The sequence below is a fragment of the Lemur catta genome, chromosome 2, assembly GCF_020740605.2.
Source record: "Lemur catta isolate mLemCat1 chromosome 2, mLemCat1.pri, whole genome shotgun sequence".
NCBI classification, from domain to species: domain Eukaryota; kingdom Metazoa; phylum Chordata; class Mammalia; order Primates; family Lemuridae; genus Lemur; species Lemur catta.
Genome location: NC_059129.1, coordinates 35219788 through 35463580, shown reverse-complemented (window position 1 = coordinate 35463580; position 243793 = coordinate 35219788). Strand labels below are relative to the sequence as shown.

Here is a 243793-nt window from a genome sequence, read left to right as displayed (position 1 = left end):
CCCTGGAGACGAATCTGTTGCCATTTCTAGCTTCTACGGGCCACCTGCCTCCCCTAGCACCAGGCCCTTCCACCGGCACAGCCAGCAGCGCAGCATCTCGCCCATCTCACTCACCCTCCCAGCCCCTTTCACTGACAAGGGCCCTCGTGATCATACCGGGTCCACCCAAAATCCCTAATCACAGCCGCATCCCGCTAGCCAAGGCAACATTCACCAGCACAGGGAGTGATCAGTGAGGGGCACTCAGGAGGCTGGGAGAAGTGAGGTCAGCTTTGGACGAGGGGAGCCTGAGGTGCCTGCAGGACATCCAGGGGGAACTGCCCCTTGGCTTCCTTCGTCAAATACTAACTCCTCCCAAGAGACGGTCACGGGGATATAAAGATGGATTTCACTGGTCTCAAGACAGTTGCTTTTCATTTCTGAACATTTCTGAAATTAACATGCATCTTTTAATGGCATTGTACAAGTGTAACTGGCAGACTCTTTCTTTCTTAGTGGCACATAAAGTAAGGTATCTTACCACTGATGACTTCTTGGAGTCAACGAAATTCCAGTCTGGGCTGGCACTAGAGTGGGCCTCACCAGAGCGTCAGGTACCCCCACCCCAGCCCAGCTCTCCACTTTCCTAGTTCCTAGCCCGGGGATCCCACATGTCCTGAGGCTCTGATGCTCAGATCCCTTGTAACTAACGGACTCCACCAGAGCCACACACATGCTCAGCTCTGTGACCACAGCAGGGCCCAGGACCACCCCTCCCCCCAGGAGATTCCAGTGGGGAGCCAAGATGGAAAAGTGTACGAAACAATCCAACTAGGGGCAAGTGAGGACAGGCACAAGGCAGCACTGGTGGCTGCTAGGCCCAGGCTAGACGATTACACCTCTCTCTCCCATGCCCCATCCACCACACTCTACATTCCTAGAAGGGGACCAGCCCAGTTTCCTCAAGGCACTAGCCCTGTGCCAGGCACACTGTGAGAGCCCAGGGAATGTAAGCTGCAGGGCCTTAAAGGACAGGCAGAAAAAGCTTTGTGCCAAGAAAGGTCTGGGAAAGAAGACCACTGGGTCTGGGCCAGCCCTCTGATTCACTGTGTGACCTTCAGAGAGTCACTGGCCCTCTCTGTGCCTGGTTGGCACCTTACCTAAACTGGCTCTCAGAATCTTGGGACTAGACGATCTTGGCCTACCCATCCCACCATTTCTATCCACCGTCTAGGGAGCTTCCTGTTCACCCCAACAGGGTTCCAAAGTCTTCTAGATGTCCAGCCCTTCCAGGCCTAAAATCTCCATTTTTGGGGCTCTATCCCCCGGTGGCTGCAAGGACAAACAACCTGAGATCCTGAAAACCAAAGACCTGAGGACAGCAAAACAAGAACCCCCAGAGAAGACTGGACAATAGAACGTGAGTGAAGGGATGTCTCATGGTGGGCAGAGTCCAGGTGGCAAGGCCAAAGGACACCTGACAGGCTCTACCCCTAACAGTGGTAAACAAAGGCGAGGTGGTTCAAGACGCTGGAGAGACACTCCCAAGGAGGAACTTCATGGGAGAAGACACTCAAGGACTGAGGCAAGTCCAAAGGAGCTGTGGCGAAGGCCCTTTGCTTCTGGCCATCAGCACAGCCAAGTCCCTAATACACAACTAAAGGCTTTTATTGGGAAAGGGAAACTGACTGAAGAGTGGCCTTCAACATCCTCACTGCCTGAGGCAGCTGGGGCCTCCTCCACAGAGTCCAGGAAAGAAGGGGCCACCAAACTGGGCCTTCAGCAGGCTCAGGTGTAGAGGTCAAAGTCAATGCGTTTGGAGTTGTAGAACTGACCACCAGGGGGATCCAGCTTCCGGCAATAAACACCATCTGGGAAGTAGCCTTCACTCACCCAGGTCTGCAGGAAGAGAGGGCAGAACTGGGTAAGAAATGATAGCAGTAGGGGGAAGGGAGGGACCAGGCAGAAGGAACCAGGGGCTTACCTGCATCTGGGCGCTGGTGAAGGGCCCGTACAGCTCAGCATCCCCTGTGTTCTCCCACTTATATTCCCACATCACATCCACCAGACCATCTCCTGGCGGCGACTCTGCTTCTAAAATAACAGGCAAAGCCACCTGGGCCTCAAGTGCCCTGCCTCTTGCCCTCTAAGGCCCCTCCTCTACCCTCCCAGCTCACCTCCTCTTTGGGCATGGGTTGCGGTCTCCAGCTCCCCCTCTGTCACTTCCTCAGCAAACATGTCCAGGGAAGGTGGGGGTGTGGGGTCCTGGGGTCCCTGGGTCCGGCACCCCAAACCCTTCAGCCGCATGGCTAACCGTTCCCTTGTTTCTTGGTATACGCCAAGGTTGCCCCGGGCCACCATCTGGTCAGCCAACCCAGAGAGCCGGTCCAGGCGCTGGGGGGAACTGGGCCGCCCAGGCCCCTTGCTACCCTCTTTGCCTCCTCCTCGGGCCCCCAGCCGCCTCAGTGCCCCAGCCACTGTTTCCCGCGGCAGGAGGAGCTCCAGAAGTCCTTCCAGGAGGGCTTGGGCACTCATTGGTGTCTGGCCCAAGCTGTCCTCCTCCTCCTCCGAGCCTGAGGCCTGACGCTGATCAGGTGGCCGCTCCCTGATCTTCACCTGTAATGGGAAAACAGGGAGTTATTTCCTACAAACTGCCATAGGTGCCTAGGCCCAGCATTTGCCACCCCCAGGCTCCAGCCGTGCCAGTCCCTGGGCCACACCCAGTCAATGTTGTCCAGCCAACTGTCTCGGATCTGAGCATCCCGGTTCAGGAAATAGTTGCCATCCACGTCAAAGTGGCCCTCCTCCATCTCCTCCTGCAGGTTGAAGGGTGTGATCCGTACACCCCCCTCGCTGGGGAGAGTGGCTGCTTCCTGACCTGCACCAAAGACACAGTTGCCCCATGCCAGGCACGCAGACAAAAGGCAGGGGTCTCCCTTGCTCCACACCCCCAGAAATCCCTACTTGTCCCTCCAGCAGAGTCAATTCTTGGGTATAGCTCACCCTCTACATCCTCTGAAGCCAGGATGTCATATTTGCTGGACGCCTCATCATCATCATCTTCCTCATCGCTGTCCAAAGAGTGTTTGCCTTTGAAGCGACTCCCAGGACCTCCTGCCCCAGCCACAGGGTCCACCAGCTGTGAGCAGAAACCAAACAGTCAAGAAATGCTGGTTACTGGCTACTCTCCAAAATACTCCAGGATCTGGACCCAAATTGAAAATCCTCCAAACCCATTCCTCAGAGAACCTGGAAAAACTAACCCTTTCTTTGTCTCCCAGCTTCATTCCTCTTCAAGCTTCTAGGTCCTCTCTTTTCCCCCACACCTTCCCTGGATGTGGGAGTTTGGCCCCCTCACCTTCTTCTTGGGGACGCTGATTTCATCTTCATCATCTTCATCTCCCACACCTTGGAAGGTCACTTTTCTCTTTGGCATGATGGGACACAGAAGTGTCTTCCTCCAGCTGAGCCGTGGAAAAGGATGCAGAGGAAGGGAGCTGGGTGAGAAGGGGACTCGCCGTCAGAGGACCCGCTGCACAACAAACATCTCTCCTGGTATGTGCCCCGTACAGTTTGGGAGGGGAGGGATCACAGAAGCAGGGCTGAAAGGGGAACTGGCAGCCAGGAGGCCCCGGGACTCGGTTCGGCATCCGAGTTAATGGAGGGGTGGACGCGCGGAGGATTCCCCCCCGCCGAGGACCCTACGGATACCCCAACCCTGGACGAAAGGAGGGAGGCTCCCCCACGTGATCACTCCCATACCCAGCCCCCGCCGAATGGGCGCGTTGGGGCTCGGTGGGTTGACACCCGTTCCCCAACCACGATCTTCCTCAGAGACCCGCGGGGTCCAGCGTGGACCCAGGAGCTGGCTCCCTGGCCGTTCCGCTCTTCCCTGCCCCGAACTCCCAATTCTGCGTAGTGACCCCCCAACTGTCCCAGGATGTGTGTACAAATGAAAGCGCGATAGAGCCACAAGGATTCGGCCAGTGCCCCCCGCGCGCGCTCACCTGGGGATCCAGAGAAGGCAGAGGAAGAAAAAGAGGCTTTCGCTAGGGTTACATCCGGGGCACCCGGCCGCCACCACCCGGAAGAGGACTGCGGAAAGCCCTAGGGAAGGCCGGAAGTGGCTTCACTCCGGTTAGAAGACTAACTTGATGAGCGGGCGGAAGTACACGAAGAGAAAGGGAAGACACCACCCTTCTCTTTCCCGCCAGAAGTGACGTCAGTCGCGTGGGGTGACAATGACGAGGAGGGGACGTATTAACGCTTAGACTCTGATCTGGCCTGAGGGATGGCGGGACGTGGTTTCGATTCCCTCGTACAGCAGTAGAGGCTCCAGGGGAAAAGTGGAGCACACTCTACTTAAAGGGGCAGCCAGGATCAAGGAGGGGGAAAATCCGAGCAGGGTCAGGGCGTTCTGCCCAAGTTTCCCTTTCCTGGGTCCGGCCAAGGGCTCTGCGCCCCCTACCATCTCATTAGAAATCCTACCTTCCCGTTCCTAACGCCTAGTTGTCAGCCTTCCCCCAGTCTGAGAGGTGCTCTTCTCCCTGAGGGCCCGCCACGGCTCTGAGGCACGTTCAGAACCCAGCTCTCTTTAGGACCCAGGGGAAGTCATTTGCCCTACGCCCTTGGGTGGGTTCCTGGGCGAAAGAGGTAAGAGCCATCACAGAAGAGATGGCGGCCAGAAGCCCTTTGTGCCCTGCTCTCAGGTAGGCCTGGAAAAGGGCAATGGTGCCTCTCTCAAACCACAGCTGCAGGATGAAGCCCCCACTTAGCAAACAGGGACCAGCAACCCCTGCCTGGGTAATGGAATCTACCCCAAGCAGAGGTGGGTTGAAAGGAGGTGTGAGGGGTTGGTCCCTGTGTTGTGGGGACTAGGACCTCTAGCTCGAGGACACACAGAGCCCGAATCCCCCTAGGCCAAGACTGTGCCCAGGCAGAGCCTGCTGGAGCCAGAAGAGGGCAGCATGGGAGTCCCCGCCCCCCAACTAACTGGACCACTTCTCTCTCCCCTCCGGGTTTCCTCCCATATTGGACCACCATGAAACTGCACCTGTACTCAGTTTCTTACATGGGCACAGAAGACAAGCACCAGACCAGAAGGGCATCTTGTTCAAGAAGGGGCCCCGAAACACCAGCACCACTACTTCATTCTCTGGGGAACCTCCTCTTCCACCTGGAACACCAGGCAGAACACACAGCCCTGGGCCTCATTTTGTTGAACTGCCAGGTGGAGCGACACCTTAAGGCCACAGAAACCTATGTCTTTACCATCCTGACCCCTGGGGTGGAGGGCACAGCCTACAAGCTGGCTGCAGAAAAACAGGAGGAGCTGGGAGCTGGCTGGGGTGAGCTGGAGGCAGCTGGCTGTGCTGCTACCCTCCACCCCCAGGCCCATTGCCAGGAGCTGTGCCAGGCAGTTGGCCAAGAGCCCAGCTCAACCCCAGAGGGCTGTGGCTTTCTAGCCACTCTCAGTACCCCCTCCAGCTTCCAGGAGTTGCATGAGCACTTTGGGAAGGAGAGCCAGGTGCTGCAGGTGGTACACAGAAAGCTCCAGGCCAGTGACAGTGGAGGCCGCAGATCCCAGCCAAAGCTGGAGCAGGAGCTCAACCAGTGTTTGTTGATGAGTGACCAAGAGATGGACCAAAGACCAAGAGACACCTACTCACCAAGCTCAGCAGACTGCTTCAATAGAGACCCAGGCCCCGGCTCTCTCCCTCCCTCTCTAATCCTTGCCCCAACCCCCTCATCAAATAACAAGGCAGGAGACCAAGGGTCCAGGTACAACAGCAGGTTCTTTTCCGGTTCCTCAAAGCGCCGCATGGGCTGGGGCAGAGAGAGAAGAGAATGTAAACATTGGGTTCCACCCCCGGAGCTCAAGGAAAAGACCCTTTACCCAGATAGGGGCTGGAGGGTTGGAGGGAACAAGGTGAAAGGTGGGGGTCCTGGTGAGACAAAGCAGGGGAGGCCTGAGAATACAGAGCAAGGTGGGTGAGGAAAAGGGAGGGAAGGAGGACAGTAGGGGAAGAGAAGTGGGGGACATTTCCTATTCCAGTGCATGTCCCCTTAAATAAACCGGAGTACGGGAGCATTGTGGAAGGAGAACCAAAGGACAGAAGACAGAGCAAGCACCCCGACCCCGGGCCAACCTGGTCCTCTGTACATAATTACAACACAGAGATGTCCAGAAGCAGAGCAGGGAGAGCCTGAGCCTCCAGCCAGGACGTTGGGGAGACAGGCAGGGCTGAAGAAGGGAAAAGGAACCTAGCTCCACCTCGCGTGTAAGGGAGCCACTGGAGTGTAGGAATCTGACAACTGCTGACTCCCATCGCCAAGAGTCACCCCTGTGGTGACAAGAGGCCAGTCAGGACAGCACCTGGGAGGGGACCCCAGAGGAAACTGGGGCAGGAGTGACAGAGACCCCAGCTGGACCTAACTGGAAGTGAGAGGCTCGAGACTTGTTCACAGCTGCCCTGTGCACTGTGGCTGTCCTGGCTGTGTAGGGATCAGCAGCTGGCAAGGAGACAGGGAAAGCCACTTTCCTCAGAAGGAGGGACAGCCTGTCCAGGGAGCTGGGGACAGCACCCCAGGCCAGATCTGCTCTTGGCCGAGGGAAATAGGAGGGGGGCCATGCAGTCCAGCCCCAGGGCAGAGGTCAAAAGTAAGCGTCCTGCCGGGCCTCAGCTGCTGAGGACCTGTCCCCGCCATCGTGGGGGCCTGGGGGCCCATCTGCCTTTCGACGCAGCGAAAGCTTGCGGCCTTGAGCCTTCTTCTCCTGCTTCTGCCGCTCCTTCTCCTGCTTCTGCTGTTCTTTTTCCTGCTTCTCCCGCTCCTTCTCCTGCCTCTCCCTCTCTTTCTCCTGTTTCTGCCGCTCCTTCTCCCGTTCCTTTTCCTGTTTCTGCCGCTCCTTCTCCCGTTCCTTTTCCTGTTTCTGCCGCTCCTTCTCCTGCCTCCGAGCCTCCTTGCTGGGACCCAAGGGGGTGCTGTTGCCAGTAGGCGAGGGAAGGGATGGGTGCAGTCCCTCAGCAGTGACAACAGGCCCTGGGGCAGGCCCAGCACTGGCCCTGCGTGCCAGAGGGGGTGGGGAGGGGACCCCTCCAGCTGCCCGGGAGCCTCGGCTCTTGAGGCCAGGGAGGCTGAGGAGGCTGGAGGAGGGGCCCAGGGGTGGCTGCTGCCGCCGACGCTCCTCATGAATGGCCCGGGAGCCATGGAGTCGCCGTGAAGGCCGATACTGCAGCTCCCCCCGGGTTTCTCGCCACTTCTTGAGCTGGGCTGCATTCTCCCGCTCAATCAGTGCTTCTGTCACTGGGAGATTGGTCACCTGGACAAAGAGGAAATTAGTACCAGAGTGAAAATGAGGGTAGGAATGGGCCGAGGCAGGGAGTGGGTATGCTGAGGCCCAAGGCCTACCTCATGCACCAGGAAATCCTCCTGCATGCACTGCTGGGGAAGGTTGCGCAGCTGCTCCATGGTCTCATACATGCCTTGGCAGGAGCGCAGCTTCTCCACCGAGCCCAGCGTGTGTCGCAGCAGCACCAGGGCCACCCGGAAGATGATCTTAACGCCTGCAGGGTTGGAGAGAAAAGAGAATGGGGCAACCAGGCCCAGGATCTCAGCCTGTCCCATTTAGGATGGACTCACAGCCCCCATCCCTATCTGCTGCCAACCTTACAGATGAAGCAACTGAGGCACCAGGAAGAAAATGAATTGCTGTGGGTCTCGGGTTCCTGGGAGGGAGAGCAGGCTCTAAGTTGGTGGCAGAACCAAGACCAGGCCTCAGTTTCTCCAGCCCCCAGGCTGCGTACAGTGATGCCTCAGCCCAAAAGTACCTTTTGTCGAAGGACACCGGAAATGTGACAGGACCCTCTGGCAGCCACCATGGAAACCCTAGCCCCTCATGGCTTGGATGGCCACAGAAGTACCTTCGCAGAAAAACATGTCCCAGACACGCAGCACTGAAGCCCAGGGCAGGGTACGGGCGAAGATGCACATGAACCATTCTGTCATGTAGAGCACGGGGTCAATGCGCTGTCGCCGCAGGTGCCGATGTGCCAGTGGGGAGGCTCGGCGCAAGAGCGCAAAAAAGATTTCTCCATCCAGCTGAATGGCTTCCTGGAGGTGGAAGGAGCGATGAGAAGAGGGCTCAGTCTGCTGTGTCCCTTGGGGTTCAAGCAGCTCTGACAGGGGATCTTCACCTCAATGAGGAGAGGCCCAGAGGAGAGGGACAGAAGGGCCAGCATCCTCCCTGCAGCCTTAGGGAAAAGTCCCAGCCCCAGACACACCCAGGCTCCAGACACTCACCAGCCCTGCACTGTAGTAACCTGGGAGGTACTTGTCGCAGATCTGCACCAGGCACCAAAAGGCTTGCTGAGAAAGGCAAGAATGAGGAGGGTCATTCCCATCAGCACACCCACGTGCTGTTACTGCTCCTTGCTTACATCCCACCCCTGCCCGACCGGGACCACCTGTGCTGACCTCAGCAGGCATGTGCATGAGCAGCACCGCAGCCACTGGGGCCTGGGCCTGGCAGTAGCCCTCATCAGGCCGGTAGATGGTGTAGGCCTTCAGGATTCGATATAGGTCCTGTTGCCTGTGGGGATTGCAGAAGACCGTGAGGGCAATCACAGGAGCTGGGTGCTCTGACCCAAATCAAACCTGCCCAGACTCCTCCTTGCCCACATCCAGTTCCAGGTTCACCTCAGGGCTTTATCCCCACACTCCTCCATCCCCCTTTCCAGTCCTGCCTTTCAAGCTTCAGCCAGAGGTTCAGCATAGGTGGGGCATTCCAGGCTCAGGCCTCCCGCCCTTGGCTGCACACCCCGCATGCTCCCTACCATTCCCAGCACAGGCTGCGCCCTCTCCCTCCCTCTCCAACCATCCCATAAACCTTCAAGGTCATTTTCTCCAGGAAGCTGTTCACAGCCACAGCATCGGCCCTTCTCTAGCACTGAATGTGTTTATCACCCCAGAGCAGGAGCTCTCCCAGGACAGGGCCTGCCTTATCTTTCTCACTGGATTGCATGAGTTCTCCCCAGCACGTCCAGAGGGTCCTGCTTCTTGGTGAAGGCCTGGAAGCCAGCTGTGCCTCAGAGCTTCCTCCTGTCTCTACATCCAAAAGAACAAAGTCTCTGCCCTAGACCTACTCCTCTTTCTTGAGGCTGCCCCTTCACTGTGTCTGGGACTTCCATCCACTCACCCCACATCAGAAAAAAGCACCTTCCTCACTCCAAGCTCAAGAGATGCTGCATCCTGAATTCGATTTACCATTCCTCTCTCCACCTCCGCAGCCACTTTGCAGCTCAGACCTCCATCCCTTGCCCAGAGAAAAGTAATGACCTCCCAGATCTCTCACTGCCTCTAGCCTTGCACAGTCCTGACCACCGCCTATAACTCTTCCCAAAACCCAGTCATTCAAGTGTGATCTTCATTTGTATTTTATCTGCATACCACCCTTACTGTTATTTACTTTATATTTTTTCTCCACCTTGCAAAACCATCCATGAAATGACAGGTTTGATATGCTGGTTATTTTACCTAATACATATTAAAATAAACACATAACTTCCACAAGCTCCCACGCTGCATCCGCCCACCTGCTTGCATCTGTGTCCCTGCCTTCTCCCCTGTTGCTGCGGGTGAACTGTCTGTGATCCTGGCCAAGCACAGCTCTTCACTTGGGCCCTGGATCCCATCCCCTCTCACCTACACAGGCCCTCACTCCAGCAACCCTCCCGTCCCTCCTGCATCATCAGTTCTCTCTCTCTTTCTTAGATCATTCCTACCATACTCACATGCTGCTTTTTCTTCTAGCTTAAAAAAAGTCTCTTGACCCCACTGTGCCCTCCAAATACCACACCATTTCTTTCCTCACCTATTCAGCAAACCTCCTCCAGAGCAGACTCAATTTCCTTCCTCCCATTTTCCAGTCGCTTTCACCCACTGCTCCACACAGAACTGTTTTTAACCACATCGCTAAGGACCTCCGCAGCGTTCAATCCAGAGGTCGGTGTTCCGGCTTGACTTTACTTGACCCATCTGCAGCATTTCACATAGCAGACCCCTGAAACCCCTCTTCATTTGTTTCTAGGATCACACTCTCCTCGTTGTCCCCCACTACCTCTAGCGTCTCATTCCAGTCTCTTTTACTGGTTCATTCTCAAAATGTCAGAGCTGCAGGCTCAATCCCCGGACATCTTCCCTTGGGATCTACCTCTGCTGTCCTGGTGACCTCGTCCAGTCCCATGGGTGAGATTTATAGAGATTATATATAATCTACCACTCTGCAACTCTTATAGTAACTCTATAAGCTGACACATCTCAATTTCCAATTTATCTCCTTTAAACTTCTCCCTGTACACCCAACTTACTTACATCTCCATCTGGATGTCCAATAAGCATTTTATATTTAATATTCTGAAACAGAGCTCCTCATATGCCCCCAAACCTATCTTTCCCTGTTTCCTCCATCCGTATCAGTAAATAGCAACTCTATTCCACTAGTTTCTCAAGCCAAAAAGCTTACCAGTTATCCTTAACTCCTCTTTCCTCTTCTCTCACACTCCAGGTCTAATCCATTAGCAAATCCCTTTGACTCCACCTTCAAAATATACCCAGAATCCAACTTCTCCCCATATTGCCACTGCTACCATGCTGCTCTATCTATTGTTATCTCTCTCCTGGATTATGGAAAAAGTCTCCTGACCGGTCTGTGTCTGCCCTTGTCTCCCTATAGTCTGTTCTCAGTACAGCCAGAATGATCCTTTTAAAACGTAAGTCAGTGCCTGTAATCCTAGCACTCCGGGAGCCCGAGGTGGGAGGATGGCTCGAGGTCAGGAGTTCGAGACCAGCCTGAGCAAGAGCGAGACCCTGTCTCTACTAAAAATAGAAAGAAATGATCTGGACAGCTAAAAATATATATAGAAAAAAAATTAGCCGGGCATGGTGGCGCATGCCTGTAGTCCCAGCTACTTGGGAGGTTGAGGCAGGAGGATTGCTTAAGCCCAGGAGTTTGAGGTTGCTGTGAGCTAGGCTGACACCATGGCACTCTAGCCCGGGCAACAGAGTGAGACTCTGTCTCAAAAAAAAAAAAAAAGAAAAAGAAAAAAAAAAAAAAACGTAAGTCAGATCAGGTCACTTGTAACCCACTCCCACTCACATTCTCTATTCCCCTTTCCTGCTTTAAACTCCTGTTCAGTACCACCATTTCACATACAACATTCCTTTATCTGGTTTACTGTTTATCCCCACTAAAATATAACAAACCCATAAGGGCAGGAGTTTTTGTCTTTTTGTTCACTGCTGTCATCTGTGACAGGACAGTGCCCAGCAGACAACAGGTGGGTGCTTGATAAATATTTGCTAAAGGATGAACTTATTGATGAAAAATGTCCATCTGAGAACCACCTAAGATCATCCTGCGTACTACTACGGAACAGTATATATATACCATATCTTGAGGAGGCTTGGCCTACAGAACAAAAATCCAAGAGCCTTGGCACAGCATTTAAGGGCCTTGGTGATCTGGCCCCAAACTTCTATTCCAGCCCCAGCTCCACCCAATCCCACTCGCCCAGACACAGCTCACATAACCCCCAGGCAAGAGAACCCTGCCCTCTGTTCTCACTCCCATCTACCCTTCAGAACTCAGCCCAATGCAGCCTCTTCAATGAACCCTTGATGTTTCCCCACACATGACCCCAGAGGTGAGTCTCCCTCCCAGGACAGTTCCTTTGACATGACTTCACACTTAATCCATTGCAGATCACTCTTCAAGAAGTCCTAGAGGGCAAGAACTGCTTTCAATCAGCCTTGTGTCCACCTGGAGCCTTCAACAAAAGTTTGCTGACTGACCCACGTGGTCAGACCACCTTACCCATGCCCCCCTCGAGCGGCAAACATCTCGTGGAAAGGGAACTGGCGGTGCAGATCCTTCTCAATCACATCCAGCCACTTGGCATCCCCAGGAGCCCGTTCCAGCTCCTGCAGTGGGACAGCAGGGATTACCTCACGATCTGGGGGAACTGACACCCCTCACACAAACAGGGCCACATGTCCCCACACCCTGAAGCTGCACGCACCTCAAACTTGCCCGGGTTCTGCTCCAGGAGTTCCTTGCTATTAGACAGGTACTGCCAGGCCTTGGCTCTGAGGGAGGAAGGGATCCCCTTCCGGCAGCGCAGCTTCACCTAAGGCAAAGTAGCAGGCAGGGGGACAGCTTCAAGGGCTGGCACAGCCTCCAAGCTTCCCCTAGCAGTCCTCAGGCTCCTCCGGCCATTCCTCCCACATCTCATAGGCTTGACTCCACTGGACCTGGCCTGACCTTCTATCTTCAAAGCTACTCCTCCCCCAGGGCCCGAATACCACCTATCCAGTGTGGCCCAGAAGGAAGATGTTATCAGTTTCATGGGCTTCCCTGGAGCACATGCTGCCCTTCCCCCTTAGTGCATTGCCCTGCCCACCATTCAGCCCTCTCAAACCTTCTGGAAACGCCGTGACAGCCACTTATCCCAGTTACCGAACATCTCCAGCCATTTGAGCTCCCGCTGCCGAGCCACATCCACGGGAATGGAGCTCTCTCTGCAGGATAAGGGGAGCATGGAAGGGGTCAGTAGCCGTAGTCTAAAACGTGGACTGCTAGGGGAACTGAGGCAAGCCACCTCCCCAGGCTCAAATGAGAAAATGGGTATTTTGTGAGCTAGCAAACATCAGAATTTCTGGGCCACTTGGTCATCCAAGGTCCTAGTTCACCTTCCTTCCCGTTGGTTCTCTATACAGAAGTCATATTTAAATCCCACTTCAGACACACCCAAATTTGGGGACAGAGTACAGAATATTTAAGAGCCACATCTTACATTAGACCTGGATCCAAGTCCTAGCTTTAGCATTTATTTATTGTGTGATCTTGGGCAATTTTTCAAAGCCTCAGATGCCTCATTTGTAAGGTGGCGAGAACAGCAGTATCTACCTGAAGGGGTTAGTTGAGAGGTTATATGAAATAACACATAACAGGGGACCCAGTAAGTAATAATAATTATCATCCATAAAATAAAATATAAAATAAATGTACTTCTCTGTCTCCTTAGAAGAAACTGTCTGAGTTATGTCCTATCAAACTCTTGAGATCACTTGGGCCATCTGCAATTTCCTCTACCTCCTCCTCCCTGAAATCACCCCAGGTTCCCAGGCAGAGGAAGTTCTCCTTGCCTCATCTGCACAATGGTCTGTCAGAGCTTCCCACCCAAGGTGCCCCATCAGTCTTGAAACAGTTACTTGTAGGAGCCAGTACTAGAAGATGAGTGGAATGGAAGAGCAAGCTTGGGTCTTAGAAAGCAGACAGACCTGGCTGGGCATGGTGGCTCACGCCTGTAATCCTAGCACTTTGGGAGGCTGAGATGGGAGGACAGCTTGAGCCCAGGAGTTTGAGACCAGCCTGAGCAACACAGTGAGACCCCATCTCTACAAAAAATAGAAAACTTAGCCAGGTGTGGTGACATGTGCCTGTAGTCCCAGCTACTCAGGAGGCTGAGGCAGGAGAATCGCTTGGGCCCAGGAGTTTAAGGTTGCAGTGAGCTACGATGACACCACTGCACTCTAGCCCAAGCAACAGAGCAAGACCCTGTCTCAAAAAAATAAAAGAAAAAAACAGCCAGGCGTGGTGGCCTGTAATCCTAGCACGTTGGGAGGATCACTTGAGCCCAGGAGTTTGGGACCAGCTTGAGCAACATGGCGAAACTCCCATCTCTACAAAAAATAGAAAAATTAGCTGGACGTCGTGGTGCACACCTGTAGTCCCAGCTACTTGGAGGCTGAGGCAAGAGGATCACTTGAGGCCAGGAGTCTGAGGCTGCAGTGAGCTCTGATGACACCACTACACTCTAGCCAGGGTGACAGAGTGAGACCTTGTCTCAAGAAAGAAAAGGAAAGAAAGAAAGGAAAGGAGAGGAAGGAATGAAAAGGAAAAAGGAAAGGAAAGGAAAGGAAAGGAAAGGAAAGGAAAGGAAAGGAAAAAGGAAAGGAAAAAGGAAAGGAAAGGAAAAAGGAAAGGAAAGGAAAGGAAAAAGAAATTAGACAGACCTAAACTCAAATTCCAGTTCTATCCCTTAGAAGCTGGAAAGTCTTGCCAAGTGATAACCCAGAGTCTCTTCCTCAGCTACAGAAAAACATGCCACCACCTACATCACAAAGTTATGTGAGAACTATTGAGAAATTGCATATAAAGACTGTTAAATAGAAGGGGCCCATTAAATGTTAATTTCCTTTATCCCAGAAGCTCCTTAGACTGAGAGACCATCTCTCAATCTCTATCATAAGTCAGTTCCAAGCTCTACTAAGGGCTCAAGAAGGTCGCAGTCAAAGAAGGGAGATAAGTGCAATAAGGTGTGGGACATACAATGACAAAGATACACAGAAAAGGTGCCTAATTGAAATAGGGGCAGTGGTTATCAGGGAAGGCTTCCTGGAGGAGGGGAGGACATCTAAGGTAAGCCATGAAGGATTGAGTAGAATTTAGCAAACAAAGAAGGGGGAGAAGAGCAGTCCTAGCAGATGGGACAGCCTGAATAGGAAGGGGGAGAGGCTACAACTTAGTTCAGCAGGACCACAGCACAAAGTGCATGGTATGATGAGGAATGGTGGGAAAGACCTGGAAGGCTGGCAGAGTTGGAGAATGAGGAGCCTGTGTGTGGGCCAAAGAACTTGGACTTTATCACGTAGACAGTGGGGAGCCGCTAAGAGCTTTTAAGGTAACATCAGAGGTAGATTCCTCTGGCATGGCAGATGGATTTTAGAGGGACAAAACTACTAAGCAGAGAAATAGCACCCAGCACGGTGCCCGGTACATAAGAGGGACTCTCTAAAATCAAATTCAACCCAAGTTCCTTGGGACAGCCTGGTATTGAGGAGAGAACCATTGGTCACACAGATCCAGATTATTTGAGGGGAGCAAGTCACTCAACTGCTCTGTTTCCTCGTCTATAAACTGAGTACAACAGTGCATCCTCACGCATGGCAAAGCACCAGGGTCAAACTGGTTTATAAACCTTATAAACTCTGCCTGTAAAACTGTCTCACAGGGCTTCCCCCACCTCAACACACACAGCTATGACTAAATCCTACATATTCTTCATGATTCAGATCAGCTTCATCTGAATTCCCAGACTGGGGTAAAAGATCCCTTTCCTGGGTGCTCACAAAACCCTCTGAAGTCTAGGCTAAACCTAACATACTATATTGAAACCAACTGTTGAAGTGTTTGTCTCTGTCTCTCTAGATGATGAGCTCCTCAAAAGGACTATTTTATCCTTAGTACGCAGCATAAGGCCTCGCACCTGGGGTTTCAGGCAATGCTGTAGGCTCAAGTGACCAGCAGGATAAAGGGGCACAGGAACAACGGGCAAGATCCAGAGAGAAGGAAGGAAGAAGTCAGAGGTGATCACACCCCACCTCAGGAGTGACTCAGGCCCCTCGGAGGGAACTAGGAAAGAGTAAGCCCAGCTGGGGAGATGAGGAAATGGGGAAGAGGCCTCCCCCACCCTTTCCTTCAGTGAAAATACAAGACTGCCCTCTCTGTTTCACAGAGGGGCTCTGTCTTCAAAGTCCCCCTTCCAACAACCAGACTTCCCTACCTCACCACTCCATCCATCAGACCTAGGGCTACAGAGGGGAGATGTCTGTGTCCCTTCTAGACTCTCTGCCCCTAAGGGACCAATGGTCTCTACCTGAATCCCTGTCCATTCAACACTCCTGAATATCTATCGGGCCTGTAGCTGGAGTTTCACATCAAGGAGCTGGGATGACCTTAGGTATCATCTCATTCAGTCTTTCACTTCAGGGCCAGACACAGTGGCTCATGCCTATAATCCTAGCACTTTAGGAAGCCAAGGTGGAAGGATCACTTGAGCTCAGGAGTTTGAGACCAGCCTGAGCAAGAGTGAGACCCTGTCTCTACTAAAAATAGAAAAATTAGCCTGTGCAAGCCTGTGGTCCCAGCTACTCCAGAGGCTGAGGCAGGAGGATCACTTGAGCCCAGGAGTTTGAGGTTGCTGTGAGCTAGGCTGACACCACTGCATTATAGCAGGGGTCAAAGAGTGAGACTTTGTCTCAAAAAAACAAACAAAAAAAATCTTTTACTTCAGAGGAAACTGAGGCATGGAAATGGGGAAGCCACTAGCTCAAGGGCACACAACATACCAAAGGCAATGTCTAAGGCGTAAACCCAGATCTCCTGACCGGTGGTCTGAAACTCTAACATGCTAATGCCACAGAAACCTCAGCATGCTCTAGGCATGATAGCTCCTGCTAATCACCCCTGAACCTCAGGTGTATCCACCCCCTCCCCTGGCCTCTGTTTCCCTGAGGCAATCCGGCTGCGTGCCCACTTGGTACTCACAGGCTGCCTGAGTACTGGCTGCCCCCAAGGAAGCCATACTTGTCGGTCTTGCGCAGGGCCAGCCCATTTATCTCCGAGTCTGAGCCCATGGAGCTCACATCATCCGCCAAGGACTCCAAGGTCCCAGACATCAGGCTCACGGAGTCCAAGTAACTCAGAGTGTCCGGGGCCTGCCCTCGAGGCCCAGAGATGCCAGGTCCCAGGCTGGACGTGGAGCCCAGGTCTTGAGAGTTTTCCGAGGGCTCCGGAGCTGGGGTCACCATCACAACAGCTACCGGAGCCTCGCAAGTCCCTGGAGGGCCTGTGCCAGGCCCTGAGGGGTCCTCAAGAACCTGTCCTGCTGATGCTGATGTTGCAGCTCCATGTCCACTTGTCACCTGTCCTGCTGCACTCCGTACAGTCACTCCTGAAGCCACTGTGGTTCCCGGCTTGGGAGCAAGCGGGGGTTTGGCGGTCAGGGCCCCAGGAGCGGTTCTGGAAGGGGCCCTGGTGGGGGTTCCGGTGGGGGTCCCTGGTCCTGGGGCGGGTGAGGATTGAGCCTCCTCCGTCTTCGCAGAGTCTGTCTCTGGGGCCAGAACCATCCACGTCTCGGCTCCTGTCACTGCCGTGGGCACGGGGGGTTCCGGGCCCGAGGTGACCTGCGTCTTTGGGGTTTCGGGTGAGGCCTCCAGAGTCAGCACAACCACAGTGCCGCCCGTGGCGGCCGAGGTCAAGGCTGGGGTCGGGGCCGAGGTCTGGGCTGGCCCCGGGACCCAAGCGGGCCGCGCCTCCCCGGGGGCCACCAGGGTGACTGGTGCCGAGGTGGCCGTAGTCACTGGCGGTCCTGGAGCCACCACCACGACGGGCCCGGCCCGGGAGCCCCGGGGCGGCGGCGAGGGGGCCGCGGGGGCGCCATGACGGCGCGGCGGGGCCACCAGGGGCGCCGGGCCCGTCTCCATGGCCGCGGGCCGCCCCTCACATCCCCCCGCCGGGGAGGCCGCAGAAGGCGCCGCCCCTCAGGCCGCCCGGCACGGCCGGCCGAGGCAGGGGAAAGGGCGAAGGGCGCGGCTCGGCGCGCGCCGGGGGCGGGCCGGCTGGCGGGAGGCCGCTGGGCGCGCGGAGGCGGGGCAGGGCTCGGGGGGCGCCTCGCGCCGGGGTCTTGCTCGCGCCCTCTCACCCCCTCGCGCGCGCTCGCCGCCGCCCCCTCCCTGCCGCTCGGGGCGAGCAACCGACCTTGCGCCTGCGCACATGCTACAGAGCCGGCTAAGCCGCCAGCGTTTCGGCGTTCCACGCCTGCGCGCGGAGCGGCCCATGGCGCTCCTTTTCTTTCTCCCGCCTCGTCAGAGGACTTGGACGAATAATAGGAGAGAGAGACTGGGTTTCTGCCAATCGTTGGAAGGGTGGGTGGGGCTGGAAGAGGGAAGAGGGTAGGTAATGTGGAAAGAGGAAACGGAGAAGGCGGAGGGAAAGATGACCAATCAGAAGGCGAGTGAAGGCAGGAGGAGGCAGAACGAAGGAAGTGGCTAATAGAAAAGCGGGAGTCTGAACCTCCTGGCCAATAAGCATGGCTGCAGAGCGGACGTGCGCGGAAGGGCGGGGAAGCGGGCAGGGGCTGCGCAAGTAAGAGGCGGGGCCTGGGGGCAAAAGGGAGCCAATGAAAAGGGCATAGGCGGAGGTCAAATTGACAGACAGTGATGTCTACTTGGGCGGTGACAGACAGCATCCGCAGTCAATAGAAAGAGCTCAGAAATTCTTTAGGTCTCCCAAGATGGTCCGGAAGGAATGACAGCTGGGAGGAGGCGGGACAAGCTTGCGATTAATTTGCGTCGTCAGCCAATGATTGCGTTCTCCCGCTTTAACAACAGGTAGGAAGACAGATAGCTGTCTCAGCCAATGGTAGCATCGAAAGGGGAGGGATGCTGCCAGCAGACCGTGCCAGCCTAGGGATAGTCGGTGACAACCGGAGACTAGCGCGAGAGGGGGGTGACAGTTGGGGACAGCTCGGAGAAGAGGCGAGGGTATTAGTGCAGCCCTTAGCCCATAAGAGTGCTGCGCTGCCCTTCTTGAGTCCTTTCTGGGTTCCCATTCTCCATTCAGGTCCCGAGCCCCCCCCCAACCCGGTTGTCTATGGAACCCTAAGCCCCACCACAGATGCAGTACCCTGATCCAGTACTCTCAGCCTTCACCCTGTAATTATCCAATCCCTGCCCACAACTAACCCCAACACTCCAATCCCAGGCAACTAGAGCCAGAGCCTCAAACTCCTCTAAGCGATCCATCTCTCTGGATCCCCCATTTCCTGCAGGAATTCCAAGCCCCAAGTCCCTCTGCTCAGCTCCCATCTATCTGAGCTCCTTCCCACGACCCAGACTCCAATCCCTTTAAGTGCCCACATGACTTCTAATGTGAATCCTAAGCCCCAAATCCCACGAATCCCCACTAACATGAACACCCCATATCTGTGTTCGTATTCTTCTCAGGAACTAGGACCCCCGTCCCATCAACCCCTCTCCCCTCATAGCCACATCTCTCTGTGCTCCTCATTTTCTGCTAAGAACCCATATCCCAATCTCATGAGCTCCCCGGGTTGCCCTTAGCCCACAAACATACAGACCTGACATGAGCACCAACCTTCCAACTTCTAAACACTCCTTTCTCTCTCTGACCCCCATTCTCCTGAGCCCTAGGATTAGAGGGCCCCAATTTCCATATAGTACCCACTATCTTGGAATTCCAGGCAGATCTAGCTCCCAACTTCCCAGTTCCTCCTTGGTTTCTGAATTCTCTGAGGCTCCTCACTCCCAACTCAGACTCAAAGCCTCTGAACTCCCATTCAGTGTCTGATCTCCTTCTCCTCACCTTCTACTTGACCCAAGCTTTCTGAGCACTCCTCCCATTCCCCTTTTTGGAGTCCTCCTCCCCTCCCAGAACTCAGTAATAAGTGGGCTCCTCCCTGGCCTGGACCCCCATGGTAACCGTATAAGGCAAGGCAGCTGTCATCTGAGGCAGGGAGGGGCCAGTGCAGGAGGCCAAGGGCAGCTGCTAAGTTTAGGGTGGCTCCTTCTGTCTTCTTAGAGACGACAGGTGGCTAGGCCCCCCAATGCCCAGAAAGGAAAATGTCTTAAAGGCATTGGCATGGGGCTGGAGGAGGGGGAAGGGAGAAGGCACCTTGCTGAGGACATCAGGTCCTAGAGGGAGCAGGAGGAGGAGGAGATGGGTGTCCTTGCCAACCTAGGGCTTCCTCAGCCACTATTTCCCCAGACTTCTACTGCATGGAGGGCACGGGGGCCCCAGAGGAATAAGAGAGGGGACCTTAAAGTCACACAGTCAGCTAAGCTGGTTCTTTCCCAGAATAAAGAGAAGTCGCTGACCATCCCAGCCCCCTACAAGGAGGCAGCCAGCTAGGTTCCCTCTTGCTGTCTTTGCTTTCCTTCCTCTGAGTTTCAGCCTCCACACCAGTACTGAGAAAAATGATTCTAGACTCATACTATACCATGTCCTTCTCCTGCTTCAAACCTTTCCAAGTTTCCCCACGGTCTCTTCCTTCAGCCTGCATTTAGGGCCCTCTAGGGTCTGGTCACCAGCCCTTTGCATCCTTTGCTCCAGCCCCATCACAATTCTGGACACCTGAACACCTCTAATCCTTCACTCTCCAGGCCTTTGCCTATGCCTGCCCCTCCTCCACCTTCACCTGCTCAGTTCTACTGGCCTTCAGGAAGCCAGTTGCATACCCTTAGACAAGGCTGCTGTGCTGTCTACTTCTGGGCTCTGACTAGCTGGTACATCATTTTCTGCATTCATTCCTGTCTCTATGGCTAGCCTGTAAGCTGCAGCAAGGCAGGACATAATTATTAATTATAATGCAAATTCTGTGGGATGGGAATTACATCTCCACTTTATAGAGGGGAAACCAAGGCCCAGTGGAGTTGAAGCACAAAGCCCAAGATCACAGAGCATCATCCCTCACAAAATCCCCCCTTTCCTTGAGGGGGTATAGGAGACCCTCCTGATCCCCCAGCTTCCACAGATGGCTCTCTCCCACCTTTAAGCTCTGCCACTACTCCCATGCATACACACATTTGACTGTAAACTCCACCATGGGGGGGACTGTGTTTGCCAAAGTGCATCCACAAAGCCCAGCCCAGCACCTGGCATGCTGTAGGTGCTCAATAAATGTTCATTAGGTTTAAATCTGGGCCTACCCCACTAGGGACACAGGTCCCTCATTCATCTCTCTCCAAGAACTGTGCATTGGCTTGGGTGTCCTCTGAACCCTGGCATATTCCAGCCCCCTTTTGGGAGAAAGAACATCCCTTCCTGCCCAGGCCCTGCTGAAACACACATCCTAGGACCCACACCCTCCTCCCTCCCTCCCTGGGCTCCAGCTGCTTTGGGCCCTCCAAGAAAGGAGAGGCCCTGAGCCAGGCTATTTTGGTATCTGGGGTGGGCACTTGCAGGGCTAAGGTTACCCTGGTATGTTAAGGGCTCCCTGGGGCAAGACTATATAACCTCAGAGGGACTGCCCCAGGCTGACTTTCTGCTTCTTTCCAGCCAGAGCCACTGCCTTGCCCCCAGGAGACAGAAGACATGGTAAGTGAGAAACCTCCAACCCCTGCCCAGATCCCCTAGACTTCAGGGCAGCCTCACCCTTTGAAAGAAAGTGGCTGGTTCCCAGTCCAACAAAAGGTAAAGAGGTGACTCCTCACTTTCTTGGCATCACTAATCAGGATAAAGACAGAGTAATAGCCTAAGGGACCCAACCAAACATAATCTACCCCAACTCTCCACTCACAGTCCCTAATGCACTCCAGTTCCTCTCAAAGCCTGCTCCATCCCTTCCTATACTTCAAATTCCTAAAGTCCTCTGCGACCAGTCAGACAAGGATTCCCACTCCATTTAATAAATGAGAAAGTAGAGGTTCAGACAGGGCAAATGAGTGGATCAGGGTCACACAGCAAATGTAGGGCTCAGGAGAGGCAAGCTCAGGGTACTGAGAAGGGAAGTGTCCATCTGTCGGGTAGGATGGAGGGATGGGGACACAGGAGCCACTGTAGGAATTTGGGAAATGCAACCAAAGCAAGCCCCCTCAGCAAAGAGGTCCCAAGGAGTAGGAGGCCCAGGCCAGAAGAGTTGCTTTAGAAGGGTCTTAAAAGCCTGGACAACATAGCTAGACCCTGTCTCTACAAAAAATTTAAAAATTACCCAGGCATGGTGGCAGATGCCTATAGTCCCAGCTGCTCAGGAGGCTGGGTAGGAGGATTGCTTAAGCCCAGGAATTCAAGTTTACAGTGAGTTCTGATTGGGCCACTGCACTCCAGCCTTGGTGACAGAATGAGACCCTGTCTCTAAAAAAACAAAGAAGAAGGGAGTTAAAGAATGCTAAATCAAGGCCGGGCGCGGTGGCTCACGCCTGTAATCCTAGCCCTCTGGGAGGCCGAGGCGGGTGGATCGCTCGAGGTCAGGAGTTCGAGACCAGCCTGAGCAAGAGCGAGACCCCGTCTCTACTAAAAACAGAAATAAATTATCTGGACAGCTAAAAATATATATAGAAAAAATTAGCCGGGCATGGTGGCACATGCCTGTAGTCCCAGCTACTCGGGAGGCTGAGGCAGTAGGATCGCTTAAGCCCAGGAGTTTGAGGTTGCTGTGAGCTAGGCTGACGCCATGGCACTCACTCTAGCCTGGGCAACAAAGCGAGACTCTGTCTCAAAAAAAAAAAAAAAAAAAGAATGCTAAATCTAATCCACTGCCCCCAGATAGGTGTAGGGACTGGCCCATGGACCCCTTTGCCCAACCCTCACCCCCCAGGCACCCAAGAAGGCCAAGAGAAGGGCAGCAGCAGAGGGCGGAAGCTCCAGTGTCTTCTCCATGTTCGACCAGACTCAGATCCAGGAGTTCAAGGAGGTGAGTGAGGGGAGAGGGAAGACTGAAGACTGACCAAAGGCACCCCTTCTGCCCCTCCCCCCAGCCCCCTTCGTGGAATGTGCACCTGTTTGGAGGGAGGAGAAGGGTTTAGAATTCCTTCCTCCCCTCCCTGCTTGGGGTGGGAGAGGACAGCTGGCTGGGGGCCAGCATCTGATTTGCCTGGGGTAGGGATGCCGAGTGAACCCTGGCCATGGGGGACCTAACCCCCTCCCCACCCCTGCCCTCCACAGGCCTTCACAGTAATCGACCAGAACCGTGATGGCATTATCGACAAGGAGGACCTTCGGGACACCTTTGCAGCCATGGGTGAGTCCCCACCCCATCTATAAATATTCAGAGCTGCAAAGTCTAGGGAATTCAGTGTACCCAGCTGAAAAATGGATGGGATGATCTGAATTTATGGGAAGCGCAGCCTGGCCCAAGGAGCTGCTCTAGCCCATGCTTCCCCCAACCCCCTCCAGGCCGCCTCAATGTGAAGAATGAAGAGATCGATGCCATGATGAAGGAAGCCAGTGGTCCCATCAACTTCACCGTCTTCCTGACCATGTTCGGGGAGAAGCTCAAGGGTGAGTGAAGTGTCCTGGGTCCAAGCCTTCAGCTGCCTCTTCCCAGACCCTGCAGGGGCCCTTAAGCCTCATGTGCCCTCTGACCCCAGGTGCCGACCCTGAGGATGTGATCACTGGAGCCTTCAAAGTCCTGGACCCCGACGGGAAGGGCACCATCAAGAAGCAGTTGTAAGTGCCCGCCAGGTGTCCCCACACAGAAAGCCTCCTTAAATTCCAACCAAGGGTTAGGCACTGCCAGAGGTGGGGGAGAAGTTAGAAAATGCGCGGTAGGATTGCATTTTCACATGTATAGGGGCGGGGGGCGAGCAAAGAAGCCAGAGCGCTTAGAAAGCCAATGAGGGCTCTAGAGTGACCCTGGTTTCCAGGGGACATTAGAGGTAGCAACGGGGATGAGGTGGGAGGGGGTGGAAAGGAAGCATGAACCCAATCTCAACTCCCCATGTCACCTCTCCAGCCTGGAGGAGCTGCTGACCACTCAGTGTGACCGCTTCACCCCGGCGGAGGTGAGTGGGGGAGGGGCCGGGAGAAGCGACGGGAGGCAGGGCGGGGAGAGGAGCTTAAGGGCCGGTAGATGTCCCTGCGCCTACCCGCAGATCAAGAACATGTGGGCGGCCTTCCCTCCCGACGTGGGCGGCAACGTAGACTACAAGAACATCTGCTACGTCATCACGCATGGCGACGCCAAGGACCAGGAGTAGGAAGTCCTCCTAGGCCTCAACTGGCCAGTGCTTGCGGCCAGTCCGACCCCCACCTGACTGCCAATAAAATTCCGCTGGTCTTTGTTTCTTACCGGCGCGCGCCGCCCTGTTTGTGCGGGAGGGCCCGGGGCGGGCGGGGAGTGCCGCGAACGAAGGAACGCGCTGCGCCCGCCGCCTGTCCCCCCTAGTTAGGGGAAGACTCGCGTGGCCTCAGGGAAGCTCGGTTTTTATTGAAGACAGAGCTGGGGTTTAGAGGGGCGACCCGGAGAGGAGCGGCCAGGCGTGAAGTGGGCGGAGGGCGGGCGGGCCGGAGGCTACAGCTCGGGCACGGGTAGACGGGTAGAAGCGCGCGGCGGCGAGGCCCGCACGGACCCGGGCCAGGGCGGCCGGCGGCTGGGGCGCGGGGACTGGACCCGGGACGGACCGAGGAGAGGCGGGGCCGGGCCTCAGAGGGCGTCCGACTGCTCGCCCGGAGCCTGGCTCTGCTGCATCTGGGCCTGCATCTTCTCCAGCATCTCTTGCATGCGGCGCAGCTGTGCGGGGCAAGATTGCAAGCGATGGGACAGGGCGAGGCCAGAGAGGGACCTCGAAAAGGACCTGAGGCATTGGTCGGGGGAAAGCGAGGTGCTTGCTCACCTCTTCGTCTTTCTCACGGATCAGCTTCTCCGTCTCGGCCAGAGGCAGCATGGACAGCGGGATCTCCGTGGCGCTCTGGCGGGAAAGCTTACTGGGGGGTAGTGGGAAGGGGACAGGGATCAAGAAAAGGACCTGGGGTTGTGGGGGTTAGGGACGGAGACAAAAAGGGTGGGGAAAGTCTGGGAGAGAGGCCTGGGTGGGGAAGCTGAGGTCACGCAGGGTGAGGACCGGGCCTGGGGGGCGGGGTCACGGGTGGGGGCGGGGCCTTGGAAGCGCCGGGACAGTTGGCTCCTGCTCTCACCTGCGGCTGGCTCGATCACGAGCCCCAGGCCTGGCCAGGCTCTGTAGACAGCGGGCCCGGTAGCCCTCGTAGAGCACATCATGCGTCACCTCTTTCAAGTCCTGCAGGTGTGTCTGCACCAGCATTCGTCGCAGATTCAGAAAATCGCAGTGATGTGGGTTCTCCACTGGGGGGCGGACCAGCGAGCGTCAGGGAGCTTTGGGTCCAACCCCAGCCCTGGTGTCGGGTCTGCGGGCAGTCCTGCCGCCACCCTAGTGGAGGGGTCGCACTCTGCGGCCCAAGAACCCATCTTTTGGCTCCTATGACCCGCCCCCAGTCCCAGAGCCCACCCCCACTTCACATGCTGGGTGCGGTTGACTTGGAGGCAGCATGAGCTCCCTGCTGGTCTTACCCTCCACAGTACCCCAGGAGTAGCGGCGTCCCCTCATCGGTCGGTTCCCGCCGTCCCTCACCACCTCGCAGGAACCGACGACTGCAAAAGGGATGCTTTCCTAGAAGGCAGGGGTCAGGGGTCACTGTTGGCCCCTCATGGGCAGAAACCTCTTTCTCAGATTCAACCTCCACAACCACCTCTGCTTCTCTGCCCCTTCCTCCTTTGCCTCTCACACCTTCATCTGCGCATCCTGCCTCTTGAAGTCTTCATCTTCATCAGAGTCACATTCCGGGAACTGGTAGATGTTGATCTCCTCCTCTCTCAACTGGTCCCGGATCTCAGAGGACAGAGATACAGAGACAGTGTGAAACACAGAGGCCATGATGACAGACAGACACATGGCCAGAGCCAGCGAGATACAGAGATACTGGGTGGTCAGAGACAAAGAGGAAGACACGAAAGACAGACGGTGACAGACAGACATGAAGGATGACTGAAAACAAAATCTCAGAGACATAGATGGTGCGGAACCAAGACAAGATTCTAAGATGGGCACCTATTAAGACACCAGGAGAGAAGGCAGCAGAAACAGTGGGAGAGGGCTCTGAAGACACTGTGGTATGGGGGCATCAGCATCCTGGGGCCAAAGGGAGGCCATGATGTCCCTGGGTCTTTGCCCCTGCCCTCCAGACAGGCCTCAGCCCAGCGTCTACCCCAGGGGCTGCACGCACACCCTATTCCGAGCCTTCAGAGACATGGCTACCTCTGGCAGCTTACTACCTGCCTTCCACAGACACTTTCTCCCACAGTCTAGCTGGCACATCATGCTCCCAAAAGGCCACCCTAAGATCAAAGAAGTCGAAGCTAAAATCAGGTTTGGTCATAACTTTTGGCCTCACTTGGGGCCAAAGGTCAGAGGCCACCACCTACCTTCTGCTTGAGGGCCTGAGTTTCCTTAGGCATCAGGGCATCTGCTTTGCCGATGACCGGGATGATGTTGACTTTCTCATGTACTGCCCGGAGGAAGGCCACATCTAGGGGCCGGAGCCTGCATTCAGGGATCGGTCAGCACCCAGCCCCAGGGCACAGAAACCCCCATCCCTCCCCAAATGCCCCAACCCCCAGGGAGCTCCCCAGACCCCCGGCCGAAGGGTGAGATGAAGTAGAGGCAGCAGTGGACTCGGGAATCCTGGATGTTCTTCCGGTTCAGGCCACTCTCATCCCTAAGGTACTGCTCAAATTGCTCCTCGATGAAGCGCACCACGGGCAGCCAGCTGGGGTGTGAGGAGGGCATGCCGTCAGCGATCAGGGCCACAGGGACTGGGCAAGGCTAGCCAGGACTGTGGGAGTGGGAAGTAGTTTCTTTGGTTCCAACCAAAGACATCAAGGGAGACTGGTGGGGGCATAGGGGAGACATCAAGAAGCACAGAGCACCTTGGAAGCAAAGCACCGCCTTTTGGGATAGGGAGCCAGGACAGACCAGCCCTGTAACTGAGCCTTGGTCTCCACAGAGTAGCCATGTTGAGAGGCTCAGCCTCCATCCCCTCCCCTCCTCACCAGTCCGAGCAGTCCACTGAGTCCCCAAAGCCAGGTGTGTCCACCAGGGTGAGCTTCACCTTGATACCCCCCTCCTCGATCTCCACGCCCCGGCGCTCAATGGTCAGCGTTTGTGTCAAGCGAGCTATGGGGACAGGGAGAGGTCAGGGAGCTGGGGAGGGGTCTGGAGCAGGGCTAATTTCCCTTCTCAGTATCACAGTTAATCCTACCCATTTCTCAGGGGAGGAAACAGTCTCAGAGGAAAGCAGTGAGTGAGCTGCCTGAGTTCCCAGATGGAAAGGACAAGTGCAGCCTGGGGACATGGGGGGAGGGCAGAGGGCAGTGCTTGGAGAGGGTGGGGAGGGTCTTACCACTGGCCTCTGGCACCTGCCGATCCTCATAGAGGTTGGTGAGGAACAGGCTGTTGATGAGGGTGGATTTCCCCAGGCCTGACTCCCCTGTGGACAGGACAGGCCCAACAGGTCAGGTGAGGGGACTGCCAGGGTCTCTTGAGCACATCCCCTCCCCAGTTCCCTCTGCAAAACCCCCAGACCTGCCACCATAAGTGTAAAGTCAAACCCCTTCTTGACAGACTTGCGGTGCAGCTGATTGGGGAGGGCGGCGAAACCCACATACTCCTTGTCCTGTTGGTGGGGGGTGGACAATATGAGGTTGTTGGAAGTGGCAGGCAGGGCCCCCAGTATCACTTTTCCTAGTTCAGGGACTAAGAAAAGTCAGCCTACTGTGGGTCGACCTGGGGACCCCAGGAATAGGGGCCTGGGGGCTGAGATGCCTGGGTTCCTGGGCATAAGGACTCACCATGGCTCCGCTAGCTGTTGCTGCACCTGCTATGCTGCCCACTTCCTCTGGTGGGACAGGAAGTTGAGTGCGGCAAACAAGGGGGCGGGTGTATAGGAAGCTGAAATGCTAGACTGGCCCAGGCCCAGAAAGGTGGGGAAAGCCAAGATCAAGAACACCTGGGATTCCCACCTCCTGTATCCCTTTGCCCATCCACCCCTGTGGGAAGCTCTAACCCCTCCATTCTCCACATACCTCTATTCCAAGCCCCTCTGTAGCCTATCACTGTGGTGAGAGATGGCGTAAGGGCAGAGAGGAAGGAAGCAGGCCGCTCTCTTTAGCAGGTGAGACAAAGGCTTTAATGAGATGGTAAAAAAAAAAAAAAAAAAAAAGTTCCCAAGGTCTAAGTGAACCAAAAGCCATAATGGGATTGGAGGTAGGAGAGGCCATCAATTTTTCAGCTCATACAGTGGATTCAATGGATCCTTAAAAGGACTCCAGGTCTTTGGCTATCACTGCCAGAGACCTTCCTTCAGAATCCTATCCAAGAAACTCCCCTGCTCAAAACACTTCAGGGACTCCCCAGTGACTCAGAATCAAATTCCGAATTCTTCTCTGATAGCCAAAGCCTGCCCCAGCCGGCCTCATCACCCCATCTCTCACTGGTCCAAACATCCTTAGCTCCCTGAATACACTGAGCTTTTCCTTTTTCTGTACCAGCTGAACTCCTCTTCATCCTGAAGGATTTGATTCAAAGGGCTCTGCCTTCTCTGTGATATCTTCCCCAACTACCCTAGGCAGAGCATTCGCCCTCCTTTAGACCCCCCCACACCTTTCACAGGCCCCTCCAGTGCCCACATCTGCTCACCTGGCTGTCTTCTGCTCCCGGCTGAGCTCTCTGAGGACAGGGACCACGTTGTCTTAATTTCTATATCTCCAGTGTCTTGTACAGGGCCTGGCACAAAGAAGGTGCCAATAAATAATATGTTAGATGCATGAATGCATGAAAGAATGAGTAAACAAAGTGAGTCAGACACAAACGCTGGGAGGCTGCAGAACATATGAAAAATAGCCTTGCTTTGGAGTCAGAAAGAACCCACCAAACCTCACCTCTACCACTTACTGTGTGACCTTGGGCAAGTCATTTGACTTCTCTGAACTCCGCTTTCCTCATGGTAAAATGAAATACACACATTTCAGCTTTGTTATCAGGACTCAGAGTGGTTTGAAATGACATGGGCTTTGGAGTCAATCAGTTATATATACAAACCCTGGCTTTAGCATTTATGAGCTGGATGACCTTGGGTATGTAAATTAACCTCTCTGGGCCTCCTTACCATGGCCTACAAGGCCCTGCTTGGTCTGGGTCCTGCCTGGCTCTCCAACCCCATTTTCTTTCTCCACTCCTTTTGGTTTTATTATTTCCCTTTTAGCCCCTGTTATGGACTGAATTGTGTACCCCTCCAAATTCATATGTTGAAGCTCTAACCTCTATTAAGGAGGTAATTAAAGTTAAATGAAGTCATAAGGGTGGGGCCCTAATCCAATAGGACTAGTGTCCTTATAAGGAGAGGAAAAGATATGATGTGCTGGAAGTCCCTGCTACTTGAGCCCAGGAGGATCCCTTGAGCCCAGGAGTTTGAGGCCAGCCTGGGAAACATAGGGAGACTCCCTCTAAAAAAAAAAAAGAAAAGAGGAAAAGACACCATCTCTGTCTGTGTGTGTATGCACAGAGGAAAGGCCATGTGAAGACACAGCAAGAAGGCAGCCATCTGCAACCCAAGGAGAGGGACCTCACCAGACACCAACCCTGCAGACACCTTGATCTTGGTGCCTCCAGTCTCCAGAACTGTGAAAAAATAAATATCTATTGTTTAAGCCACCTGGTCTGTGGTATTCTCTTATGGCAGCCCCAAGCAGACTAATACAGCCCCACGGTCCACTTCTTCCCCCTTCCTGCCCTAAGGCAACCACTCTAATGTGCTTAGCATGTACTTTTTTTGGTTTGTATGCATTTTGAAAAATGTGTAATGTACAGCAGGTACATTTTAATGTACATGAACAACATTTATACAAATGGTCATTCAGTTAATTTTTTCATTCAGCATTATCTTTTGAGATCCATTCATATTGCCATGTGTATATCTTATCCTTACTTCAACCTCATGTCTGGTACTGTTCACCCTCCTTTAACCTTAGGAGAGTTGCTTCTCTGGGCCTTTCTTTCCTCATCCATCAGATGGCATTGGAAGCACCCGACACACTGAAGTCACAGAGGTTTTGCAAAGTACATGTGATTATAGAAATATATAGTCATTAAAAGCTGTGTAGGCCAGGCACAGTGGCTCGTGCCTGTAATCCTAGCACTCTGGGAGGCAGAGGCAGGAGGACTGCTTGAGGCTAGGAGTTCAAGACAAGTCTGAGCAAGAGCGAGACCCCATCTCTCCAAAACATAGAAAAATTAGCTGTGGTGGCAAGTGTCTGTAGTCCCAGCTACTACAGAGGCTGAGTCAGGAGGATCGTTTGAGCCCAGCAATGTGAGGTTGCAGTGAGCTATGATGCCACTGCATTCTACTCCAGGTGACAGAGAAAGACCCTGTCTCAAAAAAAAAAAAAAAATAGAGCTGTGTGACTACTAGCTGTGTGATCTTGGGCATTTTACTGTAACTTCTATGTTCTCTGTGATTCAGCTTCTTCGTCTGTTAAATGGCACCATTAATAATTCTATATCATAGGGTCATAATGAAGATTATATGGGTATACAACTCCCCCACTGCTAAATTTGACTGGCTTTAAAAAAAATAAATTAAGAAAAAAAGATTATATGGGTTAATACTGCAGTCCCCAATCCCCAGGACACAGTCCAGTACCCGTTACAGGTCCTGGTCCGCGCATGCTAGGAACCAGGCCGCGCAGCAGGAGGTGGGCATCGGGTGAGAGAGCAGAGCTCTGTCTGTATGTACAGCTGCCCCCCACCGCCCGCATCGCCACGGGAGCCGCCTCCGGTCAGATCAGCAGCAGCGCTGGATTCTCACAGGAGCGCGGGCCCTACTGCAGACCGCGCATGGCGGGATCCAGGCTGCGGCTCCTCATGAGACTCTAATGCCCAATGATCTGTGTGGAGCTGAGGCGGTGATGCTAGCGCTGGGGAGCGGCTGCAAACACAGATTCTCATTAGCAGAGAGGTTTGACTGCACAATAAATGTAATGCATCTGACTCATCCTGAAACCATACCCCCTCCGTCTGTGGAAAAATTGTCTTCCAGGAAACCGGTCCCTGGTGCCAAAAAGGTTGGGGACCGCTGGGTTAATACACATAAAGCTCCTAGGATATGAGATGACTCACACAAAATGCTACTTAATACCATTACAAGAGCTATGGAGTGTGACAATGCCACCAGCTCAAATCGCATGACCACTCTTCTCGATTAGTTGCTGAGCAACCAGACAGGGTGAATCAAGTCACAGTTGCAGCTGTCTGAGGAGAGAGACAGCCACAAGTAAGTGTGACACACAGCATTCGTGCTAAAAGTGCAGGAGGACAAACAGAGTGCTTAGAAATAAGCAAAGGGAAGGGCTAATTATCTCTCTCCCCACACCACTGCAGCCCTTCCTCCTGCATATCTCATCAGGCTGAGCAGTCCTATGGCTTAGTTAAAACTCTGGGCTGGGCATGGTGGCTCACGACTGTAATCCTAGCACTTTGGGAGGCCAAGGCTGGAGGATCACTTGAGGCCAGGAGTTTGAGACCAGCCTAGGCAACGTAGAAAGACCCCTTCTCTAAGAAAAGTTTTTTTTTTTAATTAGCCAGCCATGGTGGCCAGCACCTATAGTCCCAGCTACTTAGGAGGGTGAGGCAGGAGGATTGCTCAAGCTTAGGAATTCAAGGTTAGAGTGAGAGCTATGACTGAACCACTGCAATCCAGCCTGGGCGACAGAGCCAGATCCTGTCTCCAAAATAAAACAAAAATACCTCTGAACTCATCCCATTCTCCCTCTCCACAAGTATATCCAATTGGTTTCCAAGTTTTGCCTATCCATCAGAAAAATTGGACCCCTTTCTCCAAACCCTCCACTTTCCTATGCTGGGTTCAGACTCTGATCAGCTCTGTCCTGAGTTACTCAACAGCCTTTAAGAAAATAACACGTATGAGCTGGGCTCAGTGGCTCATGCCTGTACAATCTCAGTACTTTGGGAGGCCAAAGTGGGAGGATCACTTGAGGCCAGGAGTTCAAGGCCAACCTGGGCAACATATTGAGTCTCCGTCTCTACAAAAAAATTTTTTTAATTAGCTGGTGTGGTTGTGCACGCCTTTATTCCCAGCTACTTGGGAGGCTGAGGCAGGAGGATCACTTGCACCCATGAGTTCGAGGTTACAGTGAGCTACGATCATGCCACTCTGCTCCAGCCTGGGTTACAGAGCTAGACCCTGTCTCTAAAAAAAGACAAAACTAAAAAAACACCCCAATATGTTTATCCATCTATTTATTACACAACCAACACGTGTTCTCATAGAAAAATTATGAAATGCAAATTAATTAAACAAATTTAAATCTAATATCACTGATATATAACCCCATTTTTATATATGCATTTTCCTATGCATATATAAAGGTACACATACTGTATATATTTATAAAAATAAGGCAACATTATAACTTTGTTAGGAAATCTGCTTTTGTCACTTCATATGTTCTGTACATCTTTCTTTTTTTTTTTGAGACAGAGTCTCGCTTTGTTGCCCGGGCTAGAGTGAGTGCCATGGCGTCAGCCTAGCTCACAGCAACCTTAAACTCCTGGGCTTCAGCGATCCTCCTGCCTCAGCCTCCCGGGTAGCTGGGACTACAGGCATGTGCCACCATGCCCGGCTAATTTTTGCTATATATATTTTAGTTGTCCATATAATTTCTTTCTATTTTTTTAGTAGAGACAGGGTCTCGCTCTTGCTCAGGCTGGTCTCGAACTCCTGACCTTGAGCGATCCACCCACCTCGGCCTCCCAGAGTGCTAGAATTACAGGCGTGAGCCACCTCGCCCGGCCTGTTCTGTACATCTTTCTATGATTATAAATGCCCATCTACATCGTTATTTTTATAGATGCTTAGTATTTACGTTGATTCCTAATCTTCCCTATGATAAACAATGCTAAGCTGGATGAACATGTTTGTGGTGCTATTAATATCATTGTGCACTTGTCCAACCATTTCTTTGGGCTTAATTTCTCTAAGGAGAATTACTGAGTCAAAGGAAGTCAGATATTTAAAGCATTGTTCATATTAACACATTACCCTGCAGAAAAAGCTCTTCACTGGTCATCGTGTTAAGTGTAGAGTTGACATGAATTAATAGTGACACTATTACCCATGTACATGCTTATTGATTACAACAAATCATGGCAAGTCATTCATATGAGGAGGTTTTGGGTCTGTTTAGTTGAACAAAAGAAGGCTCCAAGGCGGGCGCAGTGGCTCACGCCTGTAATCCTAGCACTCTGGGAGGCCAAGGCAGGAAGATCGCTTGAGCTCAGGAGTTGGAGACCAGCCTGAGCAAGAGTGAGACCCCGTCTCTACCACAAATAGAAAAAATTAGTCGGGCATGGTGGCGCACGCCTGTAGTCCCAGCTACTGGGGAGGCTGAGGCAGGAGGATCGCTTGAGCCCAGGAGTTTGAGGTTGCTGTGAGCTAGGCGCCTTGAGCTTCATACAGGCCATGTGTGGTGGACAGCTTTCTTCCCATTTAGTAATCATTCAGATTAGTTCTTTTTCATATTGCCATCATGTCTTCATAGTTACCTATGTCCCTCACCCTCAGCATCCCTGGAGGGGCTGCTATGTCTTTAGACCCGAGTTCAGGCTCAGATGTAATAAGTTTATGTTTGTCTTCTCAAACGCAGAGCTAGCAAGTGAGTATGCTGGGCAGGCAATCCCCTTATTTCCATTTCCCAGCACAAGTGCCTGGTACATGGTGGACACCCAGGAAATATTTATGAAACAAATAAATTTGTGATTCTATCTTTACCTTCTGCTGCTTTCCTATTATGTAAACTGATTGTACATTAAAAGTCTATTTTCTATTTTCCTCTCTGAGAATGGGTCTTTTTTTTGAGACAGTTTCTCTCTGTGGCCCCAGGTAGAGGGCAGTGGCGTCATCATAGCTCACTGCAACCTCAAACTCCTGGGCTCAAGTAATCCTTCTGTCTCAACCTCCCAAGTAGCTCAGACTACAGGCATGTGCCATGAAGCACAGCTAATTTTTCTATTTTTAGTAGAGATGGGGGTCTCGCTCTTGCTCAGGCTGGTCTCAAACACCTCAGCTCAAGTGATCCGATCCTCCCGCCTTGGCCTCCCAGAGTGCTAGGATTATAGGTGGGAGCCACCTCACCCTGCCAATAATAGGTCTTAATCATCTTTGGATCTCAAGCTTCTAGCATGTAGTAGGCTTTCAGCTGGTGTGTAGCCCACTGTTCATTTCATTCTCTCTGCCTGGAGTTCTTCATTCAGCCCCCATCCCAGCCAGGTTCTGGACTTGGCTGAAATCTTAGCCATCCTGAGAGGATCAGCTCAAATGCTACCTTCTGCTTCCTTGGTTACTCCGACTACAAAAATAATAGCTGATATTTTTTTGCTAAGTGCTTTACACATATTAATCTTTAACCATCCAAATTAGGTATTATCATCCCTATTTTACAGTTTAGGCAAACAAAAGCTTAAGTAACTTCCTAAGGTCAAACAGCAGTTAAGCGACAAGGCCAAGAATCAAACTGCATGAATGACCTTAAAGACAGTATCTGCAGCTACTGAACTCTACAGAAGGTACCTCTTTCTGCACTACACTTATAAAATCATATTCATACAGTCAACATAGAACCTATCACATCATCTGCACAACTCCACATCCTACTGGGCCAAGAGCTCCCTGAGGAGTTTCTTTGCATTTCCAGGGCCTAGAACAGTGTCTCGACATCGGTTGGGATCAATAAGTATGTATTGATTGACTGGTGATCACTGTTTCTCTCAGTGTCTAATATCCACACACACCAGGCACACAGAACCATGTAGATTCATTCCTACAAACTAGAAGTCTTCCTGCTCTTCCACACTATTTTTGAATTGGTCCTTATAATTCTTTTTTTCTTTTTCTTTTTTTTTTTATTTCAGCTCACTATGGGGGTACAAAAGTTCAGGTTATATATATTGCCCATGCCTCCCCATCCCCCTGGTCCTTATAATTCTTTCATGCCCATATAGTTCTCTATTTTCAATGATTTGTGCGCTTGCCCCTTTAAACTGGTAGCACAAGGACAAATCTTGCAGGTGTTTTAACTCTGTGTCCCAAAATCTTAGCTGAGCACTAAGATGCTAATAAATGCAAGTTAATATACAAATTACAGTTCCCCTCCCCATCATTGGCAGAGGGGCTGAAGACAACTCCAGGCACTGTCCCATCACCAAAGGCAAGCCTGCCCAGAGTACAGATACTGGGACCGTATCCATGGAGGGGCTTCTATATCTTTATATCTATATTTTCCACATCTTTATCTTTAGACCCCAGTTCAGGTTCCAATCTAATAACTTCAGGCTTGTCTTCTCAAAGCCAGAGATATGACTGCAAATGAGTACGGCAGGCGGGCTGGTCATTTGGACCCCCTGGGGCCTGTGTCCCCTGAACACAGCCCCAGCTAGGGCCCCACTAGGATGGGAAACCAGGTTTAGTTCTTCAGTCTCTCCCCGGGCTTGGCCTTTGTAGGGCTCTCGCCTGTCCCTAGTCTTCCTGGCAGCCTTTCTTTGTGTCTGTGTCTCTTTGTCCCTGCCCGTTTCACTGACAGCAGGCTTTTGTTCTTCTGCCCCTGGGCCCGTTCCTTTCTGGGCTCCCTGTTTCTTTTATTATTGCTCCTCCGACTCTGCTTCAGTGACTTTATATGTCTTGTCTGTTTCTACATCTCTTTGTCTCTAGCGGCCAATCTCTTGCTCCTGTATTTTTGGTGGGCCGCTGTCCCCTCGGTCTCCCTCTGCCCTTGCGTCCTCTCTGACTCAGGGTTCTTACGTTAGGGTTTTGCGAGTCTCTGGCTCAGCGTCTCTGTTCCGGGCCCCAGGTCTGATTCCATCTGCCTGCCTCTCCCAGCGGCATTTAGCTGGCGTCTGCCTCTAGGCTCTGTTCCTGCCTCGGTCGCCCCCAGCCCAGCGCGCCCCCACCCCCACCCGGCCCTCGGCCTCTCCGACCAGCCCCGCTTTGTTTCCCGAGTCTCCGCGCCCCGCCCCGCCCCGTCTGGGGTCTCCGCCGCCCTTTGTCTGCCTCGGTCTCTCCCCCACCCCCTTCCCTGGGTCCGTCTTTGGATCCCTCTGCCTTTGTCTCTCCCGGACTGGGGTGTCTAGCGCTGTCGGTCAGCCCGCGAGGTCGGCGCGGGTGGCCTGAGACACAGCAACAATTTGGGAGAGTCTTCGGCCCTCGTCGCCAGCTGCCGCCCAGGAGGCACACGGTTAATACCACCGAGTTCGGGCAGCTGTCCTCCGCTTAGAGTAGCCCTCGCGGCCGCACGCAGCCGCCCGCCGGCCACCGAGCTCCCGCAGAGGCGGGCGGCCCCGCAGGCGCGCAGCTCCTCCAAGGTCCTAGAGCGGCTCCGTGCGCCCGGCGCTTCCGCTTCCCGTCCCCGTCCCCGCCCCCGGCGGCCACCCCCGGGACGCCCGGGTCTGAGCCCCATCCCGGTTTGGCGCGGAGCCCACGTCCCGGAGGCCCCAGCGGCTTGGGCACCCGCACCCGGCCGAGGAGCTCCGGAGCCCGCTGGGGTGGCGGCGCCAGAGGTGGCCGGCAAGGTGAGCGGGGCGGCTGCGTGCGGGAGGAGCAGCGGTGCAGGGGCGGCCGGCGGCGCGGGCGGGGGTCACCGGGAGCCGCGCCCGGCGCCTACGGCCCGACGCTGCCCGGTGCCCGCGCCGGCCGGCAGAGGGCAGCGGCAGGGCGCCGCGGGCCACACATGGCTGTGTGACCGCAGGATTATGTGACTGTCCTCTTGCTTAGGGCGGCGTGCCGGCGATGGAGCGCGCGGCAGAGCCCTGGGGCCCGGATCTCCATGGCCGGGAGGAGAGGGAGCAGCTGAGAGGCGCCCGCACAGGTGAGGGGCGCGGCCGCGCGCCACCATGGACAGGTAATGGCGGGGTGGGGACTCCGGTGGTGCTGGGCTGTGCCCGGCCGAGACTACGAAAAATCGGGCAGGAGCTATGCCTTCAGGGAGAGAGGGGGAGGGGAGCAAAAACCGAGGGAGCGAGCCTAGTTTCTGGGCACCTGCTGTGCGCGGGGCGGTGAGGGGCATCTTCTCAAGAACTCTCCCCCTCCCCCACAGTCTTCAGCATCCTCCCCGCCTCTGCCCTACTTCAGGACTCATTCTGTCTCATCCTGGCAATTGCAAGAGCCTCCCCTCTGCCCTTTTCTCTCCAGTGATGTACTCTGCAGCCTGACTGATCTAAGTCCAGATCTCATCCTGTCTCTCTTCTGAAAAGCCTTCTGTAGCTCCCTTCTGTCTGTTAATTAGAAGCCTTAGCCTAGTGTTCAATCCAGACCGTACACGCTCAGGCTAGTCCCAGCAGCCTTTCCCGGCACTGCCTTCCATTCCTCTCCGTGATTTTCTCTTTGCTCTGCTATGCATGCTGGTTCCTATCTCCTCTCTCTCTTGTGACAACACAGTTATTCTGAAACCATAATTATAATTGTTGATACTTTATCTTATCTCTCCTACCAACTCTAAGCATCTTGAGAGACGGATATGTGTCTAGGTCCTCTCAGGTACACACACGGTGACTGAAGTGATAAATTACCAAATGGGCTCATATAACAAGATGCAATAGAAGTAGTAAATCGCAGCTTTTCCAAATATAGACAAAATAATGTCGTGATTAACACAGGCTTGGGTGTCAGACCTCAGTTAGAAACTAGGCTTTGTTACCTTACCTTCTAACCTTTATAACCTCAAGCAAGTGACTTACATTCCTCTGAGTCTCCATGCCTATAGAAGTAAAATGGGGATGGTAATAGTATTATTTGATAGGATTATTTTCAAGGCTTTAATAATGCTTAGTTCAATGATTGACATATATTAAGGGCATAGTAAAAGGAAGTTATTATTATTAAGAGGCACAGATAATAAGTACTGCAGAAGTTCAGAGAGAGAGTGAGGAAGATAGATTCTTGTGACCACAGATTGTCAAAGAAGTCTTCCTGGGCGGTTACTGTCAAAGATAAGGGCTGAGCCAAAGGGCAGGGTCTACAACTCCCTTTTCTTTCCCCAGGTTTAGGGAGTGAGAATGTGGAGATTTCTCAACCGGATGAGTTTGAACATACACCACAGGAGGATGACATGGGGTTCAAAGAAGAAGATTTGGCCCCAGGTCATGAAGTAGGAAATGCCTCTCTCAAACCGGAAGGCATCCAGACATGGGATGACTTATGGGTCCAGAGAGAGGGGCTAGGAAAGCCTCAGCCTCGGAACAGAGGCCCCCAGCTCCTGGGAGAACCACGCTGGGGCCAGGCTAGTAGTGATCGGGCTGCCGTGTGTGGTGAGTGTGGCAAGAGCTTCCGGCAGATGTCAGATCTGGTGAAACACCAGCGGACCCACACAGGGGAGAAACCCTACAAGTGTGGGGTCTGCGGCAAGGGCTTTGGGGATAGCTCTGCCCGTATCAAACACCAGCGAACTCATAGTGGTGAGAAGCCCTACAGAGCCCGGCCACCAGCCCAGGGTTCCCCAAAGATTCCTCGGCCCCGAATCCCTGCTGGTGAGCGCCCTACTATCTGTGGTGAATGTGGCAAGAGCTTCCGGCAGAGTTCTGACCTGGTCAAACACCAGCGGACGCACACAGGTGAGAAGCCCTACAAGTGTGGCATCTGTGGCAAGGGCTTCGGCGATAGTTCTGCCCGTATAAAGCACCAGCGGACCCACCGGGGAGAGCAGCCCCCCCGGCCAGTGGTGCCCCGACGGCAGCCCTCTCGGGCAGCCACAGCAGCTGCACAGGGACCCAAGGCCCAGGACAAGCCATATATCTGCACTGATTGTGGCAAAAGGTTTGTGCTCAGCTGCAGCCTCTTGAGCCACCAGCGCAGTCACTTGGGGCCCAAGCCCTTTGGCTGTGATGTGTGTGGAAAGGAGTTTGCCCGGGGCTCAGACCTGGTGAAGCACCTACGGGTGCACACAGGAGAGAAGCCCTACCTATGCCCTGAGTGTGGCAAAGGCTTTGCCGACAGCTCCGCCCGAGTCAAGCACCTCCGCACCCACAGTGGTGAGAGGCCTCATGCCTGCCCAGAATGCGACCGCACCTTCAGCCTCAGCTCCACCCTTCTTCGCCACCGCCTCACGCACATGGAGCCCCAGGACTTCAGCTTCCCAGGCTACCCCCTAGCCCCCATGATCCCCAGCCCACCCCCACCTCCTCTTGGTACCAGCCCCCCACTGACTCCTCGAAGCCCTTCGCACTCGGGTGATGGGCCCTTTGGCCTGCCTGGCTTGGAGCCGGAGCCTGGGGGCCCTCAGGCTGGGGAGCCGCCTCCACCACTGGCAGGCGACAAGCCCCACAAGTGCCCTGAGTGTGGCAAGGGCTTCCGCCGAAGCTCTGACCTGGTGAAACACCATCGTGTGCACACAGGGGAGAAACCCTACCTCTGTCCTGAATGTGGCAAGGGTTTTGCTGACAGCTCAGCCCGAGTCAAGCACCTCCGCACCCACCGTGGTGAACGGGCCCGGCCACCACCACCGTCCACTCTCCTGCGGCCACATAACCCACCTGGCCCAGCACCCACAGCTCCTCGACCCCGAGTTCGGGCCCAGCCTTCTGGACCCAGCCAGCCCCATGTGTGTGGATTCTGTGGGAAGGAGTTCCCCCGGAGCTCAGATCTGGTCAAACATAGGCGCACACACACTGGGGAGAAGCCATACAAGTGTGCCGAGTGTGGCAAGGGTTTTGGTGACAGTTCTGCCCGAATAAAGCACCAGCGTGGGCACCTAGTCCTAAGGCCTTTTGGGATAGGGGATGGTAGGGCAAGGCCCCTCAAGGAGGAGCCACCAGCAGGACTGGAATGATGGGGTCCAGGGAGGGTGGAGGCCCAGGTGACCAAAGGGAGGGCATCTGCTGCTTAAGCAGAGAAGAAAGGGCCTGGGAAGTGGTGGGAGGGAGAAGGAGGGGGAGAAATGGGAGGAAAGAGTGAATAGATAGAAATAGAGATTGGAGACAATAACCTTGAAGCTCAGGAAACTGTCCTGGCTGGGCTCAGTCAGGACCTTGCCAGTATGGGCTATACCCCCAGCGTCTAGATCACTGCCTAGCACACAGTAGGCATTCAATAAATACTTGTTGAATAAATAAACTGGCCTTAGCCTGAGGACTCTTAACCCTAAATTCTTCCTGCCTCTTAATAATCTATTAAGAATGGATCTCTCCCAACACACCGTGAAGCAGGGTTTATCTGACCTTATGAACTGTAGCAGTGGGACTTCTGGAATTTAAGGTGATGGAATGAGGCAGGGGCATCTTGGTCATTCTGATGCAGCAAGTGTTGCTGTGTGGTAAGTAGTACCCACCCCTAACCTCAGGCCACTGGACCTGGTCTTAGCCAGGAAGGGCACTCTTGGACAGAGCCCAGACCTGTGTGCCCTCAAGGATCCCAACCCACCATGACACCTGGACACTGGCAGAGACAGAAGGAGCACTCATGGCATCCAGTGTGGATGCCAAGCCCAGGTCCTGGTGGACACCAGCAGAGACCAGCTGGTTGGGAGAAGGGCAGGAGTAGATCAAGGAGGGGCCTGAGAAGCCAGGGAAGCTCCAAGGCTTGACAGCCACATTAACACGTGTCCCTTGCCAATAAACCACTTCTTGTCTGAGGCTTGGACTCGTGTGTGTGTGTGTGTGTGTGTGTGTGTGTGTGTGCCCACGCGCACACGCATGGCAAGGGTTGAAAAAGGTGTATAGGGGCTGCTACAGGCAAAACCCTCAAGCCATGTGTAAATTTGTGTGGGTCCCTTGCCCTCTCTGAGCCCATTAAACAAGGAGGTTGTCTTGGCATAGCCACTTTCCAGCTCCAACATCTGGTTCAAAAACGGCCACCAGCTCCATCAACTGGTGCCCCAGGCCTAAGGTCTGGCTGCCCAGAGGCACCACCTACACGACAGCCTCAACCATGACCCTTAAAAGGGAAAGTGTGAGATGCCGCAGAGGGAGGGCAAGCGACACGGAAGAGGGATGGGGTGTTTAGGGATCGCTGTTGCTGTGGCAACCGCTACCCGGGCGAAGTGTTGCCGTCTGGTACAGGTGCAGAAGGTCCGGACACTTGTACCTCCTACAGGGACCTCGGGAAACCCCGCCTCCCTGACACCCTTTTTTATGTGTCGAGAAACAAGTCATTTAGCTGCACATCCCAAAGGAAGAGCAAAGAGCATGCCTCTATTTCCGGGAAAAGCCAACCGTATTTCCCAGCTCCCGTGGGTCCTCAGGAGCAGGACTCCAATTCACAGCGTTTTCCGAGAGCGCCAGTAGGGAGGAAGGCGAGAGAGGAACGGGCTTGATTGGCTAGGGACAAAAAAGACCAGGGCGATTCACCAATCTAAGCAATGAAGTACACGATGGCTTTGCAAGTTCGCACGTCCTGACGTCTCGGTTTATCGTGTGGGAATAGTCCCTGCATGGAAGTTATCGCGAGATCTTAATCATTAGCGTGTTCACTAGAAACGCAAGAAGGCTTCTGCAGTGCAGTTCCTCCCGATCCTCCCACCCCTTCCAAGTTCCAAGTTCCTAGAACTTTGCGTCCGGGGCTGGGGCTCTTGACAGCTTCCACCCATAAGCGCACACGAACCTATTGGCCTGAATGGAGCCCTTCTGCCGCTTTTGGAAGATCCTCCCTGCTGGCTTCTCTGTCTCCCTTCCTTCCTTCCTTCCCCACCAGTTTGACTTCCTAGCCGACCTACAGAGAACTTTGTAAAATTACATTTGGCCATGTCACTCCCCCATTAAAATCCCTGCCGTATCTCCACATGCCCTCTCTGTAAAGCATAACAGCTTAATTGGCACTCAAGGCTTTCTACGTGTGTAGTTTCAGCCATGTGCCTCTTAAATGTTTCCTTTCCTTGGAATGCTCCTCCACTCCCCCTGTGAACTCTCCTGTCAAAACACCTCAAGCATACTTCCTCCCAGAACCCTTCCCTGACTCTCCAGCCTGGGTTAGAACCCTCTTCTCTGAGCAGCCCCTATCTGAGCACACTGAGAGCTTCTTGAGGCTAACTGGTCACTCACTCAACAGCATTACCTACTGAGTGCTGGGCACTGGGGATAGAAAGATAAGACAAAGTCCCTGCACTCAGTTTTGTTTTGTTTGGTTATTTATTTATTTTTTCCTAAGAGATAAGGTCTTGCTCTGCTGCCAAGGCTGGAGTGCAGTGGCGTGATGTAGCTCACGGGAGCCTCAAACTCCTGGACTCAAGCGATCCTCCTACCTCAGTCTCCTGAATAGCCAGGACTACAGGCATGTGCCACATGGCCAGCTAATTTTTTTCTATTTTTGGTAGAGACAGAGTCTCGCTATGTTGTTCGGCTGGTCTTGAACTCCTGGCCTCAAGTGATCCTCCTGCCTCGGCTTCCCAAAGTGCTGGGATTATAAGTGTGAGCCAATGCCTGGCCTGCCCTCAGTTTTCACGCAGAAGACAGACATTGAACAAATAATTACAAGTGTACTGAGGCCTATCCAGGAAGCATACATGCAGGAGAGAATCCTAAATGATCCAAAGGCGTCTCCAAAGAAGTGGCAATTATGTTGAGACCTAAGGTTGAGTTGGAGTAAGCTGAGAAGGAGGTAGAGGATAAGATGGGAGATGGAGTGTTTTAGGCAGAGTAAAGAATATGCATCAAGTCCTTGGGGATTCCAGAACTGAAGTAAAGGTGTAGTGAGGCTGCAGGCACCTAGTGAAAGGCGGAGTGATGAGGATTCAGATATAGACTTCCACATTCAACTTTCCACCTCCCAGTCCTAACTGGGGCCTGGTACCCACAGGCCTCCCTAAATGCTTTGAAGGGTGTCCTTGAAATATGGTATGCTCTTCAGGAGAGTTTACAGTTCCACAAACTACTACCTCCTTGTCAGTCTGGCAAATTCCCACTCATCTTTAGGCTTTTTTTTTTTTTTTTTTAGTTTAGAGATGGGATCTTGGCACGTTGTCCAGGCTGGAGTGCAGTGGCTATTCACAGGCATGATATCAAACTCCTGGGCTCAAGGGATTCTCCTGCCTCAGCTTTCTGAGTACCTGGGACTACAGATACATGCCACCACACCCAGTTAATTTTTTTATTTTTTGTAGAGATGGAGTCTTGCTATGTTGCCCAGGCTGGTCTCAAACTCCTGGGAACTCCTGGGCTCAAGCTATCTTCCCACAACACTGGAATTACAGGCATGAGCCACTGAGCCCAGCCATTTTTTTTTTTTTTTTTTTTTCGAGACAGAGTCTCTCTCTGTCACGGGGCTAGAAGCTAGAGTGCCATGGCGTCAGCCTAGCTCACAGCAGCTTCAAACTCCTGGGCTTAAGTGATCCTCCTGCCTCAGCAACCAGAGTAGCTGGGACTACAGGTGCACCACCATGCCTGGCTAATTTTTTTCTATTTTTAGTAGAGACGGGGTCTTGCTCTTGCTCAGGCTGGTCTCGAACCCCTGAGCTCAAGCGATCCTCCCGCCTCAGCCTCCCAGCTAGGATTACAGGCATGAGCCATTGTGCCTGGCCTTTTCTTTTTCTATTTTTAATCACAATCTTCTTTACTAGGCTATGAGATTCTCAAGAACAGGATCTAGATCCAATTGCAAATTGGTACCTATACACGTCTGTAGAGCAGATTTCCTTCCCTGTGCAAGTTCTTGTTCCACACAGCAGGAGGCTCCTTGCAGCTGGGATTTTCACTGTCCCAAAGCCAGGCTCCTGGCTGTCTCCTCACTGATTCTCTCTGAATCAGGGCCAGAGGCCCTAGAGATGGGGTTCCGGCCATAATGGGTCACTGCCTACCTTCCCTTCCTCTCGTTGTGTACTTGTATGCTGAGATCCAGCCACACAAACCTTCTTTCTGTTCCTCAAACACACCAAGCTTATGCCTCAAGGCCTCTGCAGTTCTATCTCAAGCACTATTCTTCCAGATTTTCAAATGGCTAACCCATTCTCATCATTCAAGTTTCATCTCAAAGTTTATTTCCTCAGAGATGCCTCCCCTGCCCATTTTAAAGAAGCCCCCCAAACACGGCCACTCCTTATTGGATCATCTTGTCCTATTTTCCTCATTGTACCTATCATTATCTGAAATTATCTTGCTTATTTACTTGTTTACATTTTTTTATACCCTTAGAAGTGCCACTGGAGCCAAATTTTTGTCTGTTTTGTTTACTACTGCATCTCCAATACCCAGAATGGTGAGAGGCACACAGGAGGACTAACTGCTTGGTCAGACAATGAACACAATCAAAGTGGCTTTGGGGTATCTGACACGCGAATATCCAGGCATGTGCCCCCTTCTCTAGATTTGAGTAGGTGTAATCTCACTGTCCACATCATGCCCTGTGCTTTGCCTGACTGAGGCTCAGGTCTGAGTCCTGGCTCTGCTAACAATTTCATCTGTAACTTCATTCCTGAGAGATAATTTGAGGCATAGAAGAGCACCAGCTTAGGACCTGCTGCTTGCCAGGTATGGGACTGAGCAAATTATTTAACCTCTCTAAACTTCAGTTTCCTCACTTATCAAATGGAGATAATATAGGAATTGTAAGCCCTTACTGAATGTTATTTCTCTCTTCCTTCATCATTTCTGAATCTTAGTTGCCCCATTCATAAAATGGGAGAATTAGATATCTGCTTATTCAAAAAAAAGTGGGAAATACAGATGTATATATGAAATATCCCAATTTTCAAATGATGGAAATTAAAACTTTGTAAAAGACTTGTTTTGTTTTCAAACTAATTTGTAAAAGTAAAAATATCCGGAGGGCCAAACAATATACTTCAGTGGAGTGGATTTAGCCTGGGGCTACTAATTTTCCACCTGGGCTACTGGTTGTCAGGGATGCTATGATACCCTTACTGTGTAATTTAGGCAACTCGGTTTACCTCCCTGAACTTCAATGAGCTCATCTGTAAAATGGGCCCATGACCCATCGTGGTGCGGACCAAATTAGACCAAGCCTGTAAGACGCTGAGAACTCTGGCACATAGTAGGCACAGCACACTTTAAACGGCAGCGGCAGCTAGGGCGACTGTTGATTTGGGTAGTACGTATTCAAGCAGCAAGCTATCTCAGAGGCCGGAGACCGGGAAGGCGGCGCTGAGAAAGAAGGAGAAAAAACAGCAGGGGAAGAAAAAAGAGGGAAGGGAAGAAGTGAGGAGGTAACAGGGTCCGCCCTCCAGGCGGGGCGCCAGCGAGAGGCCCAGGCCAGGGCGGGAGCGCACGTGGCCTATTTCGGGCGGAGCAGACGCGCTGGCCGCAGCGGAGACTTCCGAGCGGGCCCCAGGAGACAAGCGGTGAGGATAGGTTAGAACTCGGCTGCGAGGACCTTGAACACCGGACTGGACGGCTCCGGGTCCTTGGGAGTCGGAGGACGGCGAAGGGCGCGGGGTCTGGCCTCGTTGCCCTCCCGGGGCAGTTTGGGTCGGACGCCTGGGTCCTCCAGGCCCCTCCCGGGGGGCGGGGCTCGCCGTTCGGACCAATGACCGGTCGTCCCCGGGGCCCCGCCCCCGCCCCGCCCCCGGAGCCGCGGCCTCGCTGAGTGCCCTACCGCCCGGCGCCCAGGCCTGGGCAGCTCGAGCGCCGAACCTTCGGCTGGTGAGTGCGCACCCCCCCGCCGCGGGTTTTCCGCCCCGATCCCGCCTCCAGTCCTTGCCCTAGAGCTCCGGGTCGCCGACCCAGGCGCCGGGCAGTGACTCAGCGCAAGGAGGGTGGCAACTCGCGGGGGCTGGAGATTCGAACTGCTCGGGGCCTTGAATGCCGGGATGAGTGGGGTGAACGCGAGTCTCAGGAGCAGGTCCCGGGGCAGTGCCGGAGCCTGACGCCGCATAGGGGTGGACGGGAAAGGGCCAGACACGGACACCAGGGCAGGGTGGGAGAGGCCAGGGCAGGGCCATGGTGCGGGGGGGGCGGGTCTTGAGCTTCTGACCCAGCTCCCGCCTCAGGACACCAAGATGCCTGGCGAACAGCAAGCAGAGGAGGAGGAGGAGGAAGAGATGCAGGAAGAGATGGTGCTGCTGGTGAAGGGTGAGGAGGATGAGGGTGAGGAGAAGTATGAGGTGGTGAAACTCAAGATTCCCATGGACAACAAGGAGGTACGTGTCTCACACACACACCTTGGGGCCCGTTGCCCCCAGAACTGGTCCAGGCCCAGCCTTCCTCAGACAGAAGCCAGGGATCCTTCCCCTGCTGTCCCCTCAATCTCAGATCTAGAACCTCAGGGATGGCCCATCCTTCCGCCCCACTGCCCAGGCTTCCATCACGCAGAAGTCACACCTACCACCCGGTGCTGGAGAGTAACCTCCATCCTTGGATCCCCATGGAGCTTGGTGTCCAGCAGGGGCAGACTGATGAGTAACCGTGCAGTTGCACTCCTGTGCGAGGGCTGCAGGCACAGGGGGTGGTGAAATCCAGAGCTGGGATTAGAGCTGGGTGGGGGGAGGTCAGGTTAGGCAACAGTTAACAATAGCTAGCTCTTGCATAGCATTTGCTGTGTGCCAGACACTGTTCTAAGCACCTCACTTCTATGATGTAGGCAGTGTTTATTCCATTTTACAGGTGAGGAAACTGAGGCCCAGGACATTTTGGTAACCGGCCCATGGTCTCAAAGTTAGTAAAGGGATGGCTTATCTGGGACCAGTGGGAGTGTGAGGGCTGAAGTGGGGTGACTGCCCCGGGCAGAGAAAAGGGCCCTTTTAGAGGCTCAGAGGAATGAGTGGGGCGCTGCAGCAGTGAGGGCAGGTGGTTCAGTCATACTGTGACATGGATGAGGCTGGGTCATTGGCAAGGTTGGCAGGCCACATAGGGAGTCTGGGTTTTATCCTGAGGGTGTCTGAGGGTTTTGAGATCAGAACATGAGTTAGATTTCCCCATTGCAGACCCTAACTACCACCAGGTATGTTTCTGCTTCCCAGAACCCCACAGGACTCTGGCTGCCCCCAGCCTGAGCAGCCCTGGATCCTGCTGAAGGGCTGACGCCTACTGGGCCAGCTTTCAGGGCCCAGGCTCCTGCTGATTTCTTCCTGCACAGGGGCCAGTTCCCAGGGGAAAAAAGTTCTGCTGCCTTCTAATGGTGGGGCCTAGGGGGCTGGGGGAGGGCACTAGCTCCTTAGGCCTCCTTTTCCAGTCTAAATAATGACCTGGTTCTGTTTTTCTCAGACCTCCTTGGCCCATCATCCTAGCTCAGCCTGCCTTTTCTGGTCCTGTGGATCCCCTGATTTCCACCTTTGGCCTATAAGTTAGGACACAGACTCCAGAGCTTAGGGCAGACTTCCAACTGCATCACTTACCAGCTGTGTGACCTTGAGCACGTTTCTTAACCTTTTAATGCCTCAGTTTCCTCATTTGTAGAAGGGAAATTACAATAGCACCTACTTCTTGGAGTTGAGGAGTGAATGAGTTAATACGTGTAGTGTAAAGAGTTAGAAGTGTGTCGGGCACATAATAAACATGTAAATAGTTGCTGTTTTATTTATGCTGTTATTATTTATTCTCACTAAAGTTCAGGACCTGGGCTAGGTCATCCTTCTGGAGATTTCTTTCAACTCATTTTTATCAGCTCCTGGCAGGGAAGACTGAACATTGGGGACTGGGGAGGCACAGACAGAGGACTGAGGGCAGACAACTCGAGGCAGTGGGGAAGGCTTCACGGAGATGATTTTTGACTTGGTCCTTGAAGGCTTACTGGGTATTGGGGTAATGGAGGAGGAGGAAGGGCGTTCTAGGAGGAGGAAAACAGCAAAAGCAAAGGCTCAGAGGAGATTCAACTAGAAAGGTAGGAGGAACCAGAGAGTAAAAGGCCTTGAAAATCAGGGTAGGACATACTGTTTTAGGTTATCTGATGCCATCAGGAGCCTTAAATCAAGGGTGGGATGTGACCAGATTTTCTATTTAGAAGAATCATTGGCTTTTATGGGGAGACCAGGCCAGGTAAGGCTAGCAGCCTGCTCTAAGGCAGTAGCAGGAGTGATGGAGGGAAGGGGAATATTTAGGAACCAGGTTTGGACTGGCTGGAGCTGAGGTGGGGGCAGGGCTTGGCATGATTAGTCAGGAAAGGCATGTAAGGCCAGACTGGAAATGGTATCACATAGCAGTCTAATCCTAACCCCCCATTTGCCAGCTTTGCTTTGGCTTTCTTTTCTGTAAAATGGGATAATAAGATCCTGGAATGCCAGTCTGAAAAGTGTCCTCAGGGTGACTGGATTTGGAAGACAAGGATAGAATCGAGGATTTCATACACATATCCTGTGAACATTTAGCACTATGCCCATGAGATAGATCATTAATTTGCTGTAGGCCTCCCTGAGCCTCATTTCTCTCTCTATAAAATGGTGATCTCAAAAGTGCCTTCCAGTGCTGACATTCAGTGACTCTTACTTGTCACCCAGTTCCATGGCCAATCACTGTCCAGAATAGACCTTAATTAAGCTGCACTCCGGGGCTGAGTATTCTCTCTCTGCCTATCAAAATCCAATCTGTCTTTAAGAAAATAACTTTCTCCGAGGGCTCTAATGCACATCCAAACCTGTCTTTCCCTGGCTTGAACCCTTGAGTGGTTTTCTGTTTCCCTCAAGATGAAGTCTCAGCTTCTAACTCTGGCATTCAAAGCTCTTCACGATCTCATCTCATGTCATTCTGGCTTCATCCATGCAACACCTACCCCATGCCCTGGCGTCACCCTCCTGCCTCACTCTCACCTCTGAGGTTTTGCCCATGTGATCTCAGCATGTAAAATCCTCTCTGCCTTTTCCACCTGCTTTCTCCAGGAGTAGCTCTTCTTTCTCCTAGACCAGATTTCTTAATTTTTATCATGCATACAAATCACTTGGGGATTTGTTAAAATTATTTTGATTCAGTAAATCTGGGGTGAGACTTGAGATTCCGCATTTCTAAAAAGTTCCTAGCGGCCGGGCACGGTGGCTCATGCCTGTAATCGCAGCACTCTGGGAGGCCGAGGCGGGCTGATCCTTTGAGCTCAGGAGTTCGAGACCAGCATGAGCAAGAGCAAGACCCCATCTCTACTGAAAATAGAAAGAAATTATCTGGACAACTAAAAATATATACAGAAAAAATTAGCTGGGCATGGTGGCGCATGCCTGTAGTCCCAGCTACTCGGGAGGCTGAGGCAGGAGGATCACTTGAGCCCAGGAGTTTGAGGTTGCTGTGAGCTAGGCTGACGCCACGGCACTCTAGCCCGGGCAACAGAGCGAGACTCTGTCTCAAAAAAAAAGAAAAAAAAAGATTTTTAAATTGAAATATATTATCTAAAATAAATAAATAAAATAAAAAGTTCCCAGTGATGCTAATGTTGCTGGTCTGTGGACCACATTTCCTATAGCAAGGTACTAGGGGATTGGGGTCATGTCTTATAATTTTGTACCAAAAAGAAAGAAGATTCTGAACAGTAAAAGTGTCCAGGGGAGAGTGACAAGCCACGTAGGTGACCTTAAACTCTAGTAAATGACACTGGAATTGCATCATGGTTAAGAGAATAGGTATTTTGGTAAATGACCCACTTCAAGTTCAAACGCTGGCTCTACCATTTATTAGCTGTTTGGCCTTTTCTCACTTCTGAGTCTTTTTTCCTTATTTATAAAACAGGGCTAAGGTACCTAACACAAAGGATCATGAGAATGTAAAATAAGAACATGAGTAAAAAGCACTTAGCACAGTTCTTGGCACATAGTGAGTGCTCAATAAATGGCAGTTGTTGTTATTATTAATTAGAAAAGTAGTGGCTGAGGAAGAAACTGGGATGTTTGCCCTGGTTAAAAAATATTTCAGCAGGAAGACAAAATCGCTAACTTCAAATACCCGGATTATGATATTATTACACTATATATCTCCATAGTACCCTCCTGTTACAGTGCAAATACCATTCTAATTTTTAAACCTAATAGTTATAAAATTTAAGACACGTCAGGGCCATTAATGATCACCTAGCGTGGTATTTGCCAAGTTTCAGTCACGTGTGTTGCTCATGTGTTGTACTCACATTATATATTGATGCTTTCAGTAGATTCACATTGTTTTGTTAAATAAATTTACCTTCATCTAAACAATAATAGTGATGAAATTGTGGGTTTCATGTGATCTAATGTTTTTCTAATATCCATGAAAATAAGTACATAACAATTATAATGAGATAAAAGTTTACCCACAAACCCCCTCATACCTCAAGCTGGGAAATTTTGATCTCACCTAGCCTACCTGACCTTTGTCAGGACACTGAGGCAGGGGACTTTAAGACTTGCCCAGGGTCTTAATGAGCTAAACTCAGCCCCTCTTACCAAGATTCTTCCTTGGACACCCAAAGCCCCTTCCCCTGGGCTAGAGACACCGAGGATGCTTGTGCAGAGAATTTCTTTTTCCTAAGTCCTTGAACCCAGCATGAGGAAGTCCTCAGGCTGTCCAAAGTCACCTTAAAGAAGGATGCCAAGGAAATATGGGGCAGAAAAATGTAGATATAATGAGAAAAGTTCTCTCCACAATGGCTAATGTGTTGAAATATACCCACAGATGTTGTCAAAACCAGGGTGAGACTGGAAAGCGTGACCTTGAATTCAGACTGCCAAACCTGCTGTGGGAGTTTCTTGATTTAAAGTATCAAGTTGTATTTTAACCTTGAATCTCTCTTGGAGAGAGCCAGGGACTTGGAGTCCAATCTTTGTCACATCTTGGCTGTCTGAATTCAGAGAAGAGTGTAGCCTGTTGGTGGAAGGCAGGCACTCTGAGTCTGTCCTGACTCCCACTGGCTATATGAATGTAATCTCCCTCAGCCTTGGCTTTTTCAGCTATCAAAAGAGATAACACTTGACTCAAGGGGATGACAGAGGACCTAATAATGTACATACAGTAGTGCTGTCAAAGCTTAACACTGATACTGATTATTGCTACTATCACTGTTACCTTTATATATACTGTTTAGACCAGCATACATCCCTTGGTTGGTCACTAATTTCCCAAACTGCCCTGTTTTCCAGCTTCTGAGTTGATTACCAAAAGCTGATGCCTTTTGACAAAGGGTCTTGAAGGCCTTGAAGTTGCCCTCTGGCAGCTTCAGAAAGAGGCCTGTAGTTCTCTAGTTGTCACTTACCCTTTCTTAACCCATTTTGTCATCTGTAAAATGGGGATGGTGATAACTACCTTGCAGAGATCGGATATGGGAGAAGCTAACACTGTCACGTCCGTAATATGTGTCAGGTATTTAATTTGGTCATGAATTAATGTTCTTAACTGCTGGGCCCACAGTAGATACTCAACATCACTTTTGCTGGGATGAATGTTCTCTTTCCCAAGAAGGGAGCATTGTGCCCTCAATATTCCTCTTCGCTCTTCTGTTAGTACAAAATGCTTTCCTGTCACCTGCCTCTTACAAAGCATTTCTTTCCTTTTTCTGGTTTTATCTCTAGAAGCCCACACCTCACTAAACTGGCGCATTTTCAAGCTTTTTTTTCATTTCAGACCTCAGAATAGCATTTGGCTTTTACCTTTGCCTTTTTCTTCACAGCTTAAAAAATGATAGGTGCTTGCTCTTCAAAGTTGATTGAAGAGTTTGGATTCGGTCCTGGTCTGGCTTCCAAGATGCCACTCTCCAGGCTCTCCTCACTTCCTGGCTGCTCATCGTGGTGCTGCAGGTGTTCTCTGCCCATTCCCTGCATGATCTCATCCAGGCTCAAGGCTTTAAAACCTATCTACAGATAGGTTTGACAGTTTTTCAATTAACATTTATAGCCTAGGCCTCACACCTGAGCTCCAGATGAGTCAAGAAGTGAAGATACAGTTCAAAACAGATCTCAACTTGCTCTCCCACCGTCCTCCTCTGTAAATGGCAACTCCACCTTTGCAGATGCTAGGCTCCAACCCCTTGGAGTCATTTAGACTCCTCTCTTTCTTTACACCCTACCCTACGTTTAATCTGTTACTCAATCAGTTGTCTCATACTGCAAAATAGATCCAGAAGCCAACCACTTCCCACCACCTCCACTTTCCACTTGTGTCACCTGAGTCTGAGACACCATCTTTGCTTGCCAGGTGACTGTAGTAGCCTCCTTCATTGGGCCCCTGCTTCTACCCTCCCCTCTCCTTCATTTGGTTGTCAACCTCTGCAGCCTGAGGGAGTCTTTTAAAATGTGTCTGATCTGGTTGCTTCCCCACTCACAACCCTCTGACATTCTCTCTAATGGTTCCACGTCTCATTTATACTGAAAGCCAAAGTCCTCACTGTGACCTACAAGGCCCTAAGCTTAAGAGATCTCCTCCACCACCACCATCCATTACTCTCCCCCTCATGCATTCTGCTTGAGTCACTTTTTTTTGCCATTCCTGGAACTCAACAGTGAACTCCTGCCTATTGAGTTCCTTGCTGTTCCCCCTGTAATGCTCCTTTGAGGGATATCCACGTAGCCTACTCTCACCTCCTTTAGATCTTTGTTCACTAAGGTGTCTTGACAACCCTATTTAAATTTGCAGGATCCCCAATATCAGCACGACTTACCCATTCTTCGCGAAAGCAGGAATTTTTTAATGCTTTCTTTTTGTTTAATGCTGAATCCCCAGTGCTTAGGAGTCTAGCAGGTTGCATGCTCTCAATTTTTTTTTTTTTTTTTTTTTTTGAGACAGAGTCTCATTCTGTTGCCTGGGCTAGAGTGCCGTGGCATCAGCCTAGTTCACAGCAACCTCAAAATCCTGGGCTCAAGCGATCTTCTGCCTAAGTCTCCCAAGTAACTGGGACTACAGGCATGAGCCACCACACCCAGCTAATTTTTTCTATTTTTAGTTGCCCAGATAATTCTATTTTCAGTAGAGACGGGGGTCTCACTCTTGCTCAGGCTAGTCTGGAACTCCTGACCTCAAGCCATCCTCCTGCCTTGGCCTCCCAGAGTGCTAGGATTAAATGCATGAGCCACCGCACCCAGCCAAATATTTGTTGAATAAAAAATAGCTAGAATGCCCCCAGCACTGTGATATGTGAGTTATAAGTATTATTTAATGCGCACAACCAGCCTGTGAGGCAGGATTGCTTTCTATTTCACAGATGGGGAACTGAGGCACAGAGAGGTGGCAGCTTGCGAAGACCTAGGCCTCTGGCTCTGGGGCCTATCGGCCAGGGCTGACCTGTCCCCCCTCTCCCCGCAGGTCCCGAGCGAGACGCCAGCGCAGTCCGCTGACCCGGCGCGCCCCCACGCGTGCCCGGACTGCGGCCGCGCCTTCGCGCGCCGCTCCACGCTGGCCAAGCACGCACGCACGCACACGGGCGAACGGCCCTTTGCGTGCACCGAATGCGGCCGGCGCTTCTCGCAGAAGTCGGCGCTGACCAAACACGGCCGCACGCACACGGGCGAGCGTCCCTACGAGTGCCCGGAATGCGACAAGCGCTTCTCGGCCGCCTCGAACCTGCGGCAGCACCGGCGGCGCCACACGGGCGAGAAGCCGTACGCATGCGCGCACTGCGGCCGCCGCTTCGCGCAGAGCTCCAACTACGCACAGCACCTGCGCGTGCACACGGGCGAGAAGCCGTACGCGTGCCCGGACTGCGGACGCGCCTTCGGCGGCAGTTCGTGCCTGGCGCGCCACCGACGCACGCACACGGGCGAGCGGCCGTACGCATGCGCCGACTGCGGCACGCGCTTCGCGCAGAGCTCGGCGCTGGCTAAACACCGGCGGGTGCACACGGGCGAGAAGCCCCACCGCTGCGCCGTGTGCGGCCGCCGCTTCGGCCACCGCTCCAACCTGGCGGAGCATGCGCGCACGCACACAGGGGAGCGGCCCTACCCGTGCGCCGAGTGTGGCCGCCGCTTCCGCCTCAGCTCGCACTTCATCCGCCACCGTCGCGCGCACATGCGGCGCCGCCTCTATATCTGTGCCGGCTGTGGCCGGGACTTCAAGCTACCCGCAGGTGCCACAGCCACCACTGCCACTGAGCGCTGCCCGGAGTGCGAGGGCAGCTGAGTTGCCGTTCCTGTCGCCGCGAGGTGCGAGTGCCCGGCTGCGGAGGGGAGCGCTGGTACTTAGACCTGGCTGCATTAATGTGGACTCCTCCTGCACCACGGCACCCGGGCCTGGGAAATGGTGAGACCCGGGCAGGCCTGGCTGACCTGGAACTGGGAGGCAGGGAGGATCCCCTGCAAGGGTCCTTGGACACCACGCCCACCTTCCCCTCTACATTCCCTTGGCCCGTGTTAGTGAATAAAGTATTATATCCTCACCCCACCTGTGCCTGTGAGTGAGGTGGGTGGGGAGAGGAAGAAATACGGGTTTCTCCAGACAGATGTATTGTCCTGGAGCCAAGTGGGGTTATGAGCCTAAAGGGATTCCTGGTACTGTTGGAGAGGCGGAGAAGTCGTCCCACATTTGGCCCTTATAACCATACCTACAAAAGGGCCGATTAATATAACCAGGTCATGATCGAACAGGCACTGTGTTTTGCAGAGCTTGGATGAGGAAGCCATGCATGACCCTCTCATGGAAATCCGTCTGTCTAGTGGAGACAAACTTTGACACTGTTAAAGGTTTAAATGCCTAGTTAGGTAAACATTAGCTTATTTTCATCTTCAAAACATCTCAGGTAAATTTTTTATCTCCACTCTTGCAGATGAGTGGGTAGATGCACAGAAAGCGAACGGTAGAGCAGGCAATTGCAGCCAGTGTCAATTGGAGCTTACCCTGGGGGAAGTCAGGCTCTTAGAGGTGATGTTTAAGCTGGGTCTTGAAGAGCAAGAAAGAGTTGGGGGCCAGGTGTGGTGGCTCACACCAGTAATTCCAGCACTTCGGGAGGCCAAGGTGGGAGGATCACTTGAGGCCAGGAGTTACAGACCAGCCTAGGCCATGTATCCAGATCCTGTCTCTACAAAAAATAAAAAAAACTAGCTAGGTGTGGTCGTAACTGTAGTCCCAGGTACTCAGGAGGCTGAAGCAGAAGGATCATTTGAGCCCAGTTCAAGGGTGCAGTGAGCAATGATCATGCCACTTTACTCCAGCCTGGGCAATAGAGTGAGACCCTGTCTCAAAAAAAAAAAAAGGGGAGTTGGAATTATGGAGAGGGCCCCTTAAACTGCATGCCAGTCTCTTAAGAACTTGCAGATGTCCCCTGTGGGGTGGAATGTGGGGACAAAAAGCAAGGGGGTTTGTAGGAGACAGACCATAAGGGACCTTGGAAGCAAGGTTAAAGGATCCAAGGCAGCAAAACTTTTTTTTTTTCCTTTTTGAGGCAGAGTCTCACTGTTGCCTGGGCTACAGTGCAGTGGCGTCAGCCGAGCTCACAGCAACCTCAAACCCCTGGGCTCAAGCGATCCTCCTGCCTCAGCCTCCCCAGTAGCTGGGACTATGGGCATGTGCCACCATGCCTGGCTAATTTTTTATATATATATTTTTTTAGTTGTATAGCTAATTTCTTTCTACTTTTTTAGTATAGACGGGGTCTCGCTCTTGCTCAGGCTGATCTCGAACTCCTGAGCTTAAACCATTCATCTGCCTCAGCCTCCCAGAGTGCTAGGATTACAGGCGTGAACCACCACGCCCGGCCGGCAGCAAAACTTGAGGGATTAGAGGGGAAGGATGGATGTGACATCCTCAAGGAGCTGGGATTGAGGGAAAAGAGATGGAACTGACTTCACTTGTTAGCCTGGGTGACTGCAGGACAGTGTCACTGAGATGGCACAGGATGAGAAGCAGGATAGATGGTGAAGTGGGGGCAACTGTGACACCCCGATCTGGACATGTTGAATGTGAGATAAAAATGGAGGCATCAGAGATATGATTGGAAATAAGAGACACCATGTCGACAAGAAAGTACCTAAGAAGAGTCTTAAATGAACAGCCAAAGGTAGGAAGAAAACCAGAAAGGTGTCTTGTCTGGGAAGTCTAGAGGCAGGTGTTACATGAAGGTGGGAGTGGGTCGGCTGCTGCTCTGACATCCACATTTGTCATGACTCTAGGGGAAAGTGGTGAGTAGTTTCAGGGGAGGGGTGAGGTGGAAAGGGGAGTATGAGGAAGCAGAGCGGGTGGGTGCAGACGGTCCAGTCAAGAGGCTCAGCTGTGAAAAGCGTGAGGGAAGTAGCCGGGACTGATGGTTTTGTCTTGTCAATAGGGAAGAGACTCAAGCATGCTTTATGTGCTGGTGGGAGGAGTGAACAAAAAGGAAGAGCAGTTGATTACATAGAAGGGAAAGGAGATAACTGATAACGAGGAGGGAATGAAATCAGAGATTAGTAAAGGATAAGGTCCCTGTAATCACTGGAGAGGGAGAAAGGTGGGTTTGGGGACATCAAGCTGAAGCAGTCCAATCTGATCTATTCTGTTTTACCTGGGAAGGTATCTTCCTGCCTCTCCCCTGAGGCAGGTATCTCAGAAAGGGAAGAGATGTGTGTGAGTTCACACACAGGTAAATCACACTCAACACTATCTTTAGGTGGAGGGAAGAACAATAAATCAGCCTTGCTGTGAGTGGTCTTCACTTTCACCAAGGGGCCCAACAGGAGAGGAAGTCCTGTTCTGCCCCACATCAGAGACCCTGATTTGTGACTCTGATTTCTTGCTCTGGGGCCCCTGAAAGTTTTGAGTTAAAAAGGAAAACAAAATAACTGCAAACTTACCAAGTACCTTCCTATGTGCCAGGCACTGTCCTAAGCACTCAAATAACTCACTTAACCCTTACAACCCTATCAGATACTATTATTTTCATTTTACAGGTGAGGAAACTGTGCAGAAAGATTAAGTAATGTGAATATCATTCGGCTTGTAAGTGTCAGAGATAGCATTTGAACCCAGACAGCCTGACTCCAGAATCTGCACTCTTAACCAATGTTACATACAGCATCCAATCTCTTTCATGGGTCCAGAAGAGGGAAGAACTTACATGAGATCCCACTGGGAATTTGCCACAAACCAGATCTCTCTGCCCTGTAGGCAGGAGGTACAACAGAGAAACATGGGAACTGGGCTCAAAGCATACCTGGTTCCCCTCTTTAGCCCATGCTGAGACAAAGCCTCCCTGGCCACCCAGGAAGAATCTAGAAGTTGTTGCCCCAAGCTGTTTTATTGGGAGAGAAAACACCAAGAGGCCATCTTCTGGAGGCTCCTGGGCCTCACATCTCAGGCAGTGGGGTCCTCAGGCCCATGGTCTATTAGGAAAAGGCTAAAGCAAGGTTCCATGGCCAGGCCATCCTCCCTTGGCTCTTCAGATGCCATGCTGAGTTGCAGGTCCTGGGGCCATGTTTTTAGGTTGAGACTTTACCTGTTGACTCACGGGCAAGCTCTGCAGGCCCCACAGCCTGGTCTTCAGAGACGGCCCCATGGGATAATTCTGTATACTTGCGGGCAGAGCCACGGGACAGATGGGCTGGGTAGCGTCTCCGGTTGGTGTCCATTTTGGAGAGCACTGCTTGGGGCAAATCCACATGGCAGCGAGCAGCTAATGCCACTAAGTAGATGAGGACATCACTAAGCTCCTCTTGAAGGGCTGCCCGTTCCTTGGGGGGCCATGCTTGGGGACCAGGCTTGTCATCAGGCTTCCACTGACTGGGGGTAGAACACAGACAAACACACATGCTAGCTAGGACAATGGGCTCTGTCTCCCTTAGGGCACCCCAGTCCTTGCAGCAATAAACTCCCACTTCCCAGGTGGTGCTTCCAAGGACAACCCAACCCATCTAGGCCTTGGGAAGAGACCCCAACAGACAATACCTGGACCTCTGTGTCTCTTCCTGAGCCAAGGAATGGCCAGCCAAGAGAACACTTCACTTGTTGAGACAAAACTCTGAGACCCAATTCTACTTCTCTGCAGCCCTAGCAACTGCCACCCCAGACCAAACCTCAGACCTGGACCACTGCAGAAGCCTCCTAACTCCTCTCCCTGCTAACTCATCTTCTACTCTTGCCCAGAACAATCTTGTAAAAGCACAAATGACATTTTGTCCCTTCCCTGCTTAACTGCCCCACCCCACTCCACTCCACCCCCAACTATGCTTGAAGTAAGATCTGAACTCCTGACAATGTCCTCAGTTCCTACATGAGCTGACCCCTGCCTTTTCCAATGTCATTGTCCACCACTCTCTTTCTCACTCCCCAGCTAAAACCACTCTGACTTTTTCTGCCTTGCAAACAGGCCAAACTGTCACAGGGCCTATGCACTTACTGCTCCCTCTGCCTTGAATCCCACCCAAACCCCCACCCCCCCAATCTTTCCCATGGCTGGCTCCTTCCTGTTTTTCAGGTCTTAGCTCTGATGTCACCTCCTCAGAAATGCCACTTCCCTCTGTTACCTTCCACTGTGAAGGCAGGAATTGTGTCTGCCTCGTTCAAGGCCGTATCTCTTGATGCTAAAAGACCTAGCACACAGCTGATGCCCATAAATCTGTAATGAACGAATGGCTCGTCCTCACATCTCTGTGCCCTTGTTTCTCCATCCCCACAGTGACTGCCCTGGTCTAGGCCTCACAACCTCTTGCCTGGTCTACACCAGCCTCCTCACTGCCCCATTCTCTTAGTGATCCAGCCAATACACCCTGCAGACACAGTGATCTTTCTGGCGCTCAGATCTGGTCAGGTCTTCTGTCTAAACTCTCCATCACTCTCTAGCCCCAATCCTATCTTTTTGGGTTCTTCTCCCACCCCTCTCCTCCACAGCCGTATCACTCACTCGTATGTATCTACTGAGTGCCTACTATGTGCTGGGCCTGGGCACTTGGGACACACCAAAAAACAAACAGTAAAAAATCCCTGATTTTTCTTCAGAAGCTTACACTGAAGGAGTAGCAGATTCTCCCTGAATTTAACTTGCCCTTCCTTTTCTGCCTCACTACCTTTGCAAATGTATTAACAGTTCCCACTGTCTGGAATGCCTCAGACAGGTCTCCTATAAAACACCTTCCTTTCAGCCCCAGAGGGAGAGGAAAACAAGGGCTGTTGCCAGCACTCATTCTTAGACCTGGTTCTGCCTTGCTGTTTTCATACCTTTCTCTCTCAGGAGACTGGGTGCCCCTAAAGGGCAAGGACACGTGAATCACCTCTGTATTCCCAACACCAGGCACACAGCCTGGCAGGGTGGTAGGGAAACTGAACCCATGAACGTTTGATGATCAAATAATTGCTCCCTTTCCCTCCCCTACGACATGCAGACTCTTCCAGGAAGTCTTCCATCTACTCACAAGAGTTCTGCCAGCTCTCCCACTTCCCCCACCAAGGCCAGGAGGAGGTTCCGAGGCTGGTGGAATTGGTCCCAGTCTCGTTCAGCAGCAAACTCAGCATGGAGGCGTCGGCTGAATAGGACAAAGGGGTGGAAGCTCAAGTCCCAGGGTTAAGGGGTGGGGGAGGAGATGTAGGGCCCAAGCAGGTACCCCAGTGATATGTAATGGGGGGACAGGACCAGGGGATTGTGCAACCAATTCCTTGGATGGCTTGAGCAAGTCATTTCCTCTTTATGGAGCTTGGCTTCCTCATCCATCAAATGGGCGCGCCCCTGAGCCAACCATAACATAGCCAAACCTAACAATACCGTCTTCATTAGTCCATCTCCTGCTGCTACTTCTGTAGTTTCCTCTACCTGAATGTCCCTATCTCTGCACATCAAAATCCTACTTATCTTACAGAATGCAGTTCCACGGCCACTTCCCCTAAAAAGCCTTCCTTGATTTCCTCCATTAAGAAATAATGTCTCCCACCTCTCAGCACTTCATGTCCCCCTGTGATCCCACCCACTCCTGGAGGGCACAGACATTATCGGACGCCGATATAGCCCCAGGGCTGGGCTAAAGGAAGGTTCTAGTATTACTGATTAGATGTGCACTGCTGCGCCCATTTTTCAGATGAGGAGATTAGGAGGCCGGAGCCGGTGCCCCGCTGTTAGCCTTCTTCCCAACCACACGGAGGGACCCTCCCGAGTCTGCGGAAAACACGGGGAGATCCCCCCACCCAGGTTGGGCAAGGACTGCTTACATGTCCTCGAGCGTGGGCTCTGGGCTGAAGCTGAAGCGGCCGGCAGCAGCAGAGCCCTCTGCCCCCGCGTCTGCACGCATGTCCCCACCAGCCATAGCCATGCTGCCCACGCCGTTGCAGCAGCTACCGCCCTGGGGACCCGACCGCCCGGCAGGCAGGGGCGCCGCGCTCGGAGCCCGCCTCTGGAGCCGCTGGCCAATCACGGGCGTCGCCAAGGCTCTTCACGGGGCGGAGCCAGAGCAAAGACCAATGACTTCCGTGGAGTTTGCTGCCGCCCGCCCTTACCCAGACCGGACCAATCTGAGGGAGCTTCAAGCGCGCGCTCCTCGGCTCAGGCCCTCGAATTTTCCGCGTAGGTCGAGCATCTTAAAGGCCTAGGTACCAGCTCGACCCGAGGGAGACACAGAGGCCGGAGGGCGGCAGAGCGCAGGCGCGCCACTTCCCGTTTGAGCGCCAGATGGCGCCAAAGCGAAATGGCGGAGAAGGAGGGGTTCCCCTCGGTAGAAAACCCTGTAAACGAAGGGCCTTATGTCCCAAAGTCTCTCAGGGCTTAAGGACACTGCGAACCCTTTAGACTACCCCACACAGTGTTTGGATGGGATTGAAGGGAAGGAGTGGAGTAAAGACAGACAGGATTGGGACGCACGCCTTGTGTCCCACTTCAGCTCCCTGCCCCAGCTGTGTCCTGTGGTTGAAAGGATGTAACCCCCAGTCCTTGTCCTAAGGAAAGGACCAGTCCGTCCTTCTCCCTGCCCTGAGCACGGACTGCGTGGCCCGTTAAGCTCTGGCCTCTGCTCGCCTCTCTCACAGCCCCTCCACCCCACCCAGGAGAATGCCAAGCTCGTTTACATGGGAGAATTTACAAGATGGTGAATCATGGAGTTAATTTCAAATTTGAGAACCACTGAGTTATTGGCCATGGGAAGAGCAGAGATCTTTATGAGACCCAAGAACAGGTTTAATCTCGTAAAGAATTATTTATTATACCCCTACTAGGGCCACTATCTCTGATCTCCAGGAGTTTAAAGAGGCTTGCAATTTGTGGAAGTGAGAGAAGAAGTGCAGGAAAGGGCAGAGAGTCAGATTTTAGAAATTAAAATCCCCAAAGTGTGGCAATTCTACTTCTAGGTACATGCCCTAGTGCATGTTTACGAAGAGTCACATACAAGAAATTCACTTTGTTTGTGATAGTGAAAAATTGAAAATAAATTAAATAACTGGGCTGGGCAGAGTGGCTCATACCTGTAATCCCAGTATTTTGGGAAGCCGAGGAGTGAGAATCACTTGAGACCAGCATGGGCAACATAGTGAGACCCTGTCTCTACAAAAAAATTAAAAAATTAGCTGGGTGTGGTGGTGCACACCTAGAGTCCTAGCTACTGGCGAGGCTGAGGCAGGAGGATTGCTTGAGCCCAGGGGTTCTAGGCTGTGTTGAGCTATGATCGGGCCACTGCACTCCAGTCTGGGTGATAGAGCCAGACCTTATCTCTAAAAAAAAAAGAAGGAAGGAAGGAAAGAAGGAAGGAAGAAAACAACAAAAAATTAAATGAATTAAATGACTATCAACTGAAAAATGGGTACACTGAAGTATATTTATACAAAAGATATTATTCAGCAGTTAAACTGAATGCATGTAGCAGAAACAAGTTTGAACTGGTTTTAGTAAGAAAAGGCCATTTATTATAAGGATACAAGAGTGTCTCTAGGATACAGCTGGGACTCAGGAACAAACTGGAATTAGGGTAGCTGTTTTAAGCATTTTACATAGTTCATCCTTACAGCAACTCATTTAATCCTCACAGCAACCCTATGAGGTAGGGAATATTATTATTGTCATCCCCATTTTATAGATAAGGAAACTGAGAGGGTAAGTATTATAACTTAACAGCTAGTAAAGTGGTAGAGCCAGGTTTCAAATCCAGGCAGTTTGGCTTCAGAGTCTGTGTTATTAGCCCCTATGCTATATTGCCTGAAATGGTAATACATACATAGTATGAATTAAATTTTAAATGTTACTGTATTTTGAACACTATGAAAAGTGATTTGGGGTGCCTTTATATTTCATGGTCCAGGGAAAATGTGATAACACTGAAAGTTACCTACTTAATTGCCCCTTTCCTCTCCTCCGTTCTTGCAGAGTCTTGATTTTGTTCTGGTGTCCACCCCTCTTCCACTTGATTGGTCTACTTGATTGGTCATTGTGTTCCCATTGCCCTGGTCATTGATTGGTTTATGGGTGAGCATGTGACCTAGTTCTGGACAATCAGAAGTTGGAGGGAGTCTGTGGAGACTTCTGGGAAAGGTTCTTAGTTCTGTTTAAAAAGATACAGGATGTTTCTACCTCTAGATGTTGGTATGAGAGGATAGGATTGAGAAGAGAGCTAGCCTGCAGACTGAGACTGGCAGATCAGCAAGATAGAAAGGACTTTGATCCTTGACAACATTGCTGAGCCATTTAATTTACAAGTTCCAGAAATACCCTAATTTAGGACTTTGGTTATATAAGATAATAAATCACTTTATTGGTCAAACTACTTTTAGTTGGGTTTTCTGTCCTCATCTTGGAGAAAGTAATATTTAAGCTGAGCAAAAACCAAGGGGAATAGAGTTCTAGGTGACGGGAACAACCAATGCTTAGAGCAGGAAACAGCTCGGTATACTGCAATGTGGAAAAAAGGCAGTGAGCAAGAGGGAGAGTGGTCAGGTATATACAGTGTAGGAGAAATGAAAAGAGGTCAGATCAGATCAATTAACCATGGATTTCATTTTAATTTGGATTTTTAGTATTATGGAAACTTTGGAGGGTTTTAAGAAAGGGAGTGATGTGATCATATTTTGTATTATGAGCCCTCTGGCTGCTGAGTTAAGAAAGAATTGGGCAGCTGGGTGCAGTAGCTCAGGCTTAACCTATAATCCTAGCACTTTGGGAGGCTGAGGCAGGAGGATCACTTGGGACAAGGAGTTCAAGACCAGCCTGGGCAACATAGTGAGACCTCATCTCTAAAAAAATAGAAAAATTAGCTGGGTATGGTTGTATGCACCTGTAGTGTGCTAGTTGGGAGGCTGAGGTGGCAGGATTGCTTGAGCCCAGGAATTCAAGGCTACAGTGAGCTAGGATCATGCCATGCACTCCAGCCTGGGCAAAAGAGCAAAAACTCGAAAGAAAAGAAAAGAAAGAACAGAAGGAAAGGGGAGGGAGGGAGGGGAGAAAGAAAAAAAGAGGGAAGGCCGGGCACGGTGGCTCACGCCTGTAATCCTAGCACTCTGGGAGGCCGAGGCGGGTGGATCGCTCAAGGTCAGGAGTTCAAGACCAGCCCGAGCAAGAGCGAGACCCCGTCTCTACTAAAAAAATAGAAAGAAATTATCTGGCCAACTAAAATATATACAGAAAAAATTAGCCAGGCATGGTGGCGTATGCCTGTAGTCCGAGCTACTCAGGAGGCTGAGGCAGGAGGATCGCTTGAGCCCAGGAGTTTGAGGTTGCTGTGAGCTGGGCTGACGCCATGGCACTCACTCTAGCCTGGGGTAACAAAGTGAGACTCTGTCTCAAAAAAAAAAAAAAAAAGAATGGCTCACAGGTTTTGAGTGTTTGGGAACTTGGTGGATGGATGGTGGCTCATTTTGGGATGGGGAAGATGAGGTGCAAATTGAACACATGTAGTATCAGGAATTTGGTTTAGGACAGAGCAAGTTGAAGGTGTATGTCAAGTTGGCAGGTAGGTTTATGAATCTGAGGCTTAGAGGAGAGAAGAGGGCTAGAGATTCAGATTTGGTAGTGTCACTCAGTACCGACAGTATTTAAAGTCAAGGAACTGGAGAAGAATGACTAAAATTAGAATCTAGGTAGACAAGACCAAGATTTGGTGTACTCCAACATTTGGCAGTTGAGCAGAGGAGAAGCAGTGAGACAGGAGGAACTTGTCAGAGTGTGGTGTTATGGAGGCTAAGAGAGGAAAGCATTCCAGAATGAGGGGACATGTGATTTGTATGCTGCTGAACTGCTGGGTAAAATGAGAGCACAGAATTAGCTACTGGATTAGGCAACGTGAAGGCTGGAGATGGGAGATGGGAGAAAAGAGGAACCCTGGGTAACTCCTGGGTTTCTGGCTTGAGTAACTGGATGGATAGTTTTGCCATTTGCTGAAATGAGGACGCAGAACACCTGGGAGGTTGGGTAGGAGGAAAGATAATGAATTCAGTTTGGGACACATTGAGTCCAAGATGGCTCCAGGATATCCGGCGGGCAGGTAGACATACAGGTCTGAAGTTCAAGAGCACTGGGCTACCTTATGGGAACTGGAAGTTTCAGATGCCCTCAGCATCTCCCTGGCGTTTGCTGGGCTTCTTCAGACAAGATCTCAAACTCTTGCACTAGAATATAAAACACAACTTGGAGAGTAGATTTCTCAGGAGTCCTCTGTGGATCTGATTTTGGAAGTGTCTGGGACCGGGACTTCTAGAGCTCACAGATGAGACGATCCTGAAGATTTGACAGGAAGATAGGCACTCCCTCTGGGACTGCCTCTGCCCCTCTCCCAGGGATCCCTGGTTGAGCCATTAAGCTCTGGTAAAGCGTCTTGCAGGGACAGCCAAGTTCTTTGCTCCACAGTGTCATCTTCTGAAGACCAACCACACCCAGAACGTAGGGAATAGATGTGAACATGTAATTGGCTCCATCATCTGGACCCCTCATGCCAGGCTCTTTCCTTCCCCTCGCCCCATATCCAGTCTGTTCTCTCCGTTCTCCTCCAACACATCTTGGCAATCCAACCTCCTTGCTTTCATGAGGGCCTCAATGTGTTTGGCCTCGTCTTTTGGTCCACATTTGCGATTAGCCTTTTATCAGCCTGTTCTCCCAAGAGGCTGGGTGCCCCAGTCTTTTCAAGTCAAAAGTGTTTCTCCAGTGCAAGCCGATAAATGTTTAATGCCAGGATGGGTGGACTGGCACAGGCAAACACGTGCATGCGTGCAGCACACCCTTCTGCTGCCCCAGAGAGCTTGGCTACCTGCCCCATAAGAGCCACACTGGTGTAGTTTGTCCCAGTACGAAACCTTGGGAAACCTTGGAGTGGAGAAGGCGATGGCAGCTAGAGAACAAAATAGCAGAGGCCCACAGCTGGGCAGGTGGTGCGAGGGCAGGGGACTTCAACTGGACAGAGGTCCCCAAGATAGCAGGGCTGTGATGGGGAAACTAGGAGTCAAGTGATTGGGCACCCACCCACCAATGCCCTTGGGAAGATTGTTTCTCTTCTCTGAACCTCAGTTTCCCTATATGTGTAATCGGGATCTGGCCCAGGTGGCCTCCAAGGACCCTATGTGTGTGCTGAGAGGAACAGGACAATATGCATTTTGTCTATGGCTACATCCCCAGAACCTACCACAGTACTGTTATTGACAGTAGATCCATAGGCCTTGTTGGTTTTCAATTGGGGGATGGGAGAAAGCGTGCTGCTATAATTTAGAATTTTTGTTCTTACTAAATTTTTCAGGGGGAGTCATGATGAAAGCTTTTAGGCATCTCTAGCTTACCCCAGTCAGGCCAGGAAGTCCCCAACACCCTTAGAAGTCTCCCCTCAACCTACTTTCCCAGCCTGATCCCCTGCACACATGCTGAAATCCAGTCAGATGGTCCCCACCTTTCCCCTCCCTGTCTTTGCTCCCACAGTTCCCTCCATCTGGAATGCCCACCCCCTTCTCTGCACATCCAAGTTCCAAGTCCACCCATCCTGAAGAGCCCTGAAAGCCTTCCTAAAGCTCCTCCAAAAAGGAAATGATGTGGCCTCTTGTAGTTCTTCATCCATGCTAGCTCTCATGGCAGCTGCTACTTTTCACCTTAATTTGGGGACGATACGTGCCCCTGTCCTAGACCTCCCCCCTGTTGGAGAATAGAACAGTGTCAGGCTTTTGTTTCCTCAAGGCCTGGTACTGCAGTAGATCTAATAAACAGTCATTTACAGGAGTACATCTCATGGGATCCCTCCATGCCTTCCCTGCCAAAGGTGGGTATGGCTGCACCTCTTCCACAGACAAGGAGACTAAGACCCAGAGAGGTCAGGAGATTTTTCTGAGATCACCCAAAAAGGCAAGGGCTGGGCCGAGCGCAGTGGCTCATGCCTGTAATCCTAGCACTCTGGGAGGCCTAGGCGGGAGGACTGCTTGAGCTCAGGAGTTCAAGACCAGCTTGAGCATGAGTGAGACCCTGTCTCTACTAAAAATAGAAAAACTTAGCCAGGCATGATGGCAAGCACCTGTAGTCAGTCACAGCTACTCGGCAGGCGGAGCCAGGAGGATTGCTTGAGCCCAGGAGTTTGAGGTTGTAGTGAGCTAGGCTGACGCCATGGCACTCTAGCCCGGGCAACAGAGAGAGACTGTGTCTTCCAGTACTTTCTTGAGAGTGCATGGGATGAAGCCATTTTGTTACCTTGCATGCCTAAAAATAACTTTATTCTACTTGTTTGAAAAATATGGCTTGGTATAGATTTCTACATAAAAAATCATTTACCCTCAGAATTTTGAAGACATTGTTTTATAGTTTTCTAGCTTCCAATCCAATGTTGAGAAGTCTGATGTCATTCTTATCCCCAAACCTTTGTATGTGATCATAGTGACTAGAAGCATGTGTTTGGGAGTCAGACCTTTCACAAGACTGCCTTTGTGACTTAGATAAATTTCTTAATCTCCCTGTACCTCGGCTTCCTCATTCGCAAAATGGGGTTGTTGGAAGATTAGTGCATACAAAGTCTGCAGTGCCTGGCACAGAGTGTGCACTAGATAAACACCTGCTAGTATTATTCTTGGGTCTCTTTATCATACCTGGCATTTCGAACATTTTGAAATTTAATAAAATTAGCATGGGTTTTTAAAAATTCACTATGCTGGAATTCAAGAGACTTATAACTTATACATTTTAGAAAACTTGGATTCTCTGCTAATTTTTTTCCTCCATCTACAAATACTTCTTTCTGGAACTCCTCTTAGATGTTGAACCTCCTGGTTCACCTCTGATTTTCAAACATTTTTCTCTTCTATCATGTATCTTTTTGTCTTGTTTGGTCTATTTTCTGTTAAATTTCCTCAATTTTATCTTATGTCTCCTACTGAATTTTTAAATTTTAGCTTTATTTTTTTATATTCTAAGTGTGTTGTTCTCTTAATTGTCGCTTTGTGGATACTTTATCCTCTTTTATCTCTTTTCCCCTTCTCCTCTGTAGAAGGAGTAGATTATCTCTTTCCTCTGAGTTTTTTTTCTGTTTGCTTTGACTTCTTTCAAGTTGGAGGCTTGCCTCAAATGTCTGGCAATCCTTGACTGCTCATATTTAAGAATGAGGCATTAAAAAGTTTAATGTAGGCCGAGCAGGGTGGCTCACGCCTATAATCCTAGCACTCTGGGAGGCTGAGGCAGGAGGACTGGTTGAGCTCAGGAGTTCCAGACCAGCCTGAGCAAGAGTGAGAGCCCGTCTCTACTAAAAATAGAAAATTAGCAAGGCATGAGCCTTGAGCCCAGGAGTTTGAAGTTGCAGTGAACTACAATGATGCCACTGCACTTTAGCCAGGCAACAGAGTGAGACTCTATCTCAACAACAAAAAGCTTAATGTGCTTCAGTGAAGCTTTTCAACTGAGAGGCTTCATGGTAGTGATTTTTACAGGGGGCTCCCCCAAATGTTTGTATTTATGTGTCTTTTCTCTAGGCATGTTCATTTTCTCTGGTGTATTCTCATCTTTTACCTGTGCCAAGGAGGGGATGATATGAGCTTTTTGGTGAGTGTTGTTTATTTAAGAGACAAAGTCTTACTATGTCTCCCAGGATGGACTTGAACTCCTAAGCTCAAGCAATCCTCCCACCTCAGCCTCCTGAGTAGCTTGGACTATAGCCACACCACTGTGCCAGTTTGGCCAGTGTTTTTGTTTTGTTTTGTTTTTTGAGACAAAGTCTCACTCTGTCACCTAGGCTGGAGTACAGTGGCCTGATCATAGTTCACTGCAGCCTGGAACTCCTGGTTTCAGGTGATCCTCCCAATTCAGCTTCCCCAGTAGCTAGGACTACAGACGTATGCCTGTGCCGCCACGCCTCACTAATTTATTTATTTATTTATTTTGTAGAGATTGGGTCTCACTATGTTGCCCAAGCTGGTCTCCAACTCCTAGCCTCAAGCAATCCTCCTGCCTTGGCCTCCTAATGTGCTGGGATTACAGGTATGAGCCACTGGGCCTGGCCTTGGCCAGTGTTTTTAATAACTAATTGAGGAAGGGGGTTGGGCAGTCTCGTTTTTTAGTTTTTTTCTGTTTTGAGTCAAGCTCCCTGTCCTCTGCTGTGCCTGGTATTCCTGACTTTCCTTTTACCTGCAGAGGTGAGAGGCAGTCACCTGGCTATGTGAAATGGGGAGAGGAGTTTGAGAACTATGAAAGCTAATTATGGGCCCTACATGGTGGCACATGCCTGTAATCCTAGCACTGTGGGAGGCTGAGGTGGGAGGGAGGTTCACTTGAACCCAAGAATTCAAGGTTGTGGTGAGCTATGATCATGCCACTGCACTCTGCACTCTACCTGAGGCAACAGAGCAAGACTCTGTCTCAAAAAAAAAAAAAAAAAGCTAATTACCCTATATATAAACTTTTACTCTCACCCACCCTCCTAAGTACTTCCAGAGCATATCTTCTTGCCTGTTTGTTCCCCGACTCGGAAGGATTCCTCTGTTCTAAGTCAGTTACCTCTCTTCCACCTCCTTTCTGTCTTCCAAGAATTGTTGACACCTTTCTTTTGTTATTTCCTCCCAAACCTTCTAATCCTTGGGGCTTATGCCTTCACTGAGTCCTTTTCTGTCATCTCAGGGGGAAGATACAAACCTAAATCTGGGTTTTAACCCCCCTGGCCCACCAGGATCAGGTTAAACACTCTCACTCTTCACTTTCTCAGACTCTAAATGATCAACTGGTTCATTTTATAAAACTGTATTGAATTTCAAGGAACCAACCATTAGCTAGAAAAGTTTTTCAACAAATTCCCTTTTTATTCATTTAGCTAGAAGTTATTCTTTATTGATTGAATCACCAGGAATTTTCAGCACAAGATTTACCATCTTAATGACCACCAAGGCCTGGGCTCTGGGACTTGCTCTGCTTCTCCCAGTCCTTAATGGGGTTTAGAGGGAGAGACGTCATGAACAGAGTCCAGGTTGGATGGTGGCAGGTTCTCCTTTCCCAGTCATTGGACAAGCTGCTCAATTCTTGTCCAGAGCAGGAAAGAGCCAGTACTTAAGAAAAATCTAATAAAGAATTTAACATTGTATTATAAGATCTCTCTTAACAATTTAGATTTATCAACAGTATTGGTCCAAACGCATTTGCTTCTGATCTAAATTTTTTCATTCTCTAATTTACTTTTTGTGTAATTTTAATAAACAATCTCACTCCCTGTGCAGTAATGAATCAACCGAGTGCAAAGAAAAATCCCTTAAACCCAAATTGCCTCATCTTACTTTGGAAAGAGGAAACAGAGGTTTTTCTACTCCTCTTCTACTGGAGATAAACAAACATCCCTCCAAAGTTCAAATGTTACTTCTGGCCTTGGAATGTACATAGAGGCAGCTTTTGATGGGCTGATTCAAATCTCCTAGAAAGGGCAGCTGGAACCACTATGCAGGCAGCCTTCTTTGGAAATTTCTTAAAATCAACTCTTGAGAATCATTCACGATTGTGCACAAAGGCTCTAAGGTCCACACAACTTCTGCTATTTCATCTCACGAGCTGGACTCAGAGGAAGCATTGGAATTGTCAGGAGCAAGAGCAGTAGCAATGGTCCCACGAGGTAGGACCTCAATAACTCGAGGCTTGTCAATGATCCGGGCTGTCCGGTTTCCCTTTTCCACAATGCCAACAATCCATGCTTGGTGACCCTCTCCATACTTGGAAGATTTGATTTCAGAACAAAAGCGAGCTGCCTGTTCTCTCGGCAGACAAATCAGTAATCCCCCAGAGGTTTCAGCTGAGGTTCCTTGAAGGAGCCCAAACCTCCCACTGGCCTTGCTGATGGCAGCCATCTTGGCAATGATTGGCAGATTATGAATGACAAAGGACACTTCATTTCTTTGTTGTCTTGCAAGGTTCTGAGAGTGTCCTAGAATGCCAAAACCTGTGATATCTGTGGCCGCATGGGCATTAAATGTGTGCATTAATCCAGCAGCAGTTCTGTTTAGGGTAGCCATATTGAACATGGCTTCCTGATAGGCCAGCTCTACCTCTTCTCTGGAGACCACCATCTTTACTTTATTCCATCTTTCTGGATTATCCAGCCATTGGTGGGCATTGACAGCAACTTGGGTTCCTAAGGGTTTGGTTAACACCAGCACGTCCCCAACAACGGCACTGTCAGGCATTATGAATTCATTAGGCTGACACACCACAGTGGCAACTCCACCGATGATAATCCAAGGGTTGACCACCGTCTGTCCACCAGTCACTGCTGTCCCTCCTTCCTCAGCAGCATCCCGAAAGCCTTTGATCATGAGTGGTGTTATCTTTTCCCGTTCCTCCTCACTCATACTCTGGCTGACACTGAGTAACATTAACATGTTGTCGCATTCAGTAATGCCCATGGCGTAGAGGTCACTCAGCACGTTGGCACAAGCTATGCGCCCCATCATGTAGGGATCTTCCACCAAGGGGTAAAAGAAGTCCGTGGTCTGCACCAGCGACAGGCCCCCATGCCTCAGGGGGATGACGCAGGAGTCCATCCCAATGCCCAGGGCAGGAAGGGCCGGGCCGGGGCCAGCGTCGGCTGGCAGGCAGGCTTCCTGGGCCGCCTCTTCCCGGCCTCCGACCAGGCCCCGGCCCGGCGGGGGCCGCACGGCCGGCCGCGTCAGTCCCGCCAGGAGTTTGAGCAGCGTCTCCTGCGGGACCTTGCAGCCTCAGCCCTTCATTCCGGAAAAGCCCGTCAGCCGCCAGCTCGGACTAAGGCCCAACGTCTGGGGCTCGAAGGGCCGGTAGTTGGAGAAGCCCCGGCCCAGAGACGAGCCCGCTGGCCCGGAGGAGCCGTCCGCCGCCGCCATCGCCTCTCCGCCGGCGCCCATCGCCGAGGCTTCCGCCATCGCGCCTGCCGGGCAGAGGGGGACGGGAGAAGAGGAGAGGCCCTTTTTTGTCCCTACTCAGGTTACCGGGCGCTAACGGTCAAATATTACCCGCAGAGACGCTCCCGGCACGACTCGCGCCGGCCGACTCGCGCCACGCGCCGCGGCCCGGGCCTTCCTGAGGGAGGGGCCGCCGGCCTCCCGCGGTCAGCCCCTGGTGATTGACAGCCGCCCCATCCAATGACGACTCCGCCACCGGGAGGCGGGCTTCCTTTCCTCTAAAAGACAAATTACACGTCAGCCCCCGGCTTGCAAAACTGCTCCCGGAGAGATGGCAGGCGTGACGTGCTGTGCTTTGCTGCCCTTGTCGTTTAAACGATTTCTGGTGAGTGGCTGGCAGGACTCTGCTCCCCTCGGGTCACTTTACCAAGTTCAGGATCTCACAGACGAAGGATGATCGGTCACTCCGCAAACCTTGTGACGGTCACGATTGTCCAAAGGTCGCTAGACGGCGCACATGATCAATTCAGGGTAGAAAAATAGCCAAGGGAAAACCGGAAAGAATGAGAATTAGAAATTAAGTTTCTACCATCAAGTAAGCAAACTGCAGAATCAATATGATGAAATATTAACACGGACTTCAAAGAAATTTAGTACTTAAAGTCCAGACACCTTCATGAATACTGACGCTGTTTCCGCCACTAGCCAGTGCAAAGAAAGTCATGAATTTGCTTTGGCCATTAACCAGCCCACTGGGCTCAGAACGACAAGGTCACGTGCCTTTGTGCAGGAGATGCACGTGAGCCTCTTCCGAGGGCGATCTTCGTGACTATACATCCTGCCATTTGAATGCAACCTTTTAATCTTTTTCTTCTCACTGAGAGATCCACTGAACTACATTTACCATTTAGGTAGAACATGTGGGTCACAGATTACAAAGGTAAAATCCTGGGGGTGGGGAAGGCGGGGATGGGGGGTGGGCAGACAAAGAAGAAAGAGAAGTTTGAAAGAATAAGAGGACCTGAGTCCCAGCCCCTGGATTGCCTTGTACACACAGTAAAAGCATTTGGGCTAGCTACGGTTTTTTATCCCATTTTGATAACAATTTGGAGTTATAACACTACACTTGAAGGTTCGGTACACTTAAAATTTTTTTACTGTGGTAAAATATACATAGCTTCAGTACACTTTTAATTTCAATTTTTTCTTATTACAAAATCATTATGTTATTGTAGAAAATCACAAAATACAGTTTAGCAAAAAGGAGGAAAGTTAAAATAACTTGAAATCCCGCTTCCCAGAGAGCAGTCCTATTAACGCTTTAGTACTATGGCCCTCAAGCCCCAGGTCTCAGACCAGTACTGGTCCATGGCCCTAGAAACCGGGTGGCTCAGCAGGAGGTGAGTGGCAGAGGTGAGTGGAGGGCCAGCAAGCAGAGCTTCATCTGTATTTACAGCCGCTCCCCATCACTGGCATCACCGCATAAGCCCCGCCTCCTGTCAGATCAGCAGGGGCACTAGATTCTCACAGGAGCGCGGGCCCTACTGTAAACTGCCCATGGAGGGATCCAGGCTGCGCGCTCCTCATGAGACTCTAATGCCCGATGATCTGTGTGGAGCTGAGGCGGTGATGCTAGCGCTGGGGAGTGGCTGCAAACACAGATTCTCATGGGCAGAGACGTTTGACTGCACAATAAATGTAATGCGCTTAACTCATCCTGAAACTATCCCCCCCAATCTGTGGAAAATCTGTCTTCCAAGAAACCGGTCCCTGGTGCCAAAAAGGTTGGGGACCGCTGCCTTAGTGGATGATGTTTTAGACATTTTCCTGTGTGTATCTAGAGGGCCACCACCTCAGCCTGAACTCCAGGGGGCGCCCTGTCACTCTCCATCCCACCATCCTGGGTGAAGTGGCACACTGCTTTGTGTGTGTACAAACGCTTTTTCTTGTTTTAAGCAAAGCTGGGATCATCTCATTTATTTGTAGTGAAAAATTAAAATAATAGCTAAAAATTATCTAGGTTCCTCCTCTGTGCCAGGCGCTGTGCTAGGCACTGGAGTAAAGGAGCCAATACAAAAGACAAAAATCCCTGTCCTTGTGGCGCTGACACACTCGCAGAGAGAGGTGCCAGTAGGTAAGATCAAGCATTCATCAGTTAGGGGTAAACGCTAAGGAGGAAACTGAAGTGTGAAGGGAGGGGTCGTGGCCTGTGAGTGTGTGTTAGGTGATTGAGGCCAGGGAAGGCCTCACCGAAAAGGTGACTTTTTTTTTTTTTTTTTGAGACAAAGTCTCGCTTTGTTGCCCAGGCTAGAGTGAGTGCCGTGGCGTCAGCCTAGCTCACAGCAACCTCAGACTCCTGGGCTCAAGCGATCCTCCTGCCTCAGCCTCCCGAGTAGCTGGGACTACAGGCATGCGCCACCATGCCCAACTATTTTTTTTTCTATATATATTTTTAGTTGGCCAGATAATTTCTTTCTATTTTTAGTAGAGATGGGGTCTCGCTCTTGCTCAGGCTGGTCTCAAACTCCTGACCTCGAGCAATCCACCCGCCTCGGCCTCCCAGAGTGCTAGGATTACAGGCGTGAGCCACCGCACCCGGCCGAAAAGGTGACTTTTAAGTAAAGGCCTGAATGAAATGAGGAATAAGTTTGCAGTTATCGGGGGGAGTGTTTTGGGCAGAGAGGATGGCAAAGGCCATGAGGCAGGAGTATGCCTGGGCTGTTCTAGGAACCAGGAGGCTGGGGGGATTAGTGCATAGTGAGTGAGGGGTTAGAGTTGTAGGATGAGACCAGACAGTTGTGGGACAGGGTGGGGGAAGGTGGCACGTGACATAGGGCCTCCAGGTCATGGTAGGACTAACATAATCTGACATTGTTATAGATTTATTTATTTTTTTTTTATTTTTGGAGACAGAATCTTACTCTGTTCCCTGGGCTAGAGTGCCGTGGCGTCAGCCTAGCTCACAGCAACCTCAAACTCCTGGGCTCAAGTGATCCTCCTGCCTCAGCCTCCCGAGTAGCTGGGACTACAGGCATGCACCACCATGCCCAGCTAATTTTTTCTATATATATTTTTAGTTTTTCGGTTAATTTCTTTCTATCTTTTAGTAGAGACGGGGTCTCGCTCTTCCTCAGGCTGGTCTCGAACTCCTGACCTCAAGTGATCCTCCTGCCTCGGCCTCCCAGAGTGCTAGGATTACAGGTGTGAGCCACCACGCCCGGCCTGTTATAGATTTTAATCTGCAAAGTCCAAAGGTCCAGAACCTCTGAAGTGCCTTTCCCACCAGTCTGAGCCCCTCCATTTTGGGCAGCATCCACGGCCAGTCCCTGACCTGGGCCCAACCCAGGCCCAACACAGTCTCAGTTCCAAACCCCCACCTCCCCTGGGCTTGCCCCGTGGGACTTCCAGCAACAGGCTCTGTCTCAGGAGACTTGAGCAATGACACCCATGGCCACAGCCCTTGCACCTTCACCACCTTCCACCATCCCAAGTGACAGAAAGCTTTGACTTTGTATCTGGGCAAATATGAGAAACCCTAGTGCGTCACCTCTTGCCATAAGAACAAGAGAGAGAGAGACAAGGAGAGAAGGAGACTTAGCAATGGCAGATGGAGAATTCAGGGAATGGAGGAGACAGATACAGAGAATGAGAGGGTGGCTTTAAAGGAGGTGTGGGAGGGAGTCACGTGACAATCTGGGGGCGGAGCATTCCAGGCAGAGAAACAGCCAGGCACAACCTCCCTGCCCCCAGCTGTGGCAAACCTGCTGTGTTGGAGGAACAGCAAGGAGGCCAATGTGGCTGGTGGCGAGTGAGCCTGGAGAGAAGGGGGGAGGTGCTGTCAGAGAGGCACTGAGGGGTTAGACCTCGTGGGCTCTTGGGGGCCACTGTGAAGCCTTGGGCTTTGACTCTGGGTAAGATAGGAGCCATTAGAGGCTTTAGACCAGGGGAGTGGCAGGATCACTCTGGCTGCTGGGTGAGGGGAGCAGAAGCAGAGAGATAGTGAGGAAGCTGCAGACATCCTGGGGAGAGGCCATGGTGGCCTGTCCTAGGGTGGTTACACTGGAGATGGTGAGAGGTGGTCAGATTCTGATACATTTTGAAGGTACAGCCAACAGGATTTCCTGATGGATTGGATGCAAGATCTGATGGGTCATTTGAAGGATTTTTGGACTTTTTATCCTGAGAGAAAGAAGAAGCCACAGGAGGGTTTTAAGCAGGGGAAAGCCGCAGCTGGATTTGTGCTTTTGAAGGTCACTCTGGCCACCTGGCGGAGAATAGTCTGGAGGGGCAGGGGACAGCAGAGGACCAGTGAAGGGTGGCTGTGCTTGGACTAGGGTGGAGTGGGGTGGAGGAGGGGGACAGAAGGTGGCACAGCTCTCCCCTGCTTCTGGGCCTCCACAGAGGCTGCTGTCAACCTCCCCAAAGCCCTTTGCATGGTTGTTTCTCTGCCCAGCAAATAGGATCATCTTCAAGGCTCCAGGAAGCCCTTCCCCTGTGACCCCATACCCCAGCCTTTCCTCTGTTCTAGCGTCTACCATGCCAGGTTTTCTCTGACACCTGTGAGCTCCTTGCAGTTGGAACTGTGCTTCACTGGGCTTCCTGAGCCCCCAGCCCAGTGTGGGGTCTGGTGCAGAGAAAGCCTTAGAGAGTGTCTGTTGCACAAATAAATGGAAAGAATGTGAATAAGGGAAGAGAGCAACACCCTGATATGCAGAGCTCACCAAAGCAGTGCAAATCCTTTATTATTATTCTTTCGTATTATAAAAGAAACATGTGCTCTTTATTAAAAAAATAAACATTACAGAGATATATACACAGGCAGCCGTTCGTGTCTGTGGGTTCCGTATCCGTGGATTCAATCAACCATGATCGAAAATCATTTGAATAAAGAATGGCTGGTTGAGTCTGTACTGAACATGGACAGACTTTTTTTCTCGTCATTATTCCCTAAACAATACGGTATAACTTCACACAGCATGTGCATTGTATTATCAGTAATTGGGAGATGATTTAAAAGATAGGGGAGGATGCGTGTACTTTAAAATACTCTGCCATTTTATATAATGGACTTGAGCGTCCATGGATTTTGGTATGTGGAGGTCCTGGAACCAGTTCCCCACAGGTATGGAGGAACAACTGTATGTATCAGTATCAATATGATAGCACATGGAGTTCCCCCAAACTTCACCTTCTATACTCTAGAGATAGCAAGACATCTCTAGAATCTAGAAATAACAACTGTGCAGAGTTCAGTAAATATTTGTTTTAACTAACAACTGTCTAAGCTGCAGAGATGTGGGGGTGAGAGGCTGAGAAAGACAGACTTCCTGCCTAGGAGACAAATCAGATGTAACACACATTGTTTGGTAACTTGCTTTTTGTCTACTTACATTACATGACAATCTTCTTCTACTTACATCATGACAATCTTTCTATACTAGTACATGTAAATCTACCATATTTTGTTAAAGGTTAAATAGTATTCTATAAAATGGATATATTTAATTGATTTAACCAACTTCTTATTGCTGGACATTTCATTCATATCCTCTTCTCTTCTCTTTTTTTTTTTTTTTTTGTTGCCCTGGCTAGAGTGCAGTGGCGTGATTATAGCTCACTGCAACCTCAAATTCCTGGCCTCAAGTAATCCTCCCACCTCAGCCTCCCGACTAGCTGGGACTATAGGGATACACCACGACACCACCATGCCAGACTAATTTTTCTATTTTTTGTAGAAATGGGGTCTTGCTGTGTTGCCCAGGCTGTTCTCAAACTCCTAGCCTCAAGCCATCCTCCTGCCTCAGCCTCCCAAAATGCTGGGATTACAGGTGTGTGCCACCGTGCCCGACCCCCACCTTTTTAAATTAGAAGATTTCCCTGAACACCTTGTTGCATTTATTTCAGGGCACCACATTTTAGGAGGGAAATTAAAGCAGGTGTTTCTTCTGGGTTGGTCACAATTTGTCTTGTGAGGAATATTAGCTGTGACTGAGGATGTTCAGCCTGGCAGAGAGAAGACTAAGGGGTGACATGAGCTCTGTCCAAATTTCTGAAGGGGCTTCCAGGTGTGGAATGGAATAGACTTGTCCTGAGCATTTCCACAGGGCAGAACCAGCTCTAAAGCATGGAAGTCACAAAGAAGCTAATTGGTATATGATGCAAGAAAGCATTTTCCTACAGGCAGAGCTGCAGGAAATGCAATGGATCTTCTTGGGAAGTCGTGAGCATGCTGTCTCTGAAGGTACATAAGCAGGACACTTAGCAGGAGGTAATACAGAAATGACTTGTGTGCGGTGGAGGAAGATGGAATTAGGTGATATTTGGGAGTCCTTTCAAATCTGAAATTTTGTTATTACGCTTCTAGTTGAAGTTATGGCACAGAGAAGTTGTCATGATGACTTAGAGGCTTGGAAATATTTTGGCAAGTGGTGACCGGGATGCACTTTCCAGGCAAAAGGGTAGACAGACCAGGGATGGAGGAAGGAAAGCAGGACGTGAGGCTGCAGGGGGAGGCTGGGCCAAGGTATGCGGTAGACGGTGCTTTATCCCAGGTAACAAATAATTGTGGTGTGTCTGCCTAGCCCAACCTGCACGTCAGAACTACTTCCCCACCCAGGTGTGGTGGCCAGCTCCTGGGTTTGTTTTAGGATGTGACCTTGTTCCTTTGGCCATAGCAGATTACTGTAGGGTGGACATTTGACTCCAGCTGGATCAACCAGCTTTTTCGTCCTAAGAATGTGGAGATTGGGACGTTAGCCTGCATGGTCTTTTCAATGATGTGTATGCAAAGTGGGGCACTGAGGTTGCCACGGACAGGCAGCCATCTTCACCCTGCACAGGTGGAGAAAGGTGACCTGTGGAAAGAGGAGGGAGAGAGGAAGAGAGGTGCACTCTTCCAGCCACCAGGGGGACCGAGTGTTTGGGTTCCTCGAAGACTTTCGTGATGTCCTTTAAACAAATTGGTGGTTTGGGTTTTAGCCAGCTCACACGGGCACCTGTTACTGGTCACAACATGAGCTGTGGCCAAGACCCTCTAAAGTACCAGAGCGTCAACCACTCCTCCCCAAGGAGCTTCAGGAATATTCAGCTGGAGGAGGAGTGGCAGAAGGGGTGGAGAAGAGGCCAGTGGGTTGTGGGACCAGCAGGTGGCCTTCATGACCATGTCGCTGTTAGAGATGATGAGGAAAGATGTCGCTTCCCCCGACACTCCACCTCATTACGAGGTGCAGACGCATCATTCGGTAACAAGCACCCCAGGTGCTGTTTGATTTGTTTTCTAGATGGTCTCAAGCTGCTTGGTCAGAAGACAGCGAATGTCGTCCTTTTTCCCACTGAGGGAGAGTGGTAGTGGGGAGTTCACGTTCCTTGGTGTAACAAGATTAAACAGGCAGGGATTACCCACACCCCACTACACATATAGCAGGCCAAGCTTAGGTTTCAGCCCCTTTGGAAGTTCCAGAATGACTGGACATGTGTGGAGAACTAATGAGGTAATGCCATAGAAGACTTTTTGAGAGGGAGCAGAGGAGCTTTGGGTGGGGCAGGGACTCAAACTAGAATGAGCTTGACTAAGATCAAAGTCCTAGTTGTCAGCAGAGAGGAGTGATCATTCCCGTAGCATAGTGGCTATTATTCAAGTATTTATTGGCTCAGCCCCCTGAACATAAATAAATCTGGGTTTAAGAGACAGAGAGGGGCCGGGTGAGGTGGCTCACGCCTGTAATCCTAGCACTCTGGGAGGCCGAGTTGACAGGACTGCTTGAGGTCAGGAGTTCAAGACCAGCCTGAGCAAGAGCGAGAGCCCATCTCTACCAAAAATAGAAAAAAATTAGCCAGGCATGGTGGCGCGCACCTGTAGTCCCAGCTACTCAGGAGGCTGAGGCAGGAAGATAGCTTGGGCTCAGGAGTTTGAGGTTGCTGTGAGCTATGATGACACTACTGCACTCTGGCCCGGGTAATAGAGCAAGACCTTGTCTTAAAAAAAAAAAAAGAGAGAGAGAGAGAGGAGCATTGGAGTATCAGTAAACACTGAGCGTGCTGTTTCACTAGCCTGTATGCTCTGGAGCCCAAGCTTTAATCACAGACCACTCACTGTGATATAGTCAAAGCAGAGATGGCCCTTCTCCCAACTCTGCCACAACGCTCCTCAGCTCTGGCACTTCCAGGCTCAGGGCCAATGTCAAGGAGAATTGCCGTGCCCAAGGACTTGGTTATAGAACAGCAGCCAAGGTGCGAAGCCCAGAGCAGCTCACACCCAGGGAGTGGAGCACAGGGAGAGGTCGCTAGGGGCTCTCTGCAGCAGCATAGGGGTCTGCAGGACGCTGGAGACCTGGCACCGGCAGGTGGATGTAATAAGGCAACAATATGGGGCTATGAAGCTAATATGATCCTGTGTGAACTCACAGATCGGTGAGTCCTGTAGAAGTCTGAGCTATAAACAGAGGGCAAGAGGTTCGTCCACGTCGCAGCAAGAGCGCATCTCCTGTAGCTGGTTCCCAGGTCTCTGGCCCTGAACTGTATGCTCTTCTGGCCACACAAACACATACACAAATTAACCACACACCTAGAGGCAGGAAATGAAGCTCCTGGAGTGAGGTCACCCAGTGACAAGGGGGCTCATGGACTACATGTGAATACCCAGAAGAGGCGATTCTTAGAAAATCCCTACCTGTGGTACGTTCAGCTTCGCCCTCCCTTGGAAAATCCAGGTTGAGCTTCTAGAACTTTACAATGCCCAGACCCACCTACCACGAGATCACAAGGGCTTTGGAATAGGGTGGTGGCATCTAAGCCCCACCCACTCTGAGCCCTACCCTACCCCCACCTCTGGGGCCTTAGTGACCTCCTGTCCCTGAGGTCCAGCATCTTAACCTCTTGGCAGGTGGGAGGTGTGGAAGGAGCACTGTGGTGACCTGCACACCTCTGTCAGAGCCATCCTGACCAAGCAGCCTGAGTCATGCACCCAAGAGGAAGTGGTGGATGAGGAGCGGGGCCAGGAAGTCGCAGCTGACAGCAACCAGAGCATCTGCAGCAGCAAATCTTCTGTGTGAATCTGAAAAGAGACCTTTATCCCTGATTGCCCCGGGCCTGCAGGCAGTCAGTTAGGCCTGGTGGGCACGGTGGGGCGCAGGGAGGCCCCAGCCTGCGCTTCCAGCCAGAGCCCTGCGGCCATCTCCTGTCAGAGGCCCACTGGTCCCCAAGCGCTGAGAGGCTCCCTGCTGCCAACACTCCTGCTTACTCAACATCTTATTCATCTAAGAGCCACAGAGAGACAGGTTCGGCAGGCGAGCATGTAGACTGGGACCAGAGAGGCCATTAGGATAGAGGCAGCTCTACAAGCTACTGCAGTTCCTCATCCGTAGCCCTCACGATTGATCTCCCGTGGCATCTACTTCTCTGCATATCCGCACTGTTCTCCCCCGACCCTCACATTCCTGGGCAGTCGTCTCTGGTCTCCAGCTCCGGTTCTGCCGGAGCCACCTAATGGGCGTACCTGCCCCGCCCCTCATTGGCCAGGCCCTCCAGGCCAGTCCAGCTCATTGGTTGCTGACTAAATGTGGCCAACACTCAGGTTGGATGCCTGTGTGTAAGCCAATCTCTAACTACCCCTGTGCAAAAATCAGCTTGGGCCGGTGTCTCGGAGCAGGCAGCTTTGGGTGGGACAGTTTTCGTTAAAAGTAAAGTAAGGCAGCTACTTCTTCATGAGCACCTGCTGTCTGCCAGGCCTGTGCTAAGAAGGTGGGTTACAGAGGAATCAGAACAGGCCCCTGACCTCAAGGAGACCGGGCTAGTTGGGAGATGGACATATTTATCAATAATAAGTAAGAAAATTTTGAAGGTGCCAAGTGCCATGAGGTTGGCACTCATGGCTTGAAGGCTGAGGGTTGAGGAGAGTGCACAATGGCTTTATGGAGATGTATCATCTGGACAGAAGCTTGCAGGGTGGGCAGGATATTGACATGAATACATGGGAAAGGGAACTTCGGGCAGAGGGAATGGCACGAGGAAAAGTGGAGCAGGACAGGGAAGCCCTGGACACATTCAAAGGACTCTTCATTTGCCAGAATCAGGAGCTGAGAAACAGAAAGCCGTGGGTAATAAGTTCATCGAAGTGAGAGGCCAAATTGTGGAAGGCCTCCCAGGCCAGCACCTAGAGTTTGGAATTATTCTCTAGGCGGGCATTCATTCAACAAATTTTATTATTTATTGTGACAAGGTCTCTCTCTGTCACCCAGGCTTGAGTGCAGTGGCATCATCATAGCTCACTGTAAACTCGAACTCCTGGGCTCAAGCGATCCTCCTTCTTCAGCCTTTCTAATAGCTGGGACTATAGGCACGCACTGCCATGCCTGGCTAATTTTTAAATTTTGGGGGATCTTGCTGTGTTGCCCAGGCTGGTCTTGTCATTCAATAAATACTGATTGACAAAGCCAGGTGCTATGGATGTGCTGTAAAAAAGACAGTGTCCCTGCCTTTACTCTCTAGTGGGTAGAAGCACAAAATAAAGACGAGACCGTGGGGAGCTTTGCAGGGCCAAGCACAGGGTGAATGTTGTGAGCAGCTCTGCGTTTGCAGGGGGAGAAAGGGTGTGGATGTGATCAGGCGTTTACTCTCTGTCCCCAAGGGCCACGCATTCTGACCCTCACTTTACAGACGAGCAAAGAGAGGATGAGTGTGGCTGAGAGAGTTGCCTGAAGTTGTCCATCTGGTGCCCTCCGTGATGCTGGGACGGACTCCGTCAGGCTCCTGATGCAGCCCGTGCATTTCTGGGATTCTTCCTGGCTTCAGGAAGAGGGGTGTGGCAGTGGGCACAAATGAGTGGGAGCGGAAGAGCCTCGCCAGTAGGGAGGCTCTTGCAGCAGCACAGGAGAGTTAGTGAGAGCCTGGACCAAGGTGGAGGGTGGGGACGGGCAGAGGGTGCCTTTCAGAGGCATTTCCCAGGCTACCTCTAGCTGCCCGGCTGCTCTCCCTGTGATCACCCTCCCTGTGAGCTTTTAGCTACTATTCCAGGCCCCCCCTAAATCTCCCTAAAAGAAACTCGAATCCCATCAACAATACTCCCAGTAGTTGGTGAGATAGCCTATGCTTCAGTCTTGCAAAGCTCTGCTGAAGATTTCTAAAATGAAAGTTCCAGAAGAACCTTCTGCTGGGGGGAGTAGTCACATGAAGATATCAGTGTAGCCTATCTCTTTTCTTTCTCTTTTTTTTTTTTTTTTTGAGACAGAGTCTTACTCTGTCACCTAGGCTAGAGTGCCATGGAGTCAGCCTAGCTCACAGCAACCTCAAACTCCTGGGCTCAAGCGATTCTACTGCCTCAGCCTCCCGAGTAGCTGGGACTACAGGCATGCGCCACCATGCCCGGCTAATTTTTTCTATATATATTTTTAGTTGTATAGCTAATTTCTTTCTATTTTTTTTAGTAGAGACAGGGTCTCGCTCTTGCTCAGGCTGGTCTCGAACTCCTGAGCTCAGACGATCCACCTGCCTTGGCCTCCCAAGTGCTAGGATTACAGGCGTGAGCCACCGCGCCCGGCCCAGTGTAGCCTATTTCTTAAGCTTTCATTGATATTCCTTTAGACTCACAGAACATCTTAAACAGCTGTACAGAGACCATCAAGATCATCAATGAACGATATCAATATTCAGGCCGGGCGCGGTGGCTCACGCCTGTAATCCTAGCACTTGGGAGGCCAAGGCAGGCGGATCGTCTGAGCTCAGGAGTTCGAGACCAGCCTGAGCAAGAGTGAGACCCTGTCTCTACTAAAAATAGAAAGAAATTAGCTAGACAACTAAAAATACATAGAAAAAATTAGCCGGGCATGGTGACGCATGCCTGTAGTCCCAGCTACTCGAGAGGCTGAGGCAGTAGGATCACTTGAGCCCAGGAGTTTGAGGTTGCTGTGAGCCCGGCTGATGCCACAGCACTCTAGCCCAGGCAACAGAGTGAGACTCTGTCTCAAAAAAAAAATATTCATTCACTTGACAAACATCTACTGAGCATCCACTGTCTGTCAGGGGCTTCTATTTCATGATGTCTTTTAATCCTTTTAACTGAAGTTTGAGATACTGTTCCCATTTTGCAGATAAAGAAAGCCAGGCTTGGAAAATTTATTGAACTTGCCCGTTGTCACAGCTATTAAGTGTCAGCATTAGGATTTGAACATAGCTCCAACTTCATTGTCTAGATCAGCCGTTCTCAAAGTGCGGTCCATAGCAGCAACATCACCTGGGAACTTCTTAAAATGAAAATTCTTGGGCTTTTCTTCCAAGACCTAGTGATTCAGAAACTTTGAGGAGGGCCACAGCAATCTATTAACATCTTTTGGTAAGCCCTCTAGGTGTTTCTGATACACTCCCAAGTTTGAGAACCACTGGTCTAGACAGACGTGTACAACAATACAATACAAGAGGTAAGAACGAAGGGTGAAGGGGAAATTAGAGAACAAAGCAACCTAAGAAAGGCTTTCCAGGGGAGACAGCATCTGAGCAGAGCTTACATTCAGCAGGCAGCGTGCTGAGCCTGTTGGCTGCCTCTCAAGGTCTTTGAAGTTGAAGACTCTTGTTGCAGGTGTAACAGGTGTGAGAAACATTTGGGTAGAAAAGAATTACTTTATTTTTCTAAATTAAGTCTGATGTTGAGTCCCCCATGAACCCATGGCTGGAAATGCAGTCTCAGTCATGTTAGGGCACTCCCCCATTTTCCTAGGGTAATTTTTGAGTCCTGGGGCCTACGTTGCTGGTGGAAATGCAAAATGCAAGAGATGTTTGGAAAATAATTTGGCAGTTTTGTATAAAGTGAAATATACATTTCCTGTATGATCTAGCAATCCCACTCCTAGGTATTTATCCAAGAGAAGTAAAAATATATGTTCTCATAAAACCCCAAATATTTATAGCAGTTTTATTCATAGTTGCTAAAAACTGGAAATGCCCAAATGTCCATCAGCAGGTGAACGGATAATGCAATCGCAGTGCTCAGGACGACTACTCAGCAATTAAAAAATATTGGACATGTGACGACATGGACAAATTTCAATAGCATAGTGCAAAGTGAATGAAGCCAGGCACAAACAACTACGTACCATATGGTACGGTTTCAGTGTATCCCCGCAAAAGCGTGTGTTGGCAACACTGTCGGGAGGTAGGGCAGAATGGGAGGTGTTTAGGCCATGAGTGCTCCACCCTCATGAATAGACCAAGCCAATTATAAAAGGGCTTAAGGCTGTAAATTCTATGCAAGGGATCTCCTCTCTTCATGACCAGCCACTGGGACTTCCTTTGCAGCCTCTAAAGCCAAGGGTCTGGGGTTCTGTCTCTGGACCTCCACGCTCCACACTCCAGGACTGCCTCTTTTTTTGGGGGGGGGGACAGAGTCTCACTCTGTTGCCCAGGCTAGAGTGCCATGCCATCAGCCTAGCTCACAGCAGCCTTAAACTCCTGGGCTCAAGCAATCCTCCTGCCTCAGCCTCCTGAGTAGCTGGGACTACAGGCATGCGCCACCATGCCCAGCTAATTTTTTCTATATATATTTTTTAGTTGTCCAGTTAATTTCTTTCTATTTTTAGTAGAGACAGGGTCTCGCTCTTGCTCAGGCTGGTCTTGAACTCCTGAGCTCAAACGATCCGCCCACCTCAGCCTCCCAGAGTGTGAGGATTACAGGCGAGGGCCACCACGCCCGGCCCAGGACTGCCTCTTTAGACACACAGTCACAGACACTGACCCCGAACCAGAAGCATTCTTCAACACCTAGTCTCTGGGAATTCAGCCCTCTTGTTTCAACTCCTTCAACCTCTCCCTTTTGGACAATACAGACTTCCACTTCTAAGAACCTGGACCTTCAAAAGCAAATACCTCTTAACTTCCCAGGGGCAAGGGCAACCCCAAGCATTCACCCATTCAGTAAATATTTACTAAGCACCTACCATGCTCCGGGCACTACTCTAGGTCCTGGGGATACAGCCATGAACAACAACAAATAATAATACTGCCCCTGTGCAGCTGACATTCTAATAGGGAAAATGGACCATAAACTGGATGAGTAAGTAAATTAGATAGTATAGTAGGAGGCTGTAAGTGCTAAGGAGAAGGTGAGATTTGAGCAAAGACCTAAAGGAGCTGAGGGAGCAAGGCGGGCTTGGGCTTTCTTGGGAAAGAGCATTCCAAGCAAGTGACCAGGTGTGCTGGAACCGTCACAGTGCAGGGCAGCAGTGTGACTGGCGGGCAGGGAGCCAGAGGGGCATGATGTCAGAGAGGGAATGAGATATCAGACAGGCTAAGGTTCTGTAGGCCACAGTGAGAGAACTTCAGCTGGTATTTGGAGCGAAACGGGGAGCCACTGGAGGTGAGCAAGAAAGTCACATGATCTGACCACCCCCCACCCCGCCCTTTCCCTTCCTCCCAGTCCCTGGCAACTGGCATTCTACTGTCTGTTTCTAAATGGATTTGAGGACCCTAAATGCCCCCCAGAAGTGGAATCACACAGCATTTGTCCTTTTTTGACTGGTTTCTTTCATTCAGCATCATGGGCTCAAGCTTAATCCTTGGTGTACCATGTGTCAGAATTTCCTTCCTCTTTTAAGGCTGATATCTTACCACAACTGCAAATGTTTTTTAAAAAAGAACTTGGTAGTATGAGAAAATCAATTGGTCAATCATTCCATGTTAACGGTTTACTACAGAGATGTATGAAGCCAGACAGAGGAACGGCGCCCCGACACGTGAGCAACAGGGGTGAGCCTGGGACACACACCGCTAGGTGAAGAAGCCAGACGTAACCGCCCTGACTTATACTTGTAGAGACTCTCTGGCTGCAGCGGGGAAGGGGCTGTACTAGGGGCAAGCGTAGAAGCAGGGAGACCAGCTGGGAGACTGTTACCAAATCCGGGTGAGAAATGAGCAGTAGTGAGGATGAGAAATGGTAGATATAAAGTTGTGTTTGCTCTCTTGAGTGGGGAAAAGAAAATTCCCTCTCAATATTTTCAGATGAACCTATAGGAAAGCCAGACACAATTAAGATCATTTTATCTCACAGAGGTCACAAAGGACTTGAGGGACACCTTTTACATTCCCCAGCTCACAGCCTTTAGAATCCGTTTCTACAGCCTCCAGGTGCTCCTGAGAAGCTCCCAGACGGACAGCAGCAGGTAAACTCCAGACCTTCCTCTCCTGCCCACAACCATATCCCAGGGGCAAAATCACATCCCCTGGGACAGGCCTGACTGCATTTCAGATGTAACGAAGTCTCCAGGAACCGAAGAAATCAGGAAGACTGACAACTTGTGACTGCCTGCTAATGACTTCACAACAATTACTATTTTTCTCTTTGTCCCCTTAAAATCAGCAAGCCACCCAGCCTGGGCCTGGCTGCTGGCATCTTCCTTCTCTTTTTTTTTGGGAGGCCACACCATCTCTCTGCTCCCCCCACCTCATTCTGTCTTCTAAAAGATAAAATAAACTTTTAACTTTGATATATCTTAATTTCTGTGTGAGAAATATTTCTCCACCCGCTCCAGTGAGCACCTACTAAGTTTTCCACCCTAACAAGCCCCAGGAGGAAAGCAGTCCCCAGGATGGCCAACACTTTGAGTTTCATAAACTCTCTCTGGGGTACTTGGTGTTTGAACACTGATGAGATACCTGGCACAGCTCGAGTGTGGGTTATGGAGAAGTAATGCATGAAGCCCTTGAAAGCCATACCAAGGAGCTTGGACTTGATCTTGTGCATACAAAAGTGGAATCATCAGAGGTTTTAAAGCACAAGAGAGACATGCTCAGATTTCTCAAGGTTGGTTTGGTAGTACCTAGGAGGTAAACCTCAAGGCAGGGGAGACTGAGGGGAGGAAAAACTGTGGTAGTGCCGGTGAGAAAGGGTAGAAGTTTGAACAAAAGGAATGGAATTGAGAGATAGTTCAGAGGACCTGGGTCCTCAGAGAACTGACATTCTGAGTTATGAAGGCAGCCAGTACCTGTGACTAAGGAAGAAGAGAGAGAGAGAGAGAGAGAGTGTGTGTGTGTGTGTGTGTGTGTGTGTGTGTGTGTGAGAGAGAGAGAGAGAGAGAGAGGGAGAGAGAGAGAGAGAGAGGTTGTGTGATGCATCCCGCCTCAGGACTTCTTCATGTGGCCCCAGCCTGAGATCTTTGCAGCCCAATTCTTCAGGGGAATTTCTTTCTCCTGTTTTTGTTTTGACTTTTTTATTTTTGATTTTTTGGAGACAGGGTCTTGCTCTGCCACCCCAGCTAGAGTGCCGTGGTGTAATCATAGTGTTATAGTACGGAGTGCGAGAAATGACCACCTAGAGACCGAATTGAGCCAAGTCATGAGTCTTTATTAGCTGGCCAGCGACCACCCCCCTGCCCTGTTAGGGTGCAGGTACAGAGACTGGCCCTGAGCCGAAAAAACAGGAAGGTTTCATACCATCCTAAGCTATAGCTACGTGACTTTAGGCTACGTGCCTTTAGGCACAGCGGTTGAAACAACATTATATCACCTACTCCACAGCTGTCGGGTCCGGGACCAGCCTCGGCTCCCCCACCCCCGCCGTTTCGGTTACAGTCTTTAAGCGAGCAGGTTTACAGAAACAGCACCAATTAAGGAACGTTCTTTCAGGCATTAAGCAAGCAAAATAAATTTTATTACAGGCAGCTGGAAAGTTTAAACAATTAGTTACAAGTTAATTGCTTTGTTTTATCTCTGTAGGGTACATATTTCCAATTACAGACATAGGTCAAGCCGGACATCGGTCACCTAACGAGCAAACATAGGTTTAAATTATAGACTTAGGTCAAGCGGACATCGGTCACCTAGTGAGCAAGCATAAGTTTTCAAGTGGGCCTTTACAATAGCTCACTGCAACCTCAAACTCCTGGGTGCAAGTGATCCTCCTGCCTCAGCCTCCCAAAGTGCCAGGATTACAGGTGTGAGCCACCACTCCCAGCCCTTTCTCCTGTATGAGCCCCTAACTTCCTAGAATCCTGGAGGCTTACTTGACCTCGTAGCTTTCTCAGCCTTATAGTTCTCAAACAGAAAAAAAGGTATTTGCTATGATTCAAATGTGTGTATCCCTTTAAAATTCATATGTTAGAACTTAAACCCCAAAGTGGTGGTATTAACAAGTGAGGCCTTTGGAAGGTGATTGGGCAATGAGGGCTCTACCTTCATGGATGGGATTAGTGTCCTCATGAGAGGGCTTGAAGGAGTGACTTTGTCCCTTTTTGCCCTTCTGCCGTGTGAGGATACATTGAGAAGGTGTCGTCTTAGAAGCAGAGAGCAAGCCCTTACCAGACACTGAACCTACGATGCCTTGATCTTGTTCTTCCCAGCCTCCAGAACTAGAAATAAATTTCTATTATTTATAAATTACCAGTCTAAGGTATTTGGTTATAGCTGCCTGAACAGACTAAGCCAGAAATTGGTACTGAGGAGTGGGCTGCTGCTGTAATGGACACCTAAAGCCGGGGAAGCAGCTTTGGCGCTGGGTGACGGCAGAGGCTGGGAGAGTTCCGAGGCGTTCCCACGGAAGGAGCTTTGAGCGCAATTCTGGTGGGAGCTCAGAAGAGGAGGCTGTAGAGAGAGCAGTCTGCTTAGAGATCACTTAAGTGGTTACGATCTGAATGTGGGTTGAAAAATGGGCAGTAAAGGCCATTCGGACAATGTCTTACATAGAAATGGGGAAATATGTTATTGGAAACTGGAGGAAAGGTCATCCTTGTTATAAAGTGACAAATAACTTGGCTGAATTGTGTTTATGTTGTAATGTTTTGTGGAAGAATTTAAGAGCCATAAAATAGGATATTTGGTGGAGGAAATCTCTAAGCAGAGTGTTGAGGGTGTGGCATGGCTTCTCCTGACGGTTTATAGTAAAATGCAGGAAGAATTAAAGAAAGAGGCCGGGCGCGGTGGCTCACGCCTGTAATCCCAGCCCTCTCAGAGGCCGAGGCGGGTGGATCGCTCGAGGTCAGGAGTTCGAGACCAGCCTGAGCGAGACCCCGTCTCTACTAAAAATAGAAATAAAAATTATCTGGACAACTAAAAATATATATAGAAAAAATTAGCCGGGCATGGTGGCGCATGCCTGTAGTCCCAGCTACTCGGGAGGCTGAGGCAGGAGGATCGCTTAAGCCCAGGAGTTTGAGGTTGCTGTGAGCTAGGCTGATGCCACGGCACTCACTTTAGCCTGGGCAACAAAGTGAGACTCTGTCTCAAAAAAAAGAATTAAAGAAAGAATTTATAATCAAAGGAGAAGCAGAACTAAAAAATTTGGAAAATTATCAGCCTGGCCATGTTAAAGAATGCAAAAGCATGCCCAGGAAAGAACACCAAGGGTTTTTGATAAGGAGATTGGTGTGGCTAGAAGGAAGCCAGATGCTGTTGATCAAGACAGTGGAAGAATGACTCCAAAACACCAAGGAGATCTTCAAGACTGCCACTCCCATCACAGGCCCAGAGTGCCAGGGCTTGAGGGCAGAATGGTTTCAAGGGAGGGGCCCAAGGCACCCATGGGGCCTCAGGGCTCACTGCTTAGGGCTGCCTCAAGTTTCTGCTCCAAGTAGTCCAGCCCGGTGCTTCGTGGCTGCCCCAGCTGTGGCTCGGGCAGGTCCGGTGCAGCTCGGGCTGCTGCATCAGAGAGCACAGGCAGCAAACCTCCGCGGCACCTGCCCATCCCCATGGGTGGCGGAGCCCACAAGCTGTGAGGGTGTGGCTACCTCCTCCTACATTTTGAGGAAGCCCCAGAGAGACTCAGGGTCCAGGCAGAGAACTGACCACAGGGGCTGGACCATCGCAGAGTCCCCACTAGGGTGATGCCCAGCAGAGTTATAGGGGTGGGGCACCGAAGAGAACCCCTCAAGTGCAATGCCTAGTGGAGTTGTGCGGGTGGGGCCACCCCTGACACCCCAGGCCCGTAGAGCCAGTGTTTAACTCCAGCCTGGGAGAGCTGCAGGCATACGTATGACGCCAGCACACGAGAGCTGTTGTGTTGGCTGCACCCAGAAAAGCCCTGGGACCCAGCCCCCGCCCCAGTGTGTCTGAAGGGTGGAACATGGAGTCAAAGAAGATTATTCTGGAGCCTTCAGATTTAATGTTTGTCCCGTTGGATTTGGTCGGAACCTGTTATCCCTTTCTTCTTTTCTATTTCTCCTTTTTGAAATGGGAACATGTATCCTATGCCAATCTCACCATTGTATTTTGGAAACACATAAGTTGTCTGATTCCACAGGCTCACAGCTGGAGGAGGGATTTGCCTCAGGATGAATCATACCTTGAGTCAAACTCAAATCTGATTTAGATGATATTTAAATGAGACTTTGGACTTAGATTTTAAAGTTGATGTTGGATCTAATTAAGACTTTTGGGGCTATTGGGAATGAATGTATTTTGTAAGTAAGAAGAACATGAATTCGGGGGTTCAGGGGCCAAATGCTGTGATTTGAATATTTGTGTCCCTCCAAAATTCATATTGAAACAATCCCTGATGCAATAGTTTTTAGCTGTGCAACCTTTAGGGGGACATAGTGAGAAGATGCCACTTTTGAAACAGACAGAGCCTTCATCAGACATTGACTGTGCCAGCACCTTGATCTTGAACTTCCTAGCCTCCAGAACTGTAAGAAATAAATTTCTATTCTTTACAAATTATTCACTCTAAGGTATTTTGTTGTAGCAGCCCAAACAGACTGAGGCAGTGAAAGGCAGAAGGGGGAGCAGGAGTGACTCCATGACAGGCTGAATCTCCTGACACAGGCCTAAGTTTCAGTTTCCCCAAGACGGGTGGGCCTAAGTCATGAGTTCCAGGGATGGGTCCTCCTCTTCCCACCCAATGACTCTGCAAAACAGCTGGAAAAGTATTGGGACGTGGAGCACCTTGGAGCCAACCAATCAGGAGACAACTCTATCAAGCCACCTTTGAAGGAGCAAATGAACTAAGGGGGGAGGGGGAATGGTGTGCACAGCGTATGTAACCTACTGAAAGGCATAAAAGCTTAGTTTTTACCCCAGGGCGGGGTCCTTGTTCGTAAAGAGTCCACTGCGTTGGTGCTCTGGGACTTGGACCCTGGCTCAAGCCAGCCAATAAACTCCTTTGCCTTTTGCAGCCTTGGACTCTGCCATTCTGTTCCTGGGGCCGAACGGGAAACCGGTTCTAACAGCAGTATTATTCTTTTGTGTTTTTAAACCTGAAACCAGAATATGGTAAGTACGCAAAAACTGGCCTGCTGAAACTTAAGCCCTAATTTAAGTATCTAAATCTTGAAGATGGCCTAAAGGAAAATCTTCACACTGGGGATGATTGATTTGACTATTAATTCTGGGTTAGATGTTTCATGGTGAGATAATTGCAGTTTATCCAAACAAGTCAAACCTGTATGGTTAACCAGTACAACTATTTTTTCTTTCAAGAAGAATGTATGGTTCCCATTGTTAACAATGATGACTCTTGGGATCTAGGAATGGGGGTGGGTGTTAAAGGGTTTTTATCCTTTCTCCTTATGCACTTCTGTAGTGTTTAAATTTGAGAATGTACATTCTTTTTGTAATTTCAGAATAAAACAAAAGAATTTGGTTAGATGTAAATTGGAACTGCTCTATACAGAATCAAAGAAACGGCCTGAATTATCTGATTTTAACTGAATTTGAAAAGAGTGTGTGACATCACCTAATTACCACGTGCCAGTTTGTCTGGTGGTTAGCTGCCTGGCAGCAGAGATTATAGGCGCTCTGTCTGCAAAGCCCCAGCGCAGTGACGGGAAGCACCTTCCAGGTTGAGCGGCATTTCCTCACAGCATGGGAAGAATCTGAAGGTCTTTCCCAATTTCCCATAAACGAATACAGTTTCTTTGCTCTGTTGTGTTTCTACTATTTTTATGTTTTTAATGGCCATTCTATTTTTTAAGTGGTAATGGTATACATCCTCATTGTAAAAAAAGTTTAGACCGTATAGGAACGTATAAACCTCGTTCTGCAGAGGTAACCACTGTGTAGAGTTTGGTTGTACACCCTTTCAGATTTTCTTTATAGACACACACACATATAATTTCATTTTTTATTCAGATATAATTCACATACCATAAAACTTCACCATTTTAAAGCATACAATTCAGTGGTTTTTAATATATTCATGAAGTTGTGCAATCACCACCACTGTCTATTTCCAGAACATTTCATCACCCCAAAAAGAAAGCTTATACCGATTAGTAGGCACAACCCAGTCTCCCTTCCCTTCTACTTGGCGACCACTAATCTATCTTCTGTCTCTGTAGATTTGCATACTCTGGACATTTAGCTTAACAGAATCATACCACATTCGACCTCTGGGCCTCGTTTCCTTCACTGGCCGTGTTTGCAAGGTTTATCCACAGTGAGGCAGGTACCACACTCCGTTCTTTTTTATGGGGAATAATACTATGTTGTATGGATATGCCATATTTTGCTTATCCATTCATCAGCTGATGGACATGTAGGTTGTTCCCAGTTTGGGGGTACTATGGGTAATGCTGTGAGCATTCATTCATAAGTTTTTGTATGAACATATTTTCTATTCCTTTGGGTATAGACCTAGGAGAAGAATTGCTGGGCCATATGGTTACTCTATGTTTAACTTTTTCCAAGAACTATCACAATGTTTTCCACGGCAGCTGCCCCATGTTTCCTTCTCACCAGCAATGGATCAGGATTCTGTGAACTAAAATAAAATCTTAAGGCCCACCCCCACCAGCTAACTGAATGGACCCCCTCTCAGCCAATGGGATATCCTAAAACTAAATTGCCTGCCACCAGGAGGGAGGTCAGATGTGCTTCATCATGCCCCCTCCCTTCTGGCAGACATCCTTTGTAACCCATTAACAGGCCTGAGGGTTTGCAAGACAAACCTGCGGGTCCTCAATTTACACAACAAATCTACGGTCCAGTGGCTTGTCTCTGATAAACAGCTCCTTATCTTAAAACATTCCAAGCCTTCAGACAAAGCTTCATGTCTTTAACCAATTGTAAGTCAAAGAATCTTTAAACCCACCTATAACCTGTAAGACCCCCCCCCCTTTGAGATTACCCACCGTTTTGGGCCAAACCAATGTAGGCCTGATGCATTTTGATTTATGACTTTACCTGTAACCCCTGTCTCCCTGAAATGTATAAAACCAAACTGTGACCCAGCCACAGCGAGGCCACTTGCTCAAGGATTCTTGGGCGTGGCTCCGGGTCATGGTCCTCAAATTTGGCTCAGGGTAAATCTCTTTAAAATTATTTTACAGAGTTTGGCTTTTTTTCCTTTGACAGTTCTAATTTCTCCACATCTTCACCAACACTCTTTTTTTTTCTTAAATTCTAGCCATCCTAGTAGATGTGAAAAGTATCTCATTGTGGTTTTGATTTGCATTTATCTAATGACTAATTATGTTGAACATTATTTCGAGTGCTTGTTGGCCCTTTACATATCCACTTTAGAGAAATGTCTATTCCAACCCTTGGTTCACTTAAAAAATTAGGTTGACTTTTTATTGTTGAGTTATAAGAGTTCTTTATATATTCTGGATACAAATCTCTTATCAGAATTTTCTTTTCTTTTCTTTTTTTTTTTTTTTTGAGACAGAGTCTTGCTTTGTTGCCCGGGCTAGAGTGAGTGCCGTGGCGTCAGCCTAGCTCACAGCAACCTCAAACTCCTGGGCTCAAGCAATCCTACTGCCTCAGCCTCCCCAGTAGCTGGGACTACAGGCATGCGCCACCATGCCCGGCTAATTTTTTCTATATATATTTTAGTTGGCCAGATAATTTCTTTCTATTTTTAGTAGAGACGGGGTCTCACTCTTGCTCAGGCTGGTCTCGAACTCCTGACCTCGAGCGATCCACCCGCCTCGGCCTCCCAGAGTGCTAGGATTACAGGCGTGAGCCACCGCGCCTGGCCCAGAATTTTCTTTTCTTTGAGACAGAGTCTCACTCTGTTGCCCAGGCTAGAGTGCCGTGGCATCAGCCTAGTTCACAGCAACCTCAAACTCCTGGGCTCAAGCAATCCTCTGGCCTCAGCCTCCCAAGTAGCTGGGACTACAGGTACATGCCACCATGCCCAGTTAATCATTTTTTTTTTTTTAGGGAGGGGAGGGGAGGGGACCAGGGACAAAGAGTCCCAGTTAATTATTTCTAATTTTAGTTGCCCAGCTAATATTTTTTTTACTATTTTTAGTAGAGATGGGGTCTCGCTCTTGCTCAGTCTGGTCTTGAACTCTTGACCTCAAGCAATCGTCCCAGAGTGTTAGGATTACAGGCGTGAGCCACCATGACTGACCCCTTATCAGATATATGATTTGCAAATATTTTGTCCCATTCTTTGGGAGAAAGAATTTTGTTTATTTATTTATTTTTAGAGACAGGTTCTCGCTCTGCCACCCAGGCTAGAGGGTAGTGGTAGGAACATAGCTCACTGCAGCCTTGAACTCCTGGGCTCAAGTGATCCTCCCACCTCAGCCTCCCAAAGTGCTGGGACTATACGTGTGAGCTACCATGTTCAGCCTGGATTTTATTTTTTAGAACTAAAATTAGTTATTAAAGACACCGTTCTGTAACTTACTCTTTTTCTTTAACAGCATATCACAGGCATCATTCAATGTCAAGAGAAAGCTACCTTATTTTTTCCCATCTTATTTCGCCCCCATTCTTTCTCTTGGCTGCATAGCATTCCACTATAGTTTTACCACAGTTCATTTGATGGGTCCTCTCCTGAGCTTTAGAGAGTCTTTGGCTGGTGTGTTAGTGAGAGGCTGATGCAGCAGCTCTTGAGCAGAAGCTGTCATCTCGTCACCATGCTGTCTGCTCTTGGATGAGGTGAAAATACAAGTAGGCACAGGAAGTGTCTCTAACCTGCTTACACTTCCTCTCTGAACCCATGCGGTTTCACAACCCCCGCAGGCACAGCCCCCCGCCCCCCCAGTGTCACCAGCCTGGCGCCTCTGTGAGAAAGTTCCACTGCAGGAGGCCCCAAGGCATCATCATTTCCCTCTTTCGCCCCGTCTGGGTTGCCAGCAGATCCCAAGGGCCGCCGAGACGAGCCGGTCGCGGTCCCCGCGGCGCCGGAAAGATGGGTTCCCGCGTGGTCCTGAACGCGCTGCTGCTGTCGGGGACCGCGCTGCTCGGTACGCGGGAGGGGCCGGGCGGCGCACGTGTCTGCGGGCGGGCTGCGGGGCTGCGGGCGGGCGGGAGCGGCCACCGGTCTCGGTCTCGGGGATCCTGGAGGCAGACGGGGAAGAGAAAAGCCAGCCGGCCAGAGCCCCGCAGGCAAGGTGCGAGGAAAAGACAGAGAAGGGGGACAAGGGCGCGCAAAGTCGGGGAGGGGTCTTTAAAAAGGCAGCCGGCGAGTGGGCGCCTGGAGCTGGGAGAGAGGCCGGTCCTGGCGCCGCCCGTGGTGCCACCTGCGTGTCCGCGTGGCCTCCGACGAGTCCTTTCCCCTCCTGCCTCGTCAGTCCCTTCATCTCGGCACACGAAGGCCGGGCACCCCCGACGTCCTAGGGCGCCGCCCGCTAGGCCTCGTGCTGGGAGGAAAGCAGGGCGGGGAGGGACAGTGCGGGGCGCGCCCCAGGCAGGCTGCCCGGGCCGGCGCGGACCTGGGGCCTCCCGGGGTCGGGGAGCTGGAAGCCCCGCGTCTCCCCCCTCCCGGCGCCATCTGCGCCGCGGGGCGCCCGGCCCACAGGGCAGCCCTCCTGCCCGGGGCATCCCCGGCTTGGCCTCCCTCCGCCTGGGAACTCGGCCACCCTGTGCCCCGGGGCCCCGGGGCCTCCTCTCTCACCGCCTCCGCCTTCTCGCCCTTCCTTCTTCGTCCCGTGGCCAAATGGGAAGTGTGTCCTTCTCAGGCCCTGTGAAAAGCTCTCCGCGCTCTGGGTGGCAGGGAGTGGCTGCTTCCATGTCCCCAGAGTCAAGGCCCTGGAGGGGAAGTCCAGGGGCTGTGGGCGGCCTGTGGCAGGGCACGGGGCCGAGGTCAGCGCCCGCCGGGCACGTGCGGTCCGGAAGCCGCTGACGGCGCTGCCCCCCCAGCGCCCGCCTGGAGCTACAACCTGGACGTGCAGCACGTGCAGAGCTTCTCCTTCGCGCCGGCCGGGAGGCACTTTGGGTACCGCGTCCTGCAGGTCGGAAACGGGTGAGCTGCCAGTCCCCAACCTCCGTCCCCAGGCGTCCCTCCTGGTGCCCCCCAGGGCTGCCGCTGCGGCCAGGGCTCACCCACCCCGGGCCGGCCTGTCAATGAGCTGGGGCGGGTCTCCAGGACATCCCGTCCGTCGGTGGGAATTCTCAGCAGACGAGAGCAAGGCCATCAAAGAGTAGAATGAGGCCCGTCATTAGGGCACCACGCCAACGCCTAATAGGGGAAACATCACAGTCCCAACACGCTTGGGCACTAGTACAAAGTAAGCCATAAAGGAATTTTGAATTGAGGACTGACCGAATGAGCTTGTAATATGACATTCTGGCGGATTACTCTCTGGGCCTCAGTGTTTCTAGACTGTAAATGGAAAGGCTCCTCAACTTTCTAGAATTCTGGCGTACGGAATTATTTCTCTGGGATGCCGTAGGGAAGAGGTGGGGGCTGAGGAAACTCCGTGAGGGGGATGGCTGCGCTGCTCTGAGAGTCTTGGTGGGGCAGCTGGGCCTCCTGAACAGGCAGCAGTGGGTGGGTGGAGACCTGGCCAGCCCCGTCTCACAGGCGAGATCTCTCATCAGGGTTGTCGTGGGAGCTCCGGGTGAGGGGGACAGCGAAGGAAACCTCTACCAGTGCCAGCCAGGCACTGGAAACTGCCTACCAGTGAGCCCGAGTGGTGAGTAATCGGCGAGGGAAATGGGAAGAATGGGGTCTCCAGGGAAACTGAGGCAGGCCCCAACAAACCTGGATTACCTAAGTCCCTCTAGACCAAACTCTTGGTGCCTACAGGTTCCAACTATACCTCCAAGTACTTGGGAATGACCTTGGCAACAGACCCCACAGGTGGAAGCATTTTGGTAAGAATTTTGTGGAATGGCGATATCAGAGCCTGTGAAGTTCAATGCTAGGAACAAGAGATTAAAAAGAGGAAGAAAGAACACTGGTAAAGGATCCCATAAAGGTCAAGAGCATCAGAGAAACTCAGATTCAATCAGTGTTTCAACTATGAGCCAGCTATTGTCAAGCCCTTACTTACCTCGAGTTCTTTCCAATATGAAATATCTACAACCATTGACAGACAATATGATTTTTGGTGGTATACAAACTTCTAATGTTTTAATAGTTATACATTTATTTATTGGCTTATTAACAGAAAAAATATATAAGTACGTCATATTCATTATTACCTGGATCTTATTGCTTAGGAACAGGCTAAAGTTAAGAATAAATTTAAAGGAAAATATTAAGTAAATAATAGTATGCTCAAATGGCAGAAATTGTGAAGTATTACACAAACGTCTAAAGTTTGGGAAACACTACCTTATCTCTTTTAACCCTCAAGACACACAGGTGAGATGGGGATCAGTATACACATTCCACACATGAGGAAACAGGACCAAAAAGGTTAAGAGACTTGGCCAAGGTCACATGGTTGCAAAGTGGTAGAGCCAGGATTTGAATCAAATTCTCATTTGATTCCAAGTTCATTACTCTTTCCAATTTATCCCAGCCAGCATCGTTTTGTGTGAGAGACAAGGCTGAGTGAAATACTGACCCAGTATTTAATTGGAGTTTATTTATTTAGCTACTATTACATGCCAGGCATTGTGCTAGGTTCTGATGGGGGAGGAGGAGGGAGAGACAAAGGTGACCATGACAGGAGCCCTGACTTTCAAAATTGCAGTCTGGCGGGAAAGGTAGTCATAAATGAAAGAAACGGCATTCTATATTCTGGGAATCGTACTTGATTTAGCCTAAACACAGAATGTGAGATTGGAAATGGGAGAGAATAGGCCTGGAAATGTCAGATAGTGCCCAACTATAAACAACGTGAGTGCCAAGTAAGGAGCTTGGACTTCATCCTGTAGACAGCGCATGTGCATTGGCACAGAGCATTGGTAGTGATGGAGGAATGGCCGTGGGGAACTTGTGGAGGCAGTGTCAGCTTGCCTTGGTAGCCAGCTGGATGGAGGGAGGCTAGGAGGGGGACAAGAACTCTCAAGGTTCTTCTTGGCTGATGCTGCCTCAAAAGACACATAGCAACGCCTTTGCTTCCTTTAGGCCTGCGACCCTGGGCTGTCTCGGACATGTGACCAGAACACCTACTTGAGTGGCTTGTGTTACCTTTTCCGCCAGAATCTACAGGATCCTGTGCTGCAGGGGCGCCCTGGTTATCAGGGTAAGGAACAGGGGACTCAGTGGGCAAGAATAGCTCCAGTGGCTGCCCCTACATGGGGGCCAAACACTGGAGGCACTTCACCAGGTCCCTTTGTCACTGGCCTCTGCAGAATGTATAAAGGGCAATGTAGACCTGGTATTTCTGTTTGATGGCTCGGGGAGCCTGCAGAAAGATGAATTTCAGAAAATCCTGGACTTCATGAAGGATGTGATGAGGAAACTCAGCAACACTTCCTACCAGGTAAATATGTCGGGATTCTTGGATATAGGCACTGGATGCCTGCCTGAACTAGCTTGAGCCACCAAAGGGAAATTTAGTGTGTGCTATCACCAGAACCTACGGGCTTGGCTGTAGCTAGGCCTCTGGGAGGGACAAGAGCCAGGGAGCGGAAAGCATCTAGGATTCTCTCTAGTCCTTGTTTCCGTTTCTTTTTACGCCTTTGCTTCCTTCTTTTCTTGCTTTTCTCTGTAGGTAGGCTCCCTTAGCATGTTTAGATTACAGGGGCCTGTGGAAAACTCCTAAGTTCATGTGTTAAAGTTCCAGGAGGGTTTTCTTTTTCTTTTTTTTTTTTGAGACAGAGTCTCCCTCTGTTGCCCGGGCTAGAGTGAGTGCCGTGGCGTCAGCCTAGCTCACAGCAACCTCAAACTCCTGGGCTCAAGCAATCCTTCTGCCTCAGCCTCCCGAGTAGCTGGGACTACAGGCATGCGCCACCATGCCCGGCTAATTTTTTTCCGTATATATTTTTAGCTGTCCAGATCATTTCTTTCTATTTTTAGTAGAGACGGGGTCTTGCTCTTGCTCAGGCTGATCTCGAACTCCTGACCTCGAGCAATCCTCCCGCCTCAGCCTCCCAGAGTGCTCGGATTACAGGCGTGAGCCACTGCGCCGGCCCACGAGGGTTTTCTTTACCTTCTTCTCAACTAAGCCCTCCTTCTGCAAATGCCAAGTTCTCAGGGAAGAGATTCTGACTGGCCTACCTCGTCGGGCGGCCGTCCGTGCCCCAGCTGACTGCATCCAGTTTAGCGGGTCACTCAGCAGAAATGTGGCTGCTGGGAGGCCACCCCTACTGTGACATAGGCAGGCCCAGGGCACAGGAGCTCAGCAGACATCACTACAGGAAGAAGCAGAGGTTTACTTCATTTTATTTCTGTGTTTCCTTGTCTATTGCCTCATTTTCAAAAGAATGATCTGAGGCAGGGTTGTGGAGCCGGGGTGCCTGTGTCCTGCAGAAGAAGTGGAGATTAAACCAGACAGGCAGGAGGGAGTGTGTAACCACATGTCATTTCTGCCTTCCTTTTCTAGTTTGCTGCAGTTCAGTTTTCCTCGACCTACGAAACAGAGTTTAATTTCTTAGATTATGTCAAAATGAAGGACCCTGATGTTCTGCTAGCCAACGTGAAACACATGCTCCTGTTGACCAATACCTTTGGTGCTATCAACTACGTTGCGTGAGTCCCCTTGGCAGGAGAGAGCACATCCGCTCATTCGCTCTGTGGGAACTTGCTCCAGTTTCTAGGTGTAGAAACTCGATAGGTAGGTACAGCAAGGGCCGGCTTATTGTATGAATTCAAGTGAAGCAATTTCAGTCCAGGCTGTTCTTGTTGTAAGTAACGGAAATCTACTCTATACTAACTAAATCCAGAAGGGAAATCTTGAGAGGATGCAGGGATGGCTCGCAAACCCCTGGGACAGGAGGTATTGGCAGGCCTCATGAGGGATGAGAACCAGGACTTAGAAAGCAACATGAACCACGGCAGGCACAGTGGAGTCACATCTTAGATGGGGATGAGCTTTTCAACCTAGCACATGAATAAAAATCTGAAATAGTCAAAGTTATCTTCAAAGAATTCCTTGAATTCAAGAAATTCAATATATTCAAGTCCCACATTGGAAACTATGATACCCTGGTTTCCTAAATACAATACAGAATTTTTTCCCCCAGAGTTTGATCAGATTGCTGTTTAAACTGAGGCCTAGATGAGAGTTGTTAGATTGTGTTGACGAGCCATATTGTACATTTTATTTTATTTATTTATTTATTTTGAGACAGAGTCTCGCTCTGTTGCCCAGCCTAGAGTGCTGTGGCATCAGCCTAGCTCACAGCAACCTCACACTCCTGAGCTCTAGCAATTCTCCTGCCTCAGCCTCCCAAGTAGATGGGACTACAGGCAGGTGCTACCATGCCTTTAGTAGAGATGAGTCCCGTTCTTGCTTAGGCTGGTCTCGAACTCCTGAACTCAAGCAATCCTCCCACCTCTGACTCCCAGAGTGCTAGGATTACAGGCGTGAGCCACCGTGCCCAGCCTCATATTGTATATTTTAAAAATACCTACCTTGGCTGGGCACGGTGGCTCACACCTGTAATCCTAGCACTCTGGGAGGCCGAGGCGGGTGGATCGTTTGAGCTCAGGAGTTCAAGACCAGCCTGAGCAAGAGCGAGACTCCATCTCTACTAAAAACAGAAAAAAATTATATGGACAGCTAAAAAATATACATAGAAAAAATTAGCTGGGCATGGTGGCGCATGCCTGTAGTCCCAGCTACTCGGGAGGCTGAGGCAGGAAGATCGCTTGAGCCCAGGAGTTTGAGGTTGCTGTGAGCTAGGCTGATGCCATGGCACTCTAGCCTGGGCAACTGAGCGAGACTTTGTCTCCAAAAATAAAAAATAAAAAAAAATACCTACCTTTAAAGATTAGAGTGGCCATTGGAACTGAGACCAGTGTGGGGAATAAGAGAATTTAGATCTATTTCATGTGGCCTTCTGGGCATACCCTCAAATTGAGTGAAATAGCAGGACGGATCTCCTGTGCTCTTTCACGTATTTTTCGCGTTTTCTTTTCTTTGCCAAGCATGCACAGTTGAATTTGCATAAGGTAAAGGAGCATGTGGTGCACACTTCAAGACTTCGTGCGTGTGTGTTTCCGACTCTTTTCTTCTGGGGCTGACTCGGTCTGTCATGCCCACTTCATTCTCCCTCTGGAGGCAGCTTTGGTAGTACGTGGTCAAGCCACATCTACTCAAAAAACGATGGCCTCAGTTTCCCAGTTCACATGAACAACCTGAATTCCAGTTTCCCTGAGAGAAAATCTGATCGTCTGAGCCTGGATGATGTGTCCAGAGATCACGCAGCTATGGCCTGCTTCTACTTCATGGTGTTAGGTCACGTGGCACAAATGTGGATTCCAGGGTCCCACCTCTGTGGGAAGGGGTCTTAAAAAATGTTCTTCTTGAAGTTCTTAGAGAAAGGGGTCACTGCAGGATGAGAAGATACACCAAAAGGTGTCAGTTATGGGAGCAAAAAGAAGCAGTCATGCAAATATTTGTCATAATACTCCTTGCCCGCCTACTTTGTGCCAGGCAGTGTTCTAGGTCAGGAGTCAGCAACTCTTTTCTATAAAGGATCAGATAGTAAATATTTTAGGCTTTTCTGGTCACATATGGTTTCTGTTGCATATTCTTTGTTTGATTTTATAATCCTTTAAAAATATAAAAACCATTCTTAGCTCATGGACTATACAAAAATAAGCCACTGGCTGGATCTGGCTGCAGGTTCTGGTCTGCTGTGTTCTAGGTCCTGAGAATGTAGTAGCAAATGAAACAAAGAAAAGAAAAACGTCTGCCCGCTCAGAGTTTAGCATTTTGGTAGGGGAAAGAAATACAATAAACAGGATCAATAAGTAAATTAAATAATGCAGCCAAAGATGCGAGTTTTATAAAGAAAAATAAAGCAGTATTCAGCAGGAAGATCAGGGAAGGTTACATCTGAGCAGAAGGTTACATCTTGTTGGAGGCGAGGACGTGATGGGGTCGTGACCATTCCAGGCAGACAACGGCCCAGGCCCTGAGCCAAGGACGTGCTTATAACGTTGGAGAGAAGCCAGGATGCCAGCGTGGCTGGAGAGGAATAAGTGAGGGAGGAACAGCAGGAGATGAGGTCAGAGAGATACTGGAGTCCGTTTGAGTTAGGGACTTGGAGGCCACAGTGGGTCTTTGGCTTTTCCTCTGAGTAAGATAAGCAGTCGCTGGAGGTTTTCAGCAAAGGGGTGACGATTTGATTTATGTGTCTAAAAAGATCCTTCTGGCTGCTGGGTTGACATTTGACTGTAGAAGGAGTAAGGGTGGATGCCACGAGGCCAGTCCGGAGGCTACTGAAAAATCCAGGTGGGAGGCGACAGTGGTTTGAACCAGGGTGGAAATCCATGAACAGGACCTGCGATAGACCCATGTCCATGTGGATGGAGATTGGAGAAACATTTTGCATCCAAAATCGAACCAGAGGTCTTGGCATCAGGCATGCACGGGTCAGGTGGTTGGCATGGAGCTGCTGTTCCAGTGAGAGCCATGGCCAGCCCAGCTTGCTCAGAAGGTGGCTGTGGCCCGTCGGGTATTCAGTTCTCCCTTCTGTCACCTCATGTGCACTGAGCACCTACTCTATGCTGGGAGCCAGAGGTACAGCAGCAAATCAAGCACGGTCCTTTCCTCATGGTGTGTAGGGGAAATTGACACACAAACAAGTCACTGCAATTCACTCGGTTAAATGCTGTAGTAGAGCTCTACAGGCAACCTAGGGGTGGTAGGGAAAGCAGGGGAGGTGCTGTGTGAGCTTGCTCTGGAAGAGCAACTTCCCAATTTTTTCTGGCTGTAGAACCCTTTATTCCCATTGAGATCTCACCTCGGTCAACATCTCTAACTGGTTGAAGGGTGGTTGCCATGTGATTGTAATGGAGGGTAGGAAGACCAGAGTCACCCGTCACAAAACCTCCCCCTCTCAGTCCGTGGTCTCTGGGGCACCCACCAAGCTGCCCAGAATAGTGTGAAGACCACTGGCCCAGAGGGTGAGGGGGGCAGCAAGGGTGGGGTGGGGGGTTCAGAGGAGACCGCCGAAGGCTTAGAACACCTGTCTGGGAGATGCAAGGAGGGCTTTCGCTTAATCGGCAGGGCAGTGACTAAGCCAGGAGGGTAGGGAGACCTGAGGCTGTGGTTTGGGAAGAGACTCTCACATCCCCCTTTCCTGGACACAGGACACAGGTGTTCCAGCAAGAGCTGGGGGCCCGGCCAGATGCCACCAAAGTGCTCATCATCATCACTGATGGGGAGGCCACTGACAATGGCAACATTGACGCAGCCAAAGACATCATCCGCTACGTCATCGGGGTATGGGCCCCAGACCCCAGCCGTTTCCTATGCCTCATCTTCCCTCTCCTATTCCGGAACCCCAGTCCCCTTCCTCTGTGGGGCCAGACTCTTGTGAAGATAATCGAAAACTGGTCTGAGATTCCGGGATGCCAGCTCTTCACTCTTCACTCCCTCACAGATTGGGAAGCATTTTAAGACCAAGGAAAGTCAGGAGACACTCCACAAATTTGCCTCCAAACCCATAGAAGAGTTTGTAAAGATTCTGGACACATTTGAGAAGCTTAAAGACCTATTCACTGAGCTACAGAAGAAGATCTATGTCATTGAGGGTGAGTGACAGACCCTGAGAGAGAGTGCAGGAGGCCTTATGCAGCAATTCACCCAGGACATCAGATTAGAGACACACTGAATAATAATAACAAGCACTTACTAAGTGCTAAACAAAAACCTCTAGCAGGAATTTAGGAGAGGATAATTTAGGAGCAGCCTCTGATATTTCCTCTGAAATTCCATCTTCCTCTTGGAGCTCAGCTTGCTCCCGGGTGGGGCCCAGAAATGACCTATATCTTGCTGGTGTCATTGGACCCTTGCAGATTGACAGTAATTCCTTTCTCTTCTTGTTCGACTCTCTCATTTTCACTTCTCCTAGGCTCCACGTTTCTTAAGATGGGCAGGCTGGCTGGGGCCACAGGCCCTCTTCCTTGGCCTAGTGTAAGAGGAAGTTTTTACTGTGGTCACCAGAGGACTGGCTATGGGAGGGTATTTTCCCAAGGAAGCTTAGTCTGGTGAAAGATACATGATTTCCACAGGGAAGTCGCCTCTGCTAGGACACGCCTTGGTGTCCAGTTCAGTGTGGCACGTACGATCAAACCAGGCGGACCTGCCCAAGAATCCTCTCTGCCTCTTACTTGCTGTGTGACCTCAGCCAGGTCACTTCCCTCTCTGAGGCTTATTGTTCTCTGTTAAACGGGATAATAACACCAGTTTAACAGGGATGTGTAAGATTTAACTGAGTTTGCTGTAACCAAATGCTAAAAACTAGGTGACTTTAAGCAACAGAAATTTATTGTCTCAGTGTCTGGAGGCTAGAAGTCTTTAGGTGTCACTTTCTCTGTATAAATTCTAGCTGATGCCCCAAGCCTGGGTTAGGTGCTCTTTCCCATGTGCTGCTGTCACCACTGTATGCTCTCTGTCAGAGACCTGTGGCATACATTGTATTCTATTATCTGCTCAGTATCTGTCCCCCACACTAAGCCATGAGGTTGCCATGGCGAGCCCTGGCCAGATGCTTGGTTACACTACATATTTATTTGATGAGTGAACCAATCATCATAAGAAATTGCTATGTTTCTTGAAAACATACATGTAACAGGCACTTTCCATTATTTCACTCACTTCTCTCAGCATTCTTGCGAGTCTGGTGAGATTATTTTCATTTTGTTGATTCACTGTGAATAAAACACTCAGGGATACTGTGAAGATGGAGCTTGTGTTCAAGATGAATAAGGAAAGACAGTCAACAAGTAAACAAACATGATAATTAAAGACAATTAAATTCACTCTGAAGTGACTTTTGAGCTGAGACGTGAAAGACCAGAGTGAACCAGCCACGAGAGGAATGTGGAATGTGGACAGAGAACATTCCAGTCCGAGAGAAGCACAAGTGTAGAGGCCGGGCGAGGGGAATGGGCTTGGCATGTTGGGGGAACAGAAGAAAATGTCAGAGTGACCAGAGTGTGGTCGGAGAAGGGAACATTGGTGGAAGGTGGGGCTTTCCAGGCCCTTGAGAGGAATTTGGATTCTAGTGCAAAGAGCAATGGGAAGGCACGAAGGCTTCTGAGGAAAGGGAAAGCTACAGTCTGATACATGGTTTTTAAAAAGGCTTGCTCTAGGCTGGGCGCGGTGGGTGGCTCACGCCTGTAATCCCAACACTCTGGGAGGCCGAGGCGGGATCTTTTGAGTTCAGGAGTTCGAGACCAGCCTGAGCAAGAGCAAGACCCCATCTCTACTAAAAATAGAAAGAAATTATCTGGACAACTAAAAATATATATAGAAAAAATTAGCTGGGCATGATGGCGCATGCCTGTAGTCCCTGAGCTACTCAGGAGGCCGAGGTGGGAGGATCACTTGAGCCCAGGAGTTGGAGGTTGCAGTGAGCTATGATGATGCCATGGCACTCCAGCCCGGGCAAAAGAGCCAGACTCTGTCTCAAAAAAAAGACTTGCTCTGTGGAAACAAAGCTGGGAAGAATGGAGCCAGAGGCCACACGAGTGAGCTTTCGCACTGGTCGGGCCAGAGATGAGATGGCTTGATCTGCATGGTGGCAGAACAAGTCACTCAGGGAAGGGGACGAGTGTATTTTGAAGGTAGATTCATCGTGGTTTGGTGGTTGATGTGTTGGAGACAGGACGGGGAAAGGGAGGCCCCCCGTGGTTCTGGTTCCTAGAGTGGCTCCCTAGCGGGGTGGGGCGCCATTCGCTGAAGCGGGAGGCCCGAGTGGGAGCAGAAACCAAGAGCTGCATCTTGGGCCTGCCGAGGTGGGGGTGATGGGAGGTCCAAGCCCAGAAAGCCGACTCCGAGCGGGAAGCCCCTTCCCGGTCTGCATGGCTCTAACATGCAGAGACAGATGCTGCTCTTCCTCCTCCGTCCTTCCATGAGGGTCGCTGTCTTTACTGCTTCTTCAGTCCTGCCCGTTCTCCGCTGCTTTGTCCCCCAGGCACAAGCAAACAGGATCTGACCTCTTTCAACATGGAGCTGTCCTCCAGCGGGATCAGCGCTGACCTCAGCAGGGTATGTGGTGGGCCTGAAGCCACGGACAGCGGGGGGCACGGGACACAGCTGGCTCCTGGAAGGCAGCAACGCCACTCATCTCTTTCCCTGGGCAGGGCCATGCAGTCGTGGGGGCCGTTGGAGCCAAGGACTGGGCTGGGGGCTTCCTGGACCTAAAGGCAGACCTGCAGGGGGACACATTTGTTGGGAACCAACCACTGACACCAGAAGTGAGAGCGGGATATTTGGGTGAGTACTTCTCTTTTCTGCTGGGTTTCTTCTGGTTTCAGGGGCCAGAGGATCTCTCAGTCTGGCTTTTAAAATAATAATGAAAGCAATTAAGCTACCAACATGAACAAACTTAGAGTTCAAGTCTGGTTACAATGTTCTTAATTTTTCTCTTAATGGCCCCTCATCTGTGTATTAATCATGTTTTTTATTTTCTGTATTTTCTTTTCTTTTTCTTTTTTTTTTGGAGACAGAGTCTCACTCAGTTGCCCAGGCTAGAGTGCCGTGGCGTCAGCCTAGCTCACAGCAACCTCAAACTCCCGGGCTCAAGTGATCCTCCTGCCTCAGCCTCCCAAGTAGCTGGGACTACAGGCATGCGCCACCACGCCCGGCTAATTTTTTCTATTTTTAGTTGTTTGGCTAATTTCTTTCTATTTTTAGTAGAGGCAGGAGTCTTGCTCTTGCTCAGGCTGGTCTCGAACTCCTGAGCTTAAGCGATCCTCCCGCCTCGGCCTCCCAGGGTGCTAGAATTACAGGCGTGAGCCACCACGCCCGGCCATATTTTCTGTATGCTTTGACTGATGCTTTGACATCTTGGGGACTTGCTAAGCCTGGAGAGACTGCCCCTCCCAGGGCTAGCTAACTCCTAGAGGTAGTGAACAACTTGCCTGTGAACACCCCTTTTATATCCAAACCCCCAGTCAGGAGCTTGTGTCTCCAACTACCTCCTTTATCCAACTCTTACATACCAAGGTGTTATTTCCTCTGCCCTACATCAGCCCAGAGTCAGGTATCAGCTAACTAGAGACCACCACTATAGCCCAGAGCCTGCCGAAATCATTCAAACTGTGCAATCCTGAACTTGCCCCCGCTACCTCGCCATCCTCCCCACGGAAAGCGCAGTCAGAGCTGTGGGCTGTGCTCTTCCCTCACTCCTGCCTCTCGCTGACCTGGTGCCTCCCCGCCTGGCCCTGCACGGGGCGAAGTGCCTCCTGCTTCTGAGGGGCTGTGAGTCATAAGTGTCTTGCAATGACAGTGGCCTCTCTCCATGTCATCATTCAGTCATACCTATAAATTAAATCCCAGGTACATTTTAGAGCAACCTGCCTCATTAGTAGGAGGATTACTTGAGGACTTTTTGAGGCTTCCTCCTCTTGAATTGTCCAAGAGCTTTAGGGTTTTATTCAGGCTCGAGAGTTCTTTTGATGCCAAGCATAGAGGAAATGAGTTTAGTCCATCCACAATTGCTATTGCTTCTCTCTGCCTCATGATGTCACTGTTGAGTCTCCTCCTGCGCAGTTCTGTGGATGTTTGTTCACTCAAGGTGACGCGGGGCTCGGGCTGCAGTGGGGCCTCGTCACCCCTGTGCTCCGTTCTGAGGTGATAGCTCTTTGAGTTCACACTCATACAATCAGCCTGCCCCAAGGTACGAGCTGGCTCCAAGAGCTCTGGGCTAGGGCTGCTTCCAGGTTCCACCTTCTCGTGGATCTAGAGCCACCATCTTTCCACCCTGCCTCATCCATGACCACTGTACAGGAGTGGGTCACTCTTTTGTTAAACTCTCAGAACACAAAAGGTTCTTATTAATTTTTTCCTCAGGAAAATTGGTGCTATTCATCTTGCATCTACCCTTCTAAGGAAGTCTACTGTAGTAATTGTCTTCTTTTTTTCTGTTTTTCTTCTTTCTTTTTTAAAAGACAGGGTCTCACTCTATTACCCAGGTAGGAGTGCAGTAGCACAATCATAGCTCACTGTAACCTCCAATTCCTGGGCTCAACTGATCCTCCTGCCTCAGCCTCCTGAGTAACTGGGACTACAGGCATGCACTACCAAAACTGGCTAATTTTTAAAATTTTTTTAGAGATGGGTTCTCGCTATGTTGCCCAGGATGGTATGGAATTCTTAGGCTCCGGCCAGGTGTGGTGGCTCACACCTGTAATCCCAGCACTCTGAGAGGCCAACGTGGGAGGATCTCTTGAGGTCAGGAGTTCAAGACCAGCCTGAGCAAGATCAAGACCCCATCTCTACTAAAAACAGAAAAAATTAGGCAAGTGTGCTAATCAGTGCACACGCCTGTAGTCCCTGCTATTTGGGAGGCTGAGGCAGGAGGACCAATTGAGCCCAGGAGTTTGAGGTTGCTGTGAGCTAGGCTGATGCCACGGCACTCTAGCCCGGCAACAGAGCGAGCCTCTGTCTCAAAAAGAAAAGAATTCCTGGGCTCAAGCAATCGTCCTATCTCAGCCTCCCGAGTTGCTGGGTTTGTAGATGTGAGCCACTGTGCCTGGCTCTTTTTTCTTTTTTTGATATTCTTTACTGAGCAATTATATGCCAGGCACTGTTCTAAGCATTTTACATGTATTAACATCTTTTATGTCATTTTATCCTTACAACAACCCAATGAGAAGGTATTTTTATCATCTGTATTTTACAAATGAAAGAACTGGGCCAAGGAGAGTTTAAATAACTTGACCAGGGTCACAGAACTAGTAGCAGAGCCTAGGTAGTGTACCCCCAAAGTCTGTTCTGTAAACCACAACGCTTATACTTTAGTACGGACGCTACCTGCCTTCAGGGTGATTTTCTGTTCTTTGGTATACTGGAAAATAGGTGTACTTTGCTCACTGAAGAAGAGAAAATAACTCTGAAGTTTAATCTCCAGTTAGGCGCCCACCCCACTCTACACACACACATAATATACACATATGTGTGAACCTATGTGTATACAGAGATAAGTATAATCTTAGATGTCTACTATGCTCCTCTCCTTTAGATCTTAGTTTAGCGATTGCTGCCATAGTGCTAAGCATTTTATATCCATGGCCTTATTTCATCCTCAAAACCACACCACGAGGTTGGTACTGTTCCCATTTTCTAGATGAGAAAACTGAGGCTCAGAGGCATGAAATGAATTATCAAGATTACACAGCCGAGGAATGTAGCAGCCTTGGGCCCAAATGGCACTGTTTGCACTGCTCAGAGCGATGACTGCTTTCCTCAGGTCTTCTGGCTGTCCATGCGTCTTTGTTAATAACCCAGTTTCCTGGGCCCTCTGCCCCTTTCCCTCTGGGTGTCACCTTCTTCCAGTGTCCTTTGTGTTTCTAACTCCAGTCTTCTCTCTCTGTCCCCTCAGGTTACACGGTGACTTGGCTGCCCTCCCAGGGGAACACACAGCTGCTGGCAGCAGGAGCCCCCCGATACCAGCATGTGGGCCGAGTGCTGCTGTTCCAAGAGCTCAATGACAGCGGACAGTGGCGTCAGGTCCAGAAGATAGACGGGATCCAGGTGCGCACCACCCGCGGGGCATCCGCAGACCAGGGGCTGGCGTGACGTGCATCACGCTCCGGCTGTCCTTTGAGCACTCATCCGCTGACCCTGTGCCAAACACTATCACATTTGTCCCTCACACACCCTCTGAGGTGAGCCTTGGCATATCCACTGTCCAGTTTCAGAAACTGAGCCCCAAAGAGCCCACCGTGTCTTAACTCATACAGGCTCTGAGGGTGGATCCAGGATTTGAACTTGCACTTGAGGGAGTGGACTAAGATGGACATGGTGCAGCTGAAGGGTAGGGAGGCTGCTGCCAGCCCCTGTGTCCCCACAGGCTCCTCCTCAGACGCCTGCCTCTGCCCGCAGGTCGGCTCTTACTTCGGTGGCGAGCTGTGTGGTGTGGACGTGGACCAGGATGGGGAGGCAGAGCTGCTCCTGGTGGGAGCCCCGCTGTTCTACGGGGAGCAGAGAGGAGGCCGGGTGTTCACCTACCAGAGAAGACAGGTGGGCGCCGGGCCACGGAGCCGAGGGGGAAGGAACGGGAGAAATAGAGACTCACAGGCCTACTTGGTCCCAGTTTGCTAAAGGGTTTTCCCTGTCTGGTCCCGGGTTGACTGAACCGTTAGAACAACAGACAGACAGGCGGGAGCTGCTCCTCACTGTGGAAGGCTGTGTGCAGGGGCCCTGCCAGATTCTTTGTGGACATGACCTCATTTGATCTCACGACCACCTCCTGAGAGCCTACAAGCTATACCTTATAAATGGGAACATGGAGGCTCGCGGGGCTGGGCACTAATAACTTCCCGAAGCCACAGGGCAGGTGGATGGCAAGAGGTGGAGCTGGCCCCTGAACCCAGGGTGGTGTGCAGCACCATTCCAGGTCTGCGAGGACCACATCTTACATTTCTTTTCTTTCTTTTTTTTTTTTTTTCTTTTTTAAGAGACAGAATCTTGCTCTGTCATCCAGGGTGGAGTGCAGTGGCATGGTCTTAGCTCACTGCAACCTGGAACTCCTGGACTCAAGTGATCCTCTCACCTCAACCTCCTGAGTAGCAGGGACTACAGGCTTGTGCCACCACACCTGGCTAATTTTTCTAATTTTTATTTTTTTGTAGAGACAGGGTCTTGCTATGTTGCCCAAGCTGGTCTCAAACTCCTGGGCTCAAGCAACCCTTCCACCTTGGCCTCCCAAAATGCTGGGATCACAGGCATGAGCCACCATGCCTGGCCTATCTTACATTTCTGTAGTGTTCTTCACTAAATTGTCCTTCACAGTGCCGTGTGCCGTGGAAGCTCGCTGAGTGATCGAGGTATGACGTGTCTCCTTGCTCCTTCCTAGCTGGAGTTCGAAGAGGCCTCAGAACTGCAGGGGGATCACGGCTACCCCCTGGGGCGCTTTGGCGCTGCCATCGCTGCCCTGACAGACATCAATGGGGATGGGCTGACGGATGTGGCTGTGGGAGCCCCCCTGGAGGAGCAGGGGGCTGTGTACATCTTCAACGGGCGGCAGGGTGGGCTCAGCCCCCGGCCAAGCCAGGTGAGGTGCTCTGCCTGCCAACCCAACGCTAGGCCCAGGGCCTGAAGCCCCCATACCCAGACCCCACTCCGCGGCCTGGCCCTTCCGGGCCTCCCTCCTGTCCGCCCCCGGCTCAGCATGATCTCTCTCTTGCTCTCAGCGGATAGAAGGGACCCGGCTGTTCTCAGGAATTCGGTGGTTCGGACGCTCCATCCACGGGGTGAAGGACCTTGAAGGGGACGGCCTAGCAGATGTGGCTGTCGGGGCTGAGGGCCGAGTGGTCGTGCTGAGGTAAGATGGGACCCCAGTGCTCCCAGCAACCTCAGCTCTCGTCCTGTGAGTAGTTGAGGTGTGCGGGCACCATGTGAGTGCTTGGTAGGCATGAGCTCAGTGGTCTTCACCCTAGCCCCGTGCGACAGGGCCGCTTTTTATAGAGGCTCGGATCATACTCCATGGCAAGCAGCTGCCATCAGTGGCAGAACTGGCACGTGAACCCAGGCCTCTCCGACACTGAAACCTCGTAGAGAAGCAGCCTCACGTGACGGGTAAAGGCATGTCTCTAGAACATGGTGCCCTAGATTCAAGTCGAAGATCTGCCATTCACTTCTGAGGTGTCTCACCCCAGTCACTTAGCTTCTCAGGACCCAAGTTTCCTCGTCTTTGAAGTGGTGACATTTCTCGCCTTACCCGTATCTTAAGAGTTGTTGGAAGAATCACACAGGGAATAGATATTTATTGATCACCTGCTATGTCTTAAACACTGAACCAGGCATTGGGCACAGAGTTTACATGCAGAGAAACATAGAACAAAAAATTAAACAAAAGATAGTTAATTGCAAATTGTAATAAGTGCAGTGAAGGAAACAAACAGGGTACCATGAGAGAGGACAGCAAGGGAGACCTGCTATAGACTGAGTGACCAAGAAAGGCCCCTGTGAGGAGATGGTATTTGAGCTGGGACTTGAAAGATGAGAAGGATCCAGGTTTGCAGAAGTCAGGGTAAGAGCTTTTTATGTATTTCATAGAAGCCCAGGATGTGCCCAGACCGCAAGGCAGGTAAAAGTTTGACGTGTTCAAGTGACTGAGAGAGGGCCAGTGTGGCTGGGTCAGCCCAGAGGTCGCGTAGCGGCAGACAAGACTGGAGAGGCGGGAGCCCCGGGAGCGCAGCGGAAAGCTTGGGCTTTATTGTGGATGTCGTGCAGCCTCGCTGGAGGGTTATAGGTACAGAAGCAGCTCAGCATGATTTCTCTTCTCAGAGCGCACTCTTCCGTGTGGACACAGGTCAGCAGGCTTAGTCAGCAAAATCAGTGTCATTGAGAGCTGGCAGTGACGATGCGGTCGCTCTAGGCTGGGAGCAGCCTTTGAACTCTGCTCGTGGGAGCCGCAGGTCTGATGGGGGATGAGCAGAGGAGGCCAAAGGAGAGACTTGGTTGTTCTCTGCCCTGCAGCTCCCGGCCCGTGGTGGATGTGGTCACTCAGATGTCCTTCTCCCCAGCTGAGATCCCAGTGCATGAAGTGGAATGCTCCTATTCAGCCAGGGACAGGAAGAAGGAAGGAGTTAACATCACACTCTGTTTCCAGGTCAAGCCTCTCATCCCTCAGTTCCAAGGTGGGTGCTGTCCTCCCGCTCCCCAGAGAAGCTGCCTGCCCCATAGCCAGGCCTGGGGCTTGGGGCCCCCCACCGTTCATCGCCTGCCTTTTCCACCCTGCCCAGGTCATCTGGTTGCCAATCTCACTTACACTCTGCGGTTGGATGGCCATCGGACCAGAAGCCGGGGCTTGTTCCCAGGAGGGAGACATGAGCTCAGTGGGAATAAAGCTGTCACCTCAGACAAGTCCTGCTCTGATCTCTGGTTTCACTTCCCGGTAAGGGAGCCAGTGCCAGCACTCTGAGAAGGAGCTGGTGAGCTGACTGCAGTGAGACAATGCTGGGCAGACTCCGCTCTGTTGCTGTCCAGATGGGTGACAAGTCACTCTGATCTCTCTGTAGTGTCATTTCCTCTGCAACAGTAGTGATAACACCTTTAGCATACTTTCTTCTAGTGTTTTTTTGTTTTGTTTTGTTTTGTTTTGTTTTGTTTTTTGAGACAGAGTCTCGCTTTGTTGCCCCGGCTAGATTGAGTGCTGTGGCGTCAGCCTAGCTCACAGCAACCTCAGACTCCTGGGTTTAAGCGATCCTCCTGCCTCAGCCTCCCGAGTAGCTGGGACTACAGGCATGCGCCACCATGCCCGGCTAATCTTTTCTATATAGATTTTTAGCTGTCCAAATCATTTCTTTCTATTTTTGGTAGAGACGAGGTCTCACTCTTGCTCAGGCTGGTCTCGAACTCCTGACCTCGAGCGATCCACCTGCCTCGGCCTCCCAGAATGCTAGGATTACAGGCATGAGCCACCACGCCTGGCCTGTTTTGTTTTGTTTGTTTATAGAGATTGGGTATCACTATGCTGCCCAGGCTGGAGTGCATTAGCAGGTGCAGTCATGGCACACTGCAGCCTCAGATTCCTGGGCTCAAGCAATCCTCCCCTGCCTCAGCCTCCTGAGTAGGCTGGGACCACAGACATGCACCACTGCGCTCAGGGCTAGTAGGGTTTTTTTTTGTTTGTTTGTTTTTGAGACAGAGTCTCACTCTGTTGCCCGGGCTAGAATGCCATGGCGTCAGCCTATCTCACAGCAACCTCAAACTCCCAGGCTCAAGTGATCCTCTTGCCTTAGCCTCCCAAGTAGCTAGGACTACAGGCATGCGCCACCATGCCTGGCTAATTTTTCTGTACATATTTTTAGCTGTCCAGATCATTTCTTTCTATTTTTAGTAGAGACAGGGTCTCGCTCTTGCTCAGGGTAGTCTCGAACTCCTGAGCTCAAACAATCCACCTGCCTCAGCCTCCCAGAGTGTTAGGATTACAGGCGTGAGCCACCACACCCTGACTGCTAGTAGTTTTTAATGCATTTTTAACATGATTGCAATTGCAACATAGTTACCATTTTTCCCTACCATTTTCACACATCATATATTAATGATGCTATGCAGCTTTTATTATTAGAAAGCTGTTTTAGAGACAGAGTCTTGCTCTGATGCCCAGGCTGGAGTGCAGTGGCCTGGTCATAGCTCACTGCAGCCTCCAACTCCTGAGCTCAAGCCATCCTCCTGCCTCAGCCTCCCAAGTAGTTGGGACTGCAGATGCATACCTGGCTAATTCTTTTTTTTTTTGTAGAGACAGGGTCTCGCTATGTTGCCCAGACTGGCCTTGAACTCCTGGCCTCAAGCGATCCTCCCTCCTCAGCCTCCCAAAGTGCTGGGATTACAGGTGTGAGCCACCATGCCCAGCCTCATAATTATTTTTAATGGCTACAGAATATTCAGTCATCATGGTATGTCATTATTTGCCAGGTACCTATGGACATTTATTATTAACACCCATCCCAGAAAGAGGTTGTTTTTTTTTTAAATATTAGTTTGAACAACTGCTGAAACACCCAGATTCAGTTTGTTTATAAGCAGTCCTGTGTAAAAATGGGATTAATATCAAATTATATGCTCTTAAATATTTCATAAAAGTCTCAGTATAGGACTGGGGTATAAGACTTTGAAGTTTGTTTTAAATTTTCTGTTGTGGGGAATATGAAACATGGAAAACTAGAAAAAATAGTGTAATGAATCCCCAGCTACTCATGCCCCTATTTCAACAATTATCATCTCTCAATCTCATTTAATTCATGCTGCCACTCAGCATTCCTCAGCCTCCTTCCACCCCTCCCCTTACAAGATTTGGAAATTTTAAACATAAATTTGCCAGAGAAGAAGGCATGGTGACGTGGCAGAAAGACCTCTGCATTTGGACATCTGGGTTCAAATCTGGGCTCTGTCACTCCTAATTCTAGATTTAGGACAATTGTGTCATCCTTTTTAGGCCTGATTTTCCTCATTTTTGATGTAGGGATAATAGTACCTGTCTCTTAGGGTCAGCAGGAACTCGAGGTGCAAAACGATTTGGGTGCCCACAAAGTGCAGTGTCGGGCATCGGGAACAGGAGACGAAGACCCATCCCCGTTCTCAAGGAACAGAATTCTAGAATTAGGATATTCTAGTTTTTCTAGAATATTCTTGTACAACCTTTGACAATGGCTGCCCAAGACAAAGATTCAGGGCTTCCATTAGGACGCAGCGGGAGCAAGTGCTGTGACGGATGCGTGACGTTCTCTGTGGAATTGGGGCTGAGGAGTGACAGCTGTGCAGAGAGGCACCCTGGGCAGATCACAAACACCTGATGTGCAGTAAATGTATTTTCACTGCTCGTAAGGTGGTAGACAAGAAACTGCTAGAATTTCATCATTTGTAAGATGCAGACAAGGTGTGCATTTAATCAGAAGTGCGGTAAAGGCTAGACTCATGACGGGTTGTATTCTTTCACCCTCAGGTGTGCGTTCAGGACCTCATCTCCCCCATCAATGTCTCCCTGAATTTCTCTCTTTGGGAGGAAGAAGGGACACCGAGGGACCAAAGGGCAGTAAGGAGAGGCCAACTAGGGAGTGGATGGGAACAGGGAGGGCAGGAATTCCATTGGGAGGAAGTGGCTGTGGCATGTGGGAGTCCGACTGTGAGCGCCAGAAGCACAGTGCGGCTCACTCACGCAGGAAGGGCACACGCGGGAGTTCGAATTGAAGGGAAATTTGAAAAACCAAGTTTGGGAAGACGGCGAACAAGGGTGGTGGCTCTGGGGGCCCTCGAGAGGAGGCCATAAGGGGTGAACCTGCCCCGGGTTCCTGCTGTGCGTCTGCTCCAACCTTGCCAGGCTTCGGACGCCGCTCAGCACACACACTCCAGGCCCGGCCCCTTCTGGGTGGAAGGACAGGGCACCTTGATTCGCTTTCTGACCCATGTGTTCAGCCAGGGCAGGCCATTCCCTCAAAACCCAGTAGAGGTGCTGTTATTATGTAAAAGAAGGGGGGAAACACCACCTACCCTAGTCAGCCAGGGCGCACACTCCCTCCCAGTGTCCAAAGCCTGATTTCTCTTTCTGAAACCCCTGACGCTGAGCGGGTGGGTTGGTTGTCCGAAGGCAGCAGTGTCTGGTAGAAAGAACCTGGGCCTGGCACAAGCATGAGCAGGTTCTCTGGGACTGTCTGAGATTGCGTCCCAGTCTATGAAATGAGTCCCAGCCTTGTGAGGCCTCTCTCCCTCCTGCAGGGGCTGGCAAGCATACTCTTTCTGGTGGCTTTGGCAGTGGGCGGGGGGCGCAGCCCGCCCGCCACGCTGCTCCCTGAGATAACAGTGGTGCGCTCACCAGAATACAGCCCTGCCCGCCGGTGCTCGGATGCACTTGAGGAAACTTGATGGCGCCGGCTCCACTGAGGGACATAAACGTGGTACCTGCCCTTAAGGGCGCAATTTGCTGTTGGAGAAGCTGGAGAAGACAGTGGAGCCAAAGCTGTGATGATGCTGCGGCAAAGTTAGGGACAGGGTGGCAACAGTCTAGGCCAGAGAGTCCGGCTGGGTAGGGAGAGCCCCCCCTCCGCCTGACCTGAAGTCCCCAGGCAGAGAAGCAGGGTGCACATCGGAAAGAAGGTGCAGTGTGAGCACAGAGCAAGGATGCCAGAGACGGTGGGTGATGGGAGGAGAGAGAGAAGGAATGAATAAGCCCAGAGAGGTTGGCTGCTCTTTTTTTTCTTTTAAACTCCAGGTGGCACCAGAGGGGGCTTGCCCTTGAGCAGCTCTTTCAGAGGGACCGAGGGGTTTGGTCCTTCCCCTGAGGGCACTGAGGAGCCATTAAAGGACTTGGATGAGGCCTTCTTTGATTGCAAGTGCCCCTAACCCTAAGCGAAAAAGGAATCAGTTTGCTCTGAAGAGACCAGGGGAGGATCCTGGCTTCGCGCCTGTCTGCATCTGGGAACCCAAACAAGGCCATCAGGAATGGGCCTCTCTTCATATCCTAGCTTATTATCCTTTGTTGGTGTCATCATCCATTATCCTCTCCACTGGGCAAGGCTCCTTCTTCTTGTTGTGACCTGGGCCATGTTGACACCCCTAAACCAACCCCTGGCCCAGGCCTGGGTCAGATGCCCACCGCTGGCCTTGGAGTGGGGCCAGGCACGCAGGGGGGCTGGGAGACCGAGGCGTAGGCGGCTCTACTGTCGCACACGTATCGCAGAAGCTCACTCCAGCAGCGACAGGGAGGCCCATTGCAAGGGTGTGAGCCTGGAGGCAGGAGGCTGTTGTAATGGCCCCATTGAGGGGTGGGAAGCCCTGAACCAAGGCAATTTCTGTGGGAGTGGAGAGGAGGGTGTACATTAAAGAGAGCTGGAAGAGGCAGAATTGCCAGATGCAGAGGCATGGGGAGAGAGGCAGAAGATGACGCCCATTTCTGACTTGGCTCTGGGTACATGGTGGAGCCGCTCCCCACACAGGGGTCACTGGAGGGGACACAGGGGAGCTGGTGAGTTCAGCTTTGAACTTGCTGCTTTTGGGCCTGTGAGTCATTCTAGGCAAGGGCAAAGTACCAGTTAGATGAACTCAGTTACTCAGTTGCAAACAGCAGAGATTGGCCACAGCTTGCTGACCCCTGCTCTGATCTTGCTGCTCCTCCACCCTCTGTATACCTTCCTGTATACCTTCCTGTATTCCTCTGCATACCTGCTCCAGCTCTAGCCATCATGTCTGCACCTGGCCAAGGGCAGTGGGAGAAGAGCACACATCCTCCCCTTGGGAATATCCCCCCTCTGCAAAGCCCCACAGCACATTCACTTACATCTCATTGATCAGAACTCAGCTTCGTGGTCACATCCAGCTATAAAAGAAGCTGAGAAAAGCAGTCTTCTGCCCACACGGCCATGCCCCGGGGAAACAGTGGAGGCGCTGTCTTAAAAGCAGAAGGCGAGGAAGGATTGTCTCTGCTATGGGCACTAATTAAACGCCAAACTGTGTGGTGTGGGAGAAAGAGACCTGAGATCACTGTTGTCAAAAAAGACTTCCTGAGGGAGGTGTCAGTGGCTCTGGATCTTGCGAAATGAGCAGACTTTGGGTAGGTGGAGGGAGGAGGAAAGGCGTGGCAGCAAATCAAGGGACACGGGGAGATGGGCTGAGCTGCTGGCAGGAGGATGGCTTAGCAGGGCGGAGGCCCTGGACACCCATCCGGGCCTGGCTGGGGTCCAAAGGGTGGTAGGAATCTGTGTACGAATGCTGAGGTAGGTGACAAGCAGTCAGCAGAGGCCACCAGGACTCAGCCCCTGGAGGAAGAGTCTGGAGGCTGCTTGGCAGGTGATCTGGAAGCAGAGGAGGCCGGCATCTTTCTAGAACATACAGTTGATAACCCATAAAATCCTTCCAGGGCCCCATTACCCTTAGGGTTAAGTCCCAGCCCCCTAAAATGGCCTGCAAGGCTCAGTGGCATCTGGACCCTGCTTTTATTTCTGCCCCTGCTAACGCACAGCGCTCCAGCCAGCACAAGCATCTTTGCTCCCTGTGCAACGCACAATCTCTCTCTGGCCTCTGGGGCTTTGAATAGACTGTTCTTTCTTTCTCCCTCGCCATTCAAATCATCTAGCTCCTGCTTCCTCTTCCTTGCGATTTCAGTTGTGATGCCATACTTCAGGAAACTTCCTTGATTCCCAAGTCTGGGATAAGAGTCCTTTCTACATGCTCTGAAGATACCCTGTACTTGTCCCACCATGACATTTGACCCACTCTGTTGAAAATGCTGAGTCACCTCTCCCACCGGAATGGGAGGGCAGGCAGTGCGTGTGTTTTGTTCTCTGGTATATACCTAGTGCCCAGCATGGGGCCGGGACCAGAGTAGAAGCTCAGGAAATGTTGAAAAATTGGCACACCTGTAATCCCAGTGCTTTGGGAGGCCAAGGCCAGAGGATTGCTTGAGGCCAGGAGTTCAAGACCACCCTGGGCAACATAGCAAGACCCCTGTCTCTATAAAAAATGAAAAAAAATTAGCCAGGCATGGTGGTGTGTGCCTGTAGTCCCAGCTACTCAGGAGGCTGAGGCAGGAGGATGGCTTGAGCCCAGGAGTTGGAGGTTGCAGTGAGCTATGATGACATCACTGCACTCCAGTCTAGGTGACAGAGTAAGACCATCTTTAAAAAAAAAAAATTGGCCTCCATCTGATAAAAGATGGAGAGCTGTTCTAGGGGGAGATAGGGTCCACAGAGAAGAACCACAGTGAAAGAGCTATTCACAGGCAGGTGGGTCGCAGGCTGTGTGGCCAGGAGGTCCTGCCCAGGCAGGAATTGTGGGGGCTGCATTGTCACGGCCCTGGTCTACTGTCCGGGAGAAGGAATGGGGCACCCTGAGCCTCAGCTTTCTGTCAAGATGCCCGCAGAGCAGGGCTGCACAGGCGGCCAGGGCTGAGGGGGGCGGGCAGCCCTGGGGAGGAAGCTGGCGCCTGGGAGGGGCAGACCACCGTGAGCCCTGGCGAGCCTGGAGCCCCTGCCCCTCCAGCCCTCCTTCGTGAGTTCTGCTGCCTCAGTTGATCTCTTCTCCCTCCACCTCCTCCGTGCTCAGCAGGCCAAGGACATACAGCCCATCCTGAGACCCTCACCCCACTCGGAGACCAGGGAGGTAAGAGGGGAGGAGGGGCCGGCAGAGTGGCCTGGGGTCAGCCCCCTCCGGGTTTGGGGCCTGAGCCTCCTGGTCCTTTCTTCTTGGCCTTTCAGATCCCTTTTGAGAAGAACTGCGGGGAGGACAAGAAGTGTGAGGCCGACCTGCAGCTGTCCTTCTCCCCCGTGAGGTCCGTGAGGCATCCGCCCCTGGCCTGTCCGCTCTGTGTGGTCCTGAGGCAGCCCCCGAGTGCCGGAAAGAACGGGGCCGCGGAGTCACTACCCGCCTCCACTCACCAGATGTGCCATCTGGGGACACCACTTCCCTCTCTGGGCCTTAGTTTTCTTTTCTGAGAAATGCAAGAACTTTGTGGAACTCCCCTCTGCATTTGATGAGATTACAAAGCTTACAGCCTGAGCATAGGAGCTTATTTTTTATATTTATTTTTTCTGGCCTATTGTATGCCTCAGCTTTGCAATTCCTCACCCTGGTCCTGCCTCAGTTCGACTCCATAACTCCTCCCCCACCCCCACCCCCCATCTCTCCGCAGATCCGGAGCCCTGCGCCTGACCCCCTCTGCCAGCCTCTCTGTGGAGCTGGCACTGAGCAACTTGGTGGAAGATGCTTACTGGGTGCAGCTAGGCCTGACCTTCCCCCGGGGACTCTCCTTCCGCAAAGTGGAGGTGCTCAAGGTGAGCCGGAAGGCAGGGCGCCCGAGGTTGCGTGTCCACGGCCCCCGCCCGAACACGTGGCAGCAGCAGGCAGGCAGAGGTCTTGGGGACACATCTGGGTTCTCAGCCGGATGGTCACCCTCGAGCTGTATGCTCTGAGGGTAAGGTTCACCCTTTGTGAGCCTCAGATTCCACAACCAAAAAGCCAGGCTGGGGACACCCACGGGCGCCGTGCAAGGGCCACACGAGACGGGGCGTGAGGAAGAGGCCCGCGCTGTGCCCAGTGCGGTCCATGGCGCGGACGTGCATGGGTGGGTGAGGGGCCGCCTCCCTCCGGAGGTGACCGGAGTGTTTCTGAGGCATGGTCTCGATTATCTTAAATACAGCTTTTGTTTTTAAACTACTATTATAAAAGTAATACATGATCGCCACAGAATCTTGGAAATCACAGAATTTTAAAGGAGACGATCACCCATATACTTCCTCAACTCCGCAGTTGCTGCTGCTTTTTTTTAAAGCCCTGACCACATCAAAGCAGTTACTACTCTGAACCTTTTGGTGTTTACCCTTCTTAATTTCCTGTATTTAGTTATAGAGATTTATATTACCTGTTTATCTATACACATGCACACACATTAAATTGTGTATTTATTCTACATTTGTTTTAAATAACTGTCATTTTGCTCTCCATATGGTTGTTTTTCCTCAAAAAATGTTTTATTGTGGTAAAATATATGTAATATAAATTTTACCATTTTCAACATTCTTAAGCTTACATTCAGTGGCATTGAGCACAGTCACGGCGTGGTCAGCCGCCACCGCCGTCTCTTTGCAGAGCCGTCCGGCCCTGCCAGCAGCTCCACCCGCCTGTGCCCCCTGAGCCACTCTGCGTGTCCCTGTGAACTTGCCCGTTCTAGATATTAAACACGGTGTCTGTTGTTTGTGTCTGGCGTCTTTCACTTAGCGTGATGTGTTTGACACTCATCCACGTGGTGGTGTATGTGAATTTCCTTCCTTTTTAAGGTTGAATAATATTGATTTCATTGTACATATATACCACATTTTATTTACCCATTCATCTGTCTGTGGACACTTGAATTATTCTTATACAGAAACATTCACTGCTTACTTAAGAGGCCTCTAATAGAGTAAGAACTTGAGATCTCGTGTCACACAATCCTGTGTTCTAGTTCTTACCGGATCCCTGCATTACCCAGTTGAGAGACCGTGGGGACCACCCTTAACCTCCCTGAGCCTCTATTTCCTTATCTGTGTCCCTTCCCAACCTGAGGCTGAAATCTGTCCCTCACAAGACTGTGACAAAGACAAATGGTTTCATAATGCTCAGCCCGGATCAAGTTCTTTTTTTTTTTTGAGACAGAGTCTCACTTTGTTGCCCAGGCTAGAGTGAGTGCCGTGGCATCAGCCTAGCTCACAGCAACCTCAAACTCCTGGGCTCAAGCCATCCTTCTGCCTCAGCCTCCCGAGTAGCTGGGACTACAGGCATGCGCCACCATGCCCGGCTAATTTTTTTTCTATATATATTTTTAGTTGTCCAGATAATTTTTATTTCTATTTTTAGTAGAGACAAGGTCTCTCTCAGGCTGGTCTCGAACTCTTGACCTTGAGCGATCCACCCGCCTCGGCCTCCCAGAGGGCTAGGATTACAGGCGTGAGCCACCACGCCCGGCCCAAGTTCATTTTTAAAATGGTTGCTGAAGGTGTAGATATAGCAGCACATTTTAAAGACTTCACAATATTCTGTTCTTTGATTGTACCATAATTTATTGGACCATTCCTATCTCTTTGAACTGTTTGATCACTTCCAGATTTTTACTATTAAAAATAGTGTTGCAGTGACCATCTTTCTACTAAACCTCTGTCTCTGCATTCTGGATTCTTTAGCCCTGTGTCTCTGAGAACAAGCCGTGGCAGGGACACAGCCTGGAGGAGGTGGGGGATGCTTGGCCTTGCCCACCAATGAGGCTGCTCTCTCTCCTCCCACTCCCAGCCCCACAGCCACATGCCTGTCGGCTGCGAGGAGCTTCCTGAGGAGTCCAAGATTCTGCCCAAGACCCTCACCTGCAATGTGAGCTCCCCCATCTTTAAAGCAGGCAGCTCGGTGAGTGTGTCGAGTTCCTTGGAATCAGCAGCCAAGGGAGGGAGGGAGCTCTTGGCTCTGGGGAAGGGAGAGGTGATTGCCGAGGGAGGGCCTACGCCACTCCCTACCCCAAGGGGAAAAGATGTGGAGCTGTTTTGTGTCCTGTTTGAGAGCCTGGACTTTGGAATCGAACAAACCTGGAATCGGGTTATTTGTTTGTGTCCTTATATACATAACTTAACCATGTGGAGCCTCCATTTCCTCATCTGTACGATGGGGATACACATCTAGCCCCGTGCTTGCGGTGTAGCGAGCACTTGATAAGAGCCTCTGGGATTGTGGGGATCAGGTGTGGGGGTCCGGAGGTGCCAAGGCTGCCCCTGAGCCCTTCGTCTTCATTCCCCTCCTTCCCTGCCAGGTCGTCATCCAGGTGATGTTTAATACGCTCCTGAACAGCTCCTGGAGGGACTCTGCTGAGCTGCGTGCCAGTGTGAAGTGGTGAGCAGGCCCCAGCAGGCCCCAGCAGCATCCCTGCCCTGTCCCAGCCGCCGTGCAGTCCTGGCCAAGCCCGTCTCCTGACACGGTCCTCTACCTTACCCCAATGCAGTGACAATGAGGACTCAGGTCTCCTGAAGGACAACTCGGCCACTACCAGCATCCCAGTCCTGTACCCTGTCAACGTCCTCATCGAGGAGTGAGTCCTTCCCAGCCAACCCTCTGCTCCCTCCCCTGCCTCCCCCCACAGAGCCCTCCTTCGGGGCCTCCTTCCTTTCCTGGAGCCCCCCGTGGGTGATCAGAACGGAGTCCAGCCACAACGCTGGAGTGCATTTTCAGCACTCCAAAGAGTGAGGGCCCTTTACGAGCTCTGGCTCGGCCATCTGGAGCTGACCCGATGGCAGACTCGGCAGCTGCACTACCCCGAAGCTGGCTTTCCCTGGAGCCCCCAACACCTCTGAGGCAGCTGTGCCTCTCTCCATTTAATTAATGGACAAACTGAGGCTCAGAGAAGGCAGATACTTGCCCAGGGTCATAGTGCTGGAATTGCTGAAGCCAGAGTCTGAACCTAAGCTGTCTGACTCCAAAGCCCCAGCCAAGCTCTTGACTGTTTCTGTCATGCAAAATTCTCTGCCTTCCTGGGGCCAGCAGTGCTAGAAGAGGTAGCAGAGAAGTTGTCACAATGGCCCTCACCCTCGGGGAGCTTACGGTCAAGTTGGAAAGGCCAAATTCAGTGAATCTCAGAATGTTGTGGCAGGAAGGACCCATGGGGATTGCTAGTTGGGTTATCTTGTTTATAGGGGAAAGAAACTAGACAAGTCAAGTGGCTTTTTCAAATTGGCTCCATGAGATAAGGACAGGGACAGCGTCTGAGCCCAGGTCTCCAGTGCTTTTGAACATAAATGCCAAACGGAATGATACTGGTATGGAATTAGCCAGGAAAGATCAGTGTGGGTTGGGGTGGAGACAGAGTGTTCGTGGGGAAGGTGGGGCTTGGACTGGGGCTGGAGGCGGGGCGTGAGGATAAGGGCCAGGAAGGAGGCAGGGCATGCTCCTCAGCGAGCTCACCTGGCATAGGGACGGCAGGCAGGAAGCAGAGGGCAGATGTGGGGAGCGGGGAGAGGGCAGGCTCGGCCTAGGGCAAGTGTGCGCAGGGGAACAGTGGGGAGGCAACCTGGACATGGGGGGCTGTGGACCTGACCCTTGTGGGCAGCAGGGAGCCATGGAGGGACTCTGAGCAGGTGAGCGGCAGGATGGGAGAGACGTTAGGACGAGCAGGCAGCAGTGTGTGTTGGCAGGATGGGTGGGAGAGGGAGTCAGAGGCCCATGTGGTTATCCAGGAGATGAACTGGGGCCAGAGGACAGCACAGACCCCGGTGAGGTGGCACACCGTGGGGAGGACACAGCCCCCAAGGCACATCACCCTGGGCTCCAGTCCTGTCCCTCCTCCACTGCGGGGCTTTGGGCAAGAGGCTGACGCCTTCCAGGAGCCGTAGTTTCCCAAGGGAAACAGCCGGTCGTTGTGAGGCCTGAATGAGATCATGCCGTGGGGTCCCTTGCACAGTGGCTGGCAGCTCAGAGGCTCCCTGGAGTCGGGGATGCTTCTCTTCGACCTCGCATCTGTTCTTCTCTCTCCACAGCCACAAAAACTCCACACTCTATATCAGTTTCACCCCCAAAGGTCCCAAGATCCAGCAAGTCAAGCACATCTACCAGGTATGAACCCTGATGTGAAAGGTCCTTCTTGGTCACACATTCATTCAGCCCTGTCCTGAGGACTGAGGATGCAGGCGCCAAATGGACATGGTCCCCATGGGCAACGGGGCCAGCACTCCACCTAGTTCCGTAAGCCTTTCTCCATGGCTTCATGCCTGTACTTAAAGGCTCCCAGCAGCAGGGAGTTAGTTACTTACTAACTCCTTTTCACCACTGAATATATGATTTCTAGAATCACAGAACTTGAGAACAAGAAGAACTCTGAGAGAGAACCTACTTTTTTTTCCCCAAACATTTGATGAGCCCCTGTTCTAGGTCAGGTGCTTTGCTAGCAGCTGGGCCAGCAGTAAATAAGACGGGGACCCTGCCCACTCACCCAAGTTCTGTGCCCAGTGCATGCTTTCTACATGCAACCCCATCATTCTCGCGCCACCCTGTGAGATCTGTAAGATTGGCATTGTCATTCCGGTTGGATAGATGAGAAACCTACAGCATAGACAGGCCAGTAACCTGCCCAGGTTACACAGCTAATAAGGGGAAGAGGTCAGGTTCAAGCACGTACTTGAACATCAAAATCCATGAGTTTAACCTCTGCGTTAACGATCTGCCATTTCTCCTGCAACATGGTCAGTGCTGTAATAGTGGCCTTCATTCTGGGGGCTTAGAGGAGAAGGGCTGCTCCCTGCCTGGGCTGAGGTTTCCGTAGCGGGAGCCTCTGAGGGAGGAGTGGGCACGGACCAAGTTAAGAGCACTTTGGTTTCGCCTTGGAAGATGACTCCAGCCCAGTACCGTATAGTATAGCTAGCACAGCATAGCATAACTAGGAGTGCAATTGCTCCCTCAAAACTTTGGTTTCAGCATATTCTAAACCAAATTTGTCATTTTCCCTAAGCCAGCATCTCCTCTCGCTTGCTCGGAATCCTTTAAAGGCATCATCTTTTCCTTAAGCAAAACTTGCAAGTTGGGGTGAGTTTCTCCTTCCTCCTGCCCAGTCCCGCTGCCTCTTCACGTCCTGCTGTGCGCATCCCCTTCTGTCTTTGGCCCCTGCTACTACTCAGACCCAGCTCCTCGCAGCTGCACTGTTGAGACAGGCTCCCACTTGGGCCACGATCCACCTTTCTCGTCCTCTTTCCGTTCCACACCTGCAGTGGAAGGACTTCCCTGGAGCCGCGGCCTTCCTCGGCTGCCTCCCGTGACCCCCCACCGCCTGGCCGAGGGGGCCCTGATTCCTTGCCCTCCGGCCTTCTGGGCTCCGATCCTGAGCTTCCTTTCCAGCCTTGTCTCCCACGGCTCCTTCCCAGGTACCCACCCTCGAGCCGAACCTCACTCCCCTGGTGCTGCCCCGTTCCCTCTGCTCTTCCCAGGGGCCCCCTCCCGCCTGCACCTGCTAACATCTGTCCGTCTTTCACGGTTAAATTCAAATGCTGCCTCTGACATTAGGCCTTTTTAATTTCACAGATATTTCAAGTGTCCACAAATGTTTGTTGAATGAGCAATAGAACTCCTCCAATCAGATACACATTTCCCTGCTTGACCTCCCTGAGACATTATTGCTGCCACTCTTGTGCCACTTTCTTATACATTGCTAGGTCTCCCAGCCCTAGCACAGATAGTTCTTTTTATATAAAATGCACTCAGAAAATGTTTCTTAACTCGATGTAGTTGCCAAAATGAGTCATTCCCAACCTGCATTGTGCAAATAATTTTTGCATCTATACTTGCTAAATGTCATTCACTCATTCAAAAAACTACTTTTTTGGAGGCTTATCATGTGCTAAGTACTGTGTCAAGCAATAGGGAGTTGGAGATGAAATAAGACACAGTTCCTGTCCTCAGAAGCTCGTGGTCTAGCGGAGATACAGACACACGGGCAGACACTGTGCCGTCCTGCCGCGGACAGACAGAGTGCATGGGAATACAGGAGGACAGGGAGCTGCCTCGTGCTCGGGGGCTCAGCCAGACCTTCAGAGATGACGCTGGCGCAGGGCCCTGCGGGCGTGGGAGGGTGCGCTGTGGAGAAAGCGGGGAAGCGTGTTCCAAGCAGAGGGAAGAGCACAGCCCCACACTGTGAGGCCTGGAGGACGTGACCGACTGGCTGTGGTCACTCGTCACACAGCCTAGCGAACAGTGGGCCCTCGGGACTCAGCCGATGAGGACATGTGAGGAAGAGGCGTGTGAGGGCACGCGGGGTCTGGGGTGGCAGTTGGGGTGGCTGGCATTCAGGGCTCTCAGTCCCTTGTCCTCTGTGCCAGGTGAGGATCCAGCCCTCCATCTACGACCACAACATGCCCGCCCTGGAGGCCGTGGTTGGGGTGCCACAGCCACCCAGCGAGGGGCCCGTCGCGCACACGTGGAGCGTGCAGGTGGTGAGTGCCGCCCAGGGGCCGGGCTGCCCTGGCCTGTGGGGTGGGCACATGCAGGCGGCAGGGCCAGGTGCGTGGGAAGCGTGTGAGGATGTTGGGCTCAGTGATGTCTGAACTCTCCCAGGGCCGGGGCAGTTTGGGGCAGAACTGGGATGCCAGGCTCTTCTCTGGGCTGGGGGAGGCTCTGACTAGCTGAGGACCCCCCGCCTCGTTCCTAGGAGCCTCCTGTCCACTGCCATCGTGAGGACCTGAAGAGGCCCCCCGGTTCGGCTGAGGTATAGGGGCGTGAGCTGAGAGGGCTGGGCGGGCAGCGGGCAGGGCACACAGGCGTCCCTGAGCCCCAGCTTCCTTGTCGCCGCCAGCCGTGTCTCTCCGGAGCCGAGTTCCGCTGCCCGGTTGTCTTCAAGCAAGAGATCCTCGTGCAAGTGATCGGGACCCTGGAGCTGGTGGGGGAGACTGAGGTAGGCCTGCTGTGGCAGACGTGGTGTGGCCGTGGGGCCGGGTGTCTGCGGGCAGTGGTGGGTGGGCTGCCCACCAGACGGTCGGTCTTCTTCCATTTCTTTTTTCCTATCTTGATGAAAATCCCTCATGTTTACACAGCCACACATGAAAGGAAACCACGATTTGCTTGAAATTTGCAATGCTGTTTTCATGGGCCTACGGGTAGTTCTGACATATTCTTTATGGGAACACTTTCCTTCTAACTACGAGTGACATGTTAGATGCCACAGCAGAGAGCTGAGTAGAGCGGGTGCGCCCTGCTGGGGCCCATGCGCCTCTGCCCCTCCCACTGTGTCGAGGTCCCGGGCCCTGATGCCTGTCCCCAATCCCTGTCCCCTCCACAGGCGTCCTCCATGCTCAGCCTCTGCAGCTCCCTCTCCATCTCCTTCAACAGCAGCAAGCACTTCCACCTCTACGGCAGCAACGCCTCCCGGGCCCAGGTATCTCGCCCCACTCAGGAGCCCCGGGAGCAGGTGGCAGAGGGAGCTGAGCAGCCTGGGGCAGAGCTAGAGGGGAAGAGCCTCCTAGGAGAAGGTCTGGGCTCCGCCAGTCAGAACTCCCCCAAGGAGCCAGCCTTGGAGAAGCTCCCACCACCGCTGCTGGGCAAGCGGCTGACCATAAGGTCACCTGAGATGTGGTCATCTTATGTGTCACGTAAAGATCAATCCAATGGCAGGTTAGCCAAGGGCTACCCACCCACCAGTCCCAGGGTGAAGAAGGGAGAGGCTATAAGCCGAGAGCAGCGGGTGCAGGGCCCACCACGGCGGAGTGGGCAGGGCAGTGTCAAAGAGCGGGAAGTTCAGTGTGATGGGCAGGCGGAGTGTGAGAAGGGAAGATGAATCGGTAAGGCCAGCAGAAGCCAGATTCTGGAAGGCTTTGAATGCTGAGCTGGGATTCTGGCATTTTATCCTGGGATTCATGGCCACTTTAAGGCCTAGGACAGGCCATGGTGCACGTTGGCCAAGTCACTCAGTGACTGCAGCAGGTAACACGTTGGAGGGAGAGGGGCCGGAGCCAGAGCCTGGTGCTGTGGCACAGTCCAGATGGACACGATGAGACGGGGGAAGGGGTGGGTCACAGGGACTTCAGGGCTGGGAAAGTCTTCTTTGCACTCCCCTCCCCCTCCTCCCCCAGGTCACCATGAAGGTTGACATCATGTATGAGAAGGACATGCTCTATCTCTACGTGCTGAGCGGCGTCGGGGGGCTGCTGTTGCTGCTGCTGATTTTCATAGCGCTGTACAAGGTGAGAGCACCTGGGAGCAGCAGGCGTGGCCAGACCAGGGAGCGTTAAAGCAGGGGGGGGGCTCACCTACTCCCTCCTGTGACAGAGAAGGCTGCCGAAGGCTACCGAGGCCCGCAGAGCAAGCGAGACTCCCCCCATCACGCAGCCCCGCACCAGCAGCGCAGGACTAGACTCCCAGGAGAGAGAGAGGGAAGAGGCCACATATCGAGGGCCTCACGGCACCAGGCACCGGCAGGCAGAGGCAAATGCCACAAATGTGGTTCCTGCCTTTGTGGAGCTCACAGTTTAATGGGGGAGACAGACAGGGACGAGCACGATGAGAACTACAGCCGGGGCCGTGTGTGCTGGAGCCCGGAACAGAGGGGCTGCAGGGGCCCGGGAAGGCCTCCCAGGAGAGGTGGCATTTGAGTGGGATTTGAGGGATAAGTAGAAATTACAGATGAAGAGTATCAGAGGCAGATATTCCATGTATTACAGAAAAGAGAACACAGGCTGGGTGCGGTGGCTCATACCTGTAATCCCAACACTTTGGGAGAAAAAAAAGAGAGAGAGAACATAGAAAATCCAAGTTTCTCCCTATTGCACCCCCAGAGGGTTGTCATTAACAACCATTTTCTTTATATTCCTCCAGGATCTAATTTTGTTGTTAACATATGCGTATACATGTGAGCATGAGAGAGAGAAAGAGAAAGTCAGTTTGTGTGTGTCTATGTAGAAAACATAAATGGAATAATGCTATATATGCACTGCTCAGGAACTTGTATTTTCCACTTGATGCTATATAATTTTCTTTTTCTTGCTTCTTTTTTCCTTTTTTTTTTTGAGACAGGGTTTCACTGTCTTGCTAGAGTGCAGTGGTGTCATCATAGCACCCTCACACCCTGGGCTCAAGCAAACCTCTCACCTCAGCCTCACGAGTAGCTGGGACTACAGGCATGTGCCACCATGCCCAGATAAATTTTCTAGTTTTTGTAGAGACAGGGTCTCGCTCTTGCTCAGGCTGATCTTGAACGCCTGGGCGCAAGTGATCCTCCCACCTTGGCCTCCCAGAGTGCTGAGATTAGAGGTGTGGCCACCGTCCCCAGCCTATTAATACTATATCTTGATATCTTTCTGTGTAAGCACAATCAGCTCTACATCTTGGTTTTTAATTTCAGTAGTTCTCTGCTATCTGGGTGCCCCATCTGTTATTTAACAAGTTCCCTATTGCTGAACATTTAGGTTGTTTCTAATTTACACCCATGTCAAACAATTTGACAAAAAAATGGCTCCTGTTACCCAAATATCTGCACATTTGTCCAAATATTCTTTGGAATTAATTCCTAGAAGTGGAATTGCTGGGAAGAAGAATATGCATACACACACACACACACACACATATATATATATATATATATTGTTTTTTTGAGACACTGTCTTACTCTGTCATCCGGGCTAGAGTGCTGTGGTGTCAGCCTAGCTCACTGAAACCTCAAACTCCTGGGCTGAAGTCATCCTCCTACCTCAGCCTCCCGAGTAGCTGGGACTACAGGCATGCGCCACCACGCCCGGCTAATTTTTTCTATTTTTAGTAGAGATGGGGTCTCACTCTTGCTCAGGCTGGTCTCAAACTCCTGATCTCAAGTGATCCTCCTACCTCGGCCTCCCAAAGTGCTAGGATTACAGGTGTGAGCCACCAGGCCCAGCCCGAATATATATGTTTTGAGCTTCCAACAGAGGGTAAGGCATATAACATGTACTATATAAGCATTGGGTTTTCCTATTAGTATTATTAGAGAGTGTCAAATCACCTGCCTGAAAGATTGGTGCATGACATTTTGATGAGCCCAAAGAACAAACTATTGAACTTAAAGCTTTTGAAAATATTGCTGAGAACCAAGCGCAACAGATGCCTGTCGCCTGAGCAGACGCCACGTGGCTGTGGCACGGTGGGCCGACTGACACAGACGGCGCCCTCGCATTCTCCTGGGGCCGGCCAGCCCAAAGTGCCCCGTGGACGTTTTACTCATGCAGTTCTTGTTTTCGTGCAGGTTGGCTTCTTTAAGCGGAACCTCAAGGAGAAGATGGAGGCTGACATAGGTGTCCCAAATGGCATCCCTGGAGAAGACGCTGGGCAGCTGGCGTCCGGGGAAGAGGCCGTGGATCCAGGCTGCCTGGAGCCCCTGCATGGGGGGCAGGTCCAGGATGGAGGCGGCAAGGATGGCAAAGACTGAGGCCCAGGGCTGGACTCAGGATGCCTGGGGCCTGTCTGCCTCAACCTGCATTTCACTGTGTCCTCGGGCAAGTCACTGCCTGCCCCTCCTAGGCCTCAGTTTCCCTATCTTGAACATGGAGCTCATTCCTGCCGGCCCCCTTTGCGGGCTCAAGTGGAATCTGCTGAAGGACGGGCCAGGAAGGCTACGGAGGTGAGGCCTTGTAATTGTCAGAGGGTCCCGGCTCCCACCAGCCTGTCTTAGTTCCCTCCCCTAGAAGAGAACGTCTGATCTAATTCTGGAGACACTGTAGTCTCAGGACCTAGTGACACTCCTGGCCCTCACACCTGCCCTTAGATGTCCACAGCTGCCTCAGACTCCCAGAACTTGTCCTTGCACTCTCTCCTGCCGGGGGTGCAGTCAGAATGCCATTCTGCTGCCGGAGAGCAAATGTGATCAGTGTTACTACACGACTGCTACCAACACCTTGCCCTCTGGCCAAAGACCAAATTCCTTAATAGGCTTTCCAAGGCACTGCAAAACTGGACCCTGCGGCCCTCCCAGCCTCTTCTAGAAACATCCCACCTCCCTCTTCCAGCTACAGTGACACCAGCCTTTCTCTGGAACCTTCCTCCGGCTCTCCTAGCTCACTCTCACTCAGCCCAGCTCTCGTGTCGTTTCCCCAGGGCAGCCCACACTGCTCACACACACACCAGCCTGCACCTGCCCCTCAGGACACGGGTCACGTTTGCTCTGTTTAATGATTTATGCACTTAATATCTGTCCCTCTGACAGCGAACTCCATGAGCGTAGGGACCATACTTCTCTTGTTCACCGTGGGATCCCTGGTGATAGCAAAGGGCAGGGCACATAGTCAGTGCTTGACACAGTTTCGCTGGATTAATGACGGAGCCTGTGGAAGACAGAAAAGGTTTGGATGGCCCATGGCGTCCCCATCCTTCAGGGCTCAGTCCTCTCAAGCTCCACCCCGCCCTGGCTCCACAGCCTCCCTCGGGACTTGTCACACCCGTGCAGGGGCCCCCACTGGAGACTGTGGCTCAAAGTGGGGACCGTGTCTGTTCTCCTAGAGCCCCAGCGCCAAGCACAGCGCCTGCGCACATGTAACCAACAAGCATGCAGCTCTGTCCGGCTCTGTGACGCGTCTGTGCCGGTGCGACATCGCAGCCCGGTTCAACTATCCCCCTCAGCATTTTCAGTAAATGGCACCCAAATAGTCAACTCTTCTTCCTTTGTTTCCTTTTCTTTTCTGTGGGGGACGATGACCCTCACATACTGAACCGTGTGTGACATCGTGAGTTCATTCAAAAGAGAAGCAAGGAGAGACACAGAACATGGAAAAGGTTAGGGGACATTTGACAATTCATTATCCTGGGTGTACAGACCCTCTGAACCATGTCTGTAAAACAATGATTGAAGGGCAAGGCCCTCAGCCCCCCTTTGGAAGGACAGAGGGGACTAGTCACTGCTGCCCTCTTGTGGTCAGTAGGACCCCCTGGGAACATCGAGTGACCCTAAGGCCACCTTCCGGTCCAGCACTGGCAAAGGAGACAAGGCCGGAGGTGAGAAGCAACATTCTGTTGCCCCCAGCAGTGATCCTCGATGGCCCCTTCTGCCTCCAGGACAGACAGGAACATTCCCGAGTGTAGCGTGGGTCAAAGCCCAGCCTCTCCGGCCCTCTCCTGTGTCGGCACCCAGGGGACCGTGGGGCTGGCGCACAGCGAGACATCAGGAAGGAAGCAGTGAGGCCCATTTTCCCAGACAGGAGGAAAAAGGCCTAACTGTCAGGAATATCACAGAACTACTAAACGGACATGAAATCATTGGTAGATATCCCGAAATACATAAGCTTCTATTCATTCATTCACTCGTGTTTGTTCAGTGCTTTGTCGGGTCCTGCCCTGGGCTCTGCAGACACAGAGATGGACAAGCCCAGTCCCGGCCCTCAGGACGCGTTCGTTGCGGTGGGAAAACAGGAACCAAGGAACGATGTGATTTCAGGTAGCGGTGAGGGCTGTGAAGGAAGCCAAGCAGGACCACTGGTTAGGGGTGATGGAGAGGGACGTTTCAGATAGGTGGTCGGGGAACTGTCTCTGAGCAGGTGATATTTTGAAACACTAAAAAAAAAAAAATTGTGAATATTTACATCAAAGCTGAAACCAAAAAAGCGAGTTTCCTTTTGGCATGAGAACTGCCACCGTTGCGTCCAGGAATCTCTACTCGCCCAACAGCACCTGTCCTCACACACTGGCTTGTCTTTCCCCACCTCTGTGCCTTTGCACTTGCTGTTCCCCTTGCCAGCAAGCCCTGTTCCACCTCTTTTCTGTCCACTAAAATCTTCGTTACCTTAGGCCAGTCATGGTGGCTCATGCCTGTTATTCCAGCACTTTGAGAGGCCAAAGCTGGGGGATGGATTGAAAGCCAGGAGTTCAAGACCCCATCTCTACAAAAAAAATAAATTAAAATATTAGCCAGGTGTAGAGGCTGAGGCAGGAGGATCGCTTGAGCCCAGGAGTTCAAGGCTGCAGTGAGCTAGGATTGTGCCACTGCACTCCAGCCTGAGTGAGAGAGCAAGACCTTGTCTCTAAATAAAAATAAAAAAGAACACCCAAGCCCACAGAGTAACAACATATGTCATCACTTGTCATGTGGCCTCTAGAAAACAGTGTGTTTGTGAGATAAAGAGTGAAAAAAGTAAATAACATCTTAGTACTGTTAGGAAAATAGTCAAAACTCAGTCAGCCTTGGGTTTGAATCCAGGCTCTGCTTCCTAGCCATGTCATATAGGCCAATTACTTAACCTCCCTGGGACTTGTTTCTTCACCTGTAAAATGGGAATAAAAACTGGTGCACCTGCAGTCCCAGCTACTCAGGAGGATGAGGCAAAGAGGACCACTTGAGCTCAGGAGTTTGAGTCCAACCTGGCCAACACAGAGAGACCCTGTTTCCAAGTACCAAAACAAAACAAACAAAATTGTATGTGTGTCAGAGTTGTTGTGAGCACTGTGCGTTAAATGAGATAACACTTGCAAACTGCTTAGCACTGCTCCTAGCGCATAAATGCTCGGAAACGGCAGTGGATAGACAGGGCTCGTTTGTGCGGGACGGTGTGGTGTGGAGCAACGTGCTGGACCACGCGTCAGGACACCTGCTGTTGGAGGGGTAGCTCTTCCATAGCTTTTCCCATGACCTTGGGGGAGATACATGCCCTTTCTGGATTTAGTCTACTCCACCTGGGCTCTGGAGGCACCTCAGGAGCGTGATAGAAGGGTGGGTCCGAGCAGCGGAGCCCCGACTCCCACCTGCTCTGGTGTAACGCACAGAGGGTCTATGCACACAGGCCACTGCACCGCAGGCACTGCGTCCATGGCCTCTCAGCTCTCCAAGGCCTACAGACATATTTGGGAGCTGTTTGTAAAAAAAAATCAACTCCAAAATATAAAATGAAATAGAATTAAAATGATTGTTTAAGTAAATCTCTACATGTGTAACATCACGTCAGGTAGTCAACTGCATATATATTCAACATACATACAGCTATATATATATAAACTATTAAATGTAGGAGTTGGAGTATTGTAATATTTGAAATTATGTGTGGTGTCTATAGAAAAACCTGCATAAAGTTTACAAAGGTCTTTAAAACACTGTAAGATTTCACCTCAAAAATAATGTTCTGCTTCCAAAAATAAAGTTTGAAAACCACTAAATCAACCAAATTTTATTGAACCTACATGATCACCTGTAAAGCCCCTTCCAGAGCTTGCAGATCATGAGAGGTTGCACTGAAATATGGTCAGAGATGTTACTTGCTTTTTACAAGTTACAAGACCCTGAGGATGGGCATGGGGCAGGGGATGACGTCAGGATCCAGAGACCTAAGAAACTCTCTTATATGCCTGTGTGGCCAAGCTGTCGGGAGGAGGTAGAGCCAGGCAGATAAGATCTGAATGTCACATCTGCCTCTTAGCCACAGAGTGACTTCAAGTGAGTGGCTTAGCTCTGTGAGCTCCATTTTCCCTACCTGTGAAATAGAATGAATAAACCTCCACAGGGCACTGTCTGGCCCTTAGTAGGCATTTGTCTCAAAATGTGCCTGGCAGATTCCCCAGGGGACAGCCTGTCTTCCTCACCTAAGGTCACAACAGGCCACACTCCACAGTCCCCCAGATACATTGATGGCACTAACTCACCATTCATTCCTGGGGGGCCAAGTGGTAAGAAGGCTGAGGCTTGGATAGAAAAGGAAAGCAAGACTAAGGTGCAGTGGGGCAACGTGGTCCCACCAACAGGCACAGGGATTCCAGAAAGGAAACAGCTGTGGCAACTAGGCCCAGTCGGGGGCGGGTCCTAGGGGCTAGTCAAACACACACCCTGCTATGGGTGGGGCTGGAGCTGCAGACACCCGCTGGGCCTCGGGTCTCAGAGAGCAAGTCAGGTCTGCACAGGGGGTTAGCTGCAGCTCCGGCTGGGGTGGGCAGCTGGGCACTAAGAGCCAGGGAGAGATGGAAAATGGGTTCTACGCCTGGTTATGAGAATCACAGGCTGTTTTCTGGCCCCAGGACAGACCCTCTATGTTTAGGAAGCTGGATCTCCACAAAGTTAAGGGCTTTCTCACACCTCCTGCACTGGGCCCCCTCTGTGTTTGTGCAGGATTCAAACCATGGAACATGAACTTGGGAAATTATGGGCAAATTATGCCTTCTGAGCCTCAATCTATAAGATTCCAGTGAAACACTGAATATAAACCACTTCCAGCCGGGCACAGTGGTGTGTGGCGTGGGGCAACATAGTCAGACCCCGTCTCTAACCAAAAACAAAGCACATCCCAGATAAGGCCCTGGGCATCACTGGCAGACCATGGTTATGACTAGCATCTCCTGCTGCCCAGCACCGTCCACACACACATTTTAAGGACAAGTCTTTTACCACATAAAGGTTTTTATTGAACTCAAACTCAGGGGCTCCAAAGCCTAAGGAAGACACAGGAGGCTGGGGTGTGCACCCAGAGGCCCAGGCCCACCCCACGGCCCCACTCCCCACCCCACCTACCCCTTTGCCTGTTCCTGACTCAAACGAGGGTCTCAGCAGCTACCAGTCTAAGCTACTCACTCTAATTAAGTAACCCTCCCCTGCCCTCCCCCCTCCCACTCTAGCACTCCGCCAAGTCAGGCACCCACCACGGAGCATGCTGCTTCTGAGGCCAGCTCCCTACTGACCTCTCTCTGGATCCCTCCCAGAGCCTCCTGCTGCCTGTCTGGCTTCCCTCCAACCCCATTTCATAGCGCATTCCCCATAAGTCTCCAGGGCATGTCACTGCCTCCACCCTGGCCCTCTTTTCCCACAATCCTCTATGCTTCCATTCTCCTCCAGCTCTTCCACTATCCTCTCTAAAGTTTTCCCTAGCTCCCTGTCCCCTTCTCTTCTGCCCGCACCTCCCAGCCCTGCTGGGGCCCCAGGTCAGCGCCGGCCGGCTGCGTGGGTCCGCTGGTGGCGGATGAGGTCGGAGCTCTGTGAGAAGGCCTTTCCACAGTCATCGCACTTGTAGGGCCGCTCACCGCTGTGGACCCGGTGATGCTGCAGCAGCGTGGAAGAGCGGCAGAAGCCCTTGCCGCACACGGCACACCTGTAGGGCCGCTCGCCAGTGTGGGAGCGCTGGTGCTGGATCAGCGTGGAGGAGCGATTGAAGGTCTTGCCGCAGTCGGGGCAGCTGTAGGTGCGGCCTGGCAGGTGGGTGCGCGCGTGGATGGCCAGCACGGAGCTCTGGCCAAAGCGCTTGCCACACTCAGGGCACTTGAAGGGCTTCTCGCGGGCGTGGCTGCGGGCGTGAGGGATAAGTGCTGACCGTTGGGAGAAGCTCTTGCCGCAGATGCCACAGCTGAAGGGCCTTTGCCCGGTGTGCACCCTCTGATGGCTGCGCAGGGAGGAGTTCTGGCTGTAGCACTTGCCGCACTCAGTGCAGCTGTAGGGTCGCTCATGGCTGTGGGTGCGCTGGTGCCGCAGGAGGTAGGAGCTGTCCCCGAAGGCCTTGCCACAGTGTGGGCACTTGTAGGGCTTCTGGCCAGAGTGGGTGCGCTGGTGGCGAAGCAGGTAAGAGCTGTCAGCAAAGGCCTTGCCGCAACGGGGACACTTGTAGGGCCGCTCGCCCGTGTGTGTGCGCTGGTGTTTGATGAGGTCAGAGCTCTGGGAGAAGGCCTTGTTACAGACCTCACATTTATAGGGCTTCTCACCAGTGTGGATGCGCTGGTGCTGGATCAGGGTGGAGCCTCGCCCAAAGCTCTTCCCACAGATGCCACAGATGTTAGGCCGAGGGCCCTGCCCACCCCTGGCCCGGCCACCCCGTCGGCCTGGACCCCGAAGAGCTCCGGTCAGACTCAGGGGATTCTGAAGCATCTCAAACTGGGGTGTAGCCAGCAGGGCCCCTGTGGGCATCTCAAAAGGTGGCCCTATGGGCAGGCCCCCTGTGGACTGCTCCCCAAACCCCTGAGTGAAGGAGTCCAGGGGGTGAACTCCTAAGGGGATATTCAACGGATCCTTTTCCTCAGGATTCAGAAGCATCTCTGCACCTTCCCGGAATTTGGAACTTTCAGCTTCAAATTCAGAGCTCTGGGTTTTGAACTCAGGATTCTGGGATTCAAATCCAGGGTTCTGGGGTTCAAACTCCGGGCTCTGGGATTCATATCTGGAGCTTTGAGATTCGTATCCAGGGCTCTGGGGTTCATACCCGGGACTCTTGGGTTCATACCCAGGGCTCCGAGGTTCATATCCGGGGCTCTTGGGTTCATAGCCAGGGCTTTGGGGTTTATACCTGGGGCTCTGGGATTCAAACTCAGGGCTCTGAGAATCTGATTCAGGGCTTCTGGGTGCGAACTCAGGGCTTGGGGGCACAAGCCCAGGGCTTCGGGACTCAAACCCCGGACTTTCAGGCTCAAACCTGGGACTTTGGGGTTCAAACTCTGGGCTTTGTGGCTCAAACCCAGGACTTTGGGGTTCAAGCCCAAATGGTATCTCTTCGACTTCATAGTCCCCAGTGCCTTCTTGCTGGGAAATTTCCTCTTCCTCATTCTCACTCATATTGCCTGTAGGATCAGAGAATTACAGAAACCCAGATTATGGGGGCCTGAAAGGTCATTTGGTCCACTGGCTGCCACAAACCTCCCCCCTCCTCAAGCAGCGTCGCTGGCCCTTGGGCAGGTGCTGAAATTCCCACGCCCACCTCGGCCAACCCAGAACACCCAGTCCCTGGCCTCCACCTCCTCCAAGTCCCAGGTGTCCAAGCTCCGGGCCCTCTTTCCCTCCCACGAACCAAAGTCCCTCCTCCCGCTCCCAGGTACACTCCTCGGAGGAGCAGTCCCTCCTCACCTTTGAGGGACCCTTCGGGGCTCCCCATTTCGTCAGGACTTTGCACATCCTGGGGCTCCAGGACCCACGGCGACGCCTCCCGTTCCATCCCCGCCGGCTCCCAGAGCAACGGCGGCGGCGATGGCGGACGATCCTGCGACCTGGCCTGAGTGCCCTGAGACCGGGGCCCTCGCCACCCTCCCGCTCAGCGCGACCAAGGGGACGCAGCTGCCCAGTCCCGGCCCCTGAGCCCGGACGTCTTGACCCTGGGCCTCTCCGGCCCGCCGGGCCCCTCCCCTACCCGGCCCCGCCCCCCTTCCAAGGTCTTGGCTTGCCCTGTGGCCCTCGCGGGCCCCCACCCGTCGTGGCCTCAGAGATGAGGGGCTTCACGACTCGCCCTGCCGCTCCCGGACACTGCTCCTTGCCCGAGACCCCACCGTCCGGCCCCCCAGCCCCAGGCTGGGCCGCGGCGTCCAACCCCCCTCCCCCCGCACAGGAAGTGTCCGTCCGCGGCCAGTTCCCCCCGCTGGCTAACGCCGCGGCCTCTCTAGGAGCCGCTGGAGGTGGAAACTCGTTGGCATTAACCCTGGGCTGGATGGCCCCGGCATTGGGGTAGGAGAGGACCGGTGCCCCAGAACCGCGGGAAAGGCTGGGCAGTTTATGTGCCTACGTCCTAGGTCTCCATCAGTCCAGGGCCTTTCTGTCCGTCACCCGGGCCCTGCGTCCGTCAGTGCGTGTGGCCAAGGGCGAGGCAACAAGCGAGACCAAGGTCAGCGAGAAGGAGCGACGCTCCCCGGCGCCAGCGGGGGCGGTGTCTAGCTCCCTCCCCTCCCGGGCCTCCGGGTCAGCTCCGGCCGCGCCTCGGGAACCTGGACGGACTACCCCTTGGCCTCATCGAGGTTCTTGAGCCTCGGACTCGCTCCTCGAATTCCACTCCCCTACACCGGCGCACCCACCCCCACTCTTTCTGGCCCCCTCCCTTCGTTGCTTGCCCTAATTCTCCCCTCCCCCATCGGGGAGGGCTGGGATCGTTGCCAAGGAGACAGCCCCGCCTCCGGTTTCCAAAGGCACCGCCCAACTTCCCAGGGAGTTCAGCGATTGGCCGATGGAACTCGTGCTCTCGCCGCCCCGCCTCCTCCAACTCCACGGACTACTAGGCGTTAATGGTCGCCAGGGAACGCGAGGCACCTTTCTGATTGGCTGGAGCCGCTCTGGCCGGTTCCACCTTCGCCGTCAGCCAGAAGTGCCTGCGGGAACGAGTGGGAGGGAGGTGCCTGGCGTCTCCGCTCAAGCCCGGCCTGTGTTTTTAAAACTTTTTCCGCCCCGTTCTCCCCTCCATTACGTTTTTATCTTTCTGAAGAATGAAAGCCAAGAGATCTGAGGACCGACACCCCTCCTCCCCCGGTCTCTCCTACATCGCTTCCTCGCACTTTCCTTCTTTCCACAGGTCCAGGTCCTGAAGGGGCCAGTCTGGGGAGCCTCCCGCGGAAAGGAGGCCTCCTTCTTTTCAGTTACCCTGCCTCTCCCCTCCACCTTCCCGAAAGCCTGAGTTTAACTCTACCCCTGGGAGCCCTAGTCCGTGGTTCCTGGATTTTCTTACAGGGAGGCTGGATTCCATCCAGGTGAGGGTGATTCAGAGGAGTTCAGGAGGGGAAGTGGACAGAGAGAACCAGCTAGCCTTTAAGGCACCTAAGAACTCTTCAGTCCTGTCTGACTTGAAAGGAGGCTTGTAGAGGAAGGGAACCTGAGAAACACCGCCCCAGGTGCAGCTTTGAATTGAGAAAGTGACCCTGGAAAGACAACTTAATATCATCCAATTCTCCTCCTTTTTCTACCCTTCGTGCTGAAACAAGTTTGGCAGCGTTCTTGACAGTTAATGAGCCAAATTCTCCCGTGAGTGATGCAGCAGCCATGGATTGTGTGTCTTCTTGTTGTCTATCCAGACAAATTAAGGGAAGAAACTGGGTGGGAGGGAAAATGGCATCTTCTATTCTCAAGAAATGAGAACAAGAATCTGGGGAATGCCAGGTGGTAAAAGGCTGGAGAAAATCTCAATAAAGGCTTACAAATAGAATCACAGAGGTCGTCCCACAAATGAAATGGGGTACCTTTTTGTCTTCTAGAGGAACAGCTTCCAGCTCCATGCCTCTCTCCCATCTCAATGTCTATTTGTTCTAAAACCTTTGCCAAGAATGGCTCACACAGTCCAGCACTAGCGAGCCCATGTTGGCAGAATGCCTTACAAGTGCAGCACTGACTGTGGGAAGAGCTGGACATGGGGTGCTCCCTGGTCATCCCTACAGCACTCACACAGCTGAGAAACAAAAGTTCCTCCTTTTCTCTGACCTCCAATTTGCTTATCCGCCACAAAATTCATACAGGAGAGGAGCCACACCCTACAAAATGTGTGGTGAGGCCTCCAGCCACAGCCCTGACAAGGTCCACTGCTTGTACGCTTCCTACCATGAGTCCCGAGTGTGGCAGAAGTTGGGCCAGGACTTCCAGCTGCTCTGGCACCAGCATTTGCACGTGGAAATTCAGCCTCACCAGTTCCTAGAGTAAAAGAGTAGCTAACTTCCAGCCAGCCTCTGCCATCCACACTCCCCCAGCAGTGAGAGGCTTTAAGCTTATGATAGCCTCTGATAAGGGTTACAAGTTGACCCAGCACCAACTAATCCAAGGCAGAAGAAACTTGGGAGTCCACTGGCCTTGTTCTGTCACTGCATCCATGGTGAGGAGGAGCCCTGTACATGTCCTGAGGTGGGCGGCACTTTGCCCACAGCATCGTCCCCTGGTGTGCAGCACCACAGAGCCATTTGGTGTGCAGCCAAGGCTTATGCTCCAACCAACATGGCCACAAGTGCAGGGCCCAGGCTAGAGAGAACACTCACAAAGGTTCTTGGTGTGACAGGGACTTCTGCATGAATTGCTCCCTTCCTGCATGCAAAGCACAAGCCCTCTAAAAGGCCTTCTGTTGGATGCCAGAAGAGATACCCCAGTATATTCAACATGATTCCAGGTACCCAGGAGGAGACCAACCACAGCACAGGGCCTTCTGGGAAGAACAAAGGAAATGGAAATCTTTGTGTGTGGGTAGGTCAACCCCTGGCCTGACATTTGGAACAGGCCCTGGGACCATCCAGTACTCTTGCAAAACGAAGAGCAATTAGAAAATAGTTTTGTTCAGAGCAGTGATTCTCTCAAACGTTCGCAGGCATCAAATTCCATCCCTGGAGATTCTGATTCAGTAGGCAAGGAGCAGGCCCAGGGGGATAGCTACACATTTTTAAAGGATACTTCATGTGATTCTGTGGCAGGGAGGCCTCACTTTGGAAATGACCTAGAGTAGGTTTTACCTTCTTTGGGTCATAAACCTCTTTGCATGTCCTATTCCTAGAAAGACACACGTACATAAACATTCCAGGGAATTTTAGGAGTCTTTGGAGCTCAGATTAATACCTACTGTCATTTTATTTATTAATTTATTTCATCTTTATGTATTTATTTTTTGAAACAGAGTCTCGATCTTGTCTCCCTGGGCTAGAGTGCAGTGGTGTCATAGCTCACTGCAACCTCAAACTCCTTGGTTCAAGCGATCCTCCTCTCTCAGCCTCCTGAGTAGCTGGGATTACAGGCACGCACCACCACACCCGACTAATTTTTCTATTTTTAGTAGAGATGGGGTCTCGCTTTTGCTCAGGATGGTCTCAAACCCCTGACCTCAAGAAATCCTGCCGACTCAGCCTGCCAGAGTGCTAGGATTACAGGCATGAGCCACCATGCCTGCTCTCTACCTTCATATTAAAAGGCCTGGACAAGCTAGGGGTGAGCCATATGGCCATGGCCTTTGCTTCTCACTCTGGCTGGCCATTTGGGGGGGGCTTATTCTGTCTGGTGCAGAAAAACATTTCCCCCAATGCACCAACGCAGCCCTGGGAAAACCCTCTTCCAGGCTTAAACTGCCCCTGCAGCTGAGCCTCAAAGACCTGTGGTAGCAGAGAGAAAAGGGAGCCCAGCCTTTGATAAAAGTATGTGCGCCAAGAAACGAGGAGCTGAGAATGAAGGGGCTGAGGTTTAGGGGTTTCATGACACTAAAAAATTGATGAAATGGTAGGAAGCTGGGTCATGGGGGCAGGAAGCAGAGGAGCTGGGTCTGGTTTCTGGGCCCTAAGCAAGCTTCAAAGCACTCAGAGATCTCTAAGTTGTACTTATGGCACCTTTAATCAGCAAGCTGAAGGCAGGTCCAGATCTGGCTTTGAGTCTGGGCTGAGAACTGGTGTTGACAACCAAGCTCTCCCCAGACAGCGCTGAGGGCTAGGGGAAGGGATGGGGTTGTATGCTGGGAATTAAAAGCTGGTACAAAGGTTGCTCCTACTGCCAAAGTGCCTCTCGTCACCCCAAATGCCCCTTGTGACAAGGTGGCACACAAGTCAATCCTCCCCAGAAAAGCTCACAGTGAAGGAAGACTTGGTGGCATGAAATTTAAAAATGAGGTTGAAATCAAGTCAGTTCATTATTTCACTAAACAGTGCCTTTTCTCTAAATTTTCTACCTTTCTTAGAAGTTTCTCCAGGTTGGTAAGTCATATGCCAGACACAGGGCTGAGACAGGCGAATAAGGCAAGGGCACAAAGGCCAGCAGAGGACACAGGCCCTTGCTACTTACTCCTCTCTGAGGTGAAGTGTTGCCCTGACCAGAGGCAGGACAGGCTCTGCCCGTGGCTGGCAGCTTCCATTACCAGGACAAGGGAGGACTCTGACCACAAAGAAATTAGTGGTAGATGGATAATGGAGTCACAGGTGACAGGTGAGGGATTCTGTGCAGTTTGGGAATACAGATGGACACAGTCCCCTTTGGCTATAAATCTAACCCCAAATGTTCCTGGCCTAGTTCCCCTTCTGTTCATGATGGTGGGTACCCAAAGACAGCAAAGATACAAGCTTTGCTTGTTTGCCTTGGGACTGTCATCTCTGGCTGGTTTCTCTGTTGCCTTGGTCTTTCATGTGTCTGTTTGTCAAACTCATTTGGCACCTGGGCTTTGCTGACATTTGACTAGTCTGTCCTAATCCAGCTCAGTGCATGGGTATTACCACAGGGAGTGGGCAGATGCCCCCAGAACCTGGCTCAACACCGGCAAGGAACTCAGGAGTGATGTGGTAGAGACAGCAGTAAGCTAAGAACCCTGGAGTCTCACTGTGTGTGTGACCTTGGACAGGTTGCTGGACCTTCCCTGGTCTCAGTGTCCCCAACTACAAAAGGTTGGGAAAGCTAAGATCTCCTCCAGTTCAAAGATGTGATGAGACCCTCCTCGCTGGTTCTAGGGTGGCTGAGAAGGCCTCAGGGTGCCCAAGGAGGACTGCAGAGAATGCTGGGGCCTTCCCCTTCAGAAACTGCCAGTCAGCTGAGAGTGGGACTGTGGCACAGCAGACATATCACTTGGTTTGGGATCAAAGTTTCAGTCCTGACTGACTCTTCAGCAAGGTGCTTCCTTCCCCAGGCACTTATGAGGGGGAAATGCGTTGATGGACAAGATAGTGCTCTGTAAACCATAAAATGTGATACAAGCAAAGGTCTAAAATAAAGGATGCTTTTACTTTTCTCCTGGGCCATTTCACATATGTGCTCTCTACCTGCCATCCTTTCTCGAGTCCAGAAACCGTCAATGCTGGAGGCCAGTTTGCAAACTGAAATGACCCCAGGAGCCCAGCAGGTCGGACAGATGAACGGGAAATGCCAGGTGGAGAGAGCCTGCTTTGGCAGAAATGTGGGTTCAAGAAATACTTCACGTTCTTCTTTGCTCTGCTTTAAGAAAAACACCAAAAACACTAAAAGCGAGCCATGACTGGCACTGATGCTCGGTCCCAGTCGGGAAGGAGTGGCAGGGCCGCAGCGAATGCAGGGCTCCAGCTCCGGCCGCATAGGCAGCAGTTGCTCGGCTCCCACCAGCCGTGGTTTTGTGGGAGCTTGGGTTGAGCTGCCAAATCTTTGGATTTTTCAAGAGAAGGCAGAAACTGGGATTTTTGTGTAAAATATCCTGACTTTTTAAGTCTTGACTACAAATTCATAACACTTAAAAACACTGCCTGGGCCAAAATAAATACATAAATAGGGCAGCTGCAGGCCACACTCGGTACATGGCCATCGGTTTTTAACTTGTGCAATGAAAACACAGTGGGTAAAACGAGTTTTCCTTTAACACTTCCGAGCTGAAACAGCCTTTGCTTCCCCATATAGAGGATTAGTGGGGTTTCTTACCTCAACCCTGCTTCAGCAAAGGGAACCTCTGGCCTGGGGCAGGAGGGAGCAAGGTGTCAGCAGATGAAGCTGGTGAGGGCCCACGATGCAACTGTCCTCATGCCCCAGGCCCAGCTCTTGCCAAGAATCCTGAGCCCTCCCTGCAGGCTGCCAGAAGCTCAGGCCCCTGAGCCCATCTTGGGCCTCAGGCAATGTCTAGAGCTTCATCCTTTGCCTTGTCATTTTTGAGGCCATCTCCCACACTCCTGGAATATCTCTGGGTAAAGCTGGAAGCCCACAGGTGGGTCCAGGTCCCCTCGGCCAGGAGCCAGGGGCACAGACAGCCCACTAGCACCCCGGCCCCTGTGCCCCCTGGCCCCTGGCCGATGGACCCACTGGTGCTTGGCCATGGCTGACTTCTGGCCAAAGCACCTGCCACACTGAGGACATGGGTAGGGGCGCTCGCCACTGTGAGTGCGCCTGTGGGCTGCCATCTCTGAGCTCTGGCGGAAGCAGCGCCCGCAGTCTGGGCATGGGTAGGGCTTCTCGCCTGTGTGGGTGCGCACATGGCGCCGAAGGTCTGAAGCATGGGCGAAGGCGCGGCCACAGTCTGGGCAGGGGAAGGGGGTCTCGCCACTGTGTACCCGCTGGTGCTGGTAGAGGGCAGAGCTCTGGCTGAAGCAGCGGCCGCAGGCAGCACAGCGGTAGGGCTTCTCGCCCGTGTGGACCCGCAGGTGGGTGGTGAGGGCAGAGCGCTGGGTGAAGGCCCGGCCACAGTCAGGGCAGCTGTGGGGCCGCTCCCCTCGGTGGGTGGCCCGGTGCTTGCTGAGGGAGGAGGCCTGGCTGAAGCCCTTGCCGCAGTCAGGGCAGCAGAATGGCTTCTCGCCTGTGTGGGTGTAGAGGTGCTCTACCAGCGTGGAGCGCCAAGCAAAGCTCTTCCCGCACATGTAGCAGCCGTGGCGCTTGTCTGCTCGTGGGACAGGAGGGTGGGCACAGAGCGGGGGACGACCCCGGCGAGGCACCTTGGATGCCTGCTTCAAACCATAAGGGAACCCAGCAGAGGGGCACTGGGGAGCCTTCAGCCCAGGAAGCTGGGCAGCCACAGGAAGGGTCTTCTCCAGTGCTTTGGTCCCTTCCCTTGGTCTTTTCTCTTCCTTGTTTCTGGAATCTGCTGGGAGATAAGGGGAGAGCTCAGACTCTGGCTCGTCCTGTCCTCAATCCCACACCTCACACCGTGACAAACAAGCCTCTTAGATACAACTGCCTTCTGGACCCACGGCTGCCCCTGGGACTCAGTGCAGCAGGGAAGCTGGGAGTGACACTTTTTCCTCAGCTGCAGAGACAGAAAGAGGAGGAGAAGGAAGGAGCAGTGTGTGCTGCCTCAGAGCTGGGCAATGTCCCTAGGAGGAAAGGGAGAGAGAACAATATCCGAGCTGGATCATGAAGGATGAGTGGACACTTGAGGATGTTCCAGCAGGAATGGAGCAAAGAAAGCCATGAAGGTGGCCAGCACTGGCGAGTTCAGGGGGGCTGGGCACTCCGCAAAGGTCAACAGGAGGAACTGAAAGTAGAAAACGGTAAGCCAGGTGGCAGAGGTGCCAGCTGTAGGAAAACGCAGGGAGGTGGTGTAGAGATACAGTCCACAGAGTTTAGATGTGAGGAGCCAGAGGCCAGAGAGCTGGGCGTGGAGAGGCAGGTGTGGCAGGGCCACGTCACAATTAGTCACAATCACAGCCGCTTTCTAGGCTGCATCAGGGGCCAGGCATAACGACCTAGCTGGGAAGGCAATGCAGGGGAGAAGCTGCTAAGCTACTAGCTGGAGTTGGCAGACAACATGGGGATGGGCTAGGCACGGAGAAATCCCCATGGGACTGAGGCCGCGATACTTCACCTGGGTCCGCTTCTGTCAGACACTTCGCCACCTCCGGATCCTGGGCATCCAGACCCCACAGCTCAGCCTCTTCCTCCACCCAGGAGATGAGCGCCGGCTTGGTACCTCCGACTCCTGGGGAAGAAGAACGCAAAGCGCACGCTGAGGAAGGCCCCTACAGTCCCGCCCGCCCGGCCCCAGGGCCTCCCGGGGCACATGCAGGACCCAGACCGGGCGGGGCACAGGGGACGTGGCCCAGGCCAGCACGCCGGGCCTCACCGAGCGCGCCCAGGTGGCCGTAGGTCTCCCGCATCACGTCCCGGTACAGGGCCCTCTGCGCGGGCCGCAGGCACCCCCACTCCTCCGGGGAGAAGTACACGGCCACGTCCGCGAAGCTCACGGCCCAGGGCTGCCTCCACTCGGGCTCGGCCCCGTTTGGATCCCGGGCAGGGAGCGGGGCTAGAGGCGGCGCCATGGGAACTGCCAGCCCCGGCGGCGGGCCGGCCACCTCCCCTTGCCGAGCCTGGGTCTGCGGAGCCTCCGGCGCTCAAGAACGCCCCGCAGCCTGGGCCCAGGGCTCGGGGGGCTGTCATCAGGGCCGCGCGAGAGCAGGAACCGGTCTCTCACGGGCACCCAGAGTGGATGAAAACCAAGAGCAAGAGCCGGTGGCCGCAAGGACATAAGCAGGACCGGAAGATGCCGCCATAGAAAAATGGCGGCAACGCGGACTCTCGAACTCTGCTCCCGCGCAGTCGTGCCCACGGTGACGCCCGCGGTGGCTACGGGTCCCTTTGTCTTCGTGCCATCACTCAAGATGGCCGCGGCGGCTACACGCGCCAGCCCTGAAAACCCGCCGCGCAGCTCCAGGCCGGGTGGGCCGCCGCGAGACTCCGCCCGGGTTTACAGGGACAAAGGGGCGTCCGGCGGGAGGCGGCCGCCGCTCGGCCACGGGGAATTCGGACGTTAGTTTCTGTCTCTGGACCGTTGATAATCGGGCTGGAGCCCATCACCACCGGACGACCATCATTCTCCCGTTCTGTCCTCCTCATCTCAAAAACTGGGTGACCAGGCGGGGCGCGGTGGCTCACGCCTGTAATCCTGGCTCCCTGGGCGTCTGAGGCGGGAGGATCGCTGGAGCCCAGGAGCTGGAGACCAGCCCGAGCAAGAGTGAGACACACCCCACCCCCTCCCGTCTTTACTAAAAATAGAAAAAATCAGCCGGGCATGGTGGCACATGCCTGTAGTCCCAGCTACCGGGGAGGCTGAGGCAGGAGGATCGCTTGAGCCCAGGAGTTGGAGGCTGCTGTGATCTGGGCTGACGCCACGGCACTCTAGTCGGGGCAACAGAGTGAGACTCTGTCTCAAAAAACAACAACAAAAAACACAACTGGGTGACAGCAGCCTTTCTTAACGTTGAGAGTAAAAAAAAAAATGGAAAAGGTAAAAGAACCTTCTCTATTGTAAGCTTGTTAGAGCCTGAAATTCTGGATGTCCCTAGGTCGTGGAGGCACCGGGAGAGAGCCGGGTAAGGTGTGCGGAAGGTCACAAGGCTCTTCTTCCGCACTAGCGCGCTTGTCCCCCATATGCTGTGCGGGACTCCTCACCAAGGTCTAGGTACCCCCTCTTGCTGCAGTCTCGCTCTCCTGCTCCCCATCACAGACCCACCTGCCTCCCTGCCCCTGCAGGGATGTCCCACAAGAACCTCGGACTCTGCATGGCTCAAACTGGACTGCTACCCCTGGGTCTTTACCTCAGTAAATGGCACCAACTCTCCCTGCAAACCTTCTAACATGTAATGACTACCTGCTCTGCTCCCACATGCCTTCATAAATACCATGCCCCAGGAAGACCTGATATTTTTTTTTTGGCTGGCTAAATCAATCACAGCATGTCACACACTTCGAGGAAAGGACTTCATCTTTGGGGCAGGTCCGGTGTCTGGCCTGGAGCTCATCTGCTTGCCTCCTTTCAAAGGCCTCCCCTAGGCTTCAGCCTGACACCTTGCAGCTGGTGGATGCTTCTCCCCACAGCCAGGGGAGTTGTGCAAGTAGCAAGAAGAGCTGATCACAGCAGAAAGCAGGGAGGTGCAGGGAGAGAAGACAAAAAGCTTGGAAGGGGTCAGCCTGGCCAAGGAGAAAGGTTTGTTGGAAGGCAGGTCAGAAAGGATGAGGATGCAGAGTTGCCCAGGGGGTCTGGACCCAGCCCTAGCTCTCTCAGCCTCTCAGGGCCCTGAAGGACACAAGAAAAAAACTGAAAAGTTCCCTTAAGAGCAATGGCATTTTGTCACTTGTCAGCACCCACCCCTCAGCATGGTGCCCGGCACCCCCAGGCCTAGGTAGAGTTCTGGGTAGTGTTGGAAGCTCTCTAGGGGTCTGGACCCTCCTAGGGAAGACCCAGGGACAGAGTTCGCGTCCCTGGGGCTCCGCCCAAGGCCCCGGCAGCAGGTCAGTGGGCCCACTGGCGCCTCAGGCTGAAGCACTGTCCGTGGTGGAACAGGCGGAGAGCACCTGCCCCTTTGGGTCAGCAGGTACCATGAGAGGCACTCACTGTGGGAGAAGCAGGCGCTGCACTAGCTGTCCACAAAGGGTCACTCACTCCCCGGAAGACACTGAGCCAGGCTGAAGGTATTGGTGAAGCCTGACCATATTTAGCACAGGAATGAGGGTGCCAGGAGAGTGCCAGGTGTTGAGGCCAGGTGCAGACTGAGGGCTTAGGGGAGGCCTGCTTACAGGGAGCCTTGGCCAGAAGCTAAGGGACCAGGTCAGTGTCTCTGACCCCAGGGCTCATGACTACTCCCAGATAGATTCCCTCTGCTGGCCCCTTCCAAATGTATCATTTTTCAGAGTGGCCATTGGGAAGCAGCAGATTCAAAACTTATCTCTGGCCCTATCAGCTCCCCAAGAGCTACTCATATGCAGGTGACAGAATCAACCTTCACACAGCAGAAGTATTCAGACGGGTACCTAGCTCCTAGAACCCACCCCCCACCCCTGGACTATGCTAGCCAATTGAGGGGCTCACCAGGTGGGGATATTCCCACACACCTCAAGGTTAACCAGAGGAGCAGCTGTTATCGGGACTAGGGACCTGGAGAGGTGAACTGCCTCCATCCTGAACTTTTTATTTTTTAGCAGAGATGGGGTCTCACTCTTGCTCAGGCTGGTCAGCGATCCTCCCACCTCGGCCTCCCAGAGTGCTAGGATTACAGATGTGAGCCACCATGCCTGGCCCATCCTGAACTTAAATTCACACTACTGCCACTGAATTGGATGAGTTATACAATGTGGCCTGATCGTGGTACCCCTGGATGTCTCAAATCCAATTAAGTAAGAAAGAGAAGGTGTTATGGTCTGAGAGGCGAGAAATGACCACCTAAAGACCGAATTGAGCCAAATCAGGAGTCTTTATTAGCTGGCCAGCAACTACTCTCTGCACCGCCAAAGGCGGCGGCACAGAGAGCACCCTTGAGCCTTTGAAGCAGAACGCTTTTATCGTGGGTGAAAAATCACTGGGGCAGAGCAAGCATGATTCCAGGGGCAAAAAGCAGCATTACATCACTCTCATGTCCTGGTGCAACAGGATCTGGGCAGTTTAGGGCTTGGTCGTGCAGAACATGGGTGTTGCATTCTCACGCTTGGGGCACTGTCTTTAGCAAGCAGTTTTACAGAAGCGAGATAGCAGGTTAATGATTTTTCAGCACGAAACTCACACTGTGACATTACAGAAATAGCTTTGACAATGCTAAAATTTCAGCCTTTAACACAACATTATATGGCCAAAAGTTATAACAGTCCATAGTCTTGAAGCTTTTGGCCCTTAACAGAGGTCAATCCCAGGCTCCAGTGGGTGTCAAAAATTCAGGTTAGCAAAAATTAGTATCACCGGCAGCAAGAAACACGTGGATAGAGTTTCTTGCTCAACAAAACATTTTCCCTTCTAGCTGGAACTGAGACATCACCCCCATTTCTCACTTTTCTGGCTTCCTCCTTCCTGGGGATCCTGAGCGTTTGTAGTCCCCAGCTGGGACTCCTTCTCCACCAGGAGATGAGGGCTGGTTTGGAGTCTTGGAAGCCTGAGGAAGAACACTGATCACTCAAGAAACACCCTAAGACTACCTATGCATTCATTTGATGAAAATGTACTGGGCACCTCTTGTGAGCCAGGCATTATTTTAAATGTTCTGGGTGTTGAAGACATTGGTGAACAAGATAAAAGTTCCTGCACGATGAGTTTACACTAAGCTAGGGGAGAGATATACCGGGTATGAATTCAGCTGGCACAAGTTTACAGAAGACCTTCTGGGCAGATTGTACTGGGGCCTATACAGATTGGCATAGAACCACAGTTGTGAGGAGTGTAACATGGGACAGAAAGGCTTCTGGTGGAATTTCTTGGAGATAGCATTTGAGGGCATTGAAGGTCGGGTTAGATTTGGAGCTGTAGTTAGCCTGTATAGAGCAGAATAGCAAAAGCAAAGGCGCAAAGGCTCAAAGGCTGGTTAAGCTAGAGGCAGTCCAGCGAACAAAGATTCCATTTGGCTGGAGCTAAGTAAGATACCTTGCCTGGAGGGAAAGAATAGGTTTGAATTTGAGGTTACTGAGCCTTGAGGGCTGTTGTGGCACAGAGCCTCCGAACTTTTTGCAAGAGGCCCCGGGGAGCCACTGGAGTAAGCAGGGAAGGCTGGTACAAATTTCAGCGAGGCTGATGTGGCAGGATGACAGGAAATGGAGACCTGGAGCAGGAGTGGGGCGATCCAGGCACCCATGCCACCCACCCCCTTCCCTTTTCAGAGATCCGAGCCGCTCCGGCCTCACCGAGAGCGCCCTGGCGGCCCTAGGTCTCCCGCGTCACGCTCGGGTACAGGACGTACACAGCCCTGTGCCGCGGCCACCCCCACCGCTCCAGGACGAAGCGCACAGCCACGTCCGCGAAGCTCTCGGCCCTCGGGCTCTTTCCTCTTCTGGGTCCCGCCAGTTTTCCCAGGCACAAGCACAGGGAGTCCGGAGGAGGGCCAGGGGCGAGGCCACCGGCTCCTCCGCTCCAGATTGGGAAGCCGCGGATTCGGCCTTGGGTGGGGTGGGGGGCATTCGCGGGGCTTCGGAGACAGGAAGTGGCTTTGGGTGGCTCCGCTCTAGGACAGCGAGAAACAGCCAGTTACGCGAACTCGGTGGTTCCGGGGGCCAAGAAAATGGTGGCAGCCTCAGAAAAGATGGCGGCACTCTGGCCTCTTCTCATACTAAAAGAAGACTTAACAGCTTGAATGTCGACCTGGCGTTGGTGAGCTGGTTCGTTCCCCCTCGAGTTGTCCCTTGCTGTTCCTCCCAAGCGGCCGTGGCAGCGCCCTGCCCATAGTTAAGATGGCCGCGTCGGCGTCCGAGCTCGGGCCGGGCCGGGCAGGGCGAGGCGCGGGTGTCTGAACGCGGGCGGCGCTGCGGGCCCCGGGAGGGGACAGCTGGGATCCCGGGGGCCGCCGGCCCGACGTCTGCCTCCCAGGCGCGCAGGAAGGCCCGCTCTGTGACTGAGCCTTTAAAAATACATAATTTTGGCAAACTCGTTCATTTATCAGAACAATTTTTTTTCATTTATAAGGTACGGAAGAATATTTAGTGACGTCTCCTCCCACCTTATTCCTCTATTAACAGTTTCTTAAATATTCTTCCAGAGATAGTCTAGCCACCCGTGGTATTTCCACACACTCACTAGCTCTTTAACACAGGACACTGTGCCTCAGAGTTCGGAGTCATTTTGCAGAAGAGAGACCCCAAGCCCCTTCGTCACCCAGGCTCGCACAGCCGGTTGGTGATTCCGGGTCTTCAGAGCCCGACGTGCCAGCCTTGTCCACCGCCTCGCACCGCCCCCTCCAGGCCTGGTCCGGGAAAGCAATGTGAACACTTCGAATTTGCTGACCCCTGCTGACCACGTGAAAACGAACTGGATTTTTAATTTATTAAATTATGACTTAAAATTAAAAAAAAAAAAAAGTTAGCCAAGCATGGCGGCTCAATCCTGTAATCTTAGCGCTGTGGGAGGCTGAGGTGGGAGGATCGCTTGAGGCAGGGAGTTCAAGACCAGCCTGAGCAAGAGGGAGACCCCATCTACACGAAAAATAGAAAAATTAACCCTGCGCGGTGGCGCGTACCTGTAGTACTAGCTACCTGGGAGAGTGAGGCAAGAGAATTGCTTGAGCCCAGGAATTTGAGGTTGCTGTGAGCTGTGTTGACACCACTGCACTCTAGCCGGGGTGACAGAACAAGACCCTGTCTCTACAAAAAATACAAAAGCTAGGCTGCTATTTGGGAGGCTGACGCAGGAGGATCGCTTGAGCCCAGGAGTTTGAGGCTGCAGTGAGCTATGATGACACCACTAGACTCTACCCCAGGCAACAGAGTGATACCCTGTCTCAAGAAGTAAATAAATAAGTTATGATTGTATAAAAAAATTGGATGTGTGACTGGATGAAAGGACTCTGTGTTAATGCTCAACTTTAAATATGCTTCAGATTGCCCAATCTCAAGTTCTTCAAACCATACAAGAACTGCAATTGGTGCTGTAATATGACTAAAAAGATTAATATTAGTTTACCTTGATTGATCACTTCCTAGGTAGTTCCACTGTGTTCTAAGTGCTCTGGCCTATTAACTCATTTAACCCTCACAACACTTCAGAGATAGGTACTCTTAGGGATCAGGAAGCTAAGGCCCAGAGAGGTTACCTTGCCCCAGGCCACACAGCTAGTAAGTTACCAGGATTCAAACCCAGGCAGTCTGACTCCAGAAGCCATGCTGGAATCCCCCAAATTATTAAGGCAAAATTTCAGGAACTGGAGAGAGGTGGGGTTTTAGGCCAGGTTACCAAGATGGAGTTGTAACGTGGGGTAGTACAAGAAGCAGAGACCCAGGTGGTTAGAAGAGCTGCCTCTGGCCATGTAAGCAATTCCATTCCACGCTGTCCTATAAATGTAGAGAGAAAAAATTTAAATGATGGGATATGATAAGTATTGTGAAATAAATAAGACGGTTATGTTTAGAGGTCACGTAATGGGGGTGGGAAGTTATTCAGGTATTTAGGAGGTATGGGAAATTGCCCAGGAGGGAGGGTAACAGAAGCATCACAAAAGGCCCCCTGTACCACCTCTCACTGGAGGGCTGCTCTTGTTCAGGCCCTTGATTTAAGCCTGGTGTCTCCTAGCTGGTCTCTGGGCTCCAGCCTTTTGCTTTCCCATCCATCCGGCAGTGCATCCTGGTGCAGCAAAGGAGGAAGGGCCTTGACTGGGAAATAAGGAGATTTGGGTTCCAGGCCTACCTCTGCCATTAACTCAACGGCGTGACCTTAAGTAAGTCCCCTCCTCTCTCTGGCTGAGCTTTCTGAGCATGTATTCTGTGGAACAGTATTCCCTTGAGATGTTCTGTGGGGAAAAACAAGCCTTCTTCCCCAGGTCCCTTGGAGAGTCCTTTTTAGCGCATTAAGGTGCAGGGCAGTCTTCAATAAAGAAGCCTGTTCACCCACTACTTCCCAAAGCCTGCTTAAAACATGGAATTAGCTCCAAGAGCTCCCTTCAGCTCTAAATGCCATCACCCCAGGGCCGCCCCGGGAACTGGCTTCTCCATCTTCCTCCTCACTAAGCCAAAAACCCAACTATCCTCCTGGGCTCCTCTGATGCCCTCAGCCCATGAACAGAACGGGCTCTGACTGTTCAACTTCCGGCATTTACCTCTGCCCATCTGCCACTCTTTCTCTACTTACCCCGCTGCAGTCCATTCTCACAGCAGCCAGAGTGGGTTTATTTTCTTAATGCAAATCAGATCACCTTAACACTGTTTAAGGTAGTAAAGTTTACATGGGGTCCCTAGAGTAGTCAAATTCAGACTACTATGAATGGTGGTTGCTGGGGCCTGGGGAGAGGGAGGAATAGGTAGTTAGTGTTCCCTGGGCATAGAATTTCAGTTGCGGAAAATAAAAAAGTTCTGGGATCTGGGTGCAGTGGCATGTACCTGTAGTCCCAGCTACTTGGGAGGCCAAGGCAGGAGGATTCCTTCAGCCCAGGAGTACAAGGCTGCAGTGAGCTGCAGTTGAGCCTGTGAGTAGCCACTGAGCCCTAGCCTGGACAACATGGCAAGACCCCATCTCTAAAAGAAAAGCTCTGGAGACGAATGGTGGTGATGGTTGCAGGACAATGTGAATTTACTTAACACCACTGAACTATATACTTAAAAATAGTTTAAATGGTAAATTTTATGTTATATGTATTTTACCACAAAACAAAGACAAAAACAACCCAGTGGCTTCCCAATATATTGAGAATCCAATCCAAACTTCACATCATGACAAGCCAAAGCCTCTGTGGCCTGCCCCTCCCCTCTCCCAAGCCCATCTGTCACTCTTCTCCACCCAGTGTGTCAGTCCAGCCAGTGTCCTTCCTGCACCTCACCCTGCACTCCTCCCTGGCTCAGAGCATCCCCCCTGCTGTTCCCTCTGTTTGGAAACACCTCTATCTGCTATGCTCCCCTGGCCCCACTTCCCCAGCCTCTGAAACCTGCCCTACCCCATTCCTCCCTGGCCCCTTGTCATTTGGATCTCAGCTCCAATGTCTCCTCCTCACCATGGCCTAGCCTAAGCATCCATCTGCAACGTCTCCCCAGCACACCCCTCTTTTAGCTCCTCTCAGGTGCTTATTATTTGGAATTACAGTACCTTGCTCTATTCATGCTCTGGTTTAGCCCTTGTCTCTCCCCACTAAAACATAAGCTCCAAGAGAGTTCCCGTGTCTGCTTTTCCTGCTATATCCTGGCACACAGAACAGCACCTAGAACATGGCACCGGTGCCGATCCAGGCAGCTCCATGCTTGACACACAGCGCCTGGTTCTCCTCCCTCCCTGCCAGTGCCTTCTCTCTCCAGCTCTTCATGTTTGAAACCTCTGGGGCTTACTTGCTCACAGCTTGCATTGTCAGTCACTGACCCACGCAGATTCAACAGCAGAAGCCTCTCATGAGTACCCTTCCTCCCAATTCCAAGGTCACCACTCTTGGTCCCAGTTCCTGAGGACCTGCACCTGGGAACAGATGCCCCATAGATCTCTAGTGTCTAGTCTCCTCCCACAGGTCACACCACACTGCTTTGCAAAAACATCTTCTGACAGCACCTATCAAATAGCCCTGCTCCTGCTCAAGAATTTTCTATGGCTCCTCAGTGCCTACAGGATAAGCCTCAAGCTCCTCTGCTGAGACCCATGGCCCCAGATTTGACCCCTTGTCTCAGCGGCACCTGTCTGCCATTCTTCCTTACCTAGTTCTTTGTGTTTCAGTCAAGTGCAGCCGCTGACCATTCCCTATACGCACCTATCCAGGTCTACTGAAATCTTTCGCATTCTTCAAGGCCAGTGTGAACCACCTCCTCCAGGAAACTATCTGTGACTCAGAAGGCCTGCCCAGGTCTCCTCTAGGTCCTGTCACATACTATTTTTTATTGTATTACAATAATAACAACAATAACCAATGTTTATTAAAGACTAATGTGCAAGGCATTGTTCTATATTATCTCACATAATCTCGCCATCAATATTATGAGGTAGGTGCTATCATCCAGGTCTTACAAATGAGCAAACTGAGGCCCACAGAGGGGACTTGAGCTAGAAGTGATTTGCCCAAGATCACACAGCAGAGCCCACGCTCCCAACCTCTGCTCCACGCTGTGCCCACACTTCGTCTTTTCTATGTAACAAGCCTCCTTTGCTGCTCCCTCTACCTGAAAATCTCCCCCACACCAATTCCTACTGACTGCCATGGGGAGCACAGCCATCTCCTTCTCCAAGCAGCACTTCCTGGCATATCACCGACCAGGCTGGGTTAGGTGGGGCCTCTGGGCTTCTGTCACAGTGCCAATCACTCATTTCCCACATGGAATGTGAGACCTGAGTCAACTATGTCCACAGAGCTCAGCACAAAAGCCTGCAGAGGTCTGCAAACCGTGGTCATGATACCCTGTCTCCTGAGTAGGCTTCTTTACTCTCTCTAAAGCGTATGACGTCAACAAGAAGTCACTCTTTCAACAAATGTTTATTCCAGATGGTGTTTGCTGAATGAATGAATGAATGAGGACAGCTTTCCTCATCCCAGAATTCTCTTATCAACTGGCACAGTCCCTTCAACAGGAGGCACTCGACACACGGTGACAATGCTGACTGCACTGAGTGAAGATGGGGTCTCTGTTTCCCATTCGGACTCCCGCACCCAGGCTGGGCTGGGTCCTGCCTCCTGAGCTCCTGTCCTTTGTTTCTGCCCAGATCTGACTTCTTAGAGGAAGTGGTAGAAATATCTGGGCTTTGGCCAGGCGTGGTGGCTCACGCCTGTAATCCTAGCACTCTGGGGGGCCAAGGTGAGAGGATTGCTTGAGCTCAGGAGTTTGAGGTTGCAGTGAGCTAGGCTGATGCCACGGCACTCCAGCCCGGGTGACAGCGAGACTCTGTCTCAAAAAATAAAAAACAAGAAAAAGAAATATCTGGGCTTTGTGTCAGTTTCCAGCCTCGCAGCCACATAACAGTGAAACTTGGAGAGTGTCACTTCATCTCTGACCTTCAGTTTACTTATCTGCAAAACATGGTTATTGGCCGGGCGTGGTGGCTCACGCCTGTAATCCTAGCACTCTGGGAGGCCAAGGCGGGCGGATCGTCTGGGCTCAGGAGTTTGAAACCAGCCTGAGCAAGAGCGAGACCCCGTCTCTACTAAAAATGGAAAGAAATTATATGGACAGCTAAAAATATATATAGAAAAATTAGCCAGGCATGGTGGCGCATGCCTGTAGTCCCAGCTACTCGGGAGGCTGAGGCAGGAGGATCGCTTAAGCCCAGGAGTTTGAGGTTGCTGTGAGCTAGGCTGATGCCACAGCACTCACTCTAGCCCGGGCAACAGAGTGAGACTCTGTCTCAAACAAACAAACAAAAAACATGGTTATTGATAGCCACACCCTGCCTCCTGACTCTAAAGCATACAGTGTCAACAATGTCATTCTTTCAACACAAGTTTATTGCACATTTACTATGTCATACATATTATCTTGTTAAAATGTCAGTCTTCACAGTAACCCTTTGAGGTAGATATTATTAATCCGCATTTTACAGATGAGGGAAATGAGGCTCAGGGAGGGCATGCGACCTACCGGCTCTGCCTAGGGGCCAGCTGCAGAGACTGGACTACTGCGTGTGCCTCTGCGCTCTTCCCACCCTCCCCACACACCATGGGCTCCCTGCTGGTGACAACAGCTAGGGCTTGACCACATCCTCCGTCTGGGCCTCCTCCCCAGGCCTTAGTCCCCCACCATTTGCCTCTGAAGTAGATTAAGGAGAAATGTACGTTTCCTGAGATGATGGAAAGATCTCTGTTGCACCTGCTACTGAGATAACACTTTGAGAAAAGTCCAGTGTCTCACTCTCTTTGTTTTCTTTTACAAAAGACTGGGGAGAGGGCAGCAAGTTTAATCTGTTGGAATCTTTACAGGCACTTCTCTTTTTACAAGTTGGAAACTTGAGGGATCCTTACGGAAAGCCCAAGGGAAGAATTGCAGTCCTCAGGTCCCTGACTCAGGAGCCCACCTGAGGGCTCAGTCAGTCCGTCCTTAGCGCCAAGGTCAGGCTCAACTCCAGCCGTGGGAGCCGCTCAGCCGCACTCCTCAAAGATGTCCGGGTAGTGCCGGAAGAGCACAGGTGGGTCCCGGTCACCTCGGACTGGGGCCCGAGGCACAGCCCGGATCCCAGGCCTCCGGCCCCGCCGCCCCCCAGAGCAGGAGCGGTGGATCCACTGGTGCGCTTCCACGGCGAACTTCCTCTTGAAGCGCATACCGCACTCGGGGCAGGGGAAAGGCCGCTCCCCCGAGTGCATGCGCCGGTGACTGACCAGCAGCGAGGGGTAGGTGAAGCGGCGGCCACAGTCTGCACACACGTGTCGCCGCTGGCTGGCCTGGGCATCCACGCTAGCCACAGGGACAGGTGGCTGCGCGCCTGTGATCTGCTCCCAGGCAGCTTTTGTGGCTGGCTGTGCTCTTGCCGAAGCCCCGCTGACAGTACACTTGGGGGTGTGTTTAACCTGCTCCTCGGGCTGCTCTTTCCCGGGGGACTTTCCAGGTCCTTCGGCTCTTGGCCCTTCCTTGGGTTCCTCTTCCTGCTTGTTTGGGGCATCCCCTGGGAAACAGGAATTAAATTACATTTTAAAACACTTTTGCACAGACTGTCTCAGGTTATAGAGTGCTTTTTACTTGAGGCAGTGCCAGAAAAGTCCTGCCCAGTGTTTAACACCCAGACTTTGGAGGAAGGCGAACAGCATTCAAATCTCTAAATGTGACTCAGCTGGGCCTTGGTTCCTTATGTGTCCAATGGGAATAATAATGGTTATCTGACTTCACAGGGTCCTTGGGAAGATTAGGGGAATAAATGTATGTCGAGCACTGAGTAATTCTCAGTAAGCAGTAGCTATTAGTAGTGTGGCTCCTCCACTGTTTGTAGGGTAGGACTGCTTTACAGATGAGAAGACAGTTGCTCAAGATCACTTTGCATGGGGTGGTGAGGGGAGGACAGCCAAACTGTCAATTACTGGCATTTTCTCTGGTACGACTTTGCCTTGCTGGAGGACTGTGAAAGGCAGATCTGAAAGCACTTCCACTCTTAGGGGGTTTAGTTCTTCCTGAAAGAGGGAGAATGAGAGGGACCTAGAAACCTAAGTCTTGGACCTGGGCTTCGGATCTCCCACTCTGGTCTCAACATGACTGCTGTCCCACGTTTTGAAAACTTTGAAAGGTCTGCCTTCCTTACTCCTCTAGTATCCAACACAAGTTGGCTCTTTAATTCCCTTAAGGATGCTGATGCTGGAAGTGGGGGCCTGAAAGAAAGCTTTGCTAGACAGGAAGCCGTGGAGAACCAAGTGGGGGAAGACCTGGGGCAGTCCCTCACCTCTCCGAGCTCCTCCCAGGCTCTCCCCCTCCTCAGGATCCTGGGCGGCGGGGCTCCAAGCCTCGCTCTCCTGTTCCATCCAAGAGATGAGGGCTGGTTTGGGGCCCGGGAATCCTGGGAGAGAACAGGGATCACAGTGCTGGCCTGAGAGGCTATTCTGGGAACATGGCATCCCCCTGCCTGCGTGAGGGCACCTCCTCAAAATCCATACTCAGTCCAGACCCGGTGCAGGGCTCCTGCCTGAATGAAGCGGGTGCGGGATGAAAACACTCCCGAGGGGGTACCTGAAGCCCTGGGAATGGCAGGTGGCGGGTGCTGTCGGTGGAATAGTGCGGGATTCGGGCTCACAATCCTCTCGGTCCTTCACTCTAGATCAGCTCCCCTGTGAGCCCCGGTAAAGGAGGACAGGGGTTCTGACCCGGGGCCTCACCGAGCGCGCCCAGGTGGCCGTAGGTCTCCCGCATCACGTCCCGGTACAGGGCCCTCTGCGCGGGCCGCAGGCACCCCCACTCCTCCGGGGAGAAGTACACGGCCACGTCCGCGAAGCTCACGGCCCAGGGCTTCCTGCAACCAGGCCGGGTCTCCCCGGGTCTCGTCGCCAGAAGCGGGGCTGGGGGCGGCGCCATGGGGTCTTCCAGCCCCGAGCAGCGGGCGCCCTGTCCCCGGGGCCACCGCCTCCCCGCTCCCGGCCTCAGCCTTTGTCGTCCACAGGAAGGGCCGCCCGGGCCCGGGCCCCGCCCAGCTGTGGCGTCCGAATGCAGTCGAGGGAACCGAAGTAGCAGGGACGAGCAGCTAGGGATTCGGGGATTCTGATAGGGACAAACGAAAGTCCTCAGTGTTTATTCACTCCATGGCCGCTTGGACATAGACACCCGGGTTAAGGGACCCGGAAGGTGCCTTCAGAAAATATGGCGATAACCTGGCTTCCTTGTCACTGGTTGCTTGTACGAGCGCCGCTCCTTGGGCATATCAAATATGGCGCCTCTGGCTTCTCTGGCCTCACTGTCCCACTTGCCCGTAAACACAATGGCCGCGTCGGGCGCTTTCTTTGGTGGCTGATGCGGACCGTCTGGGAAGCGGAGGACAGTCTCCTGCCTCTAACAAAGATGGAGGGGCCCGCAGCCGCGAGTACCTCTCTGGCCGCGAGACACAGCGGCCGATGATTGGGCTCAACCACAGGAAGACGCTGGCCGTGATAGGTCCCCGACTGGCGGGACATTTGAAGTGACCCGTGGCCCTGAAACCTCTATTGACAGCCTGGAACGCAACGAGGGCCTCGGCCTCCAGGGTACCCGGGATTGTGTCCCCAGTAGTCTCCCACCGTTTCTCCCGACGGCGGGATCTGGAATCTGGTCCCCATCCCCGGCGAGAAGACGCACATGGCCTGGCAGACCCGGGAGACGGCGAGGTAGGAGCCAGGTGCGTGTTTACAGTTAGGAGCGCAGCTGTGGCGCCCCCCTGCCCCGGCATCCGCGGCTCCGCTCGCTCAGTCTCTGGACCCGAACTGCAGGCGAAGGAACGTGCTTAGAGAGGAAGGATTCAGAATGGGGAAATTTTAAATCACGTTGTAATTTTTGACAAATTAATGTACATAGTTTTTAAAAAGTAATACTTAAGCCTTACAATCAAAAAAGTAGTCCCCCTGTAACCTTTCCCCCTGTTCCTTAGAGACATCTACTTTTAGCTGTTTTCATTGATTTGAATTATATTGTACATACAGTAAAATGCACAGATTTTCAATGTTCACCAACTTTTGGCAAGTGTATACACCTGTGTAACCATCACCCAAAACAACATATAGGACATTGATGTCACCTCCAAATGTTTCCTTGAGCACCCTTCCAGTCAATATTTTTTATTGTGACAAAATACATGTGAGATAGAATAACAATTTTACTTTTTTTCCCATTTATTTTTTATTCGTGTATACTCATGGGGTACAAGTACAATTTTGTTACATTGATATATTACATTGTGGTCAATAGAATAACCATTTTAAACCATGTCATTCACTGGCATTTAGTACATTCACAATGTACAACCATCATCATTTTCTTTTTTTAATTTTTTCCTTTTATTATTTTTTTAGAGAAGGGGTCTTGCTATGTTGCCCAGGCTGGTGTTCAGTGGCACCAGCATAGTTCACTGCAGGAGCATAGTTCACTGCAGGGCCATAGTTCACTGATCCTCCCACCTCAGCCTCCAGAGTCTCTGGGGTTACAGGCATGCGCCACCTGCCCAGCCCCTCACCATTTCCTATTTTCATCACCCTGAAAGGAAACCCTCTACCCATTAAGCAGCCACTCCCCTTTTCCCCTCTGCCAAACCCCTGGCAATCACTGATCTGCTTTTTGTCTCTATGGACTTGCTTTCTCTGGATATTTCATGTAAATTGAATCACATAATATATGGCCTTTGTGCCTGGCTTCTGTCAGCATACTTTTATCAAGGTTCATCCATGTTATAGCATGTATCAGTACCTCATTATCAGTACCTCTTTTGATGGCTGGATAATATTCTACTGTATGTATATATACTTAAAAATAATTAAAATGGATAATTTTTTTGAGACAGAGTCTCACTCTGTCGTCCTGGCTAGACTAGAGCACAGTGGTGTCATTCTAGATCACTGCAACCTCAAACTCCTGCGTTCAAGTGATCCTCCAGCCTCAGCCTCCCAAGTAGACTACAGGCACGGGTCACCACACCCGGCTAATTTTTCTATTTTTAGTAGAGACAGGGTCTTGCTCTTGCTCAGGCTGGTCTCAAACTCCTGAACTCAAGTGATCCTCCCACATCAACCTTCCAGAGTGCTAGGATTACAGGTGTGAGCCATGGTGTCCAGCCCATTTCTGCTTTAAGTTGTTTCAAAGTACCAAGGATAGCATCAATTCTTAAATCCTAATTTTTTTCCCTGGGAAATCTCCGTCCTGGAGCCCTCAGTCCCCTCTCCAAACTGGACGGGGCCTCAGCTGTCTTCCAGGGTTCCCCCTTCCTGTTCTCCTGGGTTGTATACTCTGCTTCCTAGATTGCACATCTTCCTCTTTACTTTTTAGTCAAGATGGGTCATCTTAATAGCTGGTAGCATTGGGCTATAAGTACCATATGTCTTCAGCCCCACATTTGGAATATTCCTGCAATCATGCAGGACACCAGAACACTCTTTGCTAGGGGGCTGGTGGGTAGAGAGGACACACAAGGCCTACCAGGTCTCTGCTGTCAGCCTGGTCCTGGGCCCACTCCTTGCCTGGCTCTCCTGCCTGCCAGAGCACAGGCCGAGCTTCCACTTTTTGTTCAACAATGTTACTCATTGTTAATAATGCTAGTGCCTTTTCAGTCAGGATTTCTTTATATTTTCTGGCCTACCCTTGCTGTTTTTCACCAAGAATACTTTCTGGCTTTTAGTCAGACTTCTGCTGATCTTACCTCTTAACAATTATATGCTTATTGTATAACTTTGAGTCCTGGAAGTGCCTTACTGCCCTCACTGTGGTGAATAGTGCAGAAATAGGGTAAGGAAAAATATACCCTCAGAAATAACTCCCTTTCTGGCCGGGCGTGGTGGCTCACGCCTGTAATCCCAGCACTCTGGGAGGCCGAGGCGGGAGGATCGCTTGAGCTCAGCAGTTCGAGACCAGCCTGAGCAAGAGCGAGACCCTGTCTCTACTAAAAATAGAAAGAAATGATCTGGACAGCTAAAAATATATATATATAAAAATTAGCCGGGCATGGTGGCGCATGCCTGTAGTCCCAGCTATTCAGGAGGCTGAGGTTCAACTCCTGCTTGAACCCAGGAGTTTGGGGTTGCTATGAGCTGGGCTGATGCCACAGCACTCTAGTCCGGGCAACAGAGCAAGACTCTGTCTCAAAAAAAAAAAAAAGAAAGAAAGAAAGAAAGAAGTCCCTTTCTATTTTTTAAAAAATTTTGAAGCGTTGATTTTATTGATACATAATATTTGTACATATTTATGGGGCACATGTGATATTTTGTTACATGCGTAGAATGTGTAATGATCAAGTCAGGGTATTAAGGGTGTCCATCACCTCACATATTTCTTTGTGTTGGAAACATTTCAAGTCCTCTCTTCTAGCTATCTTGTAAGTGTGCAAAATGTTGACTATACTCACCCAACTCTTCTATCAAACTTTAGAACTCACTTCTATCTAACTGTATGTTTGTAGCCATTAACCAACCTCTCTTCATTCCCTCTCCCTCCCCCGCAACACCCTTCTCAGTCTCTGGTATCCATAATCCTACTCCACCTCCATGAGATAAACTATTTTAGCTCCCACGTGAGTGAGGACATGTGATATTTGTCTTTCTGTGTCTGGTTTATTTCACTTAACACGACGACCTCCATTTCCATCCATGTTGCTGCAATAGACATGATTTCATCCTTTTTTTAATGGCTGAATAGCATTCCATTGTGTACAAATACAACATTTTCTTTATCCACTCGTCCACTGGTAAACACTTAGGTTGATTCCATATCTTTTTTTTTTTTTTTTTTTGAGACAGAGTCTCGCTGTTGCCCGGGCTAGAATGAGTGTCGTGGCGTCAGCCTAGCTCACAGCAACCTCAAACTCCCGGGCTCAAGCGATCCCCCTGCCTCAGCCTCCCGAGTAGCTAGGACTACAGGCATGTGCTACCATGTCCAGCTAATTTTTTCTATATATTTTTAGTTGTCCAGATAATTTCTTTCTATTTTTAGTAGAGACGGGGTCTCGCTCTTGCTCAGGCTGGTCTCGAACTCCTAACCTCGAGCGATCCACCCACCTCAGCCTCCCAGAGTGCTAGGATTACAGGCGTGAGCCACTGTGCCTGGCCGATTCCATATCTTTGCTATTGTGAATAGCGCTGCAATAAACGTGGCGCTGCAGATACCTTTTTGATATACTGGTTTCTTTTTTTTTTTTTTTCTTTTTCCTCTATTAGTTTGTCCTGGGAGATATACTGGCTTCTTTTCCTTTGCATAAATACCCAGTACTGGAATTGCTGGATACTATGGTAGTTCTATTTTTAGTTTTTTGAAAAATCTCCATACTGTTCTCCATAGTGGCTGTGCTAATTTACATTTCCACCAACAGTGTATAAGAGTTCCCTTTACTCCGATCCTTGACAGCATCTGTTATTTTTTTGGATTTTTAATCACAGCCATTCTAACTGGAGTAAAATGGTATCTTATGTGGTTTTGATTTGTATTTCCCTGATTATTAGTGATATTGAGCATTTTTTTCATGTACCTATTGGCCATATGTGTGTCTTCTTTTGATTCTCCTTTTAAACAGAGTATTAACTGTAACTAACAAGATACTATAAAGCATTTCATCTGAACCAAAAAATACTTTTGTTTCTTCAGGTACTATGTTCTAAATCACTTCTCTGGACTAAGGATGGGGAAGACTTAAGAAGATGGAGCTAAACAATAAATTTGGTTAATTAATCAGATTGAAACAAACTTTCAAGTAAGACTAAAACTGTTCCATCATAAATGGCTGATATCATGTTGTTTTTCCTGCCATTCAGTATAAAAATACACAGATGCTTTGCTTTCAAACTGTTTTATTGCCCATCAAATTGTAAATGTTTGTTCAAGACTCTTGATCAGGCTGGGCACAGTGGCTCAGCCTATAATCCTAGCACTCTGGGAGGCTGAGACGACAAGATCACTTGAGCTCAGGAGTTGGAGACCAGCCTGAGCAAGAGTGAGACTCTGTCTCTACTAAAAATAGAAAAAAATTAGCCGGGCATGGTGGCTCATGTCTGTAAGTCCCAGCTACTCGGAAGGCTGAGGCAGAAGGATCTCTTGAGCCCTGGAGTTTGAGGTTGCTGTGAGCTAGGCTGATGCCATGGCACTCTAGCCTGGGCAACAGAGTGAGACTCTGTCTCAAAAAAAAAAAAAAAAAGATTCTTGATCAATGATTATGAGAAGTCATAAAACATACAAGAGATATTTGTAGTTCATAAATTTTACCTGTCAATAACAGGGTGCAACTGAACTTTAAGTGAGAGCAAAAGTTTCTTGCACACACTCCTTTAAGCTCAGGTGTTTAGGAGTAAAGTGTATTGATATCTGCAACTGACTTTGAAATACATTAAAGAAAATAAAATGGGCCAGGCACAGTGGCTCATGGGAGGCCGAGGTGGGAGGATTGCTTGAGGCTAGGAGTTCAAGACCAGCCTGGGCAACATAGCTAGACCCCCTTCTCTACAAAAAAACAGAAAAATTAGCTGGGCATGGTAGCATGTGTCTGTAGTCCCAGCTACTGAGGAGGCTGAGAGAGAAGGATCGCTTGAGCCCAGGAGTTTGAGGTTGCAGTGAGCTATAATGAGGCCACTGGGCAGCAGAGTGAGATTCTGTCTTGAAACAAAATGAAAAGAAAAGGAAAAGAAAAGAAGGAATAAAATGGATAGAGGGATGAACAGATGGGTTGCCATGTGAAAAGCATGGCAATAGAAAAACAATGTTAATTGTAGAACCTAAGTGATGGGCGTATGAGTGTTTACTGTAAATTCTTTCAATTCTTGAATGTTTGAAAATTTTTATGGTAAAATGTTGGGGGGGGGAAGATCAGTCATTTGCTCTTCAAACTATAAAGACATGCTAGGTGCCTTTACATGTATCACATTTTACCTCAGACAACCCTATGCAGTTGCCATTAGCCCCATTTTATAAATGAAACAACTAAGGCTCAGAAATGTCGAATCATATACTAAAAGCCACATAGCTAGTGGGGACTGAGCTGAGCCTGGAATCCAGGTCTGCCAGTTCATGAGGGGCTATGTGGTGAAGTAAAAATAACACCCAGTTCCCATTAATAATCATCTTTGGAACCCAGGAATTCAAAGAAGCAGTCTTTTGGTTCAAAGAGATATTTGAGTCATTCAGCACCAGTCCTGGCATGCAGACATGCTTAGTTCCACCCACCTCTTTGTTTATTGCTTTAACAATAATGGATCTAATAGATCTAAATGCACCAGAAAGACCTCCCTTAACTGTTGTAATTTAAGAATTAGATTGGAAAGACCATGCCTTGATTTCAACTCTAATCAAAAGTAATTTATTCTTTCTTTAAAAAATAAAAAAAGAAGTCCCTAGCATTATAATTCCAGCTGCTATAAGCCCAAGAATACATCTTTATTCAAAACCAGGGAACAAGCAAATATCTTAGAGGAAGAAAATGCTGCAATCACTAATTCATACAGTGAAGAGATGGACCAAGTCTAAAGTTCATGTGCACTATGTACAGAGTGAAAGTGAAGCAGGACAGTTCCCCACCTGAGGCCATTGTCTATGGCCACCTCTAGACCAAAGAATGCGAACAATGTCTTGATACCACATGTGTCTCCTTGCCAGATGTTTCACCTGCATTGGCTAACAGGCAGAATCCTGCGATGAGCTTCCTCCCACGGGGACAGGCCCATGGTGTGCCCTATATTCTGGGGGATCCAGAGTCAGTGCAGGCTCCTTTAATAGGCATTTGCATCTGGGGTACCCCATCTTGGAGAAGTAGGGGAGACACTGGCCAAAAAAGACAGTGCTCTAAGGGAGAGAACAGTCCAGAAGGAAAAGCCAGCTAGGCAAATGGTTTTTGGTGAAATAACCCCAAGTGGGGCATAGAACAAGGGGCTCTGGGAGCAGGAGCCTTGGAAAATGGGATCAGCCTTCAGGCAGCTTTTCAGATGCCTGCCTCCTTCTGCCCACGGACCTTCTCTGTGCCCCTGACCTCTGCTTTTTTCCTAACACAGTACTTCCTCTCCTTATCCCCCAAATGCATAAACTTTGCCTTTTCCTTACTAAACTCTGATCAGCTTGTGTGAGCTCCATCACCCACATTCTTGAAATATATCTGGAAAGTACCGGAAATAAACTGGGGGATCCTGGCCTTCCAAAACTGGGATTGGCTCTGAAAGCCCTCCTGCAGCCTGCTGCCGCCTCAGCCTCTTGCTGCCAGAGCAGTGGATCCACTGGTGCGCTTGCAGGGCATACTTGCGCTTGAAACCTTTCCCGCACTCAGGGCAGGGGAAGGGCCGGCTGTCCGAGTGAACGCGCCGGTGACTGAGGAGGAGAGAGGAGTAGGTAAAGCGGAGGCCACAGTCAGGGCAGGGGTAGGGCTTCTCACCTGTGTGTGCGCGCCTGTGGATGGCCAGCAGGGAGGTGTAGGCGAAACGGAGGCCGCAGCCAGGACAGCTGTAGGGCTTCTCGCCTGTGTGCTTGCGCTGGTGAATGGCCAGCAGGTAGGGGTAAGTGAAGCGACTCTTGCACTCTGGGCATGGGTAGGGCTTTTCCCCAGTGTGAGCCCGCCTGTGGATGGCCAGGGAGCCCCTCTGGCGGAAGCGGCGCCCACAGTGGGGACAGGGGTAGGGCTTTTCACCTGTGTGGATGAACTGATGCCGGAGCAGGTACTTGCGCTGGGAGAAACAGGCCCGGCACTGGTCACAGAGGAAGGGCCGCTCCCCAGAGCGGACCCACTGGTGGCTGGCCAGGAAGGAAGGATAGCTGAAGTTGTGGCCACAGTCTGGGCAAGAGTACGGTGGTCTGGGGGTTAGAGTGTCCTTGAGCCAAGGTTTGATGGGGCTTTGTCTCGGGTTCCTGCAGAGCTCTGGGTAGGCAGCTTTGGGACTGGAGCCAGGTGGCATGTTGGCTGGCAACCAATCCTTGAGAGACATTTCTTCAAATTCCACTTTTTGTTTTGCACTCTTCTTCAGCCTTTCATTCTCCTCATTCTCATCCCTGGATCCTGAGATAGAGAAAAAGATAAAACCTGAAACTTAGCAGTGTGTTCCAGACCATGTCCTGCCTTGGAAGACAGCATGAATGGCTGAGAATGAGGCCCCCTGGAAACACAGCTCAATGATGGAAGCCTCATTAAGCCCTGAAAGCCAACCTGGAGTAAAAGCAAATTCCACTGTCTGGAGGTTAACACAGGAAGGCCTGAACACTGGAGATAATGGAAGAGGAGTTAACAATATTGAACACCTACTCTAAGTCAGGTATTGAGAACAGTGATGGTCCCAGCCCTCATGGAGCTTACAGTCCTGAACTTATGTGTGCTCTTTTTGCAAAAGAGCCATTAAATGACCTTTGATGCCATTCAAGGCCATCACCAAAATGTCTACGCTTGGACTGCACACTAGGTTCCATGGGAAGACCTCCCAGAACACTTATGACATGATGGCTGCAGGAAAAACATTTTGTCTCCATTTTAAAATCTGATGAATGCCATTATCTACTACACTGTGATCCACATAATTAGATTCCAAGAGAAACATTTGTCTTTATTTTATCACAAGAAAAATTAAATTGCATTTGTTTCCTCCTTTCCCTTTATTTCCCAGGAAGCTCAAGCTCTATTTTATGTTCAATTGGGTTTTTGTTGTTGTTGTTCTTTGTTTGTTTGTTTTTTGAGACAGAGTCTCGCTCTGTTTCCCAGGCTAGAGTGCCGTGGCATCAGCCTAGCTCACAGCAACCTCAAACTCCCAGGCTCTAGTGATCCTCCTGCCTCAGCCTCCCGAGTAGCTGGGACTACAGGCATGCGCTACCATGCCCGGCTAATTTTTTTCTCTATATATTTTTAGCTGTCCAGATCATTTCTTTTCTATTTTTAGTAGAGACGGGGTCTCGCTCTTGCTCAGGCTGGTCTCGAACTCTTGACCTCGAGTGATCCTCCCGCCTCGGCTTCCCAGAGTGCTAGGATTACAGGCGTGAGCCACCGCGCCCGGCCTCAACTGGGTTTTTCCAGGATGGTTAATTGGCTCTATAGGTCCAAATTTAGCTGTTCTCTTGGGCTATTTTGCAGTGAGATAAGGTGCAGGGAGCCACGATGGGACTCTGGAGGGGTCAGTGTGTCCTGAGGATCTGAGTTGTGGGGTGGGGGTAGAGGCTTCTCAAAGGCCACATACTAGGGTTTCAAATGAAGTACCTGCTACCTTTCCCGTGCCTCTGCTAACAGCAGGCGAGCTCTCACCCGCTGGATCCTGGGCTCCCGGGCTCCACGCCTCTCCCTCTCCTTCCACCCAAGAGACAAAAGCGGGTTTGGGGCCTGAAAAACCTGCGAAGGAGAAACACTGGTCTCGGCTGAGAACACAGGAGGGGAGGACGAGGCTGCTTTCCCAGTGCCCCGCCTCCAGCCCACCCGCCCTGGGGACAGCAACCCCCCATCCCGCAGATCACTGGGGGTACTGGCCCGAGGGCCGGGCCTCACCGAGCGCGCCCAGGTGGCCGTAGGTCTCCCGCATCACGTCCCGGTACAGGGCCCTCTGCGCGGGCCGCAGGCACCCCCACTCCTCCGGGGAGAAGTACACGGCCACGTCCGCGAAGCTCACGGCCCGCTGCCTTCTCTCCGTCGTCCGCTGGGGCCGGGCCTGCCCGAGCACATCCTCCGGGAGCGGAGCCAGGGGCGGCCCCATAGGAAACCTCCTAAACGCTTGGCAAAGAGAGGCTTCCAGGATACGCGGAGACGCTGTAGCTTTCCTGTCTTTCCTCAGAAAAGTCCGTCAGGGTCCCTAGCGCTGCCCTTAACCAAGATGGCGCCTTCCCGGCGTCAACAGCCCTTGCTTTTCCTCTCTGCCCTTACGTACCGGGGAGCAGGCCGGACCACAAGGAAGGTTGGACCCGCAACGCAGCCGATAGACGACATGAGTTGATTGGACAGCCCTGGGAAGCCAGGGAAGAATGAAGGCTATGATTGGCCTCTCCGGGGCGGCTTGTTTGAAAGGCCGAGGGGGAAGGGGCAACTGATCTGAAAGTAGTTGAGGGGCCTTGATGTCTCTCCTAACTCGCTTTTCCCGGACGGCAACCTAGGAGAGAGGTTCTAACCGGTTGACTCTACTCCCTCCTGCCACTTAGGTGGGACCTCTTACAGGCAGACTCGGATGTCCCAGGGCTTCGAGGTGAGTAAAAGCTGAAGGGCAAAGACTGAGGCGGATTCTGGAGGTGAGGGAGCGAGGGACGGCCCATCCCAACTCCGCCCTCTGCGCTCAGGGCAGGGCTAGCCGGGCTGGCGGCTACCCAGGATTTGATTTGGCCTTTGCCCCGAGGTCATAGGTATCTTCCCTTTTAGAAATGCAGAAGGCCTGGTGGCCCGCCGGATTCAAAGTCATCTGGTCCCCAGGGTCAGTTAAGTGCTTAGTGTAGGGCCCTGCACAAAGTAAGTACTTAATAAATATGAGTTTATAGTTATTATTGTAATTATTATTACCATCTGTGTTCTGTCTCTACCAGAAAACCTGTATTCAAATTACAGCTGATAAATGAATCATAAAACTGGGAAATGAATCACATCATCACTTAAGACTGTTCTTCTGCCGGGCGCGGTGGCTCACGCCTGTAATCCTAGCCCTCTGGGAGGCCGAGGCGGGTGGATCGCTCGAGGTCGGGAGTTCGAGACCAGCCTGAGCGAGACCCCCGTCTCTACTAAAAATAGAAAGAAATTATCTGGACAACTAAAAATATATGTAGAAAAAATTAGCCGGACATGGTGACTCATGCCTGTAGTCCCAGCTATTCGGGAGGCTGAGGCAGGAGGTCGGGAGTTCGAGACCAGCCTGAGCGAGACCCCCGTCTCTACTAAAAATAGAAAGAAATTATCTGGACAACTAAAAATATATGTAGAAAAAATTAGCCGGACATGGTGGTGCATGCCTGTAGTCCCAGCTACTCGGGAGGCTGAGGCAGGAGGATCGCTTAAGCCCAGGAGTGTGAGGTTGCTGTGAGCTAGGCTGACGCCACAGCACTCACTCTAGCCCGGGCAACAAAGTGAGACTCTGTCTCAAAAAAAAAAAAAAAAGGACTGTTCTTCAAACCTTTCCAATCAAGTATTCATAGAAGCAGTAGAGGAAAGTTCTAGATGTGTAACAAAAAGCTGCCCATCCCCACTGTGAAACCACTTTGAAGACATAGCTTTAAAATTTACATAAATTTACATTCTATTTCATAATATAACCAAATTTAAAAGAATATATAGTCAAAAGTAAGTTTCTTAAATATTGGACTCTTACACTACTGGTGGAGTACGAGTTGGGGTAACTGCTTTGGAAAACTGATAGTAACTACTAAAGCTGGAATATATGCATACCCAATGACCCAGCTATGCCATCCCTACCTATATACTCAACAGAAATGTATACATATATGTTTCCTCTTAAGACATGTACTCATGTGTTCTCAGAAACACTAGTTGCAATAGCCAAAAACTGGAAACTATCTACAACAGTAGAATGGATTAATAAATTGCAGCATATTCATTAAATGGAATACTATTCAGAAACAAGAGTGAATGATCTACAACTACATGTACAATATGGATGAATCTTGCAGGAATAGAAGCCAGCTACAAAATAATATGTAATATGTGATTCCAAGAGATTGCCAGAAGCAGGGAGGAGAAAACATGTTTCCACACTCTGGGACTTCCTGACTCACTTGAATTCCCGCAGTGCAGAGTTAGTGCCTGCTCTGCAGTCTCTGGGTTAGGCCCTGTGGCTGCAGAAAAAAACTCAGGAATAAAATGGAAGTCTGCACTGTGATTTCCAGCAAGAGAAAGAGGAGGAAGAGCTGATGGAAAAGCTCCAGAAGGAGACCCATAAAGATTAGGATTCTGAAGATAAGAATGAATTTAAAATGCATCTGGGTCCAGGTGCAGTGGCTCACAGCTTTAGCACTTCAAGAGGCTGAAGCAGGAGGATTACTTGAGGCCAGAAGTTCAAGACCAGCATGGGCAACATAGCAAGATGCCATCACTAAAAACAACAGAAAAATTAGATGAGTGTAGTGGCACGCACCTGTAATCGCAGCTACTCACAAGCCTAAGGCAGGAGAATCACTTGAGCCCAGGAGTTTGAATTTGCAGTGAGCTGTGATGACACCACTGCACTCTAGCCCAGGCAACAGAGTGTGACCCTGTCTTAAAAAAAAAAAAAAAATGCCCAACACATCTGGGCCCCAATCTTGACTACATGCTCTTCAGGAGCCAAACCTATGAGAAGAATGAGTCCCCCAGACACAAAACAACAAATATTGTATGACTCCACTTATATGAAATCTCCAGAATAGACAAATTCATAGAGACAGAAAGTGGATTAGAAGTTACCAGACTAGCACTCTGGGAGGCAGAGGTGGGCAGATTGTTTGAGCTCAGTAGTTCGAGATCAGCCTGAGCAAGAGCAAGACCCCCGTCTCTACTAAAAATAGAAAGAAAATTAGCTGAACAACTAAAAATATATAGAAAAATTAGCCAGGCATAGTGGCACATGCCTGTAGTCCCAGCTACTCGGGAGGCTGAGGCAGAAGGATGGCTTGAGCCCAGGAGTTTGAGGTTGCTGTGAGCTAGGCTGATGCCATGGCACTCTAGCCCAGGCAAGAGAGTGAGACTGTCTCAAAAAAAAAAAAAAAAAAAAAAGTTACCAGAGATGAGGGGAAGGTGGGTGGAAAACATTAGTGTTTGGCCAGACATGAAGGCTCACTCCTGTAATGCTAGCACTTTGGGGGGCCAAGGTGGGAGGATCACTTGAGCCCAGGAGTAGGAGGTTGCAGTGAGCAATGATGATGCCACGACACTCTAGCCCGGGCAACAGAGTGAAACCTGTCTCAACAACAACAACAACAAAAGGCTGGTCCGAGTACAGTGGTTTATTCCTTCACCACTCCTACTACTTCACTTGACTTAAAAAAAAACAAAAGAGTTAATGTTTCATGGGCATAGAGCTTCTATTTGGAACAATGAAAAAGTTCTGGAAATAGTAGTGATGGTAACAACATTATGAATGTACCTAATGTCACCAAATTGTTCACTTAAAAATGGTTAAATGGTCAATTTTACATTATGTATATTTTACCACACACACAAAAATGATGCTGCAACCTCCATTGTAATTTTTAAAAACCAACTTATTTACTTCCAAAAGCAGATTTCTTTAACACCACTCATAGTATTTGTACAAAATATTCTGTTAGTATATTTATTTTATTTGCAAGAATGATTCATGGTTAGCAGCAGACAGGGCCAGGCACACGGACTTGTTAAATGGCAATAGCTATAAGCAAGACTGCCTGATTATGTAGTGACATAATCCTTTTAGGTGCTCCTGTCTTTTTCCCAGAGATGTTGACATTAACTTTCACTTCTGTGTGTCAGTATTTCCTCTTTTTGCTTTCAGTGATATTCTTTGAACTAGCAACTTTGCTATGTTGATTGTTAAAATTTAATTCCCACAGATTTATAATACTTTTTTGCATTTTCCCAGTTTCTTGACTGATTGTTCTTGGGATTTGGAAAAACATATAAATTTCCCAAGAAATACTGGAAAGAATTCCCACATGTGCACACTTGAAGAAGCCACAAGAGGTACCAGGAAGGCCAGAAGAATGTAGGGTATGAAAGTTAAGTTACAAGAGAGTTTAAGTAGGAAAATTAAGGTAAATAAAATAAAAGCTGAAGTATTGATTTGTTAATTAGGTCATTGGTCATCCTAAAGGACAGTTTCAGTGGAATAGTACATCATATAGCTGCTGGCTTTGGAGTCAGATCTGGTTTAGAGTACTGGCCCTCAGAATTACCTGTGTAATACATACATGATCCTGGGCAAGTAATTTAATATCACTGAGCCTCACTTTCCTCTTCTGTTAAAGGGAGATAATATCTACTGTCAGGTCTGGAATTTGAAGCTGTCCTACTTACAAGTTAATAAATTAGTCTGTTACTGTTTCATGGATTCTGGCAGAAAACAAGAGATTCCTGGGTCAAAGACAACAGACCTATTGTTCATGGCACAACAAGCAACATGAGCATGTAGGCATTGGTTCCTTTTGCCTCCTACAGAGGCAACATGGGAGGGGCCCAAAAGGATACTAGGCACACTATGAGTTGCATTATAGGGAGGAACAATTAGCTTGGGGAACCTGCTGTTTTATAGTAAGCAGTTGGTAAGCTGCTTTTTGTCCCAGATGGAGACATTACCTCTCCCCCCTGAGACATGGCCTGGGTAAAGAGTGGCTACGGCTTTGCTTATTTTTTTTAATTTAATTTTTTGCTATACTCACAGTTATAGTTTATTGAAGCAAAAGGATACATATTAAAGTCAGCAAAGGGAAAAAGTACATGGGGCAAAATCCAGAAGAAATCAGACACAAAATTTCAGATGTCCACCCCCAGTGGAGTTGTACAGGGATGTGCTTAATCCTCTTAACAATGATTTGTGACAATGTGTGCCAATTGTTTCCAACCAGGGAAGTTTACCTGAGATTTGGTGTCTAGGGTTTTTATTGGGGGTCAGTCACATAGCCTTGGAGTACCTACATGATTGACCTCAGCTACTCAGAACCCAGCCTCCCAGAGCGAAAATTGGTGTTAACCATAAATCACATTGTTAGGATAAATCTACCTGATCCAACTTGTATGGCATGGCCCAAGACCTCCAGGATACAAAAACACTAATCAAACAGAATATTCCAAGGGCTCTCAGTAGTTATTTCCCAGGAGCAGGCCAAGTGCCAGTCCTAAAGATGAGCTTTCCTTGGAATGTGCAGGGTTTGAGAAACCTACACCTGAGTTAACCCATTCCCATTCCTACACACACACAATCATGAGTCCACTGTGCCTGGAGAACACAGTGGTGATTTTTTCTCTCTCTCTCTTTTTTTTTTTTTTTTTTTTTGAGACAGGGTCTTGCTCTGTTGCCCAGGCTAGAGTGCAGTAGTATTATCATAGTTCACTTTAACCTTACAATCCAGAACTCAGGTGATCCTCCTGCCTCAGCCTCCCAAGTAGCTGGGATTACAGGCACATGCCACCATGCCTGGCTAATATTTCTATTTTTTATAGAGATGGGGGCTCACTATTTTTCTCAGGGTGGTCTCCAACTCCTGACCTCAAGTGATCCTCCCACCCTGACCTCCCAAGTGCTGGGACTACAGGCATGAGCCACTGTACCTGGTCTACAGTGATATTTTGGATCTCCTAGAATTAGAATCAGTTTAGATCCAATGTCTAGTAATCCCTGAAAATTCTAGTTACTTCCCCGTCTCCAATGCCCAGTCCAATACCCAGCCTCTAATGCAACCCAGACTGCAAGTACATTTGAAAAAGATTAGGAAGATCTACAGCATATGTTTTTGCCACTGTAGTATGGTCCTATTCAAAGGGACCAGGCCACCCCTTACTTAAAGGGCTCTAGGTCTGTGAATAGGCTCATCTGAGGATTTGTTGAGGGCAGGGCCTTGCATTTTGGCATATTCAGCAAGATATATGGGAACATGAGACCCATGGAAATGTTATCTCCTAACACCTTTATAGAATTCTTGTAAACATAAGATTGGAATGTGTTATATATAAAGTACCTTAACAAAGTACGTGGCATATCATAAAAGCTAATACTGCAATAGGCCAAAGAATAAACATACTATGAATGTAGGCTTCAGGAAATTTAGCTGAAAATGGGAGATGGAGACAGAGGGAAAAGTTTTTTATTGTTTTAAGGAACTATCCTTGCATATTTACAGGCTGGAGTGCATTTGGGACAAGAGAAGGACTCTGAAACCATGAAACTAAAAAAGGAGAAACCAAGGGCTATCAAGTTTTATAAATTACAATCCAGTCCCCCAAAAAGTTACAAAGTTCTCAGGTGAGGAAATACTGGGGTCAGCCTGGCGATAAAGGGTAGGGAAAAAGCCGGTTCTCCAACAGGGGCTGGGCAGATGTTCTCTTCTGTCTCTGCTAGGGCAGGGCAGGGCAGGCCAGGCCTGCTGGGCTCAGGGGTGCATCTCCATCAGAACAGTAAAAGTTTCTACTCAGTCAAGGAACCAGATTTACATTGTGCAAACAGTAATTCCACACGGAACGTAATTCATTCATCAGACATTTTAATGAGACCCAGTCTGGTATGACCCCTGCCTGGGGGTAGCTCATCATCCAAGGAGAAACAAACACTTACAGTGCAGACTGGCTAAACAGAAACAGAACAGAGGTAATTACACAATGCTGTGCTCCCCAGCTGCTCCACACTCTGGCGCTGAGATCAGAAGAGCTGGAGGAAAAAGCAACAGGGGGAGGAGAACTACCCACTCCAGCTGTTGGAATGTAAGAAGTCACGTTTGGAAATTCCAATTTGGCGCAGCTGCCCAAGGCAAAGTGGTGGGCCTTTTTCACATTTATAATAATTCGGTAAAGCTTTACTGAGCTATGGAGGCATATGAAAGATTAAGACACATTGCTGCTGCCACTGCCACCGCTGCCCCTCTGAAGGGAGGCAGGCATGGATGCCATTTGATGACTGTAGACTCTTCCTCTTTGTAGTCAATTCCTAACTTTCTATCCTCCTTGAAAGGCCTCACCTAATTTTATGAAAAAATGTTGACTGAGGCTTCATAGAAGGTTCTGTGCTGATTCTCCTAATTCTGATGAGACCCAGGGAGGAGTAAGACCCAATTCTCAAGGATTTTCCAGCCACTGGCTGCCTGGAACTAATCCAAGTCCACTAGATGAAGCATAAGCTAGTCCCATATTTACTTCTTGCTGCTAGACCACAGGTCCCTTGTTTTTCCTTAAGATCAACCTTCTCCCAAAGCTTACTGCACTTATATCTCATACCCAACTTGAACCAATTTTCCAAACACAGCATGGAAAAGACTTAGCTCTATAGCTAAGTCTTAAAAAAAAAAAAAAAAAAGTTTAGGGCATTTAGACATCTGCAACACAATAAACCCCTGGTCCAGTGCAGCTGCACCCAAATCCAGTGCAACCCAGAGCTGCTGAGAAAAGTACAGAACAAGGAAGTGTACAGCATACCCTGTGGGTGCTACCTTTTAAAGGGACATTGAAAAATAGTGCGTTTGGAGAGAGACCATGTGGAAATTGAAACCCCATCTTAAGGGATGATTGATCACATTAGTGCTATTTAGACTGAAAACTTGGGGCAAAGTGGTTGTGATTAAGTTATCTGAAGGGCTGCCACGTAGATGAAATACTTAAGTGTATTCTAGGCAAGGTTTACAGAGAATGTGGTGCTTGACAACCTTCTAAAGACCAGTGCTGTCCCAGGTGAAATGACCTGCCTTGTGAGGTAGTGAGCTCCCTGTCAAGGGAAGTTTTCGATCAAGGGGTAGAAGACCACTTGGCAGGAGTGTTGTAAAAAGTGGGCCAAACCAGGTTTCTCCAACCTGGTAGAGAGGAAGAGGCAGAGTAGAAGGTCCTACCTCTACAAATGGGATTCTCCTGACTGCATGCGAGGGGACATGTGACCCCTGTACGCACACCCTAGAAAAGCAGACAGCCCCTGAAACAGATGGGGAGAACTTTAGCCCTGATATCCACACACATAAATTATTTTAGGCTAGAGTAGCTTGGAAAACTTTAACCAAATGATGTCACTACTCCTAATGGGACTGTCCTTGACACAGATAGGAAGGCAGCCAGTGCAGTGGAATATACTAAAGTTCAGTTCTGTGCAGTAGGAGACCTGGGTTTTAGTTCTGACTTTGCCCTGCGTGACCTAGGGCTCCTCCTTCCCTTTTTTGGGCCCCTCCATGAAATGAAATGAACATATGCAGTCCTTCCCATCCTAAAGGGCGTTGCCCCTCTGACTAGGCCCCCCAGCAGATCTAGGGCTACGGTTTTGGGCCTTGGGGCTACACTTGTGGACAGCCAGAGACCACCTCTGGCGGAAGCATCGGCCACACTCCAGACAGGGGAAAGGCTTCTCCCCAGTGTGCAGTAGCTGGTGCTGAGCCAGATGGCTCCACTGGGCAAAGCGCTTGGAGCAAAGGTCGCAGGCATAGGGCCGCTCGCCTGAGTGCACGCGCCGGTGACTGGACAGCAGTGAGGGGTAGGCAAAGCGCCGGCCACAGTCGTCACAAGCGTGCAGTTTCTCCTCGGTGTGCGTGCTGCGATGTATGGCCAGGGAGCCGCTCCGCCGGAAGGCACGTCCACAGTCTGGGCAGGGGTAGGGCTTCTCTCCCGTGTGCAGGAGCTGGTGCTGGAGCAGTGTACTGCGCTGCGAGAAGCGGGCCTCACAGTGCTCGCAGGCATAGGGACGCTCCCCAGAGTGCACACGCCGATGACTGACCAGGCGAGAGGATGAGGAGAAACGCCGCTCACAGTCTGGACACGGGTAGGGCTTCTCGCCAGTGTGGATGCGCTGGTGAATGACTAGGGCAGTGCGCTGGCGGAAGCGGCGGTTGCATTCGAGGCAGGTGTAGGGCTTCTCTCCTGTGTGTGTGCGCTGGTGGATGGCTAGCAGGGAGGGGTAGGCGAAGCGACGCCCACAGCTGGGGCACTGGTGGGGTTTCTCGCCTGTGTGCGTGGTCCGATGATTGGCCAAGGACCGGCTCCTACGGAAGCAGCGGCCACAGTCAGGGCAGTGGTAGGGCTTCTCGCCTGTATGGATAACCTGGTGCTGGGAGAGGTTCTTGCGCTGAGAGAAACGTTTGCCACACTGGTCACAAACATAGGGGCACTCACCAGAGTGTGCCCGCCGGTGACTGACCAGCAGGGATGGGTAGGAAAAGCGGCGCCCACAGTCTGGGCAAGGGTAAGGCTTTTTCAGATTCTGGGCACACTTGTGGCTCTCCAGGGCCGGGTGATCAGGGAAGGTACAGCCACAGTCAGGGCAGATGGGGCCCCCGGATGTCTGCCTGGGAATCAGTCGGGGTTTGCTGGGCCGCCGGCCTCGCTTTCCCTTTCGGGGTGGCTCCTTAGGTGGGAATACTTCCTTCTCCCCATTCTTCTTTCTGGTTCTGTGGTCTACAGGAACACAGGGAGAAATTACTTCAACAAACACTGGGCTCCTACTATTGCCTATTACAAGTAGAAAGCCAATAGCCTCAGCCCCCATCCTCAATTGTGAGTGCCACAGACAGCTAAGTGTTACATACTATTATGGAAATATGGAATTTATTAAAGGAGCCCCTAAACCAGCTTGGAGAAGGCTGGTAAGATTTCTTGGAGGAGATTAAGCTGATTTAAAAAATTGAACATTTTTGAAGAGGTAGCTTACATAGTTCAAAATTCAAAATATTTTAAAAGGAGCACAGAGATGGCTTGCTCCCACCCTTGTCCCTGTCTACCTTGCAGACACTGTATTAATTAGTTTCTTCTAGTGTTTTTTTGTGCGATACAAATATGTTCTCTTCCCCATCTCTTACATAAAGGATATATTTCATACATACTTTACTGCACCTTCATTTTTTTCACTTAATACATTGTAAAGATCGTTCTATGTCGGCACATGTCCTTATTCTATTTCATGGTTGTGTAGAATGAGCCATAGTTTATGTAACTCAGTTGATTGTTAAAAGATGAACTAACATAATGGAGTGTTAGGAAGGTTGAAATGGCAGAGCAGGCAGAAGAGACAGCATGAAAGTCCCAGGCTCAGTGTGCATGGGCTATAAGACCTTAGACAAAACAAAAAGTGTAAGGCAGGAAGTGGAAATGAATGAGGTATAAGCTGGCAGTGACTGGCCCGTACGGCCCTCCAAGCCAATGGTTCTTAAACTTCATTGTGACCAGAATCCTTTGAAGGGCTTATTGAAACAAGTTGCTGGGTCTTGGATTCAGCAGGTCTAGGATAGGGTCCAAGAATTTGCATTTCTAACAACTTCTGGAGTTATGGTGCTGCTGGTCTGGGACACTTTGAGACCACTGATGTTAGAACTATTAAGAATCCTGGGGCCGGGTGCGGTGGCTCACGCCTGTAATCCTAGCACTCTGAGAGGCCGAGGCTGGTGGATTGCTCGAGGTCAGGAGTTCGAGACCAGCATCAGCAAGAGCGAGACCCTGTCTCTACTAAAAATAGAAAGAAATTATCTGGGCAACTAAAATATATGTATAGAAAAAATTAGCCGGGCATGGTGGCGCATGCCTGTAGTCCCAGCTACTGGGGAGGCTGAGGCAGGATCGCTTAAGCCGAGGAGTTTGAGGTTGCTGTGAGCTAGGCTGATGCCACGGCACTCACTCTAGCCCAGGCAACACAGCGAGACTCTGTCTCAAAAAAAAAAAAAAAAAAAAACTGTAATCCTAGCCCTCTGGGAGGCCAAGGCGGGTGGATCGCTCGAGGTCAGGAGTTCGAGACCAGCCTGAGCGAGACCTCGTCTCTACTAAAAATAGAAATAAAAGTTATCTGGACAACTAAAAATGTATATAGAAAAAATTAGCCGGGCATGGTGGCACATGCCTGTAGTCCCAGCTACTCGGGAGGCTGAGGCAGTAGGATTGCTTAAGCCCAGGAGTTTGAGGTTGCTGTGAGCTAGGCTGACGCCATGGCACTCACTCTAGCCCGGGCAACAAAGTGAGACTGTCTCAAAAAGAAAAAAAAAAAAAAGAAGAAGAATCCTGGACTGACCAGGCGTAGTGGCTCACACCTGTAATCCTAGTACTGTGGGAGGCGGAGGAGGGAGGATCGCTTGAGCTCAGGAGTTCAAGACCAGCCTGAGCAAGAAGGAGACCCTGTCTCTAATAAAAAAAAAATTAAATTAAATTAAAAAATTTTAAAAAAAGGACCCTGAACTATATTTTATCTAATGGCTCACAAATTTAGATGTATATCCAAATCAACTGAGGCTATTAAAAAAATACAAGTTCCTAGACATCCACAAGAGTGAATCAATAGTTCTGGGATGAGGTCCTGGAATCTGTATTTTTACCAAGTTCCCCAAATGACTTAGATATAACCGACAGCCATTTGACAACCTTGGCAAAAACTAACTGAAAAGTTTTAAGCAAGGAAATATAATGGTTAGATCTGAACCTCTGAAAGATATCCCTGGCCTTAGAGAATCTGGCACAGAAACTCCAGCCCAGACAGTTCCATCTGCTCCTGGTGGATCTGGCTGGCGCCTTTCTACCAGAATGGTGTTAACCAGAGCTTTGCTTGGTCCTGAGGAAAGTGCAGTATGTCCTTCACTGATTAGGGTCACCCCACCATAAGGGCAGAAAGAGGCCTGCATCCCAGGTTCCCCACGAGCTCCTTTCAACCAAAACCCAGAAAACTCCAAGAAGTTTAGGGTCTCTCACTCAGGACCCAATTCAAAGGAGGCTGGGAAGGAGACAGAAAGGTAGCTCCTTTTAAAAGCTCACTGATTCTTTTGGACGCAATAGGGAAGTGCAGGTGGTTAGCTTGCAAAGTGACGTGGGAATCTGTGTGGTGGACCAGCCCACACCACCACAGCCAAGAACCTGAGGCTGTGAAAATAAACACAGTAAATGCAGCACCACAGCATGGGTCATGGGACAAAACTCTGGACTGAGTCATTAGAGGCTAGGACGTCCTAGGAGGGCTGCAGGCTCTCCAGGGTTATTTTCACTCACTTCTCTGGACTGTTACCCCTCTTGGGTACTCCCGTGGGTCTAGGGCAGCTGGTTCCCAGTCATCGGTATTTCGTTCCAACCAGGAGATGAGGGCTGGTTTGGGACCTGCGCACCCTGGGGAAGGAGAACAAGTCAGAGGGCCAGCTCCTAAGTAACTGGGTAAATATCTACCCGATGGCATCTCCTGCAGAGCCCCTGCCCCCTCCCCTGACACAAGTTGGTTGCAGGCCAGGACCTTGAACTCCCTTCCCTCCCTCCGCCCCCAAGCTCCTCCAGCCCTTCGCGCCCCGCGAAAGTGGATTGGGCCGGGCCTCACCGAGCGCGCCCAGGTGGCCGTAGGTCTCCCGCATCACGTCCCGGTACAGGGCCCTCTGCGCGGGCCGCAGGCACCCCCACTCCTCCGGGGAGAAGTACACGGCCACGTCCGCGAACTTCACAGCCCTCGGCCTCCTTCCCCTTCTCCGACTGGGTCTGGCCTGTCCTGGTCCCCGCGCGGCTAGCGGAGCCGAAGGCGGCGCCATTGGGCCAGAGAAGCCGGCCCCACGGCCTTCCCTGTCCAGGCCTCGGCCCTTGGTCGCTGGCGGACCCAGGGATTTAGGAGCCCCAGCCGGACCAGGGCTGAGCGTGGCCGGGGAGGCCCGGAGGGAATCGGGAGCGGCCGCCCGCAGGGCTAACGGAAACCTTTCTCTGTTATTCAGGAAACTCCTGCCCGAACTTGGGTGAAAGGCACCGGAAGATGCCTTCGGGGAAGATGGCGGCGCTGCTACTGCACCGCCTTTGCCTGGAACACAGGCAGCTTCCAGCTATCGATTTTATTGACCGGAGCGCCATGCCGGCTCCCTAACCTCTCTGCCCTCAAGTGTAATGGCGCTGCGATTGGGCTTCACGACCCTTTTCTTCGCGTCCCCATTCCAAGCGTTCATTGGGCGTTGGCGAAGATCGAACGTTCTGATTGGGTGCTGGCAACGGCGCCTGTTTGAACGAAGCCAACAGATGCGTAAGGGCAGGAAGCCGGTCCCCCAGCGCTGGCCGCGGCCCTGAGTTGTGAAGCAGGCTGCGGCGACCCAGGATCAGTGGACGGCCCTCCGGCTGTGTTTCACCGCTCTCTGGCAGGCTCAGCCTATCTCTGAATTAGGGAAGGATTTGAGCGGCAGAGCCCCTCGGGCCAAGCCGGAGCTGAGATTATCGTTGGTTCTTTTTGTGGTTTTCTCAGCGCATCCTTCGTTTTGGATGATGGTTAACTTTATTGTTACCCTTTTAGGGGAGGAAATTAACGTTATTGTTTCCTGGGGGCAGGCGGCATGCCCAACATATTACACATTTCCTCTTATTTATTCTTTGCTACCATTCTGTGAACTGGTGGTTATCCTCCGGTCCTACCGTTGAGGAAACGATCTCAGAGGGATTCCATGAGTTTCCAGGGTCACATTGCTGGTAAAGAGGAGGGACAAAGATTTAAACCTGGGGCTGACAGGGTGTTTATTCACACCACTGAACTGGGCATATTTTTTAACACTATCCTAATTTGCTTGCCAACCCAGGAATTCCTCAGCTCTTGGTCTCTTCTAAGGTTCAATCTTCTGCATAATCTCTATACATTATTTTTACATGACATTTGTGCAATGCACAAAACATAGTGCTAGGCAGTTAGGAGATGCAGGGTTACAGAAATAAGTCATGGGCTGTTCTTTGAATGGAGTTTACAGTCTAGTGAGGCATATAAATTCACAACTACTGGTAATAGTGTTAGAGCCGGTTTCCCTCGGCCCCGGGAACAGAAGGACAGAGTCACTGAGGCTGCAAAAGGCAAAGGAGTTTTATTTACTAGCTCGAGCTAGGGTCCAAGCCCCGAGCACCAACGCAGTGGTCTCTTTTATGGGCAGGGACCCCACACAGCGGGGGTGCATGTCTTTTATACTCTTTCCTGGAGCCCGTTGCAGATAAGAGATCCCGCCCCTCTCCAAGGCTCCAGGAACATACGCATACTCCCTGTGCAAGCTGTTCACGCACTGGTGACGCCTTGGCCTTGGTCTTTTTATCAGGAAGTTACTTGCAGTTGTTTTTTTACATTGGAGCATGTTTTTAGCTCTTATCGTAACCAAGCGTTAAGCAAGCCTTGTTTACAGAAGCGGAATTTGGCTGTTAGCTAAAAGCAAAAACAAGTCACCATCAAATAAACTAAAATATTGTTTTAGTCCTACTTTACATTCCCCCCTTTTTTTTGTCCCTACGAGCATTCTTGCTCGTGCATGGGGTCTTTTATTTTATGAGCCTTTTATGTCCCTCATTTTTAAGCCCTGGTACTGCTGTCGCAAGACCAGTAATTGCACAGCGCTGACTCGTTTTTTGACAAAGTCAACCAGCTTATTTAAAACACACGGTCCAAATGTGAGAATGAGCAAGAGCACAATTAAAGGTCCTAACAAGGTGGAGAGCAAAGTAGTCAGCCAAGGGGAGCTATTGAACCATGATTCAAACCATCCTTTTTTCTGTTTACGCTCTCGTTTTTGCTTTGTCAGTCTTTTTCTGACTTTAGCCATTGTTTTTCTTACCATCCCAGTATGGTCTGCGTAGAAGTAGCATTTTTTTCCCAGGGCTGCACATAGCCCCCCTTGTTGGAGGAATACTAGGTCTAGTCCCTTCCGGTTCTGCAGCACCAGCTCAGACAGTGAGGTCAGTGATTTTTTAAATGGGAGATGGATTTTTTTTGATCCTGGCTATATTTTTATTGATGGCAGCTCTTAGACTATTAAACCCCCTGTGTTGTGTCGTTAAGGAGGAGATGCCTGTCCCTGCTCCTATTGCGCCCAGGCCAAAAAGGGTGGCTAAGGTTATTGCTGTAAAGGGCTCTTCCTTTTTTTTAGTTAACACGGCACCTTTTGTGCCTTTTGTCCATGTACCATATAATATATTTTCTTGGTGGTAAATAACCTTGGGGAATACTAACACCATGATGCAGAATTTCTCTGACTCATTAAAGACGGACAGGCTAAGGCATGGAGTCAGGCCTGTTTTAGAATAAACCCATCATCCATTGAGTGCCGGAATTACCCATTTTGTTCTTTTAGTCCGGTTTGCAGATGGGTGGATTTTGGCACAAAACTGTTCATGGCCAGGAGGCACCCTTCCTATGCAGGTTCCGCTTTTAGAGACTGTTTGTAGTGTTAGTCCTGGGCCCTTATGATCCCATGCGCATGACCCAGGGGCCTCCTCTGTTGTAAGGTTGAAGGGGGCCTCTATTCCTATTGCCTCATAGTAAGGGGGTCTGATATTATAGCATAGCCAACAAGCTTTTGTGGCATTGGGGTCAGAATTAGTCATTGCTTTTCTCATAAGGGTTATGAATACAATAGTCACCACAAGCATTTTCAGTCCATGTGTTTTTCTTATTGGTCCTGCTGCGGTCCAGTTGTCACGCGAGACAGTCTGGTCTTTAGTGGATTTTCTGGATCCATCGAGGCTCTCCACTGAACTTGTTGCTCCTGCTCATCTTTGCTGGCAGGTGTCACGTGTGAGTGGTGTATCTAGGTTGCCACTCCGTCAACCTTTAGCGCAGTGGGGGTAACAAGAATAATCTGAAAAGGTCCCTTCCACCGGGGCTCCAGGGTTTTGTTATTATGTCTTTTTACCCATATCCAATGTCCCGGCTGGTAGGGGTGCCCGGTATCCTCTCTCTTCCCCTGTTGGGTTGTCTGATAAAAAGCTCGGAGCACAGGCCAAATTTGGCCCTGAACTCGCTGCAGAGCCTGTATAGCCTGTAGCACCTCTCTTGGGGCTTCAGGCGCAGCCCCAGAAGTTATTTTTGGCACTACTGGTGGAGGAGCACCGTACATAATCTCAAAGGGGGTTAGGCCTAAATGATAGGAGGTGTTCCGGGCTCGGAACAGGGCGAAGGGAAGGAGGGTCACCCAGTCTCTGCCAGTCTCTAGGACCAATTTAGTCAAAGTCTCCTTTGAGGTTCTGTTTATTTTATTTTTTTATTTTTATCTGCCCCGAGCTCTGGGGATTATATGCACAATGTAATTTTTAATCTGTCCCCAGAGCCCGGGCTAGCCCCTGACTAATTTGACTTGTGAAGGCTGGCCCATTGTCAGACCCTATGCTTTCCGGCAGTCCATACCTGGGAACTATTTTTTTTTTTTTTAATATTTTCTTTGCCATTATTAAAGCAGGGTTTTTTTTTAGTAGGAAAGGTTTCTACCCACCCTGAGAAGGTATCTGCCATGACCAGTAAGTATTTGTACCCATATTTCCCTGGTTTTATCTCTGTAAAATCTATTTTTCAAAACAACCCTGGTTGCCTCCCCCATTTTCTGGCACCTGTATGGGTCCCTCTGACCTTCCCCGGCTGCATAACCCGGCAGACGTGGCAGTTTTTGATAATGTTTTCTGCTGTCTTTTCTTGTGATTTGAATCTGAGTTGTGCCGTGGCTAGCAGCTGTAACATTTGTTTTTTTCTTGCCAAGATGCGTTGTCTGGTGCAAGTGTCCTAGTAGGTGATTCTCTAAGGTCTCAGGGACTATCAGGTGATGTTTTTTATCTTGGAACTAGCCGTCCTTGTTTGGCGTCGCCTGTAGTCTTTCTGTGGCTCATTTTATGTCTGTGCTGGAATAGTCCGGTTGGGGGGGCATCTTCCCCATCCCAGGGGGCGGCAAGCTCAGATGCAGAACATCGGTTAGTACCGGTCCCTCCGCAGCCCTTCTTGCCTCAGCGTCCACGGTCCGGTTGTCCCTGGCCTCAAGGGAGTCCCTCTTTTGGTGTCCCGGGGTATGGACTACAGCCACTGCCTTGGGTAACAGGATGGCTTCTAGTAGTTGGAGTATCTCTGGCTTGTGCTTAATCTCTTTGCCTTCAGCTGTAACAAAGCCCCTTTCTCTATAGAGGGCTCCGTGTATATGCACTGTCCCAAAGGCACAGCGGCTGTCAGTATACACTGTCAGCCTCTTCCCCTGGGCCCGGCGAAGGACTTCTGTCAATGCGACCAGTTCAGCCTTCTGGGCCGAGGTCCCCTGTGGAAGGCGCGTGGCCCAGATAAGCCTGCCTTGCTCATCTACTATGGCCGCCCCTGCATACCTGTGTCCATCCCGGACGAAGCTGCTCCCATCCGTGAACCAGGTCAGGTCGCTGTTTGCGAGGGGGCGGTCTCGCAGGTCCCTCCAGGCCATCTGGGTCTCAGCCAGGATCTCAAGGCAGCTATGTTTAGGCATTGTCGGCTCAGGATCTGGCAGAAGCATGGCTGGGTTTAAGATGGCAGGAGTCCAGAACTCAATGCGAGGGGCGTCCAATAGAAGTCCCTGGTAGTGAGTCAGCCTTGCGTTTGTGATCCATCGCCCTGGCGGCTGTTTCAGGATCCCTTCTATGGCGTGAGGGGTGGTGATGTGCAGACGCTGGCCCAGGGTGAGCTTGTCGGCGTCTTTGACCAGCAAAGCGATAGCTGCGATGATGCGCAGGCACGCCGGCCATCCTGCTGCTACTGGGTCCAACTTTTTGGACAGGTATGCTACTGGCCGCTTCCAAGGTCCCAGCGTCTGCCTGAGCACCCCCTGTGTCTATCAGGAAACTGACTGGGCTCTCTTCCTTGGGCCCCCCCCCTTTTTCTTGGGACATTCTCTAGCCCAATGTCCATGCTCCTTGCAGTGGGCGCACTGATCCTTGCCTAGTCTTTTCTTCCGGGGTCGTTCTCTGCCATTTGTTCTTAACTGACGCCCCCCCCCCATGGCTGCAGGTAGGATCTTGGCCATCTCTTTATTTGCCTTACGCGCTTCATCCGCCTGGAACTTCCTGTCTTCCTGTCTTATTTTTTTCTAACTTTTTTTCCGGCGTCTCCCTATTGTTATAGACTTTTTCTGCCATTTTTAGCAGATCCCTCAAAGTTTTTTTTACCTAACCTTTCTATTTTCTGCACCTTACGCCTAATGTCAGGGGCTGCCTGGTTAACAAAAGCCATCATTACTGTCGCCTTGTTCTCTTCTGCAGTGGGATCTATGGGAGTGTACTGTCTGAAAGCCTCTATAATCCTCTCTAGATATGCCGCCGGACTCTCCTCGGGCCCCTGCTGAACATCCCCTACCTTAGCCAAATTGGTCGGCTTCCGTGCCGCCGCCCGGAGACTGGCCATTAGAGTCTGGCGGTAGACCCGGAGACGCTCCCTACCTTCAGCCTCATTGTAGTCCCAGGGGGGGTCGTTTGAGTGGAAACGCTTGGTCTGTGATCCCTGGGTTAGCGGTGGGTCTGTCATCATCTCCTGGAACCAGTTTTTGTGCTTCCCCCTCTATTCTTTTCCTCTCTTCAGTGGTGAAGAGAACTTTTAGTAGCTGCTGACAATTGTCCCAGGTGGGCTCTTTGGTAACTAGGGCTTTTGTCTTCTTTTTTGACACTGGCAGGAGGGTCTTTAGCCAAGGTGGCGGATCCTGGACCAAGTCCTGCCAGACTATAATATAGGGGGCTTGGTCCGGATGGCCGTGATGACCAAAGACTACCCCTTTTATTTTCTCAATAAGCTCAGCATCAAATGCCCCTTCCTGTGGCCATCCCACCCCAAAGTTCAGCCACTCCGCCTCGCACAGGGTGATGATTTTTTTTTCTTTACTTTTAGGGAAAGGCTGTGCGCCCTTTTCTTAACATCCTTAAAATGGCCCACAAAAATGGAAAGGGGAGTCGATGGTGTCTGTCCCATGTCCATACAGCACTCCTATAAGGAAACAGATACCGTTAGTTGGTCTGATTTGGTGCCATCAGCTGATCTGGCGTCACCGGTGAGTTCTTGCTGCCCGCTCTTGTTGCCCACTGGTTTTTCTGGTTCCTTGCACAAAATGGGCAGCAGGTCTTGGCCTTGGTCAGACCCTGTTTTAGTTTTATTCCTTTCCACGGTGGGGCCTCAGAGGACGCCCCGTCCTCCTGAGTCACATGAGGAGAAAAAGGGGTTATTAATCAAAAGGGGGCAATGAAAACGTTTAAAAGACACTGCATGACACAAAGCCACTAGAAAGTGGGGGGCAGTTCACAGCCACACAAGGAGTCCCACCAAGAGCCAGTAGAGAAGTGTGAAGGCAGCCTTCTTTAGAGGTCCCCAGGATTGAGGGGTCACAGCGTACAAGCCAATACCAAGCAGTAGCGCCAACAGGGAAGGGAGCCCCCAAAGAACAATCTGTAAGCAGGAGATTGTAAATCCAGAGATTGAGAGGGCCACAGAAAAAGGAGAAGCTGTTGGGCTGCTCCACTCAGCAGCACCTCGGCTCAGCAGACTCACCCACGAACCTCATTCACCATTAGTCACACTTACAGACACTCATATAGTAAGCATTTAATTCTAATCACACGCCTGACCTAAGAGTCTGGACTCGTTTTTTTTTTTTTTTTTTTTTGGTCTTTTTTTCACAAATTGGCCAATATCATTTAAAAGAAATCTACAAAGGCACAAACAGACGATATTAGACCGGTCCTGTGCTAACCATCTAAAATTCAGACAAACAGAAGCAGAATTTCCACCGAGCGGCCCCGGACTTATCCCCTTTCGGGGTGCCTCCCGCTAATGACAGACAGAAGACAAAGAAGCAACAAACAACAGAGATTTTAGCCGGCTACCGTTTGGATTCCTCGTCAAACGGATCTACTTGGTTTTGCTTTCTCAGAGAATAGACAGACGCTTTGTCTGAGTCTGCCCCATGCTCACAAAGGAAACGGGGGAGGGAGTTTCTCTCAGGTGTCCGCCTGGCTGCGTCCCTTGCGGGAACTTAGGCGCGTCTTGGCTAAGGTGTGCCCGTATAGAGCCCGGGCCCGGTCACTCCTTTTTAGGGGAGTGAATCACTGTTATGCCGTACGACGCCGCCACAGAAACGCAGGTTAGGACCCACTGAGATTCCGTAGCCGCAGCCGTGGAACCTCATACAGTCACGCTTCATTCACTCAGTCAGACAGACAGACTTTACCTCTCTCTTTTTTTTTTTTTTTACATCAGCTGCACCATTTCTGAATTTCCGCCCAGTGGCCCCCACTCGGGGTTGCATCCCACTGCTTGGAAAAACCCTTTTCAGACGGACCTTACCAGCCCACACCAAAACCCTATCAGGGGGGCGAGGGATGTCTCCCTTCGCTCCCGACCAGCGGCTTTCCAACAGCGCATCCGCCTAGGCCTTTTGCTGGTCACCGTACGGATTCCACCTCGTACGGAATTTCTTACTGCCTGAGACCCAGCTGGCTGACAGACCTCCACCCAGCGGCCCCCTCTCACGGTTGCGTCCCGCTGGCTGGAACACAGAAGACAGACAAAGAAACAACAAACAACAGACAAGGGGGTGACGGACGTCTCCTGTTACTCCCAACCGGCGACCCACCAGCGCGTCCGCCTAAGTCTTCTGCCGGTCACTTCCCAGGGCCCAGTTACCTACACCGTACTGATTTTCAGCACTTCAACTGCTCCTCGGATCCGGATTCTGTTCTGGGGGGGTTTGGGATCCCGGACGAGCCCCCAAAATGTTAGAGCCGGTTTCCCTCGGCCCCGGGAACAGAATGACAGAGTCACTGAGGCTGCAAAAGGCAAAGGAGTTTTATTTACTAGCTCGAGCTAGGGTCCAAGCCCCGAGCACCAACGCAGTGGTCTCTTTTATGGGCAGGGACCCCACACAGCGGGGGTGCATGTCTTTTATACTCTTTCCTGGAGCCCGTTGCAGATAAGAGATCCCGCCCCCCTCCAAGGCTCCAGGAACATACGCATACTCCCTGTGCAAGCTGTTCACGCGCTGGTGATGCCTTGGCCTTGGTCTTTTTATCAGGAAGTTACTTGCAGTTGTTTTTTTACATTGGAGCATGTTTTTAGCTCTTATCGTAACCAAGCGTTAAGCAAGCCTTGTTTACAGAAGCGGAATTTGGCTGTTAGCTAAAAGCAAAAACAAGTCACCATCAAATAAACTAAAATATTGTTTTAGTCCTACTTTACAATAGAATGATTCAAATATGTATATGAGGGCACAGAAAATTGCTGACGGAAGCAGCCCACACCCACCGCATCATTCCCCTCTCCTGTGTAAGCGTTATGGTGCAGAGTTGCACCAGCTCAGTGCCATTTCCCAGGGGATTGGGGGCAGGAGAATGTGCCATTTGCCAATCTCTCACCTCAGTTGGTGACATAAACATCTATCTCTTTAACCCATTCATCAATATTTTAAAGCACCTACTATGGCCGAAACACTACCTCAAAGCCTTCAAGGAATAAAGACAAACAATGTGACAGAAAAAGTCACAAAATAAGACAGGCGGTGAGACACTCTGAGGAAGAAGATGTTTGAACAAAGGTGACAGAAAAAAACTGCAGTTAACATTTCTTGAGTTCTATTCTGACCTAGGGAAAGGTGGCTATTTATTGAACTAGTGCGGATTTGGGGAAGAGAGGGGGTGGATGGCATTGGTAGAATGTCAAAATTGCCCAAATGATGAGTAAAACATAATCCCTCTTCTTCTCCTCCTCCTCCTCCTCTCTTTCTTCTTCTTCCTTTTGTTTTTTTTTTTCTCTTTTGAGACAGAGTTTCACTCTGTTGCTCTGGGTACAGTGCGGTGGCATCATCGTCGCTCACTGTAACCCCAAACTCCTGGGCTCAAGTGATATTCCTGCCTCAGCCTCCAGAGTAGCCTGGACTGGCTAATTTTTTTTCTTTCTTTCTTTTCTTTCTTTCTTTTTCTTCTTTTTTTTTTTTTTGGTAGAGACGGGGTCTTGCTCTTGCTCAGGCTGGTCTCAAACTCCTGACCTCAAGCAGCCTCCCAGAGTGCTAGGATTACAGGCATGAACCACTATGCCTGGCCAGAATCCCTCTTGTTAATGAACTTCCAAATTGATGCATCAGGTGGGAAGCAGGTTTGGTCTATGAAGGGGTAGGATTTAGGCAGGGCATTGGTGCTCAATATACATTTGTTGAATAAACAGCTGAATTCCATGGCCATAAAGGTCCATGGAAAATCCAGGAAATTCCTAGGTGTGAAGGGAATAATGATACTTTCTGATGTAGTAAAATACATTTATGGTGAAACTGAAGGATTGAAAGGGTGAGTTGACACCAGATATGGGAGGGCTTTATCCTGTACATTGGGAAGCTCCTAAATAAGTCTATAGAAGTGAATGACCTTCTAATGTTTCAGGAAGTTTGTGGTTTCTGGTAGTTTGCAGGATGAACTGATAGCTTTGTGCCTACTCTTTCTGTGTACACGTAGTTCACTTTGCAGAAATAAGAATGTAAATTTAGGCTGCTAAAAGAATAAAAAGGCAAATGGATAGCAAACCATTTCATTTGGAAGGAAGGAAGGGAATGAACAGAGGAAGCAGGGAAGGAATCAGACTTTTTCTGTAGACATCTTGCCTTAATGGTAAGGCTGTGCTATCACCTGAATGAGGAGAAGATGAGATTAAACAGGAAAGAAAGATGATGAAATACTGAGGTGAGGAGGTGCCCATCCAGGAAGGGGGAAGGCAAGCTGGACTGAAGATGCAGCCTCCTCCTGGTCCTTCTGGACTCTTGCTGTCAAGAGCCCATTTGGCCATGCTTGCCATCGTCCCGGTAGGAGCCACTAAGGCAGGACCCAAGAATCAGGCAGAGTCAAATGCTCTTAACTGTGGGAAAATACTTTGGAGAAAGAAGTAACCAGGACTTAATGTGAGAGCAGAGCCCCCATGCTCCCTTCTGTATAAATTCCTGGGTCCACTCGGGGAATGGGGACAAGCAGCGCTCCTCTTAAAGGAATATTGCCCACAACAGAGAAGGGTGGAGGAGACCCAAGGAATCTACACACTAAGAGGCCACATAAAGACCACAGGCACCCTGTTCTGGTTAAAAGGAAATGGTGTTGAGGACCAATGAAGTACCTGGCACATGGATATAGATGATCTCAGTTGAAACTCACCTTCTAGGATCCTTATGGAGACAGTTATCCTTATATCACAATTATCAATAACCTGAGCAGAACTGGTCACAGTGGCTCACACCTGTAATCCTAGGATTTTGGAAGGCCTTGGCGTGAGGATCACTTGAGGTTAGGAGTTCAAGACCAGCCTGAGCAACATAGCAAGACCCTGCCTTTATAAAAAGTAGAAAAATTTAACTGATTGTGGTGGCACATGCCTGTAGGCCCAGCTACTCAGGAGGCTGAGGCAGAAGAATTGCTTGAGTCCAACAGATTGAGGTTGCAGTGAGCTATGATCATGCCACTGCCCTCATGCCTGGGCAACAAAGCAAGATGGTATCTCAAAAAAAAAAAAAAACAGAAAACAAAACAAAACAAAAAAACCTTGAGCAGCTTGTTCAAAACTTCTTCATGAAGGCAGGGATGAGACTTGAACCTGGAATGTCCTCTGCAATGCACTGGCAGCTCTAAACTGGGTGAAGGCTTTGAAATTCATATCTCCTTGTTTCATGTTTGGTGAGGGGAAGTGGCTGGAAGCGCAGCCTCCAGTTATAGCACACACAGATTTCACCTTGTAGACTGACTGGGCTGCCCTTTGCCCGAGGTGTCCCTGCACCGTGAACCTAGACTTGGGCAAGCAGTGTCAGTCCTTGGGGAGGGTGAGGAACAATAAAGGAGACTTGCCCCTTCCTGACAGTTCATACAGCCCAGTTCGACCTGTCCCTTCCTGAGTGGCACATTCCTCACTGATACATTTCTCATTTCCTCCATATCCTGCTCTCTGAAGGGGGACTTCCAGACACCTAGACCTTTTGTACCTCTCACCTTTCTTCCTTCGTCCGTCCCTTGCTCACTCTGCATGGCCTTCCCCAACACTCAGTGAGAAAGGATATGTTCTGTCATGAACTCCCTCACAGCACCTGACCCAGCGCACACACTCCTGGAATTTACCTGAAAAATAGTGGATGTGAACTGGGGGGTCTGATCCCCAAGGGCAGGGGCCTGGCACAGGGACTGCCCAGGAAGTGTCCCACACCTTGCCTTTCCCTGTCTGCTTGCCGGATCCACTGGTGGGCTTGCAGAGCACACTTCCAGTGGGAGCTTTTCCCACCCTCAGTGCGGGCAAAGGGCCTCTCCTCAGAGAGGCCGAGCAGGAGGGAGATATATGAGAAGCAGATGGCACACTCTGGGCAGGGGTTAGGCTTCTCACCTGTGTGTGCGCACCTGTGAATGGCCAACAAATCATCTTTGGTGGACACGTGGCAAACAGTGAGAGCAGCAGTAGTAGGGCTTCTCTCCCGTGTGAATAAGCTAGTGCTGGAACAAGTTTCCCAGCCAGCAAAGGGAGTGCCACACTGAGGCAGTGGTGGGAGGGGTATGCAAAGTGGCACCCACCATCTGTGCACTGTGTCTGCATCTACGCAGACACCGCAGGTGGAAGAGGTGGCTGCAGGCAGAGCAAGGGGTTAGTCCCCTATGCGGAGTGCGGGGAGTCAGCTACGCTCCCCGCAAAGGGGTTTTCTCTTTCCAGTCAGGTCTCTCAGGCAGAGGTCGTCGCAAAGGATGAAAAAATAGTAGGAAACAGAAATAAAAGAATAATAATAATACACAGAGCCAAAGATATAGTTTATAAAGTAAAGGTTTATGAAAATAGACAAAAGGAGGGTGCCCGGATGGATATATTTCTTCTCGCAAGAAATATATCAAAGACTGAAACTCCACACAAGTATTTTATAGGGTAGATACAGGCTCCCGTTGCCCATTTACATACTAACAGGCAGTTTGGTTTAGGGTCAAAGTCTTCTAAAAGGCAACTACAGATCCTTTAACTAACTCTATCTAGGGGAACAATGAGTTACAAAATCTTCTCAGGGCAAACTTCTAAGTTTTATGATAAGACTATTACTTTAGCAAAAAACGGGGGGAGACATCTTGGCTCCGTTGATTGTGTTCTTGGAGACAGAGAGGATCTCAGAAGTCAACATGAGCTGTGCTTTGTGTTAATTACTTTAACCACATGGTTCTGTCTGGGCCCGGCGTGGGCATTAGCATATCTATTTGATCAGCTGTCATCTCCGGGGGTCTTTGTTGGTCAGCTCTGGCAACCTATGGCTCTAGGCAAGGCCTGTCTTGTCTTTCAAAACAGGTGAGAACCATAGGCCCAGTTTACAGCTGTCTCTTTGAAATGCAGCTGCTACTGACCAATGAGATGCCCTTCTGAGGCGAGGCAGCTTTTGAACTAACACATTTTTTTTTCTTTAAGGCAAGGCCTTATTTGACTTCTGAGATCAAATCTTGTCTCCAAAAATACAGGCGGCATTTCTATAACTCAGTATTCTTAGGCTCAACAGCGGAGCAGCTGGTGCTAGACCAGGCGAGCCTTCTGAGAGAAGTGAACACTACGTGACCCACAAACATGGAACGGTCACCAGCATGGATCTGCCTGTGTCCACCCAACAGTGAGGGGAAGGCCGAGAGCTGCCCACCATCAAGACGTGCACAGGGCTTCTCCCCTGTGTGTGTGCCTGTGGGGAGACGAGCCCCACTGTTTCAAAAGCAGCAGCCATACTGGGGGCAATGGCAGTGTCTCGCCTGTGTGGATGAACGAGCTGCACCGGCACAGGTCCTTGCACTGCAGGAGCAGTGCCCACACTGCCACAGGGAAGAGCTGCTCCTCATGGTGGTGGCCGGCCAGGAGGAAGAGGTAGCCAAAGCTGTGCTCACAACCCAGCCACAGGCAGGGCCTTTTTGGAGCCTGAGTGCACTGTCGCCCCACAGCTCCGGAGACCTGAGGCTGCATGCTGACCTCTCCCTCACACAGGCTGCATTAAGTTTCTTGACTCCCATTTCTTCCTTCTTTTCTTCTCTCTTTTCACTTTTGCTTTCTGCAGTTATAAGAGAATTAGTGGCATGTGCCTGTAGTCCCAGCTACTCAGGAGCCTGAGGTGAGAGCATAGCTTGACACCAGGAGTTTGAGACTAGCTTGGGCAATATAGCCAGACCCCTGTCTCTTAAAAAATAAAATAAAGAGAATTGGAACTAAAGATTGCAGGGTGCTTTGGATCCCCACAGTTGTCTTTCTCTGAGTCGGGCAGTTGTGTGGGGATAGGGCAGTAGGGAGACCAGGGCCTGTTCGCTCCAGGCATACAGCCTAAGTGGATCCCTCATTCAGAGAAGCTGCATCTGCCAAAGACAGCATTTTCCCATTTTCTGAGAAAAGTGCCAGCCTTCTTGCTCACTAAGCATGTCTAGAATGGTACATTGCGCTCATAAGGAAAAGCTGAACTCTTTTCAGCGGTAGCCTGGTGCCTCTCCCTGGCTAAAGATCTTAAATGTGAGCATTTCAGTGGAAACAGATTTCACCAAAAACTCAGACTTCAACAGGAGGTCACAAAACCCCATCTGATTCCATACTAGTTGGTAAGTGCTAAGTCATCAAGTTCTTTATAGAAAGTAGGTTCTGCCAGCCTCTAGTGTCAAGCTACACCATGAGAAACAAGGGCAGGCCAACAAACCCAGCTCAGTGAACTTCTGGCCCCTCTATGGGGTCAGTCAGGAGGAGCATGCAGACCTTTAAGCTTAAGTTAATTAAAAGTAAAAATTAGGCCAGGCATGGTGGCTCACGCCTGTAACCCTAGCACTTTGGGAGGCCAAGGCAGGAGGATCACTTGAGGTCAGGAGTTTGAGACCAGCCCGGGCAAGAGTGAGACCCCGTCTCTACTAAAAATAGAAAAAATTAGCCAGGCTTAGTGGTGCTCACCTGTAGTCCCAGCTACTCTGGAGGCTGAGGCAGGAGGATCGCTTGAGCCTTCTGAGAGAAGTGAACACTACGTGACCCACAAACATGGAATGGTCACCAGCATGGATCTGCCTGTGTCCACCCAACAGTGAGGGGAAGGCCGAGAGCTGCCAGAGTTTGAGGTTGCTGTGAGCTAGGCTGATGCCACTGTACTCTAGCCCAGGCAACAGAGCAAGACTCGGTCTCAAAAAAATAAATAAATAAATAAATAAATAAATAAAAATAAAAGTAAAAATTAATTTCCTCAGGCACACTAGCCCAATTCAAGTGATAAATAAACACATGTGGCCGTTGGCTTCCAGGTTGGACAGCACACATCTAGGACATTCTTATATTTGTAGAATGCTCTACTGGACAGAGATGCTGAACAGCAGGCACTCAGCAGAAAGAAAACCAAAGACCTCAATCTCCACTCTGCCACCTCCCTCCCACCCCATGAGACCAGCTGTGCTTGCATGTGAGGAAGACTTTGTCTTAGTCCATTTGTGTTGCTATAAAGCAATACCTGAGGCTGGGTAATTTATAAAGAAAAGAGGTTTGTTTGGCTCACAGTTCTGCAGGCTGTACAAGAAGCATGGCACCAGAGTCTGTGTCTGGTGAGGGCTTCAGGCTCTTTCCACTCGTGGCAGGCAGAAGGTGAAGGGGAGCTGGCATGTGCAGAGATCACAAAGCGAGAGAGGAAGCAACAGAGGGGGAAGGTGCCAGGCTCTTTTTAACAAGCAGCTCTCAAGGGAATGGAGTGAGAACTCAGTCCATTACCTTGAGGACAGCACCAAGCCATTCATGAAGGATCTACCTTCATGACCCAAATATCTCCCATTAGGCCTCACCTTCAAGATTGGGGATCAAATTTCAATGTGAAGTTTTGGGGGACCAACATCCAAACTATAGCAGACTCCAAGTTGGGAAAGAAGGAACTTTGGAAGAGAGAGTTCAGAGGATTCTTGCTAGCAAGGGTGATTAGATAAGGCTGTCTTCAGTATTCAAAAAATTCAAAAGCTGGGAAGATATACTATGTGAAAAGTATTGTACTGACAGTTTTGACTAAATATATATTATTTAATCTTCACAAAAACTTTGGAGTAGTATTACTATACTCTTTTTATAGATAAGAAAACAGAGAAAAGTTGAAAAGTGTCTAAGAAGAAAATTTCAACAAATTGAGTTTCATTGCCTAATTGGCTTTTATTAGTGATTCCTGAACCTGGCAACATCCAATTGACAAAACAGAAAGGAGTTCTGATTAGCTAAATGGAGTAAGTTTTATAGGCAAAAAAAAAAAAAAAAAGGTAGAGGAAAGCAGGAACAAGGAACAAATAGTGGATTGGTGTTTTCAGATTACTTTCCTTATAGAAATGTAAGTGAATCTTGTTGGTTTAATGGGGTTTGGCTACCAACTCCCTCCTGATTTCTTAGAAGGTCAGATCTTACAAGCAAACAATTTAGATTTCGGTTTGGTGATGTGGAACTTTAGCATGAGTGACTCCATTTTGGGCTTGCTGTCTTTTAACACCAGGCATGAGCCAAGATATTCACATAGGACAGACTTGTTCAAATCCTGCAGTCTTCTTACTTATGGCTCCTGGTCCAAGCTGTGTGACTGGATCTGTGATGTGGGTCCCCTGGGATCTAGAGTTTGGGGAAAATGTGGAGTTTGAAAGCTCAAGGCCCAAGAGTTGATGTTGGGAGAGGTGGAGGAGCCTCACGCTTTCCCTGGTAGATTCCTCACCTGGACATCCTTCCCCCTTCTCCACTCTATTAATAGCATCTTCTCCCAGATCTCTCACGCACACCAGATGTGGCTTAGCCCCCACCATCTCCTTTTAGATTGATTCTCTTCTTCTCTCCTTTCTGTCCCTTGTCCTCTCTGCACTTCCTTCCCAATACCTGGTAAGGACAAACTCTTAAAACATTAGCTCCTTCACATTGCTTAACTCAGGACACTGGCACAACTGGAACACACCTGGAAAGTGCCAGAAGTGTACTGAGGTTTCCTGGGCCTCAGGGACAAAAGCCTGGGTTGGGGGTTGTGAGAGAGATCTGCCACCCCTCCAACTCACCCCTCCTGTTCAGTGGATCCATTGGCAGACTTCTAGGGCACTCTTCCACTTAAAGGTTTTTCCCACCCTGGGGACAAAGGAAGGGCCTCTCAACAGAGTGCATCCATCTGTGGCTCTTGAGGACAGTGGAAGAGATAGAGCAGTGTCCACACTCCAGGCAGGAATAAGGCTTCTCCCCTCTATGTGTGCGCTGGTGGATGGTCAGAGAGCCACTCTGCTGCAAGCAGCAGCCACAGACAGGGCACTCATAGGGCTTCTCACCAGTGAGGATGAGCTGGCGCTGGAGCAGGCTATTTTTCTGGGAGAAGCAGGTGCTGCAATGGGTACAAGGGTAGGTGGACCCCCAGGTAGGGGCGCTCCGCAGAGTGGTCAGGAGGGAGGGGTAGGCAAAGCCCCAACCACAGTCAGAACAGACATGGGGTTTCTTCCTGGTGTAGCTGCATTGGTTCATGGCCAAGAGGGAAGGGTGTGGGAAGTGGTGCCCACACTCAGTGCACAGATATGGCTTCTCCCCACTGTGTCTGTGGCTGGTGAGTACCCCACTCTGTCGGAAGCAGGAGCCACACCCTGGACATGAATAGGGCTTGTCCCTTGTGTGGAGCAGAAGGTGCTTGACCAGGTGAGCCCTCTGGGCCCACAGACATATGGGCGGTCCCAAGTGTGGACTTGCTGATGTCTGACCAGCACTGAGGGGCTGGCAAAGGGCTTCTCCCCTGTGCGTGTGGCCAGGCTGCCTCTACAGGGGGAGCAACATCCACACTGGTCACAGGGAAGGGCCGTTCCCCAGAGTGGACCCGCTGCTGGTGACTGGCCAGGAGAGAGGGGTAGCTGAAGGAGCAGCTGCAGTCCAGCCATGGGTAGGGCCTCTGGGGGTCTGAATGCACTGATGTCCTGTGTGTGAACCTGGGACAATGTATCACTGCAGTCACTGAAGCTAAGGACCAGCCTGGCCTTCCATGGCGGCCTCTCCCTCACAGGAGCATGCTCTAGCTCTTTGGTCCCTATGTTGTTGCTCTGTTCATTCTTCTTCTTGCTGTCTTGAGACAAGAGAATTCAATCTGAACACTGGTGTGCTTGCGTCACCACACCTGTGCTTTCTCTTAGTAGGAGCAGATGTCTGCAGGGAGCAGCAGTCCTCACTGGTCCCTGTTTCTCTAGAGCAGACGCTTGTTTCAGAATCCCTGCTCCCAACTAAGACAGCAGTTCCCCATCCCATGGCGAATGCCATCTTTTTTCCCCATTCAGAGCTTGGAAGATTGTAATTTTATCTGAAGGTGTAGGGGATGGCAATGCTTGTAAGAAAAAAGCAATCACCTCTGCCATGTTAAAGCCCTTAAATGTGGGCATTTCAGTAGGGACAGAGATTTTTCAAGACACTGGAATGGACAGCAGGACAGTGTGTATAAAAGCACTGGTTACCACCTGGATCGACAGTGCAGGCTTCATTAGGTGAACTTCTGGCCCCTCTCTGCGGTGTGCAGACACCGTGCCGACAGAGAAGGCTCAATAAATTCTCTCCCCAACTTCTCCTCCCTCTACCTTGCTATCTTCGAACCAAGGAAGACACCAGGTTTGGGAAAGCGAACTTTGGAAGAGAAGGTTCAAAGGATTCTTACCAACTGGGGTCTTTATTTATTATTGTTGTTATTTTTTTGTAGAGACAGGATCTTGCTATCTTGCCCAGGCTGGTATCGAACTCTTGGCCTCAAAAGATCCTCCCACCTCAGCCTCCCAAAGTGCTGAGATTATAGGTGTGAGCAACCATGCCCGGGCCTTCCAACCAGGGCCTATAAAGAGAAGGGCTGTGCATGGAGAGCAGGCTTAGAGGAGAGGGCCTGTCTTGGCTCACCCCCAGGAAAGGCTGACTTGGCCTCTGTTCCACTTTCCTCACCTATCCCAGATCCTGGGCGCCTCGCCTCCCCGCCCCCCTCAGGATCCTTGGCCTCCAGGCTCCATGCCTCCTTCCTTTGCTCCATCCAGAAAATGAGGGCAGGTTTGGGGCCTGCAACTTCTAGGGGAGAAGAGGCCATCAGAGGACATGTGAGAGCCAGGAGCCTAGAGAAGGTGCTTCCTCTGCAGAAGTGGGATGTGACCTCACCAACCCTCAGAGAAGCCCCTCCTGACCAGCAGGCACACTCTCAGATGCATCCGAAAGGTCCTCGGATCGCACAAAGTGGGAGAAGGGTCGGGCTGGGCTTCACCCAGCGCGACTAGGTGGCCTCAGGTCTTCCACATCACATCCTGGTTCTGGGCCTTCTGAGCAGGCTGCAGACACCGCCACTCCCCCGGGCAGAAGTACACGGCCATGGCCACAAAGCTCATGGTGCCTGACCTCCTTCTCCCTGGCCCACTGGTGGGGAGTGGGGCCCGGGCAGCCCCACTCCCAGTGCTCTTTCCCCAGCCTCACCTTAGGACCTCACCTTGGGGCACCAAGGGCCTGGGGTTCTGGGGACGCAGTAGTGCCAAACCCTGTGGGTCCTGAGAGTTGGGGTGCCACTGAGGTCACCCAAAACGCACCAGGGCCAGCCTGTCTTGAGGTCACTGGAAACCCCTCCAGTGTTATTGTCACGGGTTCTGCAGGAACCTGGGTCAACACACCATAAAACAAACACCCAAAACCAGAAAATAACAAGTGCTGGTGAGGATTTTCGAGCCCTCATGCGCTGTTGCTGGGAATGTAAAATGGAGCAGCTGCTCGAAACAATATAGCAGCTGCTCAAAAAATTAAACATGGAATTGTCATATGATCCAGCGATTCTGCTTCTGGGTATATATTCAAAAGAATTGAAAGCAGGTTCTGGAAGAGATATTTGTATGTCCATGTTCATACCAGCATTATTCACAATACTCAAAAGGTGGAAGCAACCCAAGGGTCCATCAATAAATGAATGGGTAAAAAATATATAGACAATGGAATATTATCCAACCTAAAAAAGGAAGGAAATTCTGACCTATGCTACAACATGGATAAACCCTGAGGACATTATGCTAAGTGAAATAAGCCAGTCACAAAAAGTGAAACACCGTATGATTCCATTTATATGAGGTATTTACAGTGGTTAAATTCATAGAACAGAAAGTAGAAGGGTGGTTGCCATGGCTTGGTGGACAGAGGAAATGGGGAGTTGTTTAATGGGTACAGAGTTTCAGTTTTGCAAGATGAAAAAGTTCTGGAGATTGGATGCACAATAATATGAGTATACTTAACTGCTAAACTGTAGAAATGGTTAAAATGGTAAATTTTGGCCAGGTGCAGTGGCCCATGCCTGTAATCCCAGGATTTTTGGAGGCAGAGGCCAGAGATTGCTTGAGCCCAGGAGTTTGAGACCAGCCTGGGCAACATAGCAAGACCCCCATCTCTACCAAAAAAAAAAAAAAAATTAGCCAGGCATGGTGGCATGGGCTACCAGCTACTTGGGAGGCTGAGGCAGGAGGATCACTTGAGCTCAGGAGTTTCACAATTCTGTGAATATACAAACCATTTAATTGTACACTTTAAGTAAGTGAATTGTATAGGATGCAATTAATATCCTAATAAAGCTGTTACTCCCCTTTCTCAAAAAAAGAAAAGAAAAGAAAAGAAAAAAACCTCATGCTGTCGATGAATGGTCATAGACATGGAAATATAATCATGGTAAATTGGTTAAAAAAAAAACCAAACAGGCCCGAAGCAGTGGCTCACGTTTGTAATCCTAGTACTTTGGGAGGCTTAGACAGGTGGATCGCTTGAGCCCAGGAGTTCAAGGCTGCAGTGAGCAATGATCGGGCCACTGCACTCTAGCCTGGGCGACAGAGCGAGACCCTGTCTCAAAAACAAAACAAACAAAAAACCAAGGCTGCTAGGCTGCCAGGAGGCATTCTGGGACAGTCCCTCCCCAGGCCTGAGCCCAACCCAATACCCACCACTTTAGCACCTCGGTTCCCTAACCTTTCCAAGCGTTTTGCGCCTCAGAGTAGTCTCCGCATTTGCAGCTTTCGCCCCGGAACTGGTTTAGGAACACTTGGAATGGTGAGTGAGCAGAACGGAAAGGCCCTAAAGGTTCTCGCCGAGCGCCCCCAGGTGGCTGAAGGTCTCCAGTATCACCGTCCGGCACAGGACCCTCTCCGCGTGCCGCAGACTTCACCCCCCCAGGCAGGAAGAAATATACGGCTACGACCGCCTTGGCATGGGTCCACACTCTCTAGGCTCAGATGGGCAGCGGGGATGAGAGCGGCGCCTTGGACCCCCCCAGCCCCCAAGTCCTGGATGCTCCAGACGGGGTCACTGTGTTTTCCGGGTTGAGGAGACACTGCCCCGCCAGATCTGGCGTCTGAGCAGGCCCGGAATTGGCCTCGCGTGAGGGCGTGGGGCCTCTGGTACCCATAATGGACAAGGGGACCTGAAAATCTCTAAGAGAACGTGGCGGCGGCCTGCCTTTGCGACCATCATTCAGATGCAGGCGGAAGAGTGTCTGTCTCTATTTGGTCTCTATGTGATTCAAATAAGAATCAGCTCAGCATACTCAGCTCCGGCGCTTACAATTCCTAACGCCTCATCGGCTGTTGCGGAGATTGCCCTGAGGGCCAGGCTCCCGACAGCGCGTCGTGATTGGACTGCTCCCATCACTGGGTCCGCGCTGATTGGCGTCCTGGGCTAGGCGCTAGGACGCTTGTTGCTAGGTAACGACTCACCAGAGACCTGGTTCTCACGCCCGGGACTAGGGGTTGGGAGGAGGTTACTATGAGCTCATGACGGTCAATGCGATTCATTCTTGGCTCCTTCTGTTCCGCTGATCCACAAGGCCTCCAAGAGTGCGTCCTGGCCGCAAAATGAACTGGGCTTCTGTCCCGAGAAAAGCCAATTCTATGGAACATTGCCCCAAGTGCGCAACTGCCTGTATCCCACGTCTATGTGGCTGCAAGCCCAGTGCTCTTTCTACTGACTTAATCACTAGGGATTTCCCTTGTGAGCCATCACAGCCCTTGAGCAGCTCACACACACCTAGATAGATCAGGTCCTGGCCACCAGCTGACTTCAGTGACTTACAAGTACCCTCTTCCCCTTTCTCCACTGCTCTGACGGATGGGTGGGGAAAGTCAGAATCTCACTCTTTGTTGCCCCTAAGTATTTAATACTGTGGTGGTAATAATAAAAACAGCACACACATGTGCCAGGAACTGTGAAAACACTTCAAATATCTCATTTAATCCTCGACACAACCCCACAAGGCTGATCATCTCACTTTTTGAATGGGGGCACTCAAGCTCAGTCCAGTAAGAAACTTCCTTCACTGTCACACTGCTAAGGAGGTCACAACCGAATCCAATGGATCCAACTTTGAAGTCCGTGTATCCTAACCTTTGAGCTATACAGTTACTACTCAGCACAGCAATTGCTCACAAATATCGAAGTAATAAAGCTTCCCCCTAACCCCGTCTCCAAGAAACAGACTGTCTTTCTACTTTTATTTATTTGTTTTTTGTTTGTTTGTTTGTTTGTGACACGGTCTTACTCTGTTGCCTGGACTAGAATGCAGTCATCATAGCTCACTGCAATCTCAAGCTCCTTGGCTCAAGTGTTCCTCCTGCCTCAGCGTCCCCAATAGCTGAGACTACAGGTACACACCACCACACCTGGCTAATTTTTCTATTTTTTGCAGAAAGGGAGGTCTCACTCTTCTTGCTCAGGCTGGTCTTGAACTCCTGGCCTCAAGCAATCCTCCCACCTTGGCCTCCCTAAGTGTTAGGATTACAGGCATGAGCTACCATGCCCAGCCTGTCTTTCTGCTTTTAGAGGTTTACAGTGAACTCCCATTCCATAATTCACCCCCCTTTACAGACTATAAGGTACAGGACATGTGGTGGGCTCATAGTTCGGTGGAAAGAGCTGAGGCCTTCCAATAAAGGGAACCTCCCTTGAACCCTGGCTCCACCTCATGCCAGCTGTTGAGTGTAAGCAAGAAATTTCACCTTGCCAGTGTAGGTTTCTTCATCTGTGAAACTGGGATCATACTACCTATTTCACAGAAATGTCACGTGCAATTTAAATGAGTGAACCTGTGTAAAGTATAGGGTCTATGGTAGGCAGTTATTTCAAGAGAGTTATTATCTGAGGGAGGTAAGTCTTAGCCAACAAGAGAGATGCTTCCTACTATGTTCTGCTATCTCTAAGCAGTGAGAAACACCATAAGTATATAATTTTTATTCTTGGAGAAGCCTTGAAGCTTGGGGGTACAATCTTCAGCTCCCCCCATTCAGAGTCCCATCCCTTGGCTATTTAGGTATCTCCCATTCTCATATCCCTGGGAGTCCCCTCACTCTCCCAGGCTGATTCACCCAGACTTCTAAAAGATATCTGGGTAATGCTTAATGCCCTCAATCTGGGTCAAAGAACTGAGACCCCAGCTCTTTTGGCTACTCCTTAACACATATCTTTTTTCTATCAGAGCTAGTAGCCAGAAAAGTACTTCAGGTCTTTGGAGAAGGCATGAAGCCACTTCTCACTCACTTATTCAGGTGATGCCCTTCTAAGACCTGAAAAGGGCCCCACACTTCATGTACAAGAAGTGAGACATTTCTGGGTACTGCTTTGGTGGCTAATCAACTCCTAGGTCCTGGAGAAGCAACAGCCACACTCAGGGTATAGGCAAAACCAAGCACCTGCAGGTGCAAATCTAAGGTAGAGAGTTTGCAGAAGGTCGAGCTACAGTCAAGGCAATATATATGGTTTCAGGGTTTACAGTGGGGGATTAATACTGACCTTGATGTAGATTTCATGTTCAAGTGTGCCAGGGCATTTTGAGTGCCAGGTCATGGTCCTAAGTCTCAAGGTGAGCCACCAGCTCTGGTACTGGCATCTCTATCTCCCACGGTTTCTTTTTTTAACTTTTATGTATTTATTTTACCAATTTCTCCAAGAGCTGGAATCTCCCAAGTTTTCTTGACCTTAAGTTCCTTCCTTCTGCATCTTCCTCCCCTTGTCTTCTGCTGGAAAAGAGGGAGACTCTCAGGACTTGGGCTGCAGCCAGTTTTGGTTCATGGGGCTTTTCACTGTTCTTGGAGAGGTGAGGATGAGGGCGATGGGAAAATTCAAAGATTGAGTCAGAGTTCCTTTTGACAGCTGGTTAGGAGAGGTGCCAAGTCCCCACAGCTGTCTCACAGTCCTACAGAATTCCAGGACCTACAAAGAGCACCTCACCAAGAGCCCATCTTGTCCATGTGGATTGATAAAAGGCCTCAGGCAGGGTCATTGTTCCCCATCTGTGAAGGCGGACCTTCCCCTCACACTCCTTTCCAACAACAGTAACTCCCTAGCACCACAAACTCCCTAGGACCAACTCAGGAAAAAGCCAGGATCCCGAGATCTTCAACCTGTGCAGAAACTACTTCAACATCACTTATGTTTCAGGTTTCTAAAGGCCCAAGATATACTTTAATATAAACCAGAATATATCTTGATATGGTATACTATTCAGATTGTATAAATCTTTCACCTTTGAAAGGCCCAAGACTAGTAACACATGATTATTCAGAAAGGTGGAGCAGGACACCTAAAGAGGCTCTGGATTCTAACTTCTTCTTAATGAGTGGCACACCAAAACCCTCATCTTTACCTTGGAATGATTGTGGACACGGACTGACTTCCACAACTCTCCAACTTCAACTAAAAGAAATGTACCTCAAACTCCGAACACTTAGGTCATCTTTGGGCCCCTTTACAAAGAGCTCATGTTTCCTCCTGAATTTCCATTTACCAAGCACTCTTATCCTCTGCCCTTGCTGCAAGGGACTCAACTTCTCTGCTTTAATATCCTTACTTGTTAAACAGGGATAATAATTTCTTCTTAGGGATGTTGTGGGGATAAAATGAGATAATGTAATTAAAGGGACCCTCTTTAGAAAGAACAAGGTACAGAACCTGAGTTCAGTGTGTGCTGAACAAAATATAGTTCCCTTGCCTACCTCCACATCATAGACCTCTTTCTCCATATCATGTACTGGGGAAGCGGGTGTGTGAAGAGAAGAGAGTCAGGTGTTACTTTTAGAAATCTATTATTATATTCCCAAAACCTGGAAGCAGCCTGGTGCCACCTGGAATCTAAGAAAATGGAACTGCCTAGAAAAGGTACTCAAACAGCATCAGATAGTTCCTATAGAGGGAGACCTTTTGAGTAATGGGCCCTTGAGGTCTTCCAAGAAGTCCGACTTTAGAAATACAAGGATCCTCTCATCTCAACAGGCTTCTCTGGGGCCTGCCTTCCCCTTGGGATCCCCAGCTTCAAGACACCACAGACTTCAATTTACTGTCCTATCTAACATAACAGACAAGGTGGTTTGGGGCCCTTAGATCTTGGGGAAGAAGAAATGAGTCAGAGCTAGTATATGAATCCCAGAGGAAGTCTCTGGTTGGGGAGGTGAACACCTGCAGGTCCTCAACTAGGTGTTATTAGAATCATTTTAACATTAAGGAAATTAGGTGATTTGCCAAAGTCCACACTGCATGTAAAAGATGGAGTCAGGATCAGAATCCAAGTCTGTCTGACATCAGCCCCCAAGCACTTAACCACTGCAAGGTACTGAATGTGCTGCCTCTGTGAACCACAGCTTTAGGGCCTCAGAAGCACAGCCTATAGGGAGGAGCGGGCAGATGGTCTTTGGTCCTAGGCCTCACTTTCAGGAAACTCTCAAATTTAAACTTTTCAATTTTATTTTCTTAGAGACAGAGTCTTGCTCTGTCACCCACGCTGGAGTGCTGTGGCCTGATCATAGCTCACTGCAACCTTGAACTCCTAGACTAAAGGGATCTTCCCGCCTCAACCTCCAGAGTAGCTGGGACTACAGTCTTGCACCACCATGCCCACTAATTTTATATTTTTTGTGGAGATGAGGATCTCACTATATTGCATAGGCTGGTCTTGAACTCCTGGCCTCAAGCGATCCTGCCACCTGTGCCTCCCAAATGCTGGGATTACAAACGTGAGCTAATGTGGTAGTCTGGACACAGAGACACTGACAGAATTCAAAGAAAACCCTCGTTAGGAACTAGGCCTTATTACTTTGCTTTATGTATTTATTCTTGTCTTACAACTATTTTGTGAATACATAACTGCAGTGTATTTTAGTGTTAAATGCATGTTTACTGGCCCGGCGCGGTGGCTCACGCCTGTAATCCTAGCACTCTGGGAGGCCAAGGAGCGAGGATCGCTCTAGGTCAGGAGTTTGAGACTAGCCTGAGCAAGAGCGAGACCCCATCTCTACTAAAAATAGAAAGAAATTATCTGGACAACTAAAAATATATATATATAGAAAAAATTAGCAGGGCATGGTGGCACATGCCTGTAGTCCCAGCTACTCGGGAGGCTGAGGCAGGAGGACCACTTGAGCCCAGGAGTTTGAGGCTGCTGTGAGCTAGGCTGACGCCAGGGCACCCTAGCCTGGGCAACAGTGAGACTGTCTCAAAAAAAAAAAAAAGCATGTTTACTAAATGCAAACATTTAAATTATACTAATTTTGTTACCCTCGGGGTTTTTTTGTGTGTATGTTTTGTTTTGTTTTTTATTTTAAAAATATACTGGCAGGTTTTTTTTTTGTTTTTTTTTTTGAGACAGAGTCTCGCTCTGTTGCCCGGGCTAGAGTGAGTGCCATGGCGTCAGCCCAGCTCACAGCAACCTCAAACTCCTGGGCTCAAGCGATCCTCCTGCCTCAGCCTCCCGAGTAGCTGGGACTACAGGCATGCGCCACCATGCCTGGCTAATTTTTGCTATATATATTTTTAGTTGTCCAGATAATTTCTTTCTATTTTTAGTAGAGACGGGGTCTCGCTCTCGCTCAGGCTGGTCTCGAACTCCTGACCTCGAGCGATCCACCCGCCTGGGCCTCCCAGAGGGCTGGGATTACAGGCGTGAGCCACCGCGCCCGGCCGGCGGTTTTTTTTAATAGGTTTGGGGGTACAAGTTAAATTCCGTTACCTGTGGTGGAGTCTGGGCTTTTGATGTACCCATCACTGGCAGGTTTAACAACAAAAAAGGTAACGGCTAGGAACTCTCCCAACCTTCTTTAGACCCACGTCGGCTTAGGGCAGACAGCTCCTTCCCACCCACTTGGAGCCACCGGACGGCCCTTAACGTTTATGATCACCGCGGACCTCCCATTTTGGACCCGGAACCTGAAAAAGTCCCTCAGAAAACATGGCGATGCCAGCTTCACCCCTTACTTCCAAAAGCAGTATGATGTCTTTTCCTCGCTCAGTCAAGCTAGCGTTACTAAATAAGGCACAGTGCGGGCACCACCCTTTCGGTCGCCCTTCAGTACCCTGGCACTTCCCACTGCGACCCGCGATAGAGCTTCGTGCGGCTCTCTACCATCGCGCTTACTGATAGGACAGTTCCAGTCAGACCTCGAAACAAGGTGCGCGTTGATTGGGCCTCGGAGGCGCGGCGGTTTGAATGGCGCGCGCGTGGGAGTAACCCGAAGCGGGGGCCGTTGACTATCCTGGCCCGCCGTGGGACCCGAGTGCTGGGAGGAGGAGCCGAAGTAGGAACTCGGTTCAGGGGCCTCCAGGGCTCCGAGACTGGGCCTGTGGCTGTCGCCACTTGCAATGTAGTGGCTGATGGTGCGGTGGGAGACCCCAGCGGCTCTGCTCTGCGGAATTTGGCCCTGGCCTCAATTACAACCGCCCTAGGAGAGGTCGAGCATCCCCTTCGAAATCGCAAAGTCCCACCCGACTGTGTAGCCGTGGCATCCGAAACCCGTTTGCGAGTTTGGCACTTACGAATCCTCAATAATGGTCCGTTTTCTCCTGTAAAATGGGAGGGTGTTGACCCCCCAAAGATAATTGTGAAATATTTCTATAAAGAAAAATCCTCGTGGAAGTCGATTAAAAATCTGTGAAAGTTTTTTTTTGTTTTTGTTTTTTTGAGACAGAGCCTCACTCTGTTGCCTGAACTAAAGTGCCGTGGCGTCAGCCTAGCTCACAGCAACCTCAAACTCCTGGGCTCAGGTGATCCTTCTGCCTCGGCCTCCCGAGTAGCTGGGACTACAGGCACGTGCCACCATGCCTGGCTAATTTTTTCTATATATTTTTAGTTGTCCAGCTAATTTCTTTCTATTTTCAGTGGAGACAAGGTCTCGCTCTTGCTCAGGCTGGTCTTGAACTCCCAAGCTCACATGATCCGCCCGCCTGGGCCTCCCAGAGTGCTAGGATTACAGGTGTGAGCCACCACGCCCAGCCAGCATTCTGGTTCTTAGGCAGCAGGGAGGTGTTGAATGTTCTTGAGCAGAGGAGTGATAGGATCAGGTGTGGGTTTTAAGATTTGGAAGAAGAGAACCCAGAGATGAGAAGAGGTTTTTGCCTTTGTTCATGCAAATGAGAGTAAATGCGAATCTTAACTCAGGTCTCAGACTGTTCTATTCATAGAAAATTCTTAGGGATCCTAACCCAGTAAGCTAATCTCTGTTGAAATTAGTCTGAGGAGGTCAAGGGTGGGTCCCAGCTCCCATTTCATGGCCTTCTCCAACTTAATTTTTGAAAGCTCTGCTCCCTTCTTCCTTCCTTCAACAAACATCTTCCTTCCCTCTTGAGAAGGAGGAATATTGATACTTTGTCCTTTCCAAGACTCCTTAAGGCTGGGGAATCCAGTTGGGGGCACAATTGCTTCCTCATTTCTCATTTCCTCAGCACCCTCATCCTCTCCTTTCATTCTTTTCCTCTGCCTTAGATCTTACTGTTCCATATTTGCTTGATTGCTTACCTGTTATGGCTACTAGATTGCATTTTTCATCACATCTCACCTAGGAAGCAAATGTGTGCATATGTACATACAAATGCACTCCTTCAACCAGGGTTCTGCCCCACTAGGCCACTAAAACAATTCTCTCCAAATGCTGCGAATTTCCTCATTAAAACACTGCCAGGTGTGGTGGCACACGCTTGTAGTCCAGCTACTCTGTAGGCTGAGACTGGAGCCCAGTTCCAGGTTGCAGTGAGCATGATGACACCACTGCACTCCAGCTTGGGCAACAGAACAAGACCCTGTACCTAAAAATAAAAACAAAAACAAACCACTGCCACTTTCTTTCATTGGCTTCTGAATTCCTTTTTGTTTTGTTTTGTTTTTCAGCTATTCTGTCTTCCTTATTCCATCACTCATTTACTCATTTTAAAAGTGCATTTCCCCAAGGTTCAGGCATCCACCCTCTTTCCTTTAGTTTCAGTGTTCTCTAGGCCAGTGATTCCCAACGATGGGTAATTACCCCCAGGGGACATTTAGCAATATCTAGAGATATTTTGAGCAGGGAAGCAGGGAGGGGATGTATGTGCTACTGACCTCTAATGGGTAGGGGCTATGGATGCTTCTGCTAAACATCCCACAATGGGCAGAACAGCTCCTCACAACAGACAATTATCTGGTCCAAAATATTAATAGTTCTGAGGTTGAAAAACCCTCCACTAGGCCCACACATCTAAATGGCTGCTAAATATTTTTAAATGGCTATTGGTCCATAAGCATATTTCTTCTAGGTACTTTGACTATCCAAGTAGACTTCACTCCTTTGCTGGCATATTAGACCTAATGTCCCAAATACAGGCATTATCTGAATCCTTTCTTTTCAGGGATTTTCTCTGCCAGTCCTGAGAGTCCACTATGTACTGATAGCTTAGGATAAATCACTGAGAAAGCAAGAAAAAAACCAAAGATCCTCTCCTCAAGGAGTTTACATTCTAAACTGGGAGAACAGACAATTCGTAATAAACATAGATAAGTGATTCTTCCAGATAACTCTATAATCCTTCCTTCCTTTTCCATTCCTGTCATTCCTCCTACATATAATATTAAATACATTGCCCCAAAACTTAGTGGCTTAAACAACAAACATTTATCATTTCAGTTTCTGTGGGTCAGGAATTTGGGAGAGGCTTAGCTGGGTGGTTCTAGGTCAGGATTTCTTGTTAAGTTGAAGTTGAGAAGTTGGCCAGGGCTGTGGTCAGCTGAAGATGTGACTGGGACTGGAGGATCTGCTTCCAAGCTCACTCAAATGGCTGTGAGCAGGCGGCCTCGGTTTCCCACCATATGAGTCTGTCCATAGGACTCCACTTACGACATGTTAGCAAGTGACCCAAGAGAGAAAGAGAAAAAAGTGTCTTTTTATGATATAGGCCCCATGTCACTTCTGCTTTATTCCATTCATTAGATTCAAGGCACTATGTCCAATCTATACTCAAGAGGAGGGAATTAGGTTTCAACTCTTTTTTTTTAAAATAAGCTCAGACAACCAGGGGAGAAGATTGAAAGAATCTATGGATATGTTTATAAAACCACCACACCTTCCTCTCTATTATATCTAGCCTGTTTTAATAACTTGTCCCCTGTATATACCCACTCTTAAATCCATCTTGCATAGGAATTGCTAAATCTTCCTTAAGCATCCTCTTAATTTTGTCTTATCCTTCCTCAAAAACCCCTACTATACAACACATGTGCTAAGTGACACACATGTAAAGGTTATCACTGAAGCATTGTTTATGATAATGGAAGACAGAGGACAATTTAAATTTCCATCAATAGGTGACTGACTAAACAAACTATAACACATACACACGATATGCAGCTGTTGAAAATAACATGGAAGTGCTCTATGTGCCGCAGAGGAAAGACTTCCTGCATAAGCGAAGTGCATAAGAACCTGCATAAGCGAAGTGCATAAGCGAAGTGCATAGTACGCTACCTCCGGACTGTAAAGGATCTAGGAGGAAGAAGAATAGAGATGGATATTTGCTTTTATATGTGCAAAGAAACTCTAAAGGATAGATAAGAATCTAATAAGAGTGATTTCCTATGAGGGAACAGACTGAGTGGAAAATTACAGTATTTTAAAACTGTAAATCATGTGAAGGTATTAACAATTAAAAATTAAATTTTAAAAATTTGTATTTATTTTTTTAATTTTTTGAGACAGAGTCTCCTCTGTCACCCCAGCTAGAAGGCAGTGGCTTGATCATAGCTCCCTGCAACCTCAAACTCCTGGACTCAAGCAGTCTCCTGTCACAGCCTACCAAGAAGCTGGGACTACAGGCGTATGCCACCATGGCTGGCTACTTTTTCTATTTTTTGTAGAGACAGGGGTCTGGCTCTTGCTCAGGCTGGTCTTGAACTCCCAGCCTCAAGTGATCCTCAAGGCTCAGCCTCCCAGAGTCCTAGGATTACAGGTGTGAGCCACTGCATCCGGCCTATTTATCTTTTTTAGAGATGGAGTCTTGGTATGTTGCCCAGGCTGGATTTGAACTCCTGAGCTTAAGTGATCTTCCTGCCTTAGCCTCCTGAGTAGCTGGGACTATGGGTGTGTGCCACTATATTCAGCTAAAAACATTAAAATGTTAATAAGTTTCTTAACTACATAAGGCTTCCATTCCCTCATTTGCGCACTCATTCACTTAAGTCTTTATGGAGTCAAGCACAGCAATGCTAGGCAGTCCCCACTTCCCCCCTACTACTTTTTTCTTCCACCTAAGCTGACCTTCCCTGTGTCTCTGAATAATCCTTTCACATCTCAGTCTGTACCGATCCCTCCCCAGATGCTGAACCTCCTGCTCTAGCTAAAGCAGCTGCTCTCCACAGGAACAGTACCACCCCCAGGGGTTGTTTTGTGAATTTATGGGAGTGGGGTTTTTTGGTCACAGTGATGGATCTATTGGCATTAATGGGTGAACCCACAGTGTCAGTTGTCCTACACAGTGCCAGGCAGTCCTGCTCAATGGAAAACTGTCCCTTGTCTTCCATTATTTTCAGAATGCCCCATGGACATGCATATAGATGAGAACAAGTTTATAACTATGAGGACATAAACCTAAATTCATTTATATATAAACACAAAACATATAAGCACAGTTTTAATCCTGAGTTTTCCAGGAAAGCAGACACCTGTATAAATCGAGCAAAGATTATATTTTGTTTTGTTTGGAACTTTACCAAGAATTGTTTATCCTTTTGGAAAATCATGACACAGATGGCCACACTTGTGGAATTTGAATCACCAACACTCACCTGTGACAGTCTGTTTGTAGCTGTTATATTCATAGAAATCCTACAAGTAGGTGCAAGCACATAACAGTTCCAATATGATAACTTCACTAAATCTTCTGGCAAAAGCCCTACCCAAGCATTTCCATAGTGACATATACATTATTTTTATTTAAAAATTTGTTTTTTCTTGAGGCAGGGTCTCACTCTGTCGCCCAGACTGGACTGCAATGGCACGATCGTAGTTCACTGCAGCCTCGAACTCTTGGGCTCCAGTGATCCTCCCGCCTCCCAAGTAGCTGTGACTACAGGTGTTTGCCACCATGCCCAGGAAATTTTAAAATTTTTTTGTATTAAATAGATATAGGGTCTCACTATGTTGCCCAGGCTGGTTTTGAACTCCTGGCCTCAAGCAAACCTCCCCCCTCCCATAATGCTGGGATGACAGGTGTGAGCCACCATGCCTGGCCTGAATTTTTTTAAAGTAGGATCGTAGATGAGTTATTTCTCCACTCATTTATTTCTCATAGTAAAAGGAGTTTTCAAAATACTTGTTCTAAGAGGCACGTATTAGCTCTGATAGGCAGACAACCAAATTATTTTCAGTCTCCTGAATATTCCCCTCTGGACCTTTGCACGTTGTGATGACCTGTACACAGTCTTCCTTCCCAATCTCCTCTGCTTAAATTCTCACGTTATTCATCACTGTCTCTGAGAAGCATTTTTCCCTGGCTCTGCCTATGTGCTCTTTTGGGAACCTGTATAGAAGCCGAGTTTAGCATTTATCTCACTGTGCACTGGTCCACTGGTCTCCCTCGCTGAAGACAAGGACTCCCACTGTCTTGTCTACCACAGTGTTTTTGTGTCTGGCACATGGTTGCAATTCAACAAATGTGCTGGACAAATAAATGGACATCTCAACCCATACTCAGAGCCTTCTTAATGACCCAAAGCCCCCACTGTCCTATGTCTAGGCCTTCCTCTTTCCCTGGAGGAAAGGTGACAGTGGGGTGAAGCTGTTTTCTGTGTCACAGATCTCGCGGCCCAGCATTGCTCCCCTTCCCCTGAGTACCACTGTCTGTCTGAAGCACAACCATTTCAAGACACCACTCTCTGGACTTGTTTTGTTTTTTTAGAAATGGAGCCTCACTATTGCTCAGGCTGGAGTTCAGTGGCTCTTCTTCACAGGCATGATCACGGTACACTACAGTCTCCACCTCGTGGGCTCAAGCAATCCACCTGCACTGGCCTCCACAGTAGCTGGGACTACAGGAGGGCACCACCACGCCCAGCTGCACTTGGTTTCCGAATGTTGTCTGGAGCTGAAACCACAGAATGCCCAGAATCACCTTCAGACAACCTGGCAGCTGCACAGCTCAACATCCTCCCTTCAGCCATGCCAGCTGTCCTCACAGGCACTGTGTGTGCTCATTTTCTAGTTTTTTCTCAGATGTGACAGCAGCATTCAAAGTGACTTTAAGCTCCTGGTGCCACTTGGTGTTTAAAACAAAAAACAAACCCCCAAAAATGACTTTAAGGAATACATCTGCAATGCAGATTTTATGCCTCTTCTAAAAATGGCCTACCTGCTAAAATATCTGCATAGTAATTGTAGTATGGACTTTCAAAATTTGGATATTCCATTTTATTTAATGTGAAAACAATAGTACCTGTATTTTTGTTGGTGATGGATTATGTCTGGGTCCAACCAGGAGAGAAATCACATGGTAATTTGAACAAGGAAAAGTTTAATATAAAAAAAAATCATCGGCTGGTTGTGGTGGCTCATACCTGTAACTCGAGCACTTTGGCAGGCCGAGACAGTAGGACTGTTTAAGGCCAGGAGTTAGAGACCAGCCTGAGCAAGACTGAGACCCTGTCTCTACAAAAAATAGAAAAATTAGCTGAGCATAGTGGCACACGCCTGTAGTCCCAGCTACTAAGGAGGCTGAGGCAGGAAGATTGCTGGAGCCCAGGAGTTTGAGGTTGCTGTGAGCTATGATGACATCACTGCTCTCTAGCCTGGGCAATGGAGTGAGACCCTGTCTCATCAAAAAAACAACAAAAACTATAACAGGGAATTAGAAAAATGTAGGATTAGATTGTATATTATTTTCCTAGGGCTGCCATAACAAATTACCACAAATTCATTGTCTAACAGTTCTGGAGGCTAGAAATCTGAAATCAAGACATCCGCAGGGCTCCAAAACCCTGGATAGAATCCCTCCTCCCCTCTTCCTAGCTTCCAGTGGTTGTTGACAATCCTTGGCATTCCTTGGCTTGTACATGCATCACTCCAATCTCTGCTTCTGTTGTCATATGGCATTCTCCAGGTGTGTCTCTGTGCATGTCTTCACGTGGCATTATCCTATGTATCTGTGCCCAAATTTCTGTTCTTATAAGGACACTAGTAATTATATTAGGGCCCATCCTATCCTAGTATGACCTCGTGTAAACTTGATTACATCTGTAAAGAATATATTTCCCAATAAGGTCACATTCACAGAACCTGGGGGTGGGGGTGGGGTTAGAACTTAAACATATCTTTGGTTGGGGGGAAGGGATGCAAATTCTGCCCACTCCCAGATGGTAAGTAAAGAAAATTCTAAAAATGCAAGAATAGCAGATATAAGGAGCCATCACTGTACAGGCTGAGATAGAGCATACAGGAAAAAGCCTCCATCCTCTGTGGGGCTGAGATCCAGAAGTTTTTGGAGAAGGCACAGAATTTGCTGGGGGTAGAACGTGGTGGAACTTGTTGGAAATCCATCCTCTGGCACTTGCTGGAAATCTTCCCTCTAGGGTGCCATGGGAAGGTGTCTCAGAGGAGGCTCTCCAATACAAAACCATCCGCAAGGGCGCCAGGGGGAGCTGCTGGCCCTTGGATGCTGCTGGCCACGGTGCAGGGCACTGGAGAAGCTGCCTGCAGCACAGAAGCTGGGAGCCCGGGGGACCCACTTGTGTGCTGCAGGGAGGCAGGGCTGCAGGTAGGGCTCACTGAACCAGGAAGCAAAACCCTTTCTTCCTGCAATGTCTCCCCAGCTATCTATTGACAAAATTTAGCATGATGCCAGCTGACAAAGAAAAAATATTTAACGAGCCCAGATCCATTTTTACAGAGCAGGAAAAAAACATGGATTGGGAACTGAGAGACAATAAATTGATAACTGGCACAGTGACAGACTGTTTCAGATATAACAGGCAGAGTCCTTTACCCTTCTTTGCTCTCTCTCCAATCCTCCCAACCTTCTTTCCTCCTGATATCCTCACCTAAGCCCTGTCACTTTACCACTCAGCTCCTCCAAACCTGAACCCTGCCTACCACCCTCCCCCCACTCCCAAGAAAAGGGGGCAAGGATGGAACTAGCGGCAGGTGGCTCTCTACACTGGGAGTAGAGAGGAGGTAGACCATGGGCAGGACCAGCTTTCTCAGATAAAAAAAAAGTAATTTTAGCAACCTGAAGTGGCTGATTAGAGTAGAAAAGCCCTCAGAGGAGGTCTTGAAAGTACCTCTTCGGAGGAGTTACATTGGGCAGGACTGTGCTGAAACCTGGCTGAACCAGGTACTTCGGGACTGAAGTTGAGGGAAGAGGCAGAGCCAGTGGCAATCTTGTACACAGGGATATAAATGCAGTGACATAAAACTCCAAACTCTCACGAGATAGGCACCTATCTTTCCCCAGGGCACAGCACATGGGAGGTGTTGAAATTTTGTTGAATGGTTGAGGCAAACCGGAGTAGCAACCCAAACCCAAGGCTTCTTGTCATTTCTCAGGGATGGCTGTTGGCAAAGGGCCACGCATCCCTAACTGACCATCCCACCCATCTCAACAGCCTTCAGCCACAATCCAACAATGGCTGATCTGGATCTTAGGCTAGAGGCTCATACACAGGAAGGTACTGAGCAAGGGCAGCTGGCTTGATGACCAGAAGAGAGAGAGCACCAGAGAGCGAGACAAAGCAGTCCTGATCATCCTCTTTTCACCTGTAGCCTGAGACTTAAATTATTTTTCAAGCACATTTGAATGTGTCTTATTGGTTGATCTTAACGTTCCAAGTCTATTTTGAGATAGTCATGACAGGGTTTAATGTTTCCGTTTTACATATGAGACAACTGGGGCCAGGAACAGTTAAAAAGATGGGAGACCCAGAGTCTAAGGGGGCCCAGAGTTTCTGAAGAATGATACAGTGAAGTACACTAACAGCCAACCTCCACAGTGCCAGCCCCATCAGAAGCTGTGGAGCCTTTTGCTGCTGGGTCAGTACACATTTGTCACACCCTGTGGTGTGTACACAGGTGATGGGTAAGGTAGGAGTTGTTGAAATGGTAGTCACAGAGGGGAGACCATGAGGCTGTGAAGGCTCACCCTTGTCGGCCTGGGCTGAAGGCCAAGATTGCCACAGTCCACCTTAGGCATCAATTTGATGAACTCCAGAGTCCTAAGTTAGGGTCATAGGGCTGGATCCTCCCTACCAGATTCTCAGGCCCAGGCCTTTTCTTTAGATTACTGCCTGTGCTCTTGGGGTTGCTGACTTCTTCAGGAGACCTAGAAAATCAAAACTCAGATTAGGCTTGCTCTGCTGTTGAAGGCTTTTCCTGCCCTGGGGCCTGGGAAGCACCTGTGGGTTTAAAACTCTCAACTCACTAAGGTTGGGAAGAATCTCAGCTGGATCAATCATCGCCACACCTCCAAGAAACATCCTCAGGCACCGCAGGGCCAGCTCTGATTCAGAGGGAGAACACTTCTGGGCAGCAGGGCTGCCACCTACTCCCACCAGGAGTCTTGTAATGGATTTCCAGGGGACCCAGGAAGCCTAGTGTTACAAAGAGATGCTGTAGTCCTTGGGGACACAGCTGGGGAGTCTTCACTTTATACACAAGCTCTTACTGATTCTGCATTTTCCATATTATCCTATTTTATTACTTTCATCCTTCAACCCCCTGCGAAAGAATGATCCTGGGCTCGTGCCTCTGCACCTTATCTCAGACCCAGGATTCTAGGCTTCCGGCTCTTGTTCTATCAAGAAAATAAGGGCTAGTTTGGACCAGGGAATCCTGGGGAAGGAGAGTTAGTGTAGGCACGGGTTTTGGCAAGCCGGTGAGGGCGTCTTCACAGTGCAAGAAGCCAGTACATGTCACTCCCTCCCCACCAACAGCCCGGCTCCAGGTAAAGGCTCCATGGTGCAGCCTCTCCCAGCAGCGGGATCCCACTCTTGATCCCTTACTCCTCGGGACTATTTACGATCCCCAGCAGGCAGGCCCCTCATGAGTGAGTAGCCTCTGGGAGCCGGGAACACAAAGAGGGGAGCGAGCCAAGATGGGTTATTGGTCTCCTGCAATGATGTCCCTGAACCCTCTGTGCGGCCCGCAGACAACCCCACTGCTGCGGGGAGAAGTGCAGTATACAATACTCAAGGGAAGTGACGCTCCACGCTTCCAGCCTCCTCCCCACTTCGGCTCAGCCCAGTCTCTCCAGGACACCGCGTGAGCAACGGAGCCGGAGGCCGCACCAGCCTTAGTCTTCAACCGCAGGTGTTCGGACTCAGGGTCTCCGCCATCCCCTCCCAAACTCGGACACTGTGCCCTGGGAACCCCGCTGAGGAAACCAGGATGGTGCCGGAACCAGCTTCAAATGAGGCCACTCTAGGAAACTGGGAATTTCACGTATCGTTAGCACTCGGTCGACGTTTATTGGCTTAAGAACGAAAGAACCGGAAGATGCCCTTAAAAAATGTGGCGACACTCTAGCTTCATTACGGTTGCCTCAATATTTCAGGAAACCTGGCATTGCATTTGGCCACGGACGGGCCCTCAAAAGATGACGCCATCCCTTCCACTAAGGTTCAACGAGGACCACGATATCTGCCCTCAATTATAATGGCGGCGCGGCCCAATTTGGCTTCTTGCCCCTAGGGGTGATGGCCGCCAGACAGCTTCACTTAGTTTCTCCCTACCCCGGAAGACGGGGACCGGCGATTGGGCGGTGCCCGGAGGCTCCGAGAAGAAGGCTCTCGGCGGTTGGGCCGTGTTGAGTAAGCCTGGTTTTAAAGGAGCCGGAGGAGGGAGCTGCCCAAGACCCGGGATCGGCGGGAGGCGGCGGTGAGCGGCGCGCGGGGGAGGGCACGGAGCGGCTGGAGAGAGGGCGGGGAAGGAAGCATTGGAACCATCTGGTCCCGGGCTGGGGGAGAACGCTTGGCGGGGATCCGGGGAGGGAGGGGGCGTCTGTGGGCGGGACCTCCCGGGATTGGAGTGAAGTGGGTATCTGCTTGACAGTGGATCCCCAGGGATCTAAACAGAGTTCGGTGATGCTCAAGCTCGGGCCGCCCCTGTCTGAGTGGAACTTTGGCGAGCCGAAGCTCACAGGGGGAGAAGGCTCGCACGGCGTCCAATTGGAGGAACCGCGCTGTAGGAGTCTTTCTGCAGGGATCCAGTCTAGGGGATCTGGTGGGAGGGAGGATCGTCGGTGTGTGGAGTATTGCTTTGGAGTCCTTGGCCACCCGCTGGGAGGGATCCAGCCGAAACAGAGCCTCCCGGGACCGGGATCCCGGCGTGGAATCTGCAGGGACAAAGGCCTCGGGAGGCTCGGGCCGTGGGAGAACTGAGGCCGCCGCTGTCCAGGTTCTCGCGGCAGGTGCCAGGCAGGGCGCAAGTGATCCGCTGATCCAGGCGGCGGCAGCGGGAGGACACCCGCTCCGGGTGGCCGGCCGGGGGCGCCCTTCTGCGCCCCAGGGCTCGAGCCTGTGGGCTACCGGGAGCCGCGGACGGACCATGAAGGGCGGAGCCCTGGGGGAGGGGCCGGCCCTCACACCCCGCTCCCCCACTCCCCCCCCATCCCAGGCCGCAGCCTGGGATCCCCCAGGGACTCCCCAGGAGCCGCCGCTTACCCCATGGACTTGCCCGGGGACTCCAGGTGAGAGCGCACCCCGCCCGCCTGTCTTGAGCCTGGGAGACTGGGATCCTGGCGGCCGTACCGGGAAACTACAGAGCCAAGGACAGGTTTAAGCGACAGTCCTCTGCTTCTTTCACCCTCCAGCCCGCCTGGCCAGCCGCATCTGTGCCGCCAGCCCCTGGCTCGAGCATTATGGGGTGCCGGGAGCCCGAAACGGCCGAGGCTGCAGCCCCTCGGGGCCCCTTCTGCCCTGGAAAAGGCCTCTCGGAGGGTCCTGGCCGTGGTGCTGGAAGATGTCATGGCTGCCCACATGGTGAGCCCCCTAAACTGAGAGCGGCTCTTGTCCCCCACGCCCCTGCTGAGTATCACAGTTGGACCGGATCCCTACCGAAGATAACTGATGTCCAGACACTTCATTTGCATGCCCATCCCTCAGGCAGCCTCCCTAATGCTAGAGACCTCTGGCTCTCACTCCAACCTAGGCAGGGGCTCCAGTGCCCATCCCCCACCACCAATCGGGCTGGAACCACATCCCTACAACTTTTAAGTATGAGAAACCTTTCTGCTTTCTTCCTAGCCCAACATCCTTGGACAGCAGGCAGAGGTCTTTGACTCCGTTGCACAGATAAGAAAAACTGAGGCCCCAAATAAGGCAGTGACTCACCCAAGGTCTTTTTCACTTTTCCAAACAGTCTAAGTGAGAAGATTAATAACTCACGTCCCACCCCTGCAGCTCAGGACTCTGTAATATCTAGCCCTTAATTCAGGATAACTCACCCGTTCTTTGGGGATATGAGTGAATTCTAGCCATAATCTCTGTCACATTTGTGGCTAAGGGCACTGTTAGGCACAGGGAGACCCTGTCTAGTCCAGCCACATTCCATCACCTTACTCCTGACACCTCTTCTTCTCATAGGTGCCTTTGGTGTCCCAAGAGGAGACCTCCATCCCACAGCACCACAGCTACCATCAGGATTCGGTCCAGCCACCTGCCTCGCTACCCCGGCAGGCTGCGTGGTCTTCGCAGGCCAGGTGAGCATGGCAGCATAGCGGGCAAGCTGGGGACATAGCTGAGCCCCTCTGATCTTCCTGTTCCCTCTCTAGGCCGCTGGACCCGCTGCATCTGTGCCGAGAGCCCTTGAGCCGCATCCACCGACCCTCTTCTGCTCTGAGGCAGCGATCAAAGACAAACCCTGGCCCAGAGGAGGGCCCTTCACAAAAGGTGGACCGGGTCCCCCAGCCCACCCTGGTGGTGATGCTGGAAGACATTGCCAGTCCCAGACCCCCATCTGAGGTATAGGAACATAGACTAAGGATGTCAGGGGTTCAGCTGGGGGCAGGCACTCCAGTGGGGATAGGAGAAGGGTAGGAGGCCTAAGTCTTGGGTGGATTTCTCTCTGGGTAAGGAGGATGGCATTTTAGGTGGCAGCCACTGCCTGAGCAAAGCCTATATAAAAAAGTCTTTGTTGTAAAGCCAAGCAGATATCTGGGGACTGAAAGAGTCCGGGTATGGGAGGCTAAAGAAGCCAAAGGAGGCTTCCCTGCCTCCATACAAAAATCCTGTTTTTATCCAGGGCTTCGTCAGTGAGACCCCCAATTTCATCGTCCGAGCGAAAAGGTGAGAGGGCTGGAGAAGGGATTATCACAGTATCCAGGCAACAGCCATCAGCCAGGTAGCCAGAGCCAGGGGCATCAGGATTGACCTATCCAATCCTTCCTTGTGCACATTCAGAAGCCTTAAGGGACAGGAGGTGCTGGCTCAGGTGGCTCTGGACCTGGAAGCTCCCCCAGCCTTTACCTTGCCCTTTCACCTCAGAGCTGAGCCTGTGATGATGGTTCACCAGCCAACACCTCCATCCAGGGACCTAGAAGCCCCGTTCCAGCCATCCATCCTGCCTGCAGACCCTCCAGAGGGCCTACCACCAGGTAAGGACTCAAGCAGAGGGATGAGACTTGGGGTTCTGGAAAATCCTAGTTAAGTTTGGAAGTGTCTACGGAGAGGTGGGGGTGGGGCTTAACCCCCACTCAGAGCAGCGCTAGGTGTGTGAAGATGGGGTACAGACTTCAGAGGCTTGAGGTTCATGTCTTAAATGCAGGACTTAGTGATTTAGGGGTAGCCTTATTCCTCTGTGGACAAATTTTAGTGTTTGGGGGAGGAGCTGAGGCCACAGAGGTGGGGCTTAGACACCTGCAGCTGAGGATGCCTACCTGTGACCCTCTCCTTTCCTCAGCCCCAGATCCTGCTCTGGAGCCCCCGTCCACTCCACCACCGTCCAGCCTTTTACGTCCCCGCCTCAGTCCCTGGGGTTTGGCCCCCCTCTTCCGTTCCGTCCGCTCCAAGCTGGAGAGTTTTGCTGACATCTTCCTCACACCCAATAAAGCCCCACGGCCCCAGCCCCCATCACCCCCCATGAAGCTGGAGTTGAAGATCGCCATCTCAGAGGCTGAGCAGTCTGGGGCTGCTGAGGGCCCTGCATCTGTCAGCCCCCGGCCCCCTATCCGCCAGTGGCGGGCTCAGGACCACAATACCCCAGCATTCCCTAAGCCCTCTTTGGGCCGAAGCCACTCCTGCCCTGATCTGGGGCCCCCTGGCCCAGGCACCTGCACCTGGCCACCTGCTCCGCCCCAACCAATAAGGCCACGGCCACGGCGGCACACTGTGGGTGGTGGGGAAATGTCCCGAGCCCCACCGCCCCCTCGGCCCTGTCTCCGGAAAGAGGTCTTCCCTCTCGGAGGAGTGGGAGCCTCCCCTTCTTTCGCCACATCTTGCTTGCCCTCGGCATCCACTTCCTCCTTCTCCGAACCAGCTGAACCCAGGTAGTGCTCTCAATAAATCCTCCTTGAAGCCCTGGCCATGGCCTGGGCCCAGCTTCCTTCCCCAAGTATCCAGTGGGCAGGAGATGGGGATATTGCTGTGAATCTTGTTTGTCCCTGAGCCTTGACCTTCTCGGCAGGTTGGGCTCAACCAAGGGGAAGGAGCCAACCGAGGGGAAGGACCAGGTGCTTTCAGACTCTGAGACCAAGGTAGGATTACAGATGGGGGGAGGAAATAGGTGGGGATCTGAGCCCATGTCACTCACCCTCTGCCTCATTTTTGCAGACCATGGGAAAGGTCTCTCGATTCAGAATACGCAGGACACCAGCCCGTCCTCAGCTAAACCTTACACCAATGGGGCTGCCCCGACCAATCAGGTGAGAGGCTCAGTGGGCATGGAGGTATCTTGGCTAAACAGGTGTAGGGGGCCGAATATGTCCCCTGAAGTGTAGCTTTGTGTCCTCTCAAGGAGCACAGTCCAGCCTAGAGGATTGAATTCAGTGTGGACATGGTTTGTGCTTAGAATTGCCTGTCTGCCTCAGGCAGAACTCCTGTCCCTGACATGGCCCAGAAACTGAAATAGAGACCAGCCCTTACCTATCCCTTTTTTTTTTGTTGTTGAGACAGAGTCTCACTCTGTTGCCCAGGCTAGAGTGCCATGGCGTCAAGCTCACAGCAACCTCAAACTCCTGGGCTTAAGCAATCCTTCTGCCTCAGCCTCCCGAATAGCTGGGACTACAGGCATGTGTCACTATGCCCGGCTAATTTTCTTCTATACATAGTTTTAGCTGTCCAGATCATTTCTTTCTATTTTTCGCTCTTGCTCTGGATGGTCTTGAACGCCTAACCTCGAGCGATCCTCCCACCTTGGCCTCCCAGAGTGCTGGGATTACAGGCGTGAGCCACCGCGCCCAGCCTTACCTATTCCTTTTTCAGGCCCCATTAGCCCAAGGGTTCTCAATGGCTTCTCCTCTTTGCTCTTAGGTTGAACAAGAAGGAGTTCAGCTTGGAAGAAATTTACACCAACAAGAATTACCAATCACCCACAACCAGGAGGTGAGAAATTTGAAAGTTTTGAGAATGGTAGTGGGAAGTCTGGAACCAAGGAGCATGCAGGTAAACCAGCTCCTCTCCCTCCTTTGTCCAGGACCTTTGAGACCATCTTTGAGGAACCCCGGGAACGAAATGGGACTCTGATTTTCACCAGCTCGAGGAAGCTCCGGCGGGCTGTAGAATTTCGGGACAGCAGCCATCCTCGATCCCGGCGGCCATCCCGCACAGTCCGGGCTGCAGCTGGCAGGACCCTGACTCCTAACCTGGCCCCCAGCCCAGATGTGGGACCCCTGCTGCAGCAACGGCTGGAGGAGCTAGATGCATTGCTCCTGGAGGAGGAAAAAGTAGATGGGGAGCAGCCTCATCGGACTTAGGAGCTCCATCTGTCTGTCTATCCATCCATCCTCAAGGGAGGTGAAACCTCTGAGGCAGTTATATTTTTTTTCCTCTATATTTCTAGTAAAGTTTTCGATATGTTTCTGATTCTTTTCTGTCTGTAGCTGAGTTTGAGATTGGTTGGCAGTACTGGCTGATGTTTCTATGTTGGGGCCCAAAGGACTGGGAAATGGGGGTGGTGCCAATGCAGGTGAGGGGAGTTGGGTACAGGGAGGGGTAGAATGGTCATTGGAGATACTCCCTTGATTGGAGAATTCTCCTGTGTGCAAGGACACGTCTGAATCAGCTCCAGATGATACTCTGACCCTGAACCTTGGTCAGGGTTACCCCAATTCACTTATATCAAGGAGACTGATAGTGGACCTAGACCTATAGTGGACCTAGACCTTGACCCAAATGACCCTGAATTCCTCCTAGCATGCTAGTCAGGACCTGCTGCCTGGATTCAAGAGCTAAGAGTAATCAGCCATAACTGAGTACCTACAACAACCTGTCACAGGTACTCAACCTGCACATATCCCTGTGAAAGGGAATTATAGCCATTTTATAGATAAGAAAGCAAAGTGAGCACGTCAGAGTATTGTTTGCATTAAAATGGCAATGAGGACAGAAGTGGTATATTTTCTTTTTTTAAGTCAGTCAAATTTAGCAGTGAGACTCATCTTTTTTTTTTTTTTTTGGAGACAGAGTCTTGCTCTGTTGCCCAGGCTAGAGTGCTGTGGCATCAAGCTCACAGCAACCTCAAACTCCCAGGCTTAAGCAATCCTTCTGCCTCAGCCTCCCGAGTAGCTGGGACTACAGTCATGCACCACCATGCCAGGCTAATTTTTTGTGTCTATATTTTTAGTTGTCCATATAATTTCTTTCTATTTTTAATAGAGACAGGGTCTCACTCTTGCTCAGGCTGGTCTGGAACTCCTGAGCTCAAACGATCCACCTGCCTCGGCTTCCCAGAGTGCTAGGATTACAGGCATGAGCCACCACGCCCGGCCAAGGGACCCATCTTTAATAATTTAGAGGCAGCAAGAGCAGTGGCTAGAGCAGACTTTGGAGCTAGGTTTCTCTAATCCAAATCCTAGCTGGGAAACTAACAACCCATTTGTGCATCAATTGCCCTCCCTCTCTGTAAAATGGGGCTAATAGCCTGCAGTCCCCAACCCCTAGGCTGTGGACTGGTACAGGTCCTGGCCTGTTAGGAACGCAGCCGCACAGCAGGAGGTGAGCAGCGGGCAAAATTGCGGCTTCATCTGTATTTACAACGGCTCCCCATGGCTCTAATCACCGCCTGAGGCCTGAGCTCCGCCCCCTGTCAGATCAGTGGCAGCATTAGATTCCCCTAGGAGCGCCAACCCTACTGCAAATGGCGCATGGAGGGATCCAGGCTGCGCGCTTCTTATGAGACTCTAATGCCGGATGATCTGTGTGGAGCCGAGGCGGTGATGCTAGCGCTGGGGAGCGGCTGCAAACACAGATTCTCATTAGCAGAGCGGTTTGACCGCACAATAAATGTAACGCGATTGAATCATCCCAAACCGGTTCCCCGGCCCCTGCCCCCCGTGGAAAAATTGTCCCTGGTGCCAAAAAGGTTGGGGACCACTGCTAATAGCAGTATCTACCTCATAGAATCATTATTGCCCATAGTGAGAAAGCGCTCGGCTTACGAGTGCAAGGTGTTTTTTAATTGTTAGTGCAGGCCAACACCCTCACATTGAACCGAGCACTAACGTACGCGGTTTCCTTCTCCCGCGTCCGGCACTAGCAAAGCACGCGGCGTCCTCGGGCCACCACGCACCGCGAAGCTACCCACCGCGCAAGCAGCCGGACGGTAGCATCACCACACGCATGCGCGAGGCGCCGGCAGGCCCGTGCACTACGCCAAGCGGCAGGAGAGATGGCGTAACTGGTTGTCCAAGGCGCAGCCGCGCGCCGCCCAGCGGCCAACCGGCCCTCCAAGCCTCGAGCAGCACCACATCCCAATTCTTCGCCTCGACGCCATCAGATGGCGGACCAATAAACGACTAGCAGGAAGGGGCGTGGTTATGTGGGGGACCGCCCCAAACACCTACTTCTAACCAGTCGAGTCACAAGACTTGAGGAAGGGCGGAGCTAATCTGACGCAACCCAATCCAAGATTTGAGGGCGGTTACATATTACGCACTCCCCTGAGTTTGACTCCGCCCTTCGCTTTGACGTCTACTTCTCAACCTATCCACGACTGAGTCTGGGGCGTGGGGGGGGGCAAGGGAAGGGGGCGGAGAGTCGGGAGGAGGCAGAGAGAGGAAGGAGGCGTAGGCTGAGGAGGAAGAAGGAGGAGGGGCAGGGAAGTCCTGGCGGAGAAGAGGCCCAAGACTCCAAAGGAGACAACAGGAGTGTACGTTGGAGTTGCCCAGCTGCCCAACAGCCGTTCCGGATCCCCCAAGACACAAGTCAGACAGAGACGGAGGAAAGAAGGAAGAGACTTTTATGTCGGCGGACAGAGAAGCTCTACCCGTCACCGTTGCCTCACATCCGGGGCTTTGGAGGGCTGGCCCCCACGGCCCCGCCCCCCCCCCCGCCTTTCATGGCGACCGGAGGCGGAGGCTGGAAGACCTGGGCCTGGAAGAGGCCCCTTTAAATCTCCTTAAAGGGGTGGCCACTGAATTCGGTGGACTCCAACGCCAGCCTTAAAGGGGAAGCGGCTGAACAGAAGCTGCCAAATTGAGAACTGTGCTGTTGAGAGAATTGGGGCGAGTGAGGTTTCTCATCTCCTACCCCTCCCCCGCAAGAAGGCCTTTAAATTCTGCTTAAAGGGGAAGTGGCAGCTTGTGGAGGACTAGAAACTAACTCCCAAGCCCTTAAAGGGACGGCCTGCTGTTTGAAGGATCCTGTACTCCTTAAAGGGGTGGTCTCTTTTAGCCGGAGGACTTGAGACACTTTTAAAGGGGAGGTCTGCGTTTCGGGGCGAGCTTTCGGTCCCTTTTAAAGGGGTGGCCCTTCCTCTTCCTCGGGGAGACTTGTCTCGACCCCTGGCAGGGGGCGGCCACCGCACTAAGCCGCCGGACACCGTCATATCGTCTTAAAGGGGCCGGGGGCTGGACAACTTGAGGCCTTGCTTTAAAGCGACGGCCGCCCCGCTTTCGCCGTCGCGGCCGCGTCGGGCCCAAGGGGGGGCCCCTCGGGCTTGTCGACCCGGGGGCGGCGCCGGCTCCCCGGGCCTTGGCCTTGGGGCAAGCTCGGGGCCAGCAGATCCTGCTTTAAAGGGGAAGCCGTGGCCCTCTCGTCCCTGTGCAGCCGTCAGCGCCGCGCCTGCGACCCCGGGCCTGCGGACAGGCCGCTTCGGGCCCCGCAGCCTCCGGATGCGGCGCTGAGGGCGGTCTCCATGGAGACGGCAGCGGCCGCGGCCCCGGGCCCGGGCTGGGCAGCTGACGGGGAGCGGCGGCGGCGGCGCTGCTCGCGCCGAGACCGAGACCGGGAGCAGCGACGCCGCCGAGGTCCAGGCGGCGACGCGCCCCGGGCCCTGTTGGCCGCCCCGCGCGGCTCCTCGTCCTCGTCGTCACCGCCGCCGCCCGCCAGGCCTTGGTCGTCAGCTTCGTCTGGTGAACGGCCTGGGGGCCCGAGACGGCGGCGACCTCGTCCCAGGCCTCGTCCCCCGCGACCCCGAGCTCGGAAGCGGCCTGCCGGCTCGGGCAGCCGCGGGGAGGAAGAAGAGGAGGAGGAGGAGGGGGGTGCAGACGACGGGGAAGCCGAGGAGGAGCCTGAGGAAGAGGAAGAAGAGGAGGACTTGATCGATGGCTTCGCCATCGCTAGCTTCGCCAGCCTCGAAGCCTTGCAGGTGGGGCCTGACGGGGCTGGGGGCCTTTGGGAATTTCAGAGGGGCAGAGAGAAGCGTATAGTGCCTAGAGTGGGTGGAGTTGAGGGGGAATGCTGGCACCCCAAACCAGAGCAACCGGCTCCTCTGGCCAGGCCTCTGCTCCACCCTGGGTGGGAGGAGGTAGAGCTAGTCTCCAGGGACCAACTAGGCTACCCAGCCTGAAGGTACTTTGGTAGCCTGGTCACCCCCAGAGAGGTCGGGAGCTTTCCTTTTTCCATCCACTTCAGCCCCACTCCTCCTCCACAGAAGGATGCGTCTCTTCAGCCCCCAGAGCGACTGGAACATCGGCTGAAGCATTCTGGGAAACGGAAGAGGGGGGGCTCCAGTGGGGCCACTGGGGAGCCAGGGGACAGCTCTGATCGGGAGCCTGGCCGGCCCCCTGGGGATCGGGCCCGAAAATGGCCCAATAAGCGGAGAAGGAAAGAGGTGAGCTTATTCCAGATCTCCATCCTTTACCACTGTTCAGGCAGAAAGTACTTACAGAATCAGTAATGCCACTGCGCCCTGTAAACAGTGACCCTGGTCTCTAAGGGCAAAAAGGAAGGCAGAGCAAATTTGAGCCCCCACTTCTATCCAGGTTTCACAAAGACTTGGCTACAGTCAGACTCACCTGCTTTTGCCTGGTACTGTGTCTCCTTCAAACATGTTGATAATTTAGAGATACATCAAAAGGACTTATTTGAATCACAAATACATTAGATGTGGTCCATGCCCTTCCTTCCAGATGATGGCAGTGTAGCAGGAAAGAAGTAGTCAACAAACGCACACCTAGACCTTAACTTGAGAAACAGAAGAAAGCAAAGGTCTGGGAGAGATGCTTTAGAAACCCACAGGAGGAAGCCACTCACTCTGCCTGGGGGATGGGAGGAGGGCTGTGGTTAGGGAAAGCCCCCCGGGATGTCTTAGTCAGGCCCTGAAGTACAGTCAGAAGTTTGCGAAGAGGAGAAATGCGGGAAAAGCACAAAGATGAGAACCTGGTGTATTTAGGGAAGGACAAGAACTTTGGGAACGGGGGTGGGCAGTAGTGAGAAGCAGCTGGAAAAGGCGTGTGAGTAAATCATGAGGGACCTTGAGGGCCTTGCTGGAAGTTGAGACTTTATCCACCTCCCTTACCTCTGGACTCTGGTCTTTCTCAGGCCTCCTCCCGTCACTCTCTGGAAGCTGGATACATAGTAAGTGCTATCCACCTGCACTGGCCCCTCCCCTTTCCACCTTGGGTCCCACTCCTGTTCCCTCTTGTGACACCTCTGTCTTTCCTTCTCCCCAGTGTGACACGGAAAGTGATCTGGACGAGAGGGTGAGTGGGGCTAGAACTTGGGTGGGCAGTGCCACCACTTGTAAAAGGGACTGCAGCTTAAATACTTTCTGTGCGCAGCAGACAGCCTCCCCTTGAGTGGGGAACATGGGTTAGGTTGAGCCAGGATTAGGTTTTTGAGAAGGGAGGGCATTGGGAGGGTAAATGGTTTCTTTTTTTTTTTTTTCCCGATGACTAAGGCTGGCTGACCAAAGAATGAAAGAAAGGTCCACGTCTTTTTGTGCCATCCTTTCCAAAGCCCTTGGAGCTACCATTGGTTCTTCACAAAAATCTAGAGTGGCTGTGGAACTCTGCCAGCCGTTAGTCTGTTCTTACAGCGAAGGTCTCGTAGGTTAGAGTCTGAGCAGAGACCGTGGTGATGGCAGTGAGGACGCCAGACCATTGTAGTTAGTCGTTGTAAGAGCTTGTCCCACACAGGTGCGTTTCAGTTTCTTACCTGGGCCCTTTGACTTGTTTTGAGATAATATGTTGTAGCAGTTAACGCTCTACCCACTTGGCCCCTGTAAGTAACTAAATTTGCACTCCTTGATGTGCGTCTTGCTTCTATTTTGAAAGTTGGCTGGACAGAGACTTTGGTGAACTAGAGCGTTCTTGTTCATCTAGCTATCCAGTTCTAGTTGATTGTTGCCATGGGAATGGGAGCCCATTCTCGAGAGAACCTGCAAGTCTGGGTTTTAACGAGGAATTTCTGGATTTCTAACTATCCGCAGTTAGTTTAAAAAGTTTTGCTAATGCTTGGACCGAACAAATCTGTAGACCAGGCAGACCCGTGGGCCAGCAGGCAGTGATGTCTGACATTTCTGTTTCGATTTGCCTGCTTCTCTGCTACTTCAGTGCTGCCTCAACTCAGTCTTCTGGCCTATCAGATTCTTGGGCTCAGCTGCTCCACTCCTTTCTCCAAGCTTAGGGCACCTAGAGCCCAGAGTCTCTGAGGGATCTCAGCTAAACTGATGGAACAGATTTGCCACTGCCACCAGTTCCTAGCAGGCTCCAGAGGCCATTGGCCTTCCTGGATGGAGGCCTGTTCTGACCACAGCCTAACTCTATCCCTACCCTTCTTCCCCAGGTCTCCGATGATGACCTCGACCCATCTTTTACTGTCTCAACCAGCAAAGGTTGGTCCTAAGGGCTGTGGTTGGAGGCAAGGGAGGGAAATTGGGTGAGCATGGGCCTCAACTGAGCATGTCTGCCATCCTGCCCTCACAGCCTCGGGCCCCCATGGCGCCTTCAATGGGAACTGTGAAGCAAAACTCTCCGTGGTCCCTAAAGTGTCGGGCCTGGAGCGGAGCCAGGAACAGCCCCCGGGGCCCGACCCGCTGCTAGTGCCTTTCCCCCCAAAGGAACCACCACCTCCACCGGCCCCTCGGCCTCCTGTCTCACCCCCTGCACCCCTGCCGGCCACCCCCAGTCTGCCACCCCCACCCCAGCCCCAGCTGCAGCTTCGGGTCTCGCCCTTCGGCCTCCGCACTTCTCCCTATGGCAGCAGCCTGGACCTCAGCACTGGCAGGTGAGCGGTCCGGGGGTTTGATCTGGTGTGGAAGGGGCTGGTCATTTTGGTGCCAACCCCTGCGTTCTGTGATGGGGACATAGGATGGCACCTGTAGGGTGTGTCTTGAAAAAGGATTCTGAGGCTGAAAAGTTTGAGAGACATTGGGTGAAACAAATTTAACAAGATTACTGCAGGACTTATCTGAGCCCTTTGTACATTCACATACAGGGAAATCCAGTTTGTGCCATTTCCCAATTTTATTTACTGGTAAGAACTCTTTGTAAGGCACATCTGCTAGGCATAGTGTTCTTTGGAACATACTTTGGGAAATGCTGACATGATGATTGAGAGTGCTGGCTTTGGTGTCAGTCAGACCCTCATTCAAATTTCTGCTCTGCTGTTTACTGGCTGTGTGATTTTTGACAAGTCACTTAACCCCTCTGAGCCTTTATTTCCTCTTTCTGCGAAACGAACTAATAATAGTACCTTCAACCTAAAGCTGTTGTGAGGATTAACTGAGTGAATGCAGTGTTTCCCAAAGTGTGTGCACTCGTTATTAGTGGTACATGGGATGATTTCAAGTCTTATGTGAGTAAACTTTTTAATACAGTCATGAGTTAGCTTTTGTGTGCTTTCAAGAAATATGACCAGTACCTCAACTCCTTGATTTCACATATTGTTTAGGGCGAGACTAGGTAAATAAAGAAAAAACTGAGTTAAGTAACAGAAAGAAGGGGACAGGTACAGTACAGTGCAGACGGTTACACTGCTGGGACAGCAGTGGGGAGGGTGGCATGAAATGTCGGAGACTTGCATTAGCATATAAAGCAGGCGCCAGCACTTAGCCTACAGTAAGTGCTCACCAAAGGGTAAGAATTACTGACACTATCGTCATTGATGCTATTTTTATTGTTATCATCATTATCATTGTTATTATTATTGAGAAAACTAAGGCTCAGAGGGGGCAGTGACTTGCTCAAGGTCACCCAGGGCATTAATGGCAAGATGGGCCTAGAATTCAGGTCTCCTGACTCCCAGGCCAGGCCAGGCCAGGCCAGGGTGGTGCTGCTTCCACTGTCTTAGTGGGGGAACCCAGGTGGCCTGTTATAATTAAGCGTCAAAATGAATGATCTGTTTTGTGCTGTGGTTGAGTCAGAAAGGGAAAGTCACATGGCCGGACACTGCCGAGGTGGCTGTTTGGAAGCAGAGACCTAGAGAGGGAGAAGAGGGGTCCGCTGGGTGTGGGGGGCACCTCAGTCTGAGGATGGGCTCCCTGGGGGGAGGGTCCTGGGAGCTGGATTCTGCCACTTCCCCTGTTGAAGAACCAGAGTCACGGTATCACCCAGGCTTCTGACCCCCTCCCGTCAGAGCTGGCACCTCCCAACCCCCTCACTCATCTCCCCACTTCTCTCCCCAGCTCTTCACGGCCGCCCCCCAAGGCCCCGGCCCCTCCCGTGGCTCAGCCTCCCCCCTCATCATCCTCTTCGTCCTCCTCCTCCTCATCTGCCTCCTCCTCGTCCGCGCAGCTCACCCACCGGCCCCCGACGCCCTCACTGCCCCTGCCTTTGTCCACCCACGGCTTTCCCCCTCCCGGGCTGCGGCCCCCCCCACCACCCCACCACCCTTCCTTGTTCTCCCCTGGCCCCACCCTGCCCCCACCCCCACCCCTGCTGCAGGTGCCAGGGCACCCTGGGGCCTCAGCCGCTAACGCCCTTTCTGGTGAGTTTGGGGTCCTGGCCGGGCGGTGGGGGGCCATAGCCCCGGGCTGGGGCCCAGTTAGCTTTGGGGCATCTGGGCCTCAGCAGACAGCAGGGCTTGAGGAGGGAGTGGCTCAAGGCCAGAGGGAAGGCCAGTCACCTGGGCCCAAGAAGGCTGATATGGCCACAACAGACATTAAAGCCTTCTCCCCCTCCCCTCTCACAGAGCAGGACCTGATCGGCCAGGACCTGAACTCTCGCTACCTGAATGCCCCGGGTGGCCCTGAGGTGGTGGGGGCAGGGGGCTCGGCCCGGCCCCTGGCCTTCCAGTTCCACCAGCACAACCACCAGCACCAGCACACCCACCAGCACACCCACCAGCACTTCACCCCTTACCCCCCGGGCCTGCTGCCACCCCACGGCCCCCACATGGTGAGCTCCTCATTGGGCTGGGGCTGAGGCTCAGAGGCCTGGGGGGAGGGTGTGGCTTCCAGGGGAAGGCCCTGGGTCCCTGGCTGGCAGCTCACTCTTCCCTTCTCTTCCCTAGTTTGAGAAATATCCAGGAAAGATGGAAGGCCTTTTCCGACATAATGTGAGTGAGTGAGTGAGTGAGTGAGTGTGTGTGTGTGTTGGGGAGGGTGTGTGGTGTGGGCGTGGATGCCTCAGTGCTGTGGCCCTGACCACTGGGGTCCAGTCTGTAGCTTCAAAAGCAAGAGCCTTGAGCCTGGGAGCGCTCCCTGGGAGGGTTTAGGGTGGCGGCCAGAGGACTGATGGGCAGACCAGACTTGGGCTGCACCTCCACCCCCTGCTTGGACTAGTCCCCTTCTCTCCACAGCCGTACACGGCCTTCCCTCCCGCAGTGCCTGGGCTACCTCCGGGCCTCCCGCCGGCTGTCTCCTTTGGCTCCCTGCAGGGAGCCTTCCAGCCCAAGGTGAGCTCCCAATCCAGACACCACCACCTCTTCCCCTTTACAAACCCAGACACCCCAGATTCACATACCTTCTTCCCGTTCCTCAAACCATGCCCATCCTCCTGTCCTCCTCTTCTGGACCCAGGTTTCTCTAAAGCCATGCTCCCTCCCCTGTCCCATCCCTAGCTTGGCTCTGGGCCCCTTTTATGCTTGGTGCCCGCTCTCCTGTCTGACCCCTCCACTCCCCTTTCCCAGAGCACGAACCCTGAGCTGCCACCACGACTGGGGCCAGTGCCAAGCGGGCTCCCCCAGAAGGGGACACAGGTGAGGGGGGCCAGGACAGGTCCTGGGGGAGCTGGAAGGTATGTTGTGGGAGAGTGAACTACTGACTTCTCCCTTTAATACATGGTCAGGGTTGTTTCTGGGTGTCTAATGAGAGGGAATGTCTGTGAATAACAGCATTTCCCAGTCATGAGGAATAGGAGGAGTTTTGTGAGATTGTCCCAGGAATAAGATTATTTAGGACACTGGTCTCTCTAGGGGTTTTCAAATTTTTTGAGTCACAGAACCCTTTTTTAATAAATGACATCATACCAGGAAGCCCTGTTCATAAAACAATGAAAGATAAGCTGCCCCTTTGTGAAGTGGCTGGGGAGCCAGGGCCTTCCCTCCCGCTTGGCACATGGAGCAGCCTTAGACCCCAGGGCTCTGGGAACATTGTGAAAAGCACAGGACGTGTTTCCTAAAGGAGAGACTAGACCAGAGGTTTTCTAACTCCCTAAAAAGGCATTTTTTTCCCCTAAAGACATCATAAACAGACCCCTGAATTACAAAGCTGTTAATAGGATAGCTTTTCTAGTTGAGAAACCTGTCCTGCCTGCCCACTCACCCATCTCCCAGCTGTCTAAGCAGGGCTCCTCCCTGGGGCCTGGCTCAGAAACCTTATGCTGGAGGAGAGTTACCTGGAGTGGGAGAAATGGGGAAAGGAGTTTAGACCCAAGCAGGAAAGGTTTAAAGGAGCTACACGGTCTCAGGGAGGAGTTTGGTGGGTGAGTGGACGCTATGGAGATCTGGCACCCAGCTCAGTTACCAGGTCTGAGTCGCCTCCAATCTCTCCTTTGCCATCCCCAGATCCCCGACCATTTCCGGCCACCTTTGAGGGTGAGTTGGGTGAGGACCTCAGGCTGCATGAGGCTGGGGGCTGGTGTCAGGGTGTTTGGCTGAGGGGGATCTTGCTTGGGAACAAGTGAGAAGCTCAGTATATGGAGGCAACCAGATGTGGGATAGCAAAAAGTGAAGGGATTTCAAGTAACAGATCTGGGCTCGGACGTAACTGGCCATGGGACCTTGGGCAAGACAATTTATCTCTCTGAGCCTCAGTTTCCTAGGTTATAAAATGAACCTAGTCATCCCTCAGTTGTAGGGGTGATGGATGGGGATGTTGTGTGGCAAGGCTGGGCCCAGGGCCAGGCCTGGAGTGGGTGATGAGAGAACATTCTTTCCTTCCCTTTCCCTTTGGTCATCCTTCTGGGGCGGCAGAAACCAGGGAAGTGGTGTGCCATGCACGTGCGCGTGGCTTACATGATCCTGAGACACCAGGAAAAGATGAAGGTACTGGGGCTGGAGGGCTGGGGAGAGTGGGTCTGAGAGTCAGAGGTGGCCTGAGCTCAGTGGAAGCTTGGCCAGAAACATTCTCTCCTGTCCCCTGTCACTGCTGGGCACTTAGTTCTCTGGTTAATTTGGGGGTGGTCAGCGAAAGCTCTGAGAGAGGCAGAGGATAGGTATCCAAGCCCCATCTTGGTGCCTGCCAGCCCTTGGAGGGGATCTAAGAGTGGGAGAGCAAGAGCTAGACCAGACCTGGCTCTTCACTCACTGCCCCTCTCCCTGTGTCCTACGCAGGGTGACTCCCACAAGCTTGACTTTCGGAACGACCTCCTGCCCTGCCTTCCGGGGCCCTATGGGGCCCTGCCCCCTGGGCAGGAGCTCTCCCACCCGGCCTCCCTCTTCACTGCGACTGGTGAGTCTGGCCAGCCCTCTCGGGGCCTGAGGTTCCCCGTCTGTAGCCCAAGGCCCACCTTGCGCCCACTTAGCCTCATCAGAATCTCCCACCTCTCTGCCCCAGGTGCCGTCCATGCTGCAGCCAATCCTTTCACGGCAGCTCCCGGGGCCCACGGACCCTTCCTGAGCCCCAGCACCCACATTGGTAAGAGCCAAGGGCATGTTGGGCAACCCAGGCCTTGTCCCTGACTTCCAGGGATTCTCAAGCTGGGGATGGAAATCAGACCTGACAGGCAGCTGGAATGGGGGTAGACCTGGTTCCACTTGCTTTGTGACCTTGGGCGAGTTACTGTACCCCCCTCTGAGCCTTGATTTCCTCATCTGTAAAATGAGTAGGGAAAGACAGGGTAATTTCCAGTCTCTGCCAGCTCAGACCCTGTCTCTGAAGTGGCCAGTGGTAGGGGGTAGTGTGCCATCTGGGAGAGGGGGCGCGGGAGGCAGTGCAGGACACGGAGAGGGCGTGGGCACTGACTCTTAGGGATCTCAGCAGGCCTCTTGGGGAGAGTTAGCCCGGGTTTGGGTGGACAAGGAGTTGAGCCTGATGACATAGAGAAAGGTGTTCCTGGCTGGGGAAATTGTGAGGTTCCCTGTTCTGACTGGCTTTGTGACACAGGCATGAAGTTAGGGTCAGGCTGGCAAGAGCTCTGCACGTCAAATGGGGGGAAACCAGCAGAGGTCTTGAGGCAAGTGGCTTGCTGCAGAGCTGAGATCTGCTAAGGCGGGTCTAAGCAGCTGTGTTGGGGAGTGGAGGGTAAGAGCTCGACCTCTGGTGTCAGAGAGGCCCTGGGTTCATGGTACCACTCACTGGCTAGATGACCGCGGCAAGTCATTTTACCTCTCTGAGCCTGTTTCATCATCTTTAAGCTGGAATGATCCTATCTGCCTCATGGGGTGTGTTGTGAGGTTAAACTACAGGGTGCATGTCAAAGCCCAGTGCCTTGCCTGGCCCGAGGAAATGCTCAGCACATGGTTGTTGAGACCATGCAGCCAGGGGTTCCAGGCCTGCTTGCGGCTCTGCCTCTTCCCTGCTGGGTCCTCATGCCTGCTTGGAGCTGGCTGTCCAGTCTCTGACCATCCCCTTTTTCTCCCACAGATCCCTTTGGGCGTCCCACAAGCTTCGCCTCCTTGGCTGCCCTCTCCAACGGGGCCTTTGGAGGCCTGGGCAGCCCCACATTCAGTGAGTGCAGGGTTGGGTAGGGTGGGGTGGGCTGGGGAGCTGCAGGAGTCCAGTAATGTGCTCAGGCAGGGGCCTGGGAGGATGGCTGAAGGGGCCCCCTCTTCTGGCCCCTGTCACTTTCTACTTTATCCTCTGCCCAGACACCGGCGCCGTCTTTGCCCAGAAAGAAAGTCCAGGGGCTCCACCAGCCTTCGCCTCCCCCCAAGACCCATGGGGCCGCCTGCACCGCAGTCCTCTGGCCTTTCCTGCCTGGGTCCGGCCCCCTGAGGCCGCCCGGACACCAGGCTCAGACAAGGAGCGGCCTGTGGAGCGGAGGGAGCCCTCTATCACCAAGGAGGAGAAAGACAGGTATGCCCGCCCGTCCCCGCCCAGCCCTGCGCGCCCCTCAGCCTCTGCTGCCACGCCACCGGACTGCCTTCTCTCTCTGTCCCCCCACCCCGCCCCCAGGGACCTCCCCTTCTCCCGGCCCCAGCTCCGAGTTTCTCCTGCTACTCCCAAGGCCCGGGCTGGCGAGGAGGGGGCCAGGCCGGCCAAGGAATCCGTGCGGGTGAAGGAAGAGCGAAAGGAGGAGGCTGCTGCCGCTGCCGCCGCCGCCGCGGCCGCCGCCGCTGCTGCCGCCGCCGCCGCAGCAGCAGCCACCGGCCCTCAGGGCCTTCACCTGCTGTTTGAGAGGCCCCGGCCACCCCCCTTTCTGGGCCCTAGTCCACCAGAGCGCTGTGCTGGCTTCCTGGAGCCAACCTGGTTGGCAGGGCCCCCACGCCTTGCAAGGCCACCTCGCTTCTATGAGGCAGGTGAGGAGCTTACTGGACCAGGTGCCGTGGCTGCTGCCCGCCTCTATGGTCTAGAGCCTGCTCATCCCCTGCTGTACAGCCGCTTGGCTCCTCCGCCGCCACCCGCCGGGGCCCCGGGAACCCCTCACCTGCTCAGCAAGACCCCACCAGGAGCCCTGTTGGGGGCACCACCTCCGCTTGTGCCGGCCCCCAGGCCCAGTTCCCCACCTAGGGCCCCTGGCCCAGCTCGGGCTGACAGGTGAGGGAAGGGGAGGGGCAGGGGCAAAGCTCCACCTCCCCTTTCCTTTTGACAAGGTCCTAGGGCTGAGGTTTTAAGCCAGGGCTGGAGGGCAAAGGTCATAACCTCACCAGCCACCTCTGAGGTCATGGAACCTGGGAGCAGAAGCCCCAACCCCCACAAGATAAGCATCACATGGACCCTGGGGTCACTGGTAGAGCAGAGGTCACAAACCTTGAGAGAGAGAGAGAGAGAGAGGGAGAGGGAGAGGGAGAGGGAGGGAGGGAGAGGTGTGTGTGTGTGTGTGTATGTGTGTTTACACGAGTGGGGGGGTCATTTCAGAGGTCATAGCCCATGATCTCCTGAGGTGCACTGTCACGCCCTCTGAGGGCCTCGAGGCCCTTGGCCTGCCTCCCCAAGGGCTCAGTAAGCCAGAGGCCAAAGTGCTCCCTCCTCGTCACCTACCACCCAAGTCCTCATGCCCTCCTAGGGCTGGGGAGGGAGGGGCTAAAGGAAGGGGGGTTCCATGTACATATTTATCACCCCTTCCATATAGCCCCCGAGACCTTTTGTACATTTTTACAAGGGTGCCCCTCCCAACAGTCCCCTTCCTGGTTAATTAAATCCTCAGACTGGTGCTGTGTTCTAGCCTCTGGCCTCTCTGTGGGGGAAGGGGGGGATTGCAGGGGAAGAGCTGGGAGGGGTCAGGCAGGAACCCAGGGCTTCTCCCTGGGAATGTGGGGTCCAGTAGGAGGTAGACCAACAGGGGAAGGGACCTAGGGACCTAGGCTGAAGAGAAAGGCAAATACTTCCTGCTTGGCTGACAGCCCAGGTTCCCCGCATTTGGTCCTGTTAACTCTGTGTGCTCCCACCCCCAAAAGGCTCAACCTCTAAGCCTCAGGCTCCACCACCTCTTAATGGCTCAATCCCCCTCGCCCCATTTCCAAGTGCCCCCAGGACTCCTGGGCCCTGCTCCCCTGAACCCTGTTCTCTAAAACCCTGCCCTGGGCTAAGGGGGGCCAGAGAAGGTCACCAAGTACCACACACCAAAGAAGGGGGTCGGCCCAGGGCTGGGCGACACAGGCAGCTTCTCCAGCAGCCTCACGGCAGCAGCCCCAGCCTTCCCAAAGCAACAGGCGCCTCTAGGCTGGGGCCCAGTCTGGAAGGCAGGGTCAGTGTAGCAAAACCGTACGCTGACGTTTTTCCCTGGTGGGGCTTATTCTGTAACATGACTTGCGGATATTTATATAAAAACGAGTGTTACAATGAGGCCCCCGGCTCCTCTTTCAGTGTGTGTGGGGTGGGGAGGCCTGGGGTAGGGTGGGCTGGGCTGGGTCCTGGGGTAGGGGTAGGGCGAGGACAACACTGTCCTCGTCCTGATGAAAGTTTTTTCCTCCTTCCCTTTTGGGAGAGTGGTTCTGCTACTTCTGGATGGCTGGGTTAGAGTGTTGGGCACTGAAGTTTTTCACGTTATTTTTGTACAACCCAGGAATACATATTCTATAAGGTTCAAATAATACAGAAAGACACTGAGCAAAACATTAAATTTCCCCTTCACCTGCCAGCCTTCCCAAACCCCATACCCTTCCCTGGAGATAACCACTCTCGATCATTTGACATATGTTCTTCAGGTTCCTTTCTATCGGTTTATCTACACATATGTCCATTCATAGTTATGTTAGAAAGTATAAGTTTTAAAAATGTATTGGTTTTGGTTAATACATGGTCACTATAAATCAATCCAAACACACAGAAATACATAGTAGAGTGGGACCCATAATTCAACCTCTCCAGAGATAACTGCTGTTAATTGTTGGGGTAAATTCCTCCAGTTATTTTTCTAACTACTACAAACCACCACAATAAAGTAAATATCAAAGCAGGTCACGCGAATTTTTTGGTTTCCAAGTGCATATAAAAGTTATGTATACAGTATATTGTAGTCTATTAAGTGTGCGATAGCATTGTCTAAAAAAACAATGTATGTACCTTAATTAAAAAATACTTACTCCAAAAAATGCTAGCGATCATCTGAACCTCCAGCGAGTCGTGATCTCTTTGCTGGTGGAGGGTCTCGCCTTGATGGTGGCTGGCGACTGATCAGGGTGGTGGCTGCTGAAGGTTGGAGGCTGTGGCAGTTTCTTCAAATAAGACAGCTGAAGTTTGCCTCATCAGTGGACTCTTCCTTTCACTTGAACTCTTAAGTTCAGCCATTGTAGTGTTATTAATTGGCCTAATTTCAATATTGTATCTCAGGGAAGAGGGAGGCCGGAGGAGAGAGAGATGGGAGAACAGCCAGTCAGTGGAGCGGACAGAACACAAATTTATTGACTGAGTTTGCCATATCTTATACGGGCATGGCTTGTAGTGCCCCAAAACAATTTGAAAATAGTAACATCAAAGATCACTGATCACAGATCACTGTAACAGACATAATAATAGTGAAACAGTTTGAAATATTGTGAGAATTACCAAAATGTGACACACATGCAAAGTGCACACATGCTATTGGGAAAATGGCGCTGACAGACACTTGACTCAAGGTTGCCACAAACCTTAAATTTGTAAAAAATGCACTGTCTGTGAAGCACAATATAGCAAAGAGCAATAAAACAAGGCATATACATGTATGTGCTTAAAATATTTTGAAAAAATAGGATCTTGTAAAATGTACTGTTGTGCAATTTCCTTGTTACACTCAAAATTATTCTTTGATGTAACCATTAAAAAAAAAAAAGTGACTACTAAACTGAGTTACCAGGGCTGGCCCCTACCTGAGTCCCCTACAATTAACTAGGTGGCCTTGTTCCAAGTATACCTGTTGCCTTAGGAAAGATGCAAGTAATATTCTTGGCCACCACCACACATACCCAAGACTTCTCAGGAAGGCTCAAGCCTGGATTGCTCCAACAGAAGTCAAAAACATGACCAGAAGGTGAAATGTGGCTTGCAGACAAGATTTCACATGGATGTCCTTGTTTTTTCAGCATCTCTCAAAAAAATCTGAAAGTCTATCAAGAACCTGCTTTCCGCCATGGCTGTCCCTGGCAATGGGGCATGATCTTGCTCTGTTGTCTTGGAGTAGACCATCTTCACTAGTCAGGCCACCTCCCTGGCCATTTGAGAGTGGAACTCTCAGTGAAATATTTTCTAGACATGTATATCCAACCTCTCCTAGATCTCTCCCACAAGCACCTGAGATACCCAGAACTGGGTCATCTCCTAAATCTGATGTTCTGCTGCCCCACTGTTTCCATCTCTGTGTCAGAAACCCGCCTCCTCCCTCCTGAGCTGCCTTCCATTCTTCCAACCACCGTTGACTTCATCCACCATGCCAGGCACTGCACTAGTAAACAGAACAAATTCCAGCCTTCCTGGAGCTTATATTCCACTGTGAGAAAGGAGCAACAAACACATACTGCGTGAAGAATACGTAGCAAGCTAATGGGAAAGAATTTAGTTAGCCTGTCCTCTTAACCACCATACCCCACTGATTCATCTCTGTATACTCCAATTCTACCTCAGGCAACACCTCAGACAGAGAGAAAATGGGAATCCAGAAACCATTGTCCACAGTTGGGCAAAGACAAAGCAAAGCCAAACTCATTCACCGTAGTGAGGCTGCAATTAGGAAAGACATCTCTTCTTTGAACAAGCTCAGTGTAGTAGCTATGTCATCTTAAGAAATGTACTTACCATTTCTGTATAATGAATTTTTATTTATAAAATAGAGGATTTTAAAAACAATTTTACTGAGATCTAATTCACATACCTTATCATATTATTCATTATACTGGCTTCTTTTACTTAGTGTTATGGTTTCAAAGTTCTTCCACATTGTAACTTGTCTCCTTTTCCTTGCCAAATAACAGTTCATGGTATGGATGTACCACATTTTGTTTATCGATTCTTCAATTGGTGGACATTTGGGTCGTTTCCATTTTTTGGCTGTTATGAATAGTGCTGCTATGAACATTCCTGTACATTTTTTTTTGTATAAACACGTGTTTTCTATTCTCTTGGGTATATACCTAGGGGTTGAATTGCTGGGTCATATGGTAGCTCTATTTTTTTTTTCTTTTTTGAGACAGGATCTCACTCTGTTGCCCAGGCTAGAGTGCAGCAGCACAATCATAGTTCACTGCAGCCTCAAACTTGGGCTCAAGGGATCCTCCTGCCTCAGCCTTCCCAGTAGCTGCCTGGCTAATTTTTTAAGTTTTTGTAGAGACGGGGTGTCACTCTTGCTCAGGCTGGTCTTGAACTTCTGGCCTCAACGAATCCTCCCACTTCAACCTCCCAGAGTGCTAGGACTACAGGTATGAGCCATCGTGCTCACCGGAAACTCTATTTTTAACATTTTGGGGAACTGCCAAACTGGTTTCCAAAGTGCCTGTACCATTTTGCATTCCCACCAGCAATATATGACAGTTAAGATGAAGTTTTAATAGCTTCTTCTAGTATTATTGTATGAATTCAGAAGTTGATAAGCTTACAGCGCTTGGCACAGAGGACATGCTCAGAGAATGAATGCCGTCATTACTGGTGATGACTTTTTTTTTAATCAGCTAAATTTAAGATTTATGGTGATGCCTTCCTGATCAACTCTAAGAAGTAGATTTTGAGAGCCTTAATTCAGGAGAATGCTGGCTTACATGCAGTTTGTGTGGGAAGCACATCTTTCAAAACAGGCTTTGAGGTTGGCAGGATCTACAAGGACATAGGAGAAGGAGGAACTTGAGTCAGTGAAGAACACAGGTTAAGAGCCTTTGACATCAGACAGACCAAGGCTTGAGTTTGGCCTCCTTTGCTTACCAGCTCTCTGGCCTAGATGCAACCTGTCTCCAGGTGGACAAATAAGGGAAATGACAATCCCAGGCCACAGGTTCATTGTGATGGTTACATGGGATAACGCATGTAAAGGCCGCTTAGCACAGAAATTAGTACACAGTGAACATTCAATAAATGAAAGTGCTGGCCGGGTGTGGTGGCTCACGCCTGTAATCATAGCCCTCTGGGAGGCTGAGGCAGGAGGATTGCTCCAGATCAGGAGTTCAAGACCAGCCTGAGCAAAAAGCAAGATCCCGTGTCTACTAAAAATAGAAAGAAATTATCTGGCCAACTAAAAATATATATAGAAAAAATTAGCCGGGCATGGTGGCACATGCCTGTAGTCCCAGCTACTAGGGAGGCTGAGGCAGAAGGATTGCTTGAGCCCAGGAGTCTGAAGTTGCTGTGAGCTAGGCTGACGCCACAGCACTCTAGCCCGGGCAACAGAGTGAGACTCTGTCTCAAAAAAAAAAAAAAAAAAAAAAAAAGTACTGATCGTAGTTTAAAAGGTTAGAAATAATTTCCCTGTTTCAAGATGGGTAAATTGGAGTTCAGAAAAGTTACATGACTTATGAAGTCCAGAGAAGAAGGGAAAATTACTTATTTGGGGAAGGGGCTAAAAAATAAACGTTATCTTTTAGAACAGTATTAGATTTACAGAAAAATCACAAAGATAGTATAGAGAGTTCCCACATACCCTGTACTCAGCTTCCTCTATTATTAACACCTCACATTAGTATGGTACATTTGTTATAATTAATCAGTATAATATTATTGATAACTGGCCAAGCACAGTGGCTCATGCCTATAATTCCAACGCTTTGGGAGGCCGAGGCAGAAGGATCACTTGAAGCCAGGAGTTAGAGACCAGTCTGGGTAACATAGCCAGACCCTGTCTCTACAAAAAATTTAAAAATTAGCAGACCATGGTGGCACTTGTAGTCCAGCTACTCAGGAGGCTGAGGCAGGAGGATCGCTTAAGCCCAAGAGTTTGAGGCTGCAGTGAGCTGTGATCAGGCCACTGCACTCCAGCTGGGTGACAGAGAGAGACCCTGTCTCTAAGAAAAACAAAAATTATTATTAACTGAAGTCCATACTTTATTCCAATTTCCTTAGTTTTTGCCTAATGTCCTTTTGTCTGTTCCAGGATCCCGCAAGGATTCCACATTATATTTAGTCATCATGTCTCCTAGGTTCCCCTTGCCTGTGATAATTTTCCAGGCTTTCCTTCTTTTTGATGACCTTGGCGGTTTTGAGGGGTACTAGTCAGGTATTTTTTAGACTGTGCCTTAATTGGGATTTTTATGTCATTTTTCTCAAAGATTAGACGAGAATTATGGGCTTGAGGAGGAAGCAGAGATGAAGTGCCATTTTCATCACATCATGTCACCAGCCTGAGGGAGTGCTTGTCAGAGTCCACTGCAAAGTGATTCTTCCTTG

At 51.0% G+C, this 243793-nt stretch overlaps 18 protein-coding genes and 4 long non-coding RNA genes across 39 annotated transcripts; 12 read left to right on the top strand and 10 right to left on the bottom strand.

The window, feature by feature from the left end:
• Positions 1-1629: 1629 nt before the first annotated feature.
• CD2BP2 (CD2 cytoplasmic tail binding protein 2) lies at positions 1630-4126 on the bottom strand. Of its 3 annotated transcripts, none has more exons than XM_045543354.1 (7): positions 3987-4126; positions 3338-3443; positions 2983-3118; positions 2700-2857; positions 2157-2595; positions 1964-2073; positions 1630-1878 (listed from the first exon to the last, which is right to left on the bottom strand). In XM_045543354.1, exons 2-7 carry the CDS (start codon positions 3413-3415, stop codon positions 1768-1770), a joined length of 1032 nt encoding a protein of 343 aa, XP_045399310.1. In that variant the 5' UTR covers positions 3416-3443; positions 3987-4126; the 3' UTR covers positions 1630-1767. The 3 variants fall into 3 exon arrangements, with proteins under 3 accessions (XP_045399310.1, XP_045399309.1, XP_045399311.1); XM_045543353.1 differs by having other exon boundaries at positions 3338-3476; positions 3987-4070; XM_045543355.1 differs by lacking the exons at positions 3338-3443; positions 3987-4126 and adding an exon at positions 3243-3335.
• A 526-nt stretch (positions 4127-4652) lies between these two features.
• Positions 4653-5974, top strand: LOC123632744. Its single transcript, XM_045543357.1, has 2 exons — positions 4653-4688; positions 4899-5974. The coding sequence occupies exon 2, from the start codon at positions 5021-5023 to the stop codon at positions 5972-5974; it is 954 nt and encodes a 317-aa protein (XP_045399313.1). The 5' UTR covers positions 4653-4688; positions 4899-5020.
• On the bottom strand, positions 5756-18469 carry TBC1D10B (TBC1 domain family member 10B). Its single transcript, XM_045543348.1, has 9 exons — positions 16367-18469; positions 12456-12555; positions 12057-12164; positions 11852-11958; positions 8455-8569; positions 8281-8346; positions 7902-8091; positions 7390-7544; positions 5756-7300 (listed from the first exon to the last, which is right to left on the bottom strand). The coding sequence occupies exons 1-9, from the start codon at positions 17302-17304 to the stop codon at positions 6635-6637; spliced, it is 2445 nt and encodes an 814-aa protein (XP_045399304.1). The 5' UTR covers positions 17305-18469; the 3' UTR covers positions 5756-6634.
• MYLPF (myosin light chain, phosphorylatable, fast skeletal muscle) lies at positions 18003-23626 on the top strand. 2 transcript variants are annotated; one of them, XM_045543358.1, is made up of 8 exons: positions 18003-18210; positions 20897-20935; positions 22155-22250; positions 22502-22577; positions 22733-22837; positions 22927-23005; positions 23292-23340; positions 23431-23626. In XM_045543358.1, exons 2-8 carry the CDS (start codon positions 20933-20935, stop codon positions 23533-23535), a joined length of 513 nt encoding a protein of 170 aa, XP_045399314.1. In that variant the 5' UTR covers positions 18003-18210; positions 20897-20932; the 3' UTR covers positions 23536-23626. The 2 variants fall into 2 exon arrangements, with proteins under 2 accessions (XP_045399314.1, XP_045399316.1); XM_045543360.1 differs by lacking the exon at positions 18003-18210 and having other exon boundaries at positions 20894-20935.
• A 118-nt stretch (positions 23627-23744) lies between these two features.
• Positions 23745-45759, bottom strand: SEPTIN1 (septin 1). Of its 2 annotated transcripts, none has more exons than XM_045543351.1 (13): positions 45680-45759; positions 28048-28134; positions 27201-27535; positions 26935-27025; positions 26753-26839; positions 26403-26526; positions 25985-26119; positions 25776-25893; positions 25081-25182; positions 24864-24963; positions 24473-24638; positions 24172-24262; positions 23745-24068 (listed from the first exon to the last, which is right to left on the bottom strand). In XM_045543351.1, exons 3-13 carry the CDS (start codon positions 27201-27203, stop codon positions 23982-23984), a joined length of 1104 nt encoding a protein of 367 aa, XP_045399307.1. In that variant the 5' UTR covers positions 27204-27535; positions 28048-28134; positions 45680-45759; the 3' UTR covers positions 23745-23981. The 2 variants fall into 2 exon arrangements, with proteins under 2 accessions (XP_045399307.1, XP_045399308.1); XM_045543352.1 differs by having other exon boundaries at positions 27435-27535; positions 45680-45758.
• ZNF48 (zinc finger protein 48) lies at positions 35849-40040 on the top strand. Of its 2 annotated transcripts, none has more exons than XM_045543350.1 (3): positions 35849-35988; positions 36191-36284; positions 37456-40040. In XM_045543350.1, the coding sequence occupies exons 2-3, from the start codon at positions 36206-36208 to the stop codon at positions 39237-39239; spliced, it is 1863 nt and encodes a 620-aa protein (XP_045399306.1). In that variant the 5' UTR covers positions 35849-35988; positions 36191-36205; the 3' UTR covers positions 39240-40040. The 2 variants fall into 2 exon arrangements, with proteins under 2 accessions (XP_045399306.1, XP_045399305.1); XM_045543349.1 differs by having other exon boundaries at positions 35859-35988; positions 36191-36317.
• Positions 44609-53605, top strand: ZNF771 (zinc finger protein 771). The gene is made up of 3 exons (XM_045543356.1): positions 44609-44997; positions 45345-45494; positions 52537-53605. Exons 2-3 carry the CDS (start codon positions 45354-45356, stop codon positions 53347-53349), a joined length of 954 nt encoding a protein of 317 aa, XP_045399312.1. The 5' UTR covers positions 44609-44997; positions 45345-45353; the 3' UTR covers positions 53350-53605.
• Positions 53606-56415: 2810 nt separating this feature from the next.
• On the bottom strand, positions 56416-59500 carry DCTPP1 (dCTP pyrophosphatase 1). The gene is made up of 3 exons (XM_045543346.1): positions 59332-59500; positions 58545-58655; positions 56416-56916 (listed from the first exon to the last, which is right to left on the bottom strand). Exons 1-3 carry the CDS (start codon positions 59430-59432, stop codon positions 56616-56618), a joined length of 513 nt encoding a protein of 170 aa, XP_045399302.1. The 5' UTR covers positions 59433-59500; the 3' UTR covers positions 56416-56615.
• Positions 59501-68315: 8815 nt separating this feature from the next.
• On the bottom strand, positions 68316-70597 carry SEPHS2 (selenophosphate synthetase 2). The gene has a single exon (XM_045543345.1). The coding sequence runs from the start codon at positions 70414-70416 to the stop codon at positions 69070-69072; it is 1347 nt and encodes a 448-aa protein (XP_045399301.1). The 5' UTR covers positions 70417-70597; the 3' UTR covers positions 68316-69069.
• Positions 70598-70699: 102 nt separating this feature from the next.
• LOC123632736 lies at positions 70700-85872 on the top strand. Of its 2 annotated transcripts, none has more exons than XR_006733453.1 (2): positions 70700-70780; positions 85497-85872. It is a non-coding gene; the product is annotated as an uncharacterized LOC123632736 (long non-coding RNA). The 2 variants fall into 2 exon arrangements; XR_006733454.1 differs by having other exon boundaries at positions 70728-70780; positions 85427-85872.
• Positions 85873-94334: 8462 nt separating this feature from the next.
• On the top strand, positions 94335-131664 carry ITGAL (integrin subunit alpha L). Of its 5 annotated transcripts, none has more exons than XM_045543342.1 (31): positions 94335-94508; positions 95404-95506; positions 96085-96179; positions 96293-96360; positions 97565-97682; positions 97792-97922; positions 98985-99130; positions 102704-102836; positions 102997-103147; positions 105535-105608; positions 105704-105836; positions 108946-109097; positions 109449-109586; positions 110422-110619; positions 110759-110889; positions 112047-112207; positions 112313-112464; positions 115015-115101; positions 119109-119162; positions 119258-119331; positions 119692-119833; positions 121824-121934; positions 122332-122411; positions 122521-122607; positions 124049-124124; positions 126377-126490; positions 126706-126762; positions 126850-126948; positions 127333-127428; positions 128123-128233; positions 130264-131664. In XM_045543342.1, exons 1-31 carry the CDS (start codon positions 94454-94456, stop codon positions 130444-130446), a joined length of 3510 nt encoding a protein of 1169 aa, XP_045399298.1. In that variant the 5' UTR covers positions 94335-94453; the 3' UTR covers positions 130447-131664. The 5 variants fall into 5 exon arrangements, with proteins under 5 accessions (XP_045399298.1, XP_045399297.1, XP_045399296.1 ...); XM_045543341.1 differs by having other exon boundaries at positions 115015-115104; XM_045543340.1 differs by having other exon boundaries at positions 115015-115104; positions 119106-119162.
• A 3702-nt stretch (positions 131665-135366) lies between these two features.
• On the bottom strand, positions 135367-138070 carry ZNF768 (zinc finger protein 768). Its single transcript, XM_045543339.1, has 2 exons — positions 137806-138070; positions 135367-137522 (listed from the first exon to the last, which is right to left on the bottom strand). The coding sequence occupies exons 1-2, from the start codon at positions 137891-137893 to the stop codon at positions 135904-135906; spliced, it is 1707 nt and encodes a 568-aa protein (XP_045399295.1). The 5' UTR covers positions 137894-138070; the 3' UTR covers positions 135367-135903.
• Positions 138071-143357: 5287 nt separating this feature from the next.
• On the bottom strand, positions 143358-147011 carry LOC123632726 (zinc finger protein 764-like). The gene is made up of 3 exons (XM_045543332.1): positions 146168-147011; positions 145910-146023; positions 143358-145186 (listed from the first exon to the last, which is right to left on the bottom strand). The coding sequence occupies exons 1-3, from the start codon at positions 146361-146363 to the stop codon at positions 144258-144260; spliced, it is 1239 nt and encodes a 412-aa protein (XP_045399288.1). The 5' UTR covers positions 146364-147011; the 3' UTR covers positions 143358-144257.
• A 2587-nt stretch (positions 147012-149598) lies between these two features.
• On the top strand, positions 149599-156260 carry LOC123632729. 3 transcript variants are annotated; one of them, XM_045543338.1, is made up of 2 exons: positions 149599-151165; positions 155952-156260. In XM_045543338.1, exons 1-2 carry the CDS (start codon positions 150593-150595, stop codon positions 155967-155969), a joined length of 591 nt encoding a protein of 196 aa, XP_045399294.1. In that variant the 5' UTR covers positions 149599-150592; the 3' UTR covers positions 155970-156260. The 3 variants fall into 3 exon arrangements, with proteins under 3 accessions (XP_045399294.1, XP_045399293.1, XP_045399291.1); XM_045543337.1 differs by lacking the exon at positions 155952-156260 and adding an exon at positions 151605-151983; XM_045543335.1 differs by lacking the exon at positions 155952-156260 and adding an exon at positions 151605-151983 and having other exon boundaries at positions 149599-151173.
• Positions 156261-156890: 630 nt separating this feature from the next.
• Positions 156891-159773, bottom strand: ZNF688 (zinc finger protein 688). Of its 2 annotated transcripts, XM_045543333.1 has the most exons (3): positions 159255-159773; positions 158825-158938; positions 156891-158059 (listed from the first exon to the last, which is right to left on the bottom strand). In XM_045543333.1, the coding sequence occupies exons 1-3, from the start codon at positions 159448-159450 to the stop codon at positions 157539-157541; spliced, it is 831 nt and encodes a 276-aa protein (XP_045399289.1). In that variant the 5' UTR covers positions 159451-159773; the 3' UTR covers positions 156891-157538. The 2 variants fall into 2 exon arrangements, with proteins under 2 accessions (XP_045399289.1, XP_045399290.1); XM_045543334.1 differs by lacking the exon at positions 158825-158938.
• Positions 159774-159781: 8 nt separating this feature from the next.
• LOC123632730 lies at positions 159782-167835 on the top strand. The gene is made up of 3 exons (XR_006733451.1): positions 159782-160243; positions 164185-164290; positions 167535-167835. It is a non-coding gene; the product is annotated as an uncharacterized LOC123632730 (long non-coding RNA).
• On the bottom strand, positions 165179-169439 carry ZNF785 (zinc finger protein 785). 3 transcript variants are annotated; one of them, XM_045543329.1, is made up of 3 exons: positions 169031-169439; positions 168749-168877; positions 165179-167566 (listed from the first exon to the last, which is right to left on the bottom strand). In XM_045543329.1, exons 1-3 carry the CDS (start codon positions 169233-169235, stop codon positions 166653-166655), a joined length of 1248 nt encoding a protein of 415 aa, XP_045399285.1. In that variant the 5' UTR covers positions 169236-169439; the 3' UTR covers positions 165179-166652. The 3 variants fall into 3 exon arrangements, with proteins under 3 accessions (XP_045399285.1, XP_045399286.1, XP_045399287.1); XM_045543330.1 differs by having other exon boundaries at positions 168794-168877; positions 169031-169437; XM_045543331.1 differs by lacking the exon at positions 168749-168877 and having other exon boundaries at positions 169031-169435.
• Positions 169440-169480: 41 nt separating this feature from the next.
• On the top strand, positions 169481-182952 carry LOC123632731. Its single transcript, XR_006733452.1, has 3 exons — positions 169481-169718; positions 175324-175445; positions 181825-182952. It is a non-coding gene; the product is annotated as an uncharacterized LOC123632731 (long non-coding RNA).
• Positions 175667-182029, bottom strand: ZNF689 (zinc finger protein 689). The gene is made up of 3 exons (XM_045543328.1): positions 181443-182029; positions 181127-181240; positions 175667-178561 (listed from the first exon to the last, which is right to left on the bottom strand). Exons 1-3 carry the CDS (start codon positions 181645-181647, stop codon positions 177381-177383), a joined length of 1500 nt encoding a protein of 499 aa, XP_045399284.1. The 5' UTR covers positions 181648-182029; the 3' UTR covers positions 175667-177380.
• A 3228-nt stretch (positions 182953-186180) lies between the features above and the next one.
• LOC123632723 lies at positions 186181-189619 on the top strand. Its single transcript, XR_006733450.1, has 3 exons — positions 186181-186621; positions 187722-187881; positions 189084-189619. It is a non-coding gene; the product is annotated as an uncharacterized LOC123632723 (long non-coding RNA).
• A 29226-nt stretch (positions 189620-218845) lies between these two features.
• PRR14 (proline rich 14) lies at positions 218846-224109 on the top strand. Of its 3 annotated transcripts, XM_045543326.1 has the most exons (12): positions 218846-218968; positions 219707-219779; positions 219903-220071; positions 220675-220790; positions 220863-221052; positions 221333-221376; positions 221575-221684; positions 221990-222575; positions 222713-222782; positions 222859-222950; positions 223558-223629; positions 223721-224109. In XM_045543326.1, exons 2-12 carry the CDS (start codon positions 219757-219759, stop codon positions 223998-224000), a joined length of 1752 nt encoding a protein of 583 aa, XP_045399282.1. In that variant the 5' UTR covers positions 218846-218968; positions 219707-219756; the 3' UTR covers positions 224001-224109. The 3 variants fall into 3 exon arrangements, with proteins under 3 accessions (XP_045399282.1, XP_045399283.1, XP_045399281.1); XM_045543327.1 differs by lacking the exon at positions 219707-219779 and having other exon boundaries at positions 218855-218968; XM_045543325.1 differs by lacking the exon at positions 218846-218968 and having other exon boundaries at positions 219026-219779.
• Positions 224110-226286: 2177 nt separating this feature from the next.
• Positions 226287-238796, top strand: FBRS (fibrosin). The gene is made up of 18 exons (XM_045543323.1): positions 226287-227833; positions 228119-228298; positions 229009-229044; positions 229140-229169; positions 230254-230302; positions 230394-230694; positions 232094-232395; positions 232600-232805; positions 232921-232965; positions 233209-233304; positions 233539-233607; positions 234415-234444; positions 234823-234894; positions 235183-235300; positions 235406-235486; positions 236435-236518; positions 236659-236866; positions 236966-238796. Exons 1-18 carry the CDS (start codon positions 227381-227383, stop codon positions 237549-237551), a joined length of 2946 nt encoding a protein of 981 aa, XP_045399279.1. The 5' UTR covers positions 226287-227380; the 3' UTR covers positions 237552-238796.
• The last annotated feature ends 4997 nt before the right edge of the window (positions 238797-243793 follow it).

Bases quoted from the DNA above. Each gene is read 5' to 3' on its own strand.
- DCTPP1 (XM_045543346.1), bottom strand. From the start codon at position 59,432: ATGGCTATGGCTGGTGGGGACATGCGTGCAGACGCGGGGGCAGAGGGC. The intron at 58,656-59,331 runs GTAAGCAGTCCT...TGTCCTATTCAG, and splicing joins GAGCCCACGCTCGAGGACAT to CCGACGCCTCCATGCTGAGT. The intron at 56,917-58,544 runs GTGAGTAGATGG...TTCTACCCCCAG, and splicing joins GGAGAGCTGGCAGAACTCTT to TCAGTGGAAGCCTGATGACA.
- ZNF689 (XM_045543328.1), bottom strand. From the start codon at position 181,647: ATGGCGCCGCCTTCGGCTCCGCTAGCCGCGCGGGGACCAGGACAGGCC. The intron at 181,241-181,442 runs GTGAGGCCCGGC...CTCCTTCCCCAG, and splicing joins CGGCCACCTGGGCGCGCTCG to GGTGCGCAGGTCCCAAACCA. The intron at 178,562-181,126 runs GTGAGTGAAAAT...GTGTTCCTGTAG, and splicing joins AGGGGTAACAGTCCAGAGAA to ACCACAGAACCAGAAAGAAG.
- ZNF688 (XM_045543333.1), bottom strand. From the start codon at position 159,450: ATGGCGCCGCCCCCAGCCCCGCTTCTGGCGACGAGACCCGGGGAGACC. The intron at 158,939-159,254 runs GTGAGGCCCCGG...GTTCTCTCCCAG, and splicing joins CGGCCACCTGGGCGCGCTCG to GATTCCCGGGCCCCAAACCA. The intron at 158,060-158,824 runs GTGAGGGACTGC...CCTGTTTCCCAG, and splicing joins CCTGGGAGGAGCTCGGAGAG to GGGATGCCCCAAACAAGCAG.
- LOC123632744 (XM_045543357.1), top strand. From the start codon at position 5,021: ATGAAACTGCACCTGTACTCAGTTTCTTACATGGGCACAGAAGACAAG.
- LOC123632729 (XM_045543335.1), top strand. From the start codon at position 150,593: ATGTGGCAGGATGACAGGAAATGGAGACCTGGAGCAGGAGTGGGGCGA. The intron at 151,174-151,604 runs GTTCGTTCCCCC...TCTTTAACACAG, and splicing joins GACCTGGCGTTGGTGAGCTG to GACACTGTGCCTCAGAGTTC.
- MYLPF (XM_045543358.1), top strand. The intron at 22,578-22,732 runs GTGAGTCCCCAC...AACCCCCTCCAG, and splicing joins GGACACCTTTGCAGCCATGG to GCCGCCTCAATGTGAAGAAT. The intron at 23,006-23,291 runs GTAAGTGCCCGC...TCACCTCTCCAG, and splicing joins GGCACCATCAAGAAGCAGTT to CCTGGAGGAGCTGCTGACCA.
- ITGAL (XM_045543340.1), top strand. From the start codon at position 94,454: ATGGGTTCCCGCGTGGTCCTGAACGCGCTGCTGCTGTCGGGGACCGCG. The intron at 103,148-105,534 runs GTGAGTGACAGA...TTTGTCCCCCAG, and splicing joins GAAGATCTATGTCATTGAGG to GCACAAGCAAACAGGATCTG. The intron at 127,429-128,122 runs GTATCTCGCCCC...CTCCTCCCCCAG, and splicing joins GCAACGCCTCCCGGGCCCAG to GTCACCATGAAGGTTGACAT.
- LOC123632726 (XM_045543332.1), bottom strand. From the start codon at position 146,363: ATGGCGCCGCCTCTAGCCCCGCTCCCTGCCCGGGATCCAAACGGGGCC. The intron at 146,024-146,167 runs GTGAGGCCCGGC...CTTCTTCCCCAG, and splicing joins CGGCCACCTGGGCGCGCTCG to GAGTCGGAGGTACCAAGCCG. The intron at 145,187-145,909 runs GTGAAGTATCGC...ATCTCCCAGCAG, and splicing joins TCTGACAGAAGCGGACCCAG to ATTCCAGAAACAAGGAAGAG.
- TBC1D10B (XM_045543348.1), bottom strand. From the start codon at position 17,304: ATGGAGACGGGCCCGGCGCCCCTGGTGGCCCCGCCGCGCCGTCATGGC. The intron at 12,556-16,366 runs GTGAGTACCAAG...CTTATCCTGCAG, and splicing joins AGCCAGTACTCAGGCAGCCT to AGAGAGCTCCATTCCCGTGG. The intron at 7,545-7,901 runs GTACTTCTGTGG...CCAACCCTGCAG, and splicing joins GGACATGTTTTTCTGCGAAG to GCGTTAAGATCATCTTCCGG.
- FBRS (XM_045543323.1), top strand. From the start codon at position 227,381: ATGGAGACGGCAGCGGCCGCGGCCCCGGGCCCGGGCTGGGCAGCTGAC. The intron at 232,806-232,920 runs GTGAGCTCCTCA...TCTCTTCCCTAG, and splicing joins CACCCCACGGCCCCCACATG to TTTGAGAAATATCCAGGAAA. The intron at 235,487-236,434 runs GTAAGAGCCAAG...TTTCTCCCACAG, and splicing joins GAGCCCCAGCACCCACATTG to ATCCCTTTGGGCGTCCCACA.
- PRR14 (XM_045543326.1), top strand. From the start codon at position 219,757: ATGGACTTGCCCGGGGACTCCAG. The intron at 219,780-219,902 runs GTGAGAGCGCAC...TTCACCCTCCAG, and splicing joins GACTTGCCCGGGGACTCCAG to CCCGCCTGGCCAGCCGCATC. The intron at 220,072-220,674 runs GTGAGCCCCCTA...TTCTTCTCATAG, and splicing joins ATGTCATGGCTGCCCACATG to GTGCCTTTGGTGTCCCAAGA.
- CD2BP2 (XM_045543354.1), bottom strand. From the start codon at position 3,415: ATGCCAAAGAGAAAAGTGACCTTCCAAGGTGTGGGAGATGAAGATGAT. The intron at 2,596-2,699 runs GTGTGGCCCAGG...TTCCCATTACAG, and splicing joins GGCTGGACAACATTGACTGG to GTGAAGATCAGGGAGCGGCC. The intron at 1,879-1,963 runs GTAAGCCCCTGG...CTCTTCCTGCAG, and splicing joins TCACCAGCGCCCAGATGCAG to ACCTGGGTGAGTGAAGGCTA.
- SEPTIN1 (XM_045543351.1), bottom strand. The intron at 26,120-26,402 runs GTGAGGAGGGGA...CTCACACCCCAG, and splicing joins TCAGTGGACTGCTCGGACTG to CTGGCTGCCCGTGGTGCGCT. The intron at 24,263-24,472 runs GTGAGAGCAGGA...ACTACCCCCCAG, and splicing joins CGTGATCGAGCCAGCCGCAG to TAAGCTTTCCCGCCAGAGCG.
- ZNF785 (XM_045543329.1), bottom strand. From the start codon at position 169,235: ATGGGGCCGCCCCTGGCTCCGCTCCCGGAGGATGTGCTCGGGCAGGCC. The intron at 168,878-169,030 runs GTGAGGCCCGGC...TCTCCTTCGCAG, and splicing joins CGGCCACCTGGGCGCGCTCG to GTTTTTCAGGCCCCAAACCC. The intron at 167,567-168,748 runs GTACTTCATTTG...TCTCTATCTCAG, and splicing joins AGGCACGGGAAAGGTAGCAG to GATCCAGGGATGAGAATGAG.
- ZNF48 (XM_045543349.1), top strand. From the start codon at position 36,206: ATGGAGCGCGCGGCAGAGCCCTGGGGCCCGGATCTCCATGGCCGGGAG. The intron at 36,318-37,455 runs GTAATGGCGGGG...TTCTTTCCCCAG, and splicing joins CCGCGCGCCACCATGGACAG to GTTTAGGGAGTGAGAATGTG.
- ZNF768 (XM_045543339.1), bottom strand. From the start codon at position 137,893: ATGGAACGGGAGGCGTCGCCGTGGGTCCTGGAGCCCCAGGATGTGCAA. The intron at 137,523-137,805 runs GTGAGGAGGGAC...CTGATCCTACAG, and splicing joins CCCCGAAGGGTCCCTCAAAG to GCAATATGAGTGAGAATGAG.
- ZNF771 (XM_045543356.1), top strand. From the start codon at position 45,354: ATGCCTGGCGAACAGCAAGCAGAGGAGGAGGAGGAGGAAGAGATGCAG. The intron at 45,495-52,536 runs GTACGTGTCTCA...CTCTCCCCGCAG, and splicing joins TTCCCATGGACAACAAGGAG to GTCCCGAGCGAGACGCCAGC.